This window comes from Dasypus novemcinctus, chromosome 12 (assembly GCF_030445035.2).
Source record: "Dasypus novemcinctus isolate mDasNov1 chromosome 12, mDasNov1.1.hap2, whole genome shotgun sequence".
Classification (NCBI taxonomy): domain Eukaryota; kingdom Metazoa; phylum Chordata; class Mammalia; order Cingulata; family Dasypodidae; genus Dasypus; species Dasypus novemcinctus.
Window position 1 is genome coordinate 71,499,226 of NC_080684.1, and position 288,358 is coordinate 71,787,583.

The 288,358-nt window shown below is 35.3% G+C and overlaps 4 protein-coding genes across 17 annotated transcripts; 2 read left to right on the plus strand and 2 right to left on the minus strand.

Moving 5' to 3' along the window:
* Window positions 1-1,146: 1,146 nt before the first annotated feature.
* C12H12orf50 (chromosome 12 C12orf50 homolog) lies at window positions 1,147-53,710 on the minus strand. Of its 6 annotated transcripts, none has more exons than XM_058308521.2 (14): window positions 53,472-53,710; window positions 50,949-51,885; window positions 46,798-46,917; window positions 46,333-46,453; window positions 31,822-31,980; window positions 30,539-30,664; window positions 30,343-30,456; window positions 27,901-28,011; window positions 10,548-10,655; window positions 9,150-9,266; window positions 7,612-7,716; window positions 7,175-7,378; window positions 3,678-3,770; window positions 1,147-1,471 (listed from the first exon to the last, which is right to left on the minus strand). In XM_058308521.2, the coding sequence occupies exons 3-14, from the start codon at window positions 46,807-46,809 to the stop codon at window positions 1,446-1,448; spliced, it is 1,296 nt and encodes a 431-aa protein (XP_058164504.1). In that variant the 5' UTR covers window positions 46,810-46,917; window positions 50,949-51,885; window positions 53,472-53,710; the 3' UTR covers window positions 1,147-1,445. The 6 variants fall into 6 exon arrangements, with proteins under 6 accessions (XP_058164504.1, XP_058164503.1, XP_058164502.1 ...); XM_058308520.2 differs by lacking the exon at window positions 53,472-53,710 and adding an exon at window positions 52,456-52,873; XM_058308519.2 differs by lacking the exons at window positions 50,949-51,885; window positions 53,472-53,710 and adding an exon at window positions 49,597-49,677.
* On the plus strand, window positions 52,909-65,239 carry RLIG1 (RNA 5'-phosphate and 3'-OH ligase 1). Of its 3 annotated transcripts, XM_071219000.1 has the most exons (8): window positions 52,955-53,240; window positions 54,668-54,753; window positions 56,045-56,162; window positions 58,007-58,102; window positions 58,776-58,892; window positions 60,350-60,547; window positions 62,022-62,191; window positions 63,445-65,239. In XM_071219000.1, exons 2-8 carry the CDS (start codon window positions 54,685-54,687, stop codon window positions 63,631-63,633), a joined length of 957 nt encoding a protein of 318 aa, XP_071075101.1. In that variant the 5' UTR covers window positions 52,955-53,240; window positions 54,668-54,684; the 3' UTR covers window positions 63,634-65,239. The 3 variants fall into 3 exon arrangements, with proteins under 3 accessions (XP_058164507.1, XP_058164508.1, XP_071075101.1); XM_058308524.2 differs by lacking the exon at window positions 54,668-54,753 and having other exon boundaries at window positions 52,909-53,240; XM_058308525.1 differs by lacking the exons at window positions 54,668-54,753; window positions 58,776-58,892 and having other exon boundaries at window positions 52,943-53,240.
* Window positions 63,941-159,435, minus strand: CEP290 (centrosomal protein 290). Of its 4 annotated transcripts, none has more exons than XM_058308517.2 (53): window positions 159,229-159,435; window positions 158,571-158,700; window positions 158,349-158,426; window positions 157,281-157,350; window positions 156,934-156,980; window positions 154,432-154,575; window positions 149,299-149,352; window positions 147,945-148,097; window positions 147,363-147,545; window positions 146,679-146,768; window positions 144,121-144,243; window positions 143,004-143,127; window positions 140,669-140,841; window positions 139,387-139,549; window positions 137,033-137,133; window positions 136,873-136,960; window positions 135,790-135,902; window positions 134,197-134,281; window positions 133,501-133,643; window positions 129,130-129,294; window positions 128,476-128,625; window positions 126,575-126,690; window positions 123,225-123,327; window positions 122,904-123,134; window positions 115,822-115,995; window positions 111,811-111,922; window positions 107,276-107,481; window positions 105,905-106,056; window positions 104,723-104,834; window positions 103,617-104,072; window positions 102,640-102,804; window positions 101,545-101,652; window positions 101,201-101,335; window positions 99,631-99,897; window positions 98,919-99,026; window positions 97,628-97,827; window positions 94,892-95,105; window positions 93,877-94,014; window positions 91,563-91,784; window positions 91,093-91,215; window positions 87,841-87,986; window positions 87,364-87,519; window positions 82,372-82,495; window positions 77,518-77,652; window positions 76,307-76,393; window positions 74,733-74,897; window positions 74,108-74,230; window positions 72,555-72,727; window positions 69,909-70,050; window positions 68,773-68,846; window positions 68,162-68,253; window positions 65,456-65,535; window positions 63,941-64,654 (listed from the first exon to the last, which is right to left on the minus strand). In XM_058308517.2, the coding sequence occupies exons 2-53, from the start codon at window positions 158,670-158,672 to the stop codon at window positions 64,424-64,426; spliced, it is 7,419 nt and encodes a 2,472-aa protein (XP_058164500.1). In that variant the 5' UTR covers window positions 158,673-158,700; window positions 159,229-159,435; the 3' UTR covers window positions 63,941-64,423. The 4 variants fall into 4 exon arrangements, with proteins under 4 accessions (XP_058164500.1, XP_058164501.1, XP_071075099.1 ...); XM_058308518.1 differs by having other exon boundaries at window positions 159,278-159,429; XM_071218998.1 differs by having other exon boundaries at window positions 158,571-158,697; window positions 159,229-159,405.
* Window positions 159,436-159,473: 38 nt separating this feature from the next.
* TMTC3 (transmembrane O-mannosyltransferase targeting cadherins 3) lies at window positions 159,474-216,897 on the plus strand. Of its 4 annotated transcripts, XM_023589213.2 has the most exons (16): window positions 159,474-159,816; window positions 161,166-161,189; window positions 170,817-170,909; window positions 176,128-176,344; window positions 180,493-180,711; window positions 183,804-183,903; window positions 186,190-186,305; window positions 186,749-186,921; window positions 188,188-188,440; window positions 189,518-189,666; window positions 191,838-191,958; window positions 195,997-196,108; window positions 208,048-208,151; window positions 209,338-209,507; window positions 211,081-211,307; window positions 213,246-216,897. In XM_023589213.2, the coding sequence occupies exons 4-16, from the start codon at window positions 176,156-176,158 to the stop codon at window positions 214,058-214,060; spliced, it is 2,748 nt and encodes a 915-aa protein (XP_023444981.1). In that variant the 5' UTR covers window positions 159,474-159,816; window positions 161,166-161,189; window positions 170,817-170,909; window positions 176,128-176,155; the 3' UTR covers window positions 214,061-216,897. The 4 variants fall into 4 exon arrangements, with proteins under 4 accessions (XP_023444981.1, XP_023444982.1, XP_004459895.1 ...); XM_023589214.2 differs by lacking the exon at window positions 161,166-161,189; XM_012525668.4 differs by lacking the exon at window positions 170,817-170,909 and having other exon boundaries at window positions 159,626-159,816.
* The last annotated feature ends 71,461 nt before the right edge of the window (window positions 216,898-288,358 follow it).

Genomic DNA, 288,358 nt, shown 5'->3' on the forward strand with positions numbered 1-288,358 from the left:
AATTGAAGCTTAGGACAATATGGATCTGTTTGTTAAATGGAATTATATGATGCTTCCTCTCATCTTCCAGCTAGACAGATTTTCAACTAAACTTTTTTTTTACATTCCTCTGAAGTCCATCTAATAGAAGCTATGATTTTACTGGTACAGTTTTCATTTCTGTATTTTCTACTTGTAAAAACTAATGACTTACTTTTTTATGTCTCGATGTTCTTGAAAGTGGTAGATAGAGCTCCACTAGAAGTCAAAAAGTAGGGTTTAGTACTTCATAAGCTGGAATCACATCTTGTGTGTTAAAATAAAATATTTCCCAGATCCCTGATTTGTCCTCAATAAATATTGAAGGGGCTACCAATACTCACAAAATGCATGCAAATATAAAACATGGTGTCCCAAAGTTTTAGGGAATTTTGAAACTTTAATAAACTCAAAAGTAAATACTACAACTGTGAAAAACATTATTTGAATAGTTAATTATTTATATTTCTTTCCTACGTGGTGTTGTAAAAAGAATACATTTTAAATTTTTGTTTCAGTAACTCTGCAGATGGTTAACTTCAACTGAAATAAAAAATACTGAAAATTTCTTTTGCAAATACAAAATTCGAAACAAGAACAAAATAAAATGAGTTTTCAAATGACAGCTCTCAAATTTGTAAGCATTTATGTTTCTTGAGTTATTTAAACCTTATAAATTCACAAAAGCTTTTGGGATGTCATATATTAATTCCCTTTTCAATTAACAACCTGTTCTTTTCTTCAATGCAATCATAAAATTTTTAAATCTATGGTAGGAAAATGTTTTTTAGTTTTGAATGTAGCACATCTCACCAGATAGATTTTGTAGATACCAATTTAAAGACATAGTTTAGCAACTATACTGCATGATAAACCAACCTTCATCTCTTCCTAGAACACATTGGCATTTTAATTTTTATTGAAATTTTTAACAGACTCATCACTAAACTGCAACCCTGAGACATATATGAATTTTTGTTTATGCTTTATCTATTATCAGCACTGAGAGTCCAATTTAAAACCTAGATAAAGCTAAAGAAATGGTGAAGTTTTTTCCATAAAGAATAGAGATCAAAGGCACAGCTTTACTCCTTAATCTGTGTAATACAACGATTTACAATAAAAGAATGACATTGTCAAACTTTTAAATTTTATTAAACATTTGTGACAGTGCACAGAATGAATTCCAGACCTTTATAAATACATAGGCAGCTGTATGTTATTTGCATTTTTATCAGTTTGGAAAGAGCACAATGTACTTCCTGCATCTTATTTTCAGAATTTGCATTTTATCATCTTTGGCTATTCAGTATATAGTAGGGAGTACTTGAATATCTCATTCTTTGAATTTTCATTTTTGATTGTAAATCAGATGATGTCTGGCATTTTTCTCTTTTCTCATTTTCCTCTTCTCTCAACCTCCAGGTTTATTTGCTCCCATTTCTTCTTGGTTCTAATAATAAAAGACATAATATTTATTTCAATTATTTTCTTTTATAGCATTCTTCAGGGCATAACATTTCATATTATTTTTTCCAATTACTTATCATAAATCTAAAGGTAAAACAAAAACTTAGCTTATTTTTTTAATTTGTAAATTTTCAGAAATGCTGCTAAAACTAATTCCACTTCTTTCAGATACTTTTCCTGCTTCGAATTTGGATAGAGGAGTAGAAAGAATTGAGAAGACTATATATAAGCCTCTACAATGGAATACCCTGAAAAAACATTACATCCTGTGGAGACAGGCACCTCCATTCCCACCAGCTATATCCCTCTATCAGAAAGGACATGGGGCCTCAAGAGAAGTCCAATAAGAATGGCATATCTAGTCCCCTTTGTCTCCTGCCCTCCATTCCCAATTCCCAAATATGCTTGCATTTTCCTCTCCAACTTCATCATTCTCATAGCATCCAATGTTTCCCAAAAGGCTCCTCTCACCCATTTACACTTCAGTAGCCTTGGCAACCAGAGCCTAGAAGAATAGACTTAGTGGCAGCTCCTGTTTCCTGCCTTTTTCCCTCCAGCAATCTATCTACCCACTGGGAAATACTGAAATCACTGCTGTGCCCCAAGCAGGAATATGCAGGGGAAGATACACAAGTTACTCATTCTCTTCCTATTCAGATTTTGATAACAACAATTGGTAAGGATAAGAGTTTAGGGGCCATTAATTTCCCAATCAAAAGTTCAGGCAAATAAAAAGCTAACTTTATGTTGTGAGAGCTTTAGTTAATTTCTTGAATCTAAATCCCCATTCTTTTTTTTTTTGTCTTTATTTTTTTAATGTTACATTCAAAAAATATAAGGTCCCCATACAGCTCCCACCCCACCCCTCCACCCACAACAACAACCTCCTCCATCATCATGAGACATTCATTGCAGTTGGTGAATACATCTCCGAGCACGGCTGCACCTCATGGGCAAAGGTCCACACTATAGCCCACACTCTCCCACAGTCCACCCAGTGGGCCATGGGAGACACATAGTGTCTGGCAACTGTCCCTGCAGCACCACCCAGGACAATTCCAACCCCCGAAAATACCCCCACATCTCATCTCTTCCTTCCACTCCCTACCCCCAGCAGCCACTATGGCCACTTTATCTATACCAATGCCACATTTTCTTCGATTACTAATCACAATAGTTCATGAATAGAATATCAGTAAATCCACTCTAATCTTCTTGATGTCAAAAACTCCAGGATTTTTGTCTACTCTTCACCTACTCCTCCCTCCAAAACTAAGTCGATTATTTCACTTTAAGGAAAAAAAGTCAATTAATAGTATTGTAATAGTTTTACTGTAGTAGGATATGATTTGGGAAAATGGGGGTAAAACCAGTTGATTTCCTATATAAAGGTACAAATATACACGGGGGAAGGGAGTGGTTTTTGGTCTAGACCTGTTCTGGTCCATCCTGAAATGTCCTCTATAAGAGCTTATAAATTTCATGTCCTGAAAGTTCTAAGCTGCTGATTTAGGTAGGACCTTCCTATCTGGAACTTTTTCTGAAAGGTTCCATTATCTTGGAAATATTTGAAACTATTTACCCTGTGTGGTTTTTTCAAACCTAATGAGCTGGCCCAGGACAGGATAGGAGAAGACACCAAGCCTTCTAACAAAAGAGCAATCTGAGGTCAGGTCTATTACAAACTCTGGTCTCCGGGGAGGTTCTCAGGATCCCCACATCCTCCCAGAGCACAGGGCACAAGAAAGGGAGACCACAGTCACTCAGAAACGTCTGTCGTGGAAACTTCATTTAGGGTACCCTGTCTGCACGTACCAGCCAATATTTACCTAAAATGGGTCTAGTAGGGCTTTAATATTTTGTGTCAAAATACCATTTTATACATTTATTTGTAGTTCAGCAAAGAATGCATTTTAACATAATTGCTGCCAGTGCTTCACTTGTTATGAGGATAGAACTGTTTCTAGTAACTCCAAAAATAGGCGAAGGGGAACACAATTAACAAAAGTCAAATTAAATTCCTAGTAGACAAGGATTCTACTAAATTCCAAGTAATTAACTGTACATATATATATCTTGAAAATGTTATTCATTTAAATGTCTTCTAAAATATGTTCCTTGAACTTAAAAAACTTATCATTCATTTTCAGAATTTTGTTAACACACTAAAATGACTAGTAAATATTTACCTGTATATATTTTTTCAGTTTTTGAATATGTTTTTGAAAAAGGAATTCTTTTTCGCCAGGCTGAACCGTTATAGGATGTTGACATATATTTGTCTAAGAAAAAAAGGAGACTGGAAATAAATATTTTATAACTTTAAAATCATATTCTAAGGTTATTTCAAAGTTATAAGCATTCCGTGGGTGAAGCTATTTTCTAAGTAAGTCATTTTACCATTTCAAAGCTAAGGCATCAGAGATACAGGTGAGTTTGTATTGTGATCATTTAAGTCATCTGTGAACATGGGTAGAGCTCTCTTAATTGGCTGTCCTATTCCTCAAATAAGACTTTGTCCCATGAGGCTAAGCTAGAGGAAAGTATGGTATCCAGATGTGATCAAAATATTTCATTGCCTTGCTTTACCATGATTTTTTATACAATTATGATGTTTGTGGTGCTTAAAACACACACACACAGACACACACAAAACCTATGGGGTATGGCCTAATTCTCTATTCTTTCCATGAAGTGACTCCCATGATCACAGTGATTGCTCAGTCACAGTGAACTCATTGTCCCAGGAAACCAAAATCATTTATAGACTAACTTGGTCCTTAAATACCAACTTTCCTCTAACATATCTTTGAAATCTTGTCTAACAAATTATATTTGTGTTTTCAAGTATTACTATTCAATTGTGGATCTCAAAGTATGGTCATAATAACACTGAGCTTATTTGCTGTTTTCACTATGATGGTATTTGTACCAACGGTTCAAAAGCAACAGTGAGTAAAACTGCTGGCCCCAATTGCTGGCAAATCAAGACATTTGTACCAAACTGTTACATATCTAAATATGTAGAAGTAGCCATTGTGCTCCTCAGAGCCATCTACTCACAGTAAAATAATAATAAATAAAATTTTAAAACCAACTGGCTTAACCTAAGAATGTCCTTATTTAAGGACATTGTTATTACATCACAACCCACAATTGCATGTCTTTTTCATACATTGTGAGATGAAATGGGAAGGATACATAAAGCATTGGAAGCACTAGAAGAAACTATCTTGGACTTTGGGTTGTTGTTTTTTTTAGTAATGTTGGAGTGGATAACACCTTTCAAAGGAAGACATATAACTAAGAAGTCATGAAAAAAATCTGGTAAATATCACTAAACAATATTTCTACGGGGAAAAATTAGCATAAACAATTCTCAGATTGCTTAATTTGCACTCAGTTCAACAGAAACTGGATCCATCCTCATGACTCTACTAAATTGCTGCTGCTGAGTTTGCTAATTGCCTCCTGTCATTAAATCCAATAATCACTTATAGTGCTAAATCATTTTTGTTTTCTCGGGAGATCCTTTTACTTGAAATTTAAGCAAAATTTTCGTGGTATATTTCCTTTCTCCCTTTCTCACTGCTCCCCCTATGTTTTCTAAGAAGGCTCACCCTCCTCTCTCTGGCCCAGAGATGCTGGCATTTCCAAGGCTAGCGCTGGGCCTGGTGCTACTCTCAATATACACTCCTTCTAGACGATGTTGTCTAGATGGATATACAATCCATCTGCCTATCTATATAATTCCAGCCAGATTTCTGAGCTGAGCTCCTAATCTACCCATCCAATTGCCTATATTAACTTTCCTGTATGCCTTCGTAGTACCTCCAATTCAACATATCCAAGGAAAACCATCATCTCTCCTCTGAAAATAGAGCTCTTTTTCAGTTTTCCTCATCACAGTGAATGGCGTCACCACCCTTTAGTGGTATGTCCAGAATCTGTTACTCTTCCTTGATATCTCTCCTTTCTTTCCTATCCAAATCCTGTGGATTTTCTATCTTCTACATATTTAGATGACTATCCTCTCCTTTTCTACCTGCGTGCAAACTGCCCCACCCCCAAACCATTCTTCAAGAAGCAGCCAACAGAAGTGCTCACTGCTAGGAATTTATCCTACAAACAAAATTAACATATGACAGAAGATACAAAGATATTCACTGCAGTATTGTTTACAGTTACAAAAAAACAAAAACAAAAAAAACAACTAGTAACAACCTGGTTTATAAACTATGGTAACTCCATGCAATGCAAAGCTAAAAGTTATACATCTGCTGATAAGAAACCATGACCAAGTTACATTGTTAAGTGAAAGTCAGGTGCAGGCTTCCATTTTGATATTCACAGAATGTGTTTAGAATGAATATAAAACTGGTAAGAGTACCTGCTTCAGTGGAGTGGGATTAGGGGATGAGGGCTTATTAGAGGAAGGAAAACTACTTCTTACAGTGTACCCTCTTCAGTACTGTTCTAATTTTTAACTGTGCATACATTTAAAAATCTATATAATAAAATACATTTTTATGGGAAATCCACAGAAAGTTAGGAACACATAAGAATGAAAGCCTTTTTGATTCCATATGCTAAATTTTTATATAAATTATTATTATGGTAGTTGAGTGAAATGAAAAAGAAGAAAGGAACCATATACAGAAAATAGCAAACTCTGGTCTGGTAAAATCATATTGCTTCAATGATCACTTACTCAGAATTGCTGCATATGATGCAACAGACACAATGTTGTTTACAGGAAAATTATTCATGAAAATATGATGATCATATACATATATATCATAACAGCAAACTATGTGTATATGTATGCTATGTATTTATGCATGTATGTGTATATATACATATAATCTCTAAATGTCATTCTATTCTAAACAAAGAGAATAAAAATAATTTATAGAACGTTAACTTCTATTTAAACTGTATAAAAACGGACCTAAGAAGACAGAGTTTTATTTATGTTTCAAAAGTATACAGCATTCAGAACTCCATAAACTAGGCTGTTAACATAGGGAAATATAAACATGAAATTACAGAGAATTGAGTGACATTTTGTTAAGTTCAGAAAACTGAAGCCAAATTTCAAAAGAGCAAAATTCATCTGAAAAAGGAAGAAAAAGAGATTTGGTTTCCTCCTGCCCCATGGCCGTGCACTTCCTGACATATACTATGACTTTGCCTATTACATGATGAAATGATTTACAAGCAAGTTGTGCGTGGTGGGAAAGATGAGAGCTTGTCAAAAAGATTGCAGTTAACCTCCAAACTAACCCTTTCAGAAAGTAATCATGAAGGCCTAAAGAAAAGCCAAGCACAAGCTTGAAAGTGATAATTGAACAATGCAGTTAGTGGAACAAGAAAATGTCAACCATTTAAAAAACAGTCCCCAAGAATGAAATAAAGGTATCCAGGGGGAACAAAGTAGAATGCTCTGAGAAGAAAACACTAGGGAGGCATAATGTCAAGTCATCTGCACCCAACACGAGTTTTCCTCACATCCTTTAAATCATCTACACTCCTGCACATGGAAGAAATTTTCTCACTGGTTTTCTAAGACGTTAGGGTGGTGATGGCCTGGAACAAAAAGAGGGGTGGCAGCAGCCAGCCATCAGGAAATTCCATGGGAATGCAAGCCATAGGCAAGTGTAAACTGATCAATAAAGAGCCTCACCTGGACAGAGGTTGAGTTTGGGTTCCTTGTTAACATCGGCTTTATTGTAAGACCCATTTGCAGCCCTGCCGCGGGGAGGTACATTCGATGAGACAGTCCTGACAGCATCTCTCTGAACGTGGATATAGGATGCATTCTCAGCATTTCTGTTTTTATTATTGTGGTGGTAACTCATTTTATTTTGGGGATTTGGGGCCTGTACCACTGAAAAAGAAAGGTGGGGGATAGAGAGAGTAATTTGTGAACAACATATTGCACTTTAAGCATTTGACAGTGTGATAGAAGACAATCAAGCTAAAAAAGAGAGTAAGTTTATAGAAGTTGGGTTGACATCTAAAATAACATTAATGCTTTGTTTTTCAGGTAGAAAATTGTATTTGCTACTTATTCTCTTGTCAAATTATAATTTAGAAATATCAAACATATGGGCAATTTACCTCTTCGCATTCCTGGACCAGGAAAGTTCTTTGGTTCATCATAAATCCATTTTCTCTTTTTCACACCTTTAAAATGAGGTTTCCTCACCGGCTGGACATCATTCACTTAAAGAAGATAAAATTTTGTACAGTTTTTAAGAGATGCTTTCATCTGAAAATTACTGTAGGTGATAATTATATATCTGTGCATTCACATGTCAAGTAAAGGAAAAAAATAAATGTACCACCTAATGTTTTATATTCTAGAACAAAGGGTGATTTATTCTTAAGTGCCAAAAAGTCTGTCTTGGAAATAGATTGATGAGAAAATGTTCAATAAGTAGCATTACTCAGAGAAAAATGCCTTTTCAAAGGAATATGTAGATTCTTTTAAAAGAACATAAAATTACATTCCAAATATAATTATAATTCTCATTATGTTGTTATTAAGTAGTTTTAGAATTATTTTGAACATAAATCTCTTTGTACTTTTTAAGCCAAAATTATATCTAAAGAAGCTGGATTGACTTAAAATACTTTGAATGAATTTTACCTTATTCTTTTAAGATCTTAAGGGATTGTGAGTATTGATAACTTGGTCAAACGTGACTGAACAGAATTTGTAATTGTTAATATTACGAAATTATTCACTTTTTATTTGCACATTTTATTAATACACCAAAATTTTATATTCATCCTCAATTCTCTAGGAATTTCTAAAATACAATTGTACAGAGAATCTTTAAGCACTTTCATCAAGAAGGGCATTTTATTATTTCTCTCTGCTCCTGAGCATTTACAAAATGACCACCGCATAGAGAAAATGAACAGCAAGTGTACTTTGTAGATTGCAATTATTCTCTACAAAGTGGAACAACTTGAGTCTGTCTTTGCCTTGGCTCTCCATCTCAGCTTATGTTTTAAGACCTCAATGAAGTTGATTCACTTTCTCCTCTTCAATCACCACATCCTACCCCCAGTCCATAGCTCCCAGTTCTAGGCTTAGAAACCCATATTTTTAATTAGCACCATAAACTGAGCTTCTTGGGGTAAGCCAATGTGGTTCCCCTTTCAGTACTTAGCAGGGATCCAAGAATATTACAGGAATTTAATAAATGAAATAAGGGAAAGAGGGAAGGAGGGGAGGAAACAAAAAGGTAGGAAGATTCATGAGTCTTACTTGTAACAAGGGAAGAAGTTCAGCACACTGAATGGCAAGAAGTCAAATCAAGATGGATAATCCAAAACACAATAAGAAGCTGTCAATGTATTCCACTATGGATGAAATTTAAAGTGCTATACTAATGAATCTTCCCAGAGGGAGCAGATTATTAATTTTAATACCTAAATTAAACAAGTGGGAAAGCACTCAATTTACTAGGACCTACATCACAATTCATTGTCAGAGCTAGTAGAGGAACACTGTCTTTAATTCTTAATCCTGAATAATTTTCAAACCATCATTTTCAATTTTTAAAAATCTATTTCAAATAAGCAAAACTAATTCATGATAAGAAAAATGTATCCAAAGCCAAAAAGTGATAGAGCTAATTTCTCACTTGAAGAGGGGTCCTCTCTGCACATCATACTGATATTCTCAGTAGCATTTAATACATGCGCTGTAGGTACTAGTCGGGTAGTTAGGGAACGCTTTGGATGAGGACTGTCCTTGTTCTCTTTTGAAGCAAATTAAGAAAATAAAATGTCAGTATTAGTAAAAGAAGTGCTCTAGTTGGTATTTCACTTTTCAAACATTATGTATTGATCTTTAGAATGCATCTTTAAAATCCCTTAGTTGCTGCATTGATCCCCAAATACTGTCACTAACAAAACACCAAAAATCCAGAACAACATCGTCTCCTCTGTTGTGATATAATTACAGCGATAATTTAATACCTCCATACAAAAGAACTAAATGGTTATCAACTTCACATCAAATGTGCCAATTTAAATTGGGGTGCCCAAAATATTTTAGATGTGGAACTTCTACTTATTCTAGGCTTGGGAGCAAGGCTGTCCAGTAAAGCTTTCTGCAATGATGGGAATATTCTAACGCTGTTCTGTCCGATGGGTAGCCATTAGCCACATATGGCTTGGAATGTGGCTAGCACAACTGAAGAACTGAATTTTAAATTTTACTGAAGTTTAATTAACTTAAATTTAAACATGCAGCTGGTAGCTACTGTATTAAACAGTGTAACTTTAGAGTCTCTGATGGTTTAGGCAAAAGTTTTCCATCTCAGTGAGAGAGATTTACACATAATTTTCCATTAGAATACTTGAATTTAACACAAGTGACTTTTCCTATGTTTAAGAATATTTAATAGCTGGAAAATATGTAGGTAAAATTAGTTAATATATGAAAGGAGAGTGTGCAAAGCTGTCCAATTACAGGACAGTTGTGCTTTTAGTCTGTGGTTGACAGAGGTGTTCAGTAGAGAGATGCCAACCAGTTGTAGGCTTTGAACACGGTGTAGGCAGCATAAAACCACAGAAAACATATTTTATCAGTCCTCTTGATTAATCACAAATTACATTTGGCCTTAATTATAAAATAAGGACATCGTGAACCAAAGATTAATATTCTTAGCGATGTTCACAAACAAAGCTTTCTGAGAAAATTCAGTCATACTGAGTATTTTAATTTGGAAAAGAAATAAAAGAGGAGTTGATATTACCACTTAAAAGAATCAATAACTTTACAGTTAGAAAATCTCCTAGAAATTATGTAGTCCAACAGTCTAATTTTCTGATAAAGTCTAAGAAAGATAAAGTCCACGGTCAAACACTTAGGCACAGAGCCAGAACTAGAACCTGTGGGCTCCTGCCCCCTAAAGTCAGTGCATATTTTGATTTATTACCTTGGCTCTTTTATTGGTTGCTACAACCACCAAACTTTATGATTAATTTATCTATCCAAATTACAAATGGATCAATATTATAGAATGATTCATTACCTTTAGTGTTTGAACATTTTGACATGGTGCTTTCTTTCCCTTCAGTTAAAGCTGCATTTTCATCTACTCCAAGAAATATGATCCTCTGTGGAACATAACAGTCACCCCCTATGACAGAATCTTAAAGTCAGTGACAACAATGGCAGAAAATTGTACAAAACTAGTCTTTCAATACAAAAATATCTTCTATAATACCCCTTTTGTCCACTTTAAACATTTCCCCGTGCTATTGTCCCCATCTCTATAGATATCATATACGTTTAGGTTAATACACTTGTATATATGTATATATGTATATACATATACATACAAATGTGTATACATTTACACATAGATAATTGCAAAAAAGTTCTTTCACATAATTGAGAAAACTTACAGCATTTAGTTTCATCATTTAGAGTACCTCAAAGTAAATATAATTAAAGTTCCATATAATATATTTTTGGATATAAGAAAGCAGGGTTGCTGTTTTTTTGTTGTATTTTATTTTAGAAGGTACCAAGGATCAAACCCAGGAGTTCATATGTGGGAGGCAGATACTCAACCACTTGAGCTACATCTGCTCCCAGGAAAGCAGTTTTTATGTACTTTAAAGGTATTCTATTTTTCAGGATAAATACCCATATTTGCTTTAAATACTACTTATATACATAATTTCCAGATACTTCAACATACATATTATTTGTTTCTTAAAATATTTGTTTCAAATAATCTTCTTTAAAAATGACACCCAGTTGTGTAACAACCTGTGGAGAAATCAGTGAAACTAGTATAATAGCTGACATTTATGAAACATTTTCTGTATGCCAATACCCTCCACTGATCACTGTAAAGTAATTATCACATTTAATTATCTTCCTGGACTAGTCTTAATAATTCAGTGTGAGTTTACCTTAGCTATTTGGCAGATGAATCACATTACTGGATCATTTTTAAACCTTATAGCCAACAAAAGACACTTTTCCTCGTAAAGTACATCATGTCAGGTCTTTCCTTTAAGAAAATCTACCCGTAATTTCTTGAAATTAAATGAAAATTTTATAAACATGTCCCCTATCATTCATTCATTCATTCAATCTGTTTAAACATACAACGATTTATTCTACAAATATTTACTGAAGCGTTTGATGAGTCAAATAATTCTACTACAGAGATTAATCTACAGCAATTAATTATACACAGTTCCTGGCCTCAAGGAGCTTGCACAGAGCTAATGATAAAAATATTCAATAAGGCTGGACTTCTTGTTTCTGCCATGATAAAGTAGCTAGAATAACCTTTTTGCCAAAGACAGCTATAAAATACCAAAACCATACTGATTGTAGGCACTGGAAAACAAACAATCATGGGACTATAATTGATAAGAGGATGGAGTCAAAGTAAATTCCACTTTCACAATGGCCTTTTTCCCTACATGAATTAAGTTCCTCACTCATGCCAGCTTTTTCCCTGAAAGTATTTCTAATTTACCATGCAGGGAAATAGAGCTCAAGCAGAAATGACCAACCCAGCGAGGCTAAAAAAGAGTTCAAAGTTTGGGGCTGCTTAAGTGGCTTGAACTTGAAGGTGAAAATCCAAAAAGAAAGAAACTCTAGAAAAGCACACTCTAAAATATACATAAAATTGCCATTAAGTTTTTGGCTGATTCCTACACTTCTCATGTACAAAGTGTTACCTCAGAAAATCAGCAAAAGCAGTAGTTGGGAAGTTAAATAACTGGTCAAAGATTTCAGCAGCTGGGAGGTTTTAAAAAGAGTGATCAGAGATTTTAGCAGCTACATTGTGCCTATGAGGCAAAATTTGGAGTTCAGGACCCATCAGGGTAGAGACAACTCGGTGAACCCTCCAGACTCTCATTTTAGGAGTAAGGGTCAAACCCTAGGAATAAGCACTATGCCACCTTCAGAGAAAGACCAAAACTCATATACATCAGCCTCAATAAAGCCTAAAACCAATCCTTGACAGAATCAAGTTGACCTGCTACTATTCTTGATGCTTGCCAAAATAAAATTTTGTGGGAAAAAAACCATCAACCAGACACTCTATAATTTTTTATCCATAATATCCAGCTCTATTAAAAAAGTAGAAGACACAATGAAAAACAAAGCAACAGAATAAAATCAGTGGAAAATGGAAGAGACCCAAGGATTATCAAAAAGGAGCTTTAAAAAAAAATAGCATGACTATAATGTTAACAAAATAGAGGACAGGATGGAGAATTTAAACAAATACCTGAAAACCATAAAAAAGCTAAAAATTGAGGCACAATTATTGCTAATTGAAAACTTTTCCCAACACCCCACCGTGACGACTTGAAATATAGTAGGCATTGGCAGCTTTTGAGTCTCTACAGAGACTGAACTTATTGTAGTTGAAATGAAGGTTTGTTGTAGTGTGGACTGCTTTGCAAGTAAAGGTTTTAAGAGATCTTTAACTGCTTTTGATTGTTAGTGCACACAAATTTGATGGTTTTGTTTTTGTGAGTGCCCTTGACAAGGTTAGAATTAAAGAGTGGGAATCTTTGTGTCTAAAAAACTTCCGTGAAAATATTGTGTCAAAGGACTATGAAGTGTGCAACTTGCTGTCAAGTGTTTGGTAAATGCATAGGTGAAATGATTATGGCAAAGGTGGTAAAATGTTAAAATTGGTGGATATATGGAGATATATGCTGAAATGCTCTATATGGGTTTTTTTTGTAACTGTCCTGTATTTGAAATTATTTCAAAATAGAAGGTCTTAACCTTCTATTGGATTTCTCAGCTCAGCCTAGTTTTGAGTTCTGAGAGCTTTTTTTCCCTACTGTTATTCAAATAGGTTGGTGGTAAATTGCTGAAAAGGTGCTACGGAAAAGAACAGGTTTGTAGCAGGGACGCCATGACCATTCTGTATTTCCTTTCTTCTTCCAGGAACTCCAATTTTGGGTTAGACCTGGGGAATATAACCCAGGGGCCTCCCACTGCAGTGAGCAAACATTTAGTGAAATAATAGTGGTCATAGCTATTTTTGTGTGTGTGCTCTATGTGCTCATAGAGGTGAGGCTCAGAGAGGTAACAGTTAAGTGCCTACAGCTAGCAAAATGGCTGAGTTCACTTCCATTTCCCACTGAAACAGTTTGCAAACCCACCCAGAGATTCCCAAGAATGGAAACTTTGAAGCTAGTTAATTGAATTTCTTCCTTTTAACTACCAAGTGGAAAACAGGTGCAGGTGACTTGTTCAGGTCCGATTGTAGAGTCCTGGACAGAGCAGGTGTGGATCCAGGTCTACCTACTCCTAGTGGCATACTCTTTCTACTCCTCCTCTGCCCTCAAGTCTCGTCCATTGACCCACATACTGTCAAGTTGCAAGGCACAGGCCCACAGAGGCCCTCAGGAGCCCTATTCCTGGGCTTGGCAGGAACACCTGGACCACCAGGCACTCCTCTGGCCTGTAGCAAAAGGATGGACCAAGGGCTAAAGTGGTAGCAGCAGCATCTATAGGTTCAAAGCTGCTTTGGGGAAACTGCCCCCAGCAGTTAACTAGATCAACCCAGTCTTTATGTGCATGGTACTGGCGTAAAGATAGATTGACCAGTGGAACTGAATCAAAAGTTTGTAAATATACCCTCACAACTGACCCATTCTACTAGTCAGAATAGCCTATTCAACAAATGGTGCTGGGAACTGGAAATCCATATTCCAAAGAAAGAAAGAGGACCCTTATCTCACACCTTATCAGAAACTAATGCAAAATGAATTCAGGACCTAAATATAAAAACTAGAACCTTCAACTCTTAGAAGAAAATGTAGGGAAACATCTTCAAGACCTTGTACTTGGTGGTGGTCTCATGGACCTTACACCCAAATCATGAGCAACAAAAGGAAAAACTAATAAATTTTGATATTTTGTTCATGGGTTTTTTAAGTTGTTGTTTTGGTTTTTTGTGTAGGTTTTTTTTTTTTTGCATTAAACTTGATTTTAAAAAACCCAAAACTAATTTAAGAATTTGTTAGATGGATTTAAGTGTTGTGGGAAACTGTCTTACCTGTTCCTTATTGTAAATGTTACACCTGTTCTATTGTAGATGTTGCAGTGGTTAGATGTTGCAGTTGTTCCCTATTATTGTAGATGATGTTGCAGTTCTAATAGCAAACAGCTGCTTAGTAGCAGTATCCAATAAATACACGGTGGAAACTAGGGTCGAGGCTCTCAGTTCCAGAAACTGTGAGTCCCCTGGTCCCATCTTTATCTCCTCTCTTGTGTCTCTGTCTTTGACCTTTATTTTATAAAGTTCTGTGTTGCCTTTCCTTTGAGCCAAACTGTTGTGAGCTGATTGCAGCATTTAAGAACAGAGAGGAAGCGGATTGGTGAACAAGATAGCAGGTTGGCATAAAATATCTGGGTTTATCCAGAAAGTAAACAAGTTGAAAAAATACAGAAACTAACTGAAATACATGGAGAAAATGGCATACATACACTAAGCATTTTAGGAAAAGAAACAGAATTGGACAGAGCCCTTTACAAAGAAATACTGGCTGAGAATTTTGCAAATCTTATAAAAATCATCAAAACCACAGGTTTAAGATGCTCCAAAAATAGTAAAGAGGAAAAGTAAAAGAAATGAATAGTATTTTCAAATGCTTAGGTACATCATTGTAAAATAGCTAAAAACCAAAGAACACAAGAAAATCTTAGTCATCCAGGGCAAAAGGACACTATTTTCAGGGGAACAGCAAGATTACTGATGACTTTTCAACAGGAAAAAAAAAAGGAAGCCAAAATGCAATGGAAGGATGACTTAAAGTTATGAAAGGAAATAAAAAAACACTGCCAATTGAAATTTCCATACCTAGGAATATATATTTCAAAAAGAAAACCAGAATAAAAACATAAACAAAAGGTGAAAGAATTTGGTGCCAGCATACTTGCGCTATAAGAAATACTGAAAGAAGCACAGAAGGACCACATGTGGCTCAAGTCACTGAGTGCCCGCTTCCCATATGGGAGGTCCTGGGTTCCAACTCAGGGAAGCTGATGTGGCTCAGTGGTTGAGTGGCAGCTTTCACATAGGAGGTCCTGGGTTCAATCCCCGGTCCCTGGTACCTCAAAAAAAAAAAAGCAGCCGTAGCACAGAACTATAGAGAAAAGAAAATCATCAGAGAGGGTAAATATATTAATAACTAAAAATTAAGGGAAGCAGATTTGGCACAACGTAGGGGAGCCCCACACGCAAGGAGTGCACCCTACAAGGAGAGCTGCCCCGTTTGGGGAAAAAAAAGTGCAGCCTGCCCAGGAGTAGCGCCACACACATGGAGAGCTGAAGCAGCAAGATGATGCAACAAAAAGAGTGACACAGATTCCCAGTGCCGCTGACAAGAATACAAATGGACACAGAAGAACATACAGTGAATGGACACAGATAACAGACATGGGGGGATGGGGGGGAGGACAGGGAAGGGGAGAAAAAATAAAAAATGAATATTTTTTAAAAATTTTAAAAAATTAATGTTGGATGTTTAAAATAACATTATCTTCCGGAGTTCAAGAAAAATGCAGAAGTAAAATATATGACAACCATATACATGGTGAGGAGGTATATAGAGCTAAACTGTTTTAGGTGTGTTTATTGATCTGGAAGTACAAAATTATTAATTTGATTAATTAATTGATTTAGTTAATGAGTCAAGGGTGCATAATATAAACCCTGGGCAGCCCTGTTCAACAGAACTTTCTATGATGATGAAAAAGTTCTATTCTGCGCTCTTCAATATAATGAATCACCACCCACTTTGCTTTTGAACACTTAAAATTGGCAAGGTAACTCAGTAACTGAATTTTAACTTTAGTTTTAAATCATTTAAATTTAAATAGCCACATGTGGCTAGTAGCTATTATATTAGACAGTGCAGCTCTGGGACAAGAAAATAATAAGATCATATATGACTAAAAAGCTAGTAAAAGAAAAAATTTAAGTGAAAAGAATTTGATTAATCCAAAAGGATAGAAAGAACAGAAAAATTATGAACCAATTAATATATGGGACAAGTGGTCAAAAATGGCAAAACTCACAGCCAATTATATCACTAATTATGTTAGATACAAATGGACTATCACTCCGGTCAAAAGACAAAAGAGTCAAACCACTGAAAAAACAAGGCCAAACTACATGTTGCTTCAAAACATGCACTTTAAATATAAGGAAACATGGGAAGTAGACTTGGCGGACTTGGCCCAGTGGTTAGGGCGTCCATCTACCACATGGGAGGTCCACAGTTCAAACCCCAGGCCTCCTTGAGCTGTGTGGAGCTGGCCCATGCGCAGTGCTGATGCGTGCAAGGAGTGCCCTGCCACGCAGGGGTGTCCCCCATGTAGGGGAGCCCCAAGCACAAGGAGTGCACCCTGTAAGGAGAGCCACCCAGCATGAAAGAAAGTGCAGCCTGTCCAAGAGTGGCGCCGCACACATGGAGAACTGACACAAGATGACACAACAAAAAGAAACACAGATTCCCATGCTGCTGACAACAACAGAAGCGGACAAAGAAGACGACACAGCAAATAGACACAGAGAACAGACAACCGGGGTGGGGAAAGGGGAGAGAAATAAATAAGTAAATAAATAAATCTTTAAATATATATATATATATATATATATGTGAGGAAACAGGTTAAAAATAAAAGGATAGGAAAAATATACAGTGAAAATATTAACCAAAAGAGAGCAAGAATGGTTGCATTAATTTCACACAAATTTTAAGGCAATAAGTGTCAGTAGAGAGAGAGAGAGATATTTCATAATGATAAAAGTATCAATTCAGGGGAATGGATGTAGTTCAACTGATCAAGCACCTGCTTCCCATGTATGAGGTCCTGGGTTCAATCTGTAGTACCTTCTAAAAACAAACAGACAAATGAAAAAAACAAACTCTCATTAGGGAGCAGATGTACCTCAGTGGTTGAGTGCTTGTTTCCCATGTATGAGGTTCTGAGTTCATTCCCCAGTACCTCCTAAAAAAAAAATCAACATTTAAAACAAAGTGTCAATTCAGTAGAATTCTATAAAAGACCTGGGGTAGCTATATTAATATCAGACAAAATAGACTTTAAGCCAAAAGCTGTTGTAAGAGACGAAAAAGGACTAGAGTAGACTTGTTGGTATTCTACCATAGACTTATTATGATTCTAGCAATGGAGAAAATTATATCATTGATGTGGAGACAGTGGCCACTGGAATGCTGCAGTCAGGGAGAGGGACAAAGAGGGGTAATATGGGGGCAATTTCAGGACTTGGAATTGTTTTGAGTGATACTGCAAATGACAGATATGGGTAATTATATATACAGCCATAACCTACAGACTTAAGTGGGAAAGAGTATAAACTACAATGTAAACTATAGTGGCAATGTTCCAAAATATGTTCATCAATTGCAATGAATGTACTACCCTAATGAAAGAAGTTGTTAATGTGGGGAAGGGTGGGAGGTATGGGGAATGGGGCATTGGGAAATCCCTTATATTTTTTTATGTGACTTTTTATGTGATCTAAGTATCTTTATAAAAATAAATAAAAAATATATTTTAAAATAAGAGAGACAAAAAAGGACACTACATATGAATAAAAGGGGCAGCCCAATAGGAAGAAATAACAATCATAAATATTTATGTACTTATCCATTGTGCCCTCAAATACATAAGGTAAACACTGGCAAAACTGAATGCGAAAAGAGAAGCACCTACAATAATACCTGGAGATTTCAATACACTGCTCTCATCAATAGACAGAACATCTAGACAGAAGATCAATAAGGAAACAGAGAATTTGAATAATATGATAAATGAATTAGACCTAACATACATAAATAAAGTAGATCGCACCCCAAAACAGCAGGATATAAATTATTCTCAAGTGCACAGGAATGTGTCTCCAGGATAGACCACATGCTGGGTCACAAAACAAGTCTCAAAAAATTTTAAAAGAGAGGAATTATACAAAGCATCTTCTCTAACCATAATGGAAGGAAGTTGGAAATCACTAACAGGCAGAGAACTAGAAAATCCACAAATATATTAAAGTTAAATAACACACTCTTAAACAATCAGTGGTCAAAGAAGAAATTGCAAAGGAAATCAGTAAATATCTTGAGATGAACGAAAGCAAGAACAACAAATAGGGAAACGGACTTTGGCCCAGTGGTTAGGGCGTCCGTCTACCACATGGGAGGCCCGTGGTTCAAGCCCCGGGCCTCCGTGGTTCAAGCCCCGGGCCTCCTTGACCCGTGTGGAGCTGGCCCATGCGCAGCGCTGATGCGCGCAAGGAGTGCGTGCCACACAGGGGTGTCCCCCGCGTAGGGGAGCCCCACGTGCAAGGAGTGCACCCATAAGGAGAGCCGCCCAGCGCAAAGGAGGGAGCAGCCTGCCGAGGAATGGTGCCGCCCACACTTCCCGTGCCGCTGACGACAACAGAAGCGGACAAAGAAACAAGACGCAGCAAAAAGACACAGAAAACAGACAACCGGGGGAGGGGAGAGGAATTAAATAAAAAATAAAAATAAATCTTTAAAAAAAAAAAAAAAAAGAACAACAAATAAAAAACATAGGGAATGGAGGGAAGGCAATGCTGAGAGGGAAATTAATAGTCACAAATATGTACATTAAAAAAGACCTAGGGAGCAGATGTGGCTAGGGCAGTTGAGCACCTGCCTTCCACATAGGAGGTCCCAAGTTTGGTTCCTGATGCCTCCTAAAGAAGACAAACTAAGAGCAGACAATAAGCAAACATCAAGCAAAAACAACAACAATGAGCAGACTAGAAAAAAAAAACAATGAGCAGATGAGAAGACAACAAGCAAAAACACAAAGGAGCAGGGAATAGATGTGGGTCAAGCAGTTGTGTGCCCACCTCCCAAATGGGAGGTCCAAAGTTCGATTCCCAGTGCCTCCTAAAGAAAAAACAAGCAGACAACGAACAGACAACAAGCAAAAAAAAAAAAAAAAAAAGCAAAAACAACGAGCAGATAACAAGCAAAACAACAAAAACAAGCAAGACCAAGGAGCAAACAGATGAGGGAGCCACATTAAGGGGTGGGAGGAGATCTAACTGCACAACTGGAGGAGCTAGAAAAAGAACAGCTCACTAAAGCCAAAAGGAAGCAGAAGGAAAGAAATCAAGATTACAACAAAAACAAATGAAATTGAAAATAAAAACTATAGAAAGCATTAACAAAATTTCGTTCTTTAAAAAGATCAATAAACTTGACAAACTCTCAGCTAAACTGACAAAGCAAAAAAGAAAGAAGATGCAAATCAATAAAATCAGAAATGAGAGAGGGGCATTACTACTGACACCACACTGACATGACAGAAATAAAAAGGATCATCAGAGGATACTGGGAAAAATTGTATGTCAAAAAAATTAGACAACTAGATGAAATGGACAAGTTCCTAGAAACCTGAACAACCTACACTGACTCTAGAGAAACTGGAAAACCTCAACACACCAATTACAAGTAAAGAGATTGAATCAGACATCAAAAAAATAAAAATAAAAAATAAAAAGCCCAGAACCAGATGGCTTCACAGGTAAATACTAAGTATTCCAAGAAAAATTAATATCAACCCTGATCAAACTGTTCCAAAAACTTGAAGAGGGAGCACTATCTAACTCATTCAATGAGGCCCACATCACCCTAATACCAAAGCCAGCAAAAGATACTATAAGAAAAGAAAATTATAGACCATTTTCTCTTACAAATATGATGCAAAAATCCTCAACAAAGTACTCGCAAATCAAAGCCAACAGCACATTAAAATAATTATATACCATGCCAAGTGGGTTTTTATCTCAGATATGTAAGGGTGGTTCACCAAAATAAAAATCAATTTTGCATTAAACCACATAAACAAAATGAAGTAAAAAGCCACACAATCATCTCCACTGATGGAGAAAAGGTATTTGACAAAATACAGCATCCTTTCTTCATAAAAGCATTTCACAAAATAGGAATAGAAGAAAACTTTCTCAACATGATAAAGGGCATATATGACAAAGCCACAGCTAACATCATACTTACTCAATAGTGAAAGACTGAATGGGAAGCCGACTTGGCCCAGTGGTTAGAGCGTCTGTCTACCACATGGGAGGTCCGCAGTTCAAACCCCGGGCTTCCTTGACTGGAGTGGAGCTGGCCCATGCACAGTGCTGATGCGTGCAAGGAGTGCTGTGCTACGCAGGGGTGTCCCCCACGTAGGGGAGCCCCATGCGGAAGGAGTGCGTCCTGTAAGGAAAGCCACCCAGTGCAAAAGAAAGTGCAGCCTGCCCAGGAATGGCGCCGCACACATGGAGAGCTGACATAACAAGATGACGCAACAAAAAGAAACACAGATTCCCGTGCCACTGACAACAACAGAAGGGGACAAAGAAGATGCAGCAAATAGACACAGAGAACAGACAACTGGGGTGGGGGGAAGGGAAGAGAAATAAGTAAATAAATAAATCTTTAAAAAAAAATAGTGAAAGACTGAAAGCTTTCTCACTAAGAGCTAGAACATCCTTGTCTTCAAGGATGCCCACTGTTACTAGTGTTATTCAACATTGTCCTGGAAGTTATTCCAAGAGCAGTTAGGCAAGAAAAACAAATAAAAGGCATCCATCCAGATTGGAAAGGAAGAAGTAAAACTTTCACTATTTGTAGATGACACGATCCTACATATAGAAAGTCCCAAACTCTATAACAAAGCTACTAGAGCTAATACATGAATAAAGCAAAGTGGCGGGGAATAAGATCAGCATGCAAAAATTAGTAGTGTATATATACAATAGTAATGAGCAATGTGAGGAGGAAATCAAGAAAGAAAATTCAATTTACAACAGCAACAAAAAGAATCAAATATCTGAAAATAAATTTAATCAAGAATGTAAAGGACCAGAACACATAAAACTGTAAAACATTGCTAAGAGGAAAGCGAATGTGGCTCAAATGATTGGGCTTCTGTCTACCACATGGCAGGACCCAGGTTTGATCCATGGGGCCTCCTGGTAAAGGTGTGCCTGCACAACGAGCCAGTGCTCATGTGCCGAGCCAGTGACCATGCAGAGAGCCACACAGCAAGATGGTGACACAACAAAAGAGAGACAAACGGGAGAGTCAAGGCAAGACACAACAAAAACCAGGAACTGAGGTGGCACAAGTGGCAGGGAACCTCTCTCCACATCAGAGGCCCCAGGATCGAATCCCAGTGAATACTAGAGGGTAAAACAAGACAAAAAGAGAAATACACACAGAAGATCACACAGCAAATGGACACAGATAGCAAAAACAGCAAGGCAGAGGTGGTGAGAAAAAAAATATTGCTAAAGAGAAATCAAAGAAGACCTAAATAAATTTAGATAAACGAAAGGATATTCCATGTACATGGACTGAGACATTAAATATTGTTAGGGTATCAATTCTACCCCAAATCATTCTACCCCAGATTCAATGCAATCCCAATCAAATTTCTAACAGCCTACTTTGCAGAAATGGAATAGCCAATTATCAAATGTATTTGGAAAGGTAAGGCAACCCAAATAGCCAAAACATCTTGAAAAAAAAGGATAAAGTTGGAGAACTCACACTTCCGGACTTTAAAGCATACAACTAAACCATAGTGGTCAAAACAGCGTAGAATACATAGTAAACATAGTATACAAGGATATATATATTGGACAATGGAATCAAACTGAAAGTTCAGAATTTGACTGCCACATATACAGCCAATGGATTTTGAAAAGGATACCAATTCCACTCAATGGGGAAAGAATAGTCTCTTCAACAAACGGTGCTAGAAATGAATATCCATATAAAGTAAAGAATGAAAGAGGACTGCTATCTCATACCATAAACAAAATGAACTCAAAATGGATAAAAGACCTAAATTAAGAATCACTTCTATAAAACTCCTAAAATAAAATGTAGGAAAGCATCTTTAGGACCTTGTGTTAGACAATGGTTTCTTAGACTTTACACTCAAAGCACAAACAGTGAAAGAAGAAATAGATAAATGGGACCTCCACAAAAATAAAATCTTTTGTGCATCAAAACACTTTGTCACAAAAGATAAGCTATTCAATGGGAGAAAATATTTGGGAACCACATATGCAATAAAGTTTACTATCCAGAATAAAGAAAGAAATCCTACAACTCAACAAAAAAAGACAATCTTATTTTTAAAATGGGCAAAAGACTTGAATAAACATTTCTCCAAAGAGGATACACAAATGGCTAATAAGCACATGAAAAGATGTTCAACATCACTAACTATTAGGGAAATGAATATCAAAACCACAGTGAGATATCATTTCACACCCACTAGAATAGCTACTGTTAAAAAAAATAGAAAACTACAAGTGTTGGAGAGGACACGGAGAAACAAAAACACTCATTCACTGCTGGTGATAATGTAAAGTGGTATAACTGCTGTGGAAGACAGTTTGGCAGCTACTCAGGAAGCTAAGTATAGAATTACCATATGGCCCAACAATCCTGCTACTAGGTATATACCTAGAAGAATTGAAAGCAGGGATTCAAACAAGAATTTGCAAACCGATGATCATAGCAAAATTATTGAGAATTGCCAAAGGATGGAAGGAACTCAAGTGTCCATCAACTGATGAATGGCTAAACAAAATAAGGTATATACATACAAAGAAAAATTCAGCCATAAAAAGGAATGAAGTTCTGATGCATGCAACAAAATGAATGAACCTTGAGGATATTATACTGAATGAAATAAGCCAGGATATATATTGTACGATCTCCCTGATATGAACTAATTATAATAACCAAACTCTTACAGTTAGAATCTAGATTATAGATTACTAGGTAATAGACTGGAGTTAGAGAATGGGGAGCTGATGCTTAATTTGTACAGAATTTCTATTTAGATTGATTGTAAAGGTTTGGAAATGAATGGTGGTGAAGGTAGCACTTTCTTGTGACTTTAATTAACAGCACTTAATAATATAGGAAGGGTTGTTATGAGGGGAAACTTTAGGCCATGTATATTTGTTACTCGAAAAAATTTTTTTGAGGATAGTTGAGAAAGTTTCTCAGAAAGTGGGAAAAAATCAATAGGGAGGCAGGAAGTAGGAAAGAAAGATAAAATTAGAGGCCCAGTCTAGAAGGTCTAGTATCCACATAATAGGAGTCTCAAGAGAGAAAGCAGTGAAAATGGAAGCAGGAAAATCAACTCAAATGGCCCACTGAATGCCTAGAATAAGCAGCAAGAACAGATCAACACTGATGCAGACCATTGTAAGATTTAGAATTCTGGAGGCAAAGAGAACATTTTAAAACTTCTAGAAAGAGATAGGCAGATCACATATAAAAAAATCAGGTTTCAGAATGACATTAGGTTTCTCAATATTCAACAATGGAATATTAGATGACAATGGAATAATGCTTTCAAATTTCTGAAGAAAACTATTTCCAACCTTGTGTTTTATACTCAGTTTAAATATCAACTTTTAGGATAGAATGAAAACATTTTCAGATATGTGATATTTAAAAATTACTTACCATGACACATGTGGCAATTAGAAAATGTATCCCACCAATATTAGGCAGTTAAATGATAAAAGATATAGGATACAAGAAACCAGAAATCTAACACATAGAAGAGGTAAAGGGAATGCTGGTGAAGGGATTTCCCAGCTGTGCTCCAAGTATTGAAGAACCATTGTAGATGAGTGTAATATGTTTCAAGATAGACCCATTAAAGGCAGTCATTACCAAGATTACTATAGCAATGCCATTTTTTGTACTCTGAAGAATACCTAGGTTGTTTGGTCCAGAATCTTCTGAATACTAGGTTTTCCAAGAATACGTGCTGATGAAGCTCCTATTTTACCTTTCATGCTATCTAGGTTAGCTGAATATTCTCATTTAACCTACATGGTAGAAAATGCTCAGCCTGCCCACCCACATTAGATTGTGATATGTGCTTAAAATTAAATTTCATTGTATTGAAGAAACCAGTAGCAGAAAAATCATCAAGCCCCCTGGAATAATTATAACAAAAGATGTGTAAGTCTTCTATAATGAAAATTATAAAACATTGCTGAGAAAAATTAAATAAGATTCTTAATAACTGAAGGAAGGTACAAGTTTATGGATTATAAAACTCATTATTATTAAGATATCAGTATTTTCAAAATTCATCTATAGACTCATCTATTGATTTTAATATAGGTTCTAATCAAAATTCTAGAATACTGAATTGAGGAAATTAAAGGACAATTCTAAAATTTATATGGAAATTCCATGTATCTCAAAAAGTAAAGACAATGTTAAAGAAGAGAGAGGACTTATGCTATCAGATATCAAGACTTACTTTTAAAGCAACAATACTTATAAACAGTGTGGTATTGGCCCTAAAATACACAAACGAAACAGTGGAATGGAAGAGAGACTCTCGAAACTGATGCACTTATATGGTCACTTGATTTCTGACAAGTATCCCACTGCAATTCAGTGAGGCAAGTGAAGAATTTTCAATTACATATCCATATGAAAAATGAACAACCTCTACATCCCACAGTACACAAAAATTGAGATGGATTATAGTTCTAAATAGGAAAAGTAAAATAATAAAGCTTCTAAAAGAAACAAATTAAAGATTATCTTTATGGCCTTGGGGTAGGCATTGATCTCCTAAACAGCCCACAAAAAGCAATAACCATAAAATAGAGATCATAAATTGATGATCAACAGATCATCAACAGATACTACTAAGAAAGTCAAGTTACAGACTGGGAGAAGATATTTGCTATTCATTAACTAAACAAAAAAGACTTGCATCCAGAAGGCAATCAAATTTTTAACGGATAAAAACTTAAAATCACACTTCACAAAAGAGGAAGTCAAAATGGCCAGTAAGTTTAGTAAAAGGTATAGTGATTAGGGAAATATAAATTAAAATTACCATGAGATTAATTTTAATCTTCAGCCACCTATCAGAATGGCTAAAATTAAAAGGACTGATTCAGATTCCAAATGCTGGTAAGGAGCAACTGGAATCTCCTACATTGCTGCTAGGAATGTAAATTTGTACATTGGTTTTACTGTAAAACTGTTTGGCAACATCTACTAAACCTAAATATAAGCGCACCCAAAAGAAAATGGATACATAAGTCCTTTAAAACACAACGCACAAGAATGTTTGAACAGCCCCAAACTAGAAATAACTATAGAATAGATAAATATATTGTGATATAGATACAAATTAGAGAGATAGAACAGATACACAGATATAAATAGAAAACTACACAACAATGTAAAAGAATTACACTCGACAACATAGATCAGTGTCGTGCAAAGTGTTGACTAAAATAGTCTAAACACAAAGGAATACAATTGTATATTTCTATTTATATAAATCCATGGTGATAGAGATCAGTGTAGTAGCCACCTATGAGAGAGTGCTATTGACTTAAGAAGAACCTTCTATAGTGCTATAGATATGTGCACATGCAATGTAAAATGTCTTCAAACTATGCACTTTAGATTTGCCCACTTTATGTTAGGTTAACGCTCAATGAAACACTAAAATACTATTAAGACTAAAGACAACATCCTCAGACACTTCAAATTTAATACTGACTCTAATTATAAAATTTTGGGTCATCTTCCTTTTAAAGATGCCTTCCCAATAAAGTTTTCTTAATATGTGTATGTTGCTTTCATATTGATATGCAAAGGAGTTTCTGCTATCTATTGATGCAGAGATCAATACAATGTCTGGAGAAACATCAAGCCTGACAATGCCAGAAAATCCAGTACCCCAGGTGATGGAAAATTTTAACATTCTCTTGGTAAGATTGTTCAACCAGCTTATTACTCTAACATTATTAGACAGACTAATGAAAGCAAAATGATTTTCTCATGGACCTAAGTGCCCAAATAAAAGGAAATATATTAATGATGTCACAACATGAAAGAAAGTTTTTTCTGAGATGAAAACATCAGTTTATCAATGGTTAAAAATAAAATTTTGTTAACCAAAAAGGCAATGTGATTTAATAGCATTTCCCCAAAATGTATGATTACAACTGGTCACACCAATCCAAGTTTTGTTCACTGCCATGGTGTATAGACAGTGTGAACACCACTTGGAGAAAATGCCAATGCCTATCTATAGCTAAAGCATATTGCTCCAAAGCAACTCAACAATTACTGCTAACCTAAAACTTCTGCAGATGATATAAGAGAAAGGGAGTAAAGGATCAGTTTCTTTGGCACCAGGAAAAAAAGTAGGCAGATAAGAATGGCTGCAAATGGATGAAACAGGGACAGCAGAAAGCATCACCAATGTGCCTCAGATATATTAGTATATATTGGTACCCTTTTGTAACCTCATTCCCCCTCCTCACACACATTCTTCCCACTAGCCACATCCTTTTTCTTCAAAAAGTCAAAGGAGAGAATATCAGCTAGGAAGCAAATTACAAAATATTTGAGCTATACAGGATGTGGTGCCCTGGTAAAAATGATACAATATATTTGAATATGCTTGCTTTATGTAAATAATCACATATAACAAGAAATTATTGAATGCCTCCTCTCTTACAGCTCTATGGTAGTATATGATTGCACATATTGACACCTGCATTCATTACAGCCTGGACCTATACACATATATAAACACACACATCAAAAGATTTCTGATAAAATAGGAAAGAATGGAATGTCTTGCACACTGAATGCAAATTTCTACAAGGCATTTGGTGGAGACACTGACTTCAGAAAGCATCTTCTTCTGTGACACTCTTCCATCTCCTTCATTAAATATAAACAGGGAAAATGAAAGAAAGAGAGAGCAAGAGAAAGTAGGAAGAGAAGGAGGGACGGATGGAGGGAAGGAGGGAAGAGTAACTTATAAGAGAAAATACAGACTCAATTATCATCTCTGTGGTGATATATTCAGAATCAGGAAACGGACTTTGGCCCAGTGGTTAGGGGGTCCATCTACCACATGGGAGGTCCGCGGTTCAAGCCCCGGGCCTCCTTGACCCATGTGGAGCTGGCCCATGCGCAGTGCTGATGCGCGCAAGGAGTGCCCTGCTACACAGGGGTGTCCCCCACGTAGGGGAGCCCCACGCACAAGGAGTGCGCCCATAAGGAGAGCCGCCCAGTGAGAAGGAAGGAGCAGCCTGCCGAGGAATGGTGCCGCCCACACTTCCCGTGCCGCTGATGACAACAGAAGCGGACAAAGAAACAAGACGCAGCAAAAAGACACAGAAAACAGACAACCGGGGGAGGGGAGGGGAATTAAATAAATAAAAATAAATTAAAAAAAAAAAACACAACAAAACAGAATCAACCAGTGATAAGTTAACTTGCCTCCATTTTCAAAAGCAGCAATGTCAGTCCTTGGTTTCCCATCCAATGATGTTTTTATCTCACCTTGCCTTTCAAATAGACTGAATTTTGTTGGAACGGTAAGACCATCCCCTAGAAATGAAAAAAATAAGTCACTCCAGAAGTCATTAAATGTTTAAACAAGAAGTTTATAGTAGAATTCAGGACAAAAGTAAAATGTCTATAAGTTAATGCAAGTATTGTTTGCACAATCACCTGGTGAACAATACATTGATAAATACATGAATTTATAATCCAGTTAGAAAAGAACAAATGTGTTTATTTTCCTATCTGGATAATTATTCAAATGGCAGTTAAAATAGGGAGTGAATGTGGCTCAAGCAGTCAAGCGCCTGCCTCCCACATGAGAGGTCCCAATTTCAGTTCCTGGTACCTCCTAAAGAAGACAAACAAACAATAAGCAGACAACAAGCAGACAACAAGCAGACATCAAGCAAAAACAATGAACAGACAATGAGCAAAAACAATGAGCAAGATGACGAGCAAAGCAATGAGCAAAAACAAAAACAAAAAATGATCAGGAATCAGATGTGACTCAAACAATTGAGTGCCTGCCTCCCACATGGGAGGTCCCAAGTTCAGTTCCTGGTGTCTCTTAAAGAAAAAAACAAAGACAATGAGCAAAAAACAAGGAGCCTACAATAAGCAAAAACAAAGAGCAGACAACAAGGAAACAGATGAGGGAGCCATCTCAGGGGGGAAAAATGGCAATTAAAATAATTGAAGCCAGCTAACTTCTTGGGTGTACATGATATATTGGTGTATTTAATATATTTTCCATACAATGAATTTTGTATTCTTTTTGTTTTTCTCTATTAAATATGATCAAATCTAGTAAAAAGTATTAGAGTCCACTATTGACTACAAAATGCTAATGACAGATACTATGATAATAAAATTCTTTCCCTTTTTCTTATGCATTGCTGGATAATTTTACTCTAAAATAAACAGTTCAGAGCAGATAAAAGACTTTTGACAACCTACAGCAATGTGTTAGGCTCAAATGAATCCTAGATCAGAAAAATGAAAAGAAAAAACAAAACAAAACACTACCTCATTTTGCTATAAAGGACTTTAATGGCACAATGATAAAATTTGAGGGGAAAAAAAGTCTTTATTAGTAATATATTAGTGTTAATTTCCTGATGTTGATTATTGTACTACGGTTATGTAAAAGTTAAAGGACTTAATGTCTACAACTTACTCTCAAACGGTTCAGAAAATAAACAACAATGTGAATATTTATATATATATAGAGAGAGGGCCTGAAAAAACAAAAAATCAAATGTGGTAAATGTTAACATTGAGGTACAATTGAGTGAAGGATATACAGGAAATACCTGGAATTATTTAAAAATTAAAAGCTTTTCAAAGCATAATTATAAAACAAATATACACATATTACATATAATTGTCTGTAACCTGTCATTTTTAATATTCATTGCTAGTATGTTTTTGTGTTGTTTTGTTTTATTCTGTTGTTTTGGTCTAGGTCATATGGGTTGCAATACATTCCAGATGATTCCCACTGATCAGCTAGGTCTTTCCAACAGTTTTACCCTCTGATGATGTGTTGCTGCCACCTACTGTCTGCTGTTTAAATAGTTGGCCACATACGGACCTACAAGAAGCCAGTGTACTCTATTCTGTCTGCATCTTGATCCTGGGTGACTTTCCCAACTATCTTTTAAAATTATTATTATTTTTGTTTTATTTTATTCTAAGGAGAACAAATTCAAATATTTCCTACTGTTGCCAAACTTGTTTTTAAGTTCATTCTACTTGCAAGAAAACTATAAATTTGTGGATTTTCTCTGAGTTTTATATCCAGAAAATGTGGCTCTGGAGCAAAATATTCGCCAACAGCAAAATCTGATTCACCAGAGAAAGAATCCACTAGCATCATCCTTGTGTCTAGGAAATTGCCTTGTATACAAAAGAGCTGCTCATTCAATGAACAAATACACTCTTATTCTGCCAATAACGTCATTCTGTGATTTCTTTTTTTGACCTTCTGGGGCCAGGTTATCTTTTCTATTCAGAAAAAAACACTCAGATTTATTTCACAGGGGGGTATTTTTTCAAAGACAAATAAAAATGTTAAAAGGAAGTTATTTTTTAAAAAAGAAGCAAATTATTTACAGAATTACTGCAGGAGGTGTGTAGTGTCACCATGTATGAAGTCTATTCATTCTGTGGCTCCTCTGGGAAAGCATAATTACATTAATAGCTTTTCATTTTAAATTTAGGTCATGCAATAAAAGCACTTCCTTTTTGCTCTCGATTCTGATGTATTATTTATCATCCAACCCTATTCTAGTGTACATCTTATTAAATAATTCACAGACTATCACCAAGTATCTCTAATACACCATCTGGAAATTCTGTCTTCTAAATTCTTACCTTCTTGCAATTCAGTGCCATTTTCCAAAGGCTTTTCTAACTCTTTTTCCACTGTTGGAGGTATGCTTTTTGATGATGAAGTATCTGGAGGAGTATGAAATCTGTAGTATTCACCTATTCTCCCCAAAGGGAAAAAAATTATTAGAATATTTTTCATGCCAAGTTCTAGAAAACTCAAAAATGTTTGTTTTCTTACCAGATTTATAACACATCTCCTTTATTGCTCTTTTTTCTTCAATCTCTTCAGGAGTCTTTGTCCACAAACTAGAAGCATCTATAGGATATATGTTTTTTAAATTAAATTGTTCCAAAGCCAAATTATCTGAAAATTTATAAACCAGAAAGAAAATTCCCAAACATTTTTCTCATGGATGGTTCATTTCAATTACTTTTAAAATAAAGAATTTTGCATACCAGTAAGTGTTTCTAATTGCTACATTTTAATTATTAGCAATGTACAGTTGGGAGAAAAAGAATTATACATTATGTGTCTTGTAGTGAGAAGCTGGAGGTATAGACTAACAAACACATATAGAGATCCATGGTTTTTTATTTGATAGAGGACATAGGCATGGGATTTGTGGAGCTTCGGCAGGGAAATAATTAAAAATAGTTCTATGTATTCCTAAACACAAAAACTTTGGTGGCTTGTAGCCCACAGAAGGTGATATTCCAGTAAGTGAACAAACAAGTGAGAGCTTATTTTTCTGTCTGTTAATCTTACTGGCCCCACTGTACTGTGATGATATGGAAGGAAAAGGATAGACCAGGATACAAAGGACATGGCTTCCAACACAGTTTTTATTCTTGTGAGGATTATTGGGGATAATGCAGATTACAGTGTGTTATAAAGTATTTTATAGTTCTCCTTGCAGTTGCAAGGACTAAGTGTGAGCTAAAAGATGATGGATTACTAGATGATAGAGAGATGAGAGAGATGATAGAGATTAAATAGATGGATAGATAGATAGAGATAGAGACAGAGAGAACATATATATCAATGTTTTTATTATTTTATTTTTTTAAGGAGGTACCAAGGATTGAACCCAGGACCTTGTATATGGGAAGCAGGCATTCAACCATTGAGCTACACCTGCTTCATTATATCAATGTTTTCACAAACAGTTAAGTTATATATAAATTGAAAAGGTTATAAGTGTCCCAACAGGCAGCTGTACATATTTAAAAGTGAGTGATGTCTCCCACACATCATACAGCAAAAATTTTCCAATCCAGGTGACCACAAAAATGTTTAGACACAGAAAAAAATGTTTAGACACACTAAAACATAATGAACTTAATAGACAATAAAATTAAAACTATTTCACAGCAAAATCTGTCTTATTACATTATAAATTTCACACAAACATTATAGAAAATGCGAGGTTTTTTTCTTATTACATTTTAAACCTCACACAAATATTGTAGAAAATGTGAGGTTTTTTTACTGTATTGCAAATATGAGAAAAGTTCACTGACCATAGTGTTCATCTTCTTCCTCCTCTTCTTCATCAAAGTTAGTTTTTAAAACTAAAGGATGGTGAATGGGTCGTGATATATTTTCCTGAGGTTTTAGAGGTTCCTGACTTTTGCTTGGGGGTGGAATTCCTTCCTGAGTGTCTTTCTGAACTGTGATATCTATTGGGAAAATGCAACATTTCAGGCTTCTCAAGATATATATTATGATGAGGATGCTCTAATGCCAGCCGTTGTCCTATATTACCTGTATGTGAGAAGGTTTCCCGTCTTATTTCTGTTGAGGTTATGACATCAACTTAGAAAAACCATCAGTGCTTTGCTGGTAATGTTGGCATATATGCTAATAGATTTTTAGAAAGTATTACCATGACTTTGTAGAGCACATTTTTTTTGTACAAATGCAGAGTGATCATAAGCATTAATGTATTCTTACATAAGATCTGTGAGATAAAAATACTTTACTAATGACATTGCAACCAAAGGCAACCCAATTAATCTATAGTTTATAATGGTAGAGTGTGTATATTTGAAAGAGAAACTGATCCAAGGATTCTACTCGGAAGTGAGGGGTCTAGTCCTTTCAGATTCCTCTACAGGTCACACACTTGGTCAGACTGGCCCGAACTCTAAGCCGTATTCAAATTTTCTGTAACCTGAAATCCTCAAAAACTGATAATCAAGTGATAGAAAACTAGGGGACACATAAATCATGACTGATAGTTCAACTCCTTTTGTTTTCTAAACCCATCATTACCAAACTTGGCTAATTATCAAAATTACCTAAAGAAATTTTTCTAAATATCTTTTGGTTTCTGAACTTCTGGTTCAGCAGGTCTAGATTAGAACCTGGAAATCTGACAGGATTTTCAAAATGTCTCATAATTATGAAATCAGCCAAGTTTGGAAACCATTACCGTAAATCAGCGATCACCTAAGTGGGATACTGGGTATCCAGAAGCATTTTAGTGGGTATACCATCCTAATAGTTTGAAAGCAATCAATCCAATTCCAGACCTTCAATTTCCAAAGTATTTTCTCCCTAAATAACCTTTCTCTACTTTACAAATTAAAGGCCTACCTATACTTCACCCACCCCAAAATTTACTGGAGTGCATTGACCTATGGAGAAATCCTCCTTTACTGATTATTCAAAACACCATGAGTCCATAGTGCTTTCTGCATTACCTTGACTTGTACACATTCTAGTAGGGGTAAAGCATGGTTTGGTAGGCAGAATAATGGGTCCCCAAAGAGATCCAGGCATTCTCCAGAACCTGTGTATATATCAGATTGTAGTTTTCTTGTGATGTCTTACTCTGGTTTTGGTGTCACAGTAATTCTAGCCTCACAGGATGTATTGGGAAATTTTCCCTTCTCTTTCATTTTTTGGAAGAGTTTGTGGAGGATTGATATTAATTCCATTAAATATTTGGTATAATTCACCAGTAATGCCACCTGGGTCTTGGTGTTTCTTTTTGGAAGATTAAGTATCTGTTGTAGGTCTATTGAGAATTTCTTTTTTATTTTTTCTGGAGTCAGTTTCAGTAGTTTGTATGTTTCTAGAAATTTGTCCACTTCATCTAAATTATCTGATTTATTGGAATATAGTTGTTCATAGTATTTTCTTACATTTTTTTATTTTAATAAGGTTGATAGTAATGTTCCCCCTTTCATTTCTGATTTTAATATTTGAGTCTTTTGTTCATGATCAGTCCAGCTAAAGGTTGTCAATTGTGTTGATTTTTTTTCAAAGAACCAATTTTGGATTCATTGATTTTCTATTACCTAATTAATTTTTATTATTTTCTTCCTTCTGTTTGCTTCTTTTTCCAGTGTCTTAAGGTGAAAGGTTAGGTTACTGATTTGAGGTCTTTCATCATCTTCTCTTTTTTTTTTTAACTATTTAGGGATTTTTTTTCCTTTATTAGAGAAATTCTGGGTTTACAGAATAATCATGCATAATATACAGGATTCCCATACACCACCCCAACACTAATAACTTGCATTGGTGTGGAACATTTGTTACAATTGATAACACATTTTTATAATTGTACTATTAATTAAAGTCCATGATTTAACTTAGGGTTCACTGCGTAAAGTAGTTCTATGGTTTAAAAAAATAATTGTTACCATATATACAATCTAACATTTCCACTTCTAATCAAATGTTGTACTACCATCACCAATATCCATTACCAAAACATTTCCAGCATTCCAAGTAGGAACCCTGTACATTTTAAGCCTTACTTTGCCATTCCCTATCTCTACCCACTGCCCTGGTAACCTATATTCTAGGTTCTGACTGTGTGTTTGCTTTTTCTAATTGTTTCAAATCAGTGATAATATACAATATTTATGTGGCTTATTTCTCTCAACATGATGTCTTCAAGGTTCATCCATGTTGTCAAATGTATCAGGACTTTATTTCTTTTTATAGCTGAATAAGATTCCATTGTATGCATATACTACATTTTATTTATCCATTCATTGACTGATGAACACTTGGGCTGCTCCCATCTTTTGGCAATTGTGAATAACGCTACTATGAACATCAGTGTGCCAGTATCTGTTTGAAACCTTGCTTTTGTTTCTTTTAAGTATATACCTCATAGAGCAATTGTTGGGTCATATGGTAGTTCTATATTTAGCTTTTTGAGGAAGCACCAAACTGTCTTAAACAGTGGCTGCATCATCTTACATTGCCACCAGAAATAAATGAGTGTTCCTATTTCTCTGCATCCTCTCTGACACTTGTTATTTTCCATTTTTTTATAGCAGCCATTCTAATGGGTGTGAAATGGGATCTTGTGGTATGGATTCACATTTCATTGATGGCTAAAGATGCTGTCCATCTTTTAATGTGCTTTCTGACCATTTGTATATCTTCTTTGGAGAGATGTCTATTCAATTCTTTTGCCCATTTCTTAACTGGGTGATTTGCTTTTGTTATTAAGTTGAAATTTTTCTTTACATATACTAGATATTAATCCTTCCTGGATATGTGGTTTACAAATATTTTCTCCCTTTGTGTAGATTTTCCTTTTACTTTCATGATAAAGCCCTTTGAGGAAAAAATGTTTTTTTTATTTTAATAAGGTCCTATTTACCTATTTTTTCTTTTGTTGCTTATGCATTGAGTATAATGTCTAAGAAAGCATTGCCTAACATCATGTCCTAAAGATGCCTCCCTATATGTTCTTCTAGGAGTTTGATAGTCCTATATTTAGGTCTTTGATCCATTTTAATTCATTTTTGTATGTGGTGTGAGGTAGGGGTCTTCTTTCTTTTGCAACTGGAGACCCAGTTCTACCAGAACCATTTTTGAAAAGAATTGTTTCCCAGCTTAGTCTTTGCCCCCTAGTTAAAAATCAGTAGGCCATAAATACGAGGGTTGACTTCTGAGTTTTCAATTTGATTCCATTGGTCTATATGTTTCTCCTTGTGCCAGTACCATGCTTTTCTTTTTACAATGCTTGTTTATTTAGTTTATTTATCCCCCTCTGCCCCAGATGGTTCTCTCATCTCTCTGCTCATTGTTTGCTTACCTTCTCCAGAAGGCACTGGGAACTGAATCCTGGACCTTCCACATGAGGCAAGTGCCCATCCGCCTGAGCCACATCCACCCCCCATGGGTTGCAGGGTCTGCTGGCTTGTACCATCTGCTCACTGTGGCAGGGATGGCACCTAGCTCATTGCAGCAGGGGTGGCATCTAGCTTGTTTGCATCAGGGACAGTGTCTGGTTTGTTGTGGCAAGGGCAGTATGTAGCACATTTGCAGCAGAGGCAATGTCTGGCTCATTGCAGTGGAAGTAGCATATAGCTTGTTTGTAGTGGAGGTGGCATCTAGCTTGTTATAATGAGTGTGGCATCTAGCTTGTTGGGATGGGGGTGTTGTCTGCTCATCTTGATCATTTTAGGAGACACTGGGACCTGACTCCAGGACCTCCATGTGGTAGGCAGGCCCCCAGCTGGTTGAGCTACATCCGTTTCTCTGCCATGTTGTTTTATTACTGTGGTTTTGTAATAAGCTTTAAGATTGGAAAATATGAGTCCTCCAAATTCATTCTTCATTTCCAAGGTGGCTTTAGCTATTCAGAATCCCTTACCCTTCAACCTTCCATATAAATTTGATGATGGGCTTTCCCATTTTTGCAAAGAAGGTTCTTGGAATTTTGACTGGGATTGCATTGAATTTATAAATTGTGATGTGTATTACTGACATATTAACATTAATCTTCCAATCCATGAATAAAGAATGTCGTTCCATTTATTTAGGTCTTCTTTAATTTCTTTTAGCAGTGTTTTGCAGTTTTCTGTGTATAAGTCCTTTACATCCTTGGTTAGATTTACTCTTAGATATTTGATTCTTTTGGGTGCTATCATGAATGGAATTGGTTTTCTTGATTTGTTCTTCTAATTGTTCATTGCTTGTGTATAGAAACATTACTGATTTTGGGGTGTTGATCTGTCACTTTGCTGAATTCATTTATTAGCTCTAGGAACTTTGTTGTGCATTTTTCAGGATTTTCTGTACATTTTCTGCAAATATGGAAACTTTTACTTCTTCCATTCCAATTTAGATGCCTTTATTTTTTTTTTTACCTAACTGCTCTGGCAATAACTTCCAGGACAATGTTGAATAACAGTAGTTAGAGTGGGCATCCTTTTTCTTGTTCCAGATTTTCGAGGGAAAGCTTTCAGTCTTTCACCATTAAGTAGGATGTTAGCTGTAGACTTTTCAAATTGCCCTTTATCATGTTTCCTTCTATTGCTAGCATTCATTCTATTAATGTGGTATATTACATTAATTTTCTTGTGTGAAACCAACCTTCAAACCAGGGATAAATCCCACTTGATCATGGCGTATAATTCTTTTAATATGCTGTTGCATTCAGTATTTTGTTGAGGATTTTTGCAACTATATTCATAAGAAATATTGGTCTGTGGTTTTCTTGTGGTATCTTTAACCAACTTTGGTATAGGTGATGTTGGCCTCAAGAAACGAGTTGTGGAGTGTTCTCTCCCCATCAATTTTTTGAAGGAGTTTGAGCAGAATTGAAAATAAGTCTTCTCAGAATGTTTGGTAGAACTCCCCTGTGAAATCTTCTGGTCCTGAGCTTTGTTTCTTTGGAAAGTTTTTGATGACTGATTCAATCTCATTATTAGTAATTAGTTGGTTGAGATCTTCTATTTCTTCTTGAGTCAATGTAGATAGTTTGTATGTTTCTAGGAATTTGTCCATTTCATCTAGGTTATCTAATTTATGGGCACGCAGTTATTCATAGCAACCATTTATATTTCTTTTTATTTCAGCGGGAATGGTAATAATGACTCCTTTTTTTCATTCTGATTTTTGTTATTTGTATAACCTCTTTCTTTTCTTTGTCAGTATAGCTAAAGGTTTATTGATTTTATTGATATTCTCAAAGAACCAACTTTTGGTTTTATTGATTCTCTCTAGTTTTGTGTGTGTGTGTTTTATTTTTTTCCCTCTACTCTTAATTTTTTTATTTTATTTTTTTGTTGTTGTTACATCATTTTGCTGCATCAACTCTCCATGTGTGCAGCACTACTTTTGGGCAGGCTGTGCTTTTCTCATATGGGGTGGCTCTCCTTGCAGGGTGCACTCCTTGCACATGGGACACCCCTATGCAGAAGTGCCCTTGCATGGCACAGCACTCTTTGTGCATGGCAGCACTGCACATGGGCCAGCTTACCACATGGGTCAGAAGGCCCTAGGTATTGAACCCTGGACCCTCCATATGGTAGGTGGATGCTCTATCAGTTGAGCCATGTCCACTTACCCCTCTAAACTTTATTTCCTTCTTTCTGCTTGCTTTGGGTTTAGTTTGCTCTTCTTTCCCTAGTTCTTCCAGTTTTGAGATTAAGTCTCATTTTAAGTCTTTTTAATGTAAGCATTTAGAACTATGACTTTCTCATTCAGCACTGCCTTCACTGTATCCTATAGGGTTTGGTATGTATATTTTCATTTTTTATTTTCCTCAAGGTATTTCCTAATTTCATTTCTGATTTCCTCTTTAACGCATTAGTTGTTTAAGAGTATGTTGTTTAATTTCCACACATTTGTGAATTTTCTCTCTCACTCTGTTATTCATTTCTAGCTTCATTCCATTGTCATCAGAGAATATATATTGCAGGATTTCAATATTTTTAATTTATTGAGAATTGTTTTGTGACCAACATATAGTCTATCTTTATTTCTTTTTTAATATACATGTTTATAGCTATACATTTTTCTCTAAGTGCTGTTTTACCTGCATCTCATTTTGTGCCTTTACTTTCATTCATCTAAAAAGTATTTGCTAATTTAATTTCCCTTGTGATTTCTTCTTTGACCCATTTTTATTTATTTAAGGGTCATTTATTTTCTACAAATATGTGAATTTCCCAAACTTCTTTCTTTATTGATTTCTAATTTCATTCCATTGTGGTTAGAGAAAATTTATATGATTTTAATCATTTAAAATTTATTGAGGCTTGTTTTATGGCCTAACACATGGTCTGTCCTGGAGAATTTTCCATACGCTCTGTTGTTGTTGCACTGAGTGTTCAATAAGTGTCTATTAATTCTGTTACTTTATCTTTGTTCAAGTCTTCTATTTTCTTGTTGTTTATATTGTTCTTTGCTTGGTATATCTTTTATTATATTTTTACATTTCGATCTATTTGTGCTTGAATATAAAATGTGCTTCCTATAAATAGCATATACTTGGAAATTATTTTTTCAATTGACAACTTTGGCCTTTTGACTGATAAAGATCACAGTTCATTACACCTCTCCACTCAAAACATTAAAATAATCAGAGGAGAAAACAATATGATGGGAAAGGTATGATATTTAGTGAACTGAAACCATCCCATTAGAAATAGAGAACAAATAATACAGGCAAATTATTTGTTAATCAAGTAATGCAATAAACCCTTGTTCAGACATTTTTATCTAGCTACCATGGTTTAAAAAAAATGAGGTGTAATGGAATCCATTTTTATGAAAAGAGAAGATTAGACAAATACCTTTTTCATAGAAAAACATGGGAATGCTATAATCCAAAATAGTTATCTCTAGGTGGTAGAGTTATGGGTGATTATTACTTTTTCTTTACCCATGTCTATATTTAAAATTTTTTCTTCAATAACATATATATTTCATGTATTACTTTTAAAATTAAAAAGATGCTATGGTAAAGTCACAGCCTTCATTGATAAAAAACAAAATACTTCAATAAAGGGAAATAAGAATTTGAAAAAAAAAAAAAAATGAGGTGTTAAACTTATTTCTTATCATATTCTACACCTTTGTTGATTTGCATTAACATTAATGAGATTCCAAATTCCAGTGGTCTTTGCATTTTAAGGAACTACTAAAATGGATTTTTCTAAAATGAACTCACAATAATAAATACCAATTTTTAAAGTTCTAAAATGCCCAAGGTCACAGTGGCAAGTATGCAGTGAATGAGATTTTTTCCTAGTCTGGCCCAGAGTCAGTGTTTTTAATCATTGCTTATTCTGCCTCCAGGATCTAGCTGTGGAGCTGTTGGGTGGGTATAGTATATATAGAGTCAATTAGTCCAGAGCCAAGAGTCGATGAAGGAAATTTTACAGGCTGTAAAGTTGGTTCAGCATCTCAGATCTTCTGTTACACAAATGAATAAGTTTCCACTTTCCCCTTAAACCAGATTGGTTGAGTTTCTCTTCATAAAACCTGTGGTGTGCTAGAGTGAGCTCAGATCATAAGCTTTCAGAGCATGAGAGCCAACTGTTAACTTTTCAGAAATTTTCAAGCTGACTAATGTCACATTAGTAGCTTGAAATAATCATCTGTGGTAGGAGTATTTACTCCACAGAAATTAGTAAACAGTGCAAACCAGGGCTGGTTTTCTTTTTCTACTTTGTGGAGGGGAAGTGGGTGATGGTGGTGATGGTAGTAGTACAGTCAGTTGTTAAAATATTTACCACCGTTTACAACCAAGAGAGTCCTGATTAATACATATGATAGGATGTCATGTCTTCCACGGACATTTCCAATACAAACAACTATTTTCTGTGCTTTGTCAGTTTCAAAAACAAACTAAATTCTTTTGGTATACATGTTAGTACACTGTCATCACAGTGCCACGTTTCCTGCTATAAAGCCCTACCACAGCTAAAGCACAAACACAAATGCAAAATATGTGGATTGTAAGAACCTTTTGCATGAACTATTCAACTATTTATAACCAAAAAAAAAAAAAAACACCAAAAACCCAGTTGTTTATATTAAGACTGTGTTGGGTCCTATCCTTCCCTTTGTGCTTGAAACAGCAAAAAAAAAAAAAAAAAAAAACTTTTGTAAATTTTGTAAAATTATAGAGCAAAGTTTCTTCTGTGCTTTTCACTAAATTCTAAAGGATACCCACAAAAACAAATCCATTTGAGGGATATTCTGCAAAGCAATAGCCTGAACTCTTAAAAAAATGTTGGTGACATTGAAGGATAAAACTGGGAAATATGGATTAAAGAGACATGATAAGTAATTGCAACGAATGATGCCTGGTTTGAAAAACAAACTATACAGCCATTCTCTCAACATGTGGTTCAGAACTGACAGCCTGTTAGAAATGCAGAACCTCAGGTGCCAGTCTGGATATTCTACACCAGACTGCAATTTAACAAGATCCCCAGGTGATTCTCATGCATACTAAATTTGAGAAGCACGGCTATAATGAATATTATTGGACAATTAGTGAAATTTAATAAGAAATAAATATTAGGTATAGTACTGAATAGTAGATATTAGAATTTTATCAGTGTTACATTTTCTGAATGTGATTATTATATTCGGTTATAAAGGACAATGTCCTTAAAATTAGGAGATATGTGCCAAAGTATTTAGGAGTGTAGTGTCAGGATATTTGCAGCAAACTCACAAATACTTCAGGAAAAAATATAATTATGTATATGTATATTACATTCATATATATATGTAAGTACAGTAGAAGAAAGAAAGTAAATGTGGCAAAATATTAATTGGTGAATCTAGATGAGTTCTAGTCCTACAAATTTTCTCTAGGTTATCAACTTTCAAAATAAAATTAAGGAAACAAACACAGTACTCTTAAGTAGAGGTTCCAGCTCTCATCAGTTCTCATCTCATTGCTGCCCTAGTTGGTAACCTGGAACTGTTTTATTTTGTGGTAATTCTAATGTGGAGCCAGAGTGGAGAACAGCTAGGTTGGGCCGACACCAGAGGGAGCATCCATGCTTCTAGGCTTCATATGATTAAAGGGAGCAAGCTTCTCCTACTGGTGTCTATAAGTAACGTGGGAAAATAAACCGAGAAAGATAAATAAGAAGAAACTATTTAATAATGGAAATACACATAACTCAGAAATGCCAGAAGTAACTCACTATCTACAGTAAATTAATGGCAAAAATGGAGCCTTCTAAATGTAAAGGAACTTTAATAGATTCAAGAGAAGGATGGAAAAGAATTAACCCCTCAGAAGGAGGAATAATTTAAAGGACTCATCTATAGGATCACTTAAATGACCAAAAGGATTAGAGTATCCTCTGTAAATGTTCCATCTAGGTATTTTGTGAGACAGTTTTTACATAGTTTACAAAATGTCATCTTACATTAGTTTCCTTATCTGTATAATGGGGATGATAATCATCTATTTAAGTTTTTGTGGTGATTAACACATGAAAAGTTCTCAATATAGTGCTGGCAAATAAGGAACACTTAATACAAGAGATTGTTGGAGGGAAACAACGGACTTGGCCCAGTGGTTAGGGCGTCCGTCTACCATATGGAAGGTCCGCGGTTCAAACCCGGGGCCTCCTTGACCCATGTGGAGCTGGCCCACGCCCACTGCTGATGCACGCAAGGAGTGCCCTGCCACGCAGGGGTGTCCCCCGCGTAGGGGAGCCCCACGCGCAAGGAGTGCACCCCTAAGGGGAGCCGCCCAGCAGGAAAATGGCACCGCCCACACTTCCCATGCAGCTGATGACAACAGAAGCAGACAAAAGAAACAACAGGCAGCAAATAGACACAGAGAACAGACAACCAGGGAAGAGGGCGGGGGAGGGCGGATTAAATAAATAAATCTTAAAAAAAAAAAAGAAAAAAGATTGTTGGAGAACACGGGATATAAGATTATTCTAATTTCTACTTCTTTTTTGTTTTAATCATAATTGAGCTCAGAATTTATATGATCCTAAAAAAGCAAGGGCATGGAGGTATCAGGCACGACTAATAAATTTCAGTCCTAGAGAACTAACATTTGAGTACCTGCTTTTACTTGTTTGTTTATTTAATTATTTATTTTTACATTTTTAGATGCATCTTGAATCTTGGATAAGAAGAGAAACCATGTCCTATCAGAAGAAAAATATCTCCCATCCAAACTCAACTTGTTCCAGGGGGTAACCACTGGAATATTTATTTACTCAATGCCCTCCACACCCTAAGGATCAAGTTGAATTTTTTTTCCTTCTGCTAATCATTTTTGTCTTATTTATTATCTTATTTCAGTCTCACACCCCAACCCTCCAAAAAATTAGTCTATGTTGCACCAATTCAAATAGTAAAGGCAAAGTGCTTACTAAGTAGGTCACATATATATATCCATTTAGGTTAGAACCTCTAAACAGAGATAGCCAAATGTTCATTTAAAGGAGCCAAATGATCATTTGTCCAAGGTATCATCAAGACATTGACTTTGAATAAAGAACCAATTTATCCCATTCAATTGTTTTAGTAGAATAACACAGCAATTAGCCAAGAAGATGAGCAACAGATTCAATGTTTGAGCTATTGCATTTTGAACAAATTTTCCCTTAGCAAAATTTAAGAATCCTAAGAAGAACAGTTTGTATGCGTACACTAAATTCTAGTATATATCAAGGAGAAAAGGTTAAGTAGTTATCATGCTTACAAAGAAAACACAAAATGTTCTCAGAAATGTCTAGGGACTTCTTATAATTATAGTTAATATCAACCGCATTATGTTTTCTTAGTGTTCTCAGTTGGTTTATCAGCTATTTGCTTTTAAACTTGGAGATGACACCCAGGGGGATTAGGCCTTCTTTTTTAATCTCTGGTTTGTTTAGAAACATTTAAATGAAGTCTCTCTCAAAAGAGTCCAAAACCTTTTTCAATTCACTATCAATTTAAGTTTAAATTTCAAAAAAACTAACTGGCAATTTTATACCCTCAGACAAAAAATGCAGAACTCCTGATAATTGCACTTCGTGCTTAAAGATAGCATAGGATGACAAACCAAGTAATGAAAAGCTCTTTTTGTCAAGTACCTCACAATGGAAGCATACAGCTGGTGATTGAGATAGCATTGCTGTGGCAGCAGCTCACCTGCTTAACATGGACAACATGCTGGGGCTCAATTCCTCAAGCAGAGGCCCCAGGAATGTTATAATTTGCAACTAGCTCTCAAATGGTTCTGAAGAAAAAAAATAGCTGCATGTTTAATTATTTAAATTTTATCTTATTTTAACATGGACAAAATTACCCACAAATTGCACAGTGCTATGTGTGAAATAACAGTTATACTTTGCTACCAAGACAAATTGTAATAAACCCATTAATTCTGTATTTGTCAATTAATCACATGCACTTAGAGAAACATGAAAGGTGAATTTTAATAAAGGTAGAAATTTATAATTTAATGTTTGTCGAAGGTGAGATTTATGGTTCCAATTTTGGTTAATATGGCCTGGTAACTGTAAGCTTCTACCCCAAATAAATACCCTTTATAAAAGCCAACAGAGTTCTGGTACTTTGCATCAGCACCCCTTTGGCTAACTAACACAGATATGATGTCTAAGAAGCTAGGTGAGGAAATTATATCAGGGGATCAAATAAGTCAAATGATACTCATGGCTCAGTTTATATGAGAACTGAGAATTACATTTATTTTAACAATTGGTATGGTATGCCACTGGTGATAGAAGCCTGATTAACATGGGATTAAGAAAGGCTGGGACGAAGATTTGGTAACAAGAATAGATAACCCTTTTGAGGAGAACTACTGTAAAGGGTGGGATGATGGTCTGTAACAGAATAGATCAAGAGAAGGGAAAATTATTTTTTTAATGAGAAAAATAAATGCATGTTAGTATACTGACAGAAATTATTTGTAAGGGTGAGGAAATGATTATGCAGAAGAGAGAGGAAAGAATGGCTGAATCAGTGTCATTGTAGAATTAATTAACAAGTAGGATGGCCTTTTGATAGTATGAAAAGTTCATCTATGGTCAGAGAGAGGAATAGACCAGTATATATGGTAGGAGGTGGGTAGATGTAGTTATGGAAATTGCTGGAAGGTCACTTCTCATTGCTTTAAGTTTCTTGGTACAATAAGACTTAAGTCATCAGATATTAGAGGTTTAAGGAAAAGAAAGAGGATATGAAATAATGATTTAGGAAGTAGGGATGAACCAGGGAAGGACCATTTATTAATAGAATGCACTGGTTAGCAATAAGAACCCACTTGCGGTTCATGGTCATGAATTTAACCCAATTAGCAGGGTTGTGTATTTTTCTGCAATCATGTTCAGCTATAAAGGATGCAGACACTGAGTAGGCTGATAGTTGTTCTTAACCGGAATTATGGTTGTGAAAAGAGTACAGTTTACCCATTGTGGTGGTTTGAAGTTCTATGTACTCCCCAAAAACATGTTTCTAAACCTAAACCATTCCTGTGGTGAATTCATTGTAAGTAGGACCTTCAGTTAAGGTGTGTCCCACCTCAATCAGGATGAGTCTTTATATTTTTGGAGTATTTTTATAAGCAGAATGAAATTCAGGTACTGGGAGAAAAAGTCACAGGAAACAAGAAGCTGAACATCAGTGGAACCCAGAAAAGAAGGAGAGACCAGGAGTTGCCTCCAAGTGACTTGCCATGTGACCAGCTAACCATAATCGCCAGTAGCCAGCCCCAGAATGCTAAAGTCTTCAGGAAGAAAGCATTGCCTTGATGACACCTTGATTTGGACTTTTTCCCAGCCTCAAATCCTGAGGGAATAAACTCCCATTGTTTAACCTGACCCATTTCATGGTATTAGCTTGAGCAGCCCAGGAAACTGAAATACTCATAGACCACCAGGGAGCAAACTACTAAGCAGATATAAAGAATTAAGTACACTGCTTCTCATTAAATAAAATCACACTGTATGTAAACCAATGGGTCCTATTTAATCACTCAGGAAGATGAAATAGCTTTCTCCCCAGCAAGTTACTCTTTGGTAGCCATCTATCTATACACACAATTTTACTGAGCATGTATTCCTGACATTGTGCAGAGCAATAATATGGAAACTAGTTCTAATCCCTCTCTTCATGATGTTTATAGTCTAGTGAGCAAGAAAGACATCCATCAAGGTATTATATGATGAATACTATGTTCTCCAGAAGATTACAACAAGGGAATCTAATTTTCAGTTTTCAATTTGCCAAGGATTGTCTGAAGCCACTTTTTCAAATTCCAAAGGACTGATTTGCTGCGAATTCATTTTTAGAGCCATTACATCAAGAGGAATATGACGGGCAAAGCAGGAAAGTGCAGTAGCTGAAGCATCAGGGCAACCTGACACTTCAACTTCTGAAGCAAGGTTCTTGATCTTCAGTGCTTTAGGGCATGGTGACTTATAAATTCCCTTTCCAGAACCTAGATTTGGGTTCAGGACTGACTATCACTGAATTGAATTGAATTATGCCATGGCCACTAAACTGCACTGTCAAAGAAGTGAATGGTCTAAGGCAGGGGTTCTTAACCTTTTTGTTCCACAGACCCCTTTGCCAGTCAGGTGAAAACCACGGACCCCTTACTAAGTCCACACTATACTGTATATAATGTAATAAATAAAGCACACGCACACCAACAGGTCCCCACAAGAACAACGTTTTTTCAAATTTTCAATTCAAGCTCACAGACCCCCTGAAATCTAAGAACCCCTTCTCTAAGGCAATGCTCTTCTAGATTTTGCAGCAATAGAATTTATTCCCCTGACAAGTGAAGTCTTTGAAAGAACCACAACTCCTATATAAAGGAAGCAGCTCTGCAAGAAGCTAAAGTATGTAATTCTTACTTTCTTCTACTTACCAGATAGGTTTTTGTACACTCACAGGGAGCCTAGTTAAGGCAATGATCTCTTAGCTTGGCTTCAGAAATATGATGCTTTGCTGGGACACAGTCTCCTTCTACCTAGTGAGGTCAGTAGCCTTCTCACTTCTCGTATGAATAAAATCCATTTTATACACACACAAAGAAAATATAATTTCCTCTGTTCACTTCAACATCTTGTCAACTCTTCGATGTCCCATTCTAAGCCTCATTTCATGATTCTTAATAAAATCATCCCCAATAATCCATTGGCTATAAAACTGCATTGCACACTTTGCCTTATTTTATTAAATGTGTCAGTCTATGTTGCTACTCCAAAACCAGATTACAACATGCTATGTCCATGTTATACAAAAAATATACTCACTGCTACTTGGTGGCAAAAATAGTCCATTGATATTTCGTGGTTTGCTGTGATAAAAGATACAACTGATCTTCACACAACCAAGAGGTTGAGTTTCCCAGAAACATGAAATGCTGCAGTTTTGCTAGACAAAGGAGTGAGGGAAATGTAATGATCAGATACCATATTCAAAATAAACACAATGTGCTACAATAGAAGAAAATACTGTGACAAAAACTACTGTAATTACTGATTAGAACATGTGTGTATCCTGGCTCTCACTGTTTTTAGCCCAGCTCTATAAAAGATGGGATGGATGTTCCTGAAACACATTCCCCCATTCTTCTAAGAATTTAAGCTTAGCCAGACTTTAAATATTTGCCATTGGTAGTGGAGCAATCATTTCCCTATTGTGTTGTAAAAGCAAACATAGTTCAGTATTACTGGAGAGTGATACTTCTAAAAAATGATGATGCTGAATAATTCTACCTGCATTTCCATGTGTCTAAATCTGCAAAGTGGATCTAAACATTTCCCCTCTCTCCATAATGAGCACACAGTGTCACTGCCAAGGGCCTCTTCACAGTGTCGGAATCGGCACTGGGAACCCTAGAAGAAAAAAGTAAACAGTGCAAAAAACTCCCAATATATTAATGCTAGTGTTCAAAAACAATAGGTTGCCAATTAATTAAAGAACATACAAGTAGATCAAATTAGAATCAGAAAAATAGATACTATAAATAAAAAAGCTATGTCTAAATTTAGCAATTACTCTAATTTTTGTGACAGACTCACAAGACAATCTAATGATTAAATAGTATATCATGCCACAAGTCACTGTTAAAATACTTCATTTTGTTACCAATTATCCCATATAATTCACTAAGGACACAGATGTAAGAAACCAGTGATGGCGGCGGACTTTGGCCCAGCACTTAGGGCATCCATCTACCACATGGGAGGTCCGCAGTTCAAACCTGGGGTCTCCATGACCTATGTGGAGCTGACCCATGCGCAGGGCTGATGCGCGCAAGAGTGCCGTGCCACGCAGGGGTGTCCCCGTGTAGGGGAGCCCCATGCACAAGGAGTGCACCCCGTAAGGAGAGCCGCCCAGTGCGAAAGAAAGTACAGCCTGCCCAGGAATGATGCCGCACACATGGAGAGCTGACACAAGATGACGCAACAAAAAGAAACACAGATTGCCATGCCACTCACAACAACAGAAGTGGACAAAGAAGATGCAGCAAATACACACAGAGAGCAGACAACTGGGGGGGGGGGGGGCGCGAGAAATAAATAAACAAATAAATAAATAAATAAATAAATCTTAAAAAAAAAACAAAACAGTGATAACTTTGATTACAATCCAATGATGCAGCAACTTAATTTCTCTTTCAGAAGAAACCCAGACAAAAGTTTTAAGAATCACCAGCCATATTCTAGTTGTGGAGATGATCTCTTACAACAATACTTTTTATGTCATTTCTTACTTAGCCTATGGAGACACTGATAAGCATGTTTATTTAGGGAAGGTAAATGGAGTTTAAAGTTCTCATTGTTGTAGAATTTTAAATAATTATCGCATTATTAAATATATAGACTTTATGCCCTTGATCTAGAAAGATAAACAATTGTGCCTATGCATGCACACACCAACATTTTTATATACCAAAAAAAAAAATGTCTTTCAATGGACAACTATTACTTTCTTTTTATTCTATGTGCTTTTTACACCTAGATTCACAGTTGGAAAAACTGCAGTCCACTGTTTTTTGGGCAGAAAGGTGGGCAACATACAAAAAAAATATTCCATTAAATTCATCTCTCTTTTGACACAAGGTCCATGGTTGTTCCTTATCTTTTATGCCTCTCCCACTCTGTCTTAACTTTCTCTTTTTTTCTGGGTCTGTAGATTTCATAGTACAGGGTAGTGACAGGGATTTTGAAGTCATATAAACTCGTACTCAAATCCCTGATTCCACTACTTGCACCATAGTCACAAAATTAATATGTCATCCACCTTCTCTGTGCCTCAGTTACCTCATCTGTAAAAAGGGAATAAAAACATCCTCTTTACTGTGTTTGCTATCATTATTTTTTATTCATTCATTTAATTATTTTTTGAGAACCTACCACTCACCAATTTTGGTGCTATATACTGGGGATATAAGTATTAAAAGAGACAAACCTGTGCCATGTGGAGCATAAATTCTATTATTATTATCCCAGATTTAATCTTAAAGTAACAGGTAATAAGAGTGGATATAGTTTCTGTGGTTAGTCAAGGAAATTGGTTTAATTCAGGTTTCCTAGAAAAGAGGAAACACTTTAAACCATATTGTCTCTTTCATTGGGTTCATTCTGCCATGAGGAGGAAGCTCCAATCATAGGGTTTCTACATTTATTTGGTTTCATTGATATCCCATTAATCCTAATCCCTTGGCTTAACTTTTTTTTGCCTATTTAACTTCATAAACTTTAATTCATATTTACGATATAGTGAATTTGTATATATTATTTATTTTCCTTTTCCTATGATATTTACTATTGCTATTCATTAATTCAGTAGCTGGGTTAATGAATTTCAAATAAGGAATCAATTATATTTATTAAACTGTTTGATAGTGGACCTGAATTCAACTATATGAATTTATATGGCTGGAATATAACATTAACCCAAACAGTTGATGTATATTAATAATGTTTCAACATTAAGAATTTGGTGTGTCACAGATTTATATTACAGGCATAAAGTAGGCACATGTGGATGAAAAAGCCATAGGCATGTAACTGGGATTGATAAAGGTAGTTTCAAACAAATCATAATTTTAAATTATCTCAGATTTTCCTCAGAAAAATTCAATACATCAAAAATAAATGATAAACTTTTAGTTTAGATTTTAAGTACATAAAATATTCTTTGGGAAAATAATTTTGATTCAGCAATGCAAATTGTTGTTATATTCTTCTCTCATCCTACTAAAAAGCTTAAGCATGTGAAGTACCATAAATTGTACAATATTTACCTTTATGCATGTGGAATAAAAAAAGAAATAGCAGTCATTCCCAACTTCTGCCATTTTCAACTTTCTTGCTGCTAATCCAATGTTTTTTAAAATATAAGAATTTCAGGAATGCAAATATAAGAACTATCAGTGTGTAAGGGGGAAAAAGAACTTCTTTTCCACAGTCTTTCAGGCTATCAGTAGTTATCCTTTAAAACTGACCTCCTGTTGACAGTATATTACACAATAGATAATTCTTAAAGAAATTTAAATTAGAAGATACCTTCTCTAGCTTTGCAGAAATGTTGAAAGTGGTTGCTAGTCAGCACACAAACTCAAACTTCCAGAATTTTCCTCATTGTTACCTAATCCATTGTTTGCTCATCATAAGTGACCTCACATGTAACTGTAGGTTAGTTTTACCTTAGTGAATGATGTAAAATATTTTCGTTACTCTCAATTCTAGTATATTAATGAAAAAAAAGTAGTAAAAATAAAATAGTATATTTTGTCTGCCAATATTCTGATAAAATATGAAACAAAAAATAGTTCTTACTTTGATAATTACAAGGCGATACATATTTTACAAGTTAATAATAGCTATTTCTTAAATCTCATTTCTATACATGGTTTGGGAACAAAACTAACTATTTAAGTATGAATAATAATAGGATATATACTATCCATATTATCTAAGATAATAAAATTATTTAAATACGTTCTTGCTGCTATGTACTATTTGGGGGGGGAAAGTCATATTTGAATTGTAATAATAGGTACCTTAAAATAAACTGGGCTACTTACTCATCTGGTAGCTACATTTCATTCATTTTTTATCTATCTACTAGGAGGAAGAACTTCTTCCTATAACAAAAAGTGCTTGAAAATTTGGAAAATTCATTGAAAATAAAGTGAAGTACTCTGATTCCCAGAATGAGACATTTCAATTGGCAGTTATGGAAGTCTTCAACTTAGTATCTTTACTGAAAGAACTAGAACCTAGCAGAAATTAATAAAAATATTCATAGTACCTGACTTAGAAAATACTGACAGAATAGAAATTTATAATAGATTAAATGTATTTTTAAATTGGAATGTATTTTTAATTGGAAGTTAGAAAAGATCAAGGCAAGTATGGATTCCCATATTGGTTTAAATAAAACTAAGTTGGTATAAACTTTTGAACACAATGAATTAGGATAAAAATCTAGAAAACAAGAAACCATAATTTAGGAAAGAGTCGTTGGTCTAAAGTAAGAGAAAATAATGAAAAGATCTTGATAATACTAGAAGTAGAGAAGAAAGATTTGGTTAAATCCTTCAAAATATTAGCAAATATATAGAGACAAATACAACACCTTGACTTTCGTTTTGCCCTGCCTTCTAACTCTAGAACAAAAAAGTATCCATTTTATGCACATAGGCTAGTAGAAACACCACACTAAGGAATATGTTTAAAAGACCTTTGCCTCCAAATAAATTTCCTGTCCACCTATGAACTTAAAGCAGCTTTAGGCTTTTCAAATACTGTTACCAGGATCATTATTGCATGATTACATGTTAATATCATGATTAAACCCATTGTGAGAATCCATGGTATACACAGGAGAAAGGCTGGGGAAAAAATGCTTTTACCTCATGTAGTCAGGTGTGAACAGATCAAATTGAAGTGGGGCAAATCTTTGTCATTGCAGAGAACAGTAAATGGATCTGTATATAAGAGTAGCTTTTTTAATGCCTGGAGCCCTAGTATCTTCTTTACCTTCCTCTTTTCTTTTCCTTATTCTCTTCTCTCTTCACTTCTCTCTTCTTTCCTGTTACTAAAATTTACACTACTTTTTCAGGGAAAATTAAGACCCTAACCATGAGGATTTTTACTCCCTGTAAAGAAGAATGGGAAACTCCTCCACAACTGAAGTTAGTCCTGCAGATTCCATAAGTGCTTTGTGTTGGTCAAGGTAGACTCATATTGTCTTTTATCTTTGGTGCATGCTAGATCTTTGACACATCTGTCAGAGAAGAAAGTTTTTCTTCTAGTTTGTAATCCTGTAACTTCATTTTTACATACCAGGGTCTGTTAGCAACTCCTTGGTGGCTCTTTAGGTCCAGGAGAATCAGGCAAAGTGGCTGGCTGCTTCGCTGCAGAATAAAAGTCCAGTTTACAGATGTGAATTGGTCTTGTGCTTTCTGAATTTGGACTCCTCTGTTGTTGCCAGATGCCTTCCTCCAGACACGAATGAAATCTGCTCAGGAGAGATTGTTTGCCTTGCTGCTACTATTCAAAGAGCAAGTGGAATGTTTTGGATGATGATCCTTTCTCAGAAATGACAAAATGCTCGACCTAGAAGATTCTGTGGCAGTTTGGGAAATGACAGTTGATCATTGTTAGGCTTATTGACTTTGAGACTCATGAGATAACCTGCTTGCTTTTCAGGATTCCTCTAGAGGAACAGTCACTGGTGTTTGACTATAAAATTCTCTGGAGTTTCTGGTCACAATATTTCACAGCCAGCATCAGGTGTTTTTATGTTTGTTTGTTTGTTTTAATTTTATTTTGCCTTTTTGTGTTTCCCTGTGAAAAAATTAAAGATAGCAAAAGAGGAAGTAAATACTTTGAAATGGCAAATATCCTACCACCCCCTACCACCCCCGCTCTTCCCTCTGAATTCAATAATGAACTTTTTAAAGAGGTATTTTATTCTTTGGGAACCTCTTTACTATTCAAGTGAGCTTTTTTTTTTTTTTTTAATTTCCTCAAAAGCTCAATAAAATGCTGGAGAGTAAGATACTTGCAGTTAAGAATATTATAGAAATGAGACCTGAACCTTGTCCAAGGATATAATGAAAGGATGTTAAGTCAAAATTCCCCTACACCTCTATACTGAGAACTTACAAGCTACAATGGTATAGAAAGGCTACTATTATGAAATATATAATATTTATTTTATTTAATCACTGTTTTATCACTTACCCTCCAACATTTGTTTGAGCAAGGAAGCCAACAAAAGCTGTTTTTAGCTCAGCAGTCGCCTGACGGTAACTACTCAAGCCATTTAAAGTCTGTTGGAACTCATATTTAAGATCGATGAGATTCCTATGAAAAGGAAATCTGGTTGTTGGTATTGTGTGATTTGGAATTTACCTGAGGATAAACTTTGCACTCACAGGGGAAAGAATATCAGAACCCATCTCGATCATATGCAGCACCAATGAGACACAGTCCAAACGTTAACTTTTTTTTTTTTGTCCCACGTGTTTTACATGCAGTTTCTAACATTCTTCCTGGAAAATCAGATGCCATTTTGCCTGTAGATTATAATGTCTCTAGATATTTTTTAACTTCTACAGTGCTTCTCTCGGGAATTAGAGACCAGGCAAGTGGGTTTCATTAGAATTGTGTTAAATAGCCATCTGAAATGATTCAGCACTTAAAACTTAATGTTCATTTTCAAAAATTTCATCGGTTACTAAGCTGAGCACATACACCGGGGAAACGGATCCTTATTTTCAATGGTCATCCGAATCTCGGAAAAAATACACGAGGGACTCACGCGGGGACGCACCCACGCGCCCGGATCCCCGCACTACTATTCCCAGAGGGCACCGCGGCGGCGCTGCCGCTTCCGGACGTGTGTCCCCGCCCCTCGCTTGGGGTTCGGCGACTGGGCACTGCTGCGGCGGGACGTGGGTGCGGAGTGTGCGCGGCGGTAGCCCCGGGCCCCGCTGCGGAAGCCCCGGGCCCCGCTGCGGAGGAACGTATCCGGGCTGCTGAGTAACGTATCCGGGCTGCTGAGTGCTGGAGCGCGCTCTCCACTCGCACTTGGTCTTGGATGTACGATGAGACGTCTGGGCTCCGTGCAGCGGAAAATGCCGTGTGTGTTTGTGACGGAGGTGAAAGAAGAGCCTTCCGCTAAAAGGGAGCATCAGGTATGGAAGAGCGCTGGGCCCAGCTAGGCGGCGTGTGTGGGCTCCTCCCCGCCCAGCCGCCCGCTCCGCCTGAACGCTGAGTCCCCTGCAGGCCGGGAGCCTTCCTCAGGTTTCGCTCGGTTGGTCTGATGTGGGGTCTTGTACATTCTGAGCTCCCAGGCCTTCTCCCTTTTTATCTGTAAGGGAGGGAAGCTGTGAAAAAATGGTACAGATCAGGCGATGCTAACTTACCCTGGAAATTGAAATCCCACGTTAAGTAGTTATCCTTTTCCTTGATCTTCTCAGGTTAGCACCTTTTGGGCGAAGACCCTAAGTATTCCGATAATCACCGTATTCCCAGTTTTCCTACGTTTCAAGAGTGTGGTGACAAAGTGGAGATGTTAGAAGACTTGCTTTACCGTTCTAACTTAGGACCTGATGGCCTAAATTCGCCACTAAAGATAGACCCCAAGCACTGTTACCAGTAATTACTGACTTGATTCTAACTTTGGTCTTTCTGATGTCAAGGTTTTGGACTCTACTAGCGCAGTATTTTACACATGGTAGTTCCTCAGTAAATGCTGGTTAATGGAGTAAGCAGTGTCAGGATGATTCTTCAATATGTAGCAAAATCCTTGATCAGCAGAATCCCCCCTTATTACTGATAAAGCCGAAACTGACAAAGAGTGCTATCAATGCAAGCACAATCTAAGAAAAAAACAAGTGATTCTTGGTAGTTGTAACAGTATGTAAGGGGAAAAAAACAAATGAGCCCAGATCAGCCTCAATTATTGAGTACTCACTGTGCGAGGAATTAGAACAGAATTGGGACTAAAGTGTACAATGTAACGTGTTTAAGGTAGAAAAGTGACCGGCTTTTGGTCATTATTTACGGAAATACTTTTTGATATTTCACAAGAGTGTCCTATTCTTCCTTTATAAGCTACCTGCTTAGTCTAGGAGAATGGTTTTTTTTACAAACTAGACGCTCAAACTTTGTTGAATGAATGACCACAAGGATTCTTGGATAAACATTATATGAAACTGCTGAATACAATATTCAGAGTAAAAGATTCCTGAGCATATATGGGCAAATAAGAGTATGGTGAAGAAAACAGTAATCAAATTTTCTTGATTCTAACTCAATCAAGAAAAAGACATAGTTGATAGAGGCAGTTTTCTTTTGCCTTATTGGGCATTTTGCAAGTAAATACATTAATTGTAAGCAACCACAGTTGATGTAACCTCCAAATGTAAGTTTGTAATACTGGAGTGTCTCTCTGGTATGAGTCCATGTTACTAGTGAGAAAGCATCAGGGATTGTTAATTTTCCTTCAAGCAGACAGGTTTTCCAAGAATACTTGTTGAACTTTATAATGTATCTAAACATTTTTAGGATATAAAATTAAGGTGTGTTTCAAAGTCTATGAACTCACATATGTTGACAGATGCAAGAACTGTCAAGATGCAGGTATACCAGCATAACTGCTTTAAGAAAAGGATGAAAGTAATTACAGAATCTGCCAGCAGAATGGTAACATATGTTAACTATGAAATACTGATTGAAGGGGAAAAGTATATGAAAACCAAGTAAATCCAGAAAGCATTTTAACTTTGGTTTTTGTAGAAACTCACATGTAGAAAACCGAAGTTAATATTAACTATAGTAGGGGAGAAAAAGTACCAAGAGTCAGGGAAGAATTAATTATGCTGAAGTATTCTTTGTGATTACCTGTGGAAGGTGAGATTATGGATGATTTCTTGTTTCTGCTCTTTTATATTTTACTTTGCGTATTTTCTACAGTGAGCATGCATTAGCTCTGTGGAAAAAAAAAAACAATATAAACTATCTTCCTTATTTCTCTTTCCTGCGTTCTGAGAATGTTGCTTGAGGCAGGAGGACATCACCAGATCCTCACTAAGACTTACAGGGAACCAAGTCTTAATTGAAAACTTTAAGTTCTGTAAATCTCAGAAATGTTTGTGTTTATAAAAGAGTGGTAAAAGCCTCCCCTCATGTAGTGTAAAATAGATTGTCTTAGAGAAAATATGAAAATTTATGATTTCATAATTTTAAACTACCAGCAGTTACCTTTTTATTTTAGATAATTAAACACGAGCTGGCTCTTCCTGTACTCTGCTCCAACCACAATGGCTGTCTTATATTCTTCAAAACATCCAACAGCTTCCTGACTTGGGACCTTTTGTGTTCAGATACATACATGGCTCTTTCTCTGTTTTCAAATCTGCTCAACTGTTGCCTCCTCAGAGAGCGCTTCCCAGTGTTCCATATCTAAACTATCACTCTATCCCTCTTTTCCTTTACCTGTTTAACACTTCTCAGAGCTAATATTGGTTATGCATTTTGTTGTGGTTTTCTGTCACTAAAATACAAATTCCATGAAGGCAGGTACTTGCTTGTTAACCTCTATATTTTCAATGCCAAGGACAATGCTGAACCTTTAGTAGGCATTTAGTAAATAATTGTCAAGTAAATAATTGAATTCACTGAACACCAATGCTAGGGATATACCACTGCATGGGACATGGACACTGATTCCTGGTGTCAGGCTCATTTGGTAGATAAAGCACACCTATAAATAATTATAAATCTGTGGGAAAGCAGGTATTGCTGTGATAGCGTAGGAGAGAGGGTGATTCAGGAGAACTCCACCGAAGAAATATTTTTAAATTGTCTTGAATGATAAACAGGAGATCATCCATTAGAACTAGTGAAATTAAAGACATTCTAGGTGAAACTGTGTGCACAAAGGCAAGAGGCTGTCTATCTTAAACCAATTATTTTTTTTTCTCTCTTTTTAAAGCCATTTAAAGTTTTGGCAACTGAAACTATAAATCACAAGGCATTAGATGCAGACATATACAGTGCAATTCCAACAGAAAAAGTGGATGGAACATGTTGTTATGTTACTAACTACAAAGGTAAAAGAAAACTATAATGTTTTACTACAAATACTACTTATTTTTCTTAATCACTTTACAAACTAGAAATCTGAAATGGGTATTTGCACTTCATAAACCTGTAGATGAAGCCTAAGCATAATAGCAAAATAATAAATTCACAGTTGTTTTATTATACTTACTTGTTATATTATTGTATTTTTTCTCTTGGTGAAGAAAGGGAAGGTAACTAACATTTCTTTAAGGCCTAGGCAATATGATAAATGTTTTATACATGTTATTGCTAGTTCACACAGTAAACCTCCCCATTTCACGATTGGAAACAGAGGCTCAGAGAACTTAATTTCCCCAAGACCATATGGATAATAAATGACTGAACTGGTAATGAAACACCTAGGTTTGTCTGACTCTCAAACTTGTTCTCATTCCACCAATCCCAGTGCTGATTCCATTGTTTTTATTACTTATTGACAGTGATTTATTTCATTTTAATATACTTTAAAAGATTTAGGAACAGAAATTGTCAACTATGTGAATTAAAAAAAAATACATTGAAAGGGGAGAAATGGTCTTTGTGATTACTTCTGGATGATGAGATCTCTTGATTTCCAGTGCAGGAAATAGAACAGTTAAATGGGATTCTGGGTGCCTGGTAATATGGACACATTCCTGGTACCAGTAAATCTTTTCTGAAATGGATGTTTTATGCTTATTAGTGTAAAGAACAAAAGGTCTATTTAACCAGAAATGGTAGAGTACAGTTTTAACCTGGCTCTTCATATTATTTATCTGGATAGCTAACAGGTAATACAGAATGAACCAGAATATAAGTAATATTTTTAAAAATAAATCTCTGATTTATATATTTGAGGGAACTCAGCGATTTTTCTGGCATTTATATTAAGCTTCAATGTGCAGCATATGTAAGAAAGCGTAATGGTGGCAGTTAAACAGGGCTGGGTTGCTAAAGACTCATAGGACCTAAATTAATGGTGCTTACCAATCTATTTTTTATTACAGAGAAAGGATACACAAAGTAGCAATGGTATTAAAAGTAAGGATATGCATTATAGCCAAAGATTGCCTGATAACAAATGTTTGGAAAGGCCAGGTGCAAGCATCTGTTGTCCTCCCTCTGTGAAGCCCTGTCTATATGCATTTTATTGGTTCAGGAACCACCAATGTGAGCTAGGAATACCTTGAAACTAGGGAGTCCAAAATGGAGTCTCAGTTGGATGTTTTTATATTTTGCTGGTCATGTTGGCATATTTCTGCTAAGTAACCAGCCTCAAAGGCAGAACCTTTTGAGGGAGTGACTAAAACCAGATGCAAATAATCAGTCTCACTGTTATCCATAAAGAATGTTGACAAACCACCCTGAAACTCCTGAGACCGCTGGTTACAAAGCAACTATGAATGTGTTTCATGCCATGACCAGAGGGTTGTGCCATGTAAAACAGTTCAGACAAACATCAGGCTTGGAGGAATTAATCCTTACAGCACATAGTTTAAAGTTCCAGGGGAGGTGTCAATAGACTTACCTGGTTTTCAGTTAGTATAGAGGTAGCCTGTTTCTCATAAATGCTAGTTATTAATAAAATGTGGCTATGGTAATGAAAGGATCAATACTTTAAAAATTTTATCCCTGTCATTCTTTAACCAAAGAAGTAAATCTAACAACATCAGGTATCCATAGGTTGTATATGTCCATCTTACTGCATATTTTCCTATGTCTTCTACAGTTGCTGCTTTTAGAGAAGATGCCCCTTCTATTTATGGAAGAATTACATTTTGGAATGTCTCCTAACATAATTTTTATTGCTTGTCTCTTATACTTTTCTTTTCCTTTTATTATTTTTTTTTAGGTCAGCCATACCTTTGGGCTCGGCTAGATAGAAAACCCAACAAGCAAGCTGAGACCAGATTTAAGAAATTTCTACATTCAAAAGAAAATTCAAAAGGTTGGTGGGTTTTGTTTTTTTCTTTGCATGACTTAAATAGCTGAAATACCTGACTTATTTATTATAATTCTATATATTAGGTCTTTCTCTATACTTTAAATACTTCGGAAAAATAGAAGAAAAGTGTAATTGAATATACTTATATATGGAAGTACTCATCTGAATTTTTTCTGGATATTTCAGTGACTTTATTATGTATGAGTTAATTTTATTAAAATGTATGAATTACAACATACATTATTAATAAGTATCAACTTTAAGTCTCACGAAAGAGACAATTATGTCATTTTATATATCAGGCACAAATCTCAGAAAAATTACTAATTTTACATTAAAATTCTTCTAAATATTGTATGCAGTAGATATTTGATCATTCATGTATATCGACATTCTTTTTTTTATGTAGCTTATATGTAAGTATACATAGTCTGTAAAAATTATATTCATAAATCTACATAATGGAACAGCTAGGCTATTACACATGACATACATATGGTAGTGTGTTCAGAAACTGAAAAAGTGTAGTACCTTACATCATTTATAATAATACATGGAGAATAGTTAAATGAAATCTGATATTATGGGGTTTATTACCTGTTATGTTCCCACTGAATCTCTTCAGTATTTTATATTTTTTAAAGTGCTGCTATATCAGATTATTTTACTCCTTTAGAATTTTTTTGGAATGTTGAGGAGGACTTCAGACCTGTTCCAGAGTGCTGGATTCCAGCGAAGGAAATAGAACAGCTAAATGGGAATCCGGTACCTGACGAAAATGGACACATTCCTGGTATCATGAAATCTCTTCTGAAATGCAGTTTTGTGTTTACTAGTATAAAGAACAAAAAGTCCATTCAATCAGATTACAGAATTTAATTTTAATCAGGTTCTTCATATTAACTTATAGGTGATAGTCATTAATACAGAATTTCTGAACCAAATTTATACCAAAGATTTTTCATATCACAATGTCTTCTTGGGTTTTAAGATGGAAACATTACTAGCTATAGTCTTTGAAAATTAAAAAATCATTGGCGGATAGCTTCGAAGTCCTTTTCAGGATAGATGATATCAAGAAGTGAGTGGGAATAACAGTGAGCACTTGCATATTTTTGTGAAGATCCCAGAATAATATCTCAATGAAGGGAATTCACAAAATGGGACTCACAAGCAGTTCTGGGGATAGGGACATTTTTGGAAAGATATTAAGTAGGAAGATACCCCAGATTAAGGTTCAGCCAACAGGAATTGCAAAGCACTGTTTTGAGTTCTGTTAATATACCAGTATGAATGTCAGAATCCTTGTCCTTGATGATCTTTTAGACATTGGGAGAAATTAGTCAGTATGACCAATATGATTTAAGAACTAGGGGAAAAAAAAACAGTACAGTGGGAGAAAAAAGGAGAAACTTCATACTTAACCTATGGTGGTTAGAAGACACTTTCCAAGAGGAGTTGACATCTGTACTGAAATTTAAGAACTAGGAAGTTAGACGGTAAAGAAGTAATGTCAGCCAAACAAACTCCCAGGATTAGAACATACAGTATTTTGGAAATTTTAGAATATACTTCATTGTGGCAGAAGTTAGTGTGTAGACATCTTGGGGAGATTATAAAAGTTAAGGTTGGATATGGGGAATGGACTCAAGGGCCTGTATCCTATCTAAAGGAGTTTGAAGTTCATCCTGTTGATTTTGATTAGCAGGATATGGCAGGACTAAATTTACATTTTAAAAACAACTATGGGGGTGGGTTTTATTGGAGGTTGGCAGACCAGCAAAGAGATTATTACAGTAACCTGGGTGAGTAAGTAATAAGGTCAAATGTATGTTGAGCACAATGGTGCATATGCCTTAGTTTTGTTTTGTAAAAAATTTCCCACAATAATGAAGCCCGTTCTGGCAAAAAGACTGAGGAAGGAGATTAACAATATCATTCAATAAATACACACTCAATAAATTGTTCAGTAAATGTTAGAAAATTTAGTGCATTGTGAAACTAGAATATGTCCATAGTCCTGAACCTTGAGAGAAGGTAGAGAGAAAACTTATTCTATAAAGTTTTAATGCTGTGTCTTAGAATCATGCTCAATTCTTACTCAATCAGGGTATTTACATTTTTTAGTAAAATGTTGGATGCTCTGTAGTGAATAATCAAACATGAACTAAATCTTCCACAGAATACAAAATGAACCTTTATGATTAAAAAAAAGTGGTGGTAATAAAACTCTTTGTCTTTGAATGATAGGATGGGTACCAGTGGAGAAAAACAACAAACAGTACTGCTGGCATTCCTCTGTAGTTAATTATGAATTTGAAATTGCCCTGGTACTGAAGCATTATCCTGATGATCCTGGACTTCTGGAAATTAGTGCAGTGCCACTCTCAGATCTCTTAGAACAAACATTGGAGCTTATAGGAACGAATATCAATGGAAATCCATATGGTGAGTAAAAGCCTTTTTATTGTCAGCTATAGTCCCTATCAGTTATAAAGAAAACTGGTTAGGATCAACTGAAATAAGGTACATGTAACACATGCAATGAAAAACTAAATTAAATAATTTCCAAGCATTAAAGCCATTTTGGTTATTTTTATGTCCATGGAAAAATCTGTGCATGACTCTAACCATTCTGAATTATTAATCTAAAAGGTGGCTTTTAGCTTTTCATTCTTTGCTGTGACAACATTACAGAGCTATGTATGAAAACTGATCTACTCAAGTACAGCTTTTCATTGCTTTTTAAAATTTAGGTGAACTTAGTTGATTGAAAATGTACTTTCCATGCTTAGGTAATTAGTTTAGCCCCCCCCCGCCCCCCGTTTTTTAATTGTCTATTTTTTTAAAGATATATAGATCACAAAAAATGTTACATTAAAAAATATAAGAGGTTCCCATATACCCTACTCCTCACCCCCCCCACTCCTCCCACATCATCAACCTTTTTCATCATTGTGGCACATTCATTGCATTTGGTGAATACATTTTGGAGCACTGCTGCATCGCCTGGATTACAGTTTACATTGTAGTTTACACTCTCCCCCAGTACATTCAGTGGGTTATGGCAGGATATATAATGTCCAGCATCTGTCCCTGCAGTATTATCTAGGATAACTCCAAGTCCCAAACTAAAATAGTTAAAAATAAATAACCTATCTTAATGCACTGTGATAAATACTTCATGAAAAGGAAGAAAATCTTGCTTGTGGTGAGCTTTCAATCCAGTAAAAGAGGACTAAAATAAAGAATTGTAAACAAATAGCATCTCAAGCACCAAAATAAGTATCTTGATGAATTGAATACAGGTCCTGAGGGCACTATAGAATACACTGTTGACGACGGGGATAAGATAGACCAAAGAACATTAAAGTTGGAGTAGCACAAATCCTACATAGTCACAAGTAGATTATCTGGCAGGTGTAAAAACACTAATAGTAATTATACAAATTATCAGAGGTGTGGTAGGCTCTTTGGCAAAAATTCATTGAGAGATGAATGTTGCTAATGGTGAAGTACAGGACTTGACAAACGGTTTCTTTAAAAAGCCAAGCAGTAATTATTTTAGGCTTTTTTGGCCACACTTCTGAAAGGGCCATACAAAATATATGTGTGGCCTTGGCTCTGTTCCAGGAAAACTTTATTTACGAAAATAGGTGTCTGGCTAGATTTGGTCCACAGGTCATAGTTTGCCAACACCTGGTTTAGAGTACATTAAGATAGAATTTGACTATAATATGATAGGGTACCACTTTTGAGCAGAACCTCTAATGCATTTGTATCTTCAAGGAAACCAACTAAACTTTTTGGTAGCTTTATTCCTAAATGTTTAAAAAGGCTTTTTTTATTTGGTGAGGTAAATTTTTCATTCCCTGAAAAGTTCCTTTGAAAAATATGGTTAATGGCAATTTTTATAATTTAGGGTTAGGAAGCAAGAAGCATCCGTTACATCTTCTTATACCACATGGAGCATTTCAAATAAGAAGTCTGCCTACATTGAAGCACAATGATCTGTTGTCTTGGTTTGAAGGTTGCAGAGAGGGTAAAATTGAAGGAATAGTATGGCATTGCAGTGATGGCTGTCTAATCAAGGTAATGGGAGAAAATAGCTTTTGAGATTATTTTGCCTTATATTTCTACAACAAAGCACAAGTGCTACTAATATAAGGAAATTTAATTTCCTCATCTCATGTACTATCATTCTTTGCTAAAACAGTGTTTCCCAAATATATTCTTTTGAGTTGAGGTTCTACAAGATGCTCCTCAGAACTAAAAGTTGAGTAATCAAAATGTCCAGAAAAACTTATGTACTCCTATCCCTTCTTGGATATTCATGTTGTACACAAGTAATCTCTGAGACACTGTCACTATTTAATTTAAATCGCCATTTCCCAGACTTGCTTGATTATACCATCTGTTGAGTAAGAAGAGTGCCAGTTTGACAGTTGGCATATACAAAATGAGTAATTTTATATATTGTGCCCTTTCTCCCTGTCTCCTTGATTTGCCAACTATTTACTTCTAACAGTTAACCTGGAATTTATAATGTTTAAAACTGGACCCAGTCATATCCACCCCCTGAACCCACAATTTACCAAAGCCAGAAAATTGAGTATCATTTTTAACCCCTCTATCCACTACTTCATACATCCATGTATTAGTTCTTAAAAGATCGACTTCCCCCAACCAATTGGTTGTTACTTTAATTTAGGCCAAGACTCTTGCTTGAATTATTGTATCACTCTCCTAAAGAGTATCTTTTTCTCATTCCTGTCCTGTATATTCTTCATAAAGAATGAAAATGACACCTGCATAAAACTTAGTGAAATTAACATTGTTCCTGAACTGGCCCCTGGTTATCTTTTAGAACCACCACCCTCCCCCATCTTCCCCTAACACACAGTATGTATGTTCTAATCATACTTAACTGCAATTAGAGCAAAAAACACCATTCTTTTACCTTGGGGTCTATTTGATTTTCCCTTTGGTTACAAGTCCTCCCCACCCAAATTTTCAGTTGGCTAGTTGCTGTACTGAGCAACAGACTATTCACTTAATACTCATGGAGCCCTTGATTATGTTCCTGGATGTTTCCAGGTGCTGGAAATACAGAATCAACAAAATAATGTATCTGCCTTCATGAAGTCCACATGCTAATAGGGAAGATAGACAGTAAACAAGTAAATATATATTATATCAGGAGGAGAACAGCTATGAAAAAGAAGGGTAAGGTAAAGGTGGGCCTTACACAGTGCCTAGCAGATCACAGGCACTCAATCAAATACATGTCGGTGAATGAAGATGGTATCTATAGGCTAACACTAATACCTCTTTTTTCTTTCCAGGTTCATCGTCACCATCTTGGTTTACATTGGCCAATTTCTGATACTTACATGAATTCAAAACCAGTTATTATCAACATGAATTTAAACAAATATGACTATGCCTTTGATTCTAAGTGTTTGTTTAATCATTTTTCAAAATTAGATAATCAGAAATTTGGGAGGCTGAAAGATATAATGCTTGATGTATAAAATGGAAATGCAATTAAAATAAGCTTATATTCTATTTGAATCTTGAATATTCCACCACATTTAAAAGGTAAAAAAATCTCAAGGTTCCAGTGGTTTAATGTTGAATATATCAGTATGAACTCTAGTGTTTGAAGAAATGAATTTTTCATTTGGAAATATCTATTGAAAATATTTAGAATCAGCAAATGATTTTTAAATTTTGGATTTAAAAATATAAGTAACAGTAAGCTACCAAGCTTGTACAAAGGCTGGATTCTTTCCCAGAAAACTGAATAGTCATTAAAGATAAGAGATTTACAATTTTGGATCATCTTTCAAAATTAAGTAGTTTAATTCAATTAAAACTCAACTTTTATGCTAGGCATTTGACAAAACATATAGCTCAACCTCATCACCCATATATATATATAAATATATATAAAATATACTTTGGATTTAAGAATCTTAACGTATATATGTGAGTAAATACATATAAAACATCAATTTTAAATGTTAAACTGGTTAGTTTGCCCTTATACTTTTAAAAAACTTAAACTTTATGAATGTATAAAAATTCACCATAGCACATTATTGCCTATTTGACAGTTATAGCTTACTCTAAAAATCTTCAAAACTATACTTTACTAATGAATTAAAAATTTCAGAAGATTTTATTTACTAAAAGTTCCAGTTCAGGTAAAAGTATAAAGTAGTGAGAAGGAAATTCTGTATTTAAGAGATTTGTAGATTTTCAGATTAAGTTTTTAACTTAAGTAAAATAGCTGAGTAAAGCTGCAATTATAGGTGGCCATTAATAAATAGGGAAATGAACAGGACTTTCCTCTTCATCTTCAAACTGTCCAGCAGCATCAAAAGGATCACTTAATTCAGCGCCAAGTTGTGCAGAAAGTTTTTTAATCTTCTCTTCTAAGAGAATATTTTTTTTCACTTCTTCCTTATAATTATACTTCAGATCTTCAATTTCTTCAAAAAATGAAGGGTCAAAATTTTCCAATTCTTTTTTCAGCTTTTTTATTTCCTCCTAATAGAAACATAATAACCTTAGTAGTCATATTAGGAATACAGAACATTTTTTAGGTTTGAATTAAAGAGATTTAAATAGGAACGTGAAAGCCAAGGTAACCTAAAATCAAATATAGTTACAAAGACAAAAGTATTTTCTTAACATTTTGTTAAAAAAGTTGCATTGTACAGTATAAAATTGGTTTTGTTAACTGTCAAATCATATTACTTGTTATGTAAATTACATTCTAGTCTTTGACTAGAAATTTGTCAGCTCTTTTAGATTATGATGGGACTTAATCTTTCTCCGAGTGCCTATCAGATACTCTCAATGAGGCAACCAAAAAAATATGGCTATTCATAGTATTAAATTATTTTGGTTAATTTTTCCCTAGTATCCATGCCCCTTTTTTGTTTACAAAATTAAAAGAGTTTTTGTTAAGCATACCAAATATATTTTTTTATAGGAAACTATAGCCTTAAAAAAAAACTTCCTGAAAAGAATTTCCAAAGGTACCAAAAAGAACCCAAAACTTGAATTAAGAAAATATTAAGATAAGCTATTTTTATCACAAAAAGTCAATAAATTTACTCTTTAATGCTTTCTCTTCATTTTGTCTGTATTTTGTTGTAGCTCTTGAATAAAAATAATCAGATGAAAAATTAGCAATGAACTCTGCAATATCAGAATCAAATATTGTAAGTATAAAATTTAATTCCAGGAACATTTAGGACACGTACTTAAAGATGGTGACTGAAAGCACCAAACTGTTTTCACAAAACATTTATAGTTCTAAAATTGGACATAGTTAAATATTACCTTCAAATACTGCTTTTCTGTATCTGAAGTTTTGAGCTGTGTCTCTAGATCGTTTACCCTTTCCTTTAATTGATCAGCATCTGCCAAAACAGTTATAAAAAATGAGACTCAGGTTTCCCTTTCATCGCGCATAAGTTCAAGATAAAAGACTTGTTTCAGATAATAATAAGAAAACTTAGGAAATAGCACCTGGAAAACATGACATTTTATAGCTGAAACACTTTATTATGAGAAAAACACTACTAGGCAGGGTATAAAACACAAAGATGAATAAAACATGGCCTGATATTTTGGTAGAAAAAACTAAAGTATGCAAAGAGCTTAGTTTAATTTATTGGATTTTCCCCTGTTAAGATATGTCTAACTTTAAAATGAGTTATACCTCTAATTGTATAATGAGAAAAACAGAATTTCTGCTTTAATGCTATTTTTCTAAATACATCTTTTCTTTAAAGACTAGATATGATGTTTCATGAAGTCATAATTTGCATCCACTGAGCAAGAAATTTTTTCAAAGTAATGCTAAAGTTTAAGGCAAAATGGGCAGCAATCAACTTTTCACGAACAGAACAACAACTATATTGTCCCCTAATTAAAACCTGGAGACAGAAGGATGGAGATGGGGAGAAAATAGTTCCTTATCCTTATGGGATTACAAATAGCAGAACCAGCTTTCTCTGGAAGGCGAAGTTCTTATTTTTCATGGCTTCTCTTCACCTTTGTGGAAAGCACTAACAATTTTTTAGAATTGCCTTAAGGGGGATGTTATATTCATACAGATGGGTAATAAATAAATGCAGAAAAAGTGAAATTATATATAGCATTTTCCAAAAGAACTTAATGCCCACTTATATTTAGATAATGCTTTAGCATTTTCAAAGAGTTTTGGTTTAATTTTGAGCCTTAAAAAAAGAAGCGGACTTGGCCCAATGGATAAGGCATCCGCCTACCACATGGGGGGTCCACGGTTCAAACCCTGGGCCTCCTTGACCTGCCCATGCGCAGTGGTAATGCGCGCAAGGAGTGCCCTCCCACACAGGGGTGTCCTCCACATAGGGGAGCCCCATGTGCAAGGAGTGCGCCCCATAAGGAGAGCCGCCAATGCGAAAGAAAGTGCAGCCTGCCCAAAATGGCGCTGCACACATGAAGAGCTGACACAACAATATGACGCAACAAAAAGAAACAGATTCCTGGTGCCACTGATAAGGATAGAAGCGGTCACAGAAGAACACGCAGCAAATGGACACAGAGAGCAGACAGCTGGGGGTGGGGAGGCGAGAGAGAGAAATAAAAAATCTTAAAAAAAAAAAAATCTCTTTGGTGAAGGAGAGAAGGAAAGTGAGGGTTCAGAAATGCCCTTTAAGGAAGTAAGGTTTAGAAAGAAAAGAGGACTTGCCTGATGTCAACATTATTAACAGGTCTTTGTTACTGTGTCTAGTCTAGCACACCTAACTTGTTCATCTAAATGATAATTAAAAAAAGATTTATATATATACTTTTAGTCACTGGAGACAACATAGGGAGTCACTGAGAGGAAGGAGCAGGCAGTGGTGTTAAAAGCTTTGTAGTTATTTATCTGAATCTTGCCTATGCCACTTCCTAGCTTTATATCCTTGGGAACAAGGATATTAATAATAAGGATTATTTAAACTCTTTCAATCTGTTTTATCACATGCAAAATGACAGTTATACCCACCATGTAGGGTTATTAAGAGTTAAATTACAGAATACTTTTATAGCATTTAGCATAATGACTGGTAAACTCATATATGATAGCTTCAATATAAAGTAGCAATGGAGACGAGATGATAGGATATTGAGAAAACTATATGAAATATTAAAAGATTATTCAGATATAAATTGGTATTCTTTGAGAAATTATTTTCATAAAACTACCAGTGGCATGATCAGGATAAGAGGTTTATCATAGTATTATTTTATAATAACACAGAAACTAAATAACTATCAAAAGGTAGCTATGGAAATTTCATCAGTTTGGTATATGCTACAATAGTAAACTTTAGAATTTTTTAAAGAATGAGGTAGATTTATGCACAGACTTTGGAAGATGTCTATGATAAACTGATGAGTTATAAATTTGTATAGCACAAGTCCAATTTTATATCACCCTCCAAAAACTATATATATATACATGAACATGTAATACAAACAAAATCAAATACATATATACATTGTGTGTGTGTATACATATGTATATATACATCTGCATGTAGGAAACTGATTTGTAATCACTCTGGGAATGAAGAGGGTAGAGGATAGACTTACTCTGTAAAAGGAAAGGAAAGTATGGTCAATATTTACTTGTTTGTATTTTTCAAAGTCATATTAAATGACAATAACATTTAAAAGAAAATATTGATAGGGCAAAAAGGGCCAATACTTGGAAACTGGAAGCTACAGACGTAGTATTCATGCTTAGCATTATATCTTAAATGAATTTATAACACCCAGGTGGAACACAGGAACAAAACACTAGGAAATTTGCTATTTTATAGTACCAACAACACAAAATGGCACAATGGGAATATTTTAATGCATGGAGTAAAAAACAGCTCTAAAATTCATATCAAGGATTTGATTTAATAGGAAGACAGTTACCAGAAAAACTAAAAAACCAAAAGGTAAATTGTAATTCAAAAATTTGGGGTAGCTAACATGCTGTAAGTATGTTATGAGATATATTACCAGGTATGATGCTTTCAGCTCCACTTTGGTCTTTAACTTCTATTTGATGAATTAATTCTGCGTTTTCTTTTTCAAGCTGACTATTAGCTAATCTAGAACACAATGATAGCATGTTAAGGAAAAAAAAATTACTCCATAATATATATGGCCATTTCTTATGAACTACTAAGGTACAGTACTCAGAACGTGCTAATATTTATGAAGGTAAACATTCATTTATTTTCAATGCTGGAATGACACATTTCTCAAACAAATAGCATGGAATCAAAATGATTCATTTTTTCCCCCTAATACCTGACTTGAATAGTTTTCCTACAGGAGGAGCCTAATGAAAGCAAGCTTACACATATCCCAGGAATTTGAAAATTTTTTTTTCTCTCTCATTAGTGTTTGTCTCTGGGAAGCTAAGGTTTATTACTTTCTATGTTATTACAAGAGTTTAAATTACAAACTTAAATATATTAGGATTGGGTTATCTCTTCTTTCAGTACTTATTATGTAAAAGAGTAATTGGCATTAGCAAGATGAAATAAGGACCTGATTAGCCTGTTAAGTAGCAAGGTTGAATTAAAAAAAAGAAAAAAATGTAGCCATACGAGCATATAATGTACCTAAGAACTTGAAGCTCCCGGTTAAGGCCTTGCTCTGTCTTATCACCTTCAGGAATGTGTCTGAGGATCTCAATCTTTGGGTACAATGAGAAGTTAGAAGATAAAGTGTGACATGAAAACAAGATGTTTTATAAAGAAACACATTTTCAATAAAGCATAATATTAAAATTGGTCATCTCAAAAGCAAACATAAGTACATTTCTGTGGTATTTTATTCCCCATTCTTTCAACAATTATTAATTTCTACCTGCCAGACATTGTACTAGGCACTAAGGATATAGCAGTGAACAAGAGGCAAAGTCCCTTCTTGCATTGTCCTTACATTTTTAGTAAAGGAAAGAATGAACAGGTGATTTAATATGACAATGTGATGTGATAAGGATGCCAGATGGTAGGAAGGTATATCAAGAAAAATAACCCAGTGGTAATATCTAGTTAAGAAGGCCTCTCTGAGGATCCTATATTTAAGCAAAGACATGAATTGAAGGGAGTGAGCTATGAGAATATTTAGGTGAATAATATTCTAAACAAAAGAAAAATACAGGGCCCTAAAGCTTAAATGAATTTTGTTTAAAGGACAGAAAGAAAGTCAGTGTGGCTAAAACATTATAAATGGAAAAGTAGAAGATGAGGCTGGAGTGGAAACCAGGTGTGAGATCACGTAGTTTCCTAATTATTAGAAGATTCTGAGGACAGGACTGCTATAATTTCCTTTATGTTTTAAAAGGATCACTTGACAGCTTTGTGGAGAACAGACCAAGGATAGGAAGAGGATGTAACAATGCAAGAGTAGAAGCAAGGAGACCAGTTAAGAAACTATTGCCATAGTTCAGGTAAGAGGATAGCTTGGAATAGACTGATAGTGGCAGAGGTGCTGAGAAGTGTTATATTAGGGAGAAATTTTGTAAATAGAGCTGACATGATTTAATGATGGAAAAAATGAGGGGTTATCAGAAAAAAAAGTAATCCTTGGTTTTTGGGTTAAACAAATGGGTAAGTAGGGATGCCATTCTCTTAAGTGGGCCTTCTCAGGGAAAAATTAAGAGTTCATTTTGTCTACATAAGAGAAAATGACAAGGAGTAGCCTGAAATATAATGCAGCATTTCATCATGTAAAGAAAATTTACATTACTTGCCTGCTGTTCAAGGTCTTCAGTGTATTTCTTAACTTTTTGCTCTCTCTCTGTTGATTCTCTTACAAGCTGTTTAAGATCAGTAATGCTTTGATTTTTTTTGGCAATATCATTTTCCAGTTCTTTAAGCTTAGTTTCATACATTCTAAAAGTATAAAGAAAAAGTGAAGTGTAGACATGGCAAATAGTTTCTCTCATGATTTAAAACAATTCAAATTGACACAAAAATTAATCAAGATTACTTATACTGTTTCTTCCAGCTAAATCTTTACCAAGTTAGTTATTTGATATTAACAAGTGATAACAAGAGAAATCAACTATTCCTAATTAACAGAGGAGGGACCAATGAAATCTAGACCACAAGGAATTTCCATTTATATAGCTCTGCAAAGGTGAGCTCAAATTCCAAAATTAGAACACAAGAGTGAAAACAAGTAGGTATATCAAATGTAAAATAATAGAACAATCTCATAAGGAATATCAAGCATTTTCAGAATCATTAAATTAAAAAAAAAGAATAACATTCACAAGTGAAGACATCTGTTTTATGTGCTTCTGCTACAAACTCATTTAATGGTTAATATAACATTGTGAAGTAGCTACAACTATCATCCCAATTTTGTATATTAAAAAAAATGAGAAGCAAATGGTTAAAAGAAATTGTCAGTCACATCACATCAACCCAGTTTTTTCAAACTAAAACACTTTATACTAAAAACGATAAAGGAGATATGAAAAAAAAAAAACAGTTGAAAAATATGGTCACTGAAGTTAAAAGTTCATTAAAGAGAATTTGTGAAACAGAAGATATATTCAGTTAAAACATGTAGAATTACACCACAGAGACAAGTACAACAAAGTTTAGGGAACACGGAATTGTAGAATGGGAAGTTACAACCTATTTTTAATAGAAATTCAAGAGGAAGAGAATAAAAAGAATGGGGAGATGTGGCAGTACTTGAAGAAATAATGATGTAAGAAATAAGAATCTCTTGGAATTGATGAAAGATGTCTATACTCATTTCAAGAAGCACAATCAATCCCAAGCTTTATAAATAAAAATAAATTCACAGTTCACTCAAAGTGACACTGATAAACACAAAAGCATTAGAATAGGAAAGAAATGATTACCTATAAAGGAATGGCAATTACCCGATAACAGATTCTCCAAATGCAATAATGAAGACCAAAAACAATGGAATAGTGTATTCAGGATTGAGAGAAAACTGTAAACCCATAATTCTATATTACTGTTCAACACTAAAAGCTTAATAAAGACATTTTCAGAAAAAGATTGTGATGAGTCAGATTCTTTCTAAAAGAACTAAAAGTTAACTTGAAGAAAGTTTAACAGAAGGAAAAAAGATTTGGGGTTAAATGCTAATGAGAGCTCTGTAATTAAAACTTTCAAATGCAACTAAAGTAAATACTCAAGAGCAAGTTTATAGCTATAAATGCTTATGCCAGAAAAGAAGATTGTTAATGTGCCAAACTTTTTGTTTTTTTGATTCATTTTTACTTTTTATCTTTTTTGTGCCAAATTTTGAGTTAAGATGTTAGAAACAGAACAGCTTGAATCAAGTTGAAAATGAAGACAAAACAAATGAAGACAATTAAACAATATTAAAGTTGAGGTAGTACTAACAAAATTACTGAAATAGAAAACAAAGAATTGAGAGGCTCTTAAAAAATGGACTTTAAACAAAAAAGCAGTCAAATCGCCAGCAAGTTGAAGTAATAACAACCAGTATCTACTATGTAACTCTAGGTAACGGTCTAAGCACTAATACTAAATTAATTTTATCCTTTATAACAACCTAAGGTAAGTACAAATAGAATCCTCATTTTACCTATGAGGAAATTGAAGCATAGGCAGGTTACCAAAGTTGCCCAAGTCCCAGTGCTGAGATTTGAACACAGATTTTTTGCTAGATTCTGTGCTCTTAACCAATACTATATACTGCATCCCAACTTTACTGTAGCTGGATATACAATCCCACCTCCAGATCTTAAGAAACTAAGGGAGACTCAAGTTTAAGGATCATAATGAGCTTTCATCCCTCCAGAGGTTTCTACTTGAACTAAAAAGGCTTACTGGCCTACTCTGTGCTTAATTACTTGTACAGTTATAAGATTAAAATCACATAAATGGGGGAGTAAATGTGGTTCAATGGATGAGCCCCTGCTTCCCACGTGGGAAGTCCCAGGTTCAGTCCCCAGTGCCTCCTAAAAAAACAAAAAAACAAGCAAATAAACGAAAAAACCAACTCAGGGAAGCTAATGTGGCTCAGTAGTTGAGGACTGGCTTCCCATATAAGAGGTCCAGGATTCAGGGCCCCTGTGGGACTTACTGTTGCCTCACAGTGAGGCTCCCCTCCTAGGTGTAGTGATGGTGGTTGCCATCCCATCCCACAGTAAGGCCACTACAAACAGCCGGCAGGGCAAATATAGTCCTCAAAAACATTGAAGGGGAAATGGGATGTTGGACATAAGGAATTCTAAGAATACGGTAAGATGAAGTTAGATTTGCCTTTTGAAATGGCAGCTGGCAGGACTAAGTTAATCAGGGTAGTGTCATATTTTTTTAAAACTGATGCCAGAAATATAGTTGATTCAACTTTGTACAAGTTTTAAACTATGTGTTCCTACCTTGTAACAACAATTGATTTCCAGGTCTTGCTGTCAGCTCCTTCAAGCTGTGGACCTCTACTTTCTGCAAACTGTAATCTTTTACCAGTCTCTTCTAGTTGAACCGTCATCTTCTCATTTAATATCTCTAAATTATTTTTGGCTATCCGCCATTTCTCTGCAGCTTCAGTTTCCTAAAATTAAAACTTAATTAGTTAATTATGACAAAATATAATAATATCATTCTCATAGATGCAATGTATTCAAAATTATCATAAACTGGGAAAAAATAACATGGAGTTCTAAATGCTGATTAAAATTTCAATAAAAATTCAATGTTTACTGTAAGACAGCAATATTGTCATAATTAGAAATTATGTAAATGAAGTTGGAAAAAGTGAATTGCATTAATGTTTATTTTAATCTGTCATTTTGTTTAATAGTTTTAGAATAATGGGACAGTTTGCCTTTATACTTTTGAAAGATACTTTGTTTTGACTCAATACTTCAGGACTTAGCTATAAACATAAATAAACCAGTGTGCAAGTAACATGGAATATTTCCATTATTAAACATTCATATTCTAAGTGTAGTAGCACTCTGGCCTCACAATTCAGATAATTTTTCAAGTAGTTAAAAATTAGTAATTTCAATCTATTCACTAGATCATCATATATATAGTACCTATTCATTTGGAGCACAATATATCTGCCTTTAAATAGAAAGGAATGTTATTGTTTAACAAAATATTTTCATAACTTCTTTATTATATATCAGGCATTGTTCTAAGTCACTTCCACAAATATTCACTCATTTAAACCCTACAGCAGCCCTGTGAAATAGGTATAATTATTATTCCCAATTTAATAGAAGACGAAACTAAGACACAGAAAGTAGTTAAGTAACTTGCCTTAGTTACTAAAGCTTGTAAGTGATAGAGCTAGGATTTGTTCCTATGTTATACTGCTTCTAAATTTATTATTATTTTTATCATCAATGTCCCTCATGGTGAAAGGATGTGATGATGGCAGACATAAAAACACAATTCCTAAAAATTTTTTTTTTTCATTTCTCTCCCCTTCCCCGCCCTTTATTCTCTGTGTCCATTCACTGTGTGTTCTTCTACATCCACTTGCATTATCAGGTGGCACTGAGAAACTGCATCTCTTTTTTGTTAAGTAATCTTGCTGCATCAGGTCTCTGTGTGTGTGGTGTCACTCCTGGGTAGGCTGCGCTTTTTTCACGAGGGGTGGCTCTCCTTGTGGGGCGGTGCATACTTTGCACATGGGGCACCCCTACGCGGGGGCGCCCCTGCATGGCACGGTACTCCTTGCAAGCGGCAGCACTGCGCGTTGGCCAACTTACCACACAGGTCAGGGGGCCCTGGGGATCAAGCCCTGGACTCTCTATATGGTAAGCAGATGCTCTATCAGTTAAGCCACATCCTCTTCCCCTAAAAATTTCTTGATGTCTAGTTTATTTGAATAGAAACTCCTATCGAGGATCTAATTTCATTTTTTCCATATATTACTTACTATTAAAAATAATAGCTATAATCAGTCATAAAATCATACCTTTTTAAGTTCTTTACGGAGTCTTTCATTTTCAGCAACAATTTTCTCCATGCCTTTGGTTTTAGACTCATAGTGTATGCTCAACTGACGCCCAAGGTGAAGTTTAAGTTTTTCCAATTCGCCCTAGTAATAAAATATATATATATCAAACAAGGAAATAAAATGAAAGATGACCTTGTAAACTCATAAAATTTCATTGAAAACCGTTTTAGAGAATATAATATTAGAATTAAAGTTTTCCCTTGAATAATAATCATTTAGATCAGAGGTTATCAATCTTAGCACACATTAGAATGAAGTGATAATTAGAAAAACCAAAATCACAAAACCTTTGATGGGACCCACCCCAAAACAATCTAATCATTCTCTATATTTTTTCCAGAGAGGTACAGTTAGTTATTTTAATGCTGCCATAGTGACAACCACTGGTCTTGAAATGATGGAAAGGTGGATCTACCTTAACTACTCTCACCCTAGTCTGCAATTAAGATTTTTGCTTATATAAAATGTCTATTGTATCCATTAAAGCCATTTTATATAGTATGATTATATTTAAAATTATATTAAATATCAACAAAAACTATAATAGTAAAATATTCCATTAAGATTAAAATTTTAAAATTACCTTTAACTTTTCATTTTCTAGTTCAGTATTAGTCATTTTTTCACTGGTCAGTATTCCTGATGCCTTTTTCAACTGTTCATTTTCTCTCTGGACTTTTTCAACTACTTTTTTCATTAAACCAATGGTTTTTTCTAGCTCCGGGATTGTCTTTCCACTTCTACCAGACTATTATACAAAGGAACATGGTAACATTTTTTATATGTAGTCAAATACTTTAGAGAATATAATATAAAGTACCAGCAATAAACAGGCTCATTATTTTATACTCATTGTTATAAATTTCTAGCATTTGAAGGCAATACTTATATTACTTTGTCATCCTTAGAACAACCCTATGAGATAAGAATTAAAATCTTTACTTTATATATAAGAAAATCAAGACTCAGAGAATTTGATTTTTCTAAGGTCATGCAGCTGAACAGCTAAGTCTAGAAATCTATCTTTGATGTCTAATCCACATGAATATACCTAAGAACCTATATATTCTATTTAGCTAATGTTCTTTGCAGTATATCAGAGATTTCTTTGTATGGAATAAAATCATAAAAGACAAATTGTGTTTTTAAAGAGCCCATGAGTTATCAAATTCCAATTGCAGAACAACAGAAGCAGTTTTCGGTAAGAACGGCCATTACTTAGAAATCCAGTTTCTGTCAAATATAAACAGATGTCTGAAATAAAAAAACTGGTGTTAAGATATCAAGATATGGGTCTAATAACTTTAACTGCTTGTAATTTAATAAAAACAGTTCTGAACAATTCAGTTAAATAGTGTGCTTTACCTTTTTGTGTTTTAGTATTCTCCCCATGCAATGAATAATCCTGAAATGTAAACTTTTTCATAATTTTAATATATTTTTCCATAATTAGAAGATATTAAAGGTCAAAATAGCATATATTTTTAATAAACATAACAAACGTAACTATCAGCCAGATATTTGTTCTGAATTCTTTTCAAGTAAAATTCTTAATATTTTCAAGAAATCCATCATATATTTTAACATTTTTACCTGAATTAGTATTTTTATCATGATTGTTCCCATTTGTGCCACTTATCCAAATGAGATCTGCAGGGACTTAAATCTTTGGCATTGGCCTCATATGTGACATTTATTCATTGTACGAAGTGAATACAAAATAAAATGAGAAGGAAAATACAAGAATACAAAACAACAAAATGGGAATCACATTTACAGAGCAATGTCAAGGTGTGATGGATACCATAAAAAATAGTTATAAAATGTTAGTAGTTAACTCAATGAACAGAAGGGTTTCTGAAAGTTAAAATGTTTTTAAGGTATGGAGTGATATGCAATGAAAAGAGAGAAGATGTGGAGTAAAATTGAAATAAAAAACTATGTAAGGGGTGAAAGATGATAAAATATATTAATTTGAAATACAGAAGAAAACTTGATGTTTTACACTGTAGATGCAGCAGAATAATAAATGAAACTAGAGGCAATAGTAAATGCATATCATTGATGTTATGACATATCTAAACTTTTGTTTTTTCCATTTTTGGTTAATCACTTCTGAAATCAAAACAAATGTTTAGCATATTCTTACATACTTACCCCTCTAACACAGCCAAGTTTCCGCTCAACTTCTGCTTTTTCTCTCTTAAGCAATTCACACATTTCCTTTAAATCTCTTACTTGATTCTAAAAGATAAAAACAAACAGGTAACAATTTAACATAGCTATAGCATTGAAAAGGAAAGGCAAACAACTCATCTGAACTACTACTCTCCTCAACTGTATAGCCAAAGTAAACAAATGGGTCTCTATACTAACAAGAAGAATTTAAACTAAGATGTGTTGAAAAAAAGAATGTTAATACATGAGAATTTTGTATATTTACTGTCAAGAAATACTGTCCATATTATTACCTTAATAGTCAATATAAATTTGCATTTAGAATTCTGATTTCTTTCTGACCCATAAATTGCATACGTAAATCCTTATCCATATGGTCCAAAAAAACAGATAACTAAACTAATAATGGTTCTGTCAGTGTAAAAATCAGAATGAATGAGAAGCAGGACATAGCTTGATTATATCATCATCGGTCGAATTAAAAGATTGTTAATATTCTAAGTTAGAAAATAAAACTAAAAACAATTAGCTAAGAGAAAATAAAAAGATTTCCATACATTGGATAAGATTTAGAAAACCAAAGATAAATTAATTTTTAACACCAGAAGTAAAATTTCTAAAAGGGACAATTATCCTAATATTTAAAGTGTGACAACAGTTCATGATACATACCAAGCAACCTCCCGCCTCAGAACATTTGATCTTGCTAGTTCTGTTGTCTGGAATTCTTTTTCTAGTATCTGTATGACTTGCTTCATAACCTCCCCACCAGCTCTCTGCTCAAATATCACCTAATCAGTGAGGCCTTCACTTACTCTATTTTAAAAGGCAATCTTACCCTTACTTCACACTAACCATGCTTTATTTTTCTCCACAATAGTTAAAACAGCTGCTAACTACTAAACATTGACTTATTATCAGTCTTACCCTATTAGAATATAAGATTTATGAACATAAGTACTTTAATTCATTGCTGTGGCCAGCACCTCGAAGAGTGCCTGACACAAAGCAGGCCCTCAACAAATAATTGTTAAATTAGTAAATGTGTATAAAGTATAACACTACTATGATAATTTGTGAATATGAGTTTTCTACTTCTTTTCATCATAAGCTAATATGGTAAATGTAACCACTAAGTGGGGAATAGTGTGGGACAAATATAGTTATTTCTAACTGAACATTAAATTTACCTTTAATCTTGGCAAATCTTTATTTGCTTGCTCAAGCTGAAATTTTAGTTCAATATTATCAGATGACAACTTCAAGTTTTCTCTCTGAAGCTCCTGTTCTCTTTGACAATGATCATCTGACCCAATACCTGAAGTCTTTAGGAAAATGAAATTAGAATATTTTAAAGGTTTAATGAATAAAAACTGCATAAGAGATGCTGGATAAGAAAATGCTATAACACAAGGAAATTTTTTTCCCTCAAAGAAATAGTAGGAAATTGGAGATTATAAAGAAAAACAGTCAAAAGCAAATAAGTTGGAATCTGAAACTTGTAGGAAAAAGGTAATGCAGTTTTTTAAAAAATCATAAAAACAGAAAGCAAAGTATGACTCAAATTCCACACACATAATGCCTATATACTCTCATAGTGACTAAGTTAATTTATGGTGGTTTTGTCTGTCTAAAAATAGAGTATGAGTGTTATCTAACCTTCAAAAAGAACTCTCAAAATTCCTTCTTCCTTCAGTAAACTTTTCTCACTCCATCAGCTAAAGTTTCATATCTCTGAAATCCAGTAACACTATATTTGCTTTTCTTGAGGCATGAATCCACATTAGGTTAATAATTATGCACATTTTTACTCATTCTAAACTATAAGTTATTTGAAAGAGAGATTTGATTGATTACTTTTTGCTGAAGAATGGGTAAAATACTACCTACATTATAGAATAGTTATGAGCATGATATGAAATAATTTTGTGAAACTACTGAGCAGAGCTTTCGTTCATTCTCCCCTTGCTCTCTCAGCTGGTTTGATGGGCAATAAAGTCACTAATTCACAGATTTACAGTTGCCAAATTATCAAATGATACAGATATATCTATTATACTTGGTGCTATAAAATCTTTTTAATTACCAGTAGGTTAAGTACATTAAACTTCTGATATATCCAGCCTTGAGTAAAAAAAAAAAAAATTTCCCTTAGGTAAAATGTAATAAAAATAGGAAAATTAGAAAACAGAATATAGAAAAGTAAAATTTTGAGTCTGAGCTAAGAATACATAGCAGAACACTGGCAGAAAGACAATATGTACCCATCTGATCTCTATTTGAGAGAATGTGTATGCATCTGTACATATGTAATGGCAAAGAAGAGAAACAGACATTTCTTGATATCTGTAAACTAATGGGACATATTCTCACTTATTCCCTCAGGCAACTTAAATATACATTCCAATTCTACTACTATAAAGTTAACACTAGCAAATCATGCTACCTATGATGTCTTCAGTTTTTGCATCTTACAAAGAGAATATACAGGATAAATTTTAACATCTCTTCAGAGATGGAAATTTGTAATTCCCTGTCCTTAAGCCATTCTATCTCCCTAACCATTCCTCTCTTCTGTCTATGGTAGCTATTTGATTCAAATATTGAAAATCATCTATGAGTACCACTGACTGAAAGGTATAAAATACATTAAATATCTGTCACAGAAGAGAGGAAATCTACCAAATAAAGAGGCTATTTTAAACACAGTTCTCCTCACTATAATACGGATGCAATAATTTATGTAAGTTAGATCATTTTTCCTCCTATTCTCAGAGAACAAAACTAAAAGAATTATAGTTGAAATTGCCAAATTTTGAAGAACAAATTCTAAAGAAACTCCCTATTCTACAGAAGTAATATATATAGAATTCTTGTATTTGTATAATGAACTTCATGGGACTTCCAGATTGTTTCATATAAGAAATTCAGTGGTTAGGGCGTCCGTCTACCACATGGGAGGTCCGCGGTTCATACCCCGGGGCCTCCTTGACCCGTGTGGAGCTGGCTCATGCGCAGTGCTGATGCGCGCAAGGAGTGCCGTGCCATGCAGGGGTGTCCCCCGCGTAGGGGAGCCCCACGCACAAGGAGTGTGCCCCGTAAGGAGAGCTGCCCAGCGCGAAAGAAAGTGCAGCCTGCCCAGGAATGGCCCCGCCCACACTTCCCATGCAGCTGACAACAGCAGAAGCGGACAAAGAAACAAGACGCAGCAAATAGATACAGAGAACAGACAACCAAGGGAGGGGGGGAATTAAATAAATAAATAAATCTTTTAAAAAAAAGAAATTCTGTTAAAAGGTATAAACTGCTAGAAATCAAATACTCAGTGGATGGGAGTTAGAGATATCACACAGTAGAAGATTAAAATTCTCTATTATCAAGTTAAAAAAAAAAAGAAGCTTTATGAACTAGAGAAGGAAATGAACTAAGTCATTTTATTTTCTCTTAACATTTAAATATTTGATTTTAGTTGATGCTTAGAGGACGTAGGCGACTGGAATATCTGAGGTGAAAAAGATAAAGAGGATAAAAGATAAATTTAATAAGAATTTCAATGGAAGCAAAACTTTTCTAATTTTGTACCACAATGTAAATTCACATAAGTTGGGTGTACATGAAAAGTTCATAAACTAGAGCATTAGACCTGGATCTAAATCTTGGTTTTAGAATTTCACAGTCACTAGGAATGTTACTCAATTCTCCAAGCTGCATATGTAAAATAGAAATAGTATTCTGCATAGAACTGTGAGAATTATACCTAGGTACAGAGCCTAACAGAACATAGATAGCCATACACATAAGCACCCATTTCCTATTATAGAAAAGTATCTGGTAAAGAGACCACTAAAGGAATTCGGTATATATATTAGCATCATAACAAATTTTTTACTAAGGATATTCATTGTAGTAAGATTTTACTTGTAAATACAGCATGCTGAATTAGAAATTTCTAAGGCAAAGCAAACACGTCAGAAGTGCTCTCTTATTTCTGCTACTGAGTTATCTAATAATTTTTAAGTGAACAGCAGTCATAAAACAATGAATATCAAACTGAATTAGGAAATGCATAACCACAATTTGTTGGGTCTAGGAAAAAATTAGGGGCTAAGGAAAAATCTACTGACAGATTGGTTGGGTTATTTTTGATTGTTAGTTTTTCGTTTTGTTTTTTGTACAAATCCTACTTTTCCTTCCATTTGTACCACTTATTTCTCTTTCTTACTATAAAAAATTTAGCTAACAAAGAAATAAAGAACTTCCATGTATCCAAACCTGGGACATTTCATTTCTTGACTGGACTAATATATATCAGTTTCATAATATGCCTGTGCATCATCCTCGGCACATTGATTCATTTCATGAGCAATTGTGGCATCATGAATGATTGATAGCAGATCCTGCAGGATCCAAGTGGTTGCTGTCACTCACATCTTCAGCTATATGCTATATGTCCCTTTCCTTTTTTTTTAAATACTATTTTTTTTTTGAGATTTATTTTTTTATTTATTTCTCCCCCCCACCCCAGTTGTCTGCTCTCTGTGTCCCTTCACTGTGTGTTCTTCTGCGACCACTTCTATCCTTATCAGCGGCACCGAGAATCCGTGCTTCTTTTTGTTGCATCATCTTGTTGTATCAGCTCTACGTGTGTGCGGTGCCATTCTTGGGCAGGCTGCACTTTCTTTCACGCTGGGCGGCTCTCCTTACAGGGTGCACTCCTTGCTCATGGGGCACCCCTGTGTGACAGGGCACTCCTTGCATGCATCAGCACTGCGCATGGGCCAGCTCCACACGGGTCAAGGAGGCCCGGGGTTTGAACCGCAGACATCCCATGTGGTAGGCGGATGACCTAACCACTGGGCCAAGTCCATTTTCCCCTTTCCTTTCTTATTCTTGCCTTTTTCATTCTCTTATTTTTATGTTCCCACTTATCATTTCTACAACAGTTTTGATTAAATAGGATTCATTTTCAAATCTGGAATTAAAAATCTGCCAAGGTACCATAAGCTGACCTAAATGGATTTATTTATTTTTGGTCTTGTTCAAGTTTATTTAACTCAGTAGGACCTACATTTTCTGCTTTATGTTTTCCTTCATTATTCGAATACTATAGATATTTATAGGTACCCAATGATGCAAGTTTTCACTGGTCTCTATACACTTAACACCTTTAATTCTGAGCATGGGTATGGATTTTTTCTGTTCTTGTGTAAATTATGTGTATGTGTATGTGTGTGTGTTTTAACATTGGTAAGGAGGGTAGAAGGAATACTGTGTCACATACTAGATTCTGCTTGAAGTAGAAGAGAAGAAATATGAAAAGGAGAAAAGGGAAAAAAATGACAGAAATACATACACTGTTTTGAAATAAGATCTAACACATAATTCTAAATGGTTCATTATAAAGAAAAACTAGAAACATCACACATAATTGAATGAAAATAGTATGAATGGAAATGAATAGTTGTAACATATTTTCCTATTTTATCTAATTGCAAGCACCTGACACAACAAAAATAATGTTAACAACATTTAAATTTTGCAGAAATAATTCATAATGAATTTTTATGCAAAGCATAAGTCTTCAGTTTACTATTATTTGTGAGAAAGGATTCAAGAAGTTAATATGCATCACTTCCTGGTAAAAATAAAAGATGAATTTACTGCATTAATATTAATGAGAGGGTACTAATGTTTTTGCCCAATAAAAGTATAAGTTGATTTACTTTTTTTTTACTATTTATTTTTTAAGGTACCAGGAGCCAGTGACTAAACCCTGGACCTCATATATGGGAAGCTGGTGCTCAACCACTGAGCCACAACAGCTTCCCTGAGTTGGTTTTTTCATTTGTTTTGCTTGTTGTTTGTTTTTGTTTTTTTCAGGCGGTACCGGGAACCAAACCCAGGACCTTCCATGTGGAATGAGGGTGCTCAACCACTTAAGCCACATCCACACCCAGGATTTTACTTTTATACAGTGAAAACAGAAAATAAAGATGTTTTTACTTTAATACATTAAAAACAGAAAATTAAAAATGTACACTTACTGAAGGCCTAGAATATGCATCCTTTGAAAACTGTTTTTCTAAAGCATGAAGTTTTTCTTGGAGATATCTATTTTGTAAACGTAAATCTTCTATAACAGAATCTCGAGGAAGAGCTTGGTGGGTCCTATATGAAGAACAATCACAGGCTCTTTACTATACAGACTCAAACTTTTCATTGTTTCACTATATTAAAACACTGGAAAGGAAGAAAATGCAATATATTTATTAACAATGTATTTATTTTAAACTGTGCAAAGCTTTCTAACTTTACAAAAAATAAATCAAGACATGACTATTTATATTACAAAATAACCCTCTATTGAACAGAGGATTCACTGCAGGGCTCCTTTAAACTATGAATTTAAAGAACATATTCTAATTTATAGAAGTGTATTATCATTTTAAAGAACATCTATTTGTATGGGATTGTATAAGCTAGCTGAATTAAAATATTCACTCTTTTAAAAACATTATACAATAATTTCCAAATATCTATGTCCTTCTCAAGAAGGTCAAGAATCTTAAAAGGTTCTTAATGGTTCTAGATAATAATCTGTTACATTAAAGTCTAAACTTGCCCTCCAAAGTCTAGTACAACCATATGTATGCAACCTTATTGCCCAGGATTCAACCTTTCTTTGGGAAATAAATCCACTCTTACCCACACATGAAAGATTTACTCCTGCTTCTACATCTCTGCTAGGGTTCTCCTTTCTTGGCATGTCCTTCCTCCCATTAATATCTAGATCTGATTCATAAAATTCAGAAATTCAAACTTGTTAAATTCAGAAATCAGAAAGTTCAGGATTTTTCATACTTATCCAATTATACCATCCTATGCAGATTTACATTATTAAACTAAGAAAAAAAAAGAGTAATTATATCTATAAAAAGTATTAAAAGGGTTCAAAACTAAAATGGCTTGACCCTTATGAGAACTGCAAAGTGCAATAAAAGGGTTTAGTTTTGTTGTGAACATACATTACAAACAAGAAAAGCAAGGAGGGAAAGATTCACAGCTGGGACCAGAGAATAATTATTAAATAGATGTCAAGAGAAAGAATTCCTCAGTTACGTTTTTCTTCTCCATCAATGTAAATTCTGAAGGATTTAAGAAAGGATGATTTAAAAGACAAGGGATAGAAAATAGATTAGAAACTTGTGAGAACCTTCCTTTAGAGAAGTTCATTTTCACGTGTTCATATTACATTGATACTGAAACAAGTAAAGACTAATTAGCAGTAATGGTAAGTTTTGGAAGATTAATAGAAAAGTGTGATAAATATTGCAAGGGTAAATATCCTCATATACAATCATTACAGACAGAGGCTTTGACAATGGTCATTAACAGGGTTACAGATGTTTATTACTTCTTAAAAGAAGGAATAACAAATCATGTAAAACTAACCTAAGTTCATCTTGGAAAAAAACAGAAATATACAAATAGTCTTAATTGGGAAGTGGATTTGGCCCAATGGATAGGGCGTCCGCCAACCACATGGGAGGTCCAAGGTTCAAACCCAGGGCCTCCTGACCCATGTGGTGAGCAGGCCCACGTGCAGTGCTGATGCATGCAAGGAGCGCCATGCCACGCAGTGATGTCCCCCATGTAGGGGAGCACCACACGCAAGGAGTGTGCCCCATAAGGAGAGCTGCCCAGCGCAAAAAAACCGCAGCCTGCCCAGGAATGGCATCGCACATACAGAGAGCTGACACAGCAAAATGATGCAACAAAAGGAGACACAGATTCCAGGTGCCGATGACAAGAATTCAAGTGGACACAGAAGAACACACAGCGAATGGACACAGAGCGCAAACAACTGGGGGATGGGAGGAGAGCAGGGAAGGAGAGAGAAATAATTTTTTTTTTAAATCTAAAAAAGACCCACAAATAGTCTTAATTGTTGTTGGTTGTTAGGACAATATTTTATTTTGCTTTGAATAACCATGATTATATCACTGGATTTTTAAATTGTGAGGTACAGATGGTATAGCTCGGAAAGAGCAAAACAAAACAAAAGCTTAAAGGGTCTACTAAAGAAATGACATGGAGAGGGTCTGGTTTCAGGTAAGACAGTAAGCATACCCAGTCTTGTTTCTACAAAATGCATAAAACAGCTATTTGAAGATTCTGAAAAGGAAATAGAAGGCAGACTGAGATAGAATACCAGCAAACAGGCTGTTAATTTCTATTTTCTTTTCTCTTGTGTCCTGTCTGAACACAACATTGCTTGATACCTGAAAGGTAGGTGTTTGCAATGGGGGGAAAGAGGATAAGGGAAGCCTTTTAGTTTTAGTTCAGGTAAGAGGAAAGGAACTCCTCTAACACAGACAGCATAAAACTCCTCCAATTTTTTCTTCTATACACACTGTCACGTGGTAGAGACCTCAATGATAACAACAGGAGCCAAAATTCTTAGGAAGGGAAATCTCCCTCTCTAATCCTTGGAGCTCTGATACCAAGGGGGTAAGGAGAGCCTGTTTGTTTTCTTTTACTCTTCTGCCCTCCTGCAGCTGCTTAATCGGCTGCAGACCTGTGTTCATATACTGAAGTGTGCAGCAAAATGGGTAACAAACCTCAGATTCCTGGCCAAAGTACCCAAAACAAGAACAGGAGCCTTGGGGATCCAAACAGTTTGAGGGAGAACATAGAGAGGGAGGAGGTCAAGAAAGGGACCCTACAGAGTTATTTATGAACTCATGGGCTCTCCCTTGAAATATGTTTATATGGATCTGATTCTAAACAGAATACCAACAACTCTGAGAACTGCACTTCCCAGAAAACATGGCATAGAATACCTACACCTACACAAAATTTGTTTAAATTTCAAAGACAATATAACCTTAATTAGAATGTGATACAAATACCAACAAGGACATTACAAATATAGAAAATTACAGGCCAGTTATTCTCATGAACATAAATAAACAAAATGCAAAATCCTAAACAACTAAAAGCAAACCAAATCAAAAGGATAATACACTGAAATCTAATGGGATTTATTCTAGGAATTCTAGTTTGTTAACATAACAATTAAGATGAAAAAAATTATATGATCATCTCAACAGGTGCAAAAACTGCATTTAAGTTTCTATCATGAATGGTTTTAACAAATTACAAGTAGAATAAAACCTTATTCTGATAAAGGTACCATATGGGACAAATTTTAAGGTGGCCTGCATGATGCCCACTTCCTGGTATTCACGCCCTTTTATAATCCCATCCACTTGAGTGTGTGTGTGATCTGTTACTTGTTGCTAATCAATATTATAAGGCAAAGGTGATGGGTAGTTATTTCTGTGATTATGACAAACTAAAGAGCAGTAGAAGGTATTTATAAGTCATACATACAAAGGATTCATATCCAAATTATGTAAAATATTCCTTCCATTAATAAGATAGCCAATTCAATAGAAAATAATATGGCCAGATACTTGAATGGATTTTTTACAAAAGAAGATATTCAAATGTTCAAGAAATATATGAGGGAAGCAGACATGCCTCACTGATAAAGCATCCATCTACCATATGGAGGGTCCAGGGTTTGATCCCCAGGGCCTCCTGACCCATGTAGTAAGCTGGCCCATGCGCAATGCTCCCGCATGCAAGGAGTGCCGTGCCATGCAGGGGTGCCCCCACGTAGGGGTGCCGCAGGAGCAAGGAGTGCACCCCGCAAGGAGAGCCACCCCGTGTGAAAAAAGTGCAGCCCACCCACGAGTGGCCCTGCACACACAGAGAGCTGATGCAGCAAGATGACACAATAAAAGACTCAGTTTCCCAGTTCCACCAGATAATGCAAACAAACGCAGAAGAACACACAGCAAATAGACACAGAGAGCAGACAACAGAGGGGTAAACAGAGAGAAATAAATAAAATACATCTTTAAAATAAATTAAAAATATATATATATATGAAAAGCTGTTCGATATTATAAATGAAACACCAGTTAAAACTACAATTAGATAATTCTATATACTTACCAGAATAACTAAAATTTACTACCAAACATTAGCAAAGTTGTAGATCAACCAGAATATTCATTCACTGCTATTAGAATGATGTACAACCACATTAGAAAACTGTTTGGCATTACAAAAATTGCAAATCCTATGACCCAGCAATTCTAAACCCCTGGTATTCATACAAAAGAAATGTGCACAAAGGGCATCAAAAGGGTTGAATAAGACTATTCATGGCAGTGTTATTCATAATTGCCAAAAACCTGGAACTATTCAATGCTAATCAATAACTGCATGTATAAATTATGGTACATTTGTACCATACACTACCTAGCAATGAAAATGAATGAACTATTCCTGCACACAACATAGATAAATCTCACAAATATAACCCTGAGCAAAAAAGCCAGACATAAAATGAAAATATAGAATAAAAAACTGGTCTGTGGCATTGGAAGTTTGGGTAGTGATTAACTTTGGGGAAGGAAGGTGGAGCAGAAATTGGGAAGAGGCCAAAAGAAGGTTCTGGGGTAGCTTGAAATGTTTAATTTGTTGACCCAAGGTGGTCATAGGTATGTTCACTTGGTGTTAAATAACACAGCTGCACTCAATATGATATACTTCCATAAAAAGAATTTTTCAAAAAGAGAAGGGAAGTCCTGCATATATCACCAAAGATTCAAATATGGAAGGAATGGCTGGGAAAACCTAGCATAACAGCTGCTAATGTAAGAGAGATCTGGAGATTTTAATTGCTGTCCGCTCAACATGAGACAGTGAAAATGCAGACATTATTAATAAAAGCATATTGATTAGGTTAAGGGTAGAAAATTATACTATTAATATGGTACTATATTCTGATCAAATCAGATCTAGAACACAATATTCAATTCAGGGAAGCATACTTTAAAGAGACAATAATAAGCATAGTATATCTAATTTCATTTTAGAAACAATATGAACTATTGTTATAGTCAAATAGTTTTTTCTTTCACTTTAAATGAAGAGCACATTTCCATGTGATGGCTTACCTCATATAAGATATGTCATTTTCTAAGTCAAGATTTCTCTTTTTCAATTCTTCCAACTCTTTTTCTGATTCCAAGGCTCGCACTCCCATAACCTGATCAACAGTCATGCTAGTTGTTTTTAGTTTCTTCTGCAAAGTAAGTTTCTCTTTATCAGCTCTGCAAGATATAAGACATAATCATGAAAAACAGATTGTTCACCGTATGACTTCGTGAAACTACAGCTTATTCATTACCAAACCAATATACAACAATTGGATCATTCTGTATTTACTATGAACTAACAGATAGGAAACTCAATTTATAATTCTTAAAATATGCATTTAAAACACATTTTTAAGAATATAAATAGTAAATCATAGATAATGAAAATTAAAACTAGAAAATTTCTCATATTATTAAAGTATGATAAAATTATACAGCTCCAAGATCACTAAAAGAAGATTTTACAAATAGTTTCATAATTTAATTTAAACTCACTTGGCAAAAAGATCCTTCAAAGTATGCAACTGTTTTGTTAGAGTAAAGACTTCTCCCTCTTTCTCTTTTAACTTATTTCGAATTCCCTCTATTTTGTTTTGCCATTTTTTACTTTCTTCCCACTTAATCAATTCCTCTCTAGCACTCTGTAAATAATAACAAAGAAGGAGGAAAATTACTATTACTTAATTTCATTTTATGATTTCTCACTTACAATTTACATAGAACAATGGTCAATCAATGCTTTTCAGAGAACATGTAAAAAAGTTCATTTTACTATATAACTTAAAGAATACTTAAGTATGCTCACCTATTAGCAAAAATGAATATTACTTCTCTTATTCATCAGATATTTATTTAGTAATATATATACCAAGTACTACTTTAGGGGCTAGGAATAAAAGCAACAAATAAACCAGATTAAAAAATCCATTCTTCATGGAGGTTACAGTCTAGTTTATGTTGGTTGTTAGTTGGTTCCTTGGTTGGACTAGGGGACAGTAGCAAAATACAGTAAGTAAACAAGATAAATAATATATACACATATACACATACATACTGTAGTACGTCAGTGATAAATGCTACAAAAAGTAATAAGCAGGGAAAGGAATTAGTGGGTTTAGTGGTAAGTGCCATGGGTTTGTAATAATTAGGATAAAGTGTCCAAGGAAAGCCTATGTAATGCAGAACTGCCATATGTCCTGAAGAACTTTTCAATGTCCTACTGGACATTCATATAGTTAAAAAATTTGTTGATAATTATTTGACTTAAATATTCATTCTACCACATTTAAAGCCACCAAGTAATATTTTAATGTTTCCAATGTACTATTGAATTTTCTACAACTAGAATGACCAAATAAAAATCAAGGATAGACTGTGAACTTTTTTTTGCTGAGAAGAGTACCAAAAATTGTTTGGCATTTTGGAAATCAAATTACAAATGCAATGCCATTGTGACATATGAGTTGCCAATACAACACATTTATAACAGTCTACATTTATAGCTTTGAATTCACATTACTGCTATGTAATAGCATGCAAGCACATGACTATTTTGTTATATTTTCTAGTAAAGTTGTGCCAGAATGTTTACATATTGAAATATAAATAATATATGAATATATTTGTTATTTTGTTTAAGCTATTTTCCTTTTATTTCTCCTTTATATTTCACATTAGGGTATTCATATTGAAATTTTTGAAATTATATATATGTAGTTTATATAAACAATGAATTTCAGGAAAGTAAAGTTTGCATTATGAAAACATTTTATTATAAAACATTTTATTTATTATAATTTAGAGTCTGACAGGATTGAAAACCATAGTTGAAAATCAAATTCACACTAAGATATGTTGCCCTATCTACCAAAATTATCTTCTCTAATACTGCCAAATTTTTTACCTCATTTATTTAGTTCAGCTAATCAGTATCCTTTTTAAAAAACACTGCAGAAACCTGCAGTAAATGTTTGACAGTTATAACCTCTTATGATAGATTTTAGAATAACATCATTCTACTTTAAAATTTTCACTCATTCAGCAAATAATGGGAATCAACTATTTGCCAGGGACTGTTCTAGATGCCAGGGATACAACATTAAGCAAAAGAGGCAAAGTCCCTACCATCAAAATCTGGAGTCTAAGGAGGAGAAACAAAAGAGGAACATACAGATAAGTAAATATGTGGTATGCCAAATAGTAATAAATGCTATGGAGAAAAGTAAAGCAGCATAAAGAAAATAGGAACACAAGGCATAGAACTGAGTTTTGCTATCTTATAAAGGCAGGCTACAAACCCTGTTTACAGAGAAAAAGGTGTGAAAATTTCCAAACAGACAATACAAAAACATTCATAAATTAGAAATGCCAAACATTATGGACACTGATAAATGTATTCTCATTATATTCCTGGATACGGATTTTAAAATTGGTGTTTGCCTCTGTGTACTCTTTCTTTTGCTAGTTAGTAATAATAATGTCTTACACTGGTATGGGCTTGATGGCTTACAAAAGAATTACACATACTTCATTTGACTATCAAGATAATCTTGAGAAATTAGCAATGAAGAGAGTATTAGTTCCACTTTAAGGGGGAAAAACTGAATCAGAAGTTAGTAGGTCAGGAAAAAGCCACAAGATTAGTGAGGTATTCTAAAAACAATCAAGACCAGGAACGGATGTCCAAGTAGGGAAGCAGTGAAGAAAGCAATCTGGAGGGTAAGTACATTTTGATTTTGCAACTTCACCCAGCAGAGCTTCTGACAAGCACATGTGTGTTGGCTCTATGCATATAAATACAAACATTTTAATCAAAATTATACTGACACTGATGAATTTCTATAGCGAAGTAATTTTGGAGTGTACTTTATTAAGATATTTAAATTCTATTACCTGCTTTCTATTCAGTGCAATTAGAAACACTTCATTTTCTTTTCTATTTTCATGTTACTGAATTTATTTTACAGATTTTGAAAATTTTCTGGGTAAATTTTACTATAAAATTTTTTCTTAACCAAAGCTCCTCATTATGATTTTCTTAAGGGGCAAATATTACTACTAACACCAATATTTCCCAGCTTATTTTTGACATTTTCAATTTTACCAAGGTGCAAACCTTTAACAAGTTTAATTACATACATTTTAGTCAATTTTAATATTTCTTTGGGTTGATTATTTCTATTATCAACTTTCAGCACAAAACAGTTCATTAGCTGCTATGTAAAATTTTTAAGCAATTTCTCTCACACCACAGAAACAATCTATTAAGCAGGACTGGTTCGTTATTACTGCATATATTGAGTTTATTTCAAATTACTTTGGTATCTTGAAATAACAGTTCAGTCTGCTGAAGAACAGAAAGGACACTCTTGGGTCAAAATAGCTTAAAATGATGTCTAGCTGTCTTTCCTGAAGGTCAGGAACATCAACTAGGATTATGCTGGGAAAAGAGAAAAATACAGTTGGACATGTAAGGTGTGAAAGGATCTGAAGGAACTATAAAGTCAAGAAGATCACATGGAGATGCTGTTGTATATGTTTCCAAATAGCACTTACATCAGAGGTATCTCCTCAAGGAGACTCTAAGTTCCTGAAGGATAGAAACATGTTTTAGACTTCTCTCTATTATTTAGTACCACTTACAGAATGTATTAGGTCCTAAGTTAATACAAGGTATTATCTCTTCATCAACTACTTATTTAACTTAGTCTATTACTACATTAAATATGTCAATGTTTCTTCACATACCTTTTCTTTCATAGGTTTTATTTCTACCTCATCCATCTTTTTTTCAAGTTGGCTTTCTAGCTTTCTAATTTTCTTTTGGAGTTCTTCAATTAAATTTTGTTTATTATCTATCAGAGGTTTGCTCTGAAAAATATACATATATACCTTTACATTCTACAAATTAAAAACTTAAACAAAATACACAATAAATATTCCAGTTGTAGAAACTTTCTGATATTATAGCTAACTATACTTTATAAATAATGTTAATATACAAATATAACATGTAACATGATAGCAGCTTCTGCATTTTCACATTAAATGCTACTGTAGAACTATAAATAAAATGAGGTCACCAATGGATTTAGTTATATTAATCAGAATGTTCTGAAAGCCATTTTCAGCAAATAATATGGAAAAAATTTAAAAGTGGGAGTAAACCACTACCTATATATATAGCAAAGTCATTATCAGATTTAATATAAAATTACCTGTAATCCACTGGTTAGTCTTTTAATTTGCTTTTTCAGTTCATCATTTTCTTGATCAAGTCCATCTTTCTCTCTAAGTATTTTATGAAAGGCCTTTTGTTTTTTTTGTAGTTCACTGTTCAAGTCATTCAAATTATCAGTTAGTGAGTTTTCTCTATTTTTACTTGTTTTAAGAGCTTCTTTCAGTTTTAAAAGATTTTCACTTAAATCTTCAATTTGTATCTAATGAATATGAGGCAGAGAAAGGTTTTATTCATGAATTGTCATGACGTATCAATGACAGAAGCAATATAAAACAGAAAGTGTACCATTAATACTATTAAAAAGAAAATTTCAATTTCAATTCTCTTGTGTTATTTGCACAAGTTAAAAAAAAGACACCACCAGAAACTACATCTATTTTCTAAGTTAATATCAAAGTAAACAAGTCTACTTTGAGAAAAAATAAATTAGAAAATAATCAAAAGCAATTCATCTTCACCAATACCCAGAAACAAAATTTTATCAACTAAACAAATATCTTATAATAACTGAATTAATTAAACAAGCGTATTTCTATGTACAAGGTAATATTTTTTAAACACTATGAAGCATAAAAAAGTAATATAAAGCAAAATCTAACTACAAGTAGTTTATACTAGACTTCACAGAGACAAGACATGAAAGGAAAGGATGACTCACAATACCAGAATATAGCTACAAGAAAGAAATTCCTAGCCAACCTATAAAATGATAGTAACAGGAACGTTGGCACTTAAAATAGGTATTGTTGAATTAATTATTACAGACCAACTATTTAGAAAAGGAAATTAGTATTACGATAAGAATTAGAAGAGGGAATGGATGTGGCTCAAGCAGTTGAGTGACTGCCACCCACACGGGAGGTGCCAGATTTGGTTCCCGCTGCCTACTGAAAAAACAACAAGCAGAACAAATGAAAAAACCAACTCAGGGAAACCGATGTGTCTCAATGGTTGAGCGGTTTCCCACATACAAGATCCTGGGTTCAATCCCCAGGCTCCTGAACCTCAAAAAAAAAGAAAGAGAAGGAAAACATAAACTGTCCTTAGAAAAGACTTGATGAAAAAGAAGTACTTGAAGAATGTGAGGAATTCAGAGAAGACATTTCAGGAAAAGAGAAAGTTATGAAAAATGGCTCAACAATTGACTATTCCTGTTGACATCTTTATTTATCTAATGGATTTTATTGTAAACTCTTACCATAATCTTTATAGGTACAATGGGAAATTCTAAAGAAAACTATGTAAAATACAGTCCCTGCACTCTAAAGCATTTACAGTTTAAAGGCAATGAAAGGGATGTATGAATAAATCAAGAGAGTTAAATCAAAATTGTAAAATAAAACATGAAAAACAGATTTTTCATTTTACTAGGAAATACTACAAGAAACTTTGTATAAATACATATGTTTTGGAAAAATAAGTTTGTCACCAAACCTAATGACTGCAGAAGAAAATAAAATATGTTATCCAAAAATAAATAACTTAAAAATAGGTTTCAGGCAGTTCTACATATTAAATGTTTTAAGGATTATATGAATTCCACAAAGTATTTCCAGGGGAAAAAAGGAAAAGCTGAATAATCTATATTATGAAATAGCAAAACCTAGATAGAAAATTCTGATAAAGCAAAAGAAATCTGGTGCTGATAAGGCAATATACAACAGGTAAGAAATCTAGGGAAGCGGATGTGGCTCAGGCAACTGGGTTCCTGTATACCACACAGAAGATTGCTGGTTGAGATCCCGGGGTCTCCTAAAGAAGACAACAAGCTGGCACAGGCACAGCAAGCTAACACAACAAGAGACACAAGAAGAAAAACATTAATGAAAGACACAACAAAGCAGGGAGTGGTGGTGGCTTAAGCAATCAGTCACTTCCCTCGGTGCCTTCTAAAGAAACAGGAAGACGAACAGACACAGCAAGTGAAAAACAACAAGGGGTGGAGAAAAGTAAATAAAATCTTAAAAAAAAGAAATCTACACCTGAAAAAATTTTACACCCCTATCTCACTTGTTAATACAGAAATAAAAATCCTAAGTAAAATGTTTCTTAAATTTTATTCTGTTGCGAAGAATAGTTTATAATGCTCTATCCTTTCCTAATCTCTAAGACAATAATCAGTACTGTACTATATAAAGATACTTATTAAAAAATGTGTGTATGTGTGTATATCACCAATAATTAATTAGAAAAATTCCTTATTCATTATCAAAATTACTACGTATCAAAATGGATACCCTTTCTATGGGAATAAACCAGAATATTATATTAATGCATGTGTCAGTGTTCACCTTTAGCTCTCTTGTGTGCCGATCAACTATTTGCTGAACATTGAGATTTGCCTCTTTCTGAGAAGTTGTAGAAATAATACGCTCTTCAGCTGCTGCTGTCATCTCTGTCCGGAGTTCCAAAAGTGCTCGACTAAGTGCCTAAAAATTTTAACATATATAAAGTTTTAAAGAAAAATTAACGTTTTATATGAGCAATATATAATACAAAATATACATAAGCTTTATTACTTTCTAATGTTTTCTTAAAATACCATGTTTTTAACCAAACATAACTGACAAACAACTTTTTCAAGAGAATTTTCTTTAGCAGTTATATTTAATTCTTTCCAAATTGTGAGAATTCAAAATCTTGACAATGATTTAAGAACCCAATATTCAATCAATCAATTTATATATTTTGTTTTCAAATATTCAAGTTTAGATATTTATCTAAATCACTCATGTAATACATGATTCCATGTGAAATTAGTAGAATTTAAGTAGACAAGGTAAATTAGGATTAGAAAAAGATTTAAAATATGAGCTAGTGCAGAAAAACAACATCACCTTCTAAAAAATTTGAGTATCAAATTTGAGATAAATGAACAATATCTATTAGGTTAGACAATCCACTGACCACCTCCTTCCCACAATACCATCTTCGTCAACCACTTTAATCTCTCCTCCCCACTACCATATCCATCTCTTAATCCTTCAAATTGTTAAAAATTATATAGCCCCAGTAACTATAGAATAAAATCCCAGTAGCATTGGGAGATAATAATGTAATCAAAATTTTGTACACAAAACCCACAAATTACAGTGAGGAAAACATAAAAAACAAATTGAATTATATTTGAATTAAAGCCTATTTAAAAGTATTGGAAAGACCCTGTTTAAAACCATAAAATAAGGCCCATACCTTTTATTACAAGAGAGATTTATACTACCATCTTTTACAAATTAACAAATCTTTAAAGCAATCTACCACACATTTTCCCCCCCTTTATGTTGATAAATTTCTACTGCTACTTACTTTTTGTTGTTTCTCTTTCAAGGCTAATTGGTTCTTTAACCTTTCCACTAGATTTCTCATTGTAGTTGTTGGAGCTCTTGAATTTGCTTCTTTTTGAGCCTGAATTTCAGATTTTAAACTCTGTGATTCCTTTTGAGACTGGGTCAGAAGATACCTTAAATCCTCGACTTCTGCTTTCACTTTTTTCACTTCTTCTGCATGGTTTTCTTGGAGTCTAATACAGGGAAACATATATAGTTAATAGAGTAGTTGCTGCAATTAACATTTTTTTTATTAATACGTATTTTACAAAGAGCAAATGCTTGGACCTAAACACCTTACAATCTATGGTCTTGATGCAGGCATCCAAACCCTAAAGCAGAACAATTCCTTATCCCTCAATTCTTTAACCACTCTTTAACCACTCGTAAATTTACCATAAAATTTCCTTCTAGTTTTTATTTAATATTTTTGACAATCATATTGTGTTATTTTGTGGCTCTAGTCAGATTATCTATCTATAGATAAAATAGAGAATGAACAAGATAGCAGTTTAAACATAGGTTTCTGCAAGATGAGACTACTTCCTTTATACCAGGATTTCCAACCATGACACAACTAACATTTCTGATTGGACAATTTTTTGTTTTGAGAGGCTGCCCTGTGAATTATAGGATGTTTTACAGCATCCCTGGCCTCTACTCACCAGATGCCAGTAGAACCCCTAGTTGTGACAATTAAAAATGTCTCCTGAGGGGAGCAGATGTGGCTCAAGCCATTGAGTGCCTACTTCCCATATAGGAGGTCCTGGGTTTGGTTCCCCAAGTCTCCCATAGAAGAAACAAACCATGAGCAGACAACAAGCAGACACTGAGTAAAAACAATGAGCAAAAACAAAACAAGCAGGGAGCAGTTGTGGTTCAAGCAGTTGAGTGCCCACCTCTCATATGGGAGGTCCCAGGTTCAGTTCCTGGTGCCTCCTGAAGAAAAAAGTAAAAACAAAACAGTCAAGCAGATAACAAACAAAAAACAACAAGCAGACAAATGAGCAGATAATGAGCAAAAACAACTAGCAGACAACAAGCAGAAACAAGCTAACAGACAAGGGAGCCATCTGGTGGGGAGAGGGGGAAATGTCTCCTGACATTGTCAAACATCCCCCTTGGGACAAAATTACCCCCAGTTGAGGATTACTGTCCTTTATGTTACAATGACAAAATATATATTTTCAGAGAAATCGCACATATTAATCATTTTTAATGATTCCACAATAATTATTAATTATAGAGAGAAAGCAGTGGATACTATCAGTAGACTATTCAGTTAATCCAACTGTTCATTCAGCATTAATAAGAATGATAGACTGAATTATATTCAGTTTATTTTACATCCAAAGAGCTCCTTAAAAAGGTCCTCAACATGTTGATTTAAATAACTAAACTTTGACCAATGACAGCAAGATTGTATTAAGCTATGATAAATGTTAAACTCTCTGTGACTTGTTATTTTAGTGAAAGATTTAAGTCTTTATCAAATTAAGAAAACATTAGGTTTTACTAAAGAAATCACACAGATCTATAGTTTCTTAGGATACACTAAAATATGCACACCAATATGAATTCAGGGAATAAGTTTTTTATAAGGTACACATATATTATTCTATGGTTTCAAAAATTAATAACAAAGTAAGGTACAAAAACAACTTAAGTACTTTATGTGGCAAAAAAGTAATATATTTAAGGTAATTTCAAAGGACAACTATTTCCTACACCAAGGAATTACATGCGAAAAGCACAAGTAAATTTATTTTCCAAAACATGTCAAGAAACTTACTTACCAAAAATGACACCTCTATACAAAATTTAATATATCAGAGAAAAAAAGACTGAAACAGTAAGAGGTACTACTGATGATTCTCTTTACTCTTAGAGAATAATTTCTTAAAAGGGTATCTCCCTTAAAAGGGTATTATGTTTGTCAGAGGCATCTCAGATAACTGAGTAATGAATCCAAGAGTCTAACAAGGGTTTCAGAGTTAGAATGGTATTATATAGGTTAAATAGTTCAACTTTCTCATGTTTCAGATAAGAATATCAAGGCCCAGATAGACAGTTCTACAGTGATTAGAAGATACATAGCTATAAACTTGTTTTGGGTTTAAAATCTACATTTTGACACCTTGGTTGAACAGCCTTTAAATCTCTAATATAGACTGCTGTGAACACTCAACAGTCACTATGTTAATAATAGCCAAATTATTGTTATTTTTCATTTAACATGTTTATTCAGCCTCTATTATGTGCCTGACACTGGTATCAGTAAATAAATAAAAAATTTATATTTATATGTTACCTTACAATTTTCAAATTACTTGATATATAGGACCATTTACTAACCACTCTGAAAGAATCAGGGCAGATACTTTTATTTCATTTTACAGGTAAGGAAACTGAAGCTTAAAGAAGTTAAGAACCAGATTCAGGACAAAAATCTGGGTCTGGCTCTTGAGTCAGACTGACTAGATTCAAATAATCATGACTTTTCCACTTCCTCCTTGGGAATGCTACTGAGACTTTGTATGGCTGCTTCCTATCAGAAAAAATGGGGAAATAATAACCTATGTTACAAGTTGTTGCAAGGACAAAATGAGATAATATACATGAACGGCTTAGAATACTGCCTGGTACAACACATATTTATTTTTATTATATCATTATCATCATTTGCATATTTTCTTACTACATTTCAAAGACTTACTTTAATTTGATATTTTCAAATTCTTTGATTTTTAAAGCAGTAATGTTCTTTTGTCTCTCTAAATCTTGAGACACTTTCTTTAGTTTGATCAAAAGTGAGGAGAGAGAGTCATCCTGTTCTGCTACTGTCTGTTCCATCTCAGCCAGACGAATAAAATGCTTATTGGTAGGAACTGGAGTAGCAGACTGTTTCATTAAATCCTATGAAATATGAAAATATTAGCCATGGAAATGTATAATTCAATGCCATATTTATGATAAAATTTAACCTAGTTCCTCAAACGATCAAAATATTATACGTAATCTAAAATTTAATGATATAATTGACAATGAAAGTTTAAAGAAGACAGGACATTTTGCAATAAAATCAGTAAACAGCAAAGTGCCTATAAGTGGTAAATAAATATTGATTAAATTAATGAGTCAAGGCTTGTGGTTGCTAAGGTTTCCACAGCTAGGAGACAAAAAGTCATTTAATACATACAAAACTGAATGATCAAAAGAGGGTAGATATGAGCTGAATTCATAAGATGGAAATCAGTTAAATATACGAGAAACTGATAAAAGTGTGGTGCAGTGGTTTGAAGCTGTATGTACCTCAGAAAAACATGTTCTTAAATCTATATCATTCCTGTGGGGTGTAATCTCATCCTTTGTAGAATCTTTTGATGATCCTACTTCAGTTAAGGTGTGACCCACCTCATTCAGGATGGGACTTAATCCTAGTCCTTTATAAACTGAATGAATAAAGAGAGGGGGGGGGGAAAAAAAAAAAGAGAAAGCCAGGGAAGCAAGAAGCTGAAATCTAAGAAACCTGGAAAAAAAGGAAAGACCAGGGATGCCAGCATTTTGCCTTGCAATGTGGCTGAGGAATCAAAGGTCACCAGCAGCTGATCTTTGGAAAGAAAACACTGTCTTGATGATGCCTTGATTTAGACGTTTTCTTGGCCTCAAACTGTAAGCTAATAAATTTCAATTGATTAAGGCAATCTATTTCATGCTATGTGCTTTAAGCATCCTAGGAAACTAACACCTGGAATTTGAAAAAAAAAGTATGAGGTAAGAATATGGAAGGCTTTGAGTGCATAGCTAAGGATTTTGAACATGATTTTGTAGGCAGCGGTGAGTAACAGGATCTAGGGAGGGAAACGATCAGAACTGTGTTTTCAGAAGATTATCTTGGCAACAAAATATAGGGGGATTTCTACTCTGAAAAAAAGACCAGAACTAAATTTTAAATTACATGGTTTCAAACATCAATAAAGAATAGAATGAATTTCTTAGAACCTTACCCAAGCCGTTTGTTTGAATTTACTGAGTGAACTATCAGCCTGTAGTTCTAATTTATGATTTAGAATATGAAGTTCTTCCTCATGTTTCTTAACAATTTCTCTTTGTTCCTGTTTACAGAAAATAAAAATTGTTTTAAATTATAACTCAGATGAATTTACATTCCAAAGATCTTAGTTTTATTATCAAAAATCTTTTATAATCCCTATGGGATAGGGAAAACACAATATCTACTTCAATATTTTAGGCCAGTACATACCTCCTCAGTGCATATTTGAATTGCTCAGCCTGACCTTGGGTCATAATTTATTCTTAATATTAGAATGTTAAAGTATCCATCATCATTTAACTTTTTTGAATTTTTAAAAATTGATTAAAGGTTAGACTTAACCTCCAAAGTTCTGGCAAATCTGATTTCCACTGATAACCAGTCTGACAGATTTTATTTTAACTTTTCACCTCAAGTGATACCTACAAAATCAAGTGGCATTTTTCAGAAGCATATGGTCTCACCCTGGCAGCTATTCCTGGTTTAGTCAGTCTATATAAACTGTCAATTTTACTGGGAGATCTATAATCCAATCACATGGAAGTAAAAATTCCTATATAAAATCATTTGAATGCAAGGAATGAAATACCATTTCAGGGCAGAATATTTTGCATTTGTTTAAAAACATGATAATATATAAAAGAGTATAACACAATATAATATACCTCTCTGGCTTTTTCTAGAAGATGCTGGTACTTCTTTAGCACTTCCTCCTTTTGATTTAACCTTGCTTGCATGTTTGCAATAGTTTGATGAGCAATTTTCAATGTGTGATGAGATTTTGGTTCCATTTCTTTTCTGCCTAGTTCAGCTATAAGCTTTTCTCTTTCTGCTGTGGCAGGCAATCGAAGCCTCAGTTCATTGATTATTTTGTCTCTTGATAGAATATTTTGCTCTGCTAACAACAGAGAAGATTCTTTTTCTTTTAGTTTCTGCAATGATCAAATCACAATGAATTATTAAAGAATATTTTCCCTTTAGGAATGTTCACTAAATTTTAGATTAGTTTTAGATTAAAAAAGGAGTTACACTTTATTTTTCACATAATATTTATAATACCCATGTAATAGTAAATAAGGTTAAATTTATTTTATTTCAATGCAACAACACACAACTATTTGCTTGCGCATTTTATTTAGTTATAAGAACATGATGTCTTAGAAATGTCATTGTTGTGATGAAAATGAAATTTAATTATAGTCCTTTCCTTATTTAGATACTGAAGTTTTAGAATTAGAAATGTGTGGTGCTAAATTTAGAAGAAAATATAATAAACCATTTCTTTTATTTAGGTCCATTGACTGACAAACCACTAGAAGGATAATTCATAAAAATCAGCTAAGTACAAAAATTGAAACTTTAATGGCCCAGGTAAAAGAATCACCATTATAAAATCTGTAGTTTATTAAAACAAAACAGAAAGAAGAGATCTTTACCTTCTAGTAGGGTTAAAGTAGATATTTTAAATCAAGGAACTTGGTGGTAATTCACATAAATGATACATCTAGTTATAATTACTGAAGAAAATCTAAGTTTCCTTAATTGATTGAAAAATGTAAAATTTTACTTGTAAAACTATTTTTAAATATATTTATAGTTAATATACTTAGAAAATAAAATGAAGAGCATATTCTGTTTGTATTCTTTTTTTTATAATTAAGAATGCGGATTTGTTCACCTGTCAAATTCAAGACAAAACTAATAATTTCTAGTTTATCTTCTCAAACCCTTTAAATCACCCCAAAAAATGAATGAAATGAAAATTCACAAATTCACACATAGAGCTTACAAGATGTACTTCAAATTAAGCAATAAAAACAAGGATAAAAAGAATCCATTCTTGATTCTACAGGAGAAGGTCACCTTTATTGTTCATAAAATTACAATCAAATATTCTTTCCTTTCATGCTCACCATTACTAACTTATTAGTATGCCCTGAAGTGAAAACTAGTGTTATTAAAAATATGGGGGTGTGGGGTATAAAAGAACCTCTTATACTTTTTAATGTAACATTTTTTGTGATCTATGTACCATATAAAAAAGACAATTTAATTTAAAAAAAAAACTAGCCATAACTGCTGTTCCTTATTGGCAACTAGAAACACTGAGAGAGGGAAAAGAGAATGTAATTAGCTACAGATGCTATTCATCATTCTATGCTTAATAAATATTGTTTAAAAAATTCCACAAGTATACCCACAATACACTGTTAAAATGCAACCTCTTCTAATTACCTCTTCTAATGATTTGCAAGTTGCCCGTGTTTCTAGGATTATTCGAACATTCTCCTTTATTTTTCTCAGAGCAATCTCGAGTTGATTTGGAAGGGGCAAACTAGGGTCTGGCACTGATCCTGTAGCCTCTTCAAACTGTTAGAAAATGGAATTTTTAAAAAAAATTAAGAATAACTATTAATTTTTACAACTGTTTGAGAAAAAATATATTAAATCCTATTTTTATATGTTAAATATAAAAAATATAAAATAACATCAATTAAAATTATATCTGATTTTAGAAAATATTTCTTTTGATTAACATTGTAGGCCATGCTAGTATAGCAAACAGGTTTAATTCATACCTTTTGTGCTGTAGTTAGTATTTCACTTTGCTGACGATCAAAAGCATCTAGCTGACGTTCCAGCTCAACTTCTCTTTGATCCCAAGCCATTTGTCTTTCTTCATGAAACTGAAAATGGCAATTTGTGTCAGACACACACACATAGACTCACCAGGCATATAACAAGCACTTTAAATACATTTTCTTATTTAATCTTCACAACTCTTGGAGGTCATTATTATTTCCATTTTATGAAAAGAAATAAACTTAGAGAGGTGAAGATCACAGAATAAGGCAGACGTGGAGTCCCAGGTTTTTGACCTATTCATCTATCCGTCCATCCATTATCCACTCATCCATCATCTATCCATCCATTCATCCGTTCATTTGGAATATATGTAATGACACGTATATGCCAAGCACTATTCTAGGCAATGAACATGTAACAGTGAACAAGATCAAGTCCCTGTTAGCAAGGAACATATATTCTAGTGAGGGAACATGTCTAATAAACATATAAGTAAATAGGTAATACGTTAGATAGTGACAACCATCATGGAAAAAAATGAAGCCAGGTAATCTCCACTTCAGAAATCTTGATTCATTGTTGCATATCCCGTGGTGGTGAAGGCTACACTGATAAAGCAAGGTATTTGAGCTAAGACCTGAAGACAGTGAAGGCATTAACAATACCGGCATTAGGGATAAGAACAATATAGGCAGAGGGAACAACAAAAGTGCTGGGGCAAGCATGTGCTTGGTGAATTTCCTCAGCCTCCAAAGTGTTTGTGCTTTCTTCTAGACCCAGCTGCCTTCTCCTACTTTTTCGATTCAGGGCAGCAGAAACTTGTTATCTATAAAAGGTCAAATAACTAATATCAAAATAAAAATCAACTTACCAAATAGGTCATGTCCCTTTTAAGTTTAAGACCACTATTATAACAACTCAATAAGTATCCATTTTTAAAATAGTTTAGAAAATAAGAAATGGAATAATTTATTACACATCAATAATAGAAGTCATATTCAATTAGGAGAATAATGTAAGTCACTCATGAAATGCTCTTAGGTATAAAATCTTAGCAACAAAACACCAAAATAAATATAAAATGAAACCTTGTTCTGCTGCACAATTTCTTCCTCTAGATTACTGATTGTTTGTTCATATTCAGAAATTATATTATTTAAATATTTTATTTCTTCTTTATCCTTGACTAATTCTCGATTTAATTTAAGCTCTTGAAGACGATGTTCTTCTATTTTCACATGCCAATTGATTACCTAAGATTTTAAGAATTACATATACAAATATCAGTTCTGTATAAATAACACATTTCTCCATTGATCTTAATGATTAATAGAAACTGATGTACAACATTTTATAATAAAATAAGATAAAAAAATATCCTTGGTAAACTACATGGCAAAGTTTATTTAGGGATTTCATAGACTCATTTCTAAGAATATATGGGATCTTAATATAAAGTATTCTTCAAATTATGCTGGAATGAATATCACTCCTAATTAATATTCACTTTCGCACTTTTATCGAACACTATAAACAAAGCACTGAAACACTGGTTTTACTTTAAAAAGCAATAGAAATTTTAAATACTCCTGGACTACAGAGTAAGATTCACTTGCAAGAGAATTATATTTCATTTGATTCTTTTCAAATGGAGGTAAAGAAATACATATATTAAAAAATAAATGAATCTACTATTAAATAATTTTAAACACTTAAAATATATGAAAAGTAGAATTCAACTATCTGATAATCATAATTAACAATTGCTAAAAATAATTAGTAATTAGTATTTAGTTAACATAAATGAACTTTTTTAAGTGTTTAAAATACTTTGCTATTTTACAATGTAAGCATTTGTACTAACATCTTTGGTTATAAAAGTCTCCTTTTTTTCTTTTACAAATAAATAATGCACATTCAAATAGACAAAATTTCTAATTTATAAAACTAAATTAATGAATTATAATTGGATTATTGGTCATATATTAGGAATTTTTCATGTTAGACAGCTTATAATTATTTAGTGACTATTTTGGAAGTACTAGACTTAAAATCAATGTTTTACCTTTTGGGCTCCCCTAGCATCCTTTAAAGTGCTTATTAACTCTTCAAGGCCCTTTAACTTTGATTCCATCTCCAGTGTTTTATTCTCCATTTTTCTACGTTCTTCTTGAGAATTTTTCATTTCTTGCATTATTTTAAGTTTGTCAGTTTGTAGTTGAATCATTGTTTTAGAGAATTTTTCCTGTTGTGCCAATGGTAAAGCTCCACTAAACTGTCGTCGAAGAGATTGAACTGTTTGACGCAGATGCTTTGCTCTGTTTCTCCCTTCCAAGCGAGTATAATAGAGAGCCTGCTCTTTTTCATCAAGTTTCTGTTCTAAACGCAAACTAAAGGCCTCCATCTTCTGCAGTTTCGATGTAACCAACTCCAACTTACCAAGAGCAGTAGCCTCACTAATTTGAAGAGAGACAATATGTTGATGTAACTTGGCAATTAGTGCCTTTTCATCAGATTGTGCCTAAAATTAAAAAATACATATTTGTAGTAAGTTTCAAGTTTTTTCAATGAAACATATCATGGATCTAAAAACACAAGTTACTAAATAAAAATTTTATATACTGTGGCAAATTAGATCCTATAAAAATCTAACCTTGCTTTATTCCAAATTATTAGCAAAGAGTTGTGAAAAAAAAAAACCTAGAATCAAACATGTTTAAAATCCAAATCTGGCTTATAAGTATGTAATAGTTAAAATATTACTGAGATTTTTTAAACTTATATATGCAAATAACAATGTTGATATCATACTGATGTGGATGACACATGATTATTTTTTTAATCCAAAAAAAAAATTCTTATGAAGTGAGAATATATGAAAAGCTACATATAAATACAAAATACACTTGTTATGGAAGATTTGCTACTTTTCCTCAGAGTCTTAACTTTTATCAGTAGTCAGAATAACACATCTGTAGACATTAAAATGCTCTTCTGGCTTATATATGGTATTTCAAATTAAATAATTTTCCTAATCAGGTTCCAATTTAGAAGAATAGGAGACTCTGATTAGCATATCTTCTGATTAAAACTCTAAAATCAACTCAATATCTAATATAAATTTAGGGAAAAAGTAGACTATAGCCTTATAGGTGACAATACTACACATACCTGATAGTCTAACAGTTGCACTCTGAGGGACTCTACTTCCTTTTCCCTGGACTGTTGTTGTGCATTCAAAATTTCAACTTGTCTTTTGGCAATATCAGAAATCTCTCTCAATCTAGAAAGTGATAAAAATATTTCAGCAATGATTAAGTACATATTCTAAGTAAATACCAGAATTTCACATTTTTAGACCCCTGGAAAAGCCACTAGTTTCCAGCATCTCTTCTTTGCATATAATACTAGAAGCAAGGTTTCCTAAACTGTTTCATGAAACATAATTCCACAAGAAGTAAACAAAGATTCTGTGAAAACTCCTTTCCCAACCTCCCTTCCCCTTGAAAATCCATAATGCACAGTATCATATTAAGAGCACTTCATAGTGAAAAAGGCTAGGAATGAAAGGACTATGAAGTCTCCAATACAGTGGTTATAAATTTACAGGTAAGCCATAAAAAACATTTTTACTAATTATCTGTGCTAGACAGATTAACTCAATGCTCCTCAAACTTTCCACTTTTCTATTTAAGTAGTACCTAATTACAAAAGAGAGTGAGCACACAGCACCTACATGGCATACTGTATTTGCTTCTTTGTATGTATACAAATATATATATATTTTGTGTACTAAGCTAGCTGATGCTGTTTCCTTATATAAAATGAAAGCAACCAGGGTTAAGTATAATTGTATTAGTTAATATGTTTAGTATCTAGCACAGTACCTAATATATAGAATATGTTCAATAAAAGTAAATTAAATCCAAATCTGTTATTTCTTTTCATTTTTTTTTTACAGCAATCTTATGAAACTGGTAGAAGAGATACTTTGACACCCTTATTAACATAAAGAAACTTAAGGTTAAATAAATTAAATGATCAACCTTCCTCTCACCCCCAAAAATTAAAATGTGGAAAAAGTATGCCTCATACGGTCTTGATACCAAGTTCAGTGCTTTCCACAATACTAGACAGGGATGTGAAAAATGAGAATCTTCAGAGGTTATTTCCTCCTCAACATATTATTTACACCTGTTAAATATCAATCTTGTTAATAATATTTTAACCCTAGTCTTATAAAAATAAACTAGTATCAGTTGCTACTAATTGTGCCCTTCTAATTAGGTTTTTCAAAGACAAATTAGAGCAGGTATGTCTAATCAAATGACTAAAAAGTCTGCTCCCACTTACTTTGACACCTCAACTTTTAGTTCCATTTCACTCTTTTCTAATTCTAGAATCCGTTGTCTATCAGCATCACTTACTGCCTTGTTCACACTATCAGCCAATTCATCTCTTAACATCTGTTCCACCTTCTGTGCATCCAAATTGATTTTGGTAAGCTGAAAAAAGTGACATGGAAAAAAATGTTTAGATACATTAGTTTTTGGCAAACTTTTCCCAGTAATTTAGCTTTTAGAGTACCAAATTCCCCTTTACTTTTCACTAATCCAGATACTGAATTTGGGGTCATGATGTTAAAAACAGATGGATAATCTGAAGAAGAGACTGAAGAAGAAAGAATCAGAAACCAATTTTGGAAATTCTCATTATATTCCAATCCATTAAAATTCATTTATTTTAAAAATTCATTAATACATATGAACTTCTGATATTTTTAAATTGCTTGGAATGCAGTATATTCAATGTATTTTACTTCATTAGTATCATCTGTAAATAAATCCAAATGAGTTAAAATCTTAATATAGATTTAGTCACTCAGTTAAAATAAGCAAAGATGATATATATGCTTTGGAAAATATATTATTTCTCCAGGAAAACAAATGAAAATTACAAGAGTGCTATTTTATCATAAATTGTTGAATATTTACAAACGATATTTATGTCCAGGCAGTTTTTGTTGTTGTTGTTGGCTTTTTTTTTTTTTTAGGTACCAGAATCAGGAATTGAACCTTGGACTGTGTATGTGGGAGGCCAACACTCAACCACGGAGTCACATCGGCTCCCCTGAGGTGGTTTTCTAGTCTGTTTGCTCGTTGTTTTGCTCATTGTTTGTTTTTTGTTTTCTTTAGCAGGCACCAGGAACCAAACCCAGGACTTCCCATGTGGGCGGTGGGTGCTCAACTGCTTGAGCCACATCAGCTCCCTCCAGACAGTTTAATGATTCTGACTACACCTACAAAGTCTAAAACTTCCTTCTAGAATGTAAATCCCCTGACTGTAGGAATTCATGTCTATTTTGCTTCTGCTATTGCCTCACCCACCCCCTGTGCACTGTCTAGAATATAAATGGCACTCAATAAATATTTATTAAATGAATAGATGGTAGGGGAAGGCATTTATTATTAAACAAACATCTTTTTCTTTTTTTATCCATTAAATCCAATAATGTAAAGTTTGAGAAAGAAGACTCATTCACAGAAATATCTTTCTCTTAAAATACTTCAAATTTTAAAAGAAACCTTTTTATTTATTACATGAAGCACAAGCACTATATTAATATGCTAGTTCTGAGATACAATCAGATTTTTTAATAATAATACAACACCTACCAAGGTAACTCTTTATTCTCTAGTTGGCAAAAAAATTATAATATCAAACCTCTGCAAATTTGGTTTCCAATTCAAAATTACGTTCTTCCATTTGCTTTAATGAAATCCTTAAGTGTTCATACATTTTTTGAGAATGTTCAGCCCGCTGTCTTTCATTTAATTCCTTCATTTCCAGCATAGTGATTTTTTTGGAAATAGAGACAATCTCACTGTTGGTTACTGATTTCTTTGCTTTGTCCATGTGAGGGCCATTTCCTACATGCAACAAAACAAAGTCAATCTCATGCTGTGTACATCAAAATTATATCCCAACTATACAGAAGTGAAAATAAACTACATCAACACAGATGAATTTTAAAAACATAATACTTGTTTATTATTATTATTACTGGAATAATGAAAATGTTCTAAAAGTGACTGAAGTGATGAACGCACAGCTTTGTGATTATAACGAATACCACTGATTCTACATTATGGATGGTTTTATGCTTTATTAATATGTATCAAGAAAATTGATTTGTTAAAAAAACTACATTCCATATATTTTAGATTTCCTGTATAAGAAGACAATATAGTTCCATAAAAAGCAACTGAGCTTTCTAAATTATGACAGACCTGTATTCTCATCTTAGCTCTGTTACTTCTTGCCAACATAATAGTGAAGAGTCCATTTATCTCTATAGAACTTATATTCTACATCAGTCAAATTATAAGAAAAACTATTCCTCATATGATCACTGAAATAACATAGGCAAAGACTTAGCATGGGAGGTATCAAATAGAAGGAACCAAAAATGGTAAATATATTTTAACTATAGGAGATAAACTGTATGAAAAGTACAGTGAAGCAGCACTACTTTGTCAATGTACAGGTAATGCCATGACTTTTAAAGTCCCACATACTCAAGCTTGAAAGTGTAAACATCTGATCAAGGAATATCTCCAAATATGATTTTCTCTAACCATGAGTATTATTTGACCTTTGCACACATCTAATATCAGTAAAATATTTTTCACTCTCTTACTAGTTTTATATATAGTTGTATGGCTTGTCTTTGGATACAAAAGTCTGTGGCTAAATGAAAAGAGAGCTAAAAGCCCCCAATTTACCATGAAAAGGCATCACATAGGAGTGTCATTAGTTATTTAATCATTTCAGTAAGGAAAAAACAAAACTTATCCCTTTGCTTTGCATTTCAGGCATTATCCAGAAAAAAAATATTTTGATAAAGAATGTCTTATTTTTTAGAGAATCTATTTAAATTCATGTTTATGAATCTCAATTATTTAAAAGAACTAACCAGTGATTTACCCTGCAAATAGCTCTTTAAAATACCAATAATGCCACCCCTCTACTTCTCTGATTTTATAAGTTTGAGTTTTGTAACTGAGTTTTCTCAAAGTTATATACATTTTGGGGGGGGGGGGGGAATTGCTTTGGTGCCTGTATCAGTCTCAAAAAGTACTTATGCACGTATCTTTTAAAAATACACAATTTTGGCATAGCTGCTGAAAGCAATGAACAAGTAACTAAAAATAAAAGATAATAAAGAGAAGCTAAAAGCTTTAGTATACCAGTCCATTATGAAATATAAAGACTCATAAAGGCAACCCTCAGCACCATGATGGAAGAAAATACCTGCCCTAAACATAGATACATGGAAAACATAAAACCCTTCCCCCTCTTCTATACTATGCTAAATTCTGATGATGAAGAGAGATGTCACAGAGGCTGAAGCAAGTTAATCATCAACATGGTCTTATATTTGGAGATTTCTTAGCAAGAGGGAAGGGCACAAGAACCCAATATCAACAAATTCGTGGTGAAAATGCTAATGTAATTACCCTTTTAAACAAAGATATCAGGGCAACAGAAAATAAGAGAAAAACTTCAGTGATATAAAGCCAAGTACGGGAGATATATCAATATTATAAAATTAAGGAAATAATTAGGAATTTAAGGAATTTAAATAGGGAATTCAGCACTTACTAAAAGGAGAGAGAGGGCAAAAAAATGAGAACCTACTAAAATTGTAGTTAATAGCCTTTTACATCTTAGTTGAAATGGTATCTGCTTTCATACAGGAGCTACATGGGATTCAATTCATACTTAATCTTTACTGAGTTAAAAATTACACTTCCAAATGTTAGGCTTCTCTAAACCACATGTGTCAGTCACCAATTTAATAAAACAGCTGCATTTAGTGATAGAAACCTTGAAAAGCATTAGAGTCCTAAGATGTGGAAAACAAAAACACCTTATCCAAAGCAACAAATTTTTTAAATGATAAAGCAAAATGCTAGTGAGATAAAATTGTTGACATAAAATAAAGTGACATAAAGTGATATAAATTAGGGTAACCATTTGAAAAACATATGTGAAAAACCCTAGCAGGATCCACAGAGATTTTAATATCTTCTGATAAAGTACTATCTTTCCTAAATACACATCAAGATGATCACTGCAGCATTTTAAGCAACAGCAAAAGAAAATCTAGTGATTTAATCACACAAGGAAGTTTGATATTACATGAAGAGCTACACTTATAAGTATGAGGGATAATACTGAAAATATTCTTATATCTACTAAATGAATACAGCATATAATTAAACAATGAGCCTGATATAAAGTACAGCCAATTCTCATTATTTGTGGTAGTCATGTCCTACACAGTTACTGCAACATTGACCTAGTGAATACTAAGCCTTTGTCCCTTGGGTAAAACAAGATTAGGTTCCTGCAATGGTCACATTTCAGTCAATCAACAAACATCAAACCTTGTTTTATGTATGTTTCTGCTTAGACCCCTTAATATGTATTGTTGGTTCATTAATACTAGACTCATAGCACTATAACTCATCCTTGAATGAAGCTTATCTAACAGATATATTTTCTCCACAAGGTACATCACAGCCTTCTTGCATCTAGAACACTAGGTAACACTTCAGTACAATATTTGTTGACAATTTTAAAGTGAAATAACCGATATAAAGCATAAAAATGCAAAAAATGTGCACTAAATATACTGCTAAAAGGACACTTGTTCATAGCGACAGCTGAAACAAGAAGGGAGAGTGTTGCCTTGTTTAAATGCAACTCAATCTTTTCACCACTCTGCACATGCCCATGAATGATTGCAAAAGTGTTATCAGTATTTATTTTGGGGTTACAAATAAATTTTAGCAAGTTGATAAATTCATAAACACAGAATCTGCAAATAATAAGGATTCACAGTATATAAAATATGTAATTATATGCAGTAATATTTAAAATGTGATAATGCAGTAGAAGAACTATGGGGAATACAAATTCTTTTCAAATTTTCTTTGATGCTTTATGTTCAACTTATAATTTAAAAATATCAACTGATGTATACCTAATGTAAATTTATACAATATACAGTGAAAAAAACTCTTAACAATATTATGGAAATACAGTTATTTCAAAATTATTATCCATGTAATAACAATTGTTAAATGGTTCAAAATAGACAATGCTTAGTGATACATTTTTTACATATTATTAGGGAAAAGATCTAATTTAAGAATTTATAGACAGAAATACAGAATATTATGCATCAATTGCCTGCTAAGTTAAATCATTAGGCAAAGAATTCATATTTATGAAAGTACCCCCTTTCCATTTGGAATAGAAAAGGAACTTTAAATGAAAAAATATTTACTATTAGGTCTCTCTCTCCTCTGACTTGAAGTAGGACATGCAGAGCTGCCATCCAGTGACCATGACCTAAGCAGTTTGGTCTCCCCAGGAGACCCGCCATGATGGAATCTCTTACCCTGCTCTTTTGCACCTGCTGTGCTATATGACATCTATCCAAGAAAATCAGCCAAATAAAAATTAATTCAGCATAAATCCAGGAAACCAAACACCATGATGGATGGAATCTTCCTCCCTAGGAGGATGTGATCATGCCTTATTTTATATGCACAGATGTGTGTGAATATAGCATCTCATCTTAAATAAGAAGGCTAATAAAATCCTCATCAGTGAGGTAAACTCTGTCTGCAATTTTTGTGCCTAATTACAAGCAGAAATTTTTGAAAGTGAGCCTTGCTCCCTGGTGCAACCTAACAACAACTGATATCTTATTCATCATAACTTCTTTAAAAAATGTTGCATTTTGAGGCAAATGTCTAAAAACTAGTCAAAAATTTGTCCAAAATATTTTATTAAGTCAGACATCAAATATTGCTCAAATAAGTGAAATTAATGCCCATTTAAATTAAAAGATAGGAACATCTTTAAAAACAATATATTTATCTATCTTCACTTTTTGTATTTATCAATCTTAACTTTTTGGACAAAAAAACTTGTAAAAAGTAGGTTTAAAAGTCCTTCTGGTTTCTGTCATCTACTTTTCTTCAACTTGGGAAACCAAACAAGACAAAACGTAAAATGAGTGAATATTTGTATTCTCTCCATAGGCAATTAGCACCTCAACAGAACTCAGAAAATAACCAATAAAACTCTAATAATGAAATAAATATTTTATTTGTATCATTTTTAAAAATATTCACTATTAGATCTCAGTCATTTTATATTATCAAAGTAGTAGTACATACCTAATTTAGTTTGTTGTTCCCAGGCTTGTTCAATAGTGTGAAGTTTTTCCTTGGTAATCTCCAGTTCCTTACTTATAGACTCAATTTGTTCTTTCAAAGATGTATTTTCACACTGAATAAGACAGAAACATCACTAAGAAACTAAGTTGTAATTCAGACCAATACCAGAGAAGTAACATAATCTTAACTTTACATAGTATTTTCTAATACTCAGAATCTATGTTTTTACAAAATGAGACGATCCCCCCAAATAATATCAGCATCATAAACCTCTACTGTGGTTATAGTCCTTCATAATATAAAATATTATTTAGGGGAGTGGATATAGCTCAAGCAGTTGCATGCCTGCTTCCCAAATACGAGGTCCTGGGTTCAATCTCTGGTACCTCCTAAGAACAAAAAACAAATGAAAAAATCAACCCAGGGGAACAATATAGCTCAGTGATTGGGTGCCAGCTTCCCACATACAAGATCCCAAGTTCAGTCCTCAGCACTAGTACTTCAAAAAAATAAAAAATAAAAAAATAAAAAATAAGCTATAAGAAAGGGATCATCAAAATCCTGAGTATCCAAAATGTGGCCCCAAACTTTTGAGGATTAGCTTCCACTATTAAAGCCAAGCTGGAAGCCAAGCTTCTACCATTTTGGCCAAGCTGGAGAACTCAATTTCATAATCTTCACAAACCAGTGCTTGCTTCTCTCATTTACATAAAGAGTTACTGAGCATATTCACAAGCCAATGGTGACAGGTGCTGGATGTTTATGGTGGAAAAAAAGTCCAAATCTGACCTTCACGGACCTTAGTATTTAGCATCTGTGTCTATGTGTGTGTGTCAGGGTTTTAGGGAGGGTGGAGAAGGTAAGCAGACAAGAAACACGTAAACAAATAAAAAATTCATAAAAAATGTGAAGATATAGAAGATAACAAGGCAGGATACTGACCCACAGAATAATAAAAAGAGGTGTGTATCTAGATATGGTGGTTAAGTGTTTTAACAAAGAGGTGGTATGTAAGCTGAAACCTGAGGTATGAGAAGCTGATTTTGAGAAGAAACAAGACATGAAAGAGTTGATTTACTGGCAAAAGCAGATGCCCTAAAAGCAGGAAAGCATTTGGAGTAGAATAGTATTTGGACATTTAGGAGGCCTGGAAAAAAGGAGGTCTAAAGCAGGGAAAGATTTGGAATATTAGAGTACCTGAGCATAGTGAGTAAAAATATGAGTAAAGAGTGGCAAATGATAGTTGGAGAGGTAATCGGAGGCCATACCAGGCAGGGCATAGTATATCAAGATAAGGAGCTAAAATCTAACTTAAGGTAATCATTTAAAAACTTTAAGTAGGAAAGTTTTAAACAACCAATCTTATAGACGTCCAGATGAGTGATGATGGTGGTTTAGAACAGGATTGTAGCAGAGAAGATGGAGAAAAGAGGAAACATATGAATTATACTTGGGAAATAAAGACTAAAGGGGAAAGGAATGACTAAAGAATAATTCTAAATAATGTGCCTTGACTATCTGGGTAGATAATAATATCTTATACTGAAACAGGAATGACTATGAGAGAAATACAACTCAGGAGTTCATTTTGAACATGTTAAATTTTAGATGATTGTGGCTGAAAGGGATAGTCTAGGGAAGTTAAAGTTAACTTAAAGACAGCTATAGGATGATCTAAGGACTATGTAATAAACTGATTTCGGTGGTAGATGACAATGTGGTTAACAATAAAAATACAAGAATATTCCTCTATTAGAAGATGTGAAAAATATAGTTTAACTTATAGACTATAAATTATATTAGTAACAGTAAGATTGTAATATTTTTGTAGCAATGGCAAAGAAGGTACCATATCAGTCCTAAAGGTCAAAAGGAAAAATAATATGGGATTTAATCTTATGAGATGAGAATATGGTGGAGCTTTTTTTTTTTTTTTCAGTTTCTTCATTAACAAGGAGACCTTGGTCATGTCATTTCATAATCAGTGTTCATTTATTCATCTTTTGGAACACTGGAGAAACAACTTGGTTTGTTTTTAGGATTAAATAATATAAATGTGCCCGGGTAGGATTTTTTAAAAGTAATGCTTCCATAATTTGTTAAGCTGTCCTTTGTCTATTATTTTACTTTTTAAAGTTGAAGTTTTAAAAACATAGTGAAATACAGTTACAACCTAGTCTAGATTCTGTACATAAATAAGAGGAAAAAGGAGAAGTAAGAGTGCTTTAAATATCTTTCTACCCTTTTTTTTTCTTCCTTATAGCCTCTTTTGAAAGATAATCCTGGGTTATCCAGAAAGCTCAAGCATGTGGAGAAATAACATGCAGACCACAGATACTTTGGTAAACAGTCCCAGCTGAGAATCTGCCTTTGAATTACTCCAGCCTGGATACCACAGTGAGTGAAGCTTCCAGATGATTCCAGTCCCCCATTGCTGAGTTACCCTTAGCTTTCAAGTTTTCCCAGCTAAGGGCCCAGGCACTGTAGAGCAACAGGGACAAGCCATCCTACTGTGCTCTATTTGAATTCTTGACCACTTTGAGCAGAATAAAATAGTTGTTTTAGAAACTAGGTTTTTCGGGTAGTTTTATTATGCTGCCAACAACTAAATAAATATTGTTGAACTGAAGTAATTTGCATATACATGCATATATGAAAACAAAAAGATTAAAATGTAAATTATATTAATTTTTAAAGTTTTAAATGATGGAATGCTAAGAACAATCACATTATTGATCATATTATTCCCATGACCAAAAACATTGCAAACCCAAGTTCTACGGATTACCCAACTTTCCCTCCCACTCCCACTCCAACATCACTGACCCCACTTATGGCTGCATCACCTTCACCCCCTTGACCAAAAGGGGAAAACATTAAATACAAAAGAGTTTTTATGGCTAAGAGATTTCAAAGTGAAGAGGGAAGTCATTTCAGAGATTACTCTTATGCATGTCTCAGGCAGACCTCACTAATTACCACAGTAAACCAAAACTCAAACAGGGATGCTCCCAAGGCCTCTAGAAATGTCCAGACAGAAGGCAAGGCACACAACCGCATGAAATCAGCACCTTGTCAGTGGGACTTATTCAGGAATATACAATAATCAGTTTACCAATGTAGCAGAGTTAAACTCATTTATAATTTCCCTACTCATGATTCTTCTATCCCTTTTATTTGAACCTATAATTAGCATTTTACCCATTAAATATATGTCCCAGAGACTTAAATCTTCAGTCTGGTCATATGCCTGTTGAGCCCTGAATCTCAGCCGAGTTCGCAGGCAACACCTACTCTCCAGTTCATCTGATTCACCCAAGGCAACTAAGAAATGATGATGACGGACAACTCCCACCCCGAAAAACAAAGATATCTATAACTATAAGCAAAACAGTTCCTTCCATCTGTCCCATAAGATCTAAGGCCCCTCCCAATCTGAAGCAGAGCAGGCAGCATCTTTCCAAAAGCCTCAAAACTGAGGCATTAACAAATGTGAGGGAGAAAAGCAACCACAGACCAAAGCAGACTTATTAGTATTGTAGTAATAGAAGAACTTGCAATGTTGATATAAAGATAGTGGTTACCAGAGGTTCAGAGGGGAGGGAGAGGGGAGAATAGGCAGAACATAGGCATTTTTAGGGCACTGAAATTGTTCAGCATGATTATGCAATGGCAGATTCAGGCCATTACACATTTTGTCAAAACCTACAAAACTGCACAGTACAAAATGTAAATCATACTGTAAATTATTAGCTATTGGCTAATAGCAATGCTTCAATATTGGTCCAGCAATGGTAACGAATATACCACACTAATGTAAGATGTTATTAAAAGGGGAAAATATGTGTGTGTGGGGGGTATATGGGAATCCCCTAGAATTAAGTTTATCTATGAGTTATATTCCAGTTAAATTTACTTAGACACAAACTTTAGATAATTAAAATCTGCAAAGTCTCCTAAAATACAAAGAACTGCTAAAAATCACAAGGTTCAAATATAACGCAAACTTACCTCAAAGTGTTCCAAGTTATTTGTTCTTTGAACAAGCATATTATCTTTCTGTAAGATGTCCCGGTATTTAGCTGTCAGTTCATTATATTGTTTATTGGCCAATTCTAGTTCAGACAGAGAGACACTATTATCTATAATTTTTTGGAGAGCTGCAATCTTGAAAATGGCCATTTCCTATGGAAATAAGGACACATTGAGCTATTTTTCAGGCATTTTTTTTCTGGCTAAGAACTAGTCACTTTGGGAAAGAAAAAAAATACAACTTCAAATACAACATTTTCAAGCCACTTAAATATTAAGATTTCCCACTTAAGGAAATTAAAAAAAAATAATATATAGCAATAAAATTAATTGCTTTCATATTACATTATTTTGAAAGTTTTAATCATAATGAAAGTGAATCAACCATTCCTTTTATAACTCCTCTCATAAAACTGATAATTAATTTGAGTAAAGAATAACAAACAACAGAAAATGTACCATTCAGTTTGGCAGTGTGAGATTTCACGAACCCCAATAAAAGAGAAAAAGATAATCTTTTTAAGCTAATCTATGATACCCTTTGATTGCATTAAATTCAGTTGAAGGTCCTTTGATTATATTACTTGATAAGATCAATTTAGGACTTCTAATTGGACTGCATCAGTGAGGGATAAGCCAGCTTGGGTCTCTGTCCTCTGGCTGGGTTTGAAAAAATGGATACACAGAAAAAGAGACACTCAGGAAAAGGGAGCTGCCAAAATTAAGCTTGCCATGTGAGAGAGAGGACTCCATTTTTGTCAATAGCTGAGTCGCATGGAGAGAAGCTCCCAAGAGACCCAAAGAACTAAGGCCCAGGGAGAGATAAGCCATATGCCTGATAGCTCAAAACAGAACTCAAGAAGAAAGCAGAGCAGTAGAGACTCATAGAGGAGGCCCAGAAAGAGACAAGCCCTATACCTAGTTGCCCAAAGCTAAGCTTTGGGGCATGATGGTAGATTCTGGAAGGGAAGGCAGAGACCTTGGCAGAGATCAGCTACCATCTTGCTTCACCATGTGGCAGCTGACTTTGATGAGAAAGCACCTCTGATGGTGCCCCAATATGGACATTTCACAGCCTCAGAACTGTAAGTTTTTACCCTAAGTAAATCCCCTTTATAGAAGCCAGCCCATTGATTTCCATTCTAGATGGAGATCACAGAACTCAACAATAAAAGAGCAAGCAATCCAATTTAAAAATGGGCAAAAGATTTAAATAGACATTTCTCCAAAGAAGAAATACAAATGGCCAAAGAGCACATGAAAAAATGTTCCATATCATTAACTATTAGAGAAACATAAATCAAAATGACATGAGATATCATCTCACACCACTTAGAATGGCCATAATTAAAAAAACAGGAAACAGTAAGTGCTGGAGAGGATATGGAGAAATAGAAACACTGCTTCACTGTTGGTGGGATTGTAAAATGGTGCAGCCTCCAGGGAAGAGAGTTTGGCAGTTCCTCAGGAAGCTAAATATAGAACTGCCATATGATCAAGCAATTCCTTTATTAGGAATATATCCAGAAAAACTGGAAACTGTGACATGAACAGACATCTGCACACTGATGTTCATAGTGGCATTATTTACAATTGCCAAAAGACAGAAACAACCCAAGCATCCATCAATCAATGAATGGATAAACAAAATGTGGTATATACATGTGATGGAATACTATGATGCAGTAAAAAGAAATGAAATTGGGACACATATGATAACATGGATGAATCTTGAAGACACTATGCTAAGTGAAGTAAGCCAGACACAAAAGGACAAATATTGCATGGTCTCTTTAATATGAACTAAATACAATACAAAGAATAAATGCATGGAGTTAAAACTTAGGGTACTGCAGCATAGCCAAAAACCTAGATAAAATCCGGTTAAGAGTATGGGACATTCAGAGCTGAAATGGAGCATGCAGCCTCAAATGCACACACACACACACACTTATGTGTACATGTTGTACATGTTGTTTTGAACTGGAAAGTTTTATCTATTGACTGTGATGACCACTTCTTGCTAAGCTTTTCCAAATCCTCTAAACAATAGGGGAATCTGTAACACTTTTTGCCCTGGGGCTCTGCATCTGAGGCTCTGTGCCGAGTTGAAAAATATGTTTTGGATTATCTTCCTCACCCCTAGGTGCTATGATTTCACCCAAGTCCGATGATAGCAAGGCCCAGGGACCACCTCCTCTCCAGGCAGATTTAGTGTTATGCCTTGTCAATCAACCAGGCCCAATCGACAAACTAGTGTTAATTGCTTCAGAAGGGTGTCTGTCCAGAAGGACTCATGTCAGTCAGTTTTAGGTAAGGACATACTAGAATCAGGCACTCCATGGTCCAAAAGAGAGATGGACAGCCTCACACAACTATGTCTCAGGTTAGGCAAACAACATGCCTATAAGGTACATGCAGGCCTGTATACCATTCCTGTGACCAGAGACATCCACAATCCAGTGTGCCCCTACCTGGGAAACAGCAGTCATGCAAAATTCAAAAATTAAAAATCAATAGCTTAAGATAAATGCAAAAATACAATTATATTTTAGATTCTGAAAACTTGATACCCTTATCTACTCCTTATCCCCTGTAAAATGTGTTAAAACCATAGATCAGCAAGTTGTGCTGATCCATTTCTCCACCTACAGGTAGTTTTATCTAATATTTGCACTTCTATTAGGACAAAGTCTTGTTGGGTAACACTTATTTTTTCTCACCCCAAAGCAGAGAACAGAAGTTGTAAGTACCCCATATACTCTCCACCATATTAACATTTAAGATACAGGCAATACCTACAGCTTTTTATTACCCTGGAGTAAAAAATAAGGGGCTATGGCCACTAACTTGGAAGGGAATTTAAACTTCTGCCCATCTCACAGACACATACACTTACAAGTTATTCAATGGTCAGGGCAGGATGTTCAAGGTTTTGGAAATACCACATCAAGTGTACCTACTCTGACTATAGGTCAGTTATTGATCCCTGAGGCTGTTGATGGCAGAGTTCCTATAACACCAGAAACAGACCAAATAAACAGATAACAGGGGCTTTTTTCTCTCTCTTCCAGGTAGTAGTGAAGTTCGTACATAATTCATGCTCCATTGTGGTTTTATAGAGGTCATAGGTACTGGTAAGGTCATTACAATATTTGAGGATATTGAGAAAACTGTATGTGAGGATGAATATTATCCTGAAGTTTATTGGGATGTATGTGATCCAAATTGGCAGAACATGCTCTCAAGTTGTAACTGTATTTTGCACCCTGCCAATAGGCCCTACTTTGGAATGTATGCTCCCCAGTGTGAATGAGTTAGACTCATTTGTGGTTTCCTACACATGGCTCCTCTGCCTCTTTTATTTGGGCCTATACTTACTAGTAGACTTGATAGGTGCATGTCAAAGAGACTTAAATCTTTGGGCTGTCCTTGTGCCAGGTGGACCCTAAATCTCAAAAGAATTCCAGAACCTACTCTCCAGTTCTTTGGAATCACCCAGGACAAGTATCAAGGAGATGATGATGGACCACATCCATCCCAAGGAACAGAGAGAGTCTGCAACTGCAAACTAGTTAGTCCCATTCATCAGCTTCATGGGATCTAAGCACCTCCCAAATAGTGGTGGGTGAGCATCACCATTCCAGGATCTCCAGGATTGGGGAATAAACGAAGGACTATAGAAGATTTGTGGAATGGACTGTGACTAACAACAATACTGTAATATTCTTGCATCTGTGCCAAAAATATCCTGTTGGATAATGAGGGAGTATGGAAAAAGTGTGCCAAATGTACACAATGCCAAGGTTAGTGGTAGTAGTCTGAGGATATTATCTCATAATCTGTAACAAATGTTCCACTATGGTATGGTGTGCTGGTGAAGGGGTATTGTATGGGAATTTTAAACATGTGCATGATTGATTTTCAAGTTCACAACTTCTGTAATAAAAATATATTAAAAAAAAAAATAATAGGGTGGGTTGGGGAAAAAATATGCCAAACCTAAGAGATGGACTATAGTTAGTAGTAATATTTTGATGATATTCTTTCATAATCTGTAACAAATGATTCACAACAATGCTTGGTGTTGGTCAGGTGGGGGGTTGAGATGATGTATGGAATCCCCTGTATGATGTTATGCAAATTTGTTTTGTAAGTTCACAACTTACATTCATGTATGAATGATATACTTCAAACAAACTTAAAAATTTTTTTTAAAAAGCCAATCCATTCTGGTACTTTACATTGGCAGCCTTTTGACAAACTAAAACATAACAAATTTTGACCACATAACCAGTTACAGAAACAAGGACTGTAATGCTCATGAATATTTCTTCATTATTTTATTATGTGTGTGTTTATATGTATACATAAAACCACTATCTTTGTTTTCTTCCCTTATCCCTTATATAACTGTATTAGTTTCATGTCATAGTATTTAAGGACATAAAGTTTAAGAATGATTACCCAAGGACTTGCACCCTATTCTGGAGGGATTTAGTGTATTTCTGGTTGCACAGAGGTGAGGTGAATATTGTTAGGCAAAAAATAATATATGTCTGTTCTTATTTTTAGTTAGAGATTAAGTATGGTTTCTGGTGATGTGTTTGGCTGCCAAGTTGACAAGGGGTGAACTGAGATGGTTAGGCTAATATATCTATTGGACTAAGGACAATGCTCAAAATTTACTGTGGTGATGTTGACTGTACAACTCTGTGATGAAACTGAGACCCACTGAGGGTATATTTAGGAAAGAAAGTTCAAAACATGGGACTGTATACACAGTGAACCATGTGGAGGAATATGGATTGTAGTTAACAGTACAAATGTAATAGCATTCTTTCATGAAGAAATACACCAAATGTAAGCTACGTAAAATAGTTAGTAGTAATATTTTAATGATACTCTTTCATAATCTGTAACAAATGTCCCACAACAATACAAGGGGTTGGTGAAAAAGTGACGTTTGTGAATTCTGCATATCATGCATGACTGTTTTGTAAGCTCACAACTTCTATTATATATATATATAAAAGATGATGGTAAGGAACCCAAGTTCATTTTAATTTACTTCAATTTTTTAAAATATAATCCTGGCTAAATTTAGACATATAAACTTATGTGCTTATAAACACACAAATTTAAACATATAAACACTTATGTGCTTAAAAATAACCTGTATAAGATCAGATGTAATGCAAGTTGCAAAAGAGTATATACGGCATGTAACCTTTTGTGTCTTTGTTTATAAATATAAAATGAGATAAAGGTGGATGGAAGTAAGATTTCCGTTACTGTATCTTTTGAGCATATAAAGTTTTATATATTCAAATTCAACAAAAAGGAAAAAGATAATCCTGAAATTTAAAACAAATGGAAACAAGCTTAATCCTATATCATATGTATAGCATAACTATATCAAAGAAAAAGTATTTCAAGTAAATTTGGAATATAATACTTTGCTTATTCATCCTTAGTGAGATATATTCTAAAGAAAATAAGAATAGTAAAGAAATTTTAAACTACATTCACAGCATTGTTGCAGTTGTTTTTCATACCACTACAGGGATTATTCTTTTGAAATTAAAGTATAATATTGTAGAATAAACAAATAATTATTTTAATATTTTAATATTCAAGATTATAAGTGTAAGAAAAAAGGACAAGTAAAAAATTGATGGTTATTAAACATCTCATAATAGTTACTTACCATTTAATGTTAAATATTATTTGGAAATAACAGTATGAACACATAATTAGAAGTATATAATTTTCCTGTCCACTGATAGGGTCTAGAGGCAATGACACCCCAAAAGTAATGACACCTAATGACAAGATTTTGGTGTCTAAACATTCTCCTCACTAAAAAAAACTAGGGCTATTTAGAGAAAAGGTTTATTCAAGTTTGGTCAGGAATTATAGATTAGGACATATTGTACTAGAACACAGTGAAGCTTGTTTTAAAGACTAATGGATTCTTGTCAAAAGGACACCAGAGTCAGTTTAAAGGGCTCCCACTGTCTAAAGCTAAGACAAAAAAATACTTCAATTGATTGAGAAATATACTGCGTGTTTAAGTCTGTGAGTCTGTTATGATACATAAAAAAGAGAAAGCCTGGGGTGAAAATCAGGTAGAAGCAGAGTAAACCAACTCTGTATTCTGAAAACTGGTAATTAAGAGGAAAGAATGAAGCATTTATCTTATCTTTCTAGTGTGAACTATATTTTAAGATAACCAAATACACCAGGCTAATGAGGGAGAGTTCTATTAATATTATTTTTTAACAAAAGAATGCCTGCTACTACATGTAGAAAGAATATCATAGAAAATTATGATTTTGTAATTCCTAATGAAACGAGTGAGGCAGTCATCAATCACCAATACATGCTAAAGTCATCAGTAGGACAGATGAAGAACTGGCTATTTGCCTGGTACCAAGATATCACCAAAGAGTTGACTAGAACACTTAATAAAAGAGAAATATAGCTGTCTCCCTCTTAACACAGTGATTAATCATGAAATGAGGAACAATCAGACACTATGTCTCCTGAAGTGATGCAATATCAAGTACAGTACATCATTCATCAAATGCTCTTGCCAAAAATATTTAAATTGAATCTAATCAAAGCTTCAGAATACAAGGGATACAGGAACAAATTAAATGACACAAGGAAACAAATTATCAAGTTAACGTTTGCAGGAAAAAAAAGGCAGGAGAAATTCTATAATAAAAAGAATTTTATTGACTTAATCCTGGGACAACTCAGAAAATATGAATATAGTCTGGGCATTAAATAATATTAAGAAATCATTTTTAATTGTTAGGTATGATAAAGGTATTACTATGGTTATATAAAAAAAGTCTTTTTTTTAAAGAGGTGAACATAATGTACTCAAGGGAGAAATATCTGCAATTTAAAATTCCCACAAAAAACAAGTGAATTAAGCAAAATGTTATCTTTCAATCCAGGTGATGGGTATTCACGACACTATCCTCTCTTCTGTTCTGGATATTTAAAAGCTTTCATAATTAGAGTTGAAAAAAAAAAATCAGACCTACCTTAAATCTTTGTAAACATCCAATTTTTTCACAAACTTCTGCCTCCATTGATATCAATTCATTCTTTTGTTTCCCATTTTCTTTTCTTAGTTGCCGCTCCATTTCTACTAAAGTTGTATATTGCCTTATAAGTGACTTTTCGTTCACTTGCAAGACAGTGATTTTTCTACTGTTCTCTGAAAGTGTTTTTTTCATTTCATCTGAATCCATCTGAAGAGCATTAAGCAAATTCTGCACAAAGATAAATTTATATTACTTGTTGAATATAGCTATCCTAGTTTGTACAGGACTGTATAATGATCTTAAAAGTGTTTCACTTACATCATATTCTTTTACTTTTATAGCATCCTGTTGGATTTGATCCTCAAATTTTCTCTTTTCCTCTTTCATTGCTTCAAAGTCTGTTTTCCAGGTTTCCTTTTCACTTAAAAAAGTTAAAATAACAATAGAGTAGCCCTACTAAAATGTTTTAACTACAGGAAGAGATAGTTCTAGATTATGGAAATTTAAAGTTTTCTTAAAACAACAGAAACATCATAGCTATTAAGCATCTGATAGAATGACACAAGAAGTCAAAATTCTATTCAAAAAAAGGCTTAACCAAAAATAATAAAAAAATTTTTAATTAATGCAAGGTAGCAAAATTATTCTATCAAATTATTCCCATTCATCCCTGATTCATCATTCTAAAAATAATGTAACAATTGAAGATGAATCTTGTATATATTTTATTAAAAATGGAAAAAGATTAGGAAAAGAATCAGACTAATTCTGGAAATTAAGTCACAACAATCTAGCTCTACTCTTAGTAGTATTAAATGTTTGTAAAATATCAGGACGCAAACAAAATTAGAAATCATTAGACTTAAAGAGTGTGTGGGAGACACCACTACCTACTCAACAGACACTTTACAATCATCTTTAATCTGCCTGGCATAAAGTAATTAGGGTGGCATCATTCTTCTTGCCACTGAATAGTTCAGACTTGGACAGGTATCTAATTCTAGCTAATTATATTTGAGTCAAAGTCTGTCAGATGCCTCTGGAAAACTGTTTACCTTTAAGTAAGAGGTTATGTTGGGGGGAAATGTCTCTCTTCTTCAGTGGACACTGAATTGCATATTGCCTTGAACTGCAGTCATTTTACAACCACAGTAGGAAATAATGACAAGCCCTAGCTCTGAACTACCCTATAAGCACCCTTAATAATGCACCAGTTTGAGTTTCTATTTAGGTCAGTTAATAATCACCCTTACTGCTTAAATCATCTTTTGTCAGATATTCTATTGATACGAATGAAATGTCATAATTTTTAAAGGCAGAGTCTCAAAAAAATAAGAAACATTATTCTTCTATGAAAAATATGAATAATGATGATGGTGATGATAATGATGAATGATACTGACACCAATAGCTGACATGATGTGGGGTGGTTGTCCCCTGAGTTGTGTAATTTTACTACCAAACTAGAAAATAATAGCCTTTTCCAATGGCAGCGCTTTCACCACTCCTAGCTCCTAAAGGACGGCTATGGACTTGTTGCCATGTTTGCCATATTTAACATATGGCCATATTTGCCCCATAACTGGAATGGATCACGCATGTGGGGACTGCTGTATATTCCCGCCATCCGATATGACTCATTACCCCATACTCCTAGTAATTGGGAAATGATCAAGGCTAGATATAGAGCAAAGTACACCCCTGGTGGTTCTACCCATTGGCTGTTTTTGTGCTAGGTGGTGCTGCAATTGTCACCAAAAAAACACATTACCTGCTTTAGCCAGTCACACTGATCAGGACCTTAATGACTCCAAAGTAGCAATTTCCTTACTAAACGAAGAAACTACCCAACTACGAAAGCTAGTTTTACAAAATAGGATGGCTTTAGATATTCTCACTGCAGCACGAGGTGGGACCTGTACCCTCATTAATGTTCATTGTTGTGTATATTCCTGAGCACTCCCATATTTCACAAGCTTTAAATTATATGCATGAGCACATACAGCACATAAATAAATCAGCACTGATCCCCTATCTAATTGGTTTAATGTCCTTTCTTGGCCCTGGTGTCATGTAATTATAGACCTACTAGCTTTTGTTGGAGGACTCCTATTTTCTGTTGTCCTTTATATTGTTGCTGTGGAACATGGATGCAGTGCTTGTGCTATAGTCAACATAGGCTGCTGTGTGGGTGTGGGTTGTGGGGACCCAGGGCCCTGGCTCCCCATAAGCCCACAGCACGTAGCCACCTATGTGACCCGGACACAAAGTAAAGGTTAATAACCCTCATAGGGGAAATAATGCATAGATGGTATTACAAACCACAATCACAGAGCAGTAAACTTCCTTCCCACGTACACCGTGATAACATCACCAGACCCTGTACGTATATGTCACCAGACTGTAGCAGAAACTCTGGTCTCACACCCTATGGAACGTTGTTCTGAAACCCTTATGTTACCCCTCATTTTCCCACCTCTTTGTGGCACACGCTAATTTCATTCTCTTGACTGCTGCCACCAGAGCCTCTCCTGTCCATAAGTCGAAGTAAAGCTTATGTCTGACTCAGGGCCTGGTGCATTCCAGTTGGTCTTGAGGCTGCCCCAACTCGTGCCCTTCAGGAGTTGGGTTGGAACAGATGCCATTGATCAAATCAGAGAACACAGGAAGCCAAGAAATTTGGAAAGAAGAATGACTATAGGTCTGGGTTGTGGAGTTCTGAGATTTTCTGGGAATCCAGCCCGAGGTTCTGGAGAAGGGCCAACCTGGTAATTATCGACTTAGGGTGACAGCATAAACCAAAGGAATGGAGGGCTATGCGGTGCACGTGGGGACATGCCTCTGCCCTGACCAACCAAAGACAGGCCTGGTGAGAATGCCCAGGGACTGTGAGCCCCCTGCTCAGGAAGGTCAGGTATGGCTGCTCATGGAGTGCAGAGGCCTGAACGCACTGCTGGTGTTTTGAAGGACTCTACCCTACATATAATACACGCTGCTCCTGAGAAGACTGCTGCGGTTCAAGGGGTGCATGCAGCCCTGTCCACACAGAGCTCTGGTACTTCTGGAGCCCAACAGCCAGGGCCACCATGTTATCAGAGGACTGAGAATGCCTCCTGCCAAGAACCCCAAGGCCAACGCTTTCCAGGTCGAGCCCAGTTGACTCCAGGGAAGCAGAGCCTACCCGTCACCCCCTTCCTAATGTGACACGCCCCCACCCCGTCAGACGGTGATGAAGACTAAGTAAGCAGGATGCTGCCTGCCCAAGGTGACATTTACAAAATGTTATTATACGCCATGTACTGGACTGAGCATTTTCAAAGTTCATTTATGGTCCATAACCACCCTATGAAGAAGGTATTACAATTATGGTATTTTGTAAATAGAAAGTGACACACATATAGGCAAAATACTTGCCCAAGGCCACACAGCTAGAAAATGGTAAAGTCAGGATTCAAATCCAGGCAGAATGATTCCAGACCATGGATAGGCTTATAATCATTAAGCTACATTGTCTATCTAAAAACCTATTCTTGACAGCAGTCACTAGTCTAAAAAAATAAACAGTAGAGGGAGAGAAGCAAGGAGAGGTAAAACAAAATATCTAAGCATGTTTCACTTTACTTTCATCATAAACAATAATAACTGCAATTATATTTACAATATAATACCTTAGGTATTCCTTATATAGTAAGCTTTGCTGATGACGAATTACTGCAAATTTTCTGTTATATTCTTCAAGAGAATGTTCTAAATTCTTTAACTTCTTTTCTTTATTTTCCAGTTCCTAAAAATTGATTTAGAAATAAGAATGAAAAAGCATTAAAAACACATTATATATTTGAAGGTATAAATTTACATTCTGATAAGATGAAAGAAAATTATATAAAAAAGAAAAGTCACCAAATTCATAAGTAGCACAGATCGCTTCTATGATATTTTGAACATTTATGTTAAGGCAATATGTGTAGAAGAATGTACTATATAATAGGTAATTTTTCATATATGATAGTTACAGCAAGCACAAAAATTATCAGAGACAATAGTAACCATAAGCACAAACTTATCACAAACAACAGTAAGATTAAGTACAAATTTCTAGGAATTTATAGGGAAAACAAAGAGGAAGAAAAAGAGTAAAGCAGAAAAAAAAAAAGAGAGCAAGGAAAGGAAGAAGGGAACAGAAAGGGTGGGATTTCAGAGGAATAGAGAGAAAGTGACCAAATAAGTCTCTATTATCATACATACGTAAAAAAAAGTACTAGAACAGTTAAGATAACTCTTTTACTACTTCAAAAATTTTATGTGGCAGTGATTTCCAATTTTATCTCATTAGCATTAGTCAATATGGAGCTCCAAATCCACATTTCTAATTTCACATCTCAAGTAGATATTTTACAGATACACCCATTTTAACATGACTCAAACCAAATTATCTTTCTCCAACACCAAACAGTCTCCTCTTCCTATATTTGTATTTTTAGTTAGGCCAGTATCAATTATTCAAAGTCCTATACTAGGAAACTTCTTTCTTTTCCCTAACCCTCTATATGTTATCACTTCTGTCAATTGTATTTTTCCATGATCGCTGATATCCATTTCTCTTTTCAACTCCACCATTATACCTTAGTACAAACCTTTTTTCAACTATTAAAAAATATTAGATATACATTTAGTATCCTTACATTAAAGGAAAAAAAGAGAAATCACAGTGATGAAATTTCAAAATTTAAAAATGATGATATATCATGAAATATATAGTAATATTCTAAGTGGTTAGGTTTGTTCCATTTACTGACTTACATAATATACAAATTCGATACTCAGAAAAAGATTAATAAATGTAATTTCTAAATACAAAAATTGGTATTTGATGACCTAATAGCATCATCTTCAATAGATCTGCTGGGAGAGGAAGACTGGTGTCTATAATCAAAAACATATTTTCATTAATTTTGAACATATTTTGAAGATTATATTTGTAGTATATATGATGAGAAGGGTATTCACACTTCAAATGAAATAATGAAAAGCATCCCTCATTAGGTTAATCATAATGGTCACGATACAGACAGCAAAAATGAGAAACAAACAATGGGCAAGGAGGATAGTAAAATATCCTTTCTAATTTGCTGATGAAATAACATAAAGGAGAAGGGAAGGAAGACATAAAAGATAATTTGGTTTAAGAACTTTTCCATGTGGTTAACACAAAAAAAGAACAATTCTAATGACACTAAAAAGTTGTCAATTTTATTTTCTTGAATTTCTTCTGCAAACAGCAATAATTAAAGGTACATACCATATTTACATATCACTACCTTATAGAAGTTGCTTGTTTTCTTACTCATGAATCATATATTTCACATGACTGACACACAAAGTGAGCAAGAGATATGAGCATGTTTCTCATGCAAATAAACGGAATAAATTGCTTGTTATAATATTCTAATGAACATCAAAATCCATTAAAAATCTCACTTAATATTCTGAGAACTCAAAGGAATACATGAAGATTAAATTTAAAAGTATATTATCAATGTTTCATTATTCACATGTAAATTTTCTGTACCTGTAAAAGATGTATTAAATATTCATTCTGAGAATTAATGATATTGGCACTAGATGGTGCTATCCCATCAGGTAAGTCTACTCCTTTAAACACAACATTTGATCCTTCTGATTGTCGTAAAAGACTGGTCTCTTTTTCAAGATGATCTATCTGAAAACAAATAAGTCAGGGAAGAAAATTGCATTTCTTGTACCCATAAAAAGACAAATTTAAAAGCACCACTCTATACTTCAGTTTTTTTTCCTACTGTATAGTTAGAAAAGCAGATATATAAATGTCCCGCCAACAATTAATTAAACCATACTTTAATTTCTACTTAGAAAAGCCTAATGAAATTGTTCTAAAATTTTTTTTTAGTGATGAATGCACAACATTGTGATTATACTAAAAACCACTGATTATATACTTTGGATAGACTGTATGGTATGTGAATTTATCTCAATAAAACTGATTTAAAATAAAAAATTAAATTAAAAAAAGAAAAGCCTAGACTTAGGACTTAGACTTTTTGTATTCTTTATTAAAAAATGGCACTTACTTTTCCATTTATTCTATAAGAAATATTTAAACAAAACTCAAGGCATTTTCTTATAAAATAGTCATGAAAAATTAATTTATTTAATAAAATGTCTTTTATTTAATAAAATGTCTCACCTTTAAACTTGCTTTTGCCAACAGCTGTGAATAATTTATAGCTTCCTTCCGAGATTCCCTGAGCTCCTGTCTTAATTCTTCATTCCTTCCAGTAAGTTGATTCACTTGAGCTTTCAAATGCAGATTAGCATCAAAGACTCCTTCAGCATTCTTTGATTCTATAGCCTAATGTTTAGATGATATTGAAGAAATATGATGAAATACAAAACCATAGTTAAAAAGAAATATCTACCTTTAAACAAAGTTGACATTTAAGCAATTTAGTATTCCCACTGCCATGCATGATGACAAAATATGTTAATTCTATTTATTTATGAATTTAAATCTGTAAAACTTTAGTTTAATTTACACCAGCATTACCAAGCATAGTAACTACTTTATTATTAACATTAACTAGCAAATAGCTAATCTTAGTAGACTGGTAAGACTAGAAAAACAACTGGAGAGGAAAAAATATTATTTGGGTCCAAATCTTAACCAGTCCCTTACCAGTTGGGCAAGTGATTCACACTCTCTATACCTTAGTTAACTTATCTCTAAAGAAGAGAAACAATGTTAGGTCTTTCTACTTCACAGGGTTTTTGTAAAGTTCAAATGAGATAATTTATATGTAAATGCTTTGAAACTATATAGAATTAAATGAATTTATAGCATGAACAAAATAATTGAATTGCTTACTAAATCAGTTAAGTGAATTTTTCAGTGCCTCCTCTCTCAGACAGTTGAAGCCTACATGATAAAAAAGGCAAAGTCCAATAACACAATTTTATCCAAGAGGCTGGATAAGCAAAAAGAGGTCAAATATTAAAATACTATCAAAGAGGTTCACTACCTCAAGTTTTCCAACAATGCAAACATTAATATACATACACCCATGTACACATCTACATAATACATACATATAAAAATTGGGACTTTAGAAGTGTATAGAACAAATCTGTTAAATTCAAAGAAAACCTTCAGAAATGGTGAAGATAAAGAAGGTAAAGTGATTACCAAAGGTAATCTCCCATTTAGGTGGGTAATTTGGGGTTTAACTATAGGAAATAGATTCATAAAAATAAGCCTTTTGCCCTCAGATCAGCAAACCATGCACAACAGTAAGTTTCAGTAATTCAAAGGCATTCCCAGGAAGTTTGAAGTGGGCAGAAAGTGCTACTATGATGGACAACAAGATAGTCTAGTTAGTCTGCTAGTTAGTCTAGTTACTCTGCTTTACTGAGTAATCACATCATGCTGTCTACATAGCCATTTGGTAAAATGAGAGCTAGCCATTGAATTAGATGGAGATTGAAGGGCACTGAAAAATAGCTTGTAGCAAAATAAAGTGAACTGAGTGCATAATCTGGAATTATCTGATCTAAAGTGTCATGGATTCTGAAGATTTCTCAGAAGATGGATTGCTGGGTCAGGCATGGGTTTCAGCCAGAGCACATCAAGCAGAAAAAAGTAACAGCCCAGGATAGAAGATAAACTCTACAACTATGGAACTGGTTCTCCAGGGAAGAACAGAGGCCATCAACAGAAATAGAAGTTTAGGTTTCCAGGATTAGTCAATCTGTTTTTTATTTAGTCACTAAGTTTAGCTTCCCTTGGAGAATGAAGTTTGTTCTGGGACATATGAGGCGTGGGCAGTAGCATAGACAAAATGTTCATATAAGAAGGCAGGGGGAAGTGGATGGGGCTCAAGTGATAGAGCTTCCACCTACCATTATCGAAAGACCTGGGTTTGATCCCTGGGGCCTCCTGGTGAAAAAGAAGAAGAGAAAGCGTTCCCGCACAGCAAGCCAGTGCCTGTGCTAGTGTCTGCATGGTGAGCCAGTGCCTGTACATATGCCTGCGCAAGTGCCCATGTGGTGAGCCAGTGCCCGCACAAGTGAGTCATGCAGCAAGATGATGATGCATCAAAAGAGAGACAAGAGGGAAGTGGACTTGGCCCAATGGATAGGGCATCCGCCTACCAAATGAGAGGTACGCAGTTCAAACCCCAGGCCTCCTTGACCCATGTGGGGCTGGCCCATGAGCAGTGCTGATGTGCTCAAGGAGTGCCATGCTACGCAGGAGTGTCCTCCACATAGGGGAGCCCCACGCGGAAGGAGTGCGCCCCATAAGGAGAGCCACCCAGCGCGAAAGAAAGTGCAGCCTGCCCAAGAATGGCACTGCACACACAGAGAGCTGACACAACAAGATGACGCAACAAAAAGATAAGGATAGAAGCGGTCACAGACGAACACATAGCGAATGGACACAGAGAGCAGACAACTGGGGGCAAGGGGAAGTGGAGATAAATAAATAAATAAATAAATAAATCTTTAAAAAAAAAAGAGAGACAAGGGAAAAGTCAAAGTGAAGCACAGCAGAAACCAGAAACTGAGGTGGTGCAATTGACAGGGAACCTCTCTCCCCATCAGAGATCTCCAGGATCGAATCCCAGTGAATTCTAGAGGAGAAAAAATGAGGAGAGAAGACAACACAGACAGCAAAAACAGCAGGGCAGGAGGAGGGGAAGGGGTAAAACAAATAAGTAAATCTTTAAAAAAAAAAAAGAAGGCAGGAAGAATCATTTTAGACATTCAAAATATCAGAGGCAAAACAAAGTCACCAACAGAGGAATAAAGCCCAAACGGCAGACATTTGAGGGGAATCAGATGGTTCTGATAAATTTAGTCAAATGATTTCTTGCCTCAGGAAGTTTTTAACATATCAGTATCTGACTCCCTTTTTACTAACAATTTTAATATTATGAAAGAACTCAAATATTAGTTATTTAATCATCATTTAAAAAAGAAATTCAATGAGCATTAAAAATTTTTTCTATTTACATCAAGCACAAATTCGGAAAACATGTAAGAAAAACATAACAAATATATGTTTGGATTATTTAAATCACGTATACTTAAATATTATGAATCTAAAAATATGTTTTTTTCAAGTTTATATAATAGTCATTAATACTATAAAACTCTTAAGTTCCTAAGGTAAAGAAAAAAAACAACACAAGTAGACTATCACTGAAAAGTTGAAATCTTTCTTGTGCAATGGATAGGTCTTTAAATATTCAGAATAAAGCCATCCCATCCACTTCTGAGTTGGTGGCATAAGCTCCCAACAGCCCTGCCCTTCCACATATAAAAATCAAAATGTAAAAAAACTACAACTACTTAAAGGTTCTAGAGAGCATATAATAGCAGGTAGATGACTAAGGGGACTCAAAACTTAGAAGACAGACCTGGCAAGGTATAGTAGATTGAATTAAGTTCCCACAAAGACATGTTTAAGTCCTAACCCCAGGTCTTACAGATGTGAACTCATTTAGAAATGGGATCTTCAAATATTGTATTAAGATGAGGCCAAACTGAAACAGGGTGGCCCTTAATTCAGTATGACAGGAGTCTTTAAAGGTAAAGGAAATTTGGACACAGAAGTAGAAACCATAGGAGAAGACAGAAACAGAACACCACATGACAGAAGCAGAGACTGATTGCCAGCAAACCACCACCAGAATATTAAACCCTTCAGAAAAGGCACGTCTACCCGATACCATAATTTTGGACATCTAATCTCAAAAACTGTGGAACAATAAATTCCTGCTCTTAAGCTAATGATTCTGTGTTATTTGTAACAGCAGCTCTGGCAAGCTAAGGGACAAGGGAGGAGTTTGCCACTTCCAGGGTTTTAGCCTAAGGCCACAGTCATAGTGACCTACCATGTTATGGCCTAGAAGATAGAGCCCCAAATCTCAGAAAAGTGAAGGAGAAATTCCAGAAAGAGGACAACCAGAAAAAAGAAGCTCCAAATTCTGTGTAAAAACTCTGTCAGGTCTCAGATTGAGGCTTTAACCAAAAGAATGGAAATACAGAGAAAAGTGTCAGTGAAATTGATGGCAGATCCACAGCAATTCTCCAGTCAGGAGAAAGAAAAGATAAAGCATTAGAGAAAAATGAACAAAGCCTCAGGGACATATGGGACAATATCAAAGGGTCTCATTCATGTGTCATTTGAGTCCCAGAAAGAAATAACAGAAAGAATATGGCAGAAAAAAAGTCATTTAAGAAATTATGCCTGAAAACTTCCCAATTTTGTGAATAAATGTACAGATTCAGGAAGCTCTGCAAATCCAAACAAGATACACATGTGTGTGCATGGGTGCAGACACATACACTCATACCCATACACATATTATAATGAAACTGGTAAAAACCAAATATAAAGAGAAAATATTGAAAGGAGCCTAAGAAAAATAAGAGGGCAACAATGATTCAAATGGTTGTGAGCTTCTCGACAGAAAAGAGAGACCAGAAGACAGTGAAATAACATCTTTAAAGTGCTGAAATAACAAAATAAAATCATTTATTTGTAAAAATAACTTACATTAACAAGTCTTTCAAGACTAGGAATGATTAAAGATGTTTCTCCTCCTTTAACATCAGGATCTTTCTGCATTTCTTTAATAGCCTGCAATATTTCTTTCATACCTTCTTCAAGTTGTTTATTTTCTTCAAATAATTCTTTTACTGTAATTACACAATTTTCATATTGAATGAATAGATCTTTGTAAAAACTTATATTATCCTATGCAGAGGAAAAGTGGTTCACATCTAGGAAAAAATATCCATTTGGAAAAGGCAAATGTGAAAAAAAACAATCAACAGTAAATGAAATGTGTGAATATTGAGTTAAGTGGTATACCCTATTTAATTCATATGCATGACATATAAATACCTCATCTCTGAAAGGTAAAAAAAATAAGTACACTTTTGCCTTAACTTAAACTATGCTTGTTATTAAAATTGTTTCCTAATTTCTCTTTACTAAGAGAAAACAGAAAAAAAAAGAGACTTAGACTTATTTATCTTCACAAAATTTCAGATTAAAAACATGCACTTGCAGTTAAAATTGCAAGGAAAACAAACTGAATGAGACAGGCTAGAATATAAACCTATATAAGTAATTAGGATAAAACAGACTAGAAAACAGAGAATGTAGTAAAGTCCTTTCAGGCCCAGGATTCAATATATAGGAAAATATTTAAAATACATAGAAATATAGGAGTTAATAGTAACTTACATTTATTCTGAAATTTGGCTACTATTGTTCTACTTCTTTCTAAATCTTGTTCCTTTTCCTTTAGTTCCCTTGAAAGAAATTCATTCTAAACAAAAAAATAAAGTTAATTTTCTTTTTACAAAATACTTTAATTGTTTTTCAAGTTTTAAAAAGTTTGATAACAAAAAACAAATTATAGAGATATAGCAGCAGTCATAAAAATAAAGTAAAATCTAAAGTGTAAAAAAAGATAGTGATCCTTCTCATATTCTCCCTCTCAATCCATGACAAAAGACAAATGGATATATAATTTTTTTTGCTCTTAATATCACTATCTTCTCTTTTAATGGTCTGCTTTTATACTACCTGTTCTGCCTGGCTTATATGTTGTCTAAGTCCTATTTCTGCATTTCTATTCTGTGCTTTGATCAATAAATCCTGTGTTATGACTTCATTCTAAAGAAACATTTAATATATTAGGTAAGCCAATGTGTTCATATCAAATGTGTTGCATTTTCTAGTTTTTACAAAAACAGAATGTATATAAATTAGTACTAACGTGACAAAAAATTCTTATAATTATTACATGTAGAACTTTGTTAGAGAAATCATAAAAAACAATAAAAAAAGCAATCCCAGGAATGTAATGTGGAGGAAAGCTCACCTGAGACCTAAGAAATACTAGTTCTCTCCGAAGTTGTTCTGTAAGATTTTCAAGTGGATCTCTCTGAGTTAATTTTGATTGTGCAATGACAGGCACAGAAACTGGAAGATTAACTTCAAGCTTACTTTTCAAACTCTCTGTTTGTAAAGGTACTTCTTCTTTTCCTATATCTTCTTTGAAATTGCTATCAGTGTATTTTGTTTGAGTATGAATCTGTTCATCTTCTGATGATGCTAGTTGTGATATATCCATGCCTGCTATGTTATCAGGAATTTGTTGACAAAATATTACAGATTTTTGCCTAAGTGAAAGCTTCTGCATTAAGTCTGAAGCTGTTGTTAAAGCCGGAAAAGATGAATCACCTTTTTGTATGAAACTAGTCTTCTCTAGTGCCTGATGGCTACTTGACACTTTCTTCACACAATTATCAGAAAGAGAGCTTAAATCATCATTTATTTCTTCATGGTTCTCCTTACTAAAGGTACTGACTAATGATTCTAGATTTCTTAAAGATTGTAGGCATGGTGCTTTAAAAATCTCCCTTATTATAATAGTTTCTGGAGTTGAACTAACATCTTTTACTTGCATGGATGAAGAATGTCTAGTTAAAGACACAAAAGGATCCACTCCACCTTCTACACTACGATGAATTTCAGGTAACATTCTTGATAATGATCCTATGGTCATACACTCTTCTGGCTCATTCTGATCAGACTGTGGAATACTGAATGATGATCTCCTAAGCGGCAGCTCTATTTTATCTGAACTTCTAATCTGTATTTAGAGTAAATAATATCTCATTAATTATTGGGTCAACAGGTTATTTAAATCAGAAAAAATGCTCTCTAATTATTTAAATGATTCCAAAATGTGGTAACAGGTGAAATTTCAAATCACGATAATAATATTTTTCTTTATTCTCTTCACCATAACAATATTTTACTTTTTACCTGTGATTGTGCTTCACTAATATATTTGGAGTTGACAAAATCAAAATTTCTTTCTCCTTTTCTATTCTCTTGAGAAAAGCTTCCAATTAGGTTCAGGTCCTCAACTTTTAATCCTACATATGAAAGAATTAACAAATTAAAAAATAATAACTCTTTCACTATTCCAACACTTTAATTCTTAAAAACTAGACTCAAGTTTAACCCAACAGAAGATGAATCGTTTTTTTCCAAAATCTTTGATTTACGTGATACCCAATTATTACCACCTTCTGATTCTAACTCACCTTTAATAAGCTAGAAATTAATTTGAATTTTATCTTCTCTAGCATTCTTTGTCTATTCTATGTTAAAAGCACCAATTAATAAGATAAAAGAAATACAAAGAAAATAAACAAGAATATGAATAACGAGTAGGCTGGTTAATATACTAACAAATCATGAAGATTTGCCCTTCTATAACTTTTTCAATGTACTATTTAGAGACCATAATGCTACAAATATTTCTGCTATAACTCATATATGTGCTTGTGGATTTGGGCCAAGTTAAATAAAAAAACATTCCTTCTCTATGGTCCATTTACAAAAAAGCACTGTTAAGGGAAATTATAAAAGTTATAAAAACTCTAATATTTGCATAAAATAAACCAAAAAAAGATACAATACTTTTTATTCAATGATCCTTTATTTTCATTTAGTAAAGAATAATTTAAAAGAAGGTTCTCAGTGAATAGCCCTAAGGCAAAGGAAAATATTAACAGTAACATATTTAATAAAAAATTAAGTTCTGTCATTATTAATTATGACACATTGAAGCTATCCGGAAATATTAGAGACAGTACTGTAAATTTCTTAAAAGTCCACAATTCTGAGGTTTGTTTTCTGTTTGTCTATTTTTTCATCTGTTATAGATAAGGACTGTTGACATTCACTTATATACTCTTCATCAGGTCATTATTTTCTTTATCCAACTCTTAATAGAACCAAAATAACATAGCAAAAATATCTCTAAGATAGAGAAAATTTCAAATACAGTCAACTCATTTTTCAGTGATCCTTTGAATGGTTTAGAATAACTGAGTATACCTAAAGTTGCAATTCTCTTTCCTCTTTCTTGAGCCATTTGGCGAATTTTTTTTTTCAGATCAAGTCGTTCTTCCTCTAGACTTTCAATCTGCAAAGCATGAACTATTAGTATGATTCTTTGGTTCAATCAGAAAAATAAGAATTTGATCATAGCACTTGCCTCTTTCAAAAGGATCTGATTTTCAGCTCTGTACTGCTGCTGTTTTAAGCTTTTGCTATTTCTAAATTCAGTTAAGTCAATCATTGTCATTGGTTCAAGGCCTAAAATAAAAAATAAAATGATTAAAAACTTTACCAACATTCAAATAAACTAAAAAAAATTTTATATACCATTAAGCTATTGGTTATAAGTCATATAGCCAGCACATCTGAAGAATGTAATAATTTTTGGGTAGGAATTTTCCAGATATTTGAACTGTAGCACAAGTTAAATTTTTACTATAATTATTAATGGAAATTCTGACAAAAAACATATCAGGATCTGTCTTCCTCTCCATGTCAGGCTGCTGTAGCAGTACTATAATGTATTCAATAATAGAAGTTTTGAAGTAAAACAGACTGGGATTCAAATTCTACCTTAAACTATTAACTAAGTAACAGGGCACACCATATTCATTTTTATATGGCTTATAATCAGGGATACAAAAACATTAACTCAAGATAATTAGCATGGTACCTAGCACATAGTAGTAACTTATTAATATAAATACTGAATTATTATTAGTCTGATGTTCTCTCTATACCTATCTCCTAATTTTGTATTACTAAGCAGTGATGCTCTGAAAACTAAATATTAAGATTGTCTACAGTGATTATAAATAAAATTGGGAGATTTTTAAACACAGAAAGTCTGGCATTGTCATATATATCTAGTTGGTTTGGAAGTCATCTTTAGGAACTACCACATTCTGGCTGTCATCTGGTTGGCTAAGTTCATCAGAAGTTAATCTTGAAGCTGTAGCACAACTCTGTGCCCTACGTAGATAGATTTTTTTTTTAATATATAATCTGTGTAAAATATTTATTTTTCCTTCCTCTTTAAAACAACTTTTTTACATTTAACTCTAAGAAAGCATTAACTGACATTTATCCAATGTAATGAAATAATATATAGATCTTTATTTTTATTTTATAGAAATAATCTAGATTGATCTATCAAAATTTAACAGTGAAACTAATATAAATTAATGAACTATTTATTGAAATCAATAAACTTGCAAGTTATATTTACTAATTACTTCTTAGAGTCAATTGTAACCTTAAAATACTAAATCAAAATAAAACTTAATCAGGGAGCAGAGGTGGCTCAAGTGATTAGGTACCTCCCTCGCACATGAGAGGTCCCGGGTTTGGTTCCCAGTGCCTCCTAAAAAAAAAAAGAAAACAAGCACACAGCAAATACAAATGCAAACAATTAGGGTGTGGGGAGAAATGAATAAAATAAAATCTTAAAAAAAGAAAAACAACCTTAATCAGTTTAAATTGTAAAAGCCAAGTATCTAAAAATCTAAAAAGGTCTAAACAGTACTTCTAAATGTCTTCATAAATTCATCTAAAACAAGAGCACTGTGCAAAGTAACATGTGTCATACAGACACTACTTTAATTTAAAAAGGATTAATTTCTATTCTAATATACAGTATTAAAATAATAGACTTTCATTTCTATACAATTATTGCTTTTTCTAACATAACAGATTTCTGAGTTTGGAGATTCTCAGAGATTCCACTGAGATATCCAGTGGATGAGAGAATTGGATAAAGCAGGACTCAAAGCTTGCTTTACCCACTGTCCCACCATAACCATATCCCTAATCCCACACTTCAGTAAGAACAGACCCACCTTTATTCTTTTAAACAGAATTTACATGAAAAAAAAAAGCATTTTGCTATTTAAAAATAATAATGAACAAACAAAAAAGATTTTAATGCTAAGGTAGTGCAAACTACACATATATACATAGATTTGTTTTTTTTTTCACAGAAGGTTGGGCAAAAAGGATCAGAAGGGGAGCAGAAGTGGCTCAAGCAGTTGAGCTCCCGCCTCCCACGTGGCAGGATAGGGGTTTGTTCCCAATGTCTCCTGAAAAAAAACAAAACAAATAAGAAGCAAAACAAATGAAAAAACCAACTCAGGGAAGCTGATGTGGCTCAGTGATAGAAGGCCAGCTTTCCACATATGAGATTCAGGGTTCAATCCCCAACCAAAAAACCTCAAAAAAAAAAAAAAAGTCAGAAGATGTGCTTTATTTGCCTTACACAGAACTGTAAAGTTTTTGAATTAGGTGTAAAAATAAATTAAAATCTGGAGATTTCAGGCAAAAACATTGTATTTCCACCTTCTCTTGAAATACAGAATTTCTGGCAAAACCAAGCCAATATTCTCGAATGCCAAAATTTGGCTGGAGTTAAATAATTGCCTTTAGGCCCAGCAGGTATTCTCCAATTAGTGTCATTTATTTTTGTCACCTGGCCCCTTGGCAATTGCAAACTACGTCTTCTAAAAGATAACTTACCCACACGCTCTCTAAGTGCCTCATTTTCATCAAGGAAATCATTGATCTTCAACTCAAGTTTATTGATTTCCTTTGTCAAGACTTCAATCTCTCGATCTCGTATTTTAATTTGGTTTTTACAATTCTTTATTTCAATAACAGCATCTTCTAAACCATATACTCCCTGAAAAATATCCAATCCAATTTAAATAAAAGATGATTTATATGAACAAATTTATCAATTTAATGAATTTTCTTTTTAAGTCTATGAGAATATGCATATATTCTTGACATTTTTAATACTAAATTGTGATTTTTACTGGCCTTTTATAAAACAATCCAGTAATAATAATGATGTAAAAGTGAAACTTACAAGCACAGGATCCTAATGGCAAAGTAAATCAGAAACATTACATATAAAACACTTAAAATAAAAAAAGAATAGAAAGAGCAAATTAGCAATACCAGTAGAATAGGTAGGTCATTAGTTGCCTGACTTAGTTGTAATCAGATTAAAAAATATAAAAAGAATATAAAGTAAGACTGCTGACTTAGTAAGCGGCAAAACTTTACCTATCACAACTTTGATCAAACTAAATCGTGGTACAATGGCACAGACTACAAAGCATCTAATCCTGTTGCTTCACCAAAACTGATTGTATGGGGAAAAGTGCTTTGATAAAAATGGTTTCAAAACAATTCTTCTGCCAAAAAGTAATTACTGCTTGGGAAGCAGCTGTGGCTCAATCAGTTGAGCTTCTGTCTACCATATGGGAGTCCCTGGGTTCATGTCCCAGAGCCTCCTTGTGAAGGCAGGCTCACACGCACGCTGCGGAGAGCCCCCAGGTGCTGTGGAGTGCAACCCGCCCACAAGCGCCATGGAGAGCCGACTCAGCAAGGTGACGCAACAAAAAGGGAGACTAGCAAAAATGCAGAACACACAGCAAATGGACACAGACAGACAGCAAGCAAGCCACAAGATGGGGGTGGGAGTGGGTGGGGGGAGGGGATAAATAAATAAAAAATAAATACAGACACAGAAGAACACACAGAGAATGGACACAGAAAGCAGACAGCAAGCAAAAAAAGCCACAAGGGGGAGGGGGATAAAAAAAAAGTTTACCTTTAAAAAGTAATTACTGCCTAAGAGTTTGAATACTTTGGTATAATTAATTAGGGTAACTTTTTTCAAGACACTTCTGGAATGTTTTTAAATGGTGAGCAGTAAATGGCAGAGAAAAGTCTAATTGTGAGTGACAAGAATGATTTTAAACCCCTTGACTGACAAGATAAAAATACATACCGATTCATAATCTTTTAATCTTTTCAGAGCCTCAACAAGTTCTTTATCCTTTTCCCTAGCATCAGCCTCAGCCAGTTCAGCTGTTCTCTCAGCCTCTTTAGTTTTCTCTTCTAAAATTTGTAGCTTTGACTGAATTTTCATATAATGAGTCTGTTGAGAAAGAGTTGAAGCTCCTTTGGGATAAAAATCAAAATCATGATAAATTATATTGACTACTCATTCTTTTAAAACAGTGGTTTTTACATCAGAGGAAGGCAGAGTGATATGCCTCAACAAAAGCCTCTTTAATATTATTTTTAAAAACAAATCAATTTTATTGATACAATTAATAAACACAGAATTCATATAAAGTGTATAGTCAATGGGATTTGATATAATCACATAGCTGTGCACTCATCACTTCAATCATCATCAGAGCACTTTCATTATTTCAATAATAATAAACAAAGAACAGACAAAATTTTATATTTGAGGAATTTGTTTTGTTTTGGTTATGTTATTAAAACAAGCTAAAACAAAGTTAAATTCAATAAAATCTTCTTAGCTAATAGGATATGAATTATAAAAGGCTGCTAAACAGTAGTTTACAAAGAAGGATCATTGTGGCAGACACTGCTAGCTGTCCCTAATATACAGGCTCCCTTTAGTCCACTGTAATAGAACTAGAAAATTTTAGCTGAGCACATGCAAACTCAAAATAAAGAATAAATTTCTGCTTTCACTCCACCAGCTAACTGTAATCATGTGACTACTTTTGGCCAATGAAATATAGGTGGAAAGGCCATGTACAACTTCTAGAAAATACTTTAAAAGAGGAGAATGTAACTTCTTTTTTTCTTTCCTCCATCCTGCTAGATGGAGTATGGATATGAAGGCTAGAGTTCAAGCAGTCATCTTAGAACATGAGGGAGAAATCACAGGCTGAAATAGGCAGAACAATAAAATATATGGTTCAGAGAGAAACATATTTGTTTTGTTTAACCATTATGTGTTATTTTCCTATCATTTGCAGCTAAACTTAATCCTGAGAGCACAAAAAATTTTTACTTGACTTAGCTTACCAAACTATTGTTAGACCAAAATATAATATTCCTATCATTCTAAATGTTCTGACACAAATCATTCCCATGCTCATCAATAATAAACATTTATTGATATATAAGGTATATGCTCATGTATAAACAAGTGGACCAATGTAGCAGATGATACAAGTTTACAAGAAATGGGTCCTACTCTCTGGAGCTAACAGCCTAGCTGAGGAATATGACAGCGGCTGAGTTGTTCCAAATATCTATTCTTTCTTTATTCCACATGGCCCTACATAATAAAAACTCTATTTACCTGCATTATTTGAGCACATGCCCTTTGTCTCTTACCACCTCTTCTTCTATCTTGCTGTTTGGATATGAATGTGAGAGTAGAGCAGAGCTCCACTTTGGATAGGACAGATGAAGGTCAACTCCCTAAACTGCCTCATTAAAGACTATTCCAAGAGTGAAAAATAAACCTATATATTGATTTTGCTGTCAATCTTCAGATTTATGTTTCTCACAGCCAAACTTAATCCTACACAATGAAGGGAGTGTACCATTAGCTGCCATAATTTACAAGGAAAATTTGAGATATATAGTATATTCACATACACACACCTTCAGTGAGCTTGAGGGATCATATGACTATGGAATGGCTATATTTCTTTAGATAAGGGCTCTTTCTTAATTGATAGCAGAGTTCAACTGCCACTTTTAATCATGGTGACTGGCACTAGTGTGCCCCTGTATAACTGCAGTATACAGTGCTGTGGAAATGCAAGAATACTCATTTCATGAGGGCCTACATTCAGAGGATCTGATGCATTAGGCAAAGTAATATGACTCTGGATAGTGAGAATACAATGAGACGTATTTGGGTAATGTTAATTAAAACTCTGACAGGTAAAATCACTTCTGAAAACATCTGTAATAATGCTACAATGATCAAAACTTTATTCTGTTCCATTCTTTGCTAATTGTAAAAAGAGGGTTAAATAAAAATTACATCACCATTTTTCATTTCTTTCTTTCATGCAACCAATCTGGTAATAGAGGGTGATATAATTTTCTGCAGAAGTGAAAATGATAGAAAATACCTCCATTTATGCATTTAAATACTGGTATTATATGTAAAGCAATTAATAATATCTTGCACAGTTTTTCTGAAAATATGATATAATTCAATGGAGAAGACTCAGTGTTATAGTTTTCTACATGATTTTATTTTTTAAAATAAAAATGAAATGCTTTTATAGCATAATGGTTTTTAAAACAATTTTATATGCTTACAAATAATGAATTACCTTTGTTTCTTTGAAGTTCATTTTTCAAATCTTCAATAACAAAAGTATTTTTTTCCATCTCCTTTGTATACTGTTCTACTTGTTCAGTGAGCATCTTAATTTGACTATCTCTTTCCTGTATACCCTATAAAATATTGTAAATATTACATATTAGCACTGTTGACCTTAACATGCACTTTAAAAGGAAAGGAAAAAGACAGATTTTGTGTTTTCCTTTAACAGTATTTTAGAATATATTTTTTGAGAGCCAAAACAATGTCTTTCGCTGTTTCTATATACATTAACTGCACTACACGATACACAGCAGTCACTCCAATATTTGAAAATGGATATAATGGATAACACTCTGTAAAATATGAATTCCAGAACTCCCTAATATCTTTGGCTTCTTATGGTTCCTTGTATGTTACTTTTTCTCATCATCCATCAAATTCTGTAGTTTTGCCATTTTGTGTGTGTTTTTCCATGTACTTTCTCTTAACTCAAATTAGTTTTCTACTTTCCAGTACTTAATTCAAAAATATTTCCCCTAAAATATTTCAAAATTCATTTAAAATATTTCTTATCCTTCAAATGCTTCCCAAATTTCCTTCTGTCTTTTGGACTATTACTAGAGAGCAGAGAGAGTGAAAATGTGACTAAATTTTATATAAGCAAATTTTAACCAGAAATAAACTCTTTATGTAGCATAGTCAAATTTTACCCAAACTTTAAACTTTTTCACATTGTACATGGTATGTCAGCACTAACTAGAATAATATGCACAATATGATAAACTTTAATAGAGAATAAAATACTTTAAAATTTCTAAAACTTTTATAATATTTCTTGTAAATAATTCCCAGCCTAAACAATGTATGTATTATGTGCATCAATAAAGTAATACATGCAAAATTATCATATTCCTAACCCTAACCCAAAATTTAATTCCAATTTTTTTTGGTACTGGTTGATAATAGAAATTTCAAAATATCATTCCACAAAAAAAATTTATTACCCACTCAGTAATGCAAGCCATTACATTAGGCACAGGTAATATAACAAATAAGACAGCTCAAAATTTTATCACTAACTTTGATAAAACTGATAGATAAACCAAAACTTCAAAAGGTTTTACCTGCTGTAGGGCCATAACATTACTTTTATCAGCATCAAGTTGAGCATTTTTTAGTTTCTCCCTCAGGTTATGTAACATTTGCTGATACTCAATAATTTCATCATCTTTAGAAGACAAAATTAACTAGAAATAAACAAAAAAGGTTCTTATTGAAAAGGAAAACTTGTAAACCATTCCTTACTTGTAATGACTACTCCAGTATATCCCATTAGCTGATTTCAATAAAATACAGGAAATAAAATTCTCTGAAGTGAGAAAGCATTAGCAACTATTGGTACAACTTTGTTCCTTTTGTGTATATAACCTGATGTTCAAATAAGAAATGATTCAAAAGCATATACTATAAATTTTCACTCTTTTATAATCCAACCTTTCAAAAATCTCAAACTTTCACGGCCCATTCTCCATACAACTAGAGAAAGTTTTATGCAATTGATCTATATGAAGAAAACATTAAAATGCCACTGAGAGGCCTAAAAGAAATCTTGAATGAATGGAAAGGTATCTTATGTTCTTAAGAAGGACCAAATATCATAAAGATGTCAATTCACCCTAAATCAATTTAAAATTTAACACACATCCAATTAAAGAATCAACAAGGTTTTGTCTTTTAAGAAATCAGATGAGCTGTTTCTAAAATTCACAAGAAAAAAATGCTCATAAGGCGGGGGAGAGGGAGGGGTTTTTGGGAATCCCTTATACTTTTGATTGAACTTTTCTGTAATCTAAAACCTCTTTCAAAATAAAGTTTATTATACTAAAAAAAAAAGTTCATAAGGAAATGTCTAAAGAAAAAATTTTTAAAAACACAGCTTTTCAGATGTCTCAGCATATAACTGAAAACAGATCGATCAACACAAGAATCCAGAAATACAATTGATCAACACAAGAATGCAGAAATAATCCCAAGTTCAACAGGAATTTTGTATGTAATAAAAATGGAACCAAATTTCAGTAGGAAAAAAATGAAATATTCAATAAATGGTGTTAGGACATCAGGGTAGCCATGTAGGAAACAATCTAAGTTGCATCCATATCTCACTCTTTATAACAAAATGAATTCTATATGCTTCAAAGATTTAAATATAAAAGATGAAACCAGAAAGTAATAAAGGAGAACAGGAGAAAACAATTTTATATTTAGAAGCCTCTCTAATTATAACACAAAGGCTAAAAGGCATTTTTTTTAAATAATAAATTTAACTACACAGCATAAAATACTTCATAGCAAAAAACCATAAAATCAAAAGACAAGTGATAAACTGGATAAATATATTTGCAATATACATCATAATTACACTTGCAGCAATTCAATCCACAGATACGCTTGTATATGCATATCTTCTTGTATACGCCTGTATATGTATATGCAAAATAATTAATATACAAAGATATTCATTAAAGCATTGTTTCTAATAGCAAAAACTGAAAACTCCCTAAATGCCAATTAAATAAATAACACACCAAAAAAGAAATATTATAGTCATTAACAAAACAAAGCAACATTGTATATACTAACATGAAATAAGTTTTAAAGACATTAAGTTTTTTTTAAAAAGGATATTGCAGAATAATACATGTAACATGCTACACTTTCCCTCCAGAAATGAAATACAGTAAAACACAACTATTTATTCCAGGAGTTAGCAAACTATGGCCCATGGATCAAATTAGGCCTGCTGTTTACTTTTGTAACTAAAATTTTATTGAAAAACAGCTTTGTTCATTCATTTGTGTCTATGGCTACAGAGTTGAGTAGTTCCAACACAGGCCAGATGGCCCACAAAGTCTAAAATATTTACCCTCTGGCTCTTAACTGAAAATTTGCCAGCCCCTGATTGATTTTATATGCCTCATTTCCATTGCTATCGCTTCTGTTTAAAATATAGGTTATCTGAACTTTCTAGATGATAACCAATTCCAAATAGCCAACAAAATTTATGTAAACCCTGTTAAAAATGACTACAGAAGTGATAGCTTTTTAAATGTCAGTAGTACATTCAGAATTACCTCAGAACATTTTTCAAGATATACAGTAATCATAATCCTAGCTTTTGGGCTGGAGTGGTGAGGAATAAAAGAGTTGTGTCCTGCCCAGATGAAACTGAAAGATTCCTTACCTTACTCCCATTCCCACTGAATATCAATAGGTTGAATAATTTGACTTAAAAAGCAGAAGTAGAAAAACAATAAAATTAAACCTGGACCTATATAAATGATGTATACAAGACAACTGTGAGTTATGTGAAAAAAATTTAATCTTTATTTAGAATCATCTTTTTGGGATGGCGAATATATCATATTTAGGACTTAAATTTCTATCAGAAAGTTTCCAGTATAACCAATTGACGTGGAAAAGCTCATTCAAAAACAAAGCACCTAGAGGACTACATATGACACAGTTTTGAAAAGAGTTTTAGCTAGGACAAAAAATAAACTTTAAAAATGTCCAATAAAAATGTCATTATCTAGTATTAGGCTTTTAAAGAAAATAAACCTAAGAAATTTAAATCTAAAATACAAAATAAGAAAGCCATTATATCAATTTAGAAAAGCACCTTCCATTCTTCTACTTTTGCATTGACAGCTACCATGACTGGATCATCTTCTTCATTTTTTGCCTTCAGAAGATCCATAAGTTCGTGCACCTAAAAACCAACAACTATTTCAAGAATTCTTGCAAATTGTTGCAATATATACATATTTATAAATAATATAACTACATACATATATTACATACAAATATTTATTAGAGTAGTTCTATAATTAGAAGTAACATTTAATGGTTCCTGTACCTTTATAGTTACATAATAATTTCTCATTAGAGATTACATTTTAAATATTATTCTACATTTTAAACAAGTTTAATTCCATGTAAATAACGAACACCTTATTGGTTTCTATGATATTTATAATGAATTAAGACATAAAATCAAACATTTTGGTCCACAGGGCTTCCAAAACTCTTTAGAAGAAAAATCCTCTTAATTATTAGCTTTACAAGATGGCTGTCTTCATATTCATTCAAGTATAATCTATACACCCTGGATGACAGGAATTATGAGGTATGTGTGATAAGGTAACTAAATATACTTAGATAAATACATCAGTATTTATAATATATTACAGTATCGCAAAGACAGATAAAAATTCTTATCCCTATAAAGTTAAAAGTATTTTAATTTTCAAATAAATAGTAATGATACTGTATTAATTCTATAAGTTCTAACAGTATTTCTTACTTGAAGCCGATAATGGTCATTTTCTTTTTTTAACTGGTCCATTACATTATCTGTCTGATGCACAATAGCTTTCATTCTATTATATTCATCAGTCATCTTCTCCATTTCCTGTACAGACTCTTCTAGATTTTTTCTCATTTCTTGATTTTGAACTTCAATTTTCTCATTAGCTTCTGTTAAAGTCTACGAAAGTTAGACACCATGAGTAAAAAAATGTGTTTTCTAAGTACCTGAAATTTAAACTAGATAAAACTTAATTGGAGTCATAAGCATCACTGGAGCAAACAGAATTCTTTACAGACCTTTAGCATCAATCTGTTTTGACCAATTAAATCAAACTAAATAGCAAGAAAACTATACTTAAAAATCTCAATTCTTCTTAAATAATACCCAAAACAGGCACAAATAAGAACAAATAAAGAATTGCATCTACAAAGATTAATTTATTTTATGTTTTACAATTATATAGTTTCAGCTTTGTACTAAAGAATTAAATTGTATGGCTAAATATCAGAATTATGTTACCATGAAATTAAAGTTCTATAAGAATCATTGCTCTGAACTGACTTCTATCAATTTTACCTGAATTTCATCCAGATATTGGACAAGTTCATAGTTCTTTTTAGACAACTGTGATCGGTAGTCACTGTCTTCTCCTCTTCTTGATAAAAGTGTTTCTTTTTGTGAATCTATTTGTTTCTGATAATCAATAATATCCTGACGAAGTTGTTCATTCTGCAGGTGTATCAAATGCCATATTCTATTATGAAACTATCAAAAGTAAAGAAATTTCATCCTCTACTGATCTCAGAACCTATCTTTAAATTCCTAAGACTTCAGTACCCTTAAAAGCCTCACCTTTTTCTTTAGACGTTTGTTCTCCAGTAAAGGACAGGAAAAAGGTAATCAGAAATGAGAAAGATAATGCAAAATTAAAAATAATTATTAGAAATTAAAGAAAGAAAAAAGCAAAGTTTTAAGACAATGAATTGCATATTTAAGATAACCAAGGAAACCAAGAATATTAATTAACAACCAAAAACAAAGAATAGATTGATTATGTAGAAAGAACTTCTATCAGGATAAACAATGGACAACATTATGTGACTCAGAAGAATCAAATAATAATCAGAGCTGATAAGATTTCATGAGAAACAGAAATTTTATAAGAATATTAGATGAAAGAAATAAGAACAGAAATCCAGCCATAAATCCAATTAGCAAACTAACTAGCAAAGAATGGTCTACATATAAACCAGAAAGCAAGATTTACCTACATGGACCTGAGATGAATGGACCTAACGGCCTCACTTTTTTATTTATTTTCTAAATCTCTGAGACAAAGTCATATGATAAAATTAGCCAGTTTATGGGAAGCAGATCTGGCCCAATGGATAGGGCATCCCCCTACCACATGGGAGGTCCAAGGTTCAAACCCAGGGCCTCCTGACCTTGTGATGAGCTGGCCCACGCACAGTGCTGATGCACACAAGGAGTGCCGTGCCACACAGGGGTGTACCCCACACAGGGGAGCCTCACAAGCAAGGAGTACGCCCCGTAAGGAGAGCCGCCCAGCATGAAAAAGTGCAGCCTGCCCAGGAGTGGCACCACACACACAGAGAACTGACGCAGCAACATGACGCAACAAAACGAGACACAGATTCCCAGTGCCCACTGACAAGAATACAAGCAGACACAGAAGAACATACAGCAAATGAACACAGAGAGCAGACAATGCGGGGGGGGGGGGGGGGGGGGGGGGGGAAGGGGCAGGGCGGGGAGACAAACAAACAAACAAATAAATAAATAAAATTAGCCAGTTTGAAAAGATCAGTCACTTAAAAATTTTCAGTTCTGGTTGTAATATAAATTAATGAAAACTTTTTTAATAATTATCTTTGCTGAGCCACTACAACTATTAAAATTTTTTACCAACCTCTCTTCGTAATTTGCTGTTTTCATTTTCTGCTTCCTCATTTCGAAGAGCCAACTAGAATTGTAAAGAAAAGTTAAATAACGAAAAATAAACTTCAGCAGCAATTCATTTATAAAGCGAGGTTTTTAGCTTCATTTGAATTTTAAATTCTAATAAAAAAGAAAATGTTTTAACTACTAAGAACTTCATATCTACTTAAGACATGAATAATATGTGGAAAGTTTTTGGAAATTAGTTAAGAATTAGGGAGGATCCAACAAGATGGGTTTAAAAGGGTTAAAGAAAAAACTCAGCAAAGGTTACAAAAACAAATTAAAAACACAACAAACCACATTAACCAAACCAAATGAACAACAAAGCCAAAAACCCGGAAAAATAAGTGATTTTCTGTCCAAGACCCTTATTCTTTTGCTGTCAACTTCATCTTCTATGTCAACTTCAGAATACTCTGCTCTCAGTGGAAACTAAATTAATTAGAAATATAAGGCTGTACACCATAATAGTTTTTAAAAAAACAAACTGAAATCAGACTTCCCTAGGTTTACATCCCTTGTCAACCAATTTCCAGTAAATGTAAATGAAAGGTTGACCTTTCATTTTCCTGATTTTTCCCTTATTCAGGAAGATGACAGAACCACAATAGTGTACAACTGTAATATATGTGGAAGTTTATAAGAAATAACCAAATGCAACGTGTGATCCTTGATTGGATCTTGGATAACTGGAGTGGTGGGAAGATTTAAAAAGGTCCAGTAGAAAAACTATAGGTATGGACCAGATATTAAATAATAGTGATGAATCAGTATTAAATTTCCTGAATATAATGATAATTGAGCTTATATTGGAGAATGGTGTTCTTTTTAGGAGATAAATGCTGTAATATATTTAGATGTGAAGTATCATGGTGTATGCACTTAACTCTCAAAAGGATCAGAAAAAAAAGAACAAAATATATCTATGTGTACGATACAGAAAAAGCAAAAGGATATATGAGTACTCATTGTTTTTCTTACGATATTTGTGAATGTATGAAATCTTACAAAATTTTTTAATAATTCAGAATGAAATACAAATTGCTATATAAATTTTAAGTTTACCTATATTATTATTGTTATCAGGTATTTTAAATTGGAAATTTTTAACAGAGCTAGAAGAGGGGTACCAAGAACTTAACTGAAGTATTCGATGCTGATGTTCATTCAGCTTGCCTTCTAAAACACCACTCTGATATTTCTCCTTTCTCTGACTGTTCATCAAAGTATTTCTTCCTCTTTCATTCCTTTTTTAGATATTTCTCAGAGATCAACCTTACAGTCACTCTGAGTAATTCTACTTTTTTTTCCCACAACTGCTAATCTATTTCCATCTCTGTAATTTATTTATATTTACAATTTGTATAGATGGATCTAACAAGAGGTAGGACTTTTTGTCTAGTTTCTTTCACATAGCATACTTTCTTTTTTACAATTGATGGAAGGTTATTAATATATTACTATACAATACTGCACATAGTAGTGTACAGTAATATATATTATCCTCTACAAAGCACAGTAAACTTTTAAAGTATAAATGTAATCATACTATCCCCATGTTCAAAATCCTTCACTGGCCCCTTTTAGGAAAAGAACCAAACTTCTCAGGAACTGGTCCTTGTTTAGCTCTCTAGAAAATGACAAATGTTAAAACTGGAAAGGCTGGATAGCGCAGTGGTTAAGAAAATGGATTCTTAGTACAGACTGAATTAAAATCCTGGCTTTACCACTTACTAGCTGGGTAACCACAGATAATTACTTACTGTGATAGTTGAATTATGCACCCCAGAAAAACATGTTCCTAATATTAATCCATTCCTGTGGTTTTGAACCTAAGGTAAACAGGACATTTTGAAGACTTTTTATTTTCAGTTAAGATGTGGTCAACTGAATCAGAATGGACCCTTAATCCTATTATTGGAGACTTTATAGAGAAGTCCACAATAAGAAAGCTACCAGGGAGGGAGAAACTGGAAGTCAAAGGAACCAGGAAGATAAAAGACAGGATGTTGCTATATGTACTGCAATGTGACAGAAAAGCTAAGGACCCTGTGATGGTTAGGCTAATGTGTCAACTCAGTAAATATTCCCTAGATGTTTGGTCAAGAAAGCACTGCGCTAATTGTAATACAAGGGCATTTCATTCTACTTTAATCATCAGTGAGTTGATTGCATAGGCAGCTGGTTACATCTACAATCAAGAAGGTTGCTTTCAGCAATGCGTGACATCTCATCCAATCACTTGAAGGCCTTAAAAGGAGAAGTGATATCACCATTCAGGAAGAGAATTCCTATCACTACTTCTGATAGCCAGCATCTCCTAGGAAATTCAACAAGGACCTTCATTGGAGGCCTTGGCTTGAAGCCTGCCCTAGGGAATTTGGACTTGCATATGCCCACTGTTACATGAGACAATTTTATAAAACCTCATACTATTTACAGATATCTCCTGTCAGTTCTGTGTCCCTAGAGAACCGTGACTAAGACGGACCCCAAAGATCATCAGCAGTCAGCTCCAGGATACCACAGTTTTCAAAGAGAAAGCACTGCCTTACTGATGCTCGATTGTGGACTTCTAGACTCAAAATCATGAGCCAATAAATTCCTGTTGTTTAAGCCAATCCATTGTGCACGGTATTTGTTTTAGCAGTTGGTATACTAGGACACATACTCTTTCTGTATCTCAGTTTCATTGGTAGTATGGGAGAAATGACACCTACCTCATATAAGAAGTATCAAATGAGGAATAATGAACTAATGCATGTAAAGTATGTGTCACTTATTAATGACTCTACAAATGCTAGTTATTTTTATCTATATTCCAGCCAAAATGATTAACTGTAGTTACTAAACTATACCAGGCCATCCCACACCTCTAGGTCTTAGCAAATGCTATATCTTATACTTAGAAGTTTCTTTGTTTAACCACCATGTATACCCTCATTCCCCTGGCCAGGCTAACTCTTACTTCATGCCTTAAATTACAAGTCACTTCCTGAACCTCAAGGCTGATTTAGATATACTTCCCAGAGTGGACTAAGGTATCCTTAAAGCCTTGTTTCCCAAAGTCTGTTTTATCTTTTAATATCCTAGGCTACTCAATGCAAATACCATGAAATGGGTCAGGTTAAACAATGATAATCTATTCTCTAACAGTTTTGAGGCCAAGAAGATGTCCAAATGTAGGGATTATCAAGGCAATGCTTTCTTCCTGAAGACCAGCTGCTGGCAATCCTTGGCTCCACTATTATATGGCATGGCATGTGGCACTTTGCTGGTCTCTTCCTTTTCTTGCAGGTTTCAATGATTTCAGCTTTTTTGCTTCCATGGCTTTCTCTCCCTCTGTCAGAATTCATTCTCTTACAAAGGACTCCAGTAATAGGACCAAGATACACCCTCTATGAGGTGTCACACCTTAACTGAAGCAGCCTCATCAAAGGTCTTACTTATAATAGGTCCACACCCACAGTAATGGACTAAATTTAAGGACATGTTTTTCTGAGGTACATACAGCTTCAAACCATCATACCTATGTATCACTTATTATTGACTGGAAAGACCCTTAAGAACCAGAATTTAGATGCCTACTATATATCCCCGTTATCTAGCACATTATCTGACATGCTAAAATTCTCAATAAAACTGAACAATTGGTGTAGAGTAAAATAGACATTGCCAAAGCAATTCATGCTCATATTCCATTTCAAGGAATTTAGCTCATGGAAAAGTACATAGGTCATATATTCAAGTTTTCTGTGTATCTATGAATAAAGGTGGTAGTCTTAAGACATGAATGGACAGGGTAGCTATGATTAGCTAAGAGTGCATGGTAGGAATGATGAGAAATTGAGTGATACATGGGCTAGAGAAACAACAATCCAAAAAAAAAATAAGAAAAAACCAAAAATACATAAACACCCCCCTTAGTCATTTTATTACTACATGTTATAGACTGGATCTTTTGTGATTACTAAGAAATCCTTAAATTCATTATCTTTTTATGTTTGGCTGAGTCAACTAAACAAACATTCCTCTAAGAGTTAATTCCCAACCTTCAGATGAAATAACTTGTACTTTTTCCATCATATAAACTGCTTGTCTAACTCACTTATACATAGATCTTCTTCGTTATACAGTAAAAATAAAAATAAAAGCATGGGATACTTCTTACAACTCAATTTATAAATAGCAACTCAACTTTAAATAGCAATATCACCTCATACTCGTTGTTTACTGAAACATCTATAACCCTATATTTCTGAGAGAACAATGGACAAAATAAAGATGTAATAAAACAGTAACTTTATAAAGGACACAAAGGGAGGAAAAGCTTCTGGGTTCAGAGATGGGGCAGTTACCACAATTAGGCATCAAATTTTGCACTAAGTTTCTTGACAGCTGAGGCAAAATAGAAAACCTGTTATTTTCTGATAGAAAATATAAATTTTTCTGCAGAAACAATTTTTCCTTAAACTAAATTTAAGTGACTACTGCACAAAGTATTTTATAAGTAATAAGGAACAACATTAGAGATAACAAACTATGCTTGTAGAAGAGATGACGTCATGATTTTAAATATGAATTTACATAATGCTAGTGGCTAATACAACTTTTCAAAAACATATATATTACATAAAGGTATACCTGAAAACAAGAAAATTTTATTGAACATTACTGAATAATACATCATTTAAGAACGCATTTTCAAGTCCACTATTAATATAAATACATTAACACAATTAAATATAATTTTTCCCTAAAATGAGTCATGTCAAGTAAATTACTTGTTTCTGAGTGCTTATTAATTTCTTCAGAGGAAAAAAAAACCACATAAATAATCAAGACAAAAGCATCAATTCTACATATACTATTTTAATGTCCTGAGAAAAATGTATCACAAAATATAAAGTCTCTCAGTCATATTCACCTGCTTAAATATGCTTTAATGATGTAATGAAAAAAAAATGATATAAAACCTAAGTTTTTGTCATTTTCAAGATGTGAAAAAATTGAAATCATTATCAGTAGTTACACAAAGTACAATTAGGTGTTCTATTTAGGTAATTCAAACAATTAAGATTCATTAAAAAATGTGCCTCACTTGTTCATTAATTTTCTTCTCTTTCTCCAACTCTTTTTCCATGTCTTCCAATTCTCTATCTTTTTGTTCCAATTGCTTTTCAAGTTGGCGAATTTCATCACGTAAAAACCTAGTATCACGTCCACCTGCAGACTGCTGTGCCATCTTAAAGTTATGAAATAAAAATATAAACCAATTCCATTCTATTTGGAGGTGCAATGGAATCAACAAAAGCAAATACTTATCTTGACTTTAAATTTGTATTATACTTCAGCATCAAATGTTTAAAATCATATTAGTTTAGGACCATTTTTAAAATTTAGCTTAATTAAGCTTTAGTTCACAGGTTGACAACTCCCTAACCTTTTCCTGAACCACTCAGAGTTACAACAAACTGTTACTTACTCAAGCTTTACTATAGCCACTGAACCCAGGTGCCAAACTTAACTGTGAAGACATAGAATATAGAATATGATGAAATATCAAGGCTTCTCCTGAGCATCAGATTTCTGAAACCAGGCTACAAAACACCAGAGCCTCTACTCCATTCAATGAACCTCGATGCTCTTAAACTGCCCTTCCACTCCCTATCCCCAATAACCCTCATATCAGGGACTTTTTAGACCAGTGCTGTTCAATAGAACTTCCTAGGATAATGGAAATGTTCTCTGCACTGTCTAGTACAGTAGCCACATGTGGATATTAAGCACTTGAAATGTGGCGAGTATCACTAAGAAACTCAATTTTTTATTTTCAGTTCAATGAATTTAAATATAAACAGTAACAAGTGGTTAGTGCTACCATAATAGAGAACACAGTTTTTTTGTTTTTTTTTTAATACTGCAGCTTTTGGCTTAATTCGTTTCGCTTAATATTCCTGTTTATTTGAGTCATGATCAAAAATGCCAAATTCTTTTATCAACTAACCTGTCCCATGTTCATCTCTTCAATATACAATTCTATGATACTGCAACTTTTCTCACTCTTCTCCTCGATCAAAAAGCTTCCCATTATATTGTCTCAAATCTTCTTCCAAGATAAATCAATACCTTACATCCTCAACCTCTTTTCTGATTTCTTTTCTATCCCTTTGCTTTAGCTGTAATTTAGCTCTTTCGGGTAATTATTTTCTTGGAACTCTTTCAACTGGAAGCAGCTAATTCTTCATATACTCCATATACTCAGAGTCAAAAGGAGGTGTCCATATTATCCTAGATTCACTGTGCAAATTCCAGACTATCATTCCTCTACCATCCTACAAAAACTCCAGCTGCTTTGATGCTCACATGACATCCAGATATCCCATCACCACCTGCTCACAATAGCAACAAGCTACCAACATCTCAGTCACTCCTTCTCAAAATTCATTGAGAATTTTGGCATATGGTTCATAGTATTTCTCCCATCAAAAGCCCCATTAAGCTATCTCCACATTCACAAAACTTTCATTCTGGTCACATTTTTCCCCCACTTGTTTCTTGAATTCATTAGAGCCTCCTTCTCCCACACCCACACCAGGACCCTGTACAAGCAAGTAGCTCCTCTCAATTATCCCCACTATATCTGACCTCACAGCACGCTCTGATCCTCCCTATCTCTTAGCTACACACCCGCCACCACCAAATCTTGGCTTATTTGCTTATTCAACTAAGATTCCATAATCATCACTTCAACTAATTTACTACCAATATTTTCAACTGCCCTTCCCTTATATTCTTCAATAGCAACTGACTAAACACTAACACAGAATCAATCCAACTTCATAATTCACTTAATAAATATTAATATTTAGTAGGGAATAAGAAATAACTTGTTCAAGTTCATAGAGCTAATGAGTAAAAAATCAGGATTTAAACTCAAATCTGTCTGATTCCAGATCCTCTGCTCTCTAGCCTAACCTCATATATATATTTTAAGCTTTTTCAGCTTTCCTTAAAATTTGACCATACCATTTCACAGCATTAATTTTCAGCAGATAATTTTATCTCCACCTCCCATCATCCAGTCACTAAACCTATAAACTAAAAAGCTTCTGTAGACATCCATTCATCTCCTCTTACTATTATAAGGAAGGTCCTTCCTTCTTTTAAAGGCTAATTCATTTACATCCCAATCTGACCTATTTTTTCAAGAATCTCAACGCATTCAATTCCTCGAAAATATATTTGTTTTGGCTCTGTTCTTTCTCAAAAACTACTCCTTCTATCACACCATTCCATCAAAATTCTCCAAAGCCCCGCTCCACTCACTCTACAGTGATTATCTGTAATCCTTCCACATACTACTAAAGACTGTAAACTCCGTTTAAGGTTATTGAATGTTTTAAATTTGTTCACAGTTAGACTACTCAATCCTTAGAATTTAAGGCATAATAAAACATGTAAAATATATACTGAACAAACAACTAAGAACACAATGTCATCTGTGGTATTTTTCCAGTTAGTAACAACTGATAATTTTGAAAACAATAATTTAAAATAATAAAATCAATGGCCATTACCTCTACAATACAAAAGGACATACCTCTAGTTCATTTTCCAGTTTCATTACTTTAGTTTTTAATTGATTTTCTATTAAAAGAAACCAAGACAAATGTTTCAGTTAAGATTTACCTTAACTCAGACTTTTAAAGAAATTTTAACAAAATAATAAATTATTTTAAATGTAAGATTCTATATTGATGGTAATAATAAAATAATCTAAAAGAAAATAACTATTATGTATGAGCTGCGTGAAACAGGAATCTAGAAAATGTCTTTCTAAATAGAATATTCAGTTTATAGAATATATTAAATTTCACTTTCTACTGCTTAATAAATAAATGGAATCTATTATTTAACACCATAATAAACTTTTCCCCTGGTACTTACCAAATTTTGCTTGTTCTTCTCCAGCCTTTTCAACTTCTTCCAATGCTAGCTCTACTTCTTGAGCTTTCATCTAAGCATGAAAATTTTTTTTAAATATTTCAATATGCCTTTACACTAGAATTTAAGTCCTGAGAATAAGCATTTTGTTTTATTTACCATCCCACTAAACAGTGCCTGGGATTTCTGGCACATGGAGACATTCAGCAAATACTTGTTGAATGAATAAATGATTTTATTTAAGGCTCTAGTTTCTAGATTCTTAATATTTAGAAGCATCTTGATTCTTCCTTTTCTTTCCAGTCTTATATCCAGTCTTCCAGTTTTCTCCTTTGTAGTGATTTTCATTATTTCTTTTTTCAAGTTTAATTATTTTTGTTTCTTGCCTATAATGTTATACCTAAATTCCAGCTTCAATACCCTTCAATACATCTTATATACCATGCCCAGTTTACCTTTCCTAAGGGATATTTTTACATCTGTCAATTGTGGCTCAAAACTTTCAATGTCTCCTCATTGTTATTACCATAAAATAAGGCCTTCAGACAGTCTATCCCAAACCATCCACCAATGTTTGTTTCTGCTACACACTTTCTACAGCTGTCTCCTCAAATGTAAAGAATAAGCACATTTCCTATTCCCTGTCTTTAATTGTGGTGATTCCCAGCTCTAGAATCTATGCCATTTTACCATTTTCCACCACTTACCTGAAACTTCAGTCCTCATCCTTAACAGAAGTCTTCTAAGTCATCTCAAACCTCTTAAATCTCTCCTTCTTCTAGCAAATTATTACAGCAATTGATGTCCCATTATTCATTTGGACTTCAATGTATATTATTTATTTTTAAATATGCCTATTGTTTCCCCTACACATTCTTTTAGGAATTGAGAATAGGAACTAGCAATGTTTTGGATAATGAAGCCTTTCAATCCACATTTGAAGATATCTCATTTTTTTGTGTGGTGATTTAGATTTTACAAAGTACTTTGACAGACATACCTATTTAAGGTAAGAGCAGTTTCTTGAACTCTAATGGTCAAAATTATTATTAAAAACTACTGCATACAAACCTTCATTAGTGACTGAGTAACTCTGAAAAGGTGTATCACGTTTTCTTGATTTTCATTTTTTAATTCATTTACTTCCACCTAAGTAAACAAAAAAGCAGCTATTTTATATTGTATAACCCTTAATCGAAATATAAAAACTCTTCCAGTTGTACCATACAATGATTTCAGGGACAAACGTTAATCATGGTTGTATTATATATCTATGTATTACTGACTAAGCACCTTGGATAAAGAAATCAATAAATTATCTGCCAGCTCTTCTTGACGAGGCAGGTCATCTGGATCAATTTTCATTATTTCCTTCCAGTTTATATTAGGTGGCATCTTGAATTCATTCACTGTGCTTTATCTTCTGTAACAAGAGTGGGTATTAGCATTTCCAAGGTAAACAGCATTAACACATAACTCTCCACAGAATCAACGTGGCTCCTTAATTGCAAAACAAATAAGTAGGCAAATTGTCGTAACCAAGAACTACAGTAATCGGTTCAAAGAGCCAGAATGAATTATTGTACCGCCTAAATAAAATATGACGGCTTTCTTGCTAAAACTAATCTAGAGCAGGCTTTAGATTCTGGATCCCCTTCCCAACATCCCGTCCCCAACACGCGCACACATATAATGGTGCCAAGTGCGGGGATGCTTGGAAGGCTGAAAAATGACCCGATTCGGAGCAGCAACTGGAGGCAAAAAATTACGGAAATAAACGGTTGGAATGAGTGAAGTTGGGCCAGAGAAACGCCGGCTAAAGGGATAAGGCAAGATTGCGGAGAAGAGGCTAGAAGGGACGGAAAGGCCAGGCTGTTGAATATAAGCCTTGTGGGGCCAAAGAACCTGCGTGTGAGGACACTCCCGCTCCCACTCACAAAGAACCACCCACCTAGACCAAGCCAGGCAACCAGCGGTGAACCCTCATCTACAGCACCCACCACGCCCAGCCCAGCCGTCGAGCTCTGACCACTCCCCCAGCGCGGTTCCACCAGAAGTCTCGGTCCAGACAACTGGAACCGAGCAAGCAGTAGCTGCAGCAGCGCTGCTAGGCGACACCACGCCCCACCCGGCAAGGCCGGAACAAGGCCCCGGATGCACGGGGAGCCTACATTTCACGACTGTGGGTGATGCTTTACGTTTAGATTCGCCGCCCGGAACCCTGGACTCACGTTAAAGACGAAGAAAAGGCATGCAATGAGGACTCCAAATCCCAGAGTGCAGTTATGCCCCGAGGCCTCTGCATGCTGGGAGCTGAAATCTCTGGGAAAGGGAGGTCCGCTGTTCCCGGCGTGCCATGCGGAAAGCAGCGATGGGACCTGGGTGATCAGGATTGCACTGGGAGGCGGGAGGCACAGAGACTGAAGTGCGTCCGCGCTACTGGCTTGAGCTAGTTACACCATGACTTCGGCGGCGTCACTCGCCGGACTCTTCTTCCTGCACTTTCCCTAAGCAGCCATCCCTGTGGAACCGCTACCAGGTGAGGTGGGGCTATCCATCAGCCGGAGGGTTTAGGGTCCCAGTGTAGAGAAGCTCCGCACAGACACAGGCCTGGCCCTGTTCTGAAGAGGTGGTAAGATCCCGCCTTCTCCTCAGGCCTTTGCAGGAGGCGCCAGTGTGGTGCTTTCTGCGAGGAAAAAAAGTTTTATCCTTTTTTGGTATCAGAATTTGTCTCCATACTATGAAGTGTGGGCCACGCAGGCGAGATCATGGTTTGGGGACCAGTGAAGTATTGAGAAGATGTGGTCGTCCTCCGATCCCGCCAGCTTCACTATTGCTTTCGTAGATTTAAGGACTCGAAGTGCTAGTGTAGAGAGAAGAGGCTGCGAGATGTGTTCCCCAGACCTGCTCCCGTCACTTACTTGATTACCGACGGTGCCCTCCTATGGGAGTGCCTTCTCAAGTATTTACCACACTTACTCGTTAAGTTTTCTCATCCTACTGCTCTAGGCCATTCTGGAGTATGAAGGGTCAGTGTTTGATACACCACTAGGTAACTTAAGCTATAGATTTGAAGTATAAAATGTCTTCCCAACTATGTGGACCAATTCTTTACCCTTTTTGTTAAAAAACAAACAAACAATAAACCACTTCTCTTTCATTAATATTATTGTAGTAAATTTTCCTTATTTCTTTCCAAACCACTTGATTGGGTAATAAAAAATAGCTCAGGTGAAAATCAAAACATTGATTTTGTAAAATAAATTTTAAAAGGCATTCATCAGGTTTGAAAGTATTACGATTTTGTTTAATCCCTTAGTGGAAGATTATATGACAAATGCTGTGCATTATCTCATGTAATCTTAATAACAATCCAATGAGATGGGTTCTTTTATTGTCCTCATTTTCCGACTAAGTTAAAAAACGGGCTTAGAGAGGTTAAATAGTGCTCATTCTTAAACAGTGTGATTTAACATGGTTCTTTCTATGTGGAGGAGAGAATCTTAACCTCTTCTCTGCCATCTCAGGCATACTGAACCAGTACTTTTAAAGTGCTGGTTGAATCAAGCTCCCTATCTATTTTAAATATATTCTAAGTGTGAAGCTTTTTTCAGTCTGGAACTCAAATTCTATGTTACTTAAGTTCAATATTTTTAATTTTTTATTTTACAGGAAAAGAAGAGATGAAATTTAATATTGAGCACATCAGAAACTGTGCTTAATACTGCATATTTATTTTCATAAGAGGAATCTTAGCTTTTTATAACAGTTCCTTGTTTTTACAAAGCATTCATTATAACTAGCTATTATTTGATCATTATTTTACTGATTTTGTTTGTTTGTGTTGGTTTTTTCTGACTTCCCTTGCCCCCTTGTTTATATTTCCAGCATCTCAAAGTGCCAGGCCTAATGGTAAGTTGTCTCATTTTTTAGAAGTAAAACAGTTTAGAGAAGTTAAGTGATTTCTCAATTTATGAAGCTAATATCATAACGCAGATTTCAATCATAATTCTAAAAGCGAAATCTTGCTTAAAGTTTCATTCTTTAACCTTTTCTAACAGTATTTTTGAGCTTGAACACCTTGATAGGCACTGAGGATACATCAGGAAACCAGTTAGCTATGGTCTAGGTCCTTCTATACTGCAGTCTGTCTGTATCTAATTGTAACTCTCACTATATTATTTTGAGGAAAATTGCTGTTAGGAAGTTTATTTCTGAATTGCAGAAATTATTTCCCCTTTCCCATGTTTTTACAATTTTCTGTGTTGCCCCGTTCAATCTTGGCTGACATAACCAGGCAACGAGAGGACCTTCTTTTTCTTGCATCTTTAGTGGAAACCTTAGAATCAGACATTAACTGCTCCAGGTCTGTCAGAGATACATCTCTCCATTACTTTTTCATTAGATTTTCTGCATCAGTCAGTTTTCACAAAGAGAAGGGATTAATGTGGCAATTTTGTAAATGCCTTTACTGAAACACTTGGCGTAGACCTACCTTCTTTCTTCCCTAGGATTTTATGAACAGTTTTATCTGACCAAAATCACTCTACAAGATGGACTGGCTTTTTTTAATTGCTACCTCTGTTCTCTGAACCAGTTAGCCTATATTCTTTAGGTGTTACTTCCATTCCCTTTTTGCTGCCTTATCAAGAAAATGAGTGGTAGCTTACTTTTTCAGTGTCTAAAATAAAACAGGAAATATAATATCCACTATATATAGTAAATGTTTTGTTTTTGCCATGGAGAAGAGTGAGTGTACAGCAAGCAGGCACTTGCCTTCCCTCAACATGAAGTGACTGGAAGATTAGTAGAAATGAGTGTAAGTGCAGACTTTGCAAACAGTGCAAACCAAACAAATTTTTACAAACTTTAAAAGAACATAGGACATTGCTGTTTTTAAATGAGATGATATAATCACAATGAAAATATTGAACTGGGAAGACTTTCCTTTACAGCCTAAATATTTCCAGATTCATTCTTGCAGGTTTATTTTTTCTACAATTGAGTTGTTGGGTCATTAGAAAAAGTGAGCACTTTATACAATTTTATTGCAGGAATTATATTAAGGTTTGATTCTCTATAACGTAGCTCATGAGTTGTCTTTAGTTACAGTCTGAAATTACTTTACAGTTCAGGTGGAAAAGACCAGTTCTCTGGTAGACCTGCCTTCTTTGAAATATTTATTCTAAAAAATCTAGAAAGCTTGAAAAGAAATGTGCTACCCATAAAATTTAAGAGAATTTAGATGACACATTGAAAAAGGAAGAAACTTGATTATTTCTCTCAGAATACAGTAAAAGGAAGAAAAGTGTTTACAAATGAGAAATCAATGATACAGAATATTGATCTCAAATATTCAACTCCTGATAATAAGTAAATCTAAAAATGAGAACTTAGAAGATAGAGCAAAATTAATAAACTTTCGTGAGAAAGTTTTTAGTTCTGTCTTTTTAAATGTAATTACTTTGTTTTCAGTTGAAGGATCTTGTGTTTTCAGTGAAGGTATTTGGATTTATAATCTCTGATCTTTGTTCGTAAACTGACCAGTGACATGGAAAAGCAATTCATAGATGTAATAAGATATATAGTGACATCCCATTTTTGTAAGTAAATACAAACCAGTCATCTCATTATTTGCCTATGTGTGGGTATACTTTTGTGCATAGGAAAAAAGACTCTAAATTCACAAACAACAATGGGGTGTTGTTACATTGTTACGGTATGGCCCACCTAAGAATCATACTTCCCTCCCTCTTTGCTCTCGTGTAACCCCCACCTCTGCCCTGCAAATTCTATCCTTGAAGGTTCCTCTTCAGAACAGAACCTAAGATGATTCTTCTATATATTAACTCATGAACATGAACTAGAATTATCTCTCTCCTTTTCTCTCATATGAAGCTCCCTTGGAAAATTTTTAAAAATTCTATTTTATTGGCCCTTTTATAACCTCTCCTGCATTGATTCTGGATTTAACTTGCATCATTGATAGTAACAATACCTGAAGTAAGCAAACGCCTTTAAAGAGCTTATGAATTGGGGCTTGCCCTGCTGCAGTCTTGAGAGCACAATTTAAAGAAGCTCAGGCTTAGCTCCTAGAGAATGTGACCCAGAGTTGCAGAGGCTAGCTTTCCTAGTTGAGGCCCCTACCCTTTAGACTATCACCTGTCGTTAAGCCACAGAGTAACTGTAGCCATGTGAGTGACCTCAAGCAAGACCAGCGAAAGAACAACTTGGCTGAACCAATGCCAACAACATCACAAGCCTACATTTTTAGTTGTCATTTCTGGTATTTGGTGAGTAGGCATCATGAATAGTAAACATCTTGCAAGAGCCATCCACTCAGTGAAGATTAGCGCCTCATTGGTAAATACAGGCGATGCTGCTTAAACTCCTCACCTGTACATAGTTTATAAAGAGAGAAAAAGAGAGAGCAATTTCTACTGCGTGCTCATAAGTTCATTTCTGGAGTTATTTTAGGTTCTGCCCAAAAGCTATCTGTGAAAGCAGAAGTTGGGAAGTGGTAGTAGCAGACCTCCAAAAAGAGAGCTGGAGAAATAATCAGTTTTCCAAGGACCTAGTGAAAGACGGTAAAATTAGAGATAAAGGGAATTTCAGGTGACATCCCTCAATAATTACAGGTTTTATTCCTAAAGATCCCTCAAACACCCTTGAGAGTCTCAGCTTTGAATATAGCAGTCAAATAAGTACTTTTTTGTGTGTTCTTTTTTCCCTCTCCATACTGCCCTAACTCTGTAGGGTTAAAAAACTGAACGTAAAATACTGTTTCTAGATGCGGAAAGATACAAATACACCAAATCTCAATTCTTTGACAACAAGCTTCTTATTTACTCTGAGTCCAAGCCTGAGGCAGAAGAGAATCCCTCAAGTTAAATCAAGTCGAGAGTTTTGATTATTATATTAGAACTGAAGATTTCATTTACTGAATGAAACTTTTTTTGGAGCTTAAAGTAACTGCAGAACTTTTTAGAAGTCATGGAATCTCTCCAAGTTTAAGTAACATTTAAAACCTTTAATTTCCATAAGCCTTTCAACTGAACCTGAAAAACATGGTTTGTTTTTTTTTTACAGGAGATTTTTTTTTTCTTTCCCAGAAGTCACAGTTTATGGACTGAACCTGGCACCTTGTAAGTGGGAAGCCAGCTCGCCTGAGTAGGCTCCCTCATTAGTTTGTTGTTGTTGTTGTTTTTCTCTTGTTTTTAGGAGGCACTGGGAACCAAACCCAGGACCTCCCATGTGAAAAGCAGACACTCAACCGCTTGAGCCATATTCTCTATAAAGTTACTCTATAAAGTAACATGAGAATAGTCATTGTCACATTTTCTTTGATGATCAAATAACTCAACTTGTACTGACTGACTTCTCTAGTCAACCACATCTAAAAGTTGGCTAAATTGCCTTAATTTAAAAGTGAATTTATATAGTTAATGTATTCATTTTTATTTAAGAAATTCAGTTGCCTCACTTAAAAAGCAAGATTTTCTCAATACTTAACACAACTTTTGTATAACTACTAATTTGAATTTAAAACTGGCAATTCCCTAGTTCTTAGGAAAAGTTCAGTATTATTTGTAAATTTGGCTAAATTCGTACACATCACCTAAAAAATCCTAAATCCAGAAATTTCATAGTCAATAATTTAGTGTTATTTATGTTATTCAACTATATGACATACTATTATATTCTAAGTTGTAATTATAAAGTCAATACTGAGTCTCTAGTGTGTAGAATTCTCTTCAACAGATACTCTAAAAACCAAATTTACAAGTTATTCTTAAATATAATTTCAAAATATTAAAACCCAATTTTAATTTACTTCTTTTCTCTTTTAATTTTAAGCTTTCCTGTGATTAAAATACCCACTTAGACAACAGTTTATCGTCCCAAAAGAATTGCTGTTACCTGGTCAGGGACCTGAGGTTACTTATGGGGAAAAGGTTTTCAGTATCTTCAGATCTCCAGGATGGATACTCTAAGTTGTTTTGTTTTTCTAAATCACAGTTACATAGATAGATGATTTAAGAGTCTAATAGTTCCTCATTTCTGTTTTCAAATATATTAGGTGTTCTATTGATTATATCTTCTTGGGAATATCTCTCAGGATCCTTCTGACCTGTTCTAGTATGGACTGATAAGTAGACCTGCTTGCATGGCTGTCATTCTGGTATTCCATTTTGTGTCAGTCAGCTCCCATGTTTCCCATCTTTCCCCCAGAAAGATTTCCCATCTTTCTGTTTCTTAGTATACTCTTTCATTGTATTTGTTACCTCCTCTACTAGTTCCTGAGAATGGACATATCAGAAGTAATTTTTTTGAAACCTTGCATGTCTTAAAATGTGTTTATTATTACTTCCCCACTGATTTTTGGTTATATTAATGCAGAATTTTAGGTTGCAAGTCATTATTCCTCAGAAATTCGGAGGATTATTCCCATTTTGTATTCCTTTTTTCTAGCTTCTGGTATTTCCATTGAAAAATATGATTTGTTCTGTTATGTAATCTTTGATATGGAACCCTGTTTTATTTCTGGAAACTTGTAGAATCCTCTCTTTGTTTCCAGTGTTGTAAAATTTTATAGCATTCTGTACCCAGTTGGAGGAGAGGGCTGGAGGTTCTTAACATAAAATATATAGATAGACTTTTCCTTAACCCTCCCTTTTCAATGTGCTACCCTCATTTTCAATTGTCTTTAGCATCCACCAGATCAGACACCCTCCATTTCACTTTCTGCATAGAGGAAATCTCCAGTCTTCTGCCTTGGCTTAGGGATGCTTAATCGCTTGTATCCAATGTGAGAGGGCTCTAAATTTTAACATCCATCTGTTCCTAGCTTTTATTTCCTGAGGTCCTAGGCACCACCAATTTTTGAGATTCATGTTAGGGGTTGGGGTGCTGGGAATCAAAAACTTTTTAGCCTGTCCTTATCAGCTTAGGATTCACTTTCCTGGGCTCCACTGATCCTTTTGCTTTTCCATCTTCCAAAAGTTATTGCTATGATCTCCTCTTCTATTTTCTTTATTCTTGTGACTTTATACCTTTCCTTTTTTATTTTCTTTCTTTTGTTTTTTGTTTTTTTTAAGAGCTTGACAGTGATTGCTGAGTGGGTTTGGGAGCAAAGTAAAGCAAATGTCTGTTCAGACTCCAGTTTTTAAGCAGAAGCACCTTCACTGTAAGGGTAACCTTCAGAGATGATAAATCACTGTGGATTCAGCATAGGCCCTATGTAATTTTTCTTTTAGAGTGAAAACTATTCCTATTCTAAGAGTGTAGCTAATTTCCCTTCCTATTTTGTTGGATTCTGCATATCTTTAAGATATTTTAAGTTCTTCCTATCTGATTCTAAAGATAGTTAATTCTTTTCTATATGCTCCTGTCTGCATACCTTTACATAAATCTTGCATCAGATTTTCAATCTGCACTCATTCTCCTTAACAAGGTAAGACACTTTACTACTGAATAAAATTATGATTTTATTTCATATTCTTCCCCTCTGATCTAGCCAGAAATTCTGTAGATATGCAGCTCTCAGATCTTCTGATGCATTCGTTTCTTATTGCGACAGTAATGAATTACTGCAAACTTTTATTTTATTTTGTTTCTTTGTTAGAGAAGTATGTTTAAAAAAAAGAGTCATGCATAAAATACAAGTTTCTCATATACCACCCCATCTCCCAACACCTCGCATTGATTTGTTAAAATTGATGATAGCACATTATTTAAATTGTACTGTTAATTAAAGTCCCTGGTTTAATTTAGGACTCACTGTGTAATGTAGTTTCATGGTTTTAAAAATAAATTTCATTGTGTTACCATATATACATTTTCTCCTTTCAATCAAATTCAGATATATACTTCAGAACTGTTATACTATGAACTTTTTAAAAAAGATTTTATTGCAATATATTCGTACACTATGTGATCTATCCATAATGTATGATCACTTTAAGTATAGTCACAGTATTGTGCATTGATCACCACAAAAAATTTTAGACAATTTCATTACTCCAAAAAAGAAAAATCCACACTGCTTAGCAGTCCTTCCCCAACCCTACATGACCACTAATCTAACTTCATCTTTATATTGATTTTTATTTACATTTTATATAAATGGAATCATACAAATGTAATCCTTTGTGTCTGGTTTCTTTAAGTTAGCATAATGAATTTTTTTGTTGGATATTAACATCTTGTAGTGTTAGCATACATTTGTTCGATTTCAAAGGAAAACAGTCATATATGCAATTTTACCCATAATCATATTTCACATGCAGTTTTACTATCCTGTATAGTTCTTTGTTAACATTTTTAGCTTTCCATTTAGTCATATACGTGTTAGACTTTGTGTTAAAACCCCTTTCATACCTACTTAATAGTACTGCTAGTTACAGACATTATGTTGGGCTTTCACCTTTTCTGTTCATTTCCAAAGATTAACTCCCATCCTTTTTAACAATTCTGCACAAATTAACCTGCAGTTTTCCATTCTCTAACTTCATTCTATTTTCTGGTAATCCATTCTCAAGTTAAGTCCATGAGATTACACACTATATTTAGTTCATAATAGTGCAACCATACAACATTTGTCCTTTTGTGTCTGACTTGCTTCACTCACTGTATTGTCCTCTAGGTTCATCCATGTTGTCATATGCCTTACAACTTCATTTCTTACAACTGCATAATATTCCATCATGTGTATACACCACAATTTGTAAATCCATTCATTGGTTGATGGACACCTGGGTTGTTTCCATCTTTTGGCAATTGTGAATAATGCTGCCATGAATATTGGTGTGCAGATGTCTTTTCATGTCTCTGCTCTCCGTTCTTCTGGATGTGTACTTAGTAGTAGTATTGCCAGATCCCATGGCAAATCTATATTCAATTTCCTTAGGACCTGCCAGACAGTCCTCCACAGTGGCCGTACCATTACACTTACTCACCAATAATGAATAAATGTTCATATCTCTCCACATCCTCACCAACACTTGTAGCTCTCTGTCTTTTTAATAGTGGTCATTCCTAGTAGGTGTGAAATAATATCTTACTGTAGTTTTGATTTGCATTTCCCTCATCTCTAGTGACATAAAACATTTTTTCATGGTTTTTTAAATTTGCTGGTTTGTTTGTTTTTTGCCTTTTGTATTTTTTCTTTAGACAGATGTCTGTTCAAGGCTTACCAAAAGTCCTTTGAGGTGCAAAAGTGTTTACTTTTAAGGAGGTCCTATTTATCTATTTTTTTCTTTTGTTGCTAATGCTTTGGGTGTAAGGTCCAAGAAACCACAACCTTCCACAAGGTCTTTAGGATGTTTCCCTACATTTTCTTCGGGTAGTTTTATGCTTCTGGCTTTTACATTTAGGTCTTTAATCCATTTTGAGTTGTTTCTTGTATAAGGAGTGAGAAAGGGGTGCTATTTTATTCTTTTGGTTATGGATATCCAGTTCTCCCAGCACCATTTGTTGTAGAGACTGTTTTGTCCCATCAACATGTCTTTGGTGGGTTTGTCAAAAACCACTTGGCCATAGAGGTAAGGGTTTATTTTTGGATTCTCGCTTCTGTTCCACTGATCAGTGTTATCTATCTTACTGCTTATACCATGCTGTTTTGACCAATGAACTTTTGTAATGTTTCAGGGTCAGGCAGTGAAATTCCTCCCTTGTCAGTCTTCTTTTTTAGAATGCTTTTGGATATTCAGGTGTACTTTCCCTTCCAAATGAATTTGGTAATTGCCTTTTCTATATCTGTAAAGTAAGCTGTTGGAATTTTAGTTGGTATTGCGTTGAATCTATAAATCAGTTTGAGCAGGATTCACATCTTCAAATATTTAGTCTTCTAATCCATCCATGAACACAGAATGTCTTTCCAATTGTTTAGGTCCTTGTAGATTTCTTTTAGCGTTGTTTTATAGTTTTCTTCATATAGGTCCTTTATGTCTTTGGTTAAATTGTTTCCTAGGTATTTGAGTCTTTTTGTTGCTGGTGTAAATGCAGTTTTTTCCCTGATTTCCTCTTCAGATTGTTCAGTACTAGTGTACAGAAACATTACTGATTTTTGCATGTTGATTTTCTATCCTGCCAGTTTGCTGAACTAGTTTATTAGCTCAAGTAGCTTTGTGGGAGACATTTCAGAATTTTTTAACTATAGAATCATGTCATCTGCAAATCGAGTTTTACTTCTTCTTGTCCTATTTGGATGCCTTTTATTTTATTTTATTTTTGTTTAATAACTCCAGCTAGAACTTCTAGCACAGTGTTGAATAACTATAGTGACAGTAGGCATCCTTGACTTCTCCCCATCTTAGCTGAACGCTTTCAACCTTTGTACATTGAGTAAGATGTTGGCTGTGGTTTTTTCATATATACCTTTCCTCCTATCTTTTGTCTTCTATTTCTATTTTTCAAAGTGTTTTTATCAAAGGATGCTAGATTTTGTCAAATGCCTTTTCTGCATCCATCAACATGATCATATGTTTTTTTTTCCTTCAATTCGTTAGTGTGGTGTATTACAGTAATTGATTTCCTTATATTGAACCGCCCTTGCTTACCACGAATAGATCCCACTTGGTCGTGAAGTTTAAGTCTTTTGATATGCTGTTGGATTCAATTTCAAAGTATTTTGTTTAAAATTTTTGCATCTGTGTTCATTCAAGAGAGTGGTCTGTAATTTTCTTTCTTGTAAGTGTCTTTATCTGGCTTTGGTATTAGGATGGTGTTGGCTTTATAAAATGAACTGGGTAATTTTCTCTCAATTTTTTGGAAGAATTTAAGCAGGATTGGTATTAAATCTTCTCTAAATGTTTGGGCGAATTCACCTCTGAAGCCATCTGGTCCTGGACTTTTACTTTTTGGGAAATTTTTGATGACTGATCCAGTGCTCTTTAAGTGTGCTTTGTTTTTGACTTCTTGTATTTCTTGGAGCATCAGTGTAGGTTGTTTGTGCATTGCTAGGAATTTGTCCATTTCATCTAGGTTATCTAGTTTGTTGACATACAGTTTCTCATAATATCCTCTTATGATCCTTTTTATTTCTGTGGGGTCAGTCAAAACTTCATCCCTTTCATTTCTGATTTTATTTATTTGCATTGTCTCTCTTTTTTTCTTTGTTAGTCTAGTGAGGGGGTTGTCAATTTTATTGATAGAAGCAGCTTAAGGTTTTGCTGATTTTCTCTATTCTCAGTTTCATTTATTTCTGCTCTAATGTTTATTATTTCTTTCCTGATTTTTGCTTCGGGATTGGTTTGGTGTTCTTTTTCAAGTTTTTCCAGTTGTTCAGTTAGATCTTTGATTTTAGCTCTTCTTTTTTAATATAGGCATTTAGGTCTATAAATTTCCCTCTCAGGACTGCCTTTGCTATATCCCATAAGTTTTTGTTTGTTTGTTTGGGATTTTTTTGAGGTACTGAGGCCAGGGAATGAATCTGGGGACCTCTTAAGTGGAAAGCTGGCGCTCAACCACTGAGCTAGATCAGCTCCCCTGAGTTGGTTTTCTTAGTTTGTTTGCTTGTTGTTGTTGTTTCATTTTTAGGAGACACCCAGAACCAAACCCAGGACGTCCCATGTGGGAAGCACATGCTTAACCATTTGATTGACATCTACTCCCTGTAGCCCATAAATTTTGGTAAGTTTTATCCTTATTTTCATTCGTCTCAATATATTTACTAATTTCATTTGCAATTTCTTCTTTAACCCACTGCTTATTTAGGAGTGTGTTGTTCAGCCTCCACACATTTTGCAGATTGACCTCTTTCCTGTCTATTACTGATTTTCAGTTTTATTCCATGATGATCTGAGAAGATGCTTTGTATATTTTGTCCTTTTATATTTACTGAGACTTACATTGTGACCTAATATGTAGTCTATCCTGAAGAAAGATTCATGAGCACTTGAGAAGAATGTATAAGCCTCTGAGTTTGGGTGTAATGTACTGTATATGTCTGCTGGGTCTAACTTGTTTATCATATTGTTCCTTGTCGGTCTTCTGTCCAGTTGTTCTATCTAGTGATATGAGTGGTGTGTTGAAGTCTCCAGCAATTATTGTAGAGTTGTCTGTTTCTTCCTTCAGTTTTGCGAGAGTTTGCCTCATGTATTTTGGGGCACCCTGGTAATCTGCATAGATATTTTTGGCTTTTTTTTCTTCCTAGTATATTGTCCTTTTTATTAATATATAAGGACCTTCTCATCTCATAATTTTTTGCACTTAAAGTCTGATTTATCCAATATTAGTAAAGCTATCCCTACTCTTTTTTGGTTACTGCTTGCATGGAGTAATTTTTTCCAACCTTTTAGTTTCAGCTGGTTTGTATTCCTGGGTCTAAGTCTCTTGTGGGCAGCATATGGATGGCTCATGTTTTTTTTATCTATTCTATCCACCTATATCTTTTGATTGGAGAATTTAATCTACTCACATGCAGCGATATTACTGTAAAAGCATTATTTGCCTCCATCATTTTATTCTTTGGTTTTCATAAGTCATCTTATTTTCATCTGTCTTTTTACTCTTTTGGTTATCCTTTCTGCTATTATTTCTCCTATACTCTCTTCCAAGCCTTTCTCTCCTTTTTTTCATTCAGGCTCTAATGCTACCTTTAGTATTTCCTGCAAAGGTAGTTTCTTTTTTATGAACTCTTAGTTTCTGTTTGCAAATATTTTAAACTTACCTTCATATTTGAAGGACAATTTTGCTGGATAAAGAATTTTCAGCTGGCAGTTTTTCTCTTTTAGTATCCTAATTGTATCATACCACTGCTTTCTCCATGGTTTCTGATGGAGAAATCCACACTAAGTCTTACTAGGCATTCCTTGTATGTGATAGTTTGCTTCTTCCTTGCTGCTCTCAAAATTTTCTTTTTATCTTTGATGTTTGACATTCTGAGTAGTATGTATCTTTGGGTTTATTCTGATTGAGATACACTGCACTTCTTGGACATGGAAGTTCATTTCTTTTGTGATGGTTGGGAAGTTTTCAGCTACTTCTTCTGCCCATTTACCCTTCTTTTCTCCTTCTGGAAATCCCATGACACATATGTTGTTGCATTTCATGTTATCCTTCAACTCCCAAGGCCCCTGCTAAATTTTTTCCATTCTTTTCTCTCCTTGTTGTTTTATTTCTTCAGTTTTAGCTGTTCTGTCTTCTGTATCACTTATTCTTTCTTCTTTCATTTCAAGTCTGCTGTTGTATGCCTCTGATGTGTTTCTTTTAAAGATTTATTTCTCTCTCCTTCCCTCCCCCCCCCCCCCACTGTCTGCTCTCTTTGTCCACTTGCTGTGTGTTCTTCTGTGTCTGCTTACACCCTTGGTGGCACTGGAAACTGCGTCTCTTTTTTGTTACGTCGTCTTGGCTGCATCAACTCTCTGTGTGTGGTGCCACTCCTGGGCGGGCTGTTTTTTTTCCATGCTGGGCAGCTCTCCTTGCAGGGTACACTCCTTGCACAAGAGCACCCCCACATGGGGGCACCCCTGCTTGGAATGGCACTCTTTGCCTTCCAGCAGTTCTGCACATGGGCCTGCTCACCACATGGGTCTGGAGGCCCTGGATATCAAACCCTGGCGGATGCTCTGTCACTTGAGCCACGTCCTCTTCCCTCTAATGTGTTTTTGATCTCACCTATAGTGTCTTTCCTCCATGAGTTATGCTACTTTTCTATTCAGGTTTTCAAATTCTTCTTTGTGCTAGCTCAGTGTCTTTTTGATGTCTGTAATATCTTTGGCCATATTGTCTTTCAGCCCAATAACTCAATTTTGGATATTTGTGTGCATCTCATTAACTAGTTGTCTCAAATCCTGTGTCTCTCCTGGGTCTTTTATATACTTCCTTTTCTTGGGCCATTTCTTCCATTTTCTTAGTATGGCTTGTAATTTTTTGCTGATGTCTAGGCATCTGATTAGGACAGTGAGTTTACTCAGATGCCCGGTTTCTCTCTCTTATAGGAATTTGTTGGTGGGAGGCAGTGTGTTACTGGTGTTCTTTGATTTTTGGTTGAACCTGTTCTATATCTTTAGGGATGTCCCTGTTAGTTGCTCAAAACTAGGCCCTGAATCCAGTTGCAGACCTGCTTCCTAAGGCCTTGGGGAGGGAATCCATAAAGGCTGGAAAAAGCCTTTCTTATTTTATTTATTATTTATTTGTTTTTAAAGATTTATTTTATTTATTTCCCCTCTCCCTTGCGGCTTGCTTGCTGTCTGCTCTCTGTGTCCATTCACTATGCGTTCTTCTCTGTTTGCTTGTCTCCCTTTGTTGCATCATCTTGCTGCACCAGCTCTCCGTGGGCACCAGCATCAGCTTTCTGAGGGCACGGGCCATCAACTCTCTGCAAGTGTGAGCTATTAGCTCTCCATAAGTATAGGCCAGCTTGCCTTCACAGGGAGGCCCTGGGTTTATGTCCCATATGGTAGATGGGAGCCTAATTGGCTGAGCCACATCCGCTTCCCTTTATTTACTTTTAATTTCTTCACTTGCACTTGTTTGGTCTGCTAGCAAATGGTGCTCTTTGGCAGCCCTGTCAGTTCAATGCCTGATCAAGGTATGTTTGCTGCAACATGTACGAGATGAATGTGATATAGGTTCCTGTGTGGAGGCTAAGAGCCTAGCAAATTGAACTTTCTGTGATGCAGTTCTCCAACCTTTGCTGGCAGCCTCCTTCATTTTCCTGGGTAGGAAATAGTTCCACTTTCCTCTGGGGCCTCAACAATCAGTCTTGGTCAGTAGAGAGGGAGATTGAGAGGGTCGGATCTCTTTAGTCCTTTGCTGTCTCCCAAGGCAAACCATGGAATGGCCCCATCCAGCTGGAACGGCTTGTGGGACACAGCAGACCAAATTTTTAGGTCAAACCTGAATCAGCCTTAGGCTATGTCCCTCTCTCTCACTTTCCTTTGAAGGTGGATCTCTGGGGCCCCCTTTGTAGCTCCTGGCCCTGAAGCCTTAAAATTCATAAGTGTCTATAGAGAGGATAGGTTGCCAGCAGTAGCAGCTGTGGCTTTCAACTTACAGTTTTGCCGTCACAGTTCTTTTCCTTTGTCTCTCTTCTGGGCTGTGTCCAGCCTTCCCCTGGTGTCCTAAGCCCTAAAAGATTTTTTCCAGGTTGTTTCTGCCTGTCCTTTTAACTATTTTTCTGGGAGAGAATGAGTCCCATGTCTTTCTAGTCTGCCATCGTCCCAGAAGTCTACCGCAAACTTTTGAAACAACACAAATTTATTATCTTACAGTTCTGAAGATTAAAAAGTTCCAGATGGGTATCATGGACTAAAATCAAGGTGTAGGTATGGCTGCATTCCTTCTGGAAGGTTTAGTGGAGAATCCTTTTCCTTGCCTTTTGCTCCTTCTAGAGGTCACGCATTCCTTGGTTTGTGGTCCCAGACAGCAATCTCATCTCTGATTTCTACTTCTATGGCTTTAATTCTTCCTCCTTTCTTCTCAAAGGACATTTATGATTACATTGGGGGCACCCCGATAATCCAGAAAAATCTCCTCATCTAAAAATCCTTCATTTAATCACACTTGCAAAATCCCTTTTGCCATGTAAACTAACATATCCATGGGTTCAGTGGACATCATCCTGCCTACCACAAGTGATAACTCTAAAGTCATGCTAATGACACTACTCTAGATAGAAAAATATATCATATACTTGTTTTTTGAGCATATGTTTAAAAAAATTATTTTTGTTCTTAGGCCTGAGTCTTCAGTATTCCTCCAATTGCTATAGTTCTTATTCTAAACCATTTCCTCACTGAGTCCCCTTTAAAGCATGGCTCTTAAGTTGTTTTTTTAACTGACATATGAACTGTTAGGTATGATACCCATTTTATAGGTTAAAGATCCTTGCTATCATGGGAAAAAGAAAAAACATGATGTAGATCTGGGCCATAAGCTCTTATGCCCCAAGGGCGAAGCAGATTACTTAAATGTATAAATCAGGCTGGATGTAAAAAAAAATAGTACTAGGACTGTAGTTACCTGGTGTTATTAGTCACAAGGTCAGCTGTAGACTGTGAGGCTCTCTAGGCTTTGCCTCTCTCCTCACGGTCAGCTATAGGCTATCAGGCAGTGACTCTGTCTCTTTCCCCAGGACTCCAGCTTAAGACTTCAGCATCAGACACCAACATCAAAACTCCAATGTTAAGAACTCTCCAACTCTGTCCTTTGCCATGCCTTTTATGCCCAAATGATGTGGCCCAATCAAAGCCCTAATCATAATTCAGTCATGTCCAGGTACAGATCGGATTACAAACATAATCCAATATCTATTTTTGGAATTCATAACTATATCAAACTGCTATAGCTGGCTAATGTATAGTTAGCCTAAAGTTATTCAAGGTAATATTTTTTAGAAGGCTTGTGAATGAACTTAAGACTGTGAGTTACAAGCTAGGTAATAGTTGATCTTTAGTTACATAAAGTACTGAAATATAAATTTCATGTACATTTTGTGTGTCTTTTCAAGTATTTGTTTTCTCACAAAGATTCATTTAGAACTCCTGGAGTGCATCATGAACTTATGTTTTAGAATTATCTTGTATATGACCATATGTTTCTTTCCAAGATAACCTGACCTGTTTCACTTGATAAGGAGTTCTTTGTCTATATTGCTAGGGAGGTAGGTACAAAGACTAAATGGTCCTATGAAGGACTTTATTAGAATATAAGACCTTACACACAGGAGAAATTTATACTGCCTTAGGTTAATCTGGAGAGCTGTAGAGGTAGATGGCATTTGAGCTGAGGTGTGAGAATTGGGCCTCTGGAAGAATTAACATTCAGTCTTATCCAGCTAAAAAAATTATACTTATTTGAAATAACATGTCACTTATTTCATTTTATCTTCTTGATTTTTTTATAGTTTTTGTCAATGAGTACTTGTGGAAAAGATGGCTGATATTAACCTCAAAGAAGTAACCTTAATAATACTTGTGGTGACTGCTTGTTATTGGAACAGCCTCTTTTGTGGTTTTGTTTTTGATGATGTTTCAGCAATATTGGATAATAAAGACTTACATCCATCCACGCCTTTAAAAACTTTATTTCAGAATGACTTCTGGGGAACCCCTATGTCTGAGGTAAGTAATTACCTCAGGTTTTAAAATATTCCAGTAATATATTACTTCTGATTCTTTCTTTATCAGCATTGTCATCATAGCAATTACAGATTTTTCCCAAAAATTTTATGTGAGATATAATATGTTTGTAATAAATTGGAGAGGAAGTAGATATGATTATCTTATTTAAAGCAGTACTTGATTCTTTCCTTGGCTGTGTACCTTGGCTTAAATCTTACAAAAAATAAAATGTGTGTAAAAGCCAAGTGTGTAGGAAAAGTAAGAGGTACAATGTCAATATATTTCTTGCTAAGTGACTTATTTCTCTTTTTTTCTCTCCATGAGTCAAGCAAAAGAGATGACTACTTGTGATATACTTAACAATTTCAAATTATGGTAACTTCAATATAAATAGATTAGACTTTAAAAGTATTACACAAATTGTCAACTTCTCTGCAGAAAAAATAAGTAATTTATTAAAAATTTAAAACGTCTGTCATATTTCTTACCTAGTAGTTATTTTGAATTTTGTATGAGAATCCAAAAGCTTAGCTCATTTTCATGAGGATTTTTTTTTTCCCTGCCAATAATTTATTTTGAAGGTCAGAGTTAAACTATGTTTTAGTTTGCTAACGGCTCTCAATGCAAACATACCAGAAAGGGATTAGCCTTTATAATGGGAATTTATTAGGGTAATACCTTACAGTTCCAAAGGCTGTGAAAATGTCCTAATCAGGACATGATCAGAGATGCTGTGTCACCAAAAGTCAGTTGCTGGCAGATCCTGGACTTTTCCCATGTGGCAAAACAAAATGGGTGGCCAGTCTCTGCCTTCTCCTTCAGGCTTACTTTCTCCCTAAACTAAGCTGTGGGTGATTGGATATATGGCTCTCCTCAGGCCTCATCTCTTCGGCTTCAGGCAGCTCCACTGATTCCAGCCTCTGGTGTCTCAGTGTTTCTCTCAGCCTCTCAGGATTTCTCTATCTTTCTGTAGCGTGGGCAGTCCTGGAGTCCTATCTCACATGGCAGAGTAAAAGCTTGCAGTTCTCCTTCTCTGCTCAGTTTATATAGGACTCCAGGAAAGGATGAAGATCTACCCTTGATCCCCTAATCTAATCAAAGGCCCTTAAGTAAAAAAGCCATCCAATCAAAAGTGATCTTAATCAAAAAGTTCCCTTAATTGAAAGTAATCAAAAGGCCCTACCACATACAATAGATGTACAGTTACAGGAATAGGTTCACTTTAAGAACAAGATTTTCTGGGGTCCACAAAAGACTCAAACAAGGAAAAACTAAAATTAAACCCTTCTCAACTTGGGATCATATAGATCGGATCCTAATTTTGCTTCTGCCATATATTAGCAATGTGAAACTGGTGGAAAGACAGCTTTTGATTATGGGTCATTTTCCTGGTAAGAATAATTCCTTGAGTATAAATAAATGAATTTAGCTCTCTATAGTGCCTGGCATGTAGATTCTGAATAAGTAGTTGTAGAAACAATATTAACACTCTGTGATAGTTTGTACCTCAGTAGTCATTCCTGGCCCCTTTTTCCCATCCCCAATATTTGGAAGCTTCTCAAGGGTAGCGTCAGGATCTTTAGTTCCTCTAGTTAAAAAGCATGTGGGAAATATTTTTTCTTTTTGAATAAATGGACTTTGTTTCCCTGCACACTTGTTCTCAGCTGGTTCTAGCCTTTAAAACAAAACTAAATTTTGATAACAAGGGGGGAAATGTTCCTATTATAACATCTATTATTTCTAGCTTGTTTATTCCCCAGCTCCCCTAACTCCAATCCCCAGAAATATGTAGCCTTTCCTCCATTTTATGCTAATATCTTTTGTGATTTTACTCATGATATAGAGATATTGACTTGAACGGTTAGCTGGCCAGATGGAAGGGCTTCATAAAAGTTAACAAACCATGGCATCTGTCAATGATATGTTTTGTTATCTTCTCAATTCTGCAGATTGGAAATTTATTTTCATTCAGACTGTCCATAAATGAGCAGACTCAGAAAAAGGCTTGTAAAAACAAATCAGACAGATTGGATGAGCAAATTAGAATAACAATATATTTATAGTGAAGATTATAGTTTCTTGATATTTTCTGATCTACATATTCTCTCCTTATAGTCAAACATGTTGGTAGGGAAAAATTATCGTAAGTCAGTTAGTTGTATTAAGGTTTCATATCATAAAGTTGCATGATTTTCCTGAAATAAGGGCTTTATAAGTTAGTTCAAAGATCTAATGGTTGGTGTCATCTAGTGATGATAGTCTGGAGGTGAGAGTGTGTGGGCATGTGTGTGTGTGTGTGTGTGTGTGTATACACCTTAATAGGATACTGTTTTAGTTTCCTGACTGCTAAAACAAATACCACACAATCAATTACCTTAACAGTGGAGTTTATTGGCTCACTGTTTAAGGGCTGAAAGACTTACTGCCTGCTAGGATCAGTATCATCTGGCCACGTAGCAATCTTCGGGATTCCTTGGTTTTTCTATCACACGGCAATGCACGTGGTGGCATCTTCTCCTTTCTCTTTCAGTTTTATTTACTTCCAATTCTTGCTTCTTCTGTGACTTCTTTCTCCATCTAATGTTTATTTTTACTCAATTTAGAAAGGAAAATTCAGTTAGGCCATACCTTAACTGAAGTAACATCTTAGATCCAATTACAATGGATTCACACTCACAGGACCATGGGTTGGGACCTGAACATGCCTTTTGTGGGGAGCATAATTCAATCCCCAACAAATAACACATGCCATGTGGATCTTAGAGACACATTTTGGGCTTAGGACATTCTCTTCTACACAGTGTTAGATGAGCATAGCCACTTTAGGAGGCTTTGGGCTCTTTTAGACCTCTCAGTGTTTCTCTTTTTTGTAGGTCCATTCTTTGGAGATGTATATTCTATGTATTCTATGGCTCACAACCCTGGCTAAACATTAGAATCCATGCAGGATACTTTAAAAAGTATATTATCAAGGCTCTGTTATTTCAGATAATCTCTCAGAGTGAAATATGGACATCTTTTTTTTTTTGGTCTTTTTTTATTTGTGCCTGTGTGTTTGCCTATTCATTGTTTTTTCGGGTTTTTTATTTCGGGGATGGGGAGTTGTTTGTTTTTTTCAAGTCATCCAGGTGATTCTGAGATGTAGCCAAAGTTAAGAACCGTTGAGCTCTCCCTGATAGGAATGAATAGGCGTGAGTATATATCTTTGTACCAGAGTTAGAGCAAAATATGGTAAGAGATGGGTAAGCAAATAAGCTGAGTGTGGATGTTCTTATATAAAACTACAAAAGTAAACAAGGTAATATATATCGTTGAACTGTGTTTTTTTGTTTGTTTTTCTTAAGTCTGGTTTGATAATATCTTTGAGTAAAAAATATTTCTGGTTAAATGTAATTTCTAATTTATTAAGCAATTCGGTGCTTAACATAAAATTTAATTTATTGCCAACAGAGAATACCACACAAAGATGTCTGTTCTTTCTTATTCTAAGAAAGCTTTGTTTTTTTATTGCTCTTTGGATAAGATTTGGGGATTTTGGGTTTAATATATTTGAATTTATACATTATGCAGATGTTTTTCATCAAACAAATGGACAAGACCTTTTTGAGTGTGAACTGAAATTGGTAAAGATTTTGTTCTTATATATCCTGAGTATTTGGCCAGCAGTTCTATAAACTCTCATAAAATATATTGGTCACAGATAGGACACTTTTTAAGGAAGCGCTGGGGATTGAACCCTGGACCTTGTATGTGCGAAGCAGGCACTGAGCCACTGAGCTACACCCACTCCACAGATAGGACACTTTTGAAGAGTCTCCTGTGTTCCAAGCAAAACTAATGCCACCAATATACCCTGCTTAAAAAATATATATATATTGAAGAGGAATTAATAGACAGATGTCCTTGTTACTATTAATTCTCCGACCAGAATATATTAAGGAGGAAATTACCTTATTTTGGGACAAAGGAAATAGGAAAACATAGATTATAAAGCAAGCTTTGATGTTTTACGTTACTCTTAAGGCATTTCATTGTTCTGTTATTTCTCAGCCAAATATAGAAACCTTCAGTAGTAAATACAGTGTTTAGATTATGTACCCTGAAGAACCAAGGTACTTTAATAATCAGTGATTATTTTCTTCTTTTAGGAGAGAAGCCACAAGTCTTACCGTCCTTTAACAGTATTGACATTTCGTTTAAATTACCTGTTGAGTGAACTGAAACCAATGTCATATCATCTCCTCAATCTAATTTTTCATGCTGTTGTTAGTTTGATATTTCTTAAAGTCTGCAGACTTTTTCTGGACGACAGGAGTAGTATGATTGCTTCTTTACTTTTTGCAGTGCATCCAGTACATACAGAAGCAGTAAGTAAAACTGTAAATTGTTGTTTATAAAGCCAACACATTGATTATAATGATACGTGTTTAAGAAAAAAATTTAACCATGACTTTAGTTCAAGTATTTGAAAACAGTTAAATTAGTACACCCTACATATACTTCTTGGTCTACATAGTCACATTGTAATACACAAAATATTTAAAATTTAAAACAATTTTGAAACATAAACATTTATTCAATCAAATAAGACAAAATCTCAACTTTAATAAGTTAAAATATAAATGAATATAATTCTTTCTTAATTTTTTCTTCATCAGTATGGATTTTAATATCATTTGTCAGCTTTTCAATGTTTGTGTTCCAAATGACAGAAAAGAGTCAATCAGGCAGATTTAAGTAAGGGGTGAAAAATATATCAAAATATATGCAACATGAACTGACATCCTTACAATTGATGAGACTAAATAGTTTCATATTGTCTGCTGCCCTGTGTTTCAAAATTGTGAGCTATCTCTGCTATTATATGACCATCAGCCCCTCCCTAGCAATACATACATATTCATACTACAATTATAATTTTCTTGGTAACGTTAAATTGCCTCCCATCTTTTTTTTTTTTAAGATTTATTTATTTATTTAATTACCCCCACCCCCGCCGGTTGTCTGTTTTCTGTGTCTATTTGCTGCATCTTGTTTCTTTGTCTGCTTCTGTTGTCGTCAGTGGCATGGGAAGTGTGGGCGGCGCCATTCCTGGGCAGGCTGCAGTTTCTTTCGCGCTGGGCGGCTCTCCTTATGGGGCATACTCCTTGCGTGTGGGACACCCCTGCGTGGCACGGCACTCCTTGCGCGCATCAGCGCTGCACATGGGCCAGCTCCACACAGGTCAGGGAGGCCCAGGGTTTGAACCACGGACCTCCTATGTGGTAGACGGACGCCCTAACCACTGGGCCAAGTCCGTTTCCCTGCCTCCCATCTTTGTTATTAGCTTTCAGTTTTAGACAAGAGTGTTTGTTTAAACTTGTATATATGTATAGGTTGGAGGCAGTGAGGTTGCCTCCCGCACTAACTATGTTGTACCATTTTGTGTCTAACTGAACATTTTTCTGTACATTTACAAGAACAATAGGTTTTTATAAATACTACAGTGAGTTTAAAATGCCTTAAAAGGAAAAGTTCAGGAGTTTTATATTTAAATTTCTCAAATTTAAAATGACTTTGAAAATAAATTAGTTTCAACCCTTATTTTATAGGAAGACAAGATTCATGGAGGTGAGATAATTTGACCAAGCAAGAATCAGAAAAAACCTCCTCTGATTTTAATACTAGTGTGTTTCTCACACACATATACACATACAACACTATATTGCCTCCTAAAGTCTTTAATATTTTTAATATAACCTCACAATTTCAGAAAGGAGTATAAATTAAGATTTTATCTCAACTCCAACTTAGAAAATATTTATTTCTAGTGGTTGTATTTTAGTTTTCTCTCAAATTAAATTGGATTCTATTTGTTTTGGTTTGATTTTTAAGTTTATTTTCTTTTTAAACTTCAGTTTGCTAGTTTATTATGAGGTAAAATGTATCTATGGTTCCTTTGTATTTTTTTTTTTTTTGTCTTTTTCCCTCTGCAGTTTTTTTTTTTTTTCCAATTAGGAAGGTTGTAGGTTTACAGAAAAACTATGCAGACAATACAGTACAATTCAGAGTTCCCGTTTCTGCTCCCTGCCCCAATTTTTAAAGCTTGCATTAGTATACATTTGTTACAATTGATAAAAGAATATTATTATGATTGTATTAGTAATTATAGTACATCATTTATATTAGCGCTCACTGTGCTTTACAGTCCTTTGGTTTTTTTTTTATTTTTAAATTTTTATTTTAGTAACATATATACAACCTAAAATTTCCCTTTGTAACCACATTCAACTATACAATTCAGGCTGTTATATACATTCACAATTTTGTGCTGCCATCACCACCATCCATTACCAAAACTTTTCCATCACACCAAATAAGGAACTCTGTACAATTTAATTTAAGCATTAACTCCCAATTCCCTACCCCCACTCCAGCCCCTAGTAACCTGTATTCTAATTTCTTTTTTTTTTTTTTTTAAAGATTTATTTTATTTATTTCTCTCCCCTTCCTCCTCCCCAGTTGTCTGTTCTCTGTGTCCATTTGCTGCGTGTTCTTATTTGTTCGCTTCTGTTGTCAGCGGCACAGGAAACTGTGTCTCTTTTTGTTGCGTAATCTTGTGTCAGATCTCCGTGTGTGCAGCGCCATTTCTGGGCAGGCTGCACCTTCTTTCGCGCTGGGTGGCTCTCCTTACGGGGCGCACTCCTTGCGTGTAGGGCTCCCCTATGCAGGGGACACTCCTGCCTGTCAGGGCACTCCTTGCACGCATCAGCACTGTGCATGGGCCAGCTCCACACGGGTCAAGGAGGCCCAGGGTTTGAACCGCGGACCTCCCATATGGTAGACGGACACCCTAACTACTGGGCCAAGTCCGCTTCCCTATTCTAATTTCTGACTCTTTGAATTTATGTGTTCTAATTATTTCATACCAGAGAGATCATACAATATTTGTTCTTTGTTTCTTGCTCATTTCACTCAACATGATGTCTCTAAAGTTCATCCATGTTGTCATATGTACCAGAACGTCATTCCGTTTTACAGCTGAATAGTATTCCACTTGATACATTTGTATTTTAAGGGAATTTCTAAGAAGGACTTAGCTCTTTTTAAAAAAATTTAAGAAGTATTCTAGTTATTATACTGTAGTTGTATAATATATTACCATTGGGAGAATCTGGGGTAAAGGTACGCTATATTATTTTTGCAACTTCCCATGAATCTATAATTATCTCAAAATAGAATTTTTAAAAATTAGTAAAAGAACTCTTTATGTTACTCTGATAAATATATTTCCATTCATGGATCATGTTCAGTTTCACCACATGAGGGCACTCAAAGAATGTCTAAGAAACAGAAATGTGCATTTGAAAAGTAATGGCAATTTAGTGTTGATTTAAAATGCTTCTGCTAAAATATATGCTTAGTAAGTTTTCCAGACAGTTTTCATTAATTTGAACCCCATCCCGTTTTCCTTTCCTAGGTAACAGGTGTTGTAGGAAGAGCAGAACTTTTGTCATCTATCTTTTTTCTAGCTGCATTTTTGTCATATACCAAATCAAAAGGACCAGATAATTCCATAGGTAAATGTTTAGCATTGTTTCTTACAGCTTTGAATTCTGATCCAGTAATTTTTATGTACTCCAAGTGCTTCTTAAATATATGTTACACAAGATTTTCCTGTATATGTTTGCTCCTTTAGCATGTATAGAAATATGAAAGATGCAGTATTGTCAATATTAAAAATCTTTTTTTGTGTGTAGTTTAATTTTTATCATGAGCTAACAGCTTCTATAGGATGTAATTTTAAAAACCAAATGAACCTAGAATATAGAAGTTTTGAATCTTATTCCTAGATCTAGCTGCCATTATCTATAAATGATACAGGTATACCAATACTTCAATTGCCATTCTATAAATAACTAAAGTACAACTTTTATTATGTGTGGATTATAGTACAGCTATTTATTGAACCTCTACCATATGACCTACTCTGGAAACTGCTTTGTGTATATTATCTCATTAGTCCTAATGAAGCCTAGCATTGCTGAGGGAAAAAAATGTACTAGGGAATAAAATTATTTTTTTAAGAGCACAAGTACAGTGTGTGTGAAAGGCGCTTCAAAAAATGTCCTTAACCTACTGTGTGTTGCTCTTAAAGTTCAACTGTAAGGAATAGTTTTTTTCTAAGTACTTGGGAGATTTTCTCACCGCAGCCCCAAGTATAGGTGATAAATATAAGTAGCCCAATTTGGTATGTGTGGAAACTAAGGTTTAAGATATAAGTAATATATTCAAGACCAAACAGCTTTGTGTCTCCTAGATTTTTAATAGAGCAGGTTTGCTTCCTGCTGCTATGCATAATGCCTTAAAACAGTTTGAGTGGCAACATAGTGTAATAGGTAGAAACATGAACTCTAGGGTCAGGTTTCAAATTCTGTCTCTACCACTTACTGTTTCTATGACCTTGGGCAAATTACTTAAACCTCTTTATACTTTATTTTCTTTATGAAATGTGGATAATAATAATCCCTGGCTCATAATGCTGTGATGATTAGATGAGTTAAACATGTAAGGCACTTAAAGCAGTACCAGGCACACAGTAAGCAATCCCTGTTTCCCCTGTTGTTCATCGTGCAATGAGGTAGTTCAGTAAGTGTAATCTGCAATAGCAAACCAGTAACCTCAAGTACCAGTCTAAGCAAAACATTAATGATGAAGTTAGAAAAAACTGGACTACAAGACCTCCATGGTCAGGCTCCTGCCTATCTCTCTAACCATATCTCCTGCCATTAAGTGAGTTAAATTCACTTAACTACAGCCAAATAGACCTTCTTGATCATACTATTATATTAGTATTGATATAATAGGTTTGAGGCTAATTAGAATTTGATTTTTTAAAGGAAGGGGTACCATTATACTTATCCCAAATAGTATTTTTTGGTTGCTCTTTTTCCTTTAATGGTAATTTTCTTCAGGTGAATACTTTAAAATTAAAACATAGAAGAGATTCTGTATTAAGCCCACTGACAAGAAAATATATTAGATTCATAAATTATGCCATTATTTATACTTGGGTTTCTTAAGTCAGTTATTTGAATTTTTGCTTTGATTAATGTTCCTAATGAATAAGAACTGAGGTTACACAATCATAATACCATATATTTTTTAAAAACTAAAAGACTTACAGGTTATATTTTCCAATAAGAAAACTGAGCAACTTAGTAGATCCAGAATTCACTCACAGTTCATTATTCTTTAATCAAATTACTAAACATTTACTTAAAGTCGATGGACCAGATTTTCATTTAAATAGAACTTAAGAATGTTCTGTTGGGAATTGGTTTTTAAGATTAGTGTTGATTTCAGTACCTTTTGCTGACCTGTTTCATTTCAGTTTTTATAATCCTTTTTTATTATAAGAGTGGTACTCCACTTTGCCCTGGATTTTAAATGTAAAAATTTTAATAAATTACAGATAAACTATACAGTATAGGTAGCTGATCTGATCTGTGTTAAACATTTTTTGATTGATAGTTCTAACTGCAACTCTTAATCCTGTAATTTTATTTTCTTCAACATCCCTACTTTGCCTTCATTTTAAACATTAGTATTTGTTGAGATAATTTTCCTCTACAGAGTATACATTTTAATGTTTTGCTGTGAATATATAAAGCAAAAATTACCTTACAAAATTAAAGTGCATTATAAATTATAAAGTGTATGTCAGTGGTAAATAATATAAATGTTGGTATGGAATCACATGTAAAACTTTTCAGTAATGTCTTATAGTTGCCTAATCTAAGTATTCTTTTGTGCTGTTATAAAGATGTTTTTTTCAGTCATTTGTTTGTGTTATTTAATTGCAGTGTGGACTCCAATTGCATTGACAGTGTTCTTAGTGGCTGTTGCAACATTGTGTAAAGAACAAGGAATAACAGTTGTGGGAATTTGTTGTGTGTATGAAGTATTTATTGCCCAGGGGGTAAGGAGAAATGAAATATGCATTTTCTTGTTCCTATCATTTTTATCCTAGTTAAATAATTATTACAACTTTATTTTCTAAATGTATCATTATATAAATCAGTATATTTACCAATAATGAAACCAAAAATCTATACAAAACAAGCATCTTTTGTCCTCATAATCAATGAAAATGACTCACTTAACATTTTTATTGTTAACGACACCTTCAATTTTTTAAGGACTGTTTTTTAAATTTCATTAATGGAAACATTAAGCATTTGGAAAGGTACAAAATAATACTGTACAATATAATTCATTATTAGTTAAGATTATCGAGTTCAGTGTTTATTCATTACCAGTTCAACAAATTGTTCCACATTGATTTCATAATTATAGTCAATTTGTGTCTAATCTTGTATTTAGAAAGTATTACACTGACTTAAAACATGTTTTTTTTTCCAGTATACTTTGCCATTATTATGTGCTATTGCTGGACAATTTCTCCGAGGAAAGGGTAGTATTCCATTTTCCATGCTACGGACACTAATAAAACTTATTGTCTTGATGTTGAGTACACTATTACTTGTTGTGATTAGAGTTCAAGTTATTCAGTCCCAACTTCCAGTGTTCACCAGGTAAGAATTCTCGTTCTTTTCTGTTTTTATTGTTTTAATTCTATTTTTTATGACTTTGTATTTTAAGTGAGTGTAAATGTTCCAGAAAGCTTTGATTTAATTAATAGCTTTATCTTATTAACATATAAAAATCTAAATATATTTAATATTTATACAAATGTACAAAGTATAATAAAAAGTGGTGATTCATGTGTACACCTATGAAACCATCACCACAATCAAGACAATGACCCAAAAAGTTTCCTCCTGCACCCTTGGTAATCCCTTTCCCCAGGCCTACTATCTGTTATTATGTATTAATCTGCATATTCTAGATTTGTGTATAAATGGAATCATACAGTATGGGGCTTACCTCTGGTGATTTTTACTCAGAATAACTTTTGAAATTTATCTGTGTTGTTGCATGTATCAATAGTAAGTTTGACAGTTGAGATGTAGAGCTCCCAATTAAATTTGAATTTAGAACATAGACTAAGAAATAAAACCCTGAAATAGCTTCTTTAAAAAAGAGTACTTTTCTAAAAATGATTTTGATTTCATTTTTAGGAAATAGACTAAATTAATGAACTACACATTTTAATACCTCATGGCCTGAAGAATTACAAACCAGGATATAGGCTTATATAAATATATACTAAGAGAAAAAGAATAAAAATATAATATATGCCTATATACTTAGCTACTTTGTTGGAAATTTTGAGTTTTAGCTTCCTAGTGATTAAAGCAAAATGGAAAAGCGTATAGGGGGGTATAGTTTTTTGTGTACTAGAAGAAAAACGTTATTCTTTCTAGGAAGCATAATTATTAGTGTTCAGCTCTAAAAGAAATGGCTCCTGTAGGAAAGCATTGATGAGCGTTCTCAAAAAGCATCCATACAACAAATGTAACAATGAATCTTATAAAATTTTATTTTTAATCAAAAGATCATAATGTAATGAAAACACTTCTCCAATATCATAATAATAGTATAGTATATATATCTGAATTGTTCTAATAATGACCTAAACAAATAAATGACCTGCTTTCCCTTAAAACATACTTCATAAATATCACTCCTTTCAAATAGACATTTCATAAACTTAGACAGTTTGAACTCCAGCAAGTCTGAAGTATCAAAAAAAAAAAAAAATACTTATGTCTTTTGTTTAACAAGATTACATATAAAATACTGCTTTTATTGTTCATTATTCTATTTACATATACTACATATTGATTATATGGTAAGAAAAATTTTTTTTAAAGAACTTGTTTTCATTCTATGTGCAGGTTTGATAACCCAGCTGCTGTAAGCCCAACTCCTACAAGGCAGCTAACTTTTAACTACCTCCTTCCTGTGAATGCTTGGCTTCTATTAAATCCTTCAGAACTCTGCTGTGACTGGACCATGGGAACCATACCACTTATAGAGTCATTTCTAGATATTCGAAATCTTGCCACATTTACTTTCTTTTGTATATTGATGGCTTTGGGAATATTCAGCCTTCGATACCCTGGTGATTCCTCTAAGACTGTTTTAATGGTAAGAAAATTTTTCACTTTTCAAATCCCATGACATTTAGATTTTTAAGTAAGAGGCTAATTTATCACAAGCATTTTTTAAAGAGCATTATCTTTCCGTTCTTTGTTAAACATTGTCTGAATTTGTGAAATTATTTTAGGTTATTTATATATGAGAATTTGTAGACATAATTTGACATATACATTCACTATGTAAAGTGAAAACTGATTATGAATATCCACAATTTGCTAGGAACTCTGAAATAATGAGCCATTATTAATTATCCTTGCAGAATAAAAACTACTGATTTAAGAGGATAATTTTATTTTTATACCAAACCAAGCCTCTATAAAATGCACATGACCCATCAGAATATTATGCAGAGTAATCCTAAATTTAAGAGACAGTAGTCTGCTGCCTTATGTGAACCATATCTTATCTATTCTTTTAATTTCCAATGGCAGGTAATTACTTATAGAAGTAAAGTTATAAAAGCTGGCATGTTTCACTATTTTAAGATCTTTGAGATTTTGTTTTGTTGAAAACCTTTTACCATCACTGTCAGTTTATTTTTACCAATACATATAAGTTGGATGTGTAAAATTTATTAATGTCTTGGATATATTTTCAGAAATTCTTTTTAGTTTTTAATTGGATGAATCTTTGTTATCCAATTTTCTCTCAAAGGTATAAATATTTACCTTTGGTAATTTTTATATTTGACTATTCATATTCCTCATAAAAAAACAATAAAGTATAACAAATTATGTTTTTCAAATTTAAAATGCTATAATGGTAGCATTGCATTACAGGTTTTAATATCAAGAATAAATCATTCCTAAGCATGCCTAGGAATCTTATTTTCAAAGGAAGCCCTTGTATATCATCTACTAGTAAGTACCAGCATTCAAGAAAATGCCCATCTCACCTTGCTTATTACCACCCCTAAGTTGCTTTTAACTTTAAACCAGGATTCCTCATAGTATTAAAAATGGTCCACCAATGCATCACCTAAACTAAATGATAAAATATTTGGACTTGATTATTGTGTCCATATATATTTTTCTATTTAACACAGTATCTTGTTTTTATTTCTAGGCTCTTTGTTTAATCGTTTTACCATTTATTCCTGCATCGAACCTTTTTTTTCCAGTTGGATTTGTTGTTGCTGAGCGGGTATTATATGTTCCTAGCATGGGGTTCTGTATTTTGGTAGCCCATGGATGGCAGAAAATATCAAATAAAAGGTGAATTTAAATGTTAGTTCATGTAATGCCTACTAACTTTAGAATTCATTGTAATGTATTCAAGTGTTTTTGTTTTGTTTTGTTATATTCAAGTGTTTGAAATCTATTTTGTTCAGTTTTATGTCATACTTTGTAACTTTTGGTATTTTATCTTGATAGTCCCCTCATTTGTCTGTAATTCAAGTAAGGAAAGTTCTACCATGCTTGTTTAATTCTGGATTCTGCCCCATATTTATATGATTTTAATTTACAGCCTGAGAAATAACAAACTTTGAATCAGATATAAATGGAAACAAGGACATTATTGAGCCTAAAGTCATGTTTGACTTATTGCATATGCAGTGAACTATAATATAGTATTAAGTGAGTCATATTGACTTAATATATGTAAAGTACAAAGAACAATGTCTAGTACAAAGTAAGCTATCCTTAATTTCATGCAATTATCATCTCCATCATAACCATCTTCTACTAGCTGCATTCAACTAACAGTTAAGGAGAAGAGTTACACTGTATGTATGCATAGAGACTATTGGTAGTAGGTATTATCTCATACACATATGGTGTGACACTAAAATTGTCAAATCAAGCATATTGTTCATAGTGAAGCAATAGTAATGTAATATTAAATTTACATTTGTAACGAAAGAGAAAGTCTTTTTCACTTTCCTATCATCCCTCATCCACAGAATTCTGACTTCTCTCTACATCACCCTATTAGTAAATGTTACAGATTGCCTCCTACTGGCTAAATACAATGAATGTTTGATTTAAAATTTTATTTCTTGACATCTATAAATGTTCCCTCTCCTGATTTGCTTCCACATCTGTTCATTTCTGCTCAATCTCTCTTTTGATCTTTCTGCCATACTTGCTCTTTAAATCATAGCATTTCTCAGTTTTATTCCTAGCCATTGTCTCACACTACACATTACTCCTAGATGATCTCACCCATGTTCAACTTCTATCTACCAAGCCTTTTACCTCCTACACATATATTGTTACAATGGCTGCCAATTGTGCTTACTCATGTGCCCATTTCACCTTGCTAGACCTTTTAAATTTGTGTCTCATTTAATTTTTACACTCCTTAACTCTGTTTTTCAGATTGGAAAATTGAAGCTCATACAGGGTAACTGATTTACTAAAATTGCACAGCTAGTAAACAGCAGAGTCTTGATTCAGATATATATCTGACTGTTTATCATGTCCATGCTCTTTCCAATCTATACTCCCTTGTTCTGATTAAATGGATATGTCAAAATGAAAGAAATTGAACCATGCTATAGAGGCAAAAACACAGACTTGGAAAACAATACTACTAATTGAAATTTAGAGATTATTGGAGAATAACCATCTTATAGTGAGGAATTGAGTCTCAGTTAGGATAAAACTATAAATATGATTTGCATCTATTTTATAGAGTTAACTTTATTCTGACTTTTAATAGACAATTCTAGTTTTAAAATATAAAATTATTCCAAGAATATCATGGTAGTCTATAATTATAACCAAAAAACATTTTTAAATACAGAAATAGCCCACCCTTTCAGATGTAGCTATTTGGCAATATAATTCAAAGGAGGACTTCTGACCATTTTAATTATTTATGCAAAGCAATTCTTCAGAGAGTGATATAAAGATATAAATTAAAGTTTAGCCTAATGAAACTCAGCATAAATTTGTAATATACAACGAGACATCTCTGCACAATTGTGTAACTTAATTTTAATTAATTAAATTGTTAATTTTCATATCAGTATGTTACTGCAAAGGCATAATTATATACTTAAAATACTCAAGTTGTGGGTAATGGCATAAGGTACTCTAAATATAATTTGTCACAGCTAAAAACTGGTTTTCTCTATTTTTATCATTAAATCTACACCAAGATTTTGAAATAGAGGCAGATATTGGAAGATGTAATGTAATTTTGTATGTTTGTTTTTTAAAAGACTGAACTGGAAAGTGATATCCATAATATTTAATTATTTTTGTGATGTTCTCTATAGTTGGGTGGCAGCTAGATGTTCATTAATATGACTCCTATTTAGAGTAATTTAAACATGATAGTTGTTAACATTTAAGATATTTCTTTTATCTCTTTTAATCGGTAAAATGCTTTTGGTGATGTAGATCGTATTTTTGTTTTCCTTTTTTCTCTTAAACAGTGTATTTAAAAAGCTATCCTGGGTTTGTCTATCTATGGTGATATTCACTCATGCTTTGAAAACACTCCACAGAAATTGGGATTGGGAATCTGAATATACGTTGTTTATGTCAGCTTTGAAGGTAAAGTATTGTTCACAATGACAAATGATTTCTTATAGCAATGACTAAGATATTTTACTTTTAAATACATTTGTCAGTATTAAGTATACTTCATGAGAAGATTAATGAAAATAATTTGTTCTTTTTATAATATATGGTATGACCAACTGTTATGGATAGCAACCTTAGCTATATGCCCAAAGTCTGTATGACTAATTCCATAAATACTACATAGTTGTTAGAAGCCCAAATGATAAAATGTTTAAATCAGAAAACTGGCTTTCATTGATTCTTTTTTTTTTTTAAGATGTATTTATTTATTTATTTTTCTCTCCTCCCCCCTCCCCACCCCCGGTTGTCTGTTCTCTGTGTCTTCTTTGTCCGCTTCTGTTGTTGTCAGTGGCATGGGAATCTGTGTTTCATTTTGTTGCGTCATCTTGTTGTGTCAGTTCTCCGTGTGGGCGGCACCATTCCTGGGCAGACTGCGCTTTCTTTCCCGTTGGGCAACTCTCCTTACAGGGTGCACTTCTTGCACGTGGGGCTCTCCTACGCGGGGGACACCCCTGCGCAGCAGGGCACTCCTTGCGCGCATCAGCACTGCACATGGGCCAGCTCCACACCGGTCAAGGAGGCCCAGGGTTTGAACCGCGGACCTCCCATGTGGTAGACGGACTCCCTAATCACTGGGCCAAGTCCGCCGCCATTGATTCTTAAGATGCATGTTTTCCACCATTTAACATCTCTGAAATTACAATGTCTTATAGTGAATGGCATCTTGCAATTAGTAGCACATTGTCTTTAATGGTTTGTAAAATAATGGTTAGTTTTACCATTGATGTCATCTTAGATTCAATGAAATAAAATACATGGCAATAAATGACACCCCACTATGTGGAATAAAACCAATGATAACAATATTATAAGAGAAAAAGGGACTGGCAGAGAGAATAATAACAACATTTATATAGAGTGGACAACATAAATAGGAATATGTTTTTAAAAAATTATAAAATTTGTATTTTATAAACCTTACCAGCAAAGATTCCCTTCTCCCCCTGCCCCAGCTTTCCCTTATCACTATTCCTCTTCAAATCTCTAAATTCATAATTCCTTCTGAAGATTATTATATTTGCCACTATATTTTCCCTGCAGTCTCCACTGCTGCTTCATTCAATAGTCTATGTGACTTTTTGCTTTGATACCTACTTAAGATAGGATGACTCCCTTCTTGTACCACTCAGTAGCTCCACCCTCTCCCACCTCAGAAGTCTGCAAACAAATAGGAGATCATTGCAGTACTTATTTAGCCAAACCCCCAGGATGCTGTTGGAATCCCATAATTTTCAGAATTTTTGCTTGTCTTTACTCCTGGACAGTAGTTAAAACCATAGCCCCAACCACTACAACTAGCTCTTTGTCTGGATATTAAGCTGTACTTACAGGAATACATGCCCATTTGTAACTCAAAGCACAAATTGTCTCAGAGCTTTTTTATATATTTTTTTTCCTGTTTTCTTTTCCTTTAAAAATAAAGGACTTTAGATTATATAAAAGTTATATGGAAAATATAGAGAATTCCCATATATCCCACCCCCTCCCCTTCCCACACTTCCCCCTGTCATTACTGTGGCAAATTTGTTACAATCGATGAACATATATTGAAGCATTGCTGCTAAACATGGTCTATAGTTTATGTGTTTTAAACTTTGCACTGCAGTTTTATAGGTTTTAACAAAATATATAACAGCTTGTATCCGTCATTGCAATATCATGCAGAAAAATTCCAGTGTCCTCAAATGCCCTATTCCTCTTCCTTCCCTCAGAACCTCCAGTGACCACTGTCTTTATATCAGTGTTACAACTTCTTCCATTACTAGAATAAAAATAAGTCTACTTTAGTCCATAGTTTCATTCCCTCCTTATGTTTGTTTATTCCTCTATCTTGAGGATTTGGGGATGGTTATACCCGCTCTGCTTCTGATTGTGAGGGTGCTTAGATCACATGGGGTAGTTGGATGGAACTGTCTTACGTGCAGTTGTAGATATTCTGTTTTCGGGGGTAGGCACGTTGTCCATCATCATCCTTTTGTCAGTTGTCCTGGGTGAGTCTGATGAACTGGAGATTAGGTGTTAGCTACAACTCTGCTGAGATTCAGGGCTCACCCAGCATATGAACAGCCAGAAGATCTATGGGACATAAATTTAATGGATATAGTGCTAACTTTAGGTTCAAATAAGTGGGCAGAAGAACCATATGTAGGAAAATTATAAATGAGTCTAACTGATACATTGGGGAGTTAGGTTATCATATATTCCAAGGTAGGGTCCGCCAATGGGGTACTAGTTTCCTGGGGTTGTCTGCCCTACCTTTAGTGCCTAGATGTCTCTAGAGCCTTCAGGAGCACCCCTACTTGAGGCACTGTTTACTGTGGCAGTCAGTGAGATGTACATAAACATAACCTCTGGAACGACCTTCTGGCTCACTTTTAAATCTCTTAGCCATAGAAATGCATTTGTATTTAGTATTTTGATCTAGGTCTTTTCCAAATGCCTTGTTACTTGGCATTTGGTATTAATCCCTCAGTGCCCAGGAGTCATTTTCCATGTTGGGGGGATGGTAGTGAATTTATGTACTTAGTTTGGCTTAGAGGGAGGCTGCGTTTGAGGAACAAGCAGGCTTTCAGAAGATAACTCTTAGGCAAATATATATTACTAGGCTAAATTTCAATTTCACAAGAACAAGGTTCATAAGTATAAGCATCAGTATTGAGGACCTGGCATATTGCTCTGTCCTTTGCTAGGCACTGCCCATATACTCTATATATTCTTGCCACTCTGAGAGAATATAGCAGGAATTCAATATTCTGTTGGTTATTCTGTGGGTCTCCTCTCCACCCACCAGAACAACACCCCATGACCACATGAACACATTCATATTCCATAAAGGCATGCCCCAGGTGTACCCCTCCCCACACATCCCTCCACCACTGATACCCCAGACCAGTGATCCTTCCCTGCCACAGTTGTAACTCTTCTGCATCCTAAGCCAAAAAAATTATAATAAAAGTTTTTTTAATTAAAAAAAATTTTTTTTGCATTGTCCCTTTCATCACTGTAAAATCTGTTATCTTTCATGTATGTTGACAGTTTCTTCTGTATGTTCCCCAAGTGCCTTTGGTTTTGTTGTTGTTTTCACTTTATTTTCCTAGGAGCTTTAGGTTACAGAAAAGTCACATAGAAAATACAGGAGATTCCCTTATATTCTACTCCCACCATCCACACACACCCTCCCCTACCAATAACATCCCAAATGAGTATGGTACATTTGTTACAGTTGATGAACAAATGCCAAAGTTGGTTTACCTTTTGTACCATACACTTTATAGGTGGGTCTCCATCCTCTGAGATAACACTTTGTGCCAAGATGAACACACTTATATTCCATGGAAGCATGCCCTGTGTGTACCCTTTCACACATATCCTCCCACCACCGACACCATGCACCAGTGGGCTCCCCCCACCACATTTGCCAAAAAACAAAAACAGCATTCTCTCCGTTGTGTTTTCCACCATAGACCTACAAATCTGTCTCCTGATAACCTACCTTCCAGACTCTAGCTCTGTGAGTCTGCTCACAACTTTAATCCCACTGTTCTCATTACCATAATAGACAATATACATTGCCTTAAATATGTCAAGCCTAAAAATATGTTGTCAGTGCAATATTTAAACATATTCTCATATTCTAATACCTATCTCCTAAAGAATACAAACAGAACAGTTTTCAAACAGCACTGTACTTTGATCAAATAAAACTTTTATTGTAGAATTCTAATACATAAAATGATAAGATCAGACTGCTATGGTTTTAGCATAATGATTATGGGTAGGGGACAGTAAATTTGGCAGAGCACTGTTCATTTGGCTCCTTTCTCATCCCCAGAATCATCTTCATGGAATACTTCATTCCTAATAGTATTCAAATATCTGTGTGATCTGGAGTCATATTTTTGTAAATTGTAATTGTAACTTATTTCTCTGTGTGCTTGTGTTTTGAAGGTAAATAAAAATAATGCTAAATTATGGAATAATGTGGGTCATGCTTTGGAAAATGAAAAGAACTTTGAGAGAGCTTTGAAATACTTCTTACAGGCTACACATGTTCAGCCAGGTAAGTACTATTAATTAGCAAAAACTATTTGAATAATTTACTTTCTTTAAAAAACGATTATACTTGGGAAAAATAATGTATTTGTATTATCAAGCTTTATTCCAAGTGACTCGAATACCATAATGTTAGATGCTGACTCATTTTGAATTGGATTATGCACTGAGAGCTACTTATATCAGACGTAAGGAATTTTAACTTTAAACATAGAATTCTTGGGTGACACTGATGAACAAATTTAGTGTAATAATGGGTACAAGTGCCTTCCTTATAGGGGTGAGTTGAAGAGAGTGAGGGAAGAAAATTTAGAGATAATAAATATAGATAACTTGTGGAAGTGGTATTAATAAGACTGTGGCAGTGGAGGGTGTGGGGTGAAGATAGGGTGTTTATTTTTAAGATGGAAGAAAGAATGCATGTGAGGGGGGTTGTGGAAATAACTCTTTAAAGTTGGGGATTGTAATGCAAGGTGGTAAGAACATATTAATGGATCAGTGTCCTTGAATAGATGAGGAAATAGATAAGACCTGGTGTACAGGGTGAGGACTTTTTTCAGTAGTTGAACTGACAGATAACCTGAGGCAACAGGGAAGGCAGAGTACATGGGCATACATAAAAGTAAGGAAGTGAGTAAATTACCTGGAGGAAGCTTCTGGAAGTTTTCTTCTGTTTGCTTTTATTTTCTCTCTGAAGTGGAGGACAAAGTTATCAATAGAGAGTGAGGAAGGGGGAGGAAAGTGTTGGAGATCTGAGAACAGGAGAGGATATGAAATAGTCATCTAGGGCAGGGGTTCCTAACCTTTTATGTTCCACAGACCTCCTTGCCAGACAGGTGAAAAGCACTGACCCCTTACTAAGTCCAACTATACTGTGTATTATTTAATAAATATATCACACCCACACCAACAGGTTCCCACAAAAATAATGTTTTTTTGAATTTCAGTTCAAGCTCACTGAGCCCTGATCTTAGGGATAGTACTTCACAAGCTTTAAGGTGCATGGGAATTACCTGGAGATCTTGTTAAAATGAATATTGTTATGTAAGTTTGGCATGGGTCCTGAAATTTTGCATTTCTCATAAGCTCCCAGATGCTTTTGGTGCTAGTCCACGTATCAATTTGAAGCAAAGATATAGGAAATTAGGAAAACATTAAGACTAGGACATGTAGTAAAATTGTCAGACATCTCTAATGCTCTAATTTAAAATAAGACCATTTGGCATGGTTGCATGTTTTTCTCCTGCTACTTTCAGTTACAGAGGGGTGAGTATGGAGAATATAATTGAACAGAATTAGATTTTTGCCAGATGTGTATTAGTAAGCAAGAGGAGAATATGGAAATAATTGCAATGATGGGACACAGAATTTAAGTGAGATAAGAAGAGATGTGAGGAATGGTGAAGGATAGAGATAAGGTAATAGGATCATGTAGATTGTAGGTCTGAAAAATTGTTGGCGTATGAGTAGAATCTAACCAGAACAGTATTTTTTCAATAGAACTCATGTTAGCATTTTGGTTCTACAGAACTGTATTGAAGGATATGTACTAGACGTGACCCTGACCTACTAACTGCCATCATTACTCCATTCGGAGTAACAACCAAAACATATCCTCACAAGTTTCTAAATACTGTTAGGGGAGGTTGGTGGAGATATTAAGGGAGTTGCAGCCACTGTAACATACTTTTCTGGTAGGTATGAACATGGCCATTGAACTAAGTATAGTTAAGATAGGGGGGAGGCAAAATCATTGGAAAAAAGACCAGTAAGTGTGTGTGTGTATGTTTTGTTTTGTCTGGTGATTAATGTGCCTGTCACAGGGCATTGCAGGAATGGACACTCAGTTTTTAAATAATTTTTTCCTTCATTGTCACTTTTGAGAAACTTGATAAAACCTATCTCCCTCAGTATGATCTCATCACCACACTTTCAAATTGCTATTTCCGTGAGCTAAGAAAACAGGTAAAGCAGTTTATTATAATTTATTTTGAATAAAATGCATAAATTTGGAACATTATTTTTGGCCATTTGAGACATCTTGGATTATTCCTTGTTTTGTTGGTATATTCTTCATATATGGATTTGACAGATGAAATGTCATGGTATTTTACTGTATTATGTCTAGGTATTGAAGAAGAGGACAGACAGTGATAAGGATATGGCTAAAAAGGGACAAGAAGAACTGTGGTTGTGTAGCAGGATTTTGTCTAGGTTCTTGAGTATACTGCAGAAATGAATTTCAAGAGCACATCAAGTTAGTTAGACCAGTAATTTATTAAGGTAGGGAGGGAAGAGAAATGAAAGAAAATAACAGATTATGGTCCCAGGGAGAAAGGAAGGGTCTGAAATTGATAAAGCAGACTGAATTACACACTACAATTTCCCATTATAGATTATAAATCCCTAAGTTTACTTGCGTATTGATCCAGGCAGGTGGGGAACAGTATTCTTCCTTGAGTCATTTTATTTATTTATTTATTTATTTATTTATAAGATTTATTTCTCTCCCCTATCCCATCCCTGCCCCCCATTGTTTGCTCTCTTGTGTCCATTCACTGTGTGTTCTTCTCTGTCTGCTTGTATTCTCAGTGGCACCAGGAATCTGTGTCTCTTTTTTGTTACATCATCTTCCTGCATTAGCTCTCAGTGTGTGCGATGCCCCTCCTGTTCCGGCTGCGCTTTTCACGCAGGGCGGCTCTCCTTAAGGGGTGTGCTTCTTTGTGCATGGGGCTCTCCTACACAGGGGACACCCCTGTGTGGCAGGGCACTCCTTGCACGTATCAGCGCTGCGCATGGGCCAGCTCCACACGGGTCAAGGAGGCCCGGGGTTTGAACCGCGGACCTCCCGTGTGGTAGTCGAACGCCCTAACCACTGGGCCAAGTCTGTTTCCCAAAGCCCTGGGTTTGAACCCTGGACCTCCTATATGGTAGGCGGATGCTCTATCAGTTGAGCCACATCCACTTCCTGCTTGAATCATTTTATGCTGTTGGTTAACTCTAGGGAGAGATTGCAATAGGCAATGGGGTTAGGTATAAATTAACAATCCCAGTTCCTGTGGTAGGGGAGAGGAATGAGAAGAGGCATTGCCCTTTTTAGTTAAGCTACCAGAGATGAAAACAGAGAAGATTTTTTAAAGGCGTGCCTGGTATGCCGTCCCCCTAGCAATAGGCATTTGGGCTAATGTTAGAGGTAACAGCTGACTTTGACACAGACACTACCTCAGCTTTGTCTCGAAGAGGTATTTTAGGCCATCCAATTACTGGCATTCATACATCCCGTCAGGTGCTTCTGTTGAACTGGCACTTTCTTGGGCAGCTGGCTTTGCTCAGGATTAGTGTACCACGCTGGAAGTTTCTTTAATGTTACTAAGCTGTGGGAGTGATCAGAACTACAGTGTAAAGTTCCTTATATTTTGGCTCTAATTGAGAATGAGGCTTGTTTTCTTGCTAAGTTGTGATCAGAACCTAGTTTCCAGGTCCTGGGTGAGGAAAGGTTGCCCATGAACCATCTCAAAGAGGCTAAGCTAAAGTGGGTCCTAGCCACCTCGTTTGCTGTTTCCCTTCTAGCGGGAAAGCGCTTAGCCCTGGTAGGATGGCATGTTATCTGCCAATCCTCCCCAGGGTGTAAGTGGGACAGGTTCTGGAAAAAGGGCTAGGAGGGAGACTTGGGCTAAGCACCTTCATTAACTATTTAAAGAATGAAGTTTACCAGGACTTTTATCATGTTCAGTGTTTCTCTGCATATGGCCTTGAATAATCATCAGGCATATATCTATAATAGAATGTAGTTACAGTGCTTAATACTAATTGATATACTATCCAATGCATAAATTTCTCTTTGAGCTCCAATTAATAAATTTAAGTTCCAGATTTGCAATACCTTACATGTTATCTCTCCATGGGAGCAAGCCATAATACCAGTTGTGTTTAAGTTCTACTCACAGTACTCTGGTGATTATTGCTCCACTTGGCATGTTCTTCACACAGCCAGCAAACTGCAGCACTGTTGACTCTAGAGAGAAGATAGGAAGGTAGGCTCCAATATTCCAGCATCCAGGTGCATAGTGCCCTTTGGCACTATGAAACAGGGCGAGTCTAGAGGTGATATCCATTGTACATTTGGCTATATTGAGCCATTGTTGGCTGCCACAGGAGTCTGAAACTGCAACGTCTTCTCCATCAACTTCAGAGATATAGTAGATACTTTATTGTTTTAGGGTCTGTGACCAACCTAGCCAATAACTGATGTGGAGAGGCAACCTGCGTTGTATTGAAGGCCTGGTTTGAATGTACAAAATAGTTTGACAATGCTGAAATCTATCTGTTGATTTTATACACTTTTTAAACACTTCCAATGCAATGTGTAGCATCACATGAACTTAACTTTTTAGTACTTTGCTTCTTCTACACTTTTACCATGAAGATATTAATTAGCAGGTATTTTATTTTAGCAGCAGAGGAAAAACTACTTTTTCCGTATTTTAAAATGAAAACTGAAGGTTTCCAATGGAATCAAGACAATTTTTCATTACTACCATTTGAATATGCAGATTGAGGTGGCTTTCATCAGGTTTCCTTGTTATGAAGTTATTTTTTGCCATTAATATCAATTTAGGTTTCTAATTAGTAATGGCTTCCTGGAATTAGCCATTTAAATGCTTCAGTTTGGAAGATGCATTTATAAACTCTTTTATAATCGACCACAACCACATAGACTGGTTAGTTTACCTTAGATTACAATTAGCCACCAATGGAATTTACTTTATGCATTTAAAAGAGGGCAAATCTACATTTCTTTAACTTAATTTCATTAGATAGGAGCTTAACTTTCATCACCTTAAAGATTTAACAAATTTATTTACTTGGTATTTCATAAACCTAGGAAGATAACACCCACGCTAAATAAAATCGAAACTGTTATAGTTTATATAAGGAATGTTTTTTCTTTCTTTTACAGAAGGCTCAAACTTCTTTAATAAAATTATCTTAAAAGCACATTGACTGCTAAGTTCTGAAAACCTGTTTAATTTAAAGATCTTTCCAAGTCTGTCATCAAGGACTTTTTCTTTACTTGTTGATATTAATCTGTCATACCTAATCTTTCTCCCACAGCTCTTGCAAAGAGAAGGCCTTGGGCGGTATGGCAGGTTAAAGAGCTTAGGAAAAACTTTTTCCTTTCCCAAGATTCTATATTTAGATTTCTCTGTTACCTTTCCATCCTGCTCAGCTTAATTTGGGCTCCAGGAATACTTATATAATATGTATAACCGCTTATTTAATTTTAGCTCATCTAAGAATTTTCATTTGTTAATTTGATATTATCATCCTGATGTATAGTTATATATTGAACAAATAGGCAAACATGAGTAGAGTTTGACACAGAAACACAGGACTCACTGTTAGAATTTTCATTCTCTTACAAAATAAGTTTATCTGTAAGATAACATTTAAAAGATTTTTTTGTATGCTCCTTTTAATTACTGTAATTTGCACTGTGACCATGCAGTTTTGCACAAGAATTTCATTCCTTTATTATTGATTTATAACCAAAATGTCCCCAATGCTTTAATACAATTTTCCTTTGCTTCAGAACTATTATTTTTCACTTTGACTTTAGCAGACTTTGGGTGAGCATGACTAATTCTATGTAAACACACTGAGGCTATCAAAGCCTCGAGGAAACTGGTTTCGCTCATGAATTGCTGCTTTTAGGAACCCCCAAAAGTCAAGGCAGGAGGCCTCCTTCACTTCCTAGTCCTGAGAGATAACAGGACTCCAAGGGCCACTGGACTGGAAGAGTGAACTTTCAACCCTGTGGGCTGAGAATCCCACCAGGCGGCAATTTAGTCCACACTTGGAGCCACAAGAGAAAGCAGGGTCACTAAAATCAGTAGAACAGAAGACAGGGATGCCTCAAGTTTGCTTTCCCCTGAGCCATAGGGGCAGAAGCTGTTATGAAATGACAATAAGCAAAGTCAAGGGGTAAGAGTAGGCTTGAATTGACTATAAAAGAAAGGAAGATCAGTTTAAGATTTACACCTAAAATAGTAGATTTAGGCTAAATTTACCCAATTATAATTTCAGTTTTACAATATAAAAGCATCTATAAATGATATTAATTCTTAGTTACTGTTTCTAGTAAGTTTTTACTTTAAGGTGAATTGGGTACCTTTATTAACTAAACCACAAGAATTTTATTAGGAACAACTTTGTGCAGTTTCTCTGCTTTTTTAGCAGTTGAATATTTATACATTAAATCCACTAGCAAAGCATAATTGACATTTAGAGACTCATTTTTAAGTTATATTTCACTGATACCCGGTTTGTAACAGGTGAGCTCCAAATCTGATTTCCTAGGCATAAGCAAACAGAGTTAAACACAGATTATAACAGAAGAGAATTTTACGCACTTAGCTTAATTTAGGGAAAGATTTGATTTTAGAATCACCTAAATGCAAAGCTCCCAGTTTCTGTCCATGGCAAAACCTTTGTGCTGGACCCTCCAGTTTCATTCCTCCAGGAAAATCCCTGAGCTGCTGCTAGATATGAGGCTAAGGGGTCTAGAGAGCCCTGCCCCCAATGAGACGCAAATTAGGGCTGCATCCCATTAGTTACTTCCCACAAGGGGTAAAACCCTGCAAACCTTTTTTGCTGGAATGATTGGGGTGTTACAAGGAAATAGGGAGCTAGGAAAGCCAGGAACCTCTTAATTGTAATTGATGGCACATGAAGAGGTTCCTGATTTTCCAGGAGAGGTTTCATAACAAGTCTGGATCTTGATCTGTGTTCTTACCTTTTATAAACACAACAGAGTTTAATGGAAGTTTGAGGTGTATTTCCTCATTTCTCTAAGGAGACATGAATGAGGTTTCTGGGCTCAGATCTTCTTTTAGATGGGTTTAGCTGGAATTTAGAGTCCTATACAGAAGCTGCTCTCAGCTCTTCTTTGGCCACATGGACCAGTAGTAGTCAGAATTCCTTGATCTCTGAGAAGACACTCCCCTGGGACCATGCCCATTATTCTAAGAAGAATGAAGAAGCTCTTTTTAGTCATCTGATCTTGCGTCCCCTAGTCCAAGTCTGACTAAAACGTTTACCGCTCCAAATAACTTGGAGCTGATGCTCTGGTCTCAGCATCGTGAGAATTTAATTCCAGAGCCTTGCGACAGGCATCCCTGTGGCCAACCTAGATCTTGGGGGATGCCTGAAACCCCAAAGTTCAGACCAAAGCACCCAAGCCTAAGCGATGGGAGATGTTGGGAGCATATGCCAAAACAAAGGGCTTTATCTGAGTTTCATGGGACATTTGACTGCCCTCTAAATGGAAGGGCCCAAGGAATTTTTGGGGGGCTGTTCAGAGTTGACTGCTCTGGTTCTCGGCATCCCTGACCTTCAAGTGTCCAAGACTGACTGCGCTGTTACCCAAAGAGAAGTGCCTGAACTAAATCTCAGAGGATAACAATTTTATCTTTTGTTATTACTGTATGTTTGTATAGTGTCAGTTGCTGATTATTCTTTGCTATTGTATAAAAACAATTGATATTTTAATATTGTTCTTATTTCCTAACCTTGCTAAATTCTTTAGTTTTGTTAAAAAAATTTTTTTAGCTTCCATGGGAATTTCTGTAAAGATAATCATGCTATCTGTGAATAAAGACTGTTTTACTTTTACTTTACCTTATATGGAAATTCCTTTTATTTATATTTCTAATTTGTATGCATTACTACATAGATTAGAATACTCATTGTAATATTGAATAAAAGTGATTGACTCATTTCTTATCTGAGGGGAAAGTATTCAGTCTTTCGTCATTGGGAATATTATTAGCTGTAGGTTTTGCATAGATGCCCTTTATCAAGTTGAGGCCATCACTCTCTATTAGTTTGCTGAGGATTTTTTCACAAATGGATGTTGGATTTTGTCAGGTGGTTTTTCTGCATCTGAGATGACTTTTTGGTTTTTAGCCTTTTGATATGATAGAGTGCATTGATTTTACAATGTTAAGTCAACCTTGTATTCCTTCAATAAAATCCACTTAATCATACATTACATTATACATTATTGGGTTTGATTTGCTAAAATACTGTTAATTTTTCCATCTGTGTTTGTAATAGCTACTGACTTTAGTTTTCTTTTATTATAATGTCTTTGTCTAGTTTGGATATCAATTAATGCTAGCCTCATAGAATTACTTGAAAAGTATTCTCTCTTCTGTAGTTTTCTGGAAGAGTTTGTGTAGACTTGGTATATTTTTTTGGTAAAAGTTTGGTAGAAGTCACTAGAGTGTTCTTATGCATTGTTTAATCTTCCGTTAATGTCATCTAGTATATTTTCCATGCTAGATGGAAACAATAGGTTTTATCACAAAATTTCTGGATTTTGGCAGCTGAGAGGATATATCAATAGATTGAATGTGGGATATAAGAAAATGTAAGGCATAAAGAATGGCTCTTCAGTTTATGTCCTTAGAACTGGGTAAATAGCAATATTTTTTGTTTTGTTTTCTGAGGAAAGGTGAGCAATCAAGAGCCCTGTTTTATCCCTGTTAGATATACAGGTGGAGCTAGCTATATAAGATTTGAGCTAAGTAGTGTGGTCCAGGCTGGAGATTTTTGGAGTAATGAGCATATAAGTGTTATTTAAAGCCCTTGGACAGCATAAAATCACATAGAATAGGGATTCTTAACATTTTAAAGTTAATTAAATACATTCACTCTTAAGGCTCTTATTACTTATATGGAATAAGAATATAACCTTCACAGTGCTCTTTGACAAGGCATCATGCAGGTTATGTTAGATGTCCAGTTGATTTTGATTTGGGGGAAAAATCCAGTTGCAAAATTTTTGCAAATAAGATTATAGAACGAGTAGAATTTCTCAAGGAACATTAGAATTTTCCAAAGATTTTTGAGTTAAACTAATATTTTTTGTTATTTGTATGGGTCTTTTATTATTGTTGTTGTTGTTTTGCCTAATATCAATGAGTTCATTTTTATATAAGTCAAAATCTTTGAAACTCTTTATCACAAAAGTATTATGGAGCTATATTTCTTCTTTAATGCCCTCAAGATGGAAATAATTTTTAAAGTTCTTAGGAGTATCCATATGTTTGCAAATGTATCTTTTCAAATAATTTGACAGACAGTTTAATGGATAGGAAATACTAGAAAACAACAAATACCTGAGCCATCAGTATGAGAATACTTACTGTTTGATGGCTGAAAAGTTATTAGGCTCAGAATTACCTGATACTTGCCCGCTATATCACATGTGGGTCTCTACATAGGCCAACTGAGAGCAAATGTGAGCTATTGGTAGGTCTAATAATAACTACTGTTTTTTCAAAGGAATGTTCAGTGTCAACTGAATTTTGAGATATCTGCCATAACTGCAGTATGATAGGAAAAGTATGTGATTTCTTTGGATGATGACTCAAGGTTCTGCTATTGATAGTGAGATTTGTTGCCTACTAGCCTTTTAGTAGAGGTTAGTGAAAATAGAAATGCAGGTTTTTCCCCATTCAGCTTCATAGATCTCCTTGGATTCTATCCATGCATGAATCACTTGGAATTGAGAATATTAACCAACTCTTTCAAAGAGGCTTGCTCTTCCAAGAAACAGATTTGGGGAAATAGGAAGGTGTACTGCAGAAGAGGTGGGTTAATAGTATGCACATAGTCCTTAAGGAGAAAAGGGGATGGAATTCAGTGCACAGGTAAATTGGCTGGCCTTAAATAAGAAGAGAAGTATATGTCATCATTGTAATGGGAGGCAAAGCAGACTTGTGGGAGGTGAGGGATGTGTATGTTGATGTTAGTATTTATAAAGACACACGCATTTATGCATATTAGTTGATAGCTTTGACAATGGGAACATGAGCAAGTTCCCTTCTGATTTCTTGTTTCCCTGGTGAAGTAAGATATTAGAGATTCAAGGAGAAAGTGGGAATGCAATATGAAATACTTAACTAGGATTCTGGAAAAATGAATTGATTAGAGAAACGGTAATATTGATGGACTAAGGATCAATTTGAAATTTGTGGCGTCCTCAATTCATTGAATTAAAGGGACTGCTTACCTTATGCTGCTGTTCATTTAGACAGAGTATTCATGAGAGCATAGTTGCTCTTTTAAATTCACCAGCTTTTTATTATCACTTAGCCCTTTTGATGCTGAAAGAATATCTGAGTACTTTTTGTTCTTTGAGGAAATACTGCTTATTCTAGTCTTTGAAGTCTGCCTTTAAGACAATCATTTGCGATACATTTTAAGAACTTAATTCCAGTGGGTAATAATTTACCCCCATCTTTCATCTAAATAGATAATCTCTTTCTGTTCTAAGATTAGTTGGAACTGATTACATTTTTATTTATCTAAACTCAATTATTTGTTTTTCCATAGATTATTGTATATTTAATCTTTTTCCAGTTCTTTAGGTACTTAGTTTTTCCTAAGTAACTTTCTCATCTCTACAAAAAATGGTGTGGATTTATCTGCTGTAAAATAAAATTGAGCTATGTAAAAGGCTGCATAGTCTGTATTTTTATATTTTTTATATGTACTAAATAATGCAATTATGATCAATCTTGACTCTGCTTCAAAATTGCCTTTACAGGTTTTAATTTTTACAGATTGTGTTCTTGAAGATTCTATTTTGATGGAGCTGTGGTAGGGCTGTTGTATTTTTTTAAAGCTTTTACACCCAGAAGTGGGAATGTCTAACAGAAGCTTTTTTTCCCCTCTCAATCCCCTCTTAGCTTCATATGACTCAGCAGTATTTGAGGAAAAAATATCATCCCTTTTCCCCTAACCTTGTTCTCCAGTTCTGTAACCAAACCTGTACTGCATCTGACAGTTTCTGTGAGGTGAACACAACTGCCAACATTAAACATAATGTAGCAAGATCTTAGGACTGTTACTCTCCTCCTAGGGGAATGCCCAAGATATATATGCTTGGCCCCTTTGTGTCCTGGGAGTTGCAGGCAGAGAACTATTCCACAATTGCAAAATCATCGGTATAACAGGCAAGTAGTAATCATAATTTGAAACCTTGTCATGTCTATTAGAGATTCATGTTGAGTAAAAATTGCCTATTTAAGGTCTTCTCCCTCCCTCCTATCTTTATTCCAAACCTTTGAAAATTTACCGAGAATTGTGTCTTTTTAAAAATTAGTGTGCAGTGAATTCTCATATCTTATTTAAACTGCTTATTCTAATATTCCTGAGTAAATCTGTAGGGTATTTTGTTTCCATATCAGAAAATAAAACAGAAGTTCTTGATACTTTGATATTAGCACAACCTTTTTAAAAGCTTCAAATAAATCATATAGGGATTTATCATTATTTAAGATAGATGGGCCTCTGCATCTTAAGTGTTACTATCAAATTCTAATATTCCATTTAATATATTCTTATTCCAACTACATTCACAAATTTAAAAACACAATTTTTTACAGAGTCTTTGCCTGTATCCTATCATGCATGCATATTTGTCAGTTATAACACTGGAAATAATTTTAGGAATTGTGATGATCCTATTCACATGTAGAGTTGAGCCATACTTTTTTAATTGAATTGCAGACCACTGAGAGTAAGGAAATAAGGCAATTCTTAGAATAGTAAAATATAATGAAGTGATATAAATGTCATTTCATCTCTCTCTCCCTCACACGCATACAACTTTCAAAGATCCATTCAAATAATTTTTTCATGTAATGTGTGTATTTTCTGCCCTACAGTGCTATGTTTAAGTAATTTTCTAGTGTATTATTTGTCATAAATTACAGCAAGTTGGGTTAGAAGAACTTTAAGGAGGAAGCAGAACCAAATGCCGGCCTTTGCATTTTTTGTCTACTGTATTTGTTTCTAGAAACTTGTCTCCTCAGTAATTTATATTGAATACTATTTAGTATATTTGCTATCAGATTTTTTTTTTCATTTTAGATGATATTGGTGCCCATATGAATGTAGGAAGAACTTATAAAAATTTAAATAGAACCAAAGAAGCTGAAGAATCTTACATGATGGCTAAATCTCTGATGCCTCAGGTAAGTTGTTATAATTTATTCCTGTTATGTCATGCCAATTATTTGTCCATATTGAATAAAATTATAAGTTGGAAAGCCCTTATTTTCTTATATTTGTCAATATAAACAGTGTCCAATGAACCATCTACTCCTGAAAATTTTATATAAAGAATACCATTTATTTTTTAGTTTACTTACTTAAAACAAAATAAAAACTTTTATAGTCCATTTATAAAAACTAAATCCATAAGGTATGAACTTTAAATATTCTTGATAGCAAGTTACCTATCATTTACATGATTTTAAATGAAAAGAATTTTATGTATTTACATTAAGCATTAAATTCAACAGAATTTCTATCAAAGAAGTAAAGTGATAAAATGAGTGGATACATCTCTGTTTTATATTGTGTCCATTGGCTCTTACAATCACACACATCTATAAGATTAAAAATTGGAGAATCTGACTCTGCCCTTGACCTCAGAAAGATTACCCCAGGCTGCAGTTTTCTTAACTGTAGTACTATAAGAATAATTAGATAAATAGTTTGATAAATTCTTAAAAAACAAAGTTGGACCATATGATATCTTAAGGATAATTCCATTGCTAAGATTCTACAGTTGTGTTCAATGTAAGTTATTAGATACATTATATTTATTAAGATTTTGGATCCATATGTATTATATGTGATAATCTTTACCTATCCTATACAACCAGTTAATTAGAACATTTATTTCCAAGCTTCACCAGCCAAATGAGATTTTTGTATAACTGAAAGAAAATTAACTACCCTTTTATCATAACTGGGAAATATTTTGCTGACAGAATGAAAGTTGGCCTGGTCTAAATAATACACTGAACTGAAAGATGGGAGATCTGGGTTGTATTTCTTGCCTAATATAAACGTACTAAGAGACTTTGGCTTCTGAAAATGCCCATTTATTTGACTTCATAAAAAGATTGGTATAAATAGAAAGCTAACAGTTGTCCATTGAGCAGACATGAATGAAAAAAATATATCTTTCAATGCCACAAAATATTATTTTAATACTACAGATGCTTTTACATGTTTGTTTCATTTTAATACAAAAATAAGACTAATATAATAATCTTATGTCCTATGTGTAATAATCCACTGGAAATACTTATTGAACTTTTGACTTTAGTACTGTGAGATCAAATTATGAGAATGGCTTTTTTCTAACAGATTATTCCTGGTAAAAAATATGCAGCCAGAATTGCCCCTAACCACCTAAATGTTTATATTAATCTGGCCAACCTGATCCGAGCAAATGAGTCCCGACTGGAAGAAGCAGATCAACTGTACCGACAAGCAATAAGCATGAGACCTGATTTCAAACAGGCTTACATTAGCAGGTATTGTTACTCAATTTAGAGCCATCATTATAGGAATTGAAACATCCTCTGCATGTATATATGGACAATTTTGACTAAATTGGGAAGTTTTTTTTTCCTTTTAGTAGTCTTACTTTGCATCAAGAACATATAAGAGCATAGTCTGTTTCAGACTGACAGTCATATTTCATTGACTTGAAATAGAGTAGCCACTAACTTAATGATAGAAAACTTAGGTTATACAAAAGAATGGGTTGAAGCTCCTTCTTAGTTTCATTTACCTTCATCCCCAAATTTATTTTTCTTCCACCTGAAATAGAAATTCTGTTATAAAGTTGCTTCTGATGATACCAATTTCAGGAACTTTCCTAAATAAATACTGGAAATTGACCGGTTATTGGTGATGCCTTTGCCACAAAGAAAAACTTTTAGTTGTCAATAAAAAATGTTTATTCTGGAATCACATGTTAGAATTTAATTTCCCTTGTGTTTTATACATATTATACTTGAGGAAATTTGTATGTTCAATTTTGTTTTGTAGCCTGGCCCAGAGACCTAATCGTAATTTATAATGTCGGTTCTATGGAAAAGGCCTGCAAAATTTAATAAGATTTTGAGATAAAGTCTGTTTAAACATATAGTTGGGGGCTTTGTTCTGCTGTTTATTCAGTTCTTGTTGAAATCTACTAGACTTAGTTGGGTTGCATCTATAAATAAAACCTGTCCTGTGTTAATCTATGAAGAATTATTTGATTTTCTCTTCATTAAGAAAATCATTTTGGACAAACACTCTAGAAGTTGCTTTACTGAGAATATTATTGTTATTCATTTGATTCCATTCCTTTGCTGATATTATAGGTAAAAGTACTATCATAAGAGTAACTCTTATTGTAGCACTACTTCAATATGATTTGTGCATATGTACTTAAACAAAAAAAATGACTTTTTTATACTCTAACAGTAAATAGAGCCATGTTAGAAATACTTGTATAGAGGTATTAAACTGTAATCCTCAGTTCCAGATATCTCAAAGGTATCTACAATTGGCACGTATGCTCTTCCACCATACTAGTTTTTTTATGAATGGCCATTTTATAAGAATACATGGAAGAAAACTAAATTAATTTTAAAATGGGTTACAAATTTCAGACCCTCAATATTTTGTACAGTGAGAAAATAGTTGAATTTTCTCATTACTATTTTTTGCCTTTCATCATAGTCATTTATCGTCTCACTCTTTTTATCTGCCCTTTCTCTTACTCATTCTTGTCTGCCTCCTTTCAAGATACATTCAAAGAATATGTATTTTTTTTTTCTTTCTTAGATACATTCCCTACATCTTACCCTCTTAAAAACAGGCATGCTTTTCCCTTCTAATATATTTGAAAATATATCAGACCCAATTTGCTAAACTAAGATGTTCAGGTTTGAGAATAGTCTCAGAGTTATATTTGAAAGAGAAATACAAGAACTTAAGTTAAAAGGTAAAATCAAAGCTCTGAAGTATGTGGGAAGACCTAAAACTTGTCAAAAATATATCTACAAATTGGCATGTTAATGTTGAAAGTAAACCTTGTGTCTGTTTTTTTCACAGAGGAGAATTGCTTTTAAAAATGAATAAACCTCTCAAAGCAAAGGAAGCATATCTTAAAGCACTAGAGCTGGACAGAAATAATGCAGATCTTTGGTACAATTTGGCCATTGTTCATATTGAACTTAAAGAACCAAATGAAGCCCTTAAGAACTTCAATCATGCTTTAGAACTAAATTCAAAGCATAAGCTAGCACTATTCAATTCTGCTATATTAATGCAAGAATCAGGTATGTTTCCTAAAATATTTCTATTTAAACAAATTATAGTTTGAAATATAGTAAAACTTTAATTTAAACTCTGTTAACCATACCAAACATTTTTGTGAACAGACTCTGTACATAAATGATTTATAGGAAGAATATTCAAATACTTGAAGTAAATTTTTTTCAAGTAGCATACACTTGAACCCATTATTCTGGTATGTGTTAAGATTGATTTTCAGGCACTCTATTAAAAAATACCTTATTAATTTATTTTATTTGTGTAAATATAATAAACTTTTACATGTAAATATTGTACAGTCCAAATAATCTGTATTTGAGAAGTTTTTTATAATTAGATCTGGGGAGCAAAAGGATTATATGTTTAGAAAACCTGGTACTCTTTTTCCTTGGCTTTCAAGACTGTATACTCTAGCATCATTTTATATCCAAATTTTACTAAGTTTTCTGAGATATATCCTATAATTTAGAAAAACCACTCTTGATCACAATAAATCTGGAACTTTGATCCCTTTTTGTGTAGGAATTTAGTTCTACCTTAAAAGTTAGTATGATTTATTATCTCTTAATCTTTATTGGAAAATCTCTGTATTTCAATGTTAGTTATTTCTTAGATAATTTTTTAAATCTTTGCAGAAAATGAAAGAATCATAAAATCATAGCATTTCTGGAGTTGAAAAGGACCTGAGAGTTTACTTATGCTATTCTCCTATTTAATAGATTAGAAATTTGGGGATCAAATAGATTTAATGACTAGCCCAATACCATATGGCTAATTTAATATTGAGATCAGGATAAGAATTTAGACAAACTTTGTTTCACATCATGCTGTCAAATAAAGGAATAGAAGAAGATTGTTAGACCTGTATTCAAAAAAAGCACAAATTTAGAGGAAAGCTCATTTTTAGTAAAGTTAGCTAACCTTAATAACCATGGAAGATGCCCTTTGCCCAGCTTAAGATTGCCTTCTAAGATTTGTAGTTGTATAGCTTGATAATTTTAAAAATGTATTTGCAATAGAAATTATTCCAATAAGTATTTATTTCTTAAATCCTGATTTCATAGCTGTATATTTCATTCAGTAAGTTAACCCAGAGAAGTTAAATAACTTGTTCTATGAATAAACTCATAAGGTTAACAGAACTAAGATTGAATATATGTCTTTGGTGCCCGATCACATGCTTCTTCCTCTTAATTCTTTATTCTCCTACTGGTACTCCTATTTAGATTCTTAACTAAAAGGAGATGATATTTCTCCCTTTTGGTTTCTGGGGAGCTTTTTTTTTTTTTTAAGTTTCATTTATCTCTTTATTTCTACCACCTCCCCCCCTCCATTGTCTGCTTTCTGTGTCCATTGACTGTGTTCTTTTGTGTCTGCTTGTATTCTCATTAGGCAGCTCCAGGAACCAATCCTGGGACCTTGAGGAGTGGGAGAGAGGTGATCGTTCTCTTGCGCCACCTCAGCTCCCTGTTCTGCTACATCTCCTATTGTTTCCTCTGTGTCTCTCTTTGTTGCATCATTGTGCTGCGCCAGCCACCACATCAGCTGGCATTCCTGCGTGGGGCGACACTCCTGCATGGGGCCAGCACTCCACGTGGGCCTGCTTACCACATGGGCCAGCTTGCTTTCACTAAGAGGCCCTGGACCTCTCATATGATAGGCGGGAGCCCAACTGCTTGAGCCACATCTGCCTCCTCTGGGGAACTTTTAATTGCTTTTAGGGAAAGGAAATAATCTGTCACATCAGTGCTTAAAAGCACACTGTCTTTTCCTGTAAATACTTCGAGGTTTTCACTTTCAACTTTTTGATTTATGTGCAAAAACTGTTTTGTTTTGCCACCTGATTGTATTCTAACTAGATACTTAAAAATGGCTTTGTTCATTAGACTCAATTCATTTGCTGACTGTATTTTTTTTTCTCTTGAAAAAATAATTATTTTTAGGTGAGGTTAAACTCCGACCTGAAGCTAGAAAACGACTTCTAAGCTATATAACTGAAGAACCACAAGATGCTAATGGTTATTTCAATTTGGGAATGCTTGCCATGGATGACAAAAAAGACAGTGAAGCAGAGATTTGGATGAAGAAAGCCATAAAGTTACAAGCAGACTTCAGAAGTGCTTTGTTTAATCTGGCACTCCTGTATTCTCAGACTGCAAAGGAATTAATGGCTTTGCCAGTTTTGGAAGACTTACTCAAATATTACCCTGATCATATCAAGGGTCTCATTTTAAAGGGAGACATTCTGATGAATCAAAAGAAAGATATTCTTGGAGCAAAAAAATGTTTTGAAAAGATTTTGGAGATGGATCCAAGCAATGTACAAGGGAAACACAATCTTTGTGTTGTTTATTTTGAAGAGAAAGACTTATTAAAAGCTGAAAGATGCCTGGTTGAAACATTGGCATTAGCACCACATGAAGAATATATTCAACGCCATTTGAGTATAGTTAGGGATAAAATTTCCTCATCTAGTTTTGTAGAACAGCCAGTAATCCCAGCTGGTAAGATTTCAGATGTAGAAGATACAATTCCAACTGAAAATGTACAGGAAATCAGAAGTGAACCCAACAAACCCACACAGACAATAAAAATAAGCGATAATAAAAGCCAGTCTAATTCCGACAAACAACTAGGAAAAAATACAGATAAGGAAACTCCCCACAGAACAACAAAAGAAATCAAAGACATTGAGAAAAAAAGAGTTGCTGCTTTAAAACGACTAGAAGAGATTGAACGTATTTTAAATGGTGAATAATGATACTCTTTATCATGTTACAATGGTATGAAAAAACTTTATCATATAATTGTACTGTGAGCTCTGAAAATTATCAGGAATACTTAACAGTCTATCATGAAATGCCTCTGTGTAGGAGCGAGATGGTATTTTCCTTAAAGACCTATCTTACCAGGATACAAGGCATGTATTATATAAGATATGGTAGAGATTATCCGATTTTTGATGAATATAGCAGAGATAAAAACTACAGGTAGTAAATTTGTATCCTTTTTAAAAGTAGAAAGAAGGTTCTGACAATAATATTTACTACCCTCAATTAAAAATAATTTGAGGTTTGAGTGATAGTCCCTTGCGGGCATATCCAACATAGGCTGGTTTATTCTGTGTAATTCCCATTTATTAGCCTGTTTTCTTTTCTTTTCTTTTTTTTTTGGTGTTTGGCCATGGATTAAAAACATTTATTGAGTACATTATTTTTTAATCCTTCTGTTTAACCAAGGGACTTTGAACCAGAATCTTAAGAATACTGTTTCCTTTATGTTGTATTATGTTGTTATTGATTTTTAGAAGGAATGCCAGATGAAACATTTTTAAATAAGTTACATGATGTTAGTTTAAGAATATATTTTCATAATTGTATATTTGTCCTCAAGTTTACTCTAAAATGTGTATTTTAAGAAGGTAATGTTTTACATATATACATACACACATTTTAATATTTAATATTCTCACTTCTTTACATATCATTAGTTTCATACTATGAACCACATTATCATGGTAATTCCTTGATTTTCTTTTCCCAAATTATTCATGTATAGTCAAATTGAGAAGTCCCAACTATAAGCTTTATTTAAACTTTTGAGTTATGATATAGTAAATTTCTTTTCAAATTTTAGTGTTTAATTTTAATTTTCTGTTTCTGAAGTCACACCTAAATCACTCTTCTAAGTCATCTTAGATACCTTAAGCAACGAATTTAGTTCTCTTTTATGAAAAGAAAAATGATGTGACAAAGTTTATTTTTAAACACTGAGTTCTGTTGATGTCTTATTTTGGTGTATATTTTATTAAATATTTATTTTGACTACTGAACTTTCATAAAAATTTTAAAACTTTTTAAATTCAGCAATGAAAAGTTACTATTGTCTTCCTATATGTGCATATATTATGTTTAACCAAAATTGCATCATTTTAGCCCTGCTGTCCAACTATAGAAGATAATTAGCCTAATATAGGATTAATAAATAAGTCAGTTAGTTTTGGAAAATTTAAAGCTGAAAGAATAGATATAAATCAAATTTAAATCTGCTTTTTTTCCTTTGTTAAAATACATTTCATATAAGTTATAATACCTATTTAGTTTTAATTTAAAATGTTAAAACTCAAGCTATCATCTTGGGATAGTAACTATAATTTCTAATTAGGCAGTATTTCAAGAACTATATTCCTCTTCCTTGGAGATAATTAATTTCTAATTATTTTTCAAAAAATGTAATTTGTAACATTTTTTAAATAAGTGTTTTAGAAATAGGTCACAAGAAACATGGAGTAAATTTAAGACCAACTCTCTTACTCGGTTCCTTTAGTATCTTTCATAGATTTTTTTTTTTAGAAAGTTTAAAGCAAGCACTGGCACCAATACCTAATTTCAGTTCTTATATTATGACTTTGTGCCTCATGTAATATGACTTGAAAAATGATGTTGATGGCATTCTTATATTCCCTCCATATATCTTGATGGAATGTTTCTGTGTAAAGCTAGTTCCGAAAAATAGAAAGGAGCCTTTCATGACAGATCATAAAAGCTTTGAATAATAATAAAGTTACATAACTGTCAAATGATAAAAGATATATTAGTGGTTCCCAATGACTTTTATTTAAAAAAAAAAAATCCTCAGCACTTTGAACAGTGCCTGGCACAACAGAAATACTCATGTATTTGAATTTTAAATAGTTTAAATTAAATCTACCCGGAATAGTTAATAATTTAATAATTACCTTAAGTCACTGGTGCTCAGCCTTCATTGTTTATTAAATCACCCCATACCAATTAAATCTGAATATCTGAGAAGGTGGGGCGATGTATCAATTTTTGCAGAAGCTCTTCAAGTGATTCTAATTTGAGGTCAGGCTGAGGACCACTGCTCTAAATGAGTTCAGGAAAATCCTTTTGTGTTAACTTTTTAAATTAGCAATATAACTCAAGGTTTGATGTTTTAAATGCCATTAAGGAATATGTTCTTATAACTGATGCTTATTCTTTGAAATGTAAGACCTTAAATTCTTTCAAGCTTGCTTATGTGTAAGATTATTTCTTCTCTTTAAACTCATAATACATTTTATTAAAACTATTCAGGTGAACAAAGGTAATGGATCTTTTTTCTTTCTGGAGCTACCTATTTTGGAAGGGAGGTGGAAACAATTAAGCCTAGTTCCCTAACCTATGGTTCAAAGATGTAAGTAATCTGTAAGTCTGGAAAAGAAAACCTTTCAAAACTTTGTGTGCTCATGAAGGGATGGAGTTTTAATTCTCACTCTTTTACAAAAATCCTCTACCCAGGAATTCTGGGAATGTTTTGACAACCCCCAAGGGGCAATTATGTTATTCATTAACTGTTTCTCAAGAAGGAAGAATTAAGTTTCTCATATTGCTCCTATCCTAGTTTCCTATTAAAATAGGGAATTTTATACTATCATTATTCCACTGAGTAATTTTCCAAAGTTGATGGCTTGGAGGATAAAGTAATTAAATATGTAATTTTCTTTTGTTTTGTAATTTTGTGTTTACTCTTACATAAATAGTATATGAATTACACAATTTTAATAAAACCTTTTGTCTTTTCATTACTTCTCAACTTGGTGTTATAGAATGCTTCTTTAAAATGCTTTAATGAAAAATATTAAAATATTAGATTTGTATGTCCCTTTATACTTAAGAAATCCATATATTTATCATATTTATTTTTTTAAAAAAACCTAATTGTTTGCATGGCTAGTATTTAAAATGATCCCCAAAGCATATATGGTACCTGAGTTGAGAGTATCTGTTGGAAACTGTCTGCCATCCATGTTAAGGGTTTATAAGAAAATAATTTAAAATTGTACTTTATATTACTATGATGTCTGTGTTCCATATTTCTAAATATTCAATATTAAATTCATACTTTAAAACCTTAAACTGAATTGCCTTTTAGTGTTATAATGAAAAACAAGGAGATTCTGTCCTCGAAAAAATAGTTCGCATGTAGTTTATCAAAATTACTGAGGAAGGCATGCATTAAATTTGTCCCCAACTCATACATTTTCAGCTCTGGGTGACAGAGACCAAATTAAGGAAATGAGATACTCAAACTTGAAATTTATATATACACACACAGTTGGAAGTCAATGTAGTGAAATAAGAGTTTGATTTCCAGATCTGCTTATGTTTAAATTCTGGTACTATCTTTACTAGTTGCATAACTTAAGGGAAGTTGTTTAACCAATATGTTTGTCAGTTTCCTCACTTGTAAATTGTAGAAAGCACAGTCCTCGAAAAGTTCTTCAAGGATTAAATGAGTCAATATATTTAAATTGCTTAGAACAGTTCTTGGCACATAGTGAATAATATGTTATTAATGTAATCAGTAATGTTTAGACTTGTATTTGGTGCTTATAATTTGATTTATATCATGGCAAACAAATGATGAGAAATCTAATATTAACGCTTGTCCCTCAGGCTTGTAAGCCAAAAAGTACGTCGATATCCTAAAATAAATTCTATATTGGGTTAAATTAAAATACACAAATGAAAACTAAGACACTTTAAAATTGTACTACTTTGCTCTTTGCTTGTTCACTGCCATCAGGGAGGTAGCATAAGATGAAAGTTGTATTTATATTCTATAAGAACTTGCTGCTTTCATGGTTTGGCTTTCAACAAACTCCTCAGAAAATCATCCTAGTTTACCCTTTCTTAACGACTTCCATGGTCAAAACTCAGTCTTCTTTACCCTCTCCTTCCCTCATAGGAAAATAGTTTAAATTAACTATACTAAAGTATGAATGATTGCTGGGATTTGTTAGTCATCTCTTAGGTTAATTCTAGTGAACCTCTTACTTTGTGAAGTTGTAGGTAGTTCGGTGGGATCTATTTCAGGAATGTGGAGTTTCTCCACCATTGCCACTGTAAGTAAAGAATGAGAGAGGCCACAAAGAAACTTTCTAACCTTAACAAGACCACATCTGACCTGAGCCCTATTTTTTTAGCATATTTTTTTAAAAGATACATAGATCACACAAAATGTTACATTAAAAAATATAAGAGGTTCCCATATGCCCCACTCCCACAACCCCACTTTTCCCACATCAACTTCTTTCATTAGTGTGGTACATTCATTGCAGTTGATGAATACATTTTGGAACACTGCTACACAGCATGGGTATAGTTTATAGTTTGCGCTCTTTCCCAGTCCATTCAGTGGGTTATGGCAGGATATATAATGTCTTGCACCTGTCCCTGCAAAATCATTCAGGACAACTCAAGTCCCGAAAATGCCCCCATATCACCTTCTCCATCTCCCTGCCTTCAGTAATTCCCATGACTCCTGTCTCCACATCAATGATGTAATTTCTTCCATTGCTGGAATCATAATTCTATAGTAGAATACCAATATATCCACTCTAATTCATATTTTATTCCTCCAGCCTGAGGACCCTGGGGTGGTAATGCCCACTCCACCTCTCATTTAGGGGGCTTTGATCCCACTTGGCTGGTGGATGGGACTTTTGTTCCCGTAGCTGTAGACTCTCAGTTCCTTGGTATGGTGGTTGTCCATCCTCACCTCCCTGTCAGCGGACCTGGGTAAGTCCAATGAACTGGAAAATAGGTGCAGCAACATAATTGAGGCTCAGGGCCCAGCTGGCACATCAACAGCCCAGAGATTCAAGTCTCCTGGGCATACCCCAACCCCAGCACCAACCACAGGTTCAATAAAAGGGGTAGAAGAGGCATGTCACATCTGAGTCCAACTCCCTCACACTCGAGCACAAATTCTAAAATAGGGCCCACTGGCAAGTCACCAAGCTCCAGAGCCATCTGCCATGACTGTAGGACCTGGGAGTCTCCATAGCCCTCAGGAGCTCCACTACCTTGGGTTGTATCTACTTTGGCTCTGGCTGTCTGAGATCCTGCTCAGACGTGTGTAAGTGTGACCCTTCTGATGACCTCTCAACTCATTTTGAAGTCTTTTATTTGTCTTTGCCATTTCCCCCTTTTATTCAAGGTCTCTCTAGTTGCATCACCAGCTGGTGCTTGGTAGTAATCCCTTAGCACCAGGGAGGCTCATCCTGGAAGTCATGTCCCATGCTGGGGGGAAGGTAGTGCATTATATGCTGAGTTTGGCTTAGAGAGTGGCCACATTTGAGCAACATGGATTCTCTCAGGAGATAACTCTTAAGCACCCTGCAACACTAGGCCAAGTTGAAATTTCAGGCACAACAGGTTCATAAGCATACTCATCAGTATAAAGGGACCATCATTGGACCATCCTTCTTCACTGTTCATTGCCCTTGCACTTGGGGGATTGTTGCTGTTCCATTGGAGAATGCGGCAAAGCTCCTCAGGATGGGAACTCAGCACTCCCTTAGTTGCCATATGAATCTCTACCCATTGTGTCAGTACCCATTGATCATCTGAACATATCTATATACCCTATATTCATGCCCAGATGAACTCCCTCCCATGCACCTCCTATCAATGACACCCCACACCAGTTCTCTTCCCCTGCCATAGTTGAACCCCTCTGCAATCCAAAACTTCAAAAACAAAGTCTAATATATTGCCAAAATCAATTAATAGGAAAATGAAATCGTAATCATAGGTTTAAACATTAGAAATGAAATACATAATAATTTAGAAAAACAAAGTTAAAGTGTATTAAAAAATGAAAAATTAATTTAAAAATTTTTTTGACATTTTGCCTTTCATCACTGTAATAGGTGTTGTGTATGTACAGTTGCAAAGCAATCTCTTCCATAGCTTCCTCAGTGTCTTATCTATTTTTTTTATTATGTCTTCAAAGAAGTTTTAGGTCACAGTAAAGTCACATACAGAATATAGGGGATCCCTATATACCCAAAATTGTCCCCCTTTCCCGCTTCTCCAATAGTGATCTTTTTACATGTGAATGTTACATTTGCTACAACTGATGTACAAATATTGAAACATAGCTCCTAACCATGATCAATAGTTCACATTATGGTTTACATTTTAGACTGTACACTTTTATAAGTTTTTGGTGAAATTTAACATAGCCTGTATCCATCATTGCATGATCACGCAGAACACTTCCATTGCCCCCATTTACCCACTCTTCCATCTGTTCTGTTTCTTCCCCTCCCCTCAGGGTCCACAGTGAGAACCAGATTTCACTACTTGAAGGACAATATTCATAGATACCTGCAACAATGCTGAGGGCTTGACACACTAGTCTTTCCTCCCCCATTAAGAGTCACCCATGCTCTCATAAGACACTCTCTGCTCTGAGAACATCAGGCCTCCCCAGGATAGGAATACACCTTCCTGCTCATTGTATGGGTCTCCACCCACAGCTATAACACACTATGACAAGATGAGCATTCACACATTTGCTAGAAGCCTGCCCCAGGTGCACCTGTGCCAAATAACCCCCATCCAACACCCTAAACCAGTAACCCTTATTATATTATCTAAAGTGTTTTCTCAACAGTTTCAGTCACATACCTGCCAATCCCCCATGTTCACATTCTATCCCCCCCCCCCCGCAGCATTCCCCCCAATTCCATGGACCATCTGACCCATTCTTCCAACCCTAGCCCCAGTGAAACCTGCACAGTCCAACCCAATAGTAACCCTTTACCTCCATCACATCCCTTCACTATACAACTACTTACCTCCACCTTATAGATTTTGCCCATGTGCACATTGGCTCACCACCTTCCTCTCCCCCCCTATTTCCTGGAAGCCTATCTTCCACATTCTAGCACTCTGAGATGCTGAGCCCTATTTTTATTGGGCCCTGGCAGAAGAAGTAACTGCCCTTTCAGAGTGGAATCAGAGTAACTGGAATATCAGCAGGATCACACCTAGACCCACTAGTGCTAGCTGTAAAATTAATTCCTGGGCCATGAAGGGTTCTAATTTTTAATATATGGTATAGCAGTTTGATATAATTGATGAATTCCAAAATGAAATATTGGATTATGCTTGTAATCTGATCTGTACCTGATCATGATTGAGTTATGATTAGGGCATTGAGTCCCCACCCCTTAGTGGGGACTCACAGATAAAAGGCATGGCAAAGAACAGAGTTGAGGGTTTTTAATGTTGACATTTTGTTTGATGCTAAAGACTTAAACTGGAGCCCTGGGAAGTCAGCAGGCAGAGGAAAGAGAAGCCAGCCCCAGGAAGGAAGGAACCCTGAAACCAGTTTAAAGCAAGCCCTAGGAACATAGGAACCTAGGAAGCCTGAACCCTCACAGACATTGGCAGCCATCTTGCTCCAAATAGACTTTGGTGAGGGAAGTAACTTATGCTTTATGGCCTGGTATCTATAAGTTCCTACCCCAAATAAATACCCTTTATAAAAAACAACCAATTTCTGGTATTTTGCATCAGTACCCCTTCTTATGTATTGCTGACTAATACATATCGTTTCTTTTTATGCACCATTTCTGTCTGGATCTACAGTTTAATTTGCAGCCTTCTTTTTCTCTAACTATGCCTTAAATAATAGTGTTTTCTCTACCAGTCTTTTTACTCCTCTCTGTGGAACAATGGTTTCGAATATATATGATTCCAAATCACAAACCTAAATTTTCTCTAAGCAATAAGCTCTACTGGACATCACATGCTTGTTCATTCTTCTCCATCGTCCATTCTTCAAAACCCCATGGCCAGTGATGAAAAGTTTATTCTGTCTTAAAAGTCATAGGACAAATGGGAGAGAGAAAATCTATCCAACTTGAAACAAGGAAGGGAAATAAAGGAGAGAGAGAGACCAAAGAGATGTATTTTGACTTACCTACTCAAAAATAGAGATATTGATAAAGTTTGACATTGATAGAGTAAAACATGATTCTGAGCCTTAGGTTAAAAACGATACAAAAACATGCAATGAACTGAAAACTTTTAAAGCTTTCAAAGAAAACTCATCTATGGAATATGTAATGGAGAGAGAGAAATTTAAAAGAAACTACAATTGAAAGATGTTAGATCTAATGACTATATAGTTGTAATTACAATAAATGTAAATGGATTAAACCTAACAAAAAACAACTCTCAGATTGGACTGAAAATACAAGGTCCAATGATAGGTTGTATACAGAACACACTTGAAAAACAAATTAAACCATAAAAATATGATGAAAAGTCTACCAGGAAAATATAAACCAAAAGCAAGCTGGTTAGCAATTTTAATGTGACAAAATAGAATTTAAACCTGAAAGAAAAAAAGACATAAGGGGAAAAAGAATGGTGTATACTGGTAAGAGTAACAATAGAACAAGAAAGAAATGTTCATCATAAATATATATGCTACCTTTGTTGGTTAGTTTGTTGTGTCAACTTGGTTAGACCATCATTTGTTTGGTCAAGCACTACTCTAGATGTCTCTCTGAAAGTATTTTGTGGATGTGATAAACATCTATAAACAGTTGACTTTAAATAAATTAGATTATCCTCAGTAATGTGGGTGGACTTCAATCAGTTAAAGTCTGATTTCAATCAGATTTCAGGCTTGCCATCTCCCATAATCACATGAGCAAATTTCTTAAATCATACATATATATGATATATATATATATAAATATATATATAATTATATATATATAATTTTAAAATATATGTGTAATTTTAAATGGATATATAGCTAGAGGATGGATGACAATCTTATTCTGTCTTAAAAATCCTAGTACAAAAGGGAGAGAGAATAAAAATACCCAACTTGAAACAGGGAAGAGAGATAGGGAAGATAAATGTATATATATTATTAGTTCTGTTTCTCTGGAGAGTCCTAACCAATATACCACTAAAATCTAAAAATATACCAAGCAACAACAAGCATAATAGAACATAAAAACAAAGGAATCAAAAATTGTAGTCAGATTTTAATAAACTCCATGAGAAATTAACAGATCAAACAAAATCATATAGAGTAAAGACCTAAATAATGTTTGAACCATTAAACTCATATAGAATTTCAAACATGACACACAGATTTGTATTCTTTCCTAGAATATGTGTAACATTTATAAAAGTAGACTGTATCAGGCCACAAAGAAAACCAATAAATTCCCAAATTATGTTCTTTGACCATAAAGTTAAAGAATTAGAAATCAATAACATTAAGGATGGGAGAGGACTACTACTTCCAAGTAAGATGCCGTAGGTCATGGCAGGCAAACATTTTCACTGCTACAACTACTTTTTTTAAAAAAAATATTTTGATAAAGCATGTTTTTACATATACTGGGGAGTTGTGGAAGCCATGAGGACCAGAAAAATTAAAACCTCAGATAGGGATTCCTAGGACAGCTCTTCCTAGGTGATTTCTTCCCTATGGGCATTTACCAAGTCTGGGTGTGGAATGAAAATTTGGTGCATCCTGAGCAGAAGGAATCTTTTTGGGGAAAGAGAAATTAGCATAGCTTTGGGTCATCACATGGAGATAGCATGATATATTGGAACAAAGGCTAGTTCTTCCCATAGGATATATGCTGAATCATGCAGTTACATAAGAGGATATTGGGTTTATCTGTAAAGGAAAAGTAAAATTTCCCACAATTTGCCTTGCTGAGGTGACAAAAATTCTCCCTCAGGAGGGACCTGCAATAAACCTAAAACTGGTTTCCCTCATTACCATCAATAAACTTGACTGATTTTGAATTTTCATGGATTAGGAGTTTAAAGAGATAAGCTTCTAAATAAATCCATCAGCTTTTAATCAAAGCCTAGGAAGGCCATGCCCAAGGAATAGGAATAACCTAGAAATCAAGTTTTACAATTTGCAATCCAGCCTCAAATCAGCTCAAACAAGGTTGAGCTGAGGTTAACGAACCCCTCACTCCATCTGCCTAACACAGGAAAGAGGGGCCCCTCACCTGTGGGAGATAAAATCTAGAAGCTTTGTTTTATTTTAAATGTCCAGCATAAAATAAATAGTTACCAGCTATAAAATGATGCAGAAAGATGTAACCAATAAACAAGAACATATAACAAAAAAATAGTCAGCAAACAAGGACCTTATAATAACTATATTACTTGTTAAAGAGAAAATAAGAAAATGAACAAAATGAATGAAAAGATACAGAATTTCAATAGAGACTTGGGGGAAGTAGGTGTGGCTCAACTGAGCATCTGCCTACCATATAGGAGGTCCAGGGTTTGGTACTCAGGGCCTCCTGGCCCATGTAGTGAGCTGGCCCACGCACAGTGCTGCTGCACACAAGGAGTGCCATCCCATGCACGGGTGCCCCCCACGTAGGGGTGCCCCATGAACAAGGAGTACATCCTGCAAGGAGAGCTGCCGCACACACAAAAAAGCGCAGCCCACCCAGTAGTGGCGCTGCACACACGGAGAGCTGACACAGCAAGATGATGCGACAAAAAGAGATACAGATTCCCAGTGCCACCTGACAAGAATGTAAGTGGACACATAAGTGAACACAGATTGGACACAGAGAGCAGACAACAGGGGTGGCGGGGGTGGGAGAGAAATAAATAAAAATAAATCTTTTAAAAAGTAATAGAGAGACTTGAAATCTATAAAAATGAATCAAGTGAATATTCTTGAACTGAATATTATATTATCTGGAATTAGGAACACATTAGATAGGTTTAGCAGCAGACTGAACAGAAGAAAAGAAACGATTAGTAAACTGAAAGAGGCATGTGTCCAAAATATACCAGCTGGAGTGTGTGGAAAGAAGAGAACAGAGTATAAAAGACACAAGCACAACGGTCAAATTATGTAGCATAATTTAATTTGAGTTTCTAGAAGAAGAAAGGAGATAAAAAAACAATATTGAAGAGGTAATTCCCAAACATTTCCCAAAACTTAGAGACATCAATCTACTTATGAATTTATTTCAAGTAGGATAAATAAAAACATATAAACATAGCATAGTATATAACTACTGAAAACCAAATATAATGAGAAAATCTTAAAAGAAGCCTAAGAAATATGAAACATCCTAAAGAAGCTGAGACTGATAGCTGAATTTTCAAAAAAGACCACAAAATTCAGAAATCAGTGGAATAACATCTTTAAATTCAATCCAAAATTCTATAGCAAGAAAAAGATTCTTCAAAAATGATGGCAAAAAAATGTACTTCAGACAGATAAAAGCTGAAAGAATTTGCCTCCAGCAGAAGGACAAATGATAATAAAGGAAGTTCCTGAGAGTTAAGGAAAGTGCTAGCAAATGAAAGCATGAAAATGAAGAAAGAAATGAGATATAAAGGGTAAATATGTCAATAAATATAAAATAATTTTGAGTTTTAAAGCAATGGTTATATATATATACACACACACACATAAAAATTCAGGAAATGGTCAACTTGGTAATTTAAGTAGATGATGAACTGTAACAGGTAAAGGATGCAAATGTAATATCTAAATTAACCCACTAAAAGAATGCTACAAAAATGTATAATTAAAAGCTAATAGGCTCTCTCTGCCTAGAGGAGCCCACACCAAATCTTGGTGTGTATTTCTTTCTCTCCCATTTCTAAGCAAGCTCTGTTCTTTCACCTCATTTCCCAAATAAATTCTTTTTACTGGATTAACTAAACTGGCATGTTCATAAATTCTTTTATGCATCATAGGCAAGAATGTAGAGGAATCAAATACTTCTCCACCTTCATTTAGCCAGCCATCCAGGAGAAAAATAAGTGAGTGGTGCTCCCTGACCCCCACTAGAAACTGGGTCAATGGTGCTGCAGCATGCTGGCTGTGTGAAGGACATACCAAGTGGAGCAGTGATTACTAGAGTGATCTGTTAAACTTAACAGGATTGCCAGCTAGGTGCACTTATCCTGAGTGAAGCCAGCTGCCCAAGGAAGTTCCAGCTCACCGAAGTCACATGATGGGATGTACAAGTACCAGTCATTGGATGACTTCAAACACATCTTTAAGAGACAAAGCTAAGTAGCGTCTGTGTCAAAGCCAGCTGTTCTCTCTAACTCTAGCCCAAATACCCATTGCTAGGGGGAAGGCAAGTCAGATACCCTGTAAGAAATCTTGTCTGTTTTCATTTCTTGTATTCTCTCTATATACAATGACTAAAAGTGCAATGCCTCTTCTCATCCCCTTCTTAGCTAGCCGTCTTAGGCATAATCACTACAATAGAAAACTGGGATTGTCAATTTATACCAAACCCCATTATCTGTTATTATCTATTACAATCTCTCCCTAAAGCTAACAGTGTAGAAGGAACTGGTGGTACCTTAAAAGCCCTAAAGCAGCAAACTCTCTTGCTGCTGTAGTACTGCAAATTCACTGAGTCCTAAACATGCTAACAGCAGCACAGGGCTGGGGACATACCTATATCTAAAGAAAAATGCTCTTTCTATACAAATTGCTCTAAAGTAACCCAATGAGCATTCAAAACCTGCAAAATGGAGCCCACCAACTTCAGAGGAATGCAGCCTCTGAAGACACCTGGACTTTCTCACTCTCATGGTCCAGTATGACCCCCTTTTTTGAACCCCTTATCACCATCTTCTTTATCCTTCTAGTGGGGCCATATATCTTCAAAATTCTAACTAAGTTTATTTCTTCCAGAATCAACACCTTCCAAAACAAAATACTAGTCATGCAGAGATTTCAGGCAGTTCCAACCATAGTGTCAGACCCATCTTACCTCAACCTCGACAGAATAACCAGAGAGGTTTATGCCCTGTCAGGAAGGGAATACTGTCCTACCAGTAGGAAGTACCTACAGAAGAATGATCATCTGCCTCTCAGCACTTCCTTAAGAATAAGGGCATAAACTTTCTGAGGGGGGAGTTGAGGCAGGTTAGCTCATGGAACTAAGAAGATGAGCCACAGAATGGCCAACAGAAAACAGCCAGCAAACAACTTGACTGGCAAACATGGCTGCAAAACTTCATTGGGACCTTGAGTGTAAACTTGAGGTCCACTTTCTCGTTCTGAGACCTCCCCTTGGCTCCGGATATTCCAAGCAGTCCTCACCATTGGTCCCACCACTGGTGAGGTAAACAATAACAGCTGGGACCCATCTTCTTATCATTAGGAAGGGGGAGGAATAATTAACAGTTTAAAAGGCAATCACATGAGGCAGAGCTTGCTCTCTCTGCCTAGAAGAGGCCGCACCAAATCTTGGTATGTACTTCTCTTTCTCTTCCATTTCTCACAAATCTGTTCTTAACCCCATTTCCCAAATACATTCTTTTTACTGGCCTAACAATCAAAAAATAGTTAACAGAAGATGTAAAATGGAATTAAAATATTTGATTAATTTTTTAAAAGCCTAGAAAGGAAGAATGGAATGCAGAATGCATGAGACAAACAGAAAGCAATTAGCAAAATGATAGAACTAAACAAATATATCAGTAATTACATTAAATGTGACAAGATACCATACTTACAGAATGGAGAAAAAACATATTTTTCTTTAGATATAGTAAAAACGTCTGACATTAATTCATGATAAGAAATAAGCATAGCAAATTAGGAAAAGAAGGGAATGCTATCTAATAAATAAAACTACCAATCACTTATAACTAATAAGATACCTAGTAAGTAAAATATTAAATGGTTTCCTCATGAGGTTTGGAATAATACTTCTGTTCAACAATATTCTGGAATAATACTTCTGTTCAACAATATTCTGGAGGTCCCTGAGAGGACAGTAAGGCAAGAAAAGAAATTACAATTTTAAAACCTGGGAAGGAAGAAGTAAAAGTGTCGTTATTCATGAATGACATGATTGTGTATGTAGATAATACCAAAAAAATCACGACAAATCTTTAGAGTGAATAAGTGAATATATCTGGGTCACTAGTTGTGAAATCAAGAGACAAAAAAAAAGCATTTGTATTTCTGAATACTAGCAATAAACTGATAAGCAAAAGTTTAAATATCATTTACAATATTTTAAGTATTGAGGAATAAATCTAACAAAGGATGTACAAGACAACTATAGTAAAAACTATAAAGCACTGCTGAGGGACATTATAAAAAAACTAATTAAATGAAAAGATATACCATGTTAATAAATAGGAAGGCTCAACATTGCTAAAATGTGAATTCCCCACAAATTGAGCTACAGATTCAATGAAATCCCAATCAAAATCCAAGCAGTGAGGAGCAGATGTGGTTCAAGCAGTTGTGCTTCCCACATGGGAGTTCTTGCATTTGGTTCCCAGTGCCTCTATTTTTTTTAAAATCCCAGTAAGTTTTATTTTTGGGGGTGAAATTAGGCCTTATTAGTCTAAAATTTATATGGAAATATAAATAAATTAGAATAGTCAAGATAGTTTTAAAGGACAATAAAAAAGTTGGAGGAATACCAAGACCTACTACAAAGTAATAGTAATTAAGATTTTATGATATTGGTGCTCTGGTTTGAGTCTTTTGTGGACCCCAGAAAGTTATGTTCTTAAGTTAACCCATTCCTATGTGTATAAGCCTGCTGTAGGTGGGACCTTTTGGTTACATTGGGTCTTAATCCTTCAATGGAATCCTACATAAACAAAGGAAAGAGGAGTGGAGGAACAGTTATTTTTACTCTGCCAGGTGGGAGAAAACTCCATGTTTGCTTGCAGCCTGGAGGCTGACAGACAGAGGGTCTCAAAGGCCAAGAGATGAGCCATATGTCTGATCACCCACAGCTGCGCTCAGGGAGAAAGTGACCTGGAAGAGAAGGCAGAGACCAGTTACCATTTTGCCTTGCCACATGTCAGGAGTCCATGATCACTAGATAAAATCTCTCGATGATGACTTGATTTGGAGAGAGAAATCAATGAAACAGAATAGAGTAACAAACAGACCCAACATATAAAACATCTTGATTTTTAACAGTGATACCATTCAATTCTATGGGGGGAAAGGATGGCCTTTTTAATAAATGATGTTGGGTTGAATGGATTTCAGTATGGGAAAAAAATAAGTCTTGACTCCTACCTTACACACACGCTAAAGTTAATCTGATAAGTCATAAATAAAAATGTTGAAAATAAAATTATAAAGTACCTACAAGAAAACACAAGAGAATATAAAGATTTTTTGAACATGTCTCAAAAAAGTGCTGTCCATAAAAGAAAAGGTTGATAATTTAGAATGCATTAAAAATTAAGAAATTCTGTTTCTGTAAGACACCATTGTGATGGTTAGGTTAATGTGTCAACTTGATCAAGTAATAGTGAAGTTGTCTGGTCAAGCAAGCACTGGACTAATTGTAATACAAGGGCATTTCATGGGCTTTAATCCTCAGTGAGTTGATTGCATATATGACTGATTCCATCTACAATCAACTGAGAAGATTGCTGTCAGCAATGAGTGACATCTCATCCAATCAGTTGAAGGCCTTAAAAGGAGAAGTGATTTCAGCATTCAGAGAAAGAATTTCCATCTCTATTTCAGACAGACAGTGTCTCCTGAGGAACTCATTGAGGACCTTCATCAGTGTCCTTGGCTTATAGTCCGCCATATGGAATATGGACTTATGCATTCCCACAGTTGTCTGAGACAATTTTATAAAATCTCATACTATTTATAGGTGTCTCCTGTTGGTTCTGTTTCCCTAGAGAACCCTGACAGCTTGATACTGAGAGTGGTTCTGGAGAAATAGAATCTTAAAGATGGGATTTCTGATTGGTTCTAGAATTTTTGCAATTGCGCTCTGCTTTAATTAGATTCAAGGACACTAATGATTCTGTTTCCAATATTCAAGAGCCTACTGACAGTCCAATAGAGGTATGCAAAATATCACCACTGGATATGACTACTTGCATGCTTATAAAAGACAAGGCTCTGGGTGAGAGTGTTTTTGTTAACACCTTAACAGAGTCTTGTAGAACTAAAGGTACAGTGATATTGTTTGGCTGCTCCTAAATATGCTGGATACAGTTACAAAAGAAAGGGATAAACTTAAGGCTTCAAATTTGCTTAAGCACTGAATGAATGATGTTCAAGTTTCTATGTGTGCTCTGAAAGAAAATCTTGTTCAATGCAGCCACAGAGTTGAGATCCCTGAAAAAGCAAAACCAGAGTGTCATTGTGTGAATAGCTGAATTACAATGAAAACTAAAATCTCAGTCTTGTAGGGTGTCTGCTCTTCAAGTAAGGGTATTGATTGGAAAGGTGTGGGGTCCTGAGGATTGGAATGGGGACTTATGGGTTGATGATGATGGCAGTGGAGGCAATGAAAACCTAAATTCTGCTGAGACTTTGCCTCATTAACTTGTAATGGCCTATCCTGAGGAGATGACCACCCAGCCTCAAGTCACTCCTGAGGAGACAAACACCCAACCTCCAGCCTGCCCCAAGGAGTCAGGCACTAGACTTCCAATCCTGCCCCAAGGTGTCTGCCATCCAGCCCCACCTGGAGAGATTAATCCTGTCTCACTAGATGAAATTGCAATAGAATGCCCTGAGGTAACTGTCTTGCAAGAACCTTCTAATCCTTCTCATTACCACCCTCACCACCCCTCTTTTTCTTCCAGACCTATGACTATAATCACAACAAGCCCCCAAAAGTGAAGTATAAAGTGTGACCTGTGAGGAAGTATGTTACACTCCAAAAGAATTGCATGAGTTTTCCAAGTTATTTAGACAGAAATCAGGGAAATATGCGTGGAGATGGATATGAAGGGTGTGGAATAGTGGTGGAAGGAATATAAACTTGGGTCAAGCCAAATTTATTGATATGGGCCCACTAAGCAGGGATTGTTGATTCAATGTTGTAGCTTGAGGATTAGAAAAGGCTCTAACAGTTTGTTCAGGTGGCTGGCTCAAACATGGATCAAAAAATGGCAACATTGCCTGAGGTCAAGATGGCAGAATTGCCTCGGCATTTTGTGGGTGAAGGGATCCAAAGGCTTAGAGAGATTGGATTGTTAGAATGGATTTACCATCTAAGATCTGCACACCCACCCCAGGAATATCCAGAGGACATGCCTTTCCCCAGGACTTTGAGGAATAAATTTGTGAGACTAATTCCATCTTCCCTGAAGAGCTCTGTGGTTGCTGTTCTCTGTAGGTCAGGTATTATTGTGGGAAATCATGTCTGAGTTACCTAGACCTGTGGTGTTGGCTAATAGATCAGTGATACCAAAAGTAAAATAGATGGCAGTTTACTAAATTCTTACATGATCTGTATAAGAAGACTTCTACTATGAGTGAACAAAAGCCTCACTTGAGTTACAGAAACAGAGTCACAGCCCCTTAATCAGTTCCCAGGCTTGAGACAGTTTACAGACCCAGAGCCCATTGAAAGAAGGTCCACTTGCAGAAGGACCCTGTTACACTGCCAAAAATATATAACAGGTAATCTTCCGGCCTTTCCCCAAACAGACCTTCGACATTTTACCAGGGTAACTGTGTACTGGGCGAAAGAAATGATCAGACATTTCAGAAATTATTATACACTGGTTCAGAAGTGACATTAATTCCAGGAGACCCAAAACATTACTGTGGTCCACCAGTCAGAGTAGGGACATATGGAGGTTTAGGTGATTGATAAGAGTTTTAGCACAGGTTCATCTCTAGTGGGTCCATTGTGTCCCTAGTTCCATTATGTGGTTATTTCCTCAGTTCTGGAATGCATAATTGGAATAGACATACTCAGCAACTGACAGAACCCCCACATTGTTTCCCTGACTTGTGAAAGCCACTAGAATGGTCTCTACTTATAAAACAGTAAATCAAAAGCAATACCAGATTCCCGGATGGATTTCAGAGATCAGTACCACTATCAAGGACTTGAAGGATGCAGTAGCAGGGATTCCCACCACATCTCTACTCAACTTTCCTATTTGGCCTATGCAGAAAATGGATGGATCTTGGAATATGACAGTGGATTACCATAACCTTAACCAGGTGGTAACTCCAATTGCAGTTGCTGTTCCAGAGGTGGTATCATTGCTTGAGCAAATCACCACATCCCCTGTTGCCTGCTATATAGCTATTGATCTGGAAAATGCTTTTTTCTCAATTGCCATTAATAAGAACCACCAGAAAGAGTTAGCTTTCAGCTGGCAAGGCCAGCAATATACCTTTACTGTACTACCTCAGGAGTATATCAACTCTCCAGCCCTATGTTATAATACAGTGTACAGGGACCTCAATCACCTCTCTCTCCCACAAGACATCACACTGGTCCATTATATTGATATATCATGTTGATTGTACTTAGTGAACAAGCAGTAACAACTACTCTAGACTTATTGGTAAGACATTTGTGTGAGAGAGAATGGGAAGTAAACACAACAGAAATACAGGGGCCTTCCACCTTGATGAAATTTCTAGGTTTCCAGTGATGTGGGGCATGTAGAGATATCCTTTCTAAAGTGAAGGATAAGCTGTTGCATCTGGTTCCTCCTATGACTAAAAAGTCATATTTGCTTAGTTGGTTGCTTTGGATTTTGGAAACAACATATTCCTCATTTGGGTGTGCTACCCTGGCCCATTTACTGAGTGACCAGAAAAGCTGCTAGTTTTGAGTGGGGACTGGAACAAGAGAAGGCTCTGTGACAGTTCCAGGCCATAAGACCCAGCAGATCCAAGGGTGCTCAAAGCATCTGTGATAAACAGTGATGCTGCCTGGAATAGACATGTACTCTAGATATGGGTTTGCCTTTCCTGCATCAATGCTTCTGCCAAAACTACCATCCATGGACTTAGGGAATGTCTTATCCACCACCATGGTATTATGCACAGCATTGCTTCTGATCAAGGAAACAACTTTACAGCAAATGATGTGCAGGAATGGGCGCAGGTTCTTGGAATTCATGAGTCTTAATATATCCCATCATCCTGAAGCAGCTGGATTGAGAGAACAGTGGAATGACTTTTTGAAAACAATTACAGCACCAACTAGATACCTTGCAGAACTGTGCAATGCTCTCCAGGAGGTTGTGCATACTCTAAATCAGCATCCACTCTGTGGCAATGTTTCTCACATAGGCAGTATTCACAGATCCAGGAATCAAGGGGTAGGAATGGGAATAGTACCACCCACTATAACCCCTGGTGATCCACTAGGCAAATTTTTGCTTCCTCTCCCTACAGCCTTAAGTTATACTGGCCTACAGGTCTTAGTTCCAAAAGGAGTCCAAAGACACAACAAAGATTCCATTGAACTAGAAGTTAAGACTGCCACCTGGCCAGTTTGGGCTCCTGAGATCAACAGGCAAAGAAGGGAATTACTGCTCTGGCTGGGCTGATTGATCCTGACTATGACTATTGTATTAGTCAGCCAAAGGGCTGCTGATGCAAATTACCAGAAATGGGTTGGTTTCTATAAAGGGTATTTATTTGGGGTAGGAGCTTACAGATCCCAGGCTTACCAAAGTCTATATCCACATGTTGGAGAAAGATGTTGACGATGTCTGCCAGGGTTCAGGTTTCCTGGGTGCCTCTCTTCCCAGGTGATGCTTCTCTTGGGCTCAGGACCTCTAGTTTCTCCACAAGGTCAGCTGTAGACTATGAGGCTCTCTAGCCTTTGCCTCTCTCCACAAGATCAGCTGTAGACTACCTGGCAAACAGCTCTGTTTCTCTCTCTGGGGTTTCTGCCATGTCTAAGGAGCCATCTATTCCTCTGTGTTCTTCTCCTGTCTCAGGTCCTCTCTTTCTGGGGCTTGCTTCTCTTTCATCTATGTGCTTACTTCCTAGGGCTCCAGCCAAAGACCCCAGTATCAAATTCCAAATCAAAACTCCAACATCAAAATCTTCAACTCTGTCCTTTGCCATGTCTTTTATCTGTGAGTTCCCACCCACCAAGGGCCGGGGACTCAATGCCCTACTGACGTGGCCCAGTCAAAGCCCTAATCATAATGTAATCACACCCACATACAGATCAGTTTACAAACATAATCCAATAGCTATTTTTGGAATTCATAACTATATCAAACTGCCACACTATCAAGGGAAAATAGGACTGCAACTATACAATGGAGGTAAAGAATTCAACTGGAATATAGGAGATCTCCTAGGCTGTCTCTTTTTATTTATTTATTTTAATGTTACATTAAAAAAAATATGAGGTCCTCATATACCCCCCACCTCTCTCACCCCACTCCTCCCATAACAGCAACCTCCTCCATCATCATGGGACACTCATTGCATTTGGTGAATACATTTCTGAGCACTGCTGCAACACATTGTCAATGGTCCACATTATAGTTTATACTCTCCCCCAGTCCACCCAGTGGGCCATGGGAGGACATACAATGTCCAGTAACTCCCTGCAGTACCACCCAGGACAACTCCAAGTACTGAAAATAACCCCACATCACATCTCTTCTTCCCACTCCCTACCCTCAGCAGCCACCATGGCCACTTTCTCCACAACAGTACCACATTTTCTTTGATTACTAATCGCAATAGTTCATGAATAGAATATCAGTAAGTCCACTCTAATCCATACTCTATTCCTCCATCCTGTGCATCCTGGAATGGTTATGTCCACTCCACATCAAGAGGGGGGCTTAGATTCCACATGGACGATGGATGCAATTCTCCTGCTTTCAGTTGTAGGCACTCTTAGCTCCCTGGTGTGGTGATTGACCTTCACATCCATGTTAGCTGGCTGGGGTAAGTCCAATAAATCAGAGCATAGAAGTTGCAAGTCTGTTGAGGCTCAGGGCCTGGCTGTCACATGGACAGTCCAGAGATTCAGGTCCTGAGTATACAGTGCCAACCACAGGTCCAGTAAAAGTAACAGGAGAGGCATGTGTAGAAAGGTCACATCTGAGTCCAACTCCATCACATTCAGGAACACAAACTCCAAAGCAGGGCCAACTGACATGGCACTGAACTCCATCTGTCCTAGGCTGTCTCTTAATACTACCATGCCCTGTGATTAAAGTCGATGGAAAATCGTAATAACCAATCCAGGTAAGACTAACAATGGCCCAGAATCTTCGGGAATGAAAGTGTGCATCACCCCACCAGGCAAAGAACCACAGCCAGCTGAGGTGCTTGCCAAGGGTAAAAGGAACATGAAATATGTAGTGGAAAAAGATAGTGATAAATACAAACTTCATCCATGTGACCAGTTACAGAAAGGAGGCTTGTAATGGCCATGAATGTTTCTTCCTTGTTTTGTGATGAGTATATTTGTATATGTACATAAAACCAATATCTTTGTTTTCTTCCCTATTTTTTCCCTTATCATTTGACATAAGTTGTATTAGTTTCATGTTGTAGTATTTAAGGATTTCAAATTTAAGAGTGAATATTACACAAGGGCTTGCACCCTATTCTAGAGAGATTTAGTGTGTTTCCATTTGTATGCAAGGCAGTTGATTATTGTTAGGTAAAAAAAATAATATATGTCTGTTATGTTTTTATTAGAGATTTAGTATGGTTTAAAGTGATGTGTATGACTGCCAAGTTTGACAAAGGGTCAACTGTGATCATTAGGCTAATGTTTCAACTTGGCCAGGTAATGGTGCCCAGTTGTTTGGTCAAGCAAGCCCTGGACAAATTGTAAAAGAAGGACATTTCAGTGCATTGATTCCATATATGGCTAAGTCCATCTACAATCATTTGAGGACATTGACATCAGTAATGATTTTCATCTCATCCAATCAGTGGAAGGCCTTAAAAGGAGAAGTTGTTTCAGCATTTAGAGAGAGAATTTCCATTTTTACTTCAGATAGCCAGTGTCTCCTGGGGAACTCAGTGAGAACCTTCACTGGGGTCTCTGACTTGTAGCCTCCCCAGCAGAATTTGGACATATGCATCCCTACTGTAAATTCTGTTTCCCTAGAGAACCCTGACTAATACAACCATTAAGAGAGAAAAAAGACAAATAAAAAACTGGGAGAACATATTTGGAATTAATAATATATCTATACAAAATAAAGCATTCATTTCCAGAATAGAGAAGGAACTCTTGCAAATCATTAAAAAAAGTCTAATGATCCATTTTAAAAAATTAACAGAATAGTTAACTGGAATTTCACAAAAAAGAAGATCCAAATGACCCATATGTATGTGAAAGCATGTTCAAAATCATGCAAATAAAGTCCAATTACTGCACAACCACCATTTAATTAAAAGCGCCAACAATAAGAAGTATTGGTAAAGATGCAGAGCAAGTGGAATTCTTATATACTACTAATGGTAGTATAAATTGTACCACTGGCATTATTTGGCAATTCATAATAAAGTTGAAGTATGCTTATTGTATAACCTAGTTGTGGTGGGCAGCCTCTAAGATGGCCTCCAGGGATCTCTGACTCCTGTTATCCTCAACCTTGTGTAATCACCAGGCCCATGCTCCTCAGTACCTGGCTTTTACACTTCCTCTTAGCCAAGAGGCTGAGATGCGATACAGCACCTTGCCTTCTACAATTAGAATACAGCAACTCTGAGAGGACTTCACTTCCATGATGAGGTTAAATAAAATAGTGACTTCTATGTTGCTAGCAGATTCTCTCTCTTTGAGCTTTGATGAAGCAAAGTGCCATGTTAGGGAGGCCCATGTTTCAAGGAACTGAGGGTGGCCTCTGTCCAATAGCCACCAAGAAACCGAGGTGTTCAGCCTGCAACAGCATGAGCTGGAAGAGGATTATTCCCCAGCCAAAGCCTTCAGATGAAATCACAGGCCCATGAACATATTTGTTTACCACATTGGGTCTTCTTAAGGGATTTTCAAGAATACTTTTAAATGTAATACATTTTTTATTTATACACTGAATTTAGGATCTAAACCTTTCTTCCTTTCACCTCCCTGGCAAAATGTTATTCCTCTGCACCTGGTTAATGTCCTAATATAAAATATTCAACAGACATTTGCAGATTTGAAGAGGATTTTGATTCCCTAGTCTTATCTTTCCCCCTCCTTCCCTTTGAACTCTTGATGGGATAGCTATACATAAAAGAAATGTCAAAAATTATTTTAAAAATACTCCTTTAATCACTGGACAAGACTCTAACACTCCAAGCCTCTGTTTTTCAAAATGGGGGTTAAACAAAATCCTTTTCAAAAGTATAACAATGTACATGGGGACAACTGGTGGGTCCCTGGAGAATGGAGGATGAAGGGAAATAAAAGAATAAGAGGTGTGAGTGAGGCAAACAGCTTCCTTTTCTTTTCCTTTCTCTGGGCCCTCAGTGGTGGCCTCAGGCAGACACTCACTCCATTCACTAAGGGGTCTCCGTCTCAGCAAAACAATGTCTATCTTATAGGATTGTTATCTGAATTAAATGTAATAATATATAGAAATGGAAATGTATTATGATTTTATATGTCTCACTGAATATCAACCATTTGCTTGTTTTTTGATAGTCCTAACATTTGCAAGGCCTGCAAAAAGAGAACAAATGGAAGCCAAAATACTTCAATGTCTAAATATTTAGAAGTTATAAATCAAGCTAATAAGCTGCTAAATAAAATATATTCTGGGAAGCAGCTGTGTCTCAACTGATAGAGCATCCCCTACCATATGGAGAGTCCAGGGTTCTATCCCCAGGGTCTCCTGACCCATATGGTGAGCTGGCCCACGTGCAGTGCACCCACGTTCAAGGAATGCAGTGCCTCGCAGGGATGTCCTCTGCATAGGGGAGCTCCTTGCTCAAGGAGTGTGCCCCACAAGGAGAGCTGCCCTGCGTGAGAAAAGCACAGTCTGCTTGGGAGTGGCACTGCACACATGGAGAGTTGACACAGCAAGATGATGCAACAACAAAAAAAGTGACAGTTTCCTGGTGCTGCGTGAGAAGAATGCAAGCAGACACAGAAGAACACACAGCAAATTGACACAGAGAACAGACAAAGGGGGTTGGGGGGAGAGAAATAAATAAATAAAAAACAAGAAATGTTTAAAATATATTCTACTCTGCTGCACTGACAAACACATCTTCATTTAAAAAAAGTGAAAAAGATGTGTAAAATATGTTTTGGGGGGACCATAAATTGGCTAAATATCAAAGGCAACTGAATTTAATTATTATTTCACATGTATCTGTTATTTTCATGGGCTGGTAATGTTTCACTCAGTAATACTATAAAAAAGTTAAAACCCTAAGGAGATACCATGACACACCCACTGACATGGCTAAAACTTAAAAGATAATACCATGTGTTAAAAAGTGGGTAGAATAACTGGACTATCACACATTGCTGGTATGAAGATAAAACAGTACAACTGATGGATGTAGGATGACCGAGTACCTGAAAGTAACTTGTTTCTTTCCCTGATGCTAGGATACAAAGGAAAGAATTATATGTAAATCAGAAGATAATGAGATACAACCCTCTCTTTCTGCCAGATTCCTCTTTTGGTGGTCAAGAATATCCTTTTGAAGCAATGAAGTATGAAAACCAACTTCAACTGGTTGGTAGAACCTGTGCAGAAGAGACCCCTTGCTGTCTTCACTTCAACTTGCTTAATTAACTTAGTAAATTTCACATCCAGGAGTGAAGTTATCTGCCCCTTTTTTGGTCATGCAATGTATGAGCAAGCATGATTTTCTGAACATACTAATCATACAATTATATAATCAGCTATGTGTATTCACCAAATACATAAAAGCAAATGCATAATTAAAGCAAATGCTAAGTAGTATCAGGTAATTAAGCAAGAGGGCAACTGCAGCATGTGGAGTCAGGTCTGAGTCACTTTAGACTGACCTTGGCTCCTTACCTCTACAGATGTAATAAATGTGAGTTTGTCTAACTCTTGTGATGAAGTTTTCTTCATGCCATCTCTGGTTATCTATAAAGGCCCTGCCTTGAGGCCTAACACAACTACTCTGGAAAACACTTCTTCAGTTTCTTATAAAGTGAAACTGGCCTATATAACCCAGCAATTCCATTGTTAGATATTTAGCAAAGGAGAAAAATTATCTATCTCTACAGAAAAAAAGAGGTGCATAGTGTCCATAGAAATTTTATCCATAACAATCCAAATATCCATCACAGGTGAATGGAGAAGCAAGTGATGATATAGTCAAACAGTGAAATACTAAGCAATTTTTCAAAACTACTGATACATACAACTGCATAGATGAATTTCTAACCAAAAGAACTTGTCTTAATTTGTCAAAGGGCTACTGATGCAAAGTACTAGAAATGGGTTGGATTTTATAAAGGGGATTTATTTGGGGTATGAGTTTACAGTTCCGAGGCCATGAAATATCCAAATCAAGGCATCAGCAGAGGTGCTTTCTCACCAAAGTCAGTTACTGTTGATCCTATTGTCTGGCCACATAGCAAATTAAGATAGTCACTGATCTCTGCTGAGGTCACTGCCTTCTTCTCCAGGTTTACTGTCTCTAGGACCCCAACTAATGGAGCTCAGCTGTAGGCAACCAGGCTTAGGGCTTGTCTCTTTCTGGGTTTCCTCTATCAGTCTTGGCTGCAAGCTATCAGGCATACAGCCCATCTCTCCCTGGGCCTCAGCTGTTTGAACCTCTCAAGCAAGGGTTTCTCTCCTTTCAGCTAAGCTGTAGGTGAAACTGGAGCCCTTTCTCTCATATGGCAGGATGAAATATGGCAACTTCCTTTTCCTGTTTCTCCATTTTTATCAGATCCAGTAAGTCGGGGAAGACTCAACCTGAGTCACATTCACTGACATCCACTTGAAAGGGTCTCTCACCCACAGAAATGAATTGGTTCACAGACATAATCTCTTTTCTTTTTGGGATTCATAACATAATTTCAAACTGCCACAGAAGTCATATCAAAAAAGAATACATTATTATTTAATGTATAATATATTAAGTAGAATGGATAAAATTAGCATATAGTAACAAAAAGCACATCAGTGATGCTTGTGACTAGGAGGATTCAGGTGGAATTGACTGTAAAGGAGCATAATGAAACTTTCTGGAATGCTAGAAATACCTATGACCCAGTAATTCCACTCAGGGGCATAGACAAAACAAATGCAGATACGTGGACACTAAAAAAGATACAAGAATGTTCTGAGCAGGATTATTTTTAAGAGCTCCCACCTTGAAATGGCCCAAATATTCATGCAAAGTAAACTGGATATTTAAATTATAGTCATATGATTAAATGCTATAATTTGATGAATATGGATTAACTATTGCTACATGCAAAAACATGGATGAATGTCACAAACATAATACAGAACACAAAAGTCAAACCAAAGATATAAATAAACTGTATGATTCTATTTATGAAATTCAAAATCTGGCAAAACAAATATGGACTGTTAAAAGTCAGGATACTGTTTACCTTAGGAGAGGAAAGGCTGATTTTATTGGGAGGGAGAATAAGTTGGGTTTCTGATGTTCGAGTATACTTCTGTTTCTTGAGTTGGGTGATAGTTGCACAAGTGGGTTCATTTTTTTGAAAATTCATCCAGCTATACATTTGTTATATGTGATTTTTTTCTGCATGTGTAATAAACTTCAAAATCATTCAATAATTATGAAAGGAGCAGTTAATGAAATGGAAAATTTCAATAAAAATTTAATTGCATGTTGTATAAAAAGAATCCTATGATCCTGATTTAGTAATAAGCAATAACTATTTGATAACAGAGAATATCCAGGATAATGTACGATAAATTTTTCATTTTTAAAACAGCTTTAAATTAAATTAAAATACAATGAAATACCTATAATAAAACCTACAATTTGCTAAATTTTGACATATATATACACACACATACCCATGAAACCATCACCACTCTCAAGACAATGAACATATCCATCATTCCCAAAAGTGTACCCATACCCTTTGTAATCCCACCCTTATCCCTAAACTACTGATCTGCTCTCTGTCATGATAGATTACTTTTTCTACAATTTTTATATAAATGGATTCATACAGTATGGACTCCTTTTTTGTCTGACTCCTTCCACTCAAAATAATTATTTTGAGATTCATCACTGTTGTTGCCTGTGTTGATAGTTCATTTCTTTTTATAACTAAGTAGTATTCTGTTTATGCATATACCACACTTTGTTATTAATCTGTGGACAGGCATAAAAATATTAATTTTTATTCATGTCTGGTGAAAATACAGTAACTTTTATTTTCTCCTTTATGCATGATGTATTTTTCAAACACTAATCAATAAAATGCTTAAATTCTATTATTGGTAGTGGACTTTTTTGGCTCTAGTTTCAATTTACTCCAGTTCTACAAAGGACCATTTGGAAATGTACTCCTCCCTCATTATCAGCCCATGTGTTTTGTGGTTGGGAGGCCAGAGCACATAACTCACACCTCTCATTGAGGATGTGGCATTTCCTCAGCCACTGTGATTCATTTAGAAATGGGAAATTGAAGAAATCAAAGCCAATGACATGAACCATGTTTCTGCTAAGGATTAATTGACTTAAGATGAGAGAGGATATGAATTTAAATGTGCAGCAACCATCTTCCCAGCACAAAGAGAGATCCTTTGTGAAAATGGAGCCAAGACAGAGTAGACAAATCAAAGGTCAAAAATTAGGTTACGAGGATATTGTTTGAGACCTGGTCAAAGTGCACATGAAAAAACAAGGTAAAAAAGTACAAGCCAGCTACATTCAGCTACATTGAATTCTTGTGCCAATTATTGACATTGGATGTAGTCAGGCCAAGCTCATGATGTCAGATGAAGGGCAGTGTGGGTCACTCAATCCCATTTCGGAAAGTTGGCAGTTTTGATTAAGTGTTATCACAGCATGTTAAACTGCCCACTGTGCATCTTGTGCTGGACAAAGCAGTAGGATTAGAGAAATGGTTTTGAAATATTCAGTATGTTGGCTAATGAAGCCTTTAGTCAAGTCTAAAAAAAAAGCAAAAGTTTTAAGCTGGAACTATTCCAACTGAAAATAGAGAGATCAGAAAACAATGTTTTGGTGTACTGGTCCACTCTAACTGCAGTCTGTCGTTCAAAATGGCTGCAACTCCAGTACCAGAGTTGGAAAAACACATTCTCTGACCCAAGCTAACATTGCCCCAAACAAAATCAAAGATGGGACGCTTAGCAAGAAAAATGACTGATAGTTGGGAAAATTGTGTTCTAGTTTCTCAGGCCCCTTTCATTGCCTGATAAGGGGATGAATTACTCCCATTGAGAAGATGCCGTCCAGGATCACGGATACCAAGAAAAAGGACATTCAGCTCAGGGGAAAAGAGATTAGCTGTGCACTATGTGCCTGGCCAACTAAGAGAGGAGAGGAAATCCAAGGGTGTTTTCCAAATTTAGATTCTGAGTCTTCATTATTATATCTCTTTCTTTACCATCCCATGATATAGAGTAAATGGAAATAGATTTGGATCATATCAAGAGTTTAAATAAATTTTACTGTTAGAGAAATGCTGAGCCTTACTAACAAACCTTCAAATAGTCCTCAGGCTCAAGAACCTGAGCCTAAAGGAAGCACACTGATAAAGAATTACAGTATACATCCAGCAATGCCATAAAAGGCAATTGTGTTAACTCAATAAGTTGAATTATCAAAGTAGATTCAAACAAGAGCTATATCTTACCTGACATCACATTCCTAATAATAGAAAGAATACAGGCAAGATTAGGTACAGGGAAACTGTTCTCTTCCTGGAAATGCCCCAAACCATCAAACACAGTGTAGCAATTTGATATGGTTATGAATTCCAAAAATAGATATTGGATTATGTTTGTAATCCGGTTTGTATCTGGGTGTGATTATGATTAGGGCTTTGATTGGACCACATCATTAGGGCATTGAGTCCCTGCCACTTGGTGGGTGGGGACTCACAGATAAAAGGCATGGCAAAGGATAGAGTTGAGGGTTCTTAATGTTGGAGTTTTGATGTTGGAGTTTGATGCTGGTCTTAAGCTGGAGCCCCGAGGAGAGAGACAGAGCCGTTTATCTGACAGTCTACAGCTGACCTTGTGGAGAGAGGCAAAGCCTAGAGAGCCTCATAGTCTAGAGCTGACCTTGTGGAGAAAACAGAGGAGCTGAGCCCAGAGGAATCCAGGAAGCCTGAACCCTCACAGACGTCGGCAGCCATCTTGCTCCAACACATGGAAATAGACTTTGGTGAGGGACGTAACTTATGCTTTATGGCATATGGGATCTGTAAGCTCCTACCCCAAATAAATACCCTTTATAAAAACCAACCAATTTCTGGTATTTTGCATCAGTATTCCTTTGACTGACTAATACACACAGTCTCCAAATATATCCTTTTATTCATCATTAGGACACATCAGTTTCAGATTAAAAGTTAAGTTATGAGCAAGGTATGCAGAAACATTGTTCACAAAGCAAGCCATTTGAATTTGGAGGTCTGACATTTTATATTCCTTTAGTTACATAGACTACACGACTACGCCTCATTCTCAGTCAACCATGACTCATAAATCCATAAATTCCAGTTTTATTTATAATAAGAAAAATACAACAACTATTTCTTGCTAAAACATTTTATAATAGAGAATCCCCGTTTACAAGAGGGTCTTGGAAGTCATTCATTCCCTCCATTATCTCCAGTAGGTTAGAAGTGGTCTACTATAACCTGACATTAACCTTTCCTTTCCAACAGTAGCCAAAAGATTATCCCAGAGAGCAGAACTAGAACAGCCAGCCTGGTTGACTGAAAAGCTACATTTTGTTTCTAATTCAAGGAGTCCTTGCTCTATTTGTCATGCGAGATATATGATCTGTGTTATATACTAGCAATCACTTAAGGTCATTTTCCCTTCACCAAATGACAACTCAGAAAAAAAAAATTATCAAATGTGTTGGGATTCATTAAATTTACTATGTAATTCCCTGGGTAAGAAGAATTAGAGATGGGACTGACAGAGAAACTGTGTATTGAACAGATATTGTGGTCTTAGAGCTGTATGCAATAAATGAACTGATAAATAAATATGAGCTGTATGCAATAAATGAACAATAAATAAATAAACTGGGTTGTATTGCTTTGAGGAAGGAGATGATGGATTTTTCCATGGGACATGGTAATTTGATTATATAGACTGAGAGACATCTTTGAAGGTATATAGATGGGAAGATGCAGGAGCCAAATGAATGGACACTTCCTAGGTTGTTTGTTGCCGAAAACCAATTAATTTTATTTCCAGTACTGCCATTTGGAGATTCTTTCAAGGATGTTCCATTGGAAGAAAGCATGTGACCCACACCAATGGAAATAAGTATATTTTATCTCCATGGTTACAGTGATTTGTAGCCAAGTTCAGGAATTTGTAAGTGAATAATCAGAATCAGTGAAATACAATGCCTTTCTGCTGGAACTTCTTAAAAAGAGTCTCTCCTCTTTTCCAATTAGATTTTATTGAGAGACAGTGCAAGTCTGGAGTTAGAGTGGCCATCTCCAAAGAAGGGATGGCGTGGAGTCTGCTAGTAGAAGCAGCATGATAAATGAACAGAAATGAACCAAAAAACCTGAGCCCTAGCAGCATTGTCAGTGTACCAACCAAGCTGCAATAGAAACCAGAAATTGTTTTTTTCAGGTAAAGCAATTACATTCCTAGTTTCTTAGATCTTTTGGATTATGTTTCTTGTCATATGAAATTGAATAAATCTCTACTGACTCATCATTTAAAAACTTAAGCTTCTTTTCAACACTTTTTAAAGTACTTCAAATAATCCAAGAAAAACATTTTGTCAAAGCAACATATTGTTCTTCTGGAGTCAGTCTGATACTAATCAAAGACAGATTGGAACTGATAAGATTGCACAACAGGGGGGAATTTCAGAAAGTTTTACCCCACATTGTCTGGTTTTTGCATCCCATTTGAAAAATGTGCAAGCAAAATAAGTCTGATTAGTGAGCCTTAAGGGTAGTACATGATGATTTTCCTGGCCGAATCTCCTATCTCTCTCTTCCTCTCCCATTGCACTCCAGCTTGACCAGACTCTTTGTTGAGCTCTCACCTCAGATCCTTTGCACTTCTTGCTCTCTCTGCATATAATGTCCTCTCCTAGGTATCCTCATGGGATCTTAACCTCATTTAGATTCCTTCTCAAAATTCTTCTCAAATTTCTTCTCTTGCAATAAACTCCCATCATTGAAAATGCATTAGGCTGTGTGTTTATTTATGCATGTACACATACGGACAACCCCAAATAGCCTGACTAGTAATAGTACTGAAAATATTCAGTAGTTAGCATTTGTAATGGGCCATAGGTCCTTTAAGTTTATATACTTCAGAAACCTAGATGATCAGATGAAACATGAAGAAATCTATTTTTCCATGCATAATCCAATATTTATTATTCACAACCTTGTTTGCTAAAAATATTTTAATTAAGAAAATTAAATAGACAATAACAATACCTGACATTTATTGACAGATACTATTCCAGGAGCATTACATAGATTTTTTTCACTTGATCCTCAAATATGAAGCAATAGGCTTATGGTGTCCTGTCTGCCCCCAAAAAAAAATTACTTATTTTTTAGGACAATGGCCACAGCACACTTGTAGGATGGAATGGGGACTGTTTTTTGAACACTTTCTCATTTAATCCTCAGAACATCCCTGTTATGTAAGTAGGTACTAGCTTGCTTCATTTTACAAATGAAGAAGATAAACTTGACACTTGCACAAATTTGCATCTTGTTCAATGACCTGTCTTTGTAAAACTAGCAGAGAAAATCACTTTATGAATCATCTGAATCTCCAGTTAGTTATGAGTTTCTCTAGTATAGTGATTGTGGTAGGCTGAATAACGAGCCCCCAAAGATGTCCACATCCTAATCCCCAGAACCTGTGAAAATGCTACTGTCTGTGATAAAAGGGCCTCTGCAGATGTGATTCATTTAAGGATCTTGAGATGGGAAGATTATCCTGGATTATCTGGGTAGGCTCAGTGTAATCACAAGAGTTCTTATAAGAGGGAGACAGAAGTGTCATAAGCAGAAAAAGAAAATATGACAATGGAACCAAAGGTTGAGAGACATGCTTTGAAGATGGAAGAGCCATTAGCTAAGGAATGCAGGCAATGGGTAAAAGCTGGAAAAGCCAAGGAAATGGATTTTCCCCTGTAGCATCCAAAAGGAACATAGCCCTATCAGCACTTTGATTTTAGACTTCTTACCTCAAGAAATGTAAGAGAATAAAATTGTGTTGTTTTAAGCCACAAGGTTTGTGGTTATTTATTACAGTAGCAATAGGAAATTTATACAGTGATCATGTCCTTTTCACCTTGGAAATAGAACTGGGGTTAAATAATCTGTGCCTGTTTTTTTTCCAAGAGCCCATTTCTTTTCAATACATGGCACTCTATTTCTGCTTATATTATCTGCCTCTCTTATGCAGTGCAGTGCAAATATTGCCAAATCCATAATTTTAATCCCTCTTTTCATCTATCAGCAAATTAATTTGCTTTATGGTAGGCATCAATTGATATAATTCAAATGTTTTTTTATATACATCTTTCATCCAATAAGAGGACAGAATTCCAATCTTATGATATAAAGAGAGAGTATTGACATAGTGGCAACAATTAAAAACCACAGCAGGGGGGGTACTGGGTTCCTGGCCAGTGGTGCTCTGTTGTGGTCCCTAGGGGAGCAGCGACAGTCTCCCAGGTGCAGCGGCGGGGACCAGGAGGGAGTGAGGGTTCAACAGTGAGCCCCTGACGCTAATGACTATGCTTGTGAGCTGATAAGCCTAAAATAAGAACAAGGCCTACAGCAGCATTGTGCCTGGGAATTTCCTCCTGTCAGCCTTCATGTTACCCAAATGTGGCCAGTCTCGAAGCCAAACTCAGCATGTAAATGCAATGCCTTCCCCCCAGCGTGGGACATGACACCCGGGGATGAGCCTCCCTGGCACCGAGGGACCACTATCAACTACCAACTGATGATGCAACTGGAAAATGACCTTATACAGAAGGTTCAATGCGAATCAGCAGAATATCCCTGTCTACATAAAATAACATGACTTTAAAATGCTGTTTGAGCAAGATGGTGGCTGAGTGAACTTCCCGGTTACTAGCTCCTGGAGGGAATCGGCTGGGAGGCGTCGGAGACTCCTTGGGACCGGGCTGTTTCGGGATTTTTCCTGGTCCCAAGGTGTTTAGACATCGATTTGGAGGGAAGGTAACAGAGAGGATCCATCCGTGAAATATACACGGAGATCCCAGCTACGTGTGGAGGATTCCCTCCTTGGGTAGGCAGAGCCGAGGCAGCTAGCACCGCGCTGAGCCCCGGCGGGCGGCAGCCAGGGTAGCCTAGCTGGGCCGCGGTGGGCAGCGGGCGGGGGATCCGAGCCACGCCGAGGTGGGCGGCGGGCGGGAGAGCCGAGCTGCGCTGCACCGCGGCAGGCGGCGGGCAAGGGAGCCGAGCCCAGCCTAGCTGGGCCGCGGTGGGCGGCGGGTGGGAGAGCCGAGCCGCGCTGTGCCGCGGCGGGCGGCGGGCAAGGGAGCCGAGCCCAGCCGAGCTGCGGCGGGCGGCGGGCGGGAGAGCCGAGCCGCGCTGTGCCGCGGCGGGCGGCGGGCAAGGGAGCCGAGCCCAGCCGAGTTGTGGCGGGCGGCGGGCGGCGGGCGGGAGAGCAGAGCCGCGCTGTGCCGCGGCGGGCGGCAGGCAAGGGAGCCGAGCCCAGCCGAGCCTAGCCGCGCCGCTGCGGGCGGCGGGCGGGGAAGCCGAGCCGGACCGAGCCCAGCCGAGCCGCGGCGGGCGAGGGAGCCGAGCCCAGACGAGCTCGGCCGAGCCCGGCCGTGCCGCGCCAGGCGGGAGAGCCGAGCCGCGCTGCGCCGCAGCGGGCGGCGGGCGGGAAAGCCGAGCCCAGCCGAGCCCAGCCTAACCGCGACGGGCGGGGGACCCGAGCCCAGCCGAGCCTAGCCAAGCCCAGGCAAGCCCAGCCGAGCCGCGGAGGGCAGGGGACCGGAGCCCAGCCGAGCCCAGCCGAGCCCAGCCGAGCCTGGCGGCAGGGTTTCTGTTCTTTGTTTTTTGTTTTTTTTTGTTTTTTTTTTTGTTTTTTTTAATTTTTGTTGTTGTTGTTGTTTTTTTTTTTAATCCTCTCTTTCCTGTACCCAATATTATTCTTATACTATTTTATCTTAACAATACAATAGGTCCTACAGGAAATACATCACATTTGCTGGGTTTCCTCACCCTCCACTGCCTCATTTTTCTGTGAATAGATTTAGCCTATCTACACTATCCCCTTTCCCCTACAACTTGATATCCTCCACCATCTGCTATCTCTCCTATATTCCATCTCCCTTTCTTTGATCCGCAAAGTGTCTAACTCTTAATTTCTAATACCTTTGTTTAGTTTTCCATCTGGTATTCGTCCCTGAAACTATTACCTTTCTTTTCTCTTTCCCTCTCTCACGGAAACAATAGCCTCTTAGTACGTACCACATTCCTCCCATATTCAGTCGTCTACCTCATTATAGGTACTTTCCTACTACTATAACTCTACACAATTTACATGATCTAACCTCCATCCTCCCAGAACTCATATTGTTGCTTTGTGAACATATATCACCAATACTACTTCACACTTTTTCCTCCCTTACACAATTGCCTTTCCCCAGCACTAATACTTTTCTTTAAAGTGAGCTTAACTAGCAATAAGAAATTGGAATAAGAAGAACAAAGTGACAAAGAGAAGATATAACACTTACACAAAAACAACAGCTAATTAATCTCCAAGACTAGACAAAGAAGCTAAGGAACTGATTAAACCCGTCAAGAAAAAATGTTGACAAGACAGCAACAAAAATCTACAAACCAAACCAGTAATCAGGAAAACATGGCTGAATCCAATCAGGAAGGGGGGCAGGACTTCGCACAAGCAATGAAAGATCTCAGATCATTTATCACCGACAAATTTGATGAAGTAATGAAAGAGGTTAACAGCATGAAGACAACACTTGGAGGGGAAATTGCAGACATGCGCAAAAAAATAACAGACATGATGGAAATGAACACCACAATTCAAGAAATCAAAAATACACTTGCAGCAAATATCAGCAGACTAGAAGAGGCAGAGCAGAGAATTAGTGATGTGGAAGACAGTGCATTGGAAATCAAACAGATAGTAGAAGTGGTCAATAAAAAGGTAGAAAAAATCCAGATAGGACTTAGGGACCTGAATGATAACGCAAAACGCTCAAACATACGTATTATAGGCATTCCAGAAGGAGAAGAGAAGGGAAAGGGGTCAGAAGGACTGTTGCAAGAAATAATGAATGAAAACTTCCCAAATCTACTGAAAGAGACAGATGTACATATCCAAGAAGCACAGCGCACTCCACTGGTCATAAACCCCAACAGGCCCACCCCAAGACATATACTTGTCAAATTATCCAATGCTCAAGACAAAGAAAAAATTCTAAAAGCAGCAAGAGAAAAGAAAACCATCACATACAAGGGAAACTCCATAAGATTAAGTGCTGATTTCTCATCTGAAACGATGGAGGCAAGAAGGCAGTGGTATGATATAGTCAAGGTACTAAAGGAAAAAAATTTCCAACCAAGAATACTCTATCCAGCTAAACTAGCATTCAAAAATGATGGAGAGTTCAAAATATTCACAGATAAACAGAAACTGAAAGAGTATATCAACAAGAAACCTCCCCTTCAAGAAATTCTTAAGGGAGTTCTGCAGGAAGAAAGGAAAAAAACAGGACAGTCAGAGATGGAGGAGAGTGTAAAAGCAACAAGAAAGACAAAAATAGAAGGGGAAAATAAAATAATACAAACAAAATGTAACAAACACAAATCCAACCAAAATATGGCTACCATAAATAACTCTCTAAACGTAATAACACTGAATGTCAACGGACTAAACTCACCTATCAAAAGATTCAGACTGGGACACTGGATAAGGAAATACGACCCATCTATATGCTGTCTACAAGAGACAAATCTTAGACCCAGAGACTCATGGAGGTTGAAAGTGAATGGCTGGAAAACAATCATACAAGCAAACAACAACCAAAAAAAGGCAGGAGTAGCTATATTAATATCAGACAAAATAGACTTTAAATGCGAAACAATTGTGAGAGACAAAGAAGGATACTATATTTTAGTGAAAGGGACAATCTGTCAAGAAGATCGAACAATCATAAATATTTATGCTCCTAACAAGGGCGCCTCTAAATATGTGAGGCAAACGCTGGAAAAACTAAGTGAAAGAATAGATGCATCTACAATTATAGTGGGGGATTTTAATACACCACTATCAACTCTGGACAGAACATCTCAAAAGAGAATCACTAAAGAAACAAAACATTTGAACAGTATATTAGAAGAGCTGGATCTAATAGACATATATAGATCATTACACCCAAACACAGCAGGATATACATTTTTCTCAAGCGCACATGGAACATTCTCCAAGATTGACCATATGCTAGGCCACAAAGAAAGGCTTAATGAATTCAGAAAGATCGAAATCATACAAAACAATATCTCTGACCACAGTGGAGTGAAGCTGGAAATTTGCAAGGGACAGAGACCCAGACTCCACACGACAATTTGGAAATTAAACAGCACACTCTTAGAAAAACAGTGGGTCAAAGAGGAAATCTCAAAAGAAATCAATGACTACCTTGAAACAAATGATAATGATAACACAACATACCAAAATTTATGGGATGCAGCAAAAGCGGTACTGAGAGGGAAATTTATAGCCATAAATTCATATATCAAAAAAGAAGAAAGAGCAAAAATTGGAGAACTAACTGCACTTTTGACGGAATTAGAAAAACAACAACAAAGTAACCCAACAGGAAGAAGAAGGAAGGAAATAACAAAGATAAGAGCAGAACTAAATGAAATAGAAAATAAGAAAGCACTTGAAAAAATAAACAAGACCAAGAGCTGGTTTTTTGAGAAGATCAACAAAATTGACAAACCTTTAGCGAGACTAACAAAGAAAAAAAGAGAAAAGATGCAAATACACAAAATAAGAAATGAGAAAGGTGATATCACCACTGACCCCACAGAAATAAAGACTATCATAAGAGGATACTTTGAAAAACTATATTCCAACAAAAATGACAATTTAGAGGAAATGGACAAATTCCTAGAAACACATAAGCAGCCCATCCTGACGAAAGAAGAAATTGATGATCTTAACAAACCAATCACAAGCAAAGAGATAGAATCAGTCATTAAAAATCTCCCAACTAAGAAGAGCCCAGGGCCAGATGGCTTCACAGGTGAATTCTACAAAACATTCTGGAAAGAACTAACACCAATCCTGTTGAAACTATTCCAAAAAATCGAAACAGAAGGAACACTGCCTAATTCCTTCTATGATGCCAACATTACCCTAGTACCAAAGCCAAACAAAGACACCACAAGAAAGGAAAATTACAGACCAATTTCTCTAATGAACCTAGACGCAAAAATACTTAACAAAATACTTGCTAATCGTATTCAACAACACATTAAACAAATTATACACCATGACCAAGTGGGATTTATTCCAGGTATGCAAGGATGGTTCAACATAAGAAAATCAATCAATGTAATACACCATATAAACAGATTGAGAGAAAAAAACCACATGATTATATCTATAGATGCAGAAAAGGCATTTGACAAAATACAGCACCCCTTCCTGATAAAAACACTCCAAAAGATCGGAATACAAGGAAACTTTTTGAACATGATAAAGAGTATATATGAAAAACCGAAAGCCGACATTGTTTACAATGGTGAAATCCTGAAATCCTTCCCTCTAAACTCAGGAACAAGATAAGGATGCCCATTGTCTCCGCTCCTATTTAACATTGTCTTGGAAGTACTTGCTCGAGCACTGAGACAAGAACCAGATATAAAAGGCATTCAAATTGGAAGGGAAGAAGTCAAGATTTCATTATTTGCAGATGACATGATCCTATATATAGAAAACCCTGAGAGATCTACAACAAAGCTCCTAGAACTCATAAATGAGTTTAGCAAAGTCGCAGGTTATAAGATCAATGCACAAAAATCAGTAGCATTTCTGTACACCAATAATGAGCAAGATCAGGAGGAAATCAAGAAACAAATACCATTCACAATAGTAAATAAAAAAATCAAATACTTAGGAATAAATTTAACTAAAGAGGTAAAAAACTTATACATCGAGAACTATACAAGATTGTTCAAGGAAATCAAAGAAGACCTAAATAAATGGAAGAATATTCCCTGTTCATGGATAGGAAGACTGAATATTATTAAGATGTCTATCCTACCAAAACTGATCTACACATTCAATGCAATCCCAATAAAAATCAACACAGCCTTCTTTAAGGAACTAGAAAAACTAACTATGAAATTTATTTGGAATAGAAAGAGGCCCCAAATAGCCAAAGACATATTGAAAAAGAAAAATGAAATAGGAGGAATCACACTTCCTGACTTCAAAACATACTACAAAGCTACAGTAGTGAAAACAGCATGGTACTGGCATAAGGAGAGACACACAGACCAATGGAATCTAATTGAAATTTCAGATATAGAACCTCATGTATATAGCCATATAATATTCGATAAAGCCACCAAACCCTCTCAACTGGGAGAGAATGGCCTATTCAACAAATGGTGCCTGGAGAACTGGATAGCCATATGTAGAAGAATGAAAGAGGATTACCATCTCACACCTTATACAAAGATCAACTCAAGATGGATCAAAGACCTAAATATAAGAGCCAAGACCATAAAGACCTTAGAAAGCAGTGTAGGGAAACATCTACAGGACCTTGTAATAGGAAATGGCTTCATGAATATCACACCGAAAGCACGAGCAGCAAAAGAACAAATAGATAAATGGGACTACCTCAAAATTAAAGCCTTCTGCACCTCAAAGGAGTTTGTCAAGAAAGTAAAAAGGGAACCCACACAATGGGAGAAAATATTTGGCAACCATATATCTGATAAGAGACTTATAACTTGCATATATAAAGAACTCACATATCTTGAAAACAAAAAGATAAACAACCCATTTAAAAAATGGGAAAAAGACTTAAACAGACACTTCTCCAAAGAAGAAATACAAATGGCTAGAAAGCACATGAAAAAATGCTCCAAATCTCTAGCAATCAGGGAAATGCAAATCAAAACTACAATGAGATACCATCTTACTCCCATAAGATTGGCAGCCATGAAAAAAACAGTAGAATACAAATGCTGGAGAGGATGTGAAGAAAGGGGAACACTCATCCATTGCTGGTGGGAATGCAGAAGGATCCAACCATTCTGGAGGACAGTTTGGTGGTTTCTCAAAAAATTATCCATAGATTTGCCATATGACCCAGCAATACCACTGCTGGGTATATACCCATCAGATCTGAAAACAAGGACACAAACCGATATATGTACACCAATGTTCATAGCAGCATTGTTCACTATCGCCAAAAGTTGGAATCAATCCAAATGTCCATCAACAGATGAGTGGATCAATAAAATGTGGTATATACACACAATGGAATACTATTCAGCTGTAAGAACCAATACACTACAATCGCACGTGATAACATGGATGAACCTTGAGAATCTTATGTTGAGTGAAGCAACTCAGGCATTGAAGGACAAATACTATATGACCTCAATGATATGAAATAAGTTAACTGCCTCAGAGAGCTAGAGTCTGGAAAAGTGGCTTACAGGAAATCGGGGGGTGGAGGAAGGATGTGAGTTAATGTCTGCAGGGGTGGAATCTGTGATGAGCTGGGGGTAAGTATGAGCACAAAGAAGGGACAAAATGGGGGCAAGGGGTTACCTTCGGGTGGGGTTTTCTGGGTTTGAGGGGGGCTGGGGATGGGAAGAGGGGTAATATGGTCCAAGAAATAGGTGGGAGTGAGGGGCAACATACGAATATGGGAGAGTGTCAGAAGTTCGTTGAGAACTAAATGTTGAATAAAACGTATCAAAGTATAAGTAGGAGGGTTACCTGGTTAGGACGCTCAGGGGGTATGGTCTGATGCGTGATGGACTCCGGAGGGAATAGCTGAAGGCTCATTTTGCCAAGGTGGGGTCTACCATTGGGTGGGGTGGACCCATATCCTGGGGAAGACTAATGCCGTTGAATAGAGAGAACTGTATCTCTCGTGAGAAAGGACGGCTCCCAGGGTATTAGATTGGCAGGCGTTGTGGGCCCTAAGGGGAGGGGAAAATGGATGTGGAATGGATGGAACAAAGGTAAATAAGGGGGCAAAAGAGGAGTTATGTGAGAGTACACGAGGATGAATATAAAACAGCTAATATTACACCAAAAACATATAGGGGACGACAGACTAATAATGAAAACCATAAGACAAAACATAGGATAACTAAAAAATTTAGAAAACTGTACAGCCTAAAATATGGACCACATAGTAAGCACAAATGTCACCTTGTTTGAAAACTATAGTGTTGGAATCTGTACATCAGTTTCAGGAAATATGATATGAATAAGTTAAAAGATTATTGCTGTGCAAGGGAAAAGGTTTTATGGTGGATCTGGGGAAATACTGTATATTGTATATATGAATTTCGGTGATCTAAGACTCTTCTGAAGCTGACATGATGTTGGGATTCACTTTACGGGAAGTTTTGGATCACAGAGTGGTTCAACAATGGCAGTGGAGGAATACTGATATGGGATGTTATTGACAGGATATATATGGTTGACAGGGAGTTATACAGGGCATATGCCCAGGGTATATGGTAATGTCTATATATAGTCATAGTGGAAACAAAAACAACAGCTGGGGAGGTACTGGGCTCCTGGCCGGGGGGTCACTGTTGTGGGCCCTGGGAGAGCAGCGGCAATCCTCCAGGTGCAACGGCAAGAACCAGGAAGGAAGGAGGGCCCAACAGTGGGCTCGTGATACTAATGGTTACACTTTTGAGCCTATACACCTGCAATAAGAACAAGGCCTAGAGTAGCATTGTGCCTGGGGGTTTCCTCCTGACAGCCTGCATGTTACTCAAATGTGGCCACTCTCACAGCCAAACTCAGCGTGTAGATGCGATGCATTCCCCCCAGCGTGGGACATGACACCCGGGGATGAGCCTCCCTGGCACCGAGGGATCACTACCACATACCAGCTGAAGAAGCAACTAGAAAATGACCTTGAATTAAAGATTCAATGCGGAACAGCAGAATATACCTGTCTACATATAATGACATGACTTCGGGAAGCTGTTTGACCTAATGTAAGGGGGAAATGGAAAGGAGAAATGAGATTATAAGGCTGTGAGTCTCTAAAAAAGAGTCTGGAGGTTGTCAGAAGGAATACCCCTATGTACAACTGAACAGAGTCTAAGAGACAGATAAGGTAGATACAACCCCAGGTATTGGTTCTTTCGAGGGATAAAGAGACCCACGGGTTCCATGGTCATGGCAGAAGGGGTTCACTGCCATGACAGATAGCCCTTCTTTGGAGCTGGTGTTTCTGCGTGATGGAATTGGACTCAGAGGGGATCTCTTTTCACAAGACTTGCATGCTACTTTATTGGAATTGTAGTCGGTGCTGGGTTTAAGATATATGTAGGGGATTTGAATCTCTGGACTGATAATATGACACCCAGGCCCAGAGCCTCAACAGACTTCAGCTCCTACACTTTGATTTATTGGACTTACTCCACTCAGCTAACATGGAGTTGAAGAAGGTCAACCACCACAACATGGAGCCTAGAGTGTCTACAACTGGAAGCGGGAGGAGTGCATCTAGTACCCATATGGAATCTAAGCCCTCACTTGACATAGATGTGCAATGGACACAACCAATCCAATGTCCACAGAGAAAATGTGGAATGGGTGTGGGAACGGTAGCCATGGTGGCTGCTGGGTGTGGGGAACGGGAGGAAGAGATGAGATGTGGAGGCGTTTTCAGGACGTGGAGTTGTCCTGGATAGTGCTTCACGGACAATTACGGGACATTATAGATCCCCCCAGGGCCCACTAGATGGAACGTGAGAGAGTCTGGGCTATGATGTGGACCATTGACTATGGGGTGCAGTGATGCTCAGAGATGAACTTACCAGGTGCAATGGATGTGTCATGATGATGGGAGAGAGTGTTGCTGTGGGGGGAGTGGGGGGCGGGGGCGGTGGGGTTGAATGGGACCTCATATTTTTCATAATGTAATTAAAAAATAAATAAATAAAAGATTAAAAAAAATGCTGTTTGACCTAATGTAAGGGGGAAATGGAAAGGAGAAATGAGTTTATATGGCTACGAGTCTCTAAAAAAGAGTCGAGGCTGTCAGAAGGATTGCCCTTATGCACAACTGAGCAGAGTCTGAGAGACAGATAAAGCAGATACAACCCCCAGGTATTGGTTCCTTTGAGGGCTAAAGAGACCCATGGGAGTTATGGTCATGGCCAATGGGGTTAACTACCAGGTCAGATGGCCCCTCTTTGGAAATGGTGTTTATGTGTGATGAACCTGGACTCAGATGGGATCTCTCTACATAAGACTTTCATGCTAATGTGCTGGAGGTGCAGTTAGTGTTGGGGTTTAAGATATATTTAGGGGATTTGAATCTCTGGACTGACAATGTGATAGCCAGGTCCTGAGCCTCAACAGACTCCAACACCTACAATCTGATTCATTGGACTCACCACACTCAGCTAAGATGGAGTTGAAGAAGGACAACCACCACACCATGGAGCCTAGAGTGATTACAACTGAAAGTGGGAGGATTGCATCCAGCATCCATGTGGAATCTGAGCCTCCTCTTGACATAGAGGTGCAATGGACACAACCAATCCAATGTCCACATAGAAAAGGTGGCATTGGATTGGGAAAAGTGGACATGGTGGCTGATGGGTATGGGGAAAGGCAGGAAGAGATGAGAGGTGGAGGCGTCTTTGGGACATGGAGCTGCCCTGGATGGTGCTTCAGGGGCAATCACCGGACATTGTAAATCCTCACAGGGCCCACTGGATGGAATGGGGGAGAGTATGGGCCATGATGTGGACCATTGACCATGAGGTGCAGAGGTGCCCAGAGATGTACTTACCAAATGCAATGGATGTGTCATGATGATGGGAATGAGTGTTGCTGGGGTGGGGAGAGGTGGGGTGGGGGTGGTGGGGTTGAATGGGACCTCATATATATATATATTTTTAATGTAATATTATTACAAAGTCAATAAAAAAAAAAAGAGAGAGTATTGGCATAAGGCTATGAAAATTTTACCCTTCATGACTGAAATTAGGAAACAACTTAAAAATGGATGAAACTCTCCATCTGTAGACAATGATATGCTGCTAAAATATGCTGATATTAGACCAAGATGTCTTTAGAACCACATAAAAAGTAAAGAATGTTTTGAAAATTTTGATCTTGAGGAACTGGTTAAATCTACAGGAAGACTGATTGCAGACTGTATTGATCAGGAACTGCGGCTGACTTGCTCAATACTGTCAGCACATAGCAATTTGTGACACATGGTAGGCATTCAACAAATATTTTTGAGTGGTTGAATAAAATTGCTCTATAATATATTGCAAAGGTACTTATTAAGCTTAAATAATAAGAACTATTACATTGAAGTGAAAGTAGACACACTGATCAATGAAGAGAATAAAATATCCATAACCATATTACCATATAAAAAGAACAATCTTAACTCTCATCTACCGAAGCTTATTGTGAGCCAAGCACTATGCTAAGTGCATTAAATGCATTATTGGATTTAATACAATAATCTGTTGCCATATTTCATCATTTCCCTTTAAGGAAATTGAGACTTGAAGAGGTCAAATGGTAGAAATAGGTTTTCTGTGATACCAAATCCTATGTGCTTTCCACTCTGCTGTACTCATTCTGATAACTCAGAATGTGATAAATACAGCATTTGAATTTCATAAGGAAAACTAAATGTTAACATATGTTGTTAGGATGACTTTTAACCACCCTTTGCCACATAATTTATCAAAATTAATTCCAGACACAATAGACAGACATTAGAAAACACCTTCATTTTACTGCCTAAAAATACAAATTTTAAACTTTAAGAATATCATAAAATAAAAATGGAAGAATATTTGAAACATCTATTGCAGCTAAAATTTTACTCTCCTAATATTTAAGGAACTCTTGAAAATAGAAACACTCCTGCAAATGGAAATGGAAGCAATAGATAAAAAATTCCCCCCAAATGTAAAACAAATGGCCAAGTACTTTTAAAATGTTTAACCTCAGCAGTAATCAACAAGTACAAATAGAATTACAATGAAATCTTCCTCCTAATCTAATAGGGAAATATTTTTTAAAAGTAATGGTAACACCAAATATGTAGGAATGTAGGAATGTAGGAATAATAGACACTTTCATAAATACTGATGTGAAAGTAAATGAATGTGGCCTTTTAAAGCCTTTTAGAAAACGTATCATAAAGTTTAAAATATGCATACACTATGATCCATCAATTCCACTTCTGTGAATTTGTCCTAGAGAAACAATTACATAAATATGCAAAAACAAAACATACAAAGATCAGTATTTCAGCTTTCTATATGATTCTGAAAAATTGAAAATGATGTGAATTTACTAGAAAGATGTCTACAGTATATAATTAGGTGAAAAAAGCATTTATATAAGTAATATATAATATCATTCATTAAGCAGTATAAATATCAATAGATTCTATACCTCTATCATGTATTTGTTTACACTTATTCCAATTCATAGAAAAAAATTCTTTATCTGAATCACCAAAATGCTAAACATTGATTATCTCTGATTGGGTGGGATTGTAGGTGATTTATTTCGTATGGTTTTACTTACCTATATTTTACAATTTCAAACATGCATAGATGTTCTTTTTTCAAAAGCAAAAAAAAAAAAAAAGCAAGAAAAAATAGAATCGAATAGGGAATAACAAGGCTACACTCACACCTACATGCCATAACTGATCACGTCACTCACTTCCCAGCTTGAAAAATTTTTTCTGACTTATTATTTACTTGTAAAAATCCATACACTTTATCTTAGCATTTAAGTCATTTCACATCTGGTTTTACATACCACATTGACTTCATTACCTACCTCTGTATCTCATGGGACCTCTTAAAACTTTTGTGTTATACACCCTTCTGCTCTTCTGGCTTTAGTTTTCCTCTGCTGAAGAACCCCTATCCTTCCCTTGGAAAACATCAACACCTCTGTCAACACTTTCCAGCTCCCCTAAAAAGAGTGAGCGTTCCCGCTTTGCTCTCAGCATATTTTTCCCAGTGATTTGCCACTGTCTTCCTACCTCCTGCCACTGCAAATCACATGCTTGCAGCACTCCAGATAAAGACGAGTAACAGACACAAGAGCCGTGCTTTCCCTATCTCTTAGTTGTTGAAGGGAAGTTGGCACTAGAGGAAGCTGCGGTGTAGATAAAAAAGCAGTGATTTGTAAAGGACCACAATAAAGCCAATATAACATCTTCACGAGTGTAATTAGATATTCTTCATTTGTAAATAGAATCACACTATTATCATCTAATTAGGTTAGTTCATCCTTATTCAGTAGAAAGGAGGACAATGACCAAGGTATAAAAGAGTAGCAGTACATGCCAGAGCCTGGCCATTTCTGGTCATATCAAACTCTAAAATACTTTGATAATGGGAACTTAAGAGCTGGCGAACTCTATAAACTTTCTTCTTTTTCTCTTGTATTCCTTGATTCCTCTTCAGGCGCAGGGTCTATGTTCTTGGATAGCATCCCAGATCGATGTTTTTCTTTATAGTCAAATTCTATATAAACTTATATTGAAAAATTAAAACACCTTTAGGCTTTATTGACTTAAAAAATTATGTAAAATAATTGGATTATTGTGGTTCATTTGAATGAGTCAATAGGTAAAAACACTTAAAGCAACTCAGTTCATTCTAGTGACTAAATTAGCAATGTTTCTTGGCTAAATGCTACAGGTTGACTACCAGCTTATACTAATGAGCTGCTTTAAGATTTAGAAATTTGAGAAGTTACTTGACTGGGGATGTGCACAAACAAGATGTCATGCTAGGGCTTGTTAAAAGTTTCTCCATGACATGAAGTTTCAAACATGTACAATATTATATTAACTATGTCTTGGCAGTTCATGTTCTTCTTTCATAAACAGTCAAAAAGCAGCTCTGGTTAATTTAATTCCCAGAAAAGAAAAATTGGAACCATTTAGCCTGCTTAATATTAAAACCTACCTGACCTAAAGGAACATCAGGAGGAATTTCACAGGACACTTTATCTTAGTTCCATCATCCCATATTCAAATTCTTTGATTACAAATAAAGTAGAACTTCTAAAAAAATCCCTAATACAAAGTTTATCACAGTCATGTCTTCTTTATCTTCTTCCTTCCATGCTCTTTCTTCAAATGAAACTTTTCAAAAATTTATCCATCCACTCATTCTCCATTGTGTCATTGTCTATTAGCTCTCATTTGGGTCTCTCCCTGGGGCCTATAGATTTCATTAAAGTGATCAAGCTCTAAGCATTTCCTGAGCCTCATCCCACCCTGTCTAATCCTTTCCTAGCTTCACTTCAGATATCCTGAAGAATTGGGCTACTGCACAGGTAAATTTTGACTGGTGAATAGTAAATAGGAGATGATGACTATTACGGTTTTAGGAGATTACTCTGGCAATAGTGTATTCAATGGATAGTTGTGAAAAGTATCTAAAAGGCCATTGTAATTCTTTGATGAGGTTATGTGTGAGGAAAGAGGCGGGAGTGTAGGTCATAATTACATGTTAGTATCTGATAATGACTTTCTATATTATCTTTTCCAGTGGACAAATTTCAAATGTCCCAAAACTAAAGGAAAGAAGGAAGGCACTTGTATTGGTACCCATGCTAAGCATGTGATAAATACTCAATAAACACTTTCTGAATAAATGAATAACTAATGCATTGGATTAATGGTGAAAATTTAAATAATCTTGGAGGGCTTTGGGGGACATATTTTCCCTTTAAAATTGACTTTGCCAATCTTTAATTACATCGTGTAACTGGCAACTCAATACTTCTTGGTGTGGCTTCCCACTTCTTGTCTTCCCCTATTATTTTCATTTTATGCCTATCAGTCTTCTACATCATTTTAATATTGTGCACTTCTTGTTAGTTTTCATTTTGTGTTTCTCATAGTTTCCATGTAATAATTCTATGTAATTCCACTTGTACTTTTCTTGACTCTGCAGGGAGTACTTAAACTCCTTAATGGTGGCAATCAGGTCTTCTGAATCATCTCATAATAACTAAAAGAAAGTTCTCCATAGGAGAGATCTAAACTTTTATAGAAACTTTTACATTTATACAGTATTCCAGGAGCTTTATTTTGAACATCTTAGGTTGTTTTGTTTTGTTTTTGTATTTGATTCACAACTTTTCTCATTCTGTAGGAAATGGCCTTTGGTGGCCAGGAAGCAAACATTCCTAGAAGATTAATGTTTTGCTCCTCCCTTTCCATTACACTTTCTCTCCCATATAGAAAAATGTCCAGGTGTTGATGTGTCTTATTCGACATCTGTTTGTGAATCTTTGTATTTGGTTTTATTTATACAATAAAGTCTTACAATAGAAATACACTTAATACATATCACAAAAAGCTATAATTTAATCCCTTCTTAAAGCCTTGATAAGAATATTTCAGTTTGAGACTTAGCTAGGAGTAGAATAGATACTGAGGCCCAGAAAAAGAAATTAATTTTGTGGTTCTTTTACACATGAAATATTTTATACTAATTCAAAAATTATACAGGGTTATTTTTGGGTATTAAGAAAGAAATTCCTTTTGAATTTTATAGTTTACTTGTCAAGAACTTAACCCTTTGCTTTATTGCGTGCAAAGATACCTCTTAATTATAAAAAATTATTGGTTCTTGGACTTTGTCCGATAAAATTTTGAAAGTTTTTAGTTTCTTGCCCTTTCTAATGTGGAAAATATTTTCATCAATATGCTTTCTATTTTAGGACAGTGGAAATACTAAAGAAACACAAATACTATAAAATTTATTAGTTATCTTACATTTCTGTGGGCAGAAGTCCAACATTGGACTCATGGGGCCAATATCAAAGTGTTGGCAGGACTATGCTCCTTTTTAGAGGCGCTAGGCAAAAACAAGTTTCTTTGCCTTTTCCAGCTTGTAGAGCCCACCTGCATTCCTTGGCTACAAGCCACCATCCTCCATCTTTAAAGCCAGAAATGGTAGGTCGAGTCCTTCTCATGCTGTATCACTCTGATACTTCTCCCATCATTGCATCTCTCTCTGACCACAGCAGAGAAAGTTTCTCCACTTTGAATAATTTGTGTGATTAGGTTAAGCCCACTTGAATATTCCAGGATAAGCTCCCCATCTCAAGGTCTGTAACTTTAATCTCATCTGCAAAGTCCCTTTTTGCCATGTAATGTAACATATTCACAGGGATTAGAGGGTGGACAATTTAAGGAAACTATTATTCTGACTACCACTGTTCTGATAAGTGATGAATTATCCCCATGCTGAGTTAATTATTTCACAGTTTATAGAACAAAAGTGAAAAAGTTGAGTCAAGAGACTGTTATAATCTACAGTGTTAACTTACTGGCCATGTCCAAATAAAACATTGCCACTTAAATTACTTATTAATCATTGAATTTGGTTTATCAAATTTATTTTTTATTATAATAATTACAATTTTCTAATGTTGCATATAAATATTGCTGTTCTTTGAAACCTCAAATTTCTGAAATTCCTTTGTAGCTTGATTATATTTGGCTAATATTCTAAAGATATGACTTTTATTCCTAATAAGGAATTATGGACCAGTTGATATGTATGATATAGATCTAGGAAACATTTCATCATTCAGGTTCCAAAAAATTTCCATGAGATGAATCATTCCAGGTACCATATTGTCAAAGTATATTTCAATGGAAACACTTTAACAACTTGTGGACCTATCACTGGGTTACATTCACCAAGAAGGTGACATGTTGACCTCTTTTCATTTGGGTGTGATTATTTGTATAAATAATAACATCTTTGCTGGAATCTTTGGTTCTTTTAATCCCTCTACATATCTTGTGATTCTCTAACTTTTTTTACATCATATTTGCAATTCCTGGACTGCTATTGTCACAGCTTATCAATTTTCTTTTCTCCTTGTATACCCCAAACTGATCCTAATGGTCAAACCCTTCAAAAGGGTAAAGACTCTTTATGAGCTAATGATCAACTTCTTAGGTCTGGTAAGGACCATAAAATTTCTTTTCAAAAATAGTTCATTCATTTATATGATTCAAAACTAAAAAGGATATAAAAAATATATATCCAGAGAAATCTTGCTTCCCTTCATGCCCTTTCTACTCTGTTACATACTACCCATGCAGAAAACCATTTTACTATTTTTTATTCATTTCTTCATTGTTTCTTTAAGAAGATACTAGCAAATATGGTTTATTAGGCCCCTCCACTTTTCTTATATGTTTTTCTTATCAGTGTATCCTGAAGATCTTTCTATAGTTGTGGAGAGAGAAACAGAGACTTTTCTTATATTTCTTATATTTCTTATATTTTCCACATTAGAAAGTAGTTATTCTTATTCTTTGTATGGCTCTAATACTGCACTGTGTGGAAATACTATAGAATTTTTCAACCAGTCCCCAATTCTGGACATGAGTTGTTCCAATCTCTTGTTATTACAGACAAGACTGCCATGCATAATTTTGTACACTTATCATTTCATACTTGTACAGGTGTATCTGTGGGATTGATTCCTAAAAGTAGGTTTCCCGGTCAAAGAATAATTTCATTAGGTAGTTGTTAGTCCCTTCATTTGAGGAAGGAACAATCAACATCCCCAAAAGTGCTGTATGACAATAAAAATTTTCTCTTCAACATGTCAAATTTCTGGATTTTTAATATTTTTTCCAAATGGGTGATAATAGCGTCTTCATGTCATTTCAATTTGTTTTTATTTTATTATCGGTGAAGTGGAGCATCTATTTATATGTTTAAGGGCCATCTGAATTTCCGTTACTGTGTCATGTCTATTCATATCCTGTGTTCCTTTTTGCTCTTGGGTTATTAGTCATTCTTATCTTTAATTCTAGAATTTCCTTATTTAGTTATATACTTCTGGGATTTTAGGCCTTCCTTACCACTAGATTAGAAAGAAATTCTCCCATGTTTTCTTTTACAACTGTGCTGTTTCATTTTTATGCTTAGATCTTTGAATTTTGGAGTTTATCCTAGTTTGTGGTATGAAGCATGGTTCTAATTTCATCTTTTTCTAAGTAGATATTAAGTTGTAACAACACTATTTACTTAAAGGGATATTGGTTTCAGATGCTAGACTTTTGCTTTGTTACTTTGATTTGCCTGTCCCGTTATATACCAATACAAATTGTTTTGATTATTGAGGTTGTAAAAATGTTTTAGTATACGGTCATGCTGTATTATTATTTTAAAGTGTTAGTGAAATTTATTTTTTACAAATATCTTATTTGGGATTCTGGTGTAAACCTAAGAGAGATATTTATAGTTTCCTTTTCTGTGAAACTTTTATTAAGTTTTGGTTTCACTGTTACATTGCTTCATAAAATATCTTGGGAGTTTTCCTTAATTTTCTATACTTTGGAAGAATTTAATAGCATCGGAATTATCTTCTCCTTAGGTTTTGGTGGAAATCTACTGGAAACAGTTTGTCTGGTGCTTTCTTGAGAATGATATGGATAAATGCCTTTATTTCTTTTATGGAAATTAATCAGTTTAATCATTCTCTTTTATGGCATTGATTTTATTAAATTAGATTTTGCTAAAATTAACTCTTTCAGGTAGCTTTACCAATTTTTATATAGCTACACATAATAATGTCTCATGATTTTTAAAATTTCCTATTTCAAAGGTTATTTTTTCTTTGTCAACACTTTTGATTTCTGATTGTTTATTTTATTTCCTTTTCACAAAGCACCAACTATTTGATCTATTATTCTACCATTTTGTTGCTTTCTAAATGCATTAATTTTTGCTTTTATCTTTTTAATTCTTCTACTTTAAGTTTACTTTAATAATTTTTATATACTTTTATAAGCTTTATTGAGGTATAATTGACATACAATAAAAATCATCAATTTTAAGTATGCAATTCAATAAGTTTTGACAAATATATGCAGTATTGTAACCACTTCCACAATCAGTACAAAAAACATTTACATTACACAAAATGTTCCCTTGTGTCCTTTTGTAGATGAACCTCTATGCCCCTTCCAGCCCATGGCAACTAGCAATTCCCTTTCTGTCACTCTAGTTGAACCTTTTCTAGAATTTCATATAAATGTAATCATATGTTATATTCTTTTTTTGTTTGGCTTTTTTCATAATAGTTGAAATAGTAATAATAATGATGATGATGATGACGATAATGATGGATTTTGAGATTATATTCTGTTATGTGTGTTATTGTTTGTTCCTTTTTACTGCTGAGTAACATTCCATTGAATGGCTATACCACAATTTATTTGTTTACCAGTAGATGGATGTTTGGGTTCTTTCCAGTTTGGAGCTCTTATAAATAAAGCTGCTATGAACATTCAAGTGTAAGTCTTTGTTTCACCATATATTTTTAAATTTCTTTTGAGTAAATAGTTGTAAGTGGGGTTGCTGGACTGTATCAAAAACACACGCTGAACTTTTAGAAGAAACTGCCGATTTCTTTTCCTCGTACCAGTTTGTAATCCACCAGCAATGTATAAGAGAGTTCCAGTTGCTTCACATTCTCATAAACACTTGGAATTGTCAGTCTTTTTATTTTAACCATTTAATGGGTATGTAGTGGTATGCACCTCATTGTGGTTTAAATATCCATTTCTCTAAGTATTGATGATATTGATCACTTTTCATGTCCTTATTTGAGGTTCATCCATCCTTTTTGGTGAAGTGTTTAAATATTTTAGCCCACTAAAAAAAATCAAGTTGTTTGTTTTCTTATTGAGTCATAAGAGTTCTTATGTACTCTGGATACAAATCCTCTATCAGTACATATTTTTAAAATTATTTTCTTCCATTTTCTGGTTTGTATTTTTATTATTTTTGAAAGAGTAAAGGATTTCATTTGATGAAGACCAACTTATCACATTTTTCCACAGTTCATGCTCATGGGTCTTATCTTAGAATTATATCAATTCACATATTTTAAGAATCTTACAATAGTACTTCCATTTCTCCTACTTTCTTTTTTGCTATTCTTGTCACACACTTTACCTTTACATATGTAATATGTTGTTATTTCACTTCAATTGATTAAAGAGTTTTTAAAAAGGATTGAATTTTTTTATATTTGTCCACAAATTTATTATTTCTAAATTTCTTCATCTTTTGTATAGACCCAAATCTCTGCCTGTTATCATTTTATTTCTGCCTGAAGTATTTCCTTTAACATTTTCTTGTAGTTTATGTCTGCTTGTAATAAATTCTCTCAGCTCTTTCTTTGTTTGGTCTAACAAAACTTATTTCATCTTCATTTCTGAAAGATATTTTTCTGGGTACAGAATTCTAGATTTACAGGATATTACCTCCCCTGTAAAAGACGTTAAAGATGTCACTCCATGTGTTCTGGCTTGAATAATTTCTGGATTTCTATCTACTGAGTTTCTTATTTTTGTTCCTCTCTATATAATGTGTCTTTTCTCCTTTCATTCTTTTTAAGAAATGTGCCATGATGTGGTTTTCCCCTATGTTACTTCTGCTTAGGGTTCATCAATACACTTGTATATGAGGGTTTTTGGTTATCATCAAATTTGGGGAAAAATGAGTAATTTTTCTTGCTTCCTCTCCCCATTTTGGGACATCTATTTTGAGTACATGTATGATATCTACCCAACCTTTTATGTTCTAACTTTCAGAATTAATTTGTATTAGACACTGATCTTGAGTATCAAATACAGCTGTGTTCTGTTTTGTGAGCAAATCTGAAATATTTTCTTTTAGTAGGTGAATTAAACCTATTAATGTGATAGACATTTTGGCTCTTAATTCTGTTACACTATTTTTTTATGTTTACTGAATAGAGTTATAGATATTTCTTTTATTCACAATTCTGTTATATTTTTATAATAGTATAAATGTCTGATAACCTATTGTCTAAAATAAAAGCTGAAATCTTTATATTAACCTAGGTATTATTATCTTTCCTCTTTTTCCTTTCTATCTTTATGTCTGTTACTATACTATCTGTTTTGGTTATTTTTCCTTCTACTTTTTATATTTAGTCTTCATTTCTATTGTTCAATCTTTCTTTTTATTTCATTCTTTCTGTTTTATTTCCTTCTTCTTCCCTGAGTCTCACAATTCTTGCTTCACATAATTCATTTCTAGATACCAACCTCTTTGATTATTGCATTCCATTCCCTTAAACTACATTTTTTTTCTTTTTCTTTTTTAACTCTTTCAAGGGGTCTATTGGTTCCTAAGATATTTTAATTATTTTAAAAAGAATAAGTATTACTCTTTTAGCTTGCTTTGTGAACTCTTTTTTTTTCCTAGTGAAATTTTATTGTTGATTAGCTGTTCATTTGTGTGCTTTATCATATAGAAACTTTGCATGAAAGCAGAGTGTGTTCCTTTCCTATTAACATGTTTGAATAAGATGGATTTTTCTAAACTAATAGTGGTGGTGAATGGGCTGGTATTGCTTTCCAAGATTCATTGCTCAAAGATTCTTTTCTCTGTTGCCACCTATAAGGGGGTCAAAGTAGGTCATCACTGGATTTCAGAACACCACCTGGTTCATGAAATCTTTAGACTTCAATTTGTCACAGGCTTTGCCTTCTAAAGAGATATTCTCAAATGAAAAGCCATAGTGTGGTGGCATATTCTGAGATGTCTCCCCTCTGCACCTCTCTACTTATCTGGTCTAATAACTCAATTTCCCTCCATTAATCTTGCCTGGCTTAATACATTATTTTCTCAGTAATTTCTTCTTGGAGTGAGAAACTCTCCTCCTGAAAGAAAATATTTTCTGAAGATTCCCAAGATTTTGAAGTGCTCTACCCCTGTTGAACTTCGTCTTTGGCAACAGTTATTGTGATTTGGAGTTTGCTATGTTTTTTTCAGTTTCATTGTTTATTTCCACATCTGCTCAAAATCATTTTTTTTCCTTCTGGGAATGGGTGGTTATTGGAGATTTACATGATCTATGGTGGTAGGCCTGTCAGTACTTCCCTTTTCTCTCCTGAAGTTCCCATCAAGCTATGTGGACTCTCTGCCAGTGCTGTTGTTTTAGGTGGCTTGGCCACCTTTTTCTATATTCAGGGTATGAAATTACATATTTGGATAAGATGTAAATTGCAAGGGAGTTTTCTCATCATTATCCTTTTTGCACTATGTGGTTTTCAGGAAAAGTGAGTAGGTTCAAAAGTTACTGCCATGCTCCTTCAGGAATTGGCATTTCCTGACTTTCACTATGAAAAGGTAACTCCTGTTGCTATGTAAACAATTAGTTGTAGGACAGCAAGTACAGAAAAGAGAGGCCATTTAGGAAACTACTGCAACTATCCAGGTTAAATTGTAAGATGACTGATTAGACCCAAGGAAATTGTAGGATGGTAGGTATATTTTGGCAGGTAGAGGCATTAGGATTTGTCAAATAAGTTATTTTAAGTTAATTATTTACATTATTTGAATATTGATAGTTATTGAAAAACACTGATACCATACCAATTTGTAATGTCTTATTGTATACCCTCATATATATATATTTTTTAAAGATTTATTTATTTATTTATTTCTCTCCTCTTCCCCCCCCCCCCCACCCCAGTTGTCTGTTCTCTGTGTCTATTTTGCTGCGTCTTCTTTGTCCACTTCTGTTGTTGTCAGAGGCATGGGAATCTGTGTTTCTTTTTGTTGCGTCATCTTGTTGTGTCAGCTCTCCATGTGTGCAGCACCATTCCTGGGCAGGCTGCACTTTCTTTTGTGCTGGGCGGCTCTCCTTATGGGGCACACTCCCTGTGCATGGGGATCCCCCACATGGGGGACACCCCTGCGTGGCAGGGCACTCCTTGCGCACATCAGCACTGCACATGGGCCAGCTCCACACGGGTCAAGGAGGCCCAGGGTTTGAACCACAGACCTCCCATGTGGTAGACGGATGCCCTAACCACTGGGCCAAGTCTGCCGCCACCCTCATATATTTTTTAATGTATGGATTTCATATGTGGTTCTTCTTAATAAAGATTTCAGTAGTTTGTTAAAATCTCAAATTGCCTAGAACCTGACTGTGATGGTTAAATTCATGGATAGATTATGGTGTCCAGTTTTTGGTTAAGTAAACACTGGCATGATTGTTATGGTAAAGGTATTTCATGGATGAATTTGCATCTACAACCAGTTGATTGCATCTACAATCCACAAAGGGGATTGCTCTCAACAATGAGGACAGTCCCTTCATCCCATCATTTTGAACTGGGAATTTTAGAAGTCAGAAAGAATTACTGCCTTTACTTTAGCCAGCTAGCTTCTCCTGGGGCATTCAACTACATCTTCATCTTCATCTGTTTCCAACTTGTGTACTGCCCTAAGGAATCAGAGTTGCCAATATTGTGATAACATGAGCTAATTCCTATAATAAATATAAAATAAAAACATAAACATACAATATAAATGTAAAATATCTTATTAGTTCTGTTTCTCTGGAGAACCTTGACTAATAAAGTAACCTTACCAATGGTCTGGCACATAGTTTTAGGCTCACTTTTGCAATTCAGGCCTTGAAAACAGTGACAGATTCCTGTGTGTAATAGGTTCAGGCTCATTACGCACTGAATTGTGTCCCCCACAGAGACAAGTCACACCCAAGTCCTGAGGATGCGAAATAATTTGTAAATAGAACCTTTAATTTTATTAGTTAAGATGAGACAAAACCGAATCAGGATGGACTATGGAGTCCTTATAAAGCAAAGGAAATCTGGACACTGTAGAATTGAGGAGACCAAAGGAAACATCATGATGTGATGGAGGAAGAGATTAAGTTATGGATTGCCGGCCCACCATTCAGAATGCTACAGACTTCAAAGGGAGCATGGCCTTTCAACACCAGGATTTTGGACTTCTAACCTTCAAAATTGTGAGACAATAAATTCCTGTTGTTCAAGCTAACTATACTGTGGCATTTGTTGTAGCAGCTGTAGCAAACTAAGACAAGCTCATATTTAGGCTATTGTTTGTGCTCTTTGAGCACAGCATTATTCTTTCTTTGGCATGACTCTCCCCACCAGATGTTACATTTTACATGTCCCAAAAAGTGACTTTTTAACCCTCTCATTGCTTATGCCTCTCAGTTTCAACATCAGCCCCGGTCTCTCCCTATTGGAATTTTTTCATGTTGAACATGTTGGACATCAATCACATCAAGGCAAAGTGACTTTAGAGTTCTCTCAAAATTCTCATGGTTTTAAATTTGGTTGATGTAGAACTAGGATGTATTCATCTTCAGAAGACAAAAGATTATTTACTTAAAAATTTAAGGGAAACGGACTTTGGCCCAGTGGTTAGGGTGTCCGTCGACCACATGGGAGGTCCACGGTTCAAGCCCCGGGCCTCCTTGACCCGTGTGGAGCTGGCCCATGCGCAGTGCTGATGTGCACAAGGAGTGCCGTGCTACACAGGGGTGTCCCCCGCGTAGGGGAGCCCCACACGCAAGGAGTGCACCCATAAGGAGAGCCGCTCAGCGCGAAGGAGGGAGCAGCCTGCCGAGGAATGGCGCCACCCACACTTCCTGTGCCGCTGACGACAACCGAAGTGGACAAAGAAACAAGACGCAGCAAAAAGATACAGAAAACAGACAACCAGGGGAGGGGAGGGGAACTAAATAAATAAAAATAAATCTTAAAAAAAAAAAAAAAATTTAAGAACATTTGAAGTCCACCTCTGACCATGAAGTGTGAACAAGTGTCTAAAAATGTATATGCATAAATTCAACATATTACTAATCTGATGAAAGGAAAAAAATTATGGAGGTGCTCACCAGGAACTTTGAAATGAATTTTAAGTATGCCACATAAACTGTATTTAAATGAGACCACTCTATAAATATAACCCCTAAATTTGGTTAAAAATTTTCAAAATATTCAAAAAGCCTCAGAAATTTTATGTGTTACATTAATAACAAAAATGCATAAAGGAGAGTGGATGTAGCTCAAGTGGTTGAGCACCTGTACCAGGTCCTGCGTTTAATCCCTGGTACCTCTTTAAAAAATGGATAGACATATACTTTTATAGTATAGATTCAGTATTTCAAAGGTAGTTGATTTGCATATTTCAAAGGTGGTCTGTGGTCTACCGGATGTTATAACATGCTCTGAAGGAACAAAAGTTAAACAGTTTTCTTTACTGAAAGATTACTAAGAACCTTTAGCATAGGCTAATATGAGCTGTGAATCTCTAAGAGAGGGTTGTAATATATTGTTTCCCAAAATTATTTTACCAAGAACTCTTTTTCTTCTAGTCACACCAATTAACATCTCCCTGAAGAGTGCTTTAGAGAACCTAGTTCGAGAAACTAGTTTAAATGAGAAAAGTGCTCATTTCTCCAAGATTTTAACACCTGGATCACTGATGATTGACAAGCCAGTTCCAATAACAAGGTTACTCAGGCCTTTGATTTTCAGTCCTCTTTTATCTCACCCACCCCATCCCATGGCCATACCCTAGAATGTCTTTAGTAATAACCACAAATCTTCTGTAATCTCAGCTTTAAACATCCACTCTCTGACCACACCTTGTATCATCTATTGACCTTCCTCTAGTACCCTAACTCCAGCAATGCTCCATGACATGTGGGGACTTACAATCCATAGACTCTATGACTTTTATACTTTCTCTCACCACCTGCCTCATGTCTTTCATTCTTGTTTAACTCAGGCTAGTTTACATAGCTTTTCCCAAAATAATCACTCATGTGCATACAACCTCAACACTCTTGTCATTCCCTTCACTATATTTGCATATCAAACCCCAATTTTCTTTATAATCCAGATTTTTTTTCTTGTACATTGACCCTGCAGCTAAGCAAGAACAGAACTCATAACTAAGCTGACATCACTTAAAATTCATAATTACTAACCTAAATTGTGCCCTTTGTGTTATATCAGTTATACTGTATTTTCCTTCCTACTTGATTTACTTTCCCATTCTCCTAAATGACTAAACCATAATTTATTTTCCTTTTCAAATGTTCAACATTTTCTCCTCCATTCTTACTCTCACTTGATGGCCCTGCATCTTAATTTACATGGGAACTGTAAAAAATCAGAAGTAGGCGCCTACCATCTCACTGTCAACCTATGTATATTTGGGAGTTATATTTTGCCTTCCCTGGAATACTATAAATGAAGTGCCTGTGTTCCCCTCTAATATAAAGCTTTCAGGTTTTGCATAATATCTGTCCTTTCTGACTTCAAGAGCATTGCTTCAACAATTTCCCTTTCTCACTTTTGCAGCATCAGATTTTCTCTCTGTTGGGTCATTCAGCATATATAAAAGTTAACAAAATTTTTAAAAAGATTTCTTTATTGATCCCCTTTTAGAACAAAACTCCAAGAAAGCATATATTCGATTTTGACACCACTTTTTTCCTTTCTTTCTTCTAAAATCCACTCTAGTCAGATTCAATTGTTCCTGTCAAGTTTACAAATGTCCTCCATGTTGTTAAATCCAAAGATCAATTCTCAGTTAAAATCTTACCTTAGGGAAGCGGCTGTGGCTCAATCATTTGGGCTCCTATCTACCATATGGGAGGCCCTGAGTTTGCATTCCAGGACCCCCTTGTGAAGGCAGGCTCACCCACACGCTACAGAGGGCCACTGGCCCGCAAGCACCATGAAGTGCCGACTCAGCAAAGTGACCACCACCAACAACAACAAAAAAGGGAGACAAGTAAAAACATAGAAGAGCTCACAGCAAATGAACACAAAGTGGAAGCAACAAGCAAGCCACAAGGGGGAGAATAAATAAAAATAAATACAAACACAGAGAAGAGTGCACAGTGAATGGACACAGAGAGCAGACAACAAGCAAGGCACTGGGGCGGAGGGGTTTAAAAAATCTTACTTTAGCTATGCCCAGCATTTGGCATAATTTACTACTTCTTATTTGAAGTTGGAGCCAAGTGGAAAATATATTTAAATTGGTTCTCCTTGAGCCTTATTAAATGTCCATTCTCAGTCTTTTCTGCTACACTTTCCTTATTTCCCTGACATCTAAATATTGGAGTTTCCTAAGTGCTCTCATTCAGTCCCATGAGTCTTATTTATGAATGTTGTCTGCTCTCTGTGTCCATTTGTTGTGCACTCTTCTGTGTTTTTTTTTCACTTGTCGCCCTTTTGTTGTGTCACCTTGCTGAGTTGGCTCTCTGCAGCACTTGCAGGCCAGCAGCACTCGATGGTACTTGCAGGCAGGCAACACTCCATCGCGCCCGGGCCAGTGGTTCTCCGCAGCATGCGGGTGAGTCTGCCTTCACAAGGAGGCCTCGGGATGTGAACCCACAGCCTCCCATATGATAGTCAGGAGACCAACTGGTTGAGCCACAGCTGGTTCCCCAGACTGTTTTTTCAAAATAATGTGTTCAAAGATTTATTTGTTTATTTCTCCCCCCGCACCCTGTTGTTTTTGCACTCACTGTTTGCTCTCTGTATCTGTTCATTGTATGCTCTCTGTGTCTGCTCATCTTATAGGAGGCATCAGGAACCTAATCCAGGACTTCCCATATGGGAAGGAGGTGCCCAATCACTTGAGCCACATCTGCTCCCTGATTGTTGTATCTCTCATTGTGTCTCCTTATTGCAACATCTTGTATCATCTTGTTGCATCATCTCATTGTGTCATATCATTGCATTGGCTACCACGCCAGCCCCTTGCATCAGCTCAGTGACTTGCTCATCTTCCTTAGGAGACACTGGGAACTGCACCTGGAACCTCCAATGTGGGTGGTGGGTATCCAACTGCTTGAGTCACATCTGCTACCCAACACAGACTTTTAATAACAAACTGTTATAAAAGACAAAGAAAGACGTTATATATCAATGAAAGGATCAAATCAAGTAGAAGATACAATAGTTATAAACATATATGCTCTTAACAATAGGGTCCCAAAATATATGAAGAAAATATTGACAGATTTGAAGGGAGAAATAGAGTTACACAGTAATAGTGGGGTATTTCAATACACCACTTTTTTTTTTTTTTTTTAATTTTTTTATTGACTTTGTAATAATATTACTTTAAAAATATATATGTGAGGTCCCATTCAACCCCAACCCCCACCCCCCCTCTCCCCCCCCCCCCAACAACACTCGTTCCCATCATCATGACATATCCATTGGATTTGGTAAGTACATCTTTGGGCACCTCTGCACCTCATATACATTGGTTCACATCATGGCCCATACTCTCCTCTATTCCATCAAGTAGGCCCTGTGAGGATTTACAATGTCCGGTGATTACCTCTGAAGCACCATCCAGGGCAGCTCCATGTCCCGAAGACGCCTCCACCTCTCATCTCTTCCTGCCTTTCCCCATACCCTTTGTCCATTATGTCCCCTTTTCCCAATCCAATGCCACCTCTTCTATGTGGACACTGGATTGGTTGTGTCCATTGCACCTTTATGTCAAGAGGAGGCTCAGATTCCACCTGGATGCTGGATGCAATCCTCCCATTTTCAGTTGTAATCACTCTAGGCTCCATGGTGTGGTGGTTGTCCTTCTTCACCTCCATCTTAGCTGAGTGTGGTAAGTCCAATAAATCAGATTGTAGGTGCTGGAGTCTGTTGAGGCTCAGGATCTGGCTATCACATTGTCAGTCCAGAGATTCAAATCCCCTAAATATATCTTAAACCCCAACATTAACTGCACCTCCAGCACATTAGCATGGAAGTCTTATGAAGGGAGATCCCATCTGAGTCCAGATTCATCACACATAAACACCATTTCCAAAGAGGGGCCATCTGCCCTGGTAGTTAACCCCATCGGCCATGGCCATAACTCCCATGGGTCTCTTTAGCCCTCAAAGGAACCAATATCTGGGGGTTGTATCTGCTTTATCTGTCTCTCTGACTCTGCTCAGTTGTGCATGAGGGCAAACCTTCTGCCAGCCTCCAGACTCTTTTTTAGAAACTCGTAGCCATATAAACTCATTTCTCCTTTCCATTTCCCCCTTACTTTAGGTCAAACAGCATTTTAAAGTCATGGTATTTTATGTAGACATGGATATTCTGCTGATCCGCATTGAACCTTCCGTATAAGGTCATTTTCCAGTTGCATCATCAGTTGGTAGTTGATAGTGGTCCCTCGTTGCCAGGGAGGCTCATCCCCGGGTGTCATGTCCCACGCTGGGGGGAAGGCATTGCATTTACATGCTGAGTTTGGCTTCGAGACTGGCCACATTTGAGTAACATGAAGGCTGACAGAAGGAAATTCCCAGGCACAAAGTTGCTCTAGGCCTTGTTCTTATTTTGGGTTTATCAGCTCACAAGCATAGTCATTAGTATCAGGGGCTCACTGTTGAACCCTCACTCCCTCCCGGTCCCCACCACTGTACCTGGGAGACTGTCGCTGCTCCCCTAGGGACCACGACCGAGCACCACTGGCCAGGAACCCAGTACCCCCCCTACTGTGGTTTTTAATTTTTGCCACTATGAGTATATCCAAACATTACCATGCACCCTGGACATATGATCTGTACAGCTCCCTGTCAGTCATATATCACCTGTCATTGGTATCCCATACCAGTATCCCTCCATTGCCATTGTTGAAACACTCTGTGATCCAGAACTCCCCGAAATTTGAAGCCCAATATAATGTCATGGTCCCTTACTAGGGAATGGCATATAGCGATGGGTTTAAAGGATAGATAAAGAACTTGGATAAAGTTATATAAAGAACTTAGATAAAGAATGTTGACTTGAAAAAATTCCACATCCTATCTTTTTCTTTCCCCCCCCCCCTAATTATTCAGCTTTTCTTCACAGGAGTCCTAGACCACAGCAATGTATATATATAATATACAGCACTCCCACACATCCACCAGAAAACCTTTTCCCTTCCACAGTGATACTCTTACGCCCTATTCATATCATATTTACTTAAAGTGATGTACAGAGTCTGAGACATTAGCTTTCTAACAAGGACAATACACCACTTTTAATGCTGAAAAGAACATCTAGACAGAATATCAGTAAGAAAATAGAGGTCCTGAACAACACTATAAACCAACTTAATAGACCATATGTTAGTGTACATGAAAAGTCTCAATACATTTAAAAATATTGCAATCATGCAAAGTAACTTCTTTGGTCACAATTGGGTAAAGCTAGAAAACTGAAAAATTACAAATATGTGGAAATTAAACATCATATTCTAAACAACCAATGGGTCAAAGAAGAAATTATAAGGGAAATTAGAAAATACTTAAAGATGTTGGAAAACAAAGTTGCTACATAGCAAAACTTATGTGATACAGTAAAGAAAGTGCTTAGATGGAAAGAACCTATGATAAAAAAAAAGAAGAAAAAAAGAAGAGAAAAATAAATCTAAAGTTAGAAAGAAGGAAATAATAAGATTAGAGCAGGGATAAATGAAATAGAGAATAGAAAAACAATGAAGATAATGAACAGAAGAAAGTTGGTTGTTTGAAAAAAATCATTAAATGACAAACCTTTACACAGACTGACAAAAAAAGAAGATGCAAATAACTAAAATTGAGAAGAAAAATAGTAATATTACTACTGACTTTAGAGAAATTAAAGAATTATAAAAGAATACTATGAATAATTATATGCCATCAAATTAGATAATCTAGACAAAATGGAAAAATTCCTGGAAATACACAAATTTCCTAAATGGCCTTGAGAAGAAAAAAAACTTCAACAAACCTATAATAAGTACAGAACTTGAATCAATAAAAAAAAGTCTTCCACCAAAGAAAAGTCCAAGTCCAGATGGCTTCATTAATTAACAACAATCCTTCTAAAACTTTTCCAAAGGCTTCATTCTATGAGGCCAGTATTACCATGATAACAAAGTTTGATAAATATACTGCAGGAGCAGCAAATTACAGACCAATTTCACTTATGAATATAGATGCAGAAATTCTTAAAATATTAGCAAACCCAGATCTAACAGCACATTTTAAAAGATTATTCTTTGTGACCAAGTGGGATTTATTCCAGGAATGGAAGGGTGGTTCAGCACATGAAAACCAATCAATGTAAGGCACACATAAATAGAACAAAGGAAAAGTATCACATGATTATCTCAATAGGTACATAAAAAGCATTTGATGAAATCCAGCACCCTTTCCTTACAACACAGTCAGAAAACTGTGAATATAAGTGCACTTTCTCCACCTTATAAAGGCCATTTATGAAAAACCTACAGCTAACATCATACTAAATGGTGAAAGAGTTAAAGCCTGCCATTTAAATCACGAATAAGACAAAGATAAATGCCATCACAATTAGGCAAGAAAAAGAAATAAAAGGTATCCAAACTTGAAAGGAAGAAATAAAACCATTTGCAGATGATATGGTCTTATATATAGAAAACTCAAAGGAATCCACAAGAAACCTACTAAAGGTAATAAATGACTTCAGCCAAGTGGCAGGTAAAAGATCAGCACACAAAAATCCATTGTTTCTATACACTAACAACAAGCAGTCCAAAGATAAATCTATTTATAGAAGCCTCTAAAATAATAAAATATCTAGACATAAATTTAACCAAGGATATAAAAGATTTGTACACTTATGACTACAAAACACTGCAGAAAGAAATTAAAGAAGATCTAAATAAATGGAAAGACATCCCATGTTCATGGATTGGAAAACAACATTGTTAAGGTGTCATTATTTTATAAAACTATCTCCAAATTCAATGCAATTCTTGTCAAAATTCCAGCAGGATTTTATGCAGGAATGGAAAAACCAACCCTCAAATTTATATGGAACTATGCGGAATCACAAATAACCAAAATAATTTTGTAAAAGAAAAACAAAGTTTGAGGACTCACACTTGTCAATATCAAATTGTAATACAAAGCCTCAGTAATCAAAAGAATGTGATATTGGTATAAAGAACTAATGGAAGGAAGTGATTGTGATTCAAGCAATTGAGCTTCCATTTACCATATGGAGGACCCAGGTTCAATCCCCAGGACCTCCTGGAAAAAAAACAGAAACAATAAAAGGCATCCTAGACCTGCATGGTAAGGTAAAACCTCCACATGGTATGGAGAGGTACAGACCCTTGGATGAAGTGGAAAGGAGCAGGCCCCTATGCAGTGAAGAAGTGATGCTCCAAAAAAGACAAAAACAGAACAGGATAGAAAAAAAAAAGAACCAATGGAAGTGAATTGAATGTCCAGAAATATATCTGCTCATCTATGGCCAATTGATTTCTGAAATATATTGGGTAAAGAATAGTCTCTTCAACAAAAAATATTGAGAGAACTATATATCCTCATTCAAAAGAATGAAATTTGATCTCTACCTTATACTATATATAAGAATTAACTCAAATGTATCAAGGACCTAAATAAAAGAGTTAAAACTATAAAATTCTGAGAAGATAATATCAGGGTGGAGGCACCACCCTCTCTAAATATCAGTATGGTCCTGCCCCCTCCAAATGCTTTGTTGGGTCCATGCTTTCAAAATGTGGGAATAGCAGTTCCTCTTTCTTGGCCTGATAAGGTCCCTTCAGTCCAGAACTTTGCATCCAGATAATTCTTCCTTCATTTCATTCCATCTCCCTTGAAGTCCAGGGTGGCAGTATTTGTGCTAATAAGAAATTTTCACAAACATTCTTGGTGTTCCCATGCCATTCATTGGAGTCTAAGCCATCAGAAAAAAGATGTTCCTCAGATATTTCCCTGATAATTGTATGTCCATTCTAGACCTCCTTTGATATACTTGATTAGTTCCATGAGTCATTTGCCCAATCTCTTTAGCAAATTGTTCAGTCACATCATGCAGAACCCTGTTCCCTGGGAATTTACCTCCCTAGAGCTCAGGGAGGGCTTAGAACCACTTTTGACCTTGTCTCATAGCATACTAATTGGATAGGCTGAGACTTTTCCAAATCATCAAATGCTTGCTCCTTTTTGCTAATAGCTCATTCCTCAATTTATCTCTTTCCTCTCACACTTTATTGTAAGCATCAAGAAGAAAACAGGCTGAGAAGCAGATGTGGCTCAAGCTCCCTTATGGGAGGTCCTGGGTTTGGTTCCTGATGAAAGAAAGAAATAAAAAGAAAGAAAGAAAAAGGCAGGCAGGCAGGAAGGAAGAAAACAGTAAGGAAAAGCAAACAGAAAAAATGAACAACTCAGGAGAGCCAGTGTGGCTCAGTGGTTGAGTACAGGCTTCCTATATACAAGGTCCCCCAGGTTCAATCCCCAGCCACTGGTACCTCAAAAAAAAAAAAAAAAAGAAAGAAAGAAAGAAAAAGAAGAAACCAAGCTGCACTTTCCACACTTTGCTTAGAAAAATCTTCACCTAAATATCCAAGTTTATCTTTTACAGGTTCTGCCTTCCATCTGACTCAGGTCACAGTTCCACCAAGACATCTGCCAAATTCATGACAAGAATTACATTTTCTCATTTTCTCCAGTGTCTTAATTTCCTGATCACTAAGAAAAATGCCAACAATGAGTTGGCTAAAATAATAGTTTATTGGCTTATCATTTTGAGGTTAGAAGTCCAAAATTGAGGTATCAGCAAGACAATGATTTCTCCCTGAAGACTGTGGTGTTCTGGTGCTGGCCAATAGTGATCTTTGGGTTCCTTAGCTTTCCAATCACATAGTGATGTCCTCTTCTTTCCCTCCAAGGTTCTACTGACTTCACTTCCAGTTTCTGCTCCTCCACATGGCTCTGTCTTCATAAAGCATCCAACAATAAGATTAAGTCCCAACCTCATTAACTGAGCCATGCCTTAACTAAAAATAACATCTACAAAAGGACCTATTTGAGTTCATACTCACAGGGATGGATTAAGATTAAGAGCATTTTTTTTTTCTGGAGTACATAATTCAAACTGCCACATCCAGTTTCTAATAATTCATTTCCTTTTAAGGTCTAACCAGAATTGCTTTTTTCCCCTTTATTTTTAAAGAAACTTTAGATTATATAAATGGTACATTGAAAGTATAGGGGATTCCCACATACCCTACCTCCTCCCTCTCCTACACTTGACCCCATCAACAACAACTTTCATTAGTGTGGTATATTTGTTACAATTGGTGAACACGTATTGAAGCATTACTATTATACTAAACATGGTCTGTAGTTTACGTTATGGTTTGCACTTTACACTGCACAATTTTATAGGTTTTGACAAAATGTATAATGACTTGTATCTGCCATTGCTATATCATGCAGAACAATTTCAATATCCTAAAAAATCCCCAGGTTATATCCATTCTTCCCTCTCCCTCCCCTAGAATCTCTGGTGACCACTGTCTTTATATCAATAATACAAGCTCTTCCATTACTAGAATTATAATAAGTTAACTTTAGTCTGCAGTTGCACAGAATTGCTTTTAATATTCATTTTCTATCAACAGTTTCTTCAAGGCAATCTAGGGTCTTACTATCAAGTACCACAAAATTCTTCTATGCATTACCCAATTCCAAAGCCACATGAACAGTTTCAGGTATTTGTTACAGCAGCACCCTATTTCTTTGTGCCAAACACTTAATTTGCTAATGCTACCATAACAAAATACCACAGACTGATTGACTTAAACAACAGAAATTTATTGTATCACAGTTTTGGAGGACAGAAGTCTAAAACCAAGGTGTTGGCAGGATCATACTTTCTCTGTAATCTGTAGCATTCCGGTAGCAGTTTGCTGCGATCCATAACTCAATCTCTGCCTCCATCACATGGTCATCTCTCTCCCCATCTGTCTAAAAGTCATTCCCACTTTCACCTCTGATTCCTGGTCCCATGTATTCTGGCTATCAGAGAGACTGCATCATATACTGGTCACTAATTCAAAGCATATTCCATACTTCAGATGATAGAACCCAGTCTTTTTAGGATGTATCTCCAACTGACATTGTAACTGAAGGTACAGTGTTCCATTATGGCACTCTAATAAGCCAGCTGCTTCTGGATAAAGGAACAAGTGCTAAGAACAGTGAATTCCATGGGCATGAGTTCCATGTATATTCTTTTGCTATGAAATAGGTTACTTGATCAGAAGTAACATTGTGCAGAACTCCATGATAATGAAAAAGTCATTTTTAAAGTCTCAGGATAGTAGTGTTGATGGAAGAACTACAGTCATGGAAGAAAAATACATATCCGGAATATAAGCCTATTCCAGCAAGGGCAAATCTCTGATGTCTTACACAAGAATACAAGTACATACTGTGAGATTCCATTTATCTGAAGTTTTATAAAAGACAAAACTAATTATGGGTTAAAAGAAACCAGAACAGTGGTTTCCTGTGGAGGTGAGGGTATGGAATTGGTTGGGAAAGAGAGCATGAGGGAAATTTCTGGAATTGTGGTAATGTTCTGTATCTTGATAGAGATTTTCAGTAGTGTAAGCACTTGCTAAAATTGATGCTTTGGTAAACTTAAGATTTTTGGGTTTAGCTGCATGTAAATTAAAAAAATAATAAAAAGGAATAGTTCAAATATGAAATCTACTGGTCTACTATGAAAGCTCCATGGAGACAAGAATTTTGTCTTAGCCACTACTGTATTCCCAGGACCTAGAATTGCTTCTGGGATTTGGTAGTTGCTCAGTAAATATTTGTAGAATGAAAAAAAATCTATAAAATTTGTGGCAATGCTTATTACCTTTTAAAGCATATTTCAACTTGAAATATTATATTTAAATGGAACTAAACCTCCCAAAACTCCATCTTTCAATAATAGTTCTTTACATATTTGTATATTTCTTTTCAGTCTTTTTTCCAGATGCCTACCTACTTTTACATAGCATACACATATTTTTATAATTTAATTTGTTAACCAGGCCACATAAAAAATCTTTAATGTTTCCAAAGAGACTTCAAATTCTGAAGATAACATAATAAAATACACTTAACATAGTTTGCTGATATTGACAGAGGCTAAGTATTAAGATTGTAACTGAGAAAAATTACCAGAGGTACCCAAAAGGGTCAAGTACATGTTAGGCAGCATAGAGTTGGGGTTGGAAGAAGATTTTAATGTTAGATTGATAAGCCTGAATGCAATGTGATACTCAAATTTACACAGCTAGGAAGCAAATGGGCTTGTGGTAGTATCTTGACTGTCACCTTGGCAGTGACTCAAATGTTGTCTTGTCCCCTTTATTTCCTTCTTCTAATATCCATACATAGAAGACTGTGGAAGATAAAACTTTTACTGAAAGTTTGGAAGTCATGGAGGAGGGAACTTGTGTTAGTCAGGGTTCTCTAGGGAAAGAGAATCAACGGGAGATATCTGTCCACAGTATGAAATTTTTTAAGAAGCTTTCACATGACAGTGGGGACGCACAAGTCCAGGTTCCACAGGCAGGCTGCAATCCAGGGACTCCAGTGAAAGTACAATGCAGGTCCTTGATGAGTTTCTGGAAGATGTTGGCTATCCAAAGACAAGTTGGGAATTTCTCTCTGAATGCTGAAATCACTTCCCCTTTTAAAGCATTCAGCTGATTGGATAGTGCGTCTCTCGTTGATCATGGCAATATCCCTGGTTGATGTAGAGGTAATCAGCCATCTATGCAGTAAACTCCCTGATGACTAAAGTCCATAAATATTCTTGTATTACAATTAGCTTAGGGCTTGCCTGACCAAACAAGTGGGCACAATTACCTGGCCTAGTTAACATATTAGCCTAACCATCACGGAACTGATTAATTAACACTTAAATAATTTAATATTAAGTAAAATATGCCCCTGTTTTTAAAAGTCTTTGCAGTCACCCACCTTAGGAGCTCCCCTCCTTAGGTGATAACTTAGTCCTTCAATATTTCCCTGGTTCTCTTTTCTCTTTTTTCCTCCTCGTTTCTTTTTCTCAACCCTCCCTGAAGGAATGAACTTTTTACTCTACTCTATTTCAATTTCTTCTAGTCTGTCTTGTATAGCTCTCTTCAGACTCCTCTAAATCCAGTTTTCTAGAACCAGTCTTGTTTACTCCAAACCCATTCGGGACTCAGCTGAAAAAAAGGGCCATCAATTATAGCAGTCTCCACACTCTTTTGATCATGAATCACTATTGGCAAAGATGTTTTACATACGCTACCAATAGATGGAAATTTATTTATAAATGATGTACATGTACTATCAATTCATATTTTAAATATGAATAAGGTTCATTTCTTTCTTTATGAAAGATAGATGAGAGTTTCTAATATTTTATCCCAAACCCCAATGGATTGCCTTTGCACACCCACTGGGATATGTTTATTTCATTTTGCAGACTGTTAATTTGCCATAACATCAACATAATGGGCCAGTAAAGACTTGAGATCACTTTTCCTTCAACAAGGAAAAAAAAATCTCCTTGCAAAAAAGTACATATCTTTTATTTAGCAAAATAATATTTGAAGCATATGGCAAATACCTGGTAGAAAAGAGTATAAGAAAAGATGTTTTGTTCTCATATTTACTCTAACAATACTTTTACCAAGACAATTTATACATTATATTCAGTGTAACGATATCCTCTACTTATGTTACTATATGTACAGTTTTTTCACTAATGATAAAACTTTTGTTTTGCCTAGTTTTCCTTAACTTTATACTCAATTGCATATTTTGAAAGGAGAAAATTCTGTTTCTCATTATTTGTTCTTATGACATACAAATTGTTGGTTATGAAACACAGTTGTTCCAGTTACCGTCAAGATTCATTTTTAGGAACTGCTTCTCATTTTATTGCCCCACAAAGACAGAGGCTGAGCCGGAGTCTATTTGAACTCAGAGGGACTTGGGTCAGAGATTGAACCCAGGACCTCATATGTGGGAAAAACTGGCACTCAATCACTGAGATACATTGGCTCCCTGAGTTGCTTTTTTCATTTGTTTGCTTGTTGCTTGTGTTTTTGTTTTGTATTTAGGAGGCACTGGGAACCAAACCTAGGACCTCCCATATGGGAAGCAGGCACTCAACCACTTGAGACACATCTACTCCCAAAAGTTTTTATTTTTGTTTATTTATTTTTTAAAGATTTTTAAAAATTTTTATTTTATTTCTCTCCTTCCCTCTCCCCCTTTGTCTGTTCTCTGTGTCCATTTGCTGTGCATTCTTCTGTGTCTGCTTGCACCCTCAGTGGGATTGGGAAACTGCATCTCTTTTTTGTTGAGTTGCCTTGCTACATCAGCTCTCTGTGTGTGTGGCGCCACTCCTGGGCAGGCTGCGCTTTTTTGCATGGGGTGGCTCTCCTTGCAGGGGACACTCCTTTCGTGTTGGGCACCCTCACGTGGGGGCACCCCTGTGTGGCACAGCACTCATTGTGCGTAGCAGCTATGCACTTGGGCCAGCTCACCACACAGGTCAGGAGGCCCTGGGTCTCAATCCCTGGGCCCGCCCATATGGTAGGAGGACACTCTACCAGTTGAGCCATATCCGCTTCCCCCAAAAGTTATTTTTCTTTTTCTTTTTTTTCTTTTTCTTTTTTAAAGATTTATTTATTTTATTTATTTCTCTCCCCTTCCCCCCCCCCACCCTGGTTGTCTGTTCTCTGTGTCTATTTGCTGTGTCTTCTTTGTCCGCTTCTGTTGTTGTCAGTGGCATGGGAATCTGTGTTTCTTTTTGTTGCATCATTTTGTTGTTTCAGCTCTCCGTGTGTGCAGCACCATTCCTGGGCAGGCTACACTTTTCTTTCACACTGGATGGTTCTCCCCATGGGGTGCACTCCTTGCACGTGGGGCTCCCCTATGCAGGGGACACCCCTGTGTGGCAGGGCACTCCTTGCGTGCATCAGCACTGCACATGAGCCAGCCCACATGGGTCAAGGAGGCCCGGGGTTTGAACCGTGGACCTCCCATGTGGTAGACAGACGCCCTAACCACTGGGCCAAGTTCGCCGCCCAAAAGTTATTTTTAGAACCAACAACAGCAACAAAAACCCCTGCAATTTGGAATATGATATAAATCTCTTTTTTATCCATCACAAGCATTTCATTTTTTAAATCTGCAGATGACATTTAAAAAGTTAGATAAATTTATAAGTTTGAATAATCTGTCAATTCATTCAAATAATTGGCTTTAAAGATTGGCTTACCCTCACCAATTGGTTGTTTTGACTCCATTAAATAATTTTTTCTTTAATTAATTTTTTATTTTTAAAGAAGCTTTAGATTACATAAATGTTACATAAAAAATATAAGGGATTCCCATATGCCCCACTCCCTCTCTCTCCCATATTTTCCCACATCAACAATATCCCTTATTAATGTGGTACATTTATAACAATTGATGAACACATATTGAAGCATTGATACTAACTATAGATTACAGTTTACATTATAGTTTACATTCTGTCCTGCATAATTTTGTAGGTTAGAACAAACCTGTATCTGTTACTGCAATGTCATGCAAGACAACCCCAATGTCCCAAAAATGTCCCCATATTACACCTATTCTTCTGTCTCCCATCCCTTAAAACCTCTGGTGGCCACTGCCTTTATGTCAATGATAAGAGCTCTTCCTTTGGTAGAACAACAAGTCTATAGTAGAATAGCATTATGTCTACTTTAGTCCATTGTTCATTCCCCAGTCTTGAGGATTTTTGGATGGTGATGCTCACTCTGCTTCTAATTGAGTGTGGGCTTAGATTCCATGGGTCAAAGGGATAGAGCTATCTTGCTTGCAGTTGTAGATACTCTCTGTTTCTTGGGATGGGTGTTGTCCATCATCATTTCCCTGTTAGTTGTCCTGGGTGAGTCCAATGAATTGGAAGGTAGGTGTTGCAACTCTGCTGAAACTCAGGGCTCAATTGGCACATGGACAGATCAAAGATTTAAGTCTCTGGGGCATATATTTATTGAGTATAGTGCTAATTATAGATTCAAGTAAAAGGCGCAGAAGAGCCAAGTGTAGAGAACCTGTAAGTGACTCTAACTCTGTTACACTGGGGAGCATAAATTCCAAAGTAAGGCCCACTGACAGGGTGCTGAATTCCTGAGTGGTCTGCCCTGCTTATAGTTGCTGGATGTCCCTAGAGTCCTTAGGAACCCAGCCATTTGAGGCACTGTTTGCTGTGGCAGTCAATGAGGTCCTTGAGACTTGCATAAGTGTCACTTCTGGAATGACCTGCCGAATCACTTTCAAGTCTCTTAGTCTTAAAAACTCATTTGTATTTACCGTTTTCCTGTTTTGGTCAAGGTCTTTTTCCAGAGGCATTGTTAGTTGGCAATTGGCAATAATTCCTTGGTGCCAGAGAGGCTTATCTCTCAGAGTTATGTCCTACACTGGGGGACAGGGAGAGGGGAAAGTAGTGCATTTGTATGCTGACTTTGGCTTAGTTTGAGGCCACATATGAGCAACAAAGAGGCTTTCAGGAGGTAACTCTTAGTATATATTACTAGGCTAAGTTTCAATTTCACAAGAAAATGTTCATAAGTACAATCATCAATATCAAGGGCCTGGTTTAATGGTCTGTCTTCTTTCACTAGGCACTGCCCATGCACTCAAGGTATTCTTGCTGTCCTTTAGAGAATGTAGCAGAACTCCCCTGGATGAGAATTCAATATTATTTCAGGTATTGTGTGTCCACCCACTGAGACAATGCCCCATGAACACTTGACATATTCATATGCCTTAGAGGCATAGGATGAATTGCATGATACATATTAAACATTTAGCACAATATCTGACAAATAATCAGTTAAACAACAACACTATCTCCAAAGATTATGATTTAGTCTGTAATGGGGCATCAGTATTTTTTAAGCTCCCCAGATAATTCTAATGACAATCAAAACTGAGAAAATGCTGATTTATATGAAACTGGTAAGGATATTAAATACATCTTTAATTGTATTTCTCATGAATATCATCGTGGCACACCTTCTAAAACTCTTTTCTGAAAGTCATTATTTAAAAATATATTTTATAGATTAAATTTTACTAAAGCATATGGTCAAAAGATGTACATTACTTGTAAGAGACTTTTTTCCTTCAGTGCGCTTAGGTTTGGTAAAATACTTTCTGTGTTTATCTTTTGGCAAGTTATTTTACTTGAAATAAAAATTATTTATTTCTCTATTGGGAGCCCATAATAGTTTTCAACATTTTTATGTAGTTTCCAAACATGATGTGAATGTAGTGACTTCTTTTTAAAATTGTAATTTGATATTTAACATTGTATTTTAGGACAGCTGAAAAATTATTGTTCCCACTGTATTTGAGGATGTGCGTCTGTTGAAAATAATGTATCCATAATGAGCTTTAATATGAGCTTTTTGTCTTAGATTATCTTATGAAATAAAGCTGTTGATTGTGTTTCCATCAGACTAAACAAGATAACCTCCACAAAAATTGAGATGTCTGTTACCTCAGTGAAGTTTCAGGAGGCCAATGGTCTTGAGCTTATGAAAATCTCCTCAAAGGTAAAAGACACATTGCTGTATCTTACACTGCTGAACACTAAAAGAGGCACAATGTTTGGTGACTTTTATGGAATTTGGAGACAACTTACACCTTATTTGAGTGTACTATTTGGAACCATTTACTGAGGAACCATGGGGCTCCTGGTTTTGAGTGGGAACCAGAGCATGAACAGACTCTGCAGCAAGTTAAGGCTTCAATACACAGCTCTGCCAATGGGGCCTCATGACCCAGCAGATCTACGATCTGTGGCGAATAGTGATGTAGCATGGAGCCTTTTGCAATCACCAACAGGAGATTCTTGGACCTCTAGGATGTGGATGTAAACATATGCCCTCTTCTGCCTATAACTATTCTTCTTTTGAGAAATAGCTCTGGGGCCCTCATAGAGATTGAATGCCTTACCATAGGAAATCAAGTAACCGTGTGGCCTGAATTTTCCATCTAGAACTGTGTGTTTCATGACTCACCAGGTCATGAGGTTAAGTGTGCACAGCAGCACTTTATAAATCAGGGGGAAATGGTAAATAAGAAATGAGGCTCAAGAAGGCCCAAAATGCACAAGTAAGTTGCATGAGGAGGCAGCTAACGCCTGTTGCATTACCTCATCTCTCTCAATATACACCTAAGATCTTATGGGGAGTTCCTAATGACTAGTTGACCAAGGAGGA

Coding starts and splice junctions, on each gene's coding strand:
- C12H12orf50 (XM_023589216.2), bottom strand. CDS start 49,388: ATGGCAGAAGTTGGGAATGACTGCTATTTCTTTTTTTATTCCACATGC. Junction 46,918..49,334: donor TTTATTCCACATGCATAAAG/GTAAATATTGTA, acceptor TTTTTCTTCTAG/GGTTCCCAGTGCCGATTCCG. Junction 31,981..46,332: donor ATTTTTGCCACCAAGTAGCA/GTGAGTATATTT, acceptor TTTTCCCAATAG/ATATCACAGTTCAGAAAGAC.
- RLIG1 (XM_058308524.2), top strand. CDS start 53,151: ATGAGACGTCTGGGCTCCGTGCAGCGGAAAATGCCGTGTGTGTTTGTG. Junction 58,893..60,349: donor CGAAAATGGACACATTCCTG/GTATCATGAAAT, acceptor TTTGAATGATAG/GATGGGTACCAGTGGAGAAA. Junction 60,548..62,021: donor TATCAATGGAAATCCATATG/GTGAGTAAAAGC, acceptor TTTATAATTTAG/GGTTAGGAAGCAAGAAGCAT.
- CEP290 (XM_058308517.2), bottom strand. CDS start 158,672: ATGCCACCTAATATAAACTGGAAGGAAATAATGAAAATTGATCCAGAT. Junction 107,482..111,810: donor GGAACAACAAACTAAATTAG/GTATGTACTACT, acceptor TGTTGCATGTAG/GAAATGGCCCTCACATGGAC. Junction 101,336..101,544: donor TACTAACTACAGCACAAAAG/GTATGAATTAAA, acceptor ATTTTCTAACAG/TTTGAAGAGGCTACAGGATC.
- TMTC3 (XM_023589213.2), top strand. CDS start 176,156: ATGGCTGATATTAACCTCAAAGAAGTAACCTTAATAATACTTGTGGTG. Junction 186,922..188,187: donor CAACTTCCAGTGTTCACCAG/GTAAGAATTCTC, acceptor TTCTATGTGCAG/GTTTGATAACCCAGCTGCTG. Junction 189,667..191,837: donor CAGAAAATATCAAATAAAAG/GTGAATTTAAAT, acceptor TCTCTTAAACAG/TGTATTTAAAAAGCTATCCT.